This window comes from Artibeus jamaicensis, unplaced genomic scaffold (assembly GCF_021234435.1).
Source record: "Artibeus jamaicensis isolate MK-2021 breed Jamaican fruit bat unplaced genomic scaffold, CSHL_Jam_final scaffold_474, whole genome shotgun sequence".
In the NCBI taxonomy this organism is placed as follows: Eukaryota; Metazoa; Chordata; class Mammalia; order Chiroptera; family Phyllostomidae; genus Artibeus; species Artibeus jamaicensis.
The window spans coordinates 37,116,436-37,404,793 of NW_026522046.1; the positions used below are offsets into that span (position 1 = coordinate 37,116,436).

Below are 288,358 nucleotides of genomic sequence, written 5' to 3' on the forward strand. Positions count from 1 at the left end.
GGTCCACCATCCAAAGCAGCAGTCTTGGCATTTCATGGCTTATACAACTGTGGAGGGGTTGCGAGGTGTAATATTGAATCAGGTACAAGATGGGGTCCAGGAAATTGCATTCCGAGTGGTGGGTAGGACTTGCAGGTAATTCGGATGTAGGTGAAGGAGAGAGGCCATTCGGAAACACAGATCTGCAGAACAGCACCCATGGAGAATGCAGGTAGGAGGCAAAGGACACAGTCATGGCCAGGAAGCCGAAGGACTTGAGAGACAATGTGGGTAAAACGGATTAAAAAGCACAACGTGTTGTGTTATAATAAACAGTGGCCTTCCATGGCTGCATATTAGAATCACCTGGGGGGAGCTTTGAAAACATATGGGTGTGGGGATTTGCTAGTAACGGTGGTTAAATCTCCCCCTTCAGCATTGCTAAGAGGAAGAGACAGCCCACAAATGACTTGTAAACAGAGGAATCAAACGGAACTACACAAATGCCGACAGTGCGCCCCCTGTCGGCCTGCTACAGCCAATACAAGCCAAGGCCTGCGGAAATCACGGGCAAGGAGCTTGAAAAATCCACGGGAGAGGGGAGCGGAGCAGGACTTTTGGAGAAAAAGCAGACAAAACCACCCCCGAAAGAGAAAGGAAATGATATACAGGGCCCGGCAGAAGGAAGGCCTGCTTGAGTGTGATTGGTAGGGTAATCATACAGGTGTAATAATTTATAGTTTTAATCTGAACATTTCTCCTAAACTGTCCTCGGGTGTGCTTGAGTGTGATATTACCATGTTATCGATTTTACAATAAGAAGGGGCATTATTTGTGCCGGACCCTGTACACGAAAATAGAAACACCGAGAGGACCTACTAGTTCAGAGCTCTGGCTACGGAGAGGGGGCTGGAGTGGCAGGACCTGAGGTTCAGACGGGAGGTCCTGGGGGTCACCATGGAGAAGAGGGGGTCTCCTGGGAGACTGGTAGTAAGGGGAAAAAGAGCAAAATGAAGGCTCCTGCAGAAAACAGGAAGGGGACCGCACATCAGCTCCTCCCCTCCTCTCCCCGTTCCCAGCCGTCCATGAACAACACTCACAGAAGGCGGCAGAACGGGCAGGAGAATGTGGTAGGAGGGCCCTGCCCGGGGGATGGACAGGAGCTGAACAGGACAGACCGTTGCCTTAGACAAGGACCGCAAAACGCCCCAAGTTGCGAATAAGAGATTCTCGGCTGGCCAAGTCTCCTTCTATCCCCAGCAACCCTAAATTTGAAGAAAACTGGTAACACAACACTCCGTATTAAGTAAAAATTCTTCAACGTGCATTTGGGGAGAGGGAAAATACCCTGAATCCCAATACAAAAACTAACAGAGACGTCCGGGGTGGGGGAAAAAACATTTAAAAGGAAGAAACGAAACGAGAGCTGATGGAACTTAGGAAATAAAAGAAAATCATGTAACCGTGTCAGTGGCGAAGAACAATTATAAGGTGCCCAAAGGGTGCAAATAAAAACATATTAAAGGATATTGAATAAAAGGAGAACAGAGAATGCAAATGGAGATAAAGAAAATAAAAAAAGATTAGAGAGAAGGAGGTTAAAATGGAAATGAAGCAAAGGAGGCTGAAAGTTCACATTGTTGTCTCTGAAGGAGAAAAAACAAATAATGGGACAGAGCAGAAAACTCTAAGAGAAAGTTCCAGATATAAATGAACTGCCTCTGCACATTAAAAGGGCTCAGAGAGGGGCAGTACTGAGGAAAACCGACCACAAACAATCAACCCTGAAACATAGCTTTGTAAAATGATTAGACTGTAAAAATACAGGGAAAAAACAAAAATCTCAGATCCTCCAGGCTAAAAATGAGGGAAAAAAAAAAACCAAGCCTTGCAAAAGCAAGAATTAGATTGGCTTCAGATTTCTCAAAAATAACATACAAAGCAAAGAAACAGCATGGAGCAGCAGTTTCAAGAAACTTAAGGCAAAACAAGCCGCCTTTCAAGTTTCGAGGGACAGAAAATCAGTTCTGAATTTGGCGGAACTGCAGGAATAACGCACACGCGGGCTGTCGCTGGGGAGTTTCCGCGAGGGTGAGCTGCATCCGAGCAAAGGAAGTCTGGGAACTAAGGACCGAGAGCACGTTTCGTTTCCCTTATCGGACTGTGGAGCTAAGACTAAAATGGGTTGCGCTCCTGGGCTGAAGAAAGGAAGTCGCCTGTAGAGCAAATGGCACTGAGAAAAATAGGAGGCGAGAGAAAAGAGGGAAAGTAGACAAAGAACCTGGACTGCTGGGGAGGTGGGAGGGGGGAGCCCGTACATATCACTTAGAAAAGACAGAAAAAAGTTACTTAAGGAAAAAGAGGTTAAGAGAACTACAAAAAGGGTTAGTGCAAAAATAACCACTAGAGCGAAAATACAAAGCTTCCTAGAAAACACACACACACACACACACACACACACACACACACACACACACATGCTCCTATATGCACACCAAGAGCCATCCCCACATTGGGACACAGAAAATGTGACCCAGTCAGTGGTTTCAACACGAGATACGAGACACGACAGAATCGAGGGCAAACGCAGCAGTCACATCACACCACCGAGTGGGCCTAACTTGCCCGTGAAATTGGCTCACAGAGCGGAAACCCAACCCTGTCCTTGAACAAGACAGACACACGCTTAAAACTCGAAGCTGAAGATAGAGGGTGGAAAATAAAGGATAAGATAAAGACTTATCGGGCAACTGGAAACAGGGGACAGAGGGTTTGCAATCATGAGAACAAGGCAGACTTCAAACCCAGAGCTGAAGACATACACAGAGAATTCAGAGAGGCATAAAACGGCCCTTGAACATATGAAAAAGTATCTAACTTCACTTGCAATAAGACAAATAAAAATTAAAACTGTATTGAGATGCCAAGCCTCACCCATAAGGTTGATCCCATCAAATTCCCCCACCCACACCCAAATCTCATTCATCTTTGGCTCAGGAGGCTACTGCTGTAATCCTATTTGATAACACTTCGGTTGTGTGTAAATTACCCATTGATTATTTCCCAGACCTTGTGGAGAACCCTTTCAATACACCTCAATTTGAGAACCAAGGTTATAAGGCATTGCTTTTTTTTTCATAGTTCTAACATGTATGTACTTTAAATTTTTTCAATGACCAAATCTAAACCTTGCAGTTCCTGAGATTGAAGTCTAGTCTGGGAGAAACATCCTGTAATTGGGGAAGTTGGATTTCGTTTCCTTAGTGTCATTGGAAATAGTTGTATCAGGGCCAAAGCTGCAGGTTAGTATACACAGAAACTGTCTTGGGCTCCACACCTTCAGGGAGCAGCCGTGTCTAATTGCCCCTTAACAGGGTGAGGGAGAGGATGATCTGTTCCGATGAAGGCAGGGCACGCTCAGGTGCATTTTAACTGAGCTCGCTCACCGTGCACAGTGATGCTATGAAATGATTTTGTTGTAGTTGGAGAGGTCGCAGTGGAAAGCTAAAACGTGCGGGCTGATCCCCCTGCTCACCTGGAACCAGGCACAGCACAGCGGTCGGTGTGTCCCTAGACCTTCAGGACAGCAGTTGGGGAGGCTTCCCCACTTAAAGGTCATGTACATACCACTTCGTTTTAAAGTGGATATAGAACATTGGTTCCCAGATGGGGGTGATTTTGCCCCCGTTAAGGGGCATTGGGCATCCGACAATGTCTGGACACTTTTGATTATCATAACTGGGAGGTGCTACTGTCATTTGGTGGGTTGAGGACAGAGATGCTGCTAAGCATCCTACAATGTACAAGACAGCCACCCCTCCTCGCCCCTCCCCCCCCACATGCCTTGGCAAGAAATTATTCTTCACGAACTACATCAATAGTGCCAGGATCCGGAAATCCTGTTTTATAGAAAACTGGCTGTCAGCTGGACTTAATTTTTATCTCCCTAAAATTTTTTTCTTTCTTATTTAGGACTGTTATGGTCCATCAGAATGTGTGTGTGCCCCAAACTCCTGTGTTGAGATCCTGATGCCCAATGTGATGGAATTAGGTGGGGGCTTTGGACTGACTAGGTTATGGGGGTGGAATCCTCATTGAGGGGATTGGTGACTTATAAACGCAGCTCCAGAGGGCCCCTTACTCCTTTTACAACGTGGATTCAGGGAGGAGTCCGAGGTCTGGAAGAGCCTTCCCGGACCACGCTGGCACCCTGATCTTGGCCTTTGAGTTTTGAGAACTACGAGATAAATTGATGTCATTTAGAAGCTACCCAGCCTGTTAAAGATTTGTAAACATTCACAAAATGGACTGAGACACGGACAAACCTGAGGACCAAGATATGGCAGCAGAATGCTTTGGACCGAATAAAAACGGAGCTCGGCCAGCGAGGCGTTTCCAGCACCGGGGGATGTGCCCTGGCCCCACATTTTGCGTCTCCAACGGACAGCGGGTGTGCACACCCAGTGTCCGTGCAGGTTCTCAGTGTTCTCAGAGGAGGGCTGACTCACCTGCAGGCTTTCGCCACGGAATCACTCACACCAGCACAACGGCACTCCTCCAGGAATGTCTTTATTTACATGAAAACACCATTTTATACAAATTGAAGACAAATCTTGAGGAAGGGTTTGCCCAGGCATGCTGTCCCTGGTCCCTGATTTCGCCTCTTTCCCTTCATTTTTTGGCATCACGGAGAAAATATCTCAGACTGGCTAAAGGGAACTAAACCCGCCTCTTTCCCCCCTAAAATCACTCTGAATTTTTAATGTCCACCCTCCTTCTTCAAAGAAGACTCTTGCCCAGGGTTATTTTATTTAATTTATTTATGTAATACAGTATAGAAAGCTATATGGTCATAAGCAATGCCTGTACAATCATCCTGCAGAAATTTTTTTTAGGGAGAATTCTTGGTAATTTGAGCCCAGCGGAGCAGTCCCTCCCCCCCGCCCCCACCCCCACTGATAAAAGTGCTTACCAGGAACAGGGATTCTTTTATTTATCAAAGATCCAAAGATACATGGACCAAAAAAATTTCAATTCTGAATGCCTATTGTGTGCACATAAAACCGGCACAAAGAAATAAATGTGTATCCTCATAGTTCCTATATCACAAATAGAGCAGAAGCAGCAATCTGTACAGTAAAATGCAGTGGCAGAGAAAGTTCTCTAAGTCACATGGAATACTCAGAAGTGTGGAACTCTAGAATGCATAGTGATCAGGAAAAGAATACTTAGGCAAGAGAAGCAGCTAAACTCCCACGTCCACATGAAGTGTCCCCCATCGATTCTTAAAGCATATTTCAAGTAGGACTTAACTGGGTCACAAACCACAAGAATAATATACATCTGGCTAAGGGACTACGTGATAAATAATCAGGAGAGAATCTAATCATGCACTAGTTTGATACAGCTAAGTTCTTTACAGTACACAAAAACCATTAATGATGTAGTGTAGAGACCAAAGTGTACAGAGAGAGAATACATTACTGATTTGTGTATTAATTCAAGTTCAGGCATCTACTTGTGTTACAGCACAGCTGTCAAAAGGCGGTAATGAATGAATGATAAAACAGAAAGGCTGGTTTCTTTCCACAATATTCTATAAATGAACACCGATGGGTCGTGAAGCAATGGTTCTGCTGTCCAACTTCAGAGGCTGCTGTGGCGGTTGGTCTAGTTCTGCATCTGCTCGAAGAACTTGTAGGTTGGGTTTTCATAGCCATTCTGCTGCATCTTGGAGAGGTGGCGCTCCTCTGGGGTCACAGCAGCATCAACCTGAAAAGCAAGCACAAGGAACACCGAGTAAAAAACCCCAACCTTTAGAGAGTGCACGTGGAGAAGCTGTAAGATGCTAAGTACTGTACTCTTATTTTGCCAGGACAGCAGACCACTCACTATTCTCTTCTGTCTTCTGCATGTTGACGCCTGGAGCAGAACCCTGCACCCATCAGTTAGTTACGCAGATGCTCCATCCAGCCACCAGGTGGCGCTTCAAACCTTGAGGTGCTCATTGCTTGCGTCCCTGACTCAACATGAATAATACATACCAGACGAAAAATTTGTTTTCCTTTCCCTGTTGGCTCAAAAGATACGCATGAGAAAACCCCACGATGGAAGACGGCTTTACTTGAAAATGTAGGGGTAAACTAGAAAAAATCCTGGAGTAACAGGAAGAGAAATCCTGCAAAGTCTACTGGGAAACACTCAATTCTGGACTGTGCTGTATCTTCCCAGGTTTAACCTGTCCTGTTTTTACTAAATTCAATGTGCTGAAGAGAGGTCGAAGGCTCTTTTAATTAAAATGACAATATATGTACATCAAAGGGGGTCTCATTTGGCACAGGAAAAAATAGAAAAATATAACAAGCATGCCATTCTAGATTACAAATTATCTTCTTCTTTTTTTAAAGTGAGCACTAAGGTATTATAGAAGCATTTCCTGCTAAAGGTTTAAAAATAGACCCTCTGTGGACGTGGTGCCTTATCTCTGAGATTAAGCCGGCAATCATGAACTTGTGGGCCACCCCCCGAACCCAGTGTCACTGTTAGGACACAGCTGTGTGGAACCCTGTGATGCTCTCTCTCACCCTGGGCAGGGTGCGCGCCCTGGCCTGCGGGGCGCGGCTGTTCCGGGGTCCAGTCTATCTGCTCTGCCTCTCAGATTGCACAGACGAGATGAAAGACTTAACTGTCTGCTGCATGAATAAAAACTTGCATTTGTTTTTCTTTTTAAAATGTCTCTTCTGCAAAAACCAGTGGAAGATGAAAAAAAAAGGCAACACCAAAGCAACCAGACGGCAGAGGCCCAGTTTCCAAAGAAAAGGCAGGAGGCAGAGTGCAGAAGATGGTTTTTCCTTCAAAGCCGTCTTTCTATTCTGCACACGATGGCAATGGGCTCCCCACACAATTTCCAGGGAAACACGGCAGGCCTGTCCCCCATGGCTGGGAGCTGCAAAGCGACATTCAGGCCTTGGGCGGTCTCCCCCACACTGCTGTCCCTCTGCTGTCCAACGGAGGGAAAACAGAGTAGGCGTGTTGCCGGTGCTAAGACACCGTGTCTGGGGAGGGGGCTCGATGTGACATTGTGACCAGGCCACACTGTCTAATGAGTAACAGGGACGGAAAGACTGGTGCGGCCACTGTGGGAAACAGTACCAAGGTTCCTCGATAAACTCAAAATAGTCACCGCATGACCCAGCAACTCCACTTCTGGGTGTTTATCAGAAGGAAATGACTCCACAAGTGTCAAAAATATATCTGCACCCGTTGTTGCTGCGTTATGCACAACAGCCAAGACACGAAAACAACCTGAGTGTCCATCGACAGATGAGTGAATGGCAAAAATGTGGCACGTGCACACACACACACAATTATTCAACCATAAAGAAGGAAATCTTATCCTTTGTGATAGCGTGGATGGACCGTGAGGGCACCATGCCGAGTGAAAAATGAGAAAGAAGAAAATTGGATGATATGAATTATATGTGGCATCTAAAACAACCCCAAACTCAGACACAGAGAACAGTGTGGTGGTTGCCACAGACAAGAAGTTGGGGGTCAGTGAAGTGGGTGAAGGATACGAACTTCCAGTTATAGAATAAGTCAGGTCACGGGGACGTAATGGCCACCCCAGCGACTCATCATAGCAACACTATGCTGTATACTCGAGAGTTGCTAAAATAGCATGTCTTAAGAGTTCTCATCACAAGAAAAAACTCATAACTCTGAGGTGATGCATGTTGGCTACACTCACTGTGGTAATCGTTTCACAACTTACACATGTATCAGATCGTGTCGTGTAACTAAAACATTGTATGTCGGTTGTGCCTCAGTAAAGCTGGAAAGTGGACCCGTCAATACGCTCGGGTCGCCCTGTGGTCAGCTGCTGTGACCCTCAGAGGACACTGTTCAAGTGGACGCTCAGCATCGCTGGCCTTATGGGGATAACCGTCCCTGTCTTCCTGTCAGCAGCGGTGTTATTCAAACTTGGGCGTCCCTGCTCTGCGCCACCTCTTAACTGAGATGGCAGAGAACGTCAAGGTTAAAAGGAAGCCCGGCTGCGGACATCCAGCTAAGGCGCTGCGTTTCCGAGTACAGGAAAAGCACAATGGTGCCGGAGCGCTGAGCATGTCCTCTGGGGCCGCAGCAACCCCTGCACTGACTGTCGGCCGTCATCCGCATTCGTCACGTGCAGAGGGGCGCCCGGGAATTCAACACTTTATGCCCCTTCCAAAGCCCGAAGCCAAGCGCTGTAGAGAGCCCTGCCAGAAATGCGAGGCTCAGGGGCTGGTGTGACACCCAGGCAGCTAACCCCTCTCTTTCTTCATGGTCTCTTTTGTACTTGCTCCTCCTCTGTCCCTGGCCACCAGGAGGTGGCCCCTGGGTCACCATTTTTTGCTGTGGGCGGCTTGGCTCTCAGACCTCCAAGGGCCTGGAAGCTGCAGGAGAAAGGGTTATTGTTACAAAATGGCACCCAGGACGTACAGATTGTCTATTTTTTTAACCCCAATCGCTTGGAAGCAGGGGTTCCTGTTCGGCCCAGCTGCCCTGCAACACCTGGTTAGTGTCACCCCCTTGCCAGGACAAGAGGACCCCTGAGGCCAGTGCTTTTACAGTATCACCAGCACGACAGCAGGTGCATCAGTTACGCCGTAACTCCACAGAAAGCTAAACAAGCCACTCTCTTCTCATTTGGGCCGTGAGCGAGATGGCTGCGCGCGTGGAGCAACTTCTGGTGTTCCAGCGACACATCCGTGAGGAAAAGCGCTTCCCACCCTATAATCAAGCATTTGTGTCCTCCTCCCCTTAATCTTTGAAAGCTGAAATATATTTGACATATAACATCATGCAAATTTAAGGTGTACATGTTAATTGGATATATTTATTCACTGTAATATAATTGCCATTGTGGTGATAATTAGTGCCTTTATCATGTTAGAGAATTATCTTTTCTTTCTGGTGGTTGGAATAATTAAGTTCTAGTACCTTTGTAAGTTTGATGATTGCAATATTGTCTGTGTTTACTACCCGGTGCCTTATATCTCTAGGGCTTTGTTACTAGTCAAGTTTGTACCCTTAAACAACACCTGCCCTACCCCCTCTCCCCTTACAGGCGAAGTCTCCTCTCCATTTAGGAGGACTGGAAAGAGCTACAATCTATATTTTCAGGTACCCACTGTCAATTGACATTGGTGTAGAAAAGTACCATCTGCTACTAAACAGAATCTGGGGTCAATGGGCTTCGGGCTTTGCAGGACCAGATTCTAACAGGCTTCGGTCTTCGCAGGACGAGGTTCCAACAGGAGCAACAGTGGATAACTCAGCTGGAGCCAGGCTCTCCCTGGCCACCAAAGAGGGCGGCACATTTGGGAAGCAGTGCAACAGAGGGCCACCGTGTCACTGCTTGCAGCAGAAATAAGGCGTAGTGATCTCCTTGGGACACTGTGGTTAATGGCTCACAGAATGAATCTTTGGCCCTACGGCCAACCAATCACTAAATTAATGTTTACTGCATATTTTTTAAAACAAAACCCAGCAACTGCTCATTTCTCTCTGGTAGCAACTTCATGAATAAAGATGCCAGGCTTGCTTTCATTTCTCCATTTCTGTCATCTTCTGTCGGAATCTTCCACTCTAAGGACAAGAGGTTTCCCAGGGACCAGTGCCCTCTCATGACTTCTTCACGCACTGATGGTGTCAAGCACAGTGTACGCTGTCCCGACAGACTCCAGCCAGGCCGGCCGGAAATATTCATTTATCCCTTTTTGTTCTTAGGGAAGCAGGGTTACTCATTAATCAGAGCAGGTGAGTCGGAGCTGGAAACACACTTGTCTGTGGGTACTCGCGTGTGAAAGCCTGCGAGGGTGGGCGGAGAATGGTGTGCAGGAGAAGCACTCCATGGGGTGCAGACTGTGCTGCGCTCTTGGAGAAGTGGCGCTCTGGGACCCCTCAGCACGCAGTCTCACCTGGCCCAGGTGAGATAGCCCCGGTGCCTAGGCTGGCCTGCAGCTCTCCGTGTTCAAGTTCGACCACCCCCACTAGTCTATAACCTCCTTAAAGGGCAGGGATGGGGGATAACAGTGTAGATGAAGCCCTGACCCCATACTGCCTCACACGGCCCAACACGAGCCTGAGAAAGTGATTCTTCAGGAACACACACCAGGCGGGACACTCGCTCTAGAGAGGTTTCCAGTTGCTATCAAGCAGCTAGAAAGATGAATGTCAAAACAAGAGCAGAACTGCCCTCCCAATAATTTTGTTTCTTTAAGGATGTCTCTTGGCTTAAAAATTATCCCCCCCCTCCCAAATCTGTGTTGGAAGTGTCAACTTTTCTGATCTTCCACATCCGAGGAGACTTTTTTTGGTAATGAAAAGAAACATTTAACTTGGGTAGCTATGATTACACCTTTAAGTCTTCTTTATAGCCTTCAAAGGCATAACCATAGATGACTAGTTATCTATAGATTTATTTTCAAAGACGAAATACTTAGATGACCTTGCATGCCTGACTCAGTCAGAAACATTTTCAACACTCAGGTTCCCAGCCTTCCATTTGGAAAGTCTGCCTCCCTAAGTCTGAGGCAGAGCCGGGGGCTGTGTCCTTTCAAATAAGTACGTGGTCAGTCCTGGGAGAGGCCTCCCCTCCCTGGGCAACATTACTGAGCTCTGTTATGGGCTGAACTGTATCCCCTTCCAATTCATACATTAAAGCCCATACACTGTGATACAGTGTAATTGTATTTAGAGACAGGGTCTATTAAGGTTAAATGAGATCACTAGGATAAACCTTAATCCGGTAATTCTGGTGTCCTTAGAAGCAGAGGTGGTTAGCACATGGACACGCACAGAGGAATATGGGGTGAACGCACAGGGAGGCCACGTACGATCCATCCCTGAGCCCTTGACCTTGGACTTCCGGCCTCCAGAACCGTGCGGAGGTGAACTGGATTTCTGTTGCTGCAGCTCTGTAATGGCAACGCCAGCAGGGAGGCCTTCAAATCACATTGACCGTCACCAGGTCGATGAGACGCTACAGGAGCCTAACTCTCATTCACAACGATTAACCTGCTGCTAAAATTGATTTTGTGACGTTGTTCAAACTGTCAATGACATTAAGTGAGGTCTTACTGTATATGGCCCTCGTCACCGAAGACAGGCACTTCGGTAAAAGGAAGCTGCCTCTGGAATGGATATGTCAGTCCAAGACAATGAAAACACAATTATATTAAAGAAATTAAAAAGGGCTTTTGAATTACTCAAGTATGTAAAACCTTTTATTTGCCCAAACCTGGAACTGAAATGAAAACCCAGACAAAACTGTTTTGAGTGGGAATGAGATGAACTGATGCTGGTATCACTGTATCACACACTGTTTTGAAGGACACAAGCTCAGAAATACTGTTATAAGAAGAGCAACATCCCAAATTTGATGACATTGTCATCGCTGATTTTGTGTGCTCAACTCCAGATTGTCAATCACTCAGTTCTTTCACGTTTTGTTACTCGTTCCCCGGATTCATTCATTTCTTTGCTTTTTAGGACATCCATCCCCGTATGGACGGAGAAAATAAGATACAAAACCGATTTCCATCAGTAGTTTCTGAGAGCAAGTAGCCTGGAGACTTTAGGAGCCGAACAAAGCGAGGTGCCTGGCTTTGCCACAGACTTAGTACATTTAAACTGTTCCCGCTCCCCGACAACCAAACATGGTTTGGAGCACATTTCCTTGGGGTTAGTGAGAAATTTAACTCGCTGGGAACATCTGGGCTTTTCTCTGAAGGAAAAAACAATGGAGAGGATGTGGAGAAATGTGTTCTTTGACCTTGGCCCTACTTGACTTGACATTGGGCAAACGCTTCCTTCTGGGTCTCTTTTCTCATCTACAAAATGAGGAGCAGTCGGATTGGTCACTGGGATCGCTTTCTGCTCTAAAAATTCAACGTCTGTCTAGACCAACTGACCCTCTTTCTCTCACTGTTTTCTAAGAACTTACACATACCATAAGGTTCCCCGCCCCAACTGCACTTTAAAAGCATCTAAGGAACTTACCTGTACATTTTATTTCTCAATATTTTGTATTATGGGTCTAAGAAGTCCCATTTCAATCTTGTGGCTTACTCTGTTCTGGTGCGTAAACTGTGCTGTCCACAGACATGTTGGCCAGAGACTCGCCAGTCTCAGGGGCATCGCTGTGCAGTGACTGCGACCGTCCCGGGTGGGTCCTCTCCCCACCTCCCGTGCACCTGGCTTGGGACTCAGATATTTCAGGTAAGAAGTGCGGGGTCATAGGCTGAACATCTTGAATAAGGTTGCATGTTCCGCTCAGTTGTCTGGTATGATTATTTGCAAAATTTTTAGGTAAGACTCTTTACTGAATATTATTATTTACTATGACCTGGTTTTGGTTAGAGATAAGGCTATTTAAGACACAAAAAATCTGGAAATAAATGTGTTTAGATTTTTATTTGGAAAAAAAAGCAGCCTCCGCTTCCTTTTTCATTTTTAAGTTTTGCTGTTTTTTTTTCTTTTAAATGCTTGAGGGTAATTATACTTTTTTAAGCCAGGCATTATCATTAGTATTTTGATATTTCAATTCAAATTATAAGAAGCTGATGTAGCTGCGCACCACCCCTGGTCATGGTACTTATGTCAGAAGGAATAAAAACCAAAGCAAGAAACAGCACGGATGGAACTGCAGAGCATTATGCTAAGTGAAATAGCATAGCCAGGTGGCGAAAGATAAATACCATGTGATCTCACCTATAAGTGGAACCTAATCAACAAAACAAACAAGGAAGCAAAATATAACCAGAGACGTTGAAAAGAAGAACAAACTGACAGTAACCAGAGGGGAGGGGGGTGGGAGATAACAGAGTAAAGAAGGGAAAGGTTTGTCAAGGAACCTGTACAAAAGACTCATGGACAAAGCCAAAGAGAGGAAGGACTGAGGGTGGGGGTGGGCAGGGCAGGGGAAAGGGGTGGTAGGAAAATGGAGACAATTGTTCTTGAACAACAATAAAAGAAAAAAATCTAAAAAGAAAAGAAAAGACAAGAGCTGCAACTTGAGAACCCCATGTAGAAATATGGATTTTTTTCAGTGAAGAGATACATGGATGAATGACCCTTAGTGCAACGCCAAGCACAGATATCCCCTTGTGGTCTTTAACTCCCACTTGCAAACATGCAGCCATGGTTACCTACCTCCACCACACCATGATGGATGGATGTGTACTGTTTCTTCTTCAGCATCACCAAGGTGATGACAATCACTGTTGCTATGACAACACCGCCCACCATGAGTCCAATGATGGCACCTTTGTTTGAACCCACATCTTCTGCAAAGAACACCTTGAAGACAATAAAGAAAAGGGATTGTAACTGCAGAAGATGCTTTGATGAGGCACATGTAAAGTGTCAGTATATTTGGCTTATCTCATGCTATAATTTGAGCTGTTGGTCACTCCATTTTTTGGTGCATGCTTGAAAATCACACATTCTACTTAACTAAGAAGGACATTTATAGTCTACAGAACAACCTACAATGTGTGGTGGGGGGGCTAGCAAGTCTACTTTCCCCGCCACGTGTCCCTGGGAAGCCAAACAGAAGCCAGGAAGGACCTGAAACCCTTTCACAGGTGAAACATTCGGTAGGAGGTGCGATGATAGATCGAATCTATCAAAAGCGGTGAAGGCAAGAATCATGATTACAAACGGAGGTCAGCATTTTCCCAGTCACAGCAGGTTTAAAATTGGGAGACCTGATGCATGACAGCTATGCCCGCAGATGTCCTAACTTCCTTAGAGGGACCTCGGGACGCAGGAGTAAGCGTTCCAAAACAAAGGAGTCAAACCGAAGAAAGAAGACGTCTTGTTACCCACTCTTAGCCACAGTAACTCAGCAGGAGCCTGAGTTACTGTTTTTTTTTAACAACTGTTTAAAAGACAGTTGTTTCAAAGGGAAGTAGTATATAAGACTTTTTCATAAGTCGCAATAACTCATGCTTTCTTAACATGCTGTCTCCAGAAACCCAGCTAAATGCTGCTGTTTACTTGGATTAAATATAAAAAAAAGCATCTGGAGACCCTTGTCCACAAGAAATTTTTTCAGTATGATACGTTTATTGTACTACAAATCTTCCTAGTGTTTATAAAAACAAGTTACTCTTTTTCAAATTTAACCACTTTTAAACATAACTATAAAGGTAAACTGCAACTTTTACCATCTTTTTATAAGGAGATGATCTCATAGCAGGTCATTTGGCCTAACAACTACAAGACACAGATCACATTTGCTATATAAATTAAGGAAAAGAGTTTCCTAACTACTGTTTACATTTAACATCAAGACAGATTTGATCATGAAAAAAGACAGATTTTCATAACTAAAAACCACATTCGAACAGTCTGAAGAGGCAATATAATACACAGCAAATTACGAGTTTTACTCATGGTCTATTTGCACCAAAATTAGTAGCTGTTCATAAATATTCCACTTTCTGAAGAATCTGCTAGCTTAACATATTTATAAAAAGCAAATAATTAATTAGCTAGTGAGACAAGTGTGAGGTAATCAGCAAGAAATGCAAGCCTGGACATCTTCCTATGTCTTTAAGAAAATACTGTAATTTTGTAATATTCATTGCACTAATTATAGTGCATTATCTTATCAAGGAGTTCAGCAGCGGGAGCAGAGTCTTCTAATTGCTGCCGCTGCCATTAGTCACTGTCGAGTTACAGGAGTCACTGTAATCGCAGCGATGGACTTTTATGACACGGGCCCCAGAAAATGCAAATCGACGCATTAATCTTCAGCTCTCCGCCCCAGCAGCTCCCCCCATCTTCGGTAACTCTCCCAGTTCCTCCTGCAAGCTAGCTCTTCAGCTTCAGCCACATCAAGAACGTCCCTGATTCTAAAATAACTATCCTGGATTAACTTGCCAATGAAAACCATGCTCCAAAAAGCTAAATGTCCTTTTACAAAAAAAAAAAAAATTATGGGAGTGAAAATGCAAATCGGGATCTTGAGTCAGTTTTTGATTTGCTCCAATTCATTATTCAGAGTGAAAAATCGAGGCATAAACAATACATTAAAAGCATTTCTTTTGGAGTTTAATAGCTGGATTTATGCATTTTATTTATGAATATTGGAAAGATAAAATCCCCCTTGAAAGAAAAACAAAAACCACACACAGAGAAAGTACAACAAAAATAAGAGCCGGAGCAAGCCCTTCTCAAATATTATTATTATGATAATTGTATTATCATTTCTTGTTCACCACTGAATGTGTAATAAAACTGTCTCCTTTACTAATTGAACCCTCTTACTGTGCTTACTGATAAGATGGCAGGAACCCTAACATAAAGCAGGATTTATCTGAAGCTTTTAGTAAAGGGTTTTTCCATAATGACTAGAGCTGCCTGCAAAGGAAATGGCTGCTTTTTGATTTCCTTTAATTCTAATATTTTGGGGGGAAAAAAGGTGGAGGGTGGTGACTTTGTTTGAAAAGGAAGCCGTGGTTTTCCTGGCTCAGTTTGTAACCAACAGCACCGCTGGGAATGGCCTGCAGAGTCTCACCTTGGGAGAGACTCAAAGATCCCAGCCCAGATACTACCCGGGAAGAGGACTTAAAACAGGGGAGTCAAGGAAAGGTAGGAAGGCAGGAGCAACGAAGGAATTACAAAATGTGCACTTAAGCCAATGGCCAGAGTAAAGTGTTCCATGAAGCCAAGTAGCATTTGCACGTGTTTGAGATTTTGATCCTTCAAATAAATGTATTACAAGCCTGTCTTCCTAATAAAACAGAATGGAAGTTAATTAGCCTGGCTGTATCATAAACAGCAATTTTACTCTTAGCCCCTTGTGGGCTTAGCTGCTTTGCAGACCAGAGAACTAGACAGAGCCTCTCTTTTCTTCATGTTTCCATGACGATCCTATAAGCAGGTGTCGTATTTTTTTCGTGTTTAATTTTTCCTTAACTGGACATGTGGCACAGGATGAATAGGCGTGGATACGCCATCGGGCAAGACAGAGGGAAGGAAGGGCTCAATCATTTTACGCACCAGTTTTTGATGATGAACCTCGTATCCCGAGTCGTGCCGGAACTCTGCGTCCATCTTCACTTCCGAGATCTCTTCGGTCTTGATATTCGTCAGCCCTGAACCTGCATCGCACCATAAGCAGTTAATTACGACACACAGCACAGGCAGGCTGTTCGTTTCCTCTATAGGCAGCGACGCTGCAACACAAAGGCCCCCCCAAACTCTTTCTAGGCTCAAAGTGAGACGAAAATAGACTAATGACTTTTTCCCAGAAAAATGACACACTATAAATATAAATCCTTAATCACAACCACCTATTTTAAACAAGAGACTTAAAGATTAAAGAAATCTGAAGTTAAGGCTTCTATTGCCTCGAAACACATTATATTTCTATATCTACACATATATATTTTTTTAAATGGGGAAAACAGAAGTTAAATGTTAGTTGGGGGATTGCCAAGGGTTTGTTCCTAGAGTATGTCGGCTTGTTCTAGTGGCTTATTGCTTAGCCTACTGTATGTCTTTTAGCATGTGCTCATAATCCTTCAGAAAAAAATAGTACAAGCCTTTAAAAATGAACATTAATTACCTGGTAGAACAAAAACTGCTACTTTGAGGCTTTGTTCCAATTGCAAATAACTATGCTCATGTATTTATGCAGTGGCATTGTAAAAAGCCTATCGTTTATCCGGCCGAGTGATTTAGGTGCAGATGCTGAGTGCTCCTGGCTCACTGCTGAGTGAGGGGCTGCAGCACACACTTTGAGGAAAGGCTTCTTGGGGACTAACTGACTTTTCCTTCTCTATACGTTGTTCCATGATTCTTCCACTAATTCTTACAATGCACTTTGTTTTTCAAATAATTTGAAGCTTACCAACAAAATGCAAAGTCATTTTTTAAAACAAAAACCCCAAACTACAAAGTATACATTTCTACATTGTATTTAAATAGCAAACGCCAAAGTTTTAGGAGGAGAAGGGCTTTTAAAATCATCTCCCCTCGGGTGTTCCCAACCAAGGGCCAATGCTCAGCTCCGGCCCGAACAAAAGGATGGCCTCTGTTTTCACGCAGCTTTGCCTGGACAAAAGCCTGACCAGCAGACAGCAAGCCCGGTCTTCCCACCTGCATCATAGCCTTGAACACATCAGATGCCCAAGGACAGACGACGTTGTTCCTGCTGATCTTCCTCTTACTCGGGCTGCACATTCCCGGTTCTTTCAACTCCCATGGGACCTAATGTCTTGCTCTTTGTTTAGTCCCTCTTACTAAGTCTTGTCTACAAAGTGCTGTGAAACTTGTCACATGCCTAGCTGAAACAGAGAAGCATGCTGCCCACAGCATGCGATGTGCCGGTCTAACGGCACAGCCTGTCAGAAAGGAACGGAGGATAGCTGCTCATGACCTTGGGGACCCAGGCTGGTCAGGCCCTATCACCCATCTCTTGTCCAGTTGCTCACCCAGTTTCTGTTCCTCAAGCTGCCTGAAAACTGACTCAAGACCAGTATCAATCCACACCTGCTTGTAGGTGTGGTGCTACCTTCTTCCCTTCTGCTCGTCAGAACTACAGGTTCTTATTCTTGTTTCCCCAGCTCTTCTGTTCCCTAGATTCTGAGAATCATGGAGAATGGCTCTGATTTCATCCTCAGGTTCTCTTGACCCGTGATTTATCTGGGTCATAATGATTTGAACTTGGGTAGAGACAGAGGACAGTGTTGACATATGGCCAAAAATTCACACTCCACTCTTCAAGAGGTGAGATGAACTCCCTTCTCTTGGGTGTGGGCTGGATGCACTGACTTGCTTCTAATGAATAGAGAATATGGTGCCAGGGATGGTAGGTGACTTCCAAGACTAGGTCATAAAAGGCATTGCAGCTTCCTTCCTTTCTACTCTTTCTCTTGGTCTGGAGAAAGCCAGCTGCCATGCTGTGAGGACACACAAGCAGCCCTATAAAAGGGTTCCATGATGGGTACTGAAATGGTCTGCCTGCAGCTATGGGGGCAAACCATCTTGGAAACAGACCCAACTGCTCCGTCCAGCCTCCAGCCATCAGAGGACTGCAGCCCTGGCAGGTGTCTTGCGTGCAACCTCCCGAGAGAGCCTGGGCCAGGAGCACCTGCTGAACCACGTTTAACATCTGGGGCATTACAGTGAGAGCAAGACACTAAATGCCTGTTGTTTTAAGTTGCTACGCCATGGGGTTATTTGTTACATAGCAACAGATAACTAATACAAGGGACTAGTGGTTTCCTTTCTTATCTTGATCTACCTTGGGTTTTCACTTCCTTTTATAACCAGGTTGTTCCCTTTAATATAAACATAAAAGACAGAAGGACGATCAAAGTGGGGCAGGCTCCCTCTCTTTCATCATTGAACTAGTGCTCTGACGGTCCCCGCCCCCCATCCCCAACCCTGTCCTGAGAGCGGCAGGGCTGCCTGTTCTCACTTCCTTTCTTCAAAATTATGAGCACTTTATCCTGAGTTTCACCTCATTTGGACTCTAAGCATTCTGACACAAATTTTTATTGGACTGCAACGTTAACACTCTTGTTTATTACTAGTTGTGCATTTTTAGCTTTCTATAAACCCCTTTAAATCTGAGATCCTTGCAGAACCACAGTAATTTCTTTATACCTCAACTTTTTTTTTTTTTTCCTGTTCAGGGTATAGCAATGCAATAGTTAATGTTCTATTTCTGAGATTTTTTAAAAAACTCTTTTGAATAGTTCTTTTTCTTTTAGATTTGTGGAACTAAATAATCACATCAAAAATAAGTAAGAAATCAGCTCCCCACTCAAAAATTTAAAAGCCCACACTGGTTCTGAAAGAATACCAAGAACGCTTTTAATGGTTAAAAAAAATTCAAATTCACGTAGCAAGGCAGAATAACAGGTAATTATAGCTCAATAGTTTGAGACTCTCAGCAGAAAAAGCTCCTGCTAGGTCATTTTTCTACAACATGTATAATCATTTCCTGAAAAGACTTTCTATACATTAAGCAAATCTCACTAAAAGCAGAAAAAAATAATAAGCGTGCCCATAAGAGAACATCAACGGTAATAAGCTGATACTGCACGTACTAAGACGTGATGGGTGGATTTAAATAAAGTGCAGGGACCTTTGTTCGTGGGCTCCCCAGAGGCATTTTCTGGGCTGTGCCGATCCCAGTTGCAGCCCCAGGTTTGTAAGTCATGGTGAGTGCGGGGAGCATGGTGTTCACTTGAGGGCCAAGGACCTGGTTTCCTTCATTAACACTGGAGAAGGCTGGTAATAAATTATAGTGGGAAGGTTCACTTTCCACCCCGGTGAAGAGGCTGCTAGTGTATTTTCCTTCTCTATTCTGGTCAAACGGTGTAACTCGTCCTTCTGAGTCCATTTTTCTCCAGAAAGGAGCCTCACTGGGAAGCTATAATGGCCATCTCTGCTCAGACACCACCCCTGATACTACTGTGTGCCCCACCTGACTCTACGTTCTAGGAGTGACAGCGCCTTGGTGTTTCAGACATGAAAGTCAAGGACGGGGGGGTCACTGTCCTCAGTGGTGATGGTATAAAACCTTTTCTTTACTCGTTTCAGAGTGATAACAGGGATTATTCAGAAACAGTGCGATGCTATGACAATCCTGGGGCAGGTTTTTGAGTGGGCAAGATCTAACAAAATAACATGGCACCTTGGACTGAAGCCCACAGTCTTACAACGTGTGGTGATGGAAGAAGCAAAACTGATGCTACAAAAACGGGGAAAAATGGCTCCAAATCTGCAGGAGGCTCACTAGAAACACAAAAATATAGTCCACCAATCTGTCCGTATGTGTATCCAGCAACTGCAGCTACCATAAGCATGCCTCAATGAGAATCCTCCTCAGTTCACATCTGGGCATTCTTTCCCATCTATGGCTTCTTCGATTGCAGGGAGCCAAGCCTTACGCTGTGTAAGGAAAGAAGCATGGCCCCGGCCGTGCCCTCATCTGCGCAGAACCCTCTTCTTCGCCAGTGGCTGTGCCTCAGGTCATTCCCAAACCTCTCTCAGAGCCCATCTCCAGCATGTGCCTGGTTCACACGCCCTTTGTCAGCGCCCCAACTGCTCCTATCAGACATCGGGGGTCATGTGCATACTTCACGTCTCCCTGCCTTTCCATTCCCAGCTCCTCTTTCTGGACATACAGATGCTGTGTATCCCTTCAATTCCATTGCAAGTTCCTCTGAGCAAGGGACTTAATTTCATGTCTTTCTTAACCTTCCACAGCATTTAATGCAGCGATCTTTGTGAAATATCAAAATGAAGTATGGCTATCATTGTAACAAAGACTTTAGGTAGGCCTTCTTTCCAACTACACATCACATCTAACCATTCTCTAGCTCTTTGCTTAAAACAGCATGTTTTTGTTCAACAATATGTGGAAAAGTTTCCTTCATTTTAGGTTAAAAAAGTTTGACTTTGGTGATATCATCCCACCTGGATATTTCAATAGGAACAGAGCCTCGTGCGTCCCATGCAAGAGACCTAAATAAAATTTAACTCACGTTTTACGCTTGTTGATGAAAATCACCCCTTTCTTTAAAAATAAAGTAGAGAGCACTGGGAAAAAAAGGCCTCTGGCAAATGGCCAGTCTGGTCTGGTCTCAGCTGCAGTTAGAATGAAACTGACCCTTTGCCGTGGGCCCCAGCAGTGGGCTGAACAGGATGCGAATGGCACCAGCTGGCTCCTTGACAGTCACTTGGGTGACACTGGTAATAAGGAGGACATTAAGAGAGCCGAAGCCGCGTCTGATTTACTCTAATTCAAGTTCCTCTGAGAAGCCCTCCAGACAGAGATTCACAAACTGGAGGAGAGCCGCTGTCAAGACGTGTCATCGCGTCCCTGCTGCCTTGTTCGTCGGTGCCAAGGCACGAGGATACCACCAGTCAGACTCTGGCTGGGGACAGAAGTGGCTGAAGCCTGTGAGAGGGGCAGGGTGTGCTCCTGGCCCCATGGCCGACTCCATCTGTACCAGGCTTCTCTGGGTTAACCTCTTCGACCGAGGTTCATTTCCCACTCCCTGATTACGGCACAGGGACATTATGAGGCTGAAGGAAATAAATATGCAAAGGTGTGCGCCGTTAGGAGTAAGGTCTCCCGGGACACAGAGATTTGTTAACTCAGTAACTTCTCTCCTCGTTTTGCGTCACCGACAGTGCTGCCTACTGCCAGCTGCGTGGGCTTGTGCACGGAGTCGCAGTCAGGTGCGCACCTGCCTGTCCCTGCTTCTGGGGCTAGAGTACTTTTAACACTAAGTCTGAGACTCGGCCTAAGTACGGGACACAGAGCAAAAAAAAGCTTTTTCTTAATGCTTGGGAAACTGTGAGAAAAAAAAGAAATGTCTATTTTGGTGCAAATGGGAATTTTAAGTAGTAAGAGAAATAAAGGGCTTGTATGCAAAATTATGCACATACATCTCTTGTGCTGTTTTTGTCACTCCCTGAGAATAAGTATATACAACCTACAAAAGAGGAAATGTGAACATTTCTGGGCTGTGGAGATATCTAAATTCTGAAACTTTTAGGAAATCATGCCTTTTGATTGAAGTTTGAGCCCAGCCAGTGCAGTTCGAAAAGGGCCATCTGGATCTAAGAGAAGAGGCGGGCACCGTGGTCACCGAGGTGCCGCCAGACAGAGCTGCATCTGGGCGGGTTCCCGTTTCTGAGGACAAGCAGGCTCTCTGCAATCCTCTCCACTTAGAGGCATAAAGGGAAAAAAAAAGGTGGAAGGGCTCTCTTATTGTTTGAAAAGGAAAGCTCAGAAAGAAAAAAAAAAACCTTCAGAAATGGAGCATAAGGAAAAGCAAAAAGGGAATGGGAAAAAAAGCTGGGCTTCCAAGTCGTTTCAACCTATGCATTTTGGAGACGTTACTGAGGAAGAAAGGGAACGGCGTCTGCTCAAGCTCAAGCGAAAGATGCTGAGGGGCAGGAGGTCCCCGGGCTGTACCTGGTCGGGTGGTCAGTCCTCGGTCGGCAGCAGGGCGGGCGTCAACAGGCTCGACTGCGCACGGGAAGCAAGACGCACGGAAAGCAAACGAGACAAATCAAGATGGTAAGTTGAGGCTCCTGCACACAGCGCAGGGAAAAGCATGTGCAACACACAAGTTATAAAAAGGAGCAGCTGGAAAAGAACCACAGTGAGTTAATCCTGAGCGTCAGGAGCGGCAGGGGGACCACGTCACGGAAGGCTTACGGCTCTCCGGTGCCCACCCCGACCCCTTAGTTCTCTCCAGGACACGCAGCAGCCTCGGAGTGGGGCTGGGGGGCATGTGGATTCCCCGCTCCACGCGTTTACCCACAGCTTCTTGTCTTTTGATTAGAGATAAAATCTATTATACCCGGCCCAGTGGAAAATCTTAAAGATACCTCCTTTTACCACTGTCCAATCTTATCTTATTTTACAGTGAATTAGCTATAAAAGGACTCCATTAAATCTCCAGGGGAAATGCAAAGATGAATTTATGGGGAGAGAAAAGTCTTACCACATGGCCTGCCTTTTAGTGAATCAAATTTATTCCCAGTTGGAGGGTAAAAGAGATAAACCAAAAAGTAAGTCGGTCAGTCAGTCTCTCTCTCTCTGTAAAGGCTGATTTAAATAGATGACACACAGCTGAAACATGTGAAATACAGACATTCCCTTTCGTATTGCTTGTCTGTGTGAGTATTCTGGGTCCGGCCCAAGGAAAACAGTGCAGTCGGCACGGCAGTGCCCACCACTGTTTACCATCGACTGCTATTTCCAAAGTGTTTCTGATTCTCAGAAATATTAACTTGAACTTAAACACTGGTCTTCGAAGAAATAGGCAAGGGACAGAAACAAAGCTTTTAGGATTAATAAATGGATAAGAGGCCAATGGAGCCGGGGAGGGGAAAGGCCCCTTCTCTTGGGTGAGGCCTGGGAAATAGACAGGTGGGAAGGTAAGGCCGGGTCAGCAAAGGAGTCCATGGGAAGACGAGTGTGCTGGACGGATGGCTTTGGGACCAGCGGCTTCAGTCAGAGCGCACAGCTCGCCAATGGGCATAGCCCAGGCATGCAAGGTGGGACTATCAACCCAGATCGATTTTGAATACCACAGGCAGGGACAGTGAGGCCAAAGGACGTGACGGCATGCCACGTCTTCAAAACACGAGAAAATAATGTTTCTGAGCATACTCAGACATTTGGATGAGTCAGCAGGGCCATGTGGCTTGGGTCTTTCTCATGCAGACAGTGGGAAGGGAGAGGAGAAAGGAAGGTGGAGACAGGTCAACCTAACTTCGACCATGTCCATGATTTTGGGCAACTGGCCACTTCTGAGGCTCTTTCTTCATATGCGAAGTAAAAACAATAACACTTACAACTTCTAATTGTAGTGAGGAACAACAACTGCAAAAATGTAAAACCTGTTTCAGAAACTCTGAAATACTATAAATCCATATCTTTAAACTACCCTATTTATGAAATATTCTATAACAGCTATTGTTATGAGCATAACTAACCCCGATAATTCATATTTTAGATGAAGACACTTGAACAATTATTTTTCTATATTTCATCTCCCCCCGACTCCATCTGCAACCACAGAGAGTAAGAGACTTTATCACTCCCTGTAAAATGGAGTTATTGAACGATTACTGTACTTTTTGAGTTTCCTCACAAGGGCCCCGATGGTGCCTCGACTGAAGATACGGTCCTACGAGGTCCTATGAAAGTGCACTCGTGAGTCAAGGAGTAACAAGGGGGCGACCACGTTGGCCAGTGGTAAAATCATCAGAACGGCGTGCGACTCAGAGGGACGCAGATGAGCCTGGAGTTTAAACGTGGCCCGAAAAGCGGGTCCAGTCTGGGGGTCCACTTGAATGCCACCACTTGTTTCCTGTGACCCTGGGCAACCACATTCCTCCTGAGTCTCAGTTGTGGCCCAAATCAACGTGGCTTCTCCAGGGCTCAGATGTGCAGACACAGGAAATAACCTTATAGATGACTAAGCACTTGAGGGAATACTGAAAAGACGGAATGTGCACAGAGAAAAACCCAAAAGATATAACCACACACACACACAAAATAACTATCATCAGTTATTTCTGGGTGAGGAGACTATTCCTATAAATGTGTCTGCTTTTTTTCAAGGTATGTGTATTATTTTAAAACAGTAATAAAACCTTTTCTTTTTTTAGGAAGGTAAAAAACAGTAATAGTTTTAGTTACTTAATCCCTAGCCTGCGTTAACGGAGGTTGACTCAGTATGAATTAATATTGAAAAATTAACTAACTCTTGGGTTCAGTTGGCAGACACTGATACATTTTTTAAAAGACAATTATTGAAAAAAATGACTATTAAAGAAAGAATACACACTGACAAGACAAAGTACTATGCTATTTCTCAACTACAGCAAATAGTTTCTCAGTTTTCAAAGGGGCCATTAGCTGTTAAACTAGAAGGTGATTTCATAGTGCTCAAATATTCTAACTTGGCTGTTCAGTAAATCAAAATAAGAAAGATCACCTTAGAGAGTTAAAATAAAACTTAATCAGAAATGTGTTATTTCCCTGTCTTCAGCAAGCTTTGAATCAAATCCTTCCCTGCAAGAGGAAACAGAATGATTGAAATTCGGGGATTTTTGAGTCTGTTAGTTCTGGCGCTGCTGGTAATAGACCAATTAATTTTAAGCTAAATGCTGCCCAGCACGGCCTCCCGCCCTGGCCCAACGTGACGGAGGACTCAGCAGCTTCACACAAAGGGAGGCCAGAAGAAGACTGGATTTCAGGTTTAATGAAAGACTTCATTCCATCTCAGTTTCACCACTGACAGTGATTTGTTCATTGCTTTTTTTATGGCCGAGTAAAAATAGAGCAGAAGGCAACTGGCAACTTCAGTTTGCAAGTACGCACAGGCAGCCTTACAAGGCATGTTGTGCTTCATTAAGAACGTGATAGTATTTTATGTGGGTGTTATGTGCAAAGACGCTGCCTGCTGGCCACACGGACTTTCTGGTGGCCACCGCATTCCAGGTTGACCTTCTTGGCTGCCTGCTCAGGAAGTCATAAAAATGAACAAACTCAAATGCTATTAACACAAACACTTCCAGCCACATGGTTTCATGATCCACGAGAAAAACAGTGTTATGAACAACAGCTTCACTTCACTTTTGTCAGTGTGGTTTGGTGGATTGGAAAAAAACAGAGAATAAAAGTCTCTGCAGGCAGACTGCAGCTGGTTGAAGAGCCTAAGATATTGGAAAACGGTGTTTGTGATAACGGTGTTTGTTGCTTTTTCAATATAAATGAAAAGAATGCCTGGGTGTCTGAGCCTCTACCTGGACTTCACTGACTGTTCTTAAGAGAAGCAACACATTTTTGGTGAGTGTTTGAAGCTGTCACGATAAGGGTCACGTGAACAATGACGGGAAATCCTTTGAGAATTCTAGGTACTTTCAATAGTTGTGTATGTGGGCACAGGTTTGTCAGATTAACAAGAAACAGGGCTCTGGAACAAGGGAGACAAGGGAGAGGCGTAGGGCAGGAAGGGCAAGATTTAGGTTTACAGACGTTGGTATAAAACAATGTAATAATTAATAAGTAATCATACAGGAACAAACTCTGTTTCACAGCGGTTAATTTACTTCTGCCACACCCCGTATATATGTGTTAGTCATTAATTTTAAGGATACACTATTTGGGCCATCGAGCGATTCTCCGTGAGACGGGCTGGTAAAACCTCTCTAATAAGATCCTGGTTCTATTTGGGGGGTGGGGTGGCAGAAAGAGCTACCACTAAACACGCACGTTGTTGCGGGCACTCTGCTGAGAGCTTTACCTGCCATCTCATCTCATGCTCACAGCCTGTTTGTAGTTAAGAGTTATCATCAACTCCTAGGAAACAGTCAGAGAGGCTCTGTCACTTGCCCATAGCACACAGCACACAGCAGGAGTGTAAACTCCAATCCACATCATCCGAGGGGGTGGGGGGCAGTGTGGAGGTGGTCTGGGTTGTCACCCTGACTGGAGGAGCCAGGGCACTGTTGGCTTTCGGTACATGGGGACCGGGGACGTTAGGGGCCAGGCACGGGGCAATGCCTCCAACGCACCCTACACAATTTCTTATATTTATGATTATGTGAGTCCAGAACAGAACTCAGTTTTATAAGCAAATACAAAGCATTTCTGCATAGTTTTTTTACTGAAACCTGGATATTCCAGGAGCTTGCCACTGGAGAAATGGAGGGAAGGCTCTTTTATTCACAGCCTTCCCGAGAGTTATTCACTATTGTAGGAAATCACGTCCGTTGGCTCGGAGAGGCTGAACTGTGGAACCAGCCTGAGCAGCACGCTCCCGAATTTGCCACACCCACACGGGACAGACGCCTGCCCAGGCTGCTGTCCTGTCCAGCAGTCGTGCCCTAACACTTACATGCTGAAACACGCACTACACATTACATCCCTTTTAGTGATCCCCCCGCCCCCTGAACTGGGTCAGCCCATTTTACTTTAAGATTCCTTATTAAGAAGGCTTTCTGACATGTTATAAAACATTTCAGAAATGTTTCTCACTGGGTCTGATGACAGTGAGAACCAGAACTCAGCCTCTGAGACCTTAAACAGTATTGCTTCCAATACTTCTTTTATATAAGATTTTCCTGTTTGTCAATAACTAATCCTTATTTAATAACACCAGTTCTTTCGATGAGGCCTGGGCAAGGCAGTGGCTCTGCCTGGGTCAAGAGTCCAGAGGCACTCAATCCGGGGACTTTGCCAAACCGGACATCTTGGCAACACCTGAGGGCCTGGCGTGTGTGTGTTTGTGTTTTCTCACACTTGTGTGCACGGATGCTTTCCCTGGGACCAAGGCTACAATGTGTGCGCTGTTAGGAGTCTGAGTCCAGTGACCGCAGACTGCTCTTGGAGTGCACATCCGAACTCAGGTGTTTAGGCCGTTGCAGTTCTGGGTGTCTGCAAGCCAGATCGTTCTTGCCTTCCCAAAAGTGATCATTTGGGGAAATCCAGAAGAGTTAGTCTGAATTTATTTCTCTGGATTATTTGACAGGAGGAGGGGAAGGAGGCGGATCATGATGGCATTAGGATTTATTTAGGAAGGCGCTTTGGTGATATATTACTATTTTGTCTTAAAAGGAACAATCTCTCCATTTTCTTCCTAACCAAAATGGGGCAGTTTGACTACTATTGAAAATTTTTGACAGAAGCAGCTTGCTCCATTCATAAAATGCATATAATTTTAATGGTGATCACATACATGCCTGTGGATACATCTACGTCAGGATAAAATGTCTAGGGTATATAAAGGCAGATTTCTTTAACTGTTGGTATTATTTCTACTATTAATATGATAAATGCCAATTTAAATTGACCTCGTTAAAGACGCCGAGGAAATATGCAGGCTGATACTCATATATAAAGCAGTTAAGCTCTTAATATCTTGCAGAGTGAGAAAGTAAAGGGAAAATCTGAAATTCAGGCAATGCGGTATCTTCTGGGATGGTACACAAGGTTTTGTTATTCTGCGGTGTGCCGCGTGGCACCAGCTGATTGTATTCCACTGTATTCGCCACGTGTGAAACGTTAACATAAGCAGGACTTTAGTGTCTTTGATTCTTGCTAAACTCTTGCTAAATTCTTGCTAAATGTGTACAGTCCACACGTCTCCAAATTCCCAACACTGAGGAGAAATGACTGTGTTTGTTTGTGTTATAACACAAACAAACACAGTCATTTCTGTAAGTTCATTTTACTCTGCTGCTGGCTAAGATTCCTCTGGGCTTTCTGAATCTCTTTCCATAAACTTTACCATAAATAAAGTGATCATTTTTAGTCTCTGTATCTGCATGTTTGTTCATAAAAATGATGTAGGTAGGTGCTGAAGTATGTTTTATCCTAGTTCAATAATGGCAAATATTAAATGGAAACATCTCACTTATAAAAACTATATATTTAAAAAAAACTGAAAATGTCTCAAATCATGAGAACTTGCTAAGTAATTCTTTATAAAAATAACAGTGTACTCTATATATTCAATTTTTTTCATAAAAAGCTAGCTCTTGGACAAAAATGACACACCAAACACATAACATTATATGGTATAAAGGACATTAAGGACAGTAACTGTTGATCAGAAAAGTGTGTTAGACTTCAGCATGTTACCTATTTCTCCCTCAATCAAACAGCCCAAATGTTGTACAGGAAAAGAGGGAATCTCATGTGCATGCAGTTTACAAATGAGGCTGGGCATGTTCCACCAGCGATTTTCATCAGACATGGCACAATGAGGGTTTTAAATGGCCAAAATGTTTCCACAACTAAAAACTGCTTTAATAAGCAAGTTACCCTACTTTTTGATAACTAAAGTCCTTAAAATTTTCCCTCTATGTAAGGACTATTTTTACTACTAATACAATCTAAATTAGTTTATGGCATAAATAACATTACTATTCAGAGCTGATATTAACACCATAAGGTTCCCCTTTTGAAATTAATAAAACCAATTTCGGGTGATTACTCATGTTATGAAAACGGTCTATATGATGATTCTCTGCGATGGTTCTTTAAAAAAAAGGCTCTCTGGTGCATAAAAAGGTCTTATATTGGATTCGGAACTAATCTGAGGAGTAACTGACTCCTCCAATTAGGATATTTTCAGTTACCCATATTACAAATATTACCACCATCAAAAGTTGCCGGTTTACCAAAGAAAATTACAGATACAATCCTGCTGCGTTCTTCAAAAACATGCTATTAGTATCTCGAAACTAGGGTGTCCTGTGTTCAAAATTTTATACTTTTGAACATGTAAAATTGATACGGAATTTTTTAAAAACCTGAAAAATGCTCTTTCTTAAATAGATATTATTTGAGCATTTCTGCTAAGAAATCTGAAAGAAAGCACATTAGCCAATGTGCAATTTTTAGACAGAGAAAGATTTTACTTCTCTGAACACTTTGGGAAAAAATACTTGGACAAATGTGTGTTTTAATTTTGACAGTTGCCTTATAGTTCACTTTCGAAATACAAAATTGTGGAACTCTTAAGCAAAATTATGTCATAAGTGGTCCTCTGTCTTTGCCTTCAACATTTAATGCAATCTGAAATTTAATGTACTAGAATAAGCAACCAAAATAAAAACTATTTGGGGGCCTTTCAAATCTCCACTGATGCAGACCCCACTGAAATTTCTCTCTTCACTTATGAACTGTGATCTCCAAAATTCTATCACCTGCCTGTCTTCTTTGAAAGTGGGCACTCCAGGCAATGTCTCGTGAACACAACTGCATTCTGTGCTTTCATTCCAGAATCGACACAATAACTCTCCATATAAAGTATTCTAAAAACTCTTATCAGAAGTCTCCCTTCAGGGCATTAGAGAGCCGTACGAATGCCAGAATATCCTTGCTCCCTCCTGGCCTCTTACCTTCGTTCTCTGTATTGGCTGGCACAGAGTCAACCGCAAAAGGATGCCAGGGCTGGAGGTCATCCAGGCTGAACTCCTCGTTCACGGGGAGAAGCTCCACGGTGGTTTTGGTCTCAGTCAAGGATGGCATGAGAGCATCATTTCCGTAACTGATTCTCGGTTCACTGATCATGTTGGCCAAGACATCGTCCGAGTAGTTCTGCTCTTTCTGCAGCAGCTCATCTGAAATAGGACAGAGCGAGTATGATCTCACTTGAGAGCCATGAGGTGGTACCATTATCACCTCCATTTTACAGATGTGAAAACTGAGGCACATGGTAGTTAAGCCCCTTGGGCATACTCATAGCCAGCTAGTGCCCAAGACGGGCTGTGGGCCCAGAGAGAATAGCTGAGACCTGGGCTGATGCTCCTTCCAGTGGTGAGACTCCGAGAGAACTAACTTGTCATGTTCTTCTCTGACAGATTCTCCCAGTGCCCTATGATCACTGGGGGACCGACAGCATGCTTTGGTGATGAGTTTGCTGTAGAGTGGCGGCAGTGAGCAAGACACATTTCTTTCAAGCCAAAGGACATGCTCAGTGAACCCCTAGCCCTTCCTTGAACACATGTAAGGACCAGAGTAGCCTGCTGACTGGCAGGCAGCCTGCTCCAGTCTTGAACAGCTCTCACGGTTTCATCTTGGACAAGCCTGTCTTCCCCAATGGCTCCCTGTGCGGCATTACCCATGTTCTGAGGTGACCAGGGAAACAGTCCCCTTGCCCTCTGAGTGTGGCCTTGCACACAGGAAGCTCTGCCCCAGCCTGCTTTTCCAAGGGCTAAACACCCCTCCTTCCCAACACGTCTCAGGTGATCTCAAAGCAGATGCCCTTGCCTCAGTCCTCTGCTGCTCCTCTTCTCAAAAAATGCTACCAGTGACCTCCTTATCAAAGTGACTGAGTTCCTGCAGACCACGGAACATTCCCAAATTATACATTTCGTTACTGAAATGCATTGTAACAGAAAAAAAGAGCTTGGAATACGACTCTGTAACAAGTGTAATTATTGCTTCAACCACAGGGTATTATAAGATGTACGAATCTCCTATGTGTTGCCAAAGATTCACCAAGTTTTTCTGTGTGATATATTTTTCAAAATTAGATGTTCATATATAGGAACTATGTTATTAACAATATTAATCAGAATATCTCATTTTCCAACTATATCTCCGCCAAGAGTTTACTGTATCATATAATTCAAACCAGTCAATGTAGAAAATAAAGTAAGTTATCAATGTACCAAAAAAGGAAATGAAGTCAGGATTTAAATTGGATTTGTAATATTTTACTATCATCCTTCACATTCTCTTTTAAATCGGCAAAAAAATGTATCTGAAAAATTAAAATTCCTTTCAAATATATCTATTAAAGCTACTTGACAGAACAGCATTAAAGCACAAGATTAACGTAACATCCTTGCATGGAGTTGGTTTTATTGCAAGATATTATTTTAAATGATGAAATCCCAAGCAAACCAGTTCTTCTGCAATCTAATTTGAGTTGTAATATATACCGGCTCACTGCAGACCACTCTAAAATTCAATACTGGATGCCTGCAATGACCTTTCCCATACAGATAAAGGCTCCCAGTACCTTTCTTCCAACTTTTCCACATCGTACAGAGTTACAGGTGTTGCCTAATAACTTAGCCAGAGTCTACTAAGCTCTAATACATTACAAGGGCATTTCTTTAATATAAATCTTATGCTTGCGACTGTTAAGGACTTAAAATAGTAAAGGAAAATCTTCTGGAATAATTTTTGGTGCTTATGCTTCATGGTGAGAGGACATAACTGTTACTACCGGGCACCAGTCTGTTCCCGGTGCCTCTGTGGCAGGACCATAACTTACCCTCCTCCATCTGAAAGTGTTTCCCCTCTGTCACGTGTTCACAGTACTCAGCTTGTTCCTTGTGACTTTTCTCACTAAGTCTTCCTGTCTCCTTTTCTAATCTCTTCATCCCTATCATTTTCTCTTGTATCGCTTTCTGGAATTCTCCCTCTAGAAATCCCATCCATTCTGAAACTCTAAGGACCTCCTCCTCCCTTTGGATGACTCAGAAATGTGTCTCCCCAGCTCTGACTTCTCCCTCCCACACTGGCTTACACATTTCTAACAGTTTGCTGGCTCTACTCACATACATCTTCCATGAACTTAGAATGTAGAAAACTGGGCTCTAGGCCCCGTTTTCTAATCACGGCAGAGCTATTACAGGTACGAAACCTTCAGAACTACCCCTGACTCTGTCTTGTTCTTTGTGTCCCATATTTATATTGCTGTCAACTTTTAAGTTCTATTTCTGGATTCTCTTACTCATTTCTCACTCTTTTCCACTGGCCACCTTAAAGCATCACTACTTTTTGCCTGGATGACTGTGATGGTCTCCTCATTGCTGCCCTACTAATTTTTATCCCTCTCTGCTCCCCAGACCTTTTCCTGATACTGAGAAGGGGCCCCTCCCATTTCAGTGGCTCCTCCATTTCTACTGACTTGATCCCAGTGACTTAGCCAGACGCTGAAGGACCTCTGTGATCTGGGCCCACTTTATCTTTCTACCTGTGAGGCTCCCAGCTCTTTGACAGACACACCTGTGATACTGTGATTTACAATAAACAATGTACAGTTGGCCTTTCTTGGCAGAGTTCCTAACACCCCTGGAACTCCTTAACTGGTGAGAGCTGTAAAGGTGTCTTTTGTTGTGCTAATGACATGATTTTTGGAAGAAATCCCCTTAAGAACCAACCAGGTGATTAGAGGGCTGGAACTTTAGTTCCCCTCTTCCAGACCTCCAGGGAGAGGGGAGGGGCTGAAGACTGAGTTCCATCACCAATGGCCAATGATTTAATCAATCAGGCCTATTGACTGACATCTCCATAGAATCTGCCAAGGACGGGTTTGGAGAGATCCCAAGTGGGCGAACAGGTGGAGGTGCTGGGGGAGTGACGCTCTGGACAGGGCTCAGAAGCTCAGCGCCCTTTCCTCATCCCTTGACTTACGCAACTCTTCCCCCCTGGCTGTTTCTGAGTTATATAACCTTTTATAATAAGCCAGTCACCTAGTAAGTAAAATGTTTCTCTGTGTCCTGTGAGCCACTGGAGATGAACAGCACCCAAGGAGGAAGTGGCCGGAACCTCCCGTTTACAGCTAGTCACCAGAACCCCAGGCGGCAAGGCAGAGGTGCCACCGACTAGGGTAGGGACAGGGGTGGGCAGTCTTGAGGGCGTGACCATAGCCTCCCGCAATGCGCCCCCACCTCTCCAGCCTCCACAGCACGACAAGGGGGCTCCCTCTTAGTCTCATCACCGGAAAGCTCAAGCAAATGGAGAAGCCGGGTGAGACACGCACACATGTTCCATGACACGCTCCACAGTTAGGGGTTTGCCGCCTTAAACACCACTAGCCCCACTGAATGATGATTGCTTTTGTCCCCTCAAACAGGCATTTCCCACAGGAGCTGGAAGGAGGACTGTACCCATCTCAGCCACGGAAGTAAGAAGGTAGAGCAGGTGACTGTCGGAGAGGACAGCCTTACATTGTACTTCATAAACTATCCAGGGCATCTCAGGTTGTGGCAAATTGTAGGGATGCCTTTTCTCTTTTATCTCTTCCTTACGCTGTTGGCAGAGAATTTCTTCCAAAAGGCCACTTGAATGTTGAGCCCCACAATGACTAATTTTCCTTGTTTATTATTCTATTCATTTTCTGAACATGATAGAATGAAATATTCCAGAAATGCTATTTATTCAGGACAGAGTGAAAAGCACTTCAGCTTTTATTTTTGGTGCAAACTAGCGGAAATCCACATTCCTGTTGCAATCAAACACAGCAGATTCGGAAACCGCCACCTCCGAGCATCTCATTCGGAAAAAATAAAATCAGTGTGGTTTTAAGGGATAAAAAGAGGGTGGAAATGATGGATTTCCATTAGCTGGGGTAGGATTCAATTTTGAACACTCCAAGGCAGCCAGCTACCTCTTGATATTATTAAGGGCTCAGGATTTTACCAATGGCTAACACAATTGGCACCAGGCAATTCTGCCTGTGATAAAAAAAAAATCCAGAGCCAAATATGATTGTGTCATTGCTCATTCAGAGTGGGACTTTATCTTTGAATTCTGTGGTGAGACTAATCACACAGAAGCCGCACTTCTACGTTGGTGGCCGGATGGATTATCTTTTTACCCAAATTAATGCCGTTTTTATTAAAATGCTTTGATGGCAAATAGTGGGGATTTCCAAAGCTTTTAAGCACCGGCATTTGGCAACTGCTGTATTGCTTCTGGAGTTAATTATTTTCTCTTATAAAACCTAGGCACATGAGCTTTGCAGTTAAAAGTGGAAATATTTAACTGGGTTCAATGAGGGTAATATTTAATCCACAGTTTAAACAATAACAGAGATATTTAATTTCAAATACTAAACACCCAGCAAACCCCCCACCACCTTGCCCTTGTAAAAAAGCGTTGAGGATGCGTAGCAGACATACTTCATAGTAAAGAGGACAAAAATACTCCATCACTTAGCAGTCCCTGAAAATCTGTAAAATACTTAAACGGACATCAAAAGAAACACCCAATAGCAATTTCATCTTCCAATGACTAAAAAATTTTGTTTTTGTAGAAGCCAACAGACTTCCATGATTTGGGATAGAAAGAGCCTCCTAAGAGAGCTGCTAAATGGGAAACAGATGAATCCTCATCTTAATTTTTCGTTCACTAGTCAAACTCCTTCCAAAAATTTAACTGGCACCTTGTAGATTTCAAGAAAAACAAAGTTTACAGATGTTAAACCAGTTTTGTCTTTTACAAGCTTTGGTTGTAATCAGTGGGCAGCCTCTCACATGAAACTCACTTGGGGTGGAGAGGACGGCTTCCCAATGGTGCGGGAGGCTGCGGTTCAGCCTGGTCTCGGTGAACCACAGCTGGCAGAGGTCTGAGATGCGGACTGGAGGGCACCCGACCGCCCCGGGGCAGGGGGGATTGAAGCTACGTTGCTGTTATTGATTTTTCTTTCTTTCTTTTTTTGATTCTTCTGGTTCCTGCTACAAAACTGAGTATTTATCAGCAACCTTTCCCCAAAGTGGAAATTCCCTGTCCACCTTATCTAACACGGGATTCTCATATGACCAATTCTTGTCTTTTAAATAAACACTTACTTGTCCATCTGTAAGGACGGAGGATTCTCTGCCCTCTCTCCCACAGTTGGCACAGCCCCATTGTAAGTATTTCTGAAAGGGATGCAGATTGTTTTTCTGATCAGGAAACTTGACTATAAATCTGTCATCCATTTTAGGTGTTTTGCCCACACCAGTACTGTGTGATCAGATTTAATTTTTAAAAAAGATTTATTTCTCTCTCTCTCTCTATCATCTATCTATTTCTAGAGATTCATTCTCTAGATTTATCTAGAAAAATTTAGTTATTTTATTTATTATTTATCGGGGGGGGGGATTTATTTATTTATTTCTAGAGTGAAGGGAAGGGAGGGAGAAAGTGAGGAAAAGAAACATCAAGGTGTGGTTGCCTCTCACACGCCCCCCACCGGGGACCTGGCCCACAACCCAGGCCTAGGCCCTGAGCAGGCATTGAACAAGTGACCCTTTCTTTGGTTTGCAGGCCTGCGCTCAATCCTCTGAGCCACATCAGCCAGGGCCACATTTAATTTTTCAACCACAGTTCTGTGCACGTCTGATTCCGGGCTCAGCATGTAACTGCCACACTGCTCCTTCTACTTAACGTCCACGGCCCCTGCAACTCCCTCAGCCTGTGTCCCTTCCCTCGGAATCCTGTCATCTATACTCCTGCTCCGTGGACCTCCTATGTGAGCTGGTGGAGATGCAGAATCGGAGGCCCCACCCAGGGCTAGGGACGCAGACTCTGCCGGTTCACGTCATCGCCAGGCGATTCTTAAGCCCATTATTGCCTGACCACAGGTCTTATGAAGGCATCACCGCACAGTGGCCTCAGCTCTCCTTCACAAAAAAACAGGCCTCCAAACAAAACAAGGTGTGAAAAATGAGGGTGGCCGAGAACCAACTTTGCAAGAAGACACCTTCCTCCAAAACACCTCAGAGTCATGTCTGCAGAACCCAATCCCTTGAAGCTATCGCTCACGGTAACATCTCTGAACCAGAACACCACAGGGAAGGAAAGACTCCTTTCGAATTTCCTTTTTTGTCAGACCATCTGTCAGGCAGGAAATGAAACAAGAGCCAGCTTGGGGAAGTGCTCAGGAGACAGTCACTGTTACTCAAGACTCCGAGGAAAGGACGTAAGAGCACAGAGGGCAGCAGGACTCACGCTTCACACTACTGGGCTCTCCCCCACTGGAGACCAGCCTTCACTGGTGAGCAAATGTACTTCTAGGAATGGACTCACTGAGAGTTCAACAAAGCAGAAGCTGTTTGACATGCTGACCTGGGGCTGGAGGGGCGGGCATTAAGATATTTCTATGAGTGGGACAGCAGTTCTATGAACTCTGTCATGCTGGGACACCTCGACAGCATGAGACCAGCTGTACCTGTGACACCTTCTTCTGTGGCCCTTTTATGTCCACTAGCTCATTTGTTATCCACTACAGTCTCTATGGTGGGATTACTACCCCCATGGACACTTGAGCAAATCTTGATTTCCATCTTAAGAAATACATTTCAAGTTATCAAAGGTGTGACCTTGGTTATCAAAGTTAACCAACATGTGAGCCCAAGTATCCCGATTCCCAGTGCAACTTTCTCAAGCTTCCATGAAAAAAAAAAAAAGGTTTTTTTTTGAGAACATGGCTATTTCATCTGATTAGTAACCAATATTACAGACGTGTATGCACAGCCCTCATCACAAGTGTCCTGTTTTGCATACATTGTTTTTGATAGATGTAGAAAGCGATGGATGCAATGGTATTGTTTCCTTCCCAGGAGGAAACCAAGGTGGTTCCCAGGTGCATGACCGCATACGGCTCCGCCCCCTTCCCTAGGTGAGGCCTGCCCTGTCGCCTCCACTCTGACAGCCCATCCGCAACAGCGGCTCCCCTCTGAACACCTCTCTCCTCTGGGTTTCCCCTTCTCTGGGGGACGGCCTAACTATGATAGCTACATGAACTGACATTGAGCTCTGCTGATTTGGAGTCAAACTGAAGGTAATTTAGACGCTCCGGGATCTTGCGTTGTTTACGTGGCTGAACCTGCATACTCAGTGATCCCAAGTACCCTTGTCCATTGGGTGCAGGGACTGGATGGCTTCAGTGGCCATGAGTAGGGGGTGCTGTCACATTTTCCAAGTTGGGGAAATTTTTTTATAGACATCTGATCAGAGAGCAATGCTGTTCTACAAATCTAGTTTTTATTTTGACCTCCGGAAAATTGGGTCAGTGCTCTTATTTTTAGCCACGCCATCAGTCTTAAAATTCCGTCTCCATGTCTGTACCTGGGTTTATTTTTCTTTCATAGTTTCTTGGACACGGCCTTTAAATGGAGCAGGCTTCGTCCACTTACGGCAATAAAGTGTCCCCGCAGGGCATACAGACAAGGCCACACATCACCGTGAGAATGTTCCTTACTGCCAGTGACATTTTCCTGAGGTATCCCTTGCCTGGCTTAAGACTGAGGGTATGGAAAACGTCCCTTTTCATTTAAGACAGATCTCCTTTTGACTTTTAAACAACGCAGATCAAACAACTTAGTTCTACCAATGGCATCAGTCAGAAATCAAGATAAAAGTCAGTCAGGCCCCCCGGCATTTAGGAGCAGATGAAAGAAAGGGCTCCTTCCCTGTGTTTACTCGAAGAACTTACGCCAATGTGCCATTCCTATCTCTGACTACCTCGGGTGCGGCCTGGGTAGTTGGGAGCCTACACAGTCTCGAGGAGAAAAGTCTTCTGCAGTTTACACAAAAAACTGAGTGTATTTACGATAGAGAGGATTCTGAAAGTGTGGCCGTGTTGAGGTTATAATTCACACATATAAATAAATGACCTTGTTTTAAGGAAACACATAGGGAAGAATTTAAGTATAAAGGGCCCATTGTCTGCAAGTTACTTAAACCAGACATTTTATGTAATATTTTCACAACTTTTCTTTCTTTAAGTCTGGAATTGTATTAAAATAAGAAGTTCAGTACTGTGGGGCTCAAACTGTAGCACCAGCTTTAACCTGTGTATATCTGGATTTCTCCTCTGGTTGAACATGAATCTGGGACCATTAACGTAAACAGATACAAGCTACATGTACTGTGCAAAACTAAAATAAAAATGAATGTGATTTTTATGTTTCATATCCCTTAAATGTAAGTCAATTATCTCATGTGGTTTTCAACCCAGGAAGCAGTGGTCTCTTCACGGGCTAGAGGAAAAACTGGCTATCTTGGGTGAGTGGAGAGATGTGTACTTTTATGGCAAAGCTCAAAGAGTTTCAAACTAATTATGATTAGGTGGAATTCCCTCTGCAAACGTCTTTAAGAGTCTAACCCTGTGGCATAAGCGAAGACTTCACTGGGATTCCTCTTTCATATAAAAATATAGCAGCTGGTACCAACTGCAAGAGTAACATAAATTCAGTGAAAAAATATAGAAAACAAAAGAATAATTCACTTGCGATCTCATCACCAGAGAAAGCCAAGAGTAACATGTTAAACAAGGTTTTATCCTGTACAGAATTGATTATTTCATCTCTTCCTTTTATCACCTTATGATCTAATTTTTATGACTGTGGTTGAGGAGAATAAACTTTGTGAGATTACTAAGCATAATGCAGAGGCTCTTGGGACTGGCAGTATCAGGTTTGAGGACAGAGATGGAATCACAGTGAATTTTTCTTGTGTTTCTCTCCACAGTACTTATCTATCAGTTTTCTGATAGGTTGTTCTGCATAGTTGGTACGTTTTTTTTGTTTGTTTTTACTTCTAAGTTTTCAGATACAGAGGAAATTGGAAAAATGACATAAAGTCTGAGATTTGCTCTACCTACCTGGGTCAATACTGCATTTTTAAAAAACTGCTGATGCATTCAGTGAGCATGAGAGAGTAAAATGAGAAAGATCGGTTTTGAAAAATACTCAAATGAGGGCTGTACTGCCTCGGCATACACTTTAACAGAGCCAAAGTCATTCGGGTGACTTCATACAATCTGAGCCCATATTCTCCCGGAGCCTTTGCTGGTGGCATTGGGGTGGGAGCTCTGGGCATCAATCCACAATGTCCTCTTTCTCCACCTGAGCTCTGCACCAATGACGGGCGAGCAGGCAGAGATGAAAAGATCACCTTTACTTCTGATGAGGCCCTTACTAGCCCACACGCTGCTTTCTTTGGAGTGAGTCACATACAGGGCACACGGCACGTCAAGCTGTCTGCAGACTGGATTTCAGCTTTCACTTGTACCCTCAGATGCACTTGAAGGAGGAAGGGGTCTGAGCGATGCCCCGACAGCTGGGTCCTGTACAACCTGCGCACCGTTCAGTGCTGGTCCTGTCCGCTCAGCACCCTGCCCAAACTTGTGTCTGCTTCACCTGGGGGAACAGATATCCTGGGGTGGACCAAAGGAAACCAAAGGGATGGGAAACAGTGACCCTCTCAACAGCTGGCAATCCTTCTCTGCCATTCTAATTGATTCATCTCTGATAAATGCTTAATCGATGGAATTTTATCTTTAGAAGGATGTACAGTATTGGCTAGCAAGGCCAGTTAGCACATAGTAGAAAGTCAAATTTTCAACATCCATCCGTAGTTGATTTCACTCAAAGAGCCTAAAGGTTTCTGCTGGTAGTTGTAAGAGGAACAGGCAAGTGTGAATAAGCTGAGCACAAATATAAATATATACACAAGGGAGGATGAGCGCCTGCTCCTGCAGCAATCACAGCATGCTTGTATACTTGGTAGTTCGTTGTAAACGTTTATTTATGCAGATTAAAAGGAAACCCGCACCGACTTTCTATGCTCTTCTGCACACTGGCCTGTTTGTGTGTTTTTTAAACACAAAACTTGCTCTGCAGTGCACAATTCTAGAAGAGCAATGGTTCTTTCTCTTCTGCGTTAGCTGATTCATGCTATCACTTAACCATGCACGGGGAAACTGAACCTGGTGACAGGGAGTGCTCGGCATTCAGGGCTTGGAGGTGGATGGAAAGTGTCTGTGTTCAGGGAGGCCTAACAGTGCGGAGGAGCCGGAGAGGCTGAAAGGACTCACTTTTTAACGAAAAGAATCTGGAGCCAAGAAAAATAAAACCATTTAATCATTAATTAATGAGCTCCTTCCTTCCTTCCTTCCTCCCTCCCTCCCTCCCTCCCTCCCTCCCTCCCTCCCTCCCTCCCGTAATCCAACCATCTATCTCCCAGGCCAGTGCAGGAAATAACTAAGGCAAATTTTTTTCTCACTCAGAACTCATGGCCCCAAGGAAAGATGGGCATAAAAATAGTTTCCACAGAATAAAGATTAAATCAATACAAAAAGAGTTTTGGGTCTTTTTTCTTAAATCATTTCAATATTAGCATCCATGGGGTGATTTTTAAAAAAGCAACCTTATTTTTTCTTGTTTTGCAAAGAACAAAGGAGAAACAGGTGAACAGTACAAACATGAAAAAAAAAAAAGCTCGGGGTTTTGAGCTGGGGATAGTGCTGTTACAGATTTGCTAAGAAAGAGACAGGGCTGTCGAAGTAGATGTAAGTGCACGTACCAAGGTACTGAGGATGAACCTGTCACAAGCTGGGACTCTGCTGGTTGTCGGGACCCAAATAAGTGAACAGGAAGCAGCTCCAACAGAAGCCAGAACTTGAAGTTTGTGGGATACAGAGGGCAAAAGGTCACGCTCCCCTGCACCGGAGTATGCAATTAGCAGCGTCCAGACAATGGCATTCTATGGGTTGAGGAGCCAGCAGTTCATTAACTGGTAAATTATACAGTAAAAAGAACTGGAAAGGAGGGGTATTATAAGACAGTTAAGCAACATGTCAACATTAAAGCGCGAGGAAGGAGATTGTGGGCAAGAACGTGTAACTAGAGCGATAAAGCCAGACAGACATCGAAGGATGAGATACAGGGAAGGACAGCGTTACTTGGATGGTGGTAGGGTGCGGAGGGAGGGTGTAATGGAACGGGGTAGAGATGTTATCGGGCGGCTGGTGATACTTTTATTCTTGATCTCAGTTTTGTCCACCAGAGGGGCAAACAGAGGGCAGGAACACAGGTTTTCTGTGTGCAGGGCTGAACGTGCAATGACCTGCCACACCACAGTGAGAATGTGTGGGGCCAAGGAGAGCAGGGGCCCGGACGGCTCACGTCTACACTGGATTGGCCCACAAGAAAGCGCTGGAATGAAAATGGGAGTTTTCCAGATTCTAGAAGAGTTTTGCAGGGGTTTTGGGGGAAAAAAAAGCCCTCATTAGATTCCCCTGAGATTAGATTTATTTATACACTAAATTCAGGCATTTATTGTATATTGAAGTCTGCTAGAGAATGAATAATTCCACCCACAGTGAAGTGCCCGCACCTTTGATGAAAATTCTTTACAGCATCTTGCTGGTTATTGTTAGAACTGACTGCAAGGAGGAGGCAGAGTGGTTCATACCCCAATACAGGGTCACGGGTCCTCATGATTTCACTCACACGTGGAATCCGATGAACAAACCGAACAAGGGAAATGGTGACAGACTCATAGACGGAGGGTGGGATGACAGCGGGGGGGGGGGGGGTGGTGTGTGTGTGTGGAGGGATTGAACAAAAAGAAAAAAGGGCTCATGGGCGTGGGCGACAGTGTGGTGAGCGAATGCTGGGGGAGCGGGTCGAAAGAGGACTAAATGGAAGTGCAAAAAATGCAATAAACAAATTAAAAATTTATGGGGTTTAAAAAAAATCATTTCAATATTAGAATGCATAGGGTGATTTAAAAAAGTAACCTTATTTTCTTTTTATTCTGCAAAGAACAAAGGAGAGAATCGTGTAGGAGATGAAAAATAAAGCAGAACCAGCTCTGCTTTCAGTTGCCTCGTGAACCAGGGATCCTGGTGCCGGAAGGTGTGTTCCCCGGACCCTGTGGGAACCTCCCCCAGACACCTCTTCGCCCACGAGGGATGGGCAACCCCTTCCACTGTTCTCCATGAGGCTCAGCTTCTGGCTTCACAGGGGAGATCTTACCCTAGTCTTTCCTTCTAATCACTTCCTAGCCTCAGCACCCGACCTCATCCAAACCCCTGATGCTTTTCTAGTTCAAAATTTACAAGAATTTGCTCTGGCTGGAGTGGCACAGTGAATTTGAGCACTGGCCTATAAACCAAGGGGTCTCTGGTTTGATTCCCAGTGTAGGGCACAAGCGTGGGTTGTGGCCCAGGTCCCCCGTAGGGGGCACATGAGATGCAACCACACATTGATGTTTCTCTTCCTCTCTTACTCCCTCCTCCTCCCTCCCTAAAAACAAACAAACAAACAAAATATTTAAAAAGAAAAAAAAAAGAAAATTTACAAGAATTCCTAGCAGTTTCCTTTCTTTAAAGACATTGCTTAAAAATGTTATTCTCATCTCAGCACAGTTCACCTTTTTTCACCTTTACCCTGCCCTGAAAAAGTCTCAATTCAGGACAAAAGAAAAAAAGGGGCAAAAACCCAGACTTCATCCAAAATTATGATACGCTATATAATCATCAATTTTGATCTGAGATTTCTAGTCTTTACTTTTTATAGAATTGGATAAAAATATACCTTTTTCTGAATATACAGTATTAAAACACAATCATCTTTGATGATATGTAACTAATTCACCTCAAAATTTAGAGCGCTCTCTACTCATTACCACAGTGCTCCAACAGCTCCTTTTTTTCTAGTGATATAAGTGATCTTTACTCAAACGTACTTGAAGTTCCAACAACAAATTTAAAAATGATTCACATTACAGTGCATTTATACATGTCTTTTCATCTTCCAAGTGCAGTAAACATTAATTAAACCTGGCTAATTAAAACACCCACGGCTTACTAATTTACTCATTAATCAGCCTCGAGCAAATGTAAAGCATTTAAAGCTTTTCACAATTTGTACCAATTAAATATGGAAATTATTTTTTTTAAAGGAAGAGGTCATCAATTCAAGACAAGTAGCTTTGGCTTAAATTTGATAATGTTTCCGAAAGAAACTTGGACAATTCTTCAAATTTGTAGAAGTCAAGGGAAAGAAAAAGAAACTGCCTGTTATGGGTTGAGTTGTGTTCCCCCAAAAGATATGCTGAAGTCTTGGTACCTGTGAACGTGACCTCATTTGGAAACAGGATCTTTGCTCCTGTCATCAGGTAAAGATGAGATCGCACTAGACTGAGATAGACAGCCAATATGGAGGAAGGCAGACCCTAATGCAGTAAGGTGGACCCGTGATCACACTGGAACAGACACACAGAGCCAGAGACAAAGGGAGAAGACTACCCTGAGGATGGAGGCAGAGATGGCAGGGACGTATCTATAAGCCAAAGGAACGCCAAGGATGGTAGGCAGCACCAGAAACCCAAGAGAAATGGAACAGATTCGCTTTCAGAGCCTTCAGAGGGAGAGCAGCCTGTGGGGCTCCTGATTTTTTATTTCTACCCTCCAGATTGACATGGATGCAGAGAAGGAACTATTGTTTAAGGCCACCCAGTTTGTGGTAATTTGTTACAGCCTCCCTAAGACGTTAATTACACTGTCCATAAGTGATATTAACCATTTGCTCATAGGATAACCGCTCCTACCTATAATCACTGTAGTGGAGCTGAGTGTGGTTTCTTAGTGAGCTCTTCATTGAAGGCTAGGACATGTAGATAGAGGACAGGAGTAAAATAACTCTGATCTAAGAGTTTAACAGCCCCATCAATGCAGAGGTGCTCACCCTCCAAACACCAGAGGGTTTCAGTGGAGACTTAAATGCTCCTCTTTTGCAGCTCTCAGCTGCTGTCTCAGCTGTTGTCTTCCAACACTCTTCCGCAGGGAACACTGCCCCTCCCCCCACCTTTCTTGACCATCAAGGGCTCCAGGTCTTATCCTGCTAAGACTATGGGAATTTTGGACACCAGCTGTCAACTCTCAAGCTCAGCAAGGAAGTGCAAGGGCCTCAGTGTCAAAGACAGAGGTTATGTCATATCCTCTGTGAGAAGCCAGAAGCTGAGTCGTCCCTGGCAGCAGAAGGCATGACCAATGGCTGGCTGGTTGAAGGTTTACTAACTCCAGGGTGATGACAGGACGGCATACCTATGCTCTGAGAGTAAACTGAGTGGAGCGGGGGCAGTTGGAATCATCGGAAGAATTCTGCACATCGATATTACTTTTGGGTTCATATTGGACAAGGTGATCTTAACAAAAAAATCGAGTCTGAAAGAGTACAGATGAATTAGCAAAAAGATAAGTTTTAAAAATCCATCAAATCTCTTCAAGTCAAGTATATTTATATACGAAAGAGGTTTTTAATCTGAAGTTCGTACAGGCAGAGCGAAGGCTGCTAAGGTGACACCCGGCTGCAGGGACAGGGTGCAGGAGCAGGAAAAGTATCTTTGGTGGCCTCCTCTGACTTTCAGGGGATAAAGAAACCACCCTCTCCCGCTACACAGATGAGGGGTGATGAATACGGAAGAGGGATTACATTAGGTCTATTCGATGTGGCCAACTGTTACGGACTGAACTGTGTTCCCCCCAAATTCGTTGAAGCCCCAAGGCCAATGTAATTGTACTTGGAGAGGTACCTTCAAACTGTACCTTTGAAGAGGTAATTAAAGTTCTATAAAGTCTTAAGGGTGGGACCTTCATCCAATAGCTGGAAAACAAAGAGACAACAGACAGCGCTCTCACTCATGCCCAGAGAAAAGGCCGCGTGAGGACACAGCAAGGCGGCCACCCGCGAGCCAGGGAGAGAGGCCCCGGGAGAGAAGGAATCTGCGGAGACCTCCATCTTGGACTCCCAGCTTCCAGAATGGTGAGAAAAAATTCCAAATGACAGTTTTTCCAAGTGTCCAGGACATTTCCAGTTATGTGGTCTGTTCATTTGGGGTGGGGGAGGGACAAGAGGTGATTGATTAAATATGGTTCTGTACCAAGTCACTATATGAGATACTTTAAGAAGCACAGGAATCTAATCTGCTTTCCTGCATAACCCACAAAATATGCATACTACTACTTAACAGAGCAACTTGGTACTCAGCATGCCCTTCCTTGATAGTATTTTTGTCAATTCTCTAAGAAGACACATGCTTCCCGGGCTAACATTAGGCTCCGTGATAATTCTCCAAGATGAAGCTTTTACTGTTTGTCATTCAGAAGGTTGACAACTTTAGGCATATTCTGTATCATTTTCCCTTTCATCCCTTATTAAAATAGTATTTGAAATTGAAGAGAGTCTAAATGGGTAATTTAAGTACAACACCAGTATTATAATACAAAGAAACTAAAGACGGAGGAAATAATTTTGCTAAGTAGGGTAGATTTGTAATTTCTGAAAGAGCAAATAAAGTAGGAGATCGGGAAATATTATGAGGTCTGACATTTTCTGACTGAAGCCTGTTCTATGTTTGTGCTGTTTATTTTTTAACTTGGATAAATAAAATAGAGCCATCAACTCTGTCACATCTAAATAAATATTTTATATAATCACGGCTTTGGAAATAAGCACTACTGGAAATGCACATGGCTAATTTACTAGAATATATTAATTTTCAATGACAATTGCTATTCTTTGTTCAAGAACAATGTAAACGTAATCTAAATTTCTAAGAATCCTTATATTTTTGCTATTTCATATAATGGTGAATTTTAAAACTTCTGGACAATCCCCCGGGGAGATAAGGAAAATGAAGATTTCTGTAGATCTGAGCTGGGATCCAGGAATCTGAATTTTTAAGTAACAATCCCTCTAAATTATTGTGCTTCACTTGGCCCCAAGAACACTTTCAGAAACAACAAATGGCTTCCAGAACAATTTCCACAGGGAGTGCACTTTTCTCTAGGAGAATTTCAGATGAGCTCTCAGCTGCCTTTCACATCCTATGACTTACAGCAACCAAGCCAAAGACATCAGCAAATGCCAGACACTCCTCTCTGCCTATTGGCTGATGGCATAAAGGTGCAGAAATCACACCGGGCAGTGCAGAAGGCTCAAGGTATGAGTGCAGTTAATCAGGACGTCACACTAGCATTCCCCATTGGTGGGTTCCAAGGACCTAAAACCCAAATTAACAAGGCCTCCTGTAAAACTAAAATACTGAGACTCAGTTCTCCACAGAGGGCTCCCAAATCTGCTGAGGTTTTTTTTTTTTTTTTTAAGAAAAAGCATTATATTTTTCACACTCAAGCATGTAAAGACCTCCTTTGATTTCTGAAGGGTCTTGGCAAGACGTGTTGAACACCTTGGGCCTTGACCATTTTTATGTTGTGGTCAGAGTCTCTGAGTTCAATCGAGCCATGAAATCACCCAGAATCCTTACTCTGAAAACTGAGGTCCGATTGCTCCACCTTCCTGTTCCACTGAGGAGGTGTTAGCAGCAGCAGAGTGCACACAGGGCCACGCTGAGTGAGGGGAAGGACCCATCTCCTCATTTCATATCAGAGAGACCGAGGAAGCAAAGTCTCTCGTATTTTCATACAATATTGGACTTATGTATGGGTGCCATGTTAATCAACAGATAGGCTACTTGGGCCTATTTGGGGGGACAGGGAATAGTTGTGTTTTATTATAGTATATCCACAGTCATGCCTTGATTTCTCTTCTTATACCTGAAGCAGGTACTTCAGGTATAAGAAGGCTTCTCCCTTAAGACGGAAAGGAGGCACTCAAGTGTTGAGAAATCAGATTTCTGCCAGAAGGAAGGTGAGGGGGATGAAGTAGACTTAGCCTGTGAACTCTAAATTCATTCTGGCGGGGCTCCCATACGTAAGAAGATGCTTCCTGTAGCCTCATCCTATTCCTACTTTTTTTTGAAACAGCTTCTTTCCTCCCCCTGGTTTCCTCTGATATTTCCCAACTGACATTGCCAACAAAAGCTTGGAAAGTACTCAAGTTTGACTCTTAGCAGAAAATTGAGGGGTTATTTATATTAAAGTTACTATCCTCAAAACACTTAAATTTGGTTGGATTGCTCCAAATGTTTGTTCTCAGTATTAAAAAAAATTGCTGAGAACTTGCAGAACTCGTTCGACTGACACCAGCTACCCTAATGAATAGGAAGGGAGGACAGCAATGGCGTCTTTGGAAGTATTTCCTTCCTTTTTACAAGAATTCCAGAGAAACCGAGAACTGGAGGGTTAGACAGAATCTAAAATCCCGGAAGAACAACACAGATGGCCTACGAGTTTCACTGATGATACTCAGACTGGCGGCTTAGACCATTGCCATCTGAGTGTCCTGAAATGCTGCATTTAATTTAATTTCCTTATGATTTTAGGACACTGAACCCCCAAAATTGAGAGAAATATAAACTAAACAGGAGGCCGGGAAAGGGAAACTAAGTCGGTTGTACAACATTTGTCCTTACAGTTATTTAAAAGCAATCAATGCTTATCCAAAAATACTGATACTGGGGAGTATGCAAGGGCACAAAGAAGTGCCTCCATCCACAGATGCTCAGTGTATCCGTAAAAATATGGTGCTGAATCAGAAAAGACTTCACGTTTTAATTTCTTAGGTAGAGTCAAATAGTCCCATAAAAAGGTTATACCCATATACTGATCAGCAGCTTCTGAAATCTCCTTTCACTTACTCATGTCCTAACAGTGTATGCCACATTTTTAAAAACCATCAACTGGATAAGTAAAAAATTACATTTTGATTTGTACTTTTAATTACAAAAATGTGTTCATCTTTTCCACTATGACTACTAGAAATTATCTTTTTCAGTGAACCAGAGTCATCATATTAGATAGTCGAATACTGATACAAATCATTTAGGTTTTCACCTGACACATTTTTTGTGGCATATCGTTTTTATCATGTGGATTGAGAACATAACTGTAGAGGTAAGCTTGACTGAATTACTGGGTTGCTTATCCACCTTTTGTAAGTTGAATACACTCTAAATCAGTAATTCTCAAAGTGCATCCGCGTTGCCTGGACAGCTTGTTGAAAAAGAGATCACTAATGCCCCGGCCCAGGGATGCTGATTCAGGAGGTCAAGAGCGGGACCAGACAAGGTGCACTTTCTAACGAGTTCTCGGGAGATGCTGACATTGCTGGACCAAGGTCCATGCTTTGAGACCCATTGCTCTTAAGAATTCCTTGAAGACAAGTATTTGTACTCATTTACACTCAATAATTTGTTGTAGGAGACACAAATGCACATGAGATTTGACTCATAGCCTCTGAGAGCTCACAATTAAGTATGCTGCAATTAGTTAACACACACATACAACAAAACAACAGTAGACACATGTAATATATGTTTTATGATAAAAACTCAGAGGCTTTGTGCTAATCAAACATTTAAAAAAGGAGGTGACATGCGATTTGGGGTTCTGAAACCTGAACAGGATCTCCATAGGCCAAGACTGGGCATGGGCATTGCAGACTGATGGAGCGGCAGAAATAAATGTAACCAGGGTATGTCCTGGTGGACACAATACCAGCTTTCCTGGAAGGTCAGGCTCATGAAGAAGAACAAAAGGAGTAACTATCTGCTTTGCCTGTCCAGGCTTACTTAGAGGATCAAATGAGTCTTAAAAAAAAAGGAATTAAGTCAGCCATCAAAAAAGAAGACAACCGAATAATAATACAAACTTAGAAAAAATATCCATAAAACCATTCATTAAATTCTCCCTCTTCCCTCTGTTATTCCCTTTTCTAAATACATCTGAGTGGCAAACAAGGGGACTGCGCCTGTGGAGTCACGAACATGATGCCCTGCTATGGCTCCGGAGACGACCCAGTGACGCGTGGGATTTGAAGGGCTTCAGCCACTGACACTCACAGAGCCAAGCACTTCACGTCTGACCCCTCACATCCAGTTAAGGCCTGGCTGAGAATCACAGCCTCGGGCTTGCAGGGAAAATCTCTGCTTTTCTTGCAAAGAAAAATCTAATGGCAATAATCATACAGAAGGCAGTTGTTGTCATTTGATTTGTAAGAAAACAGAGAATGCCAGTGTAACACAAAAATCCTGTAAAATGCACAGCGTAGCTGATATGTCCTTCATAAACACCATAATGCTGACTTCAGTATTCAAGGGTGTTGAGTCTTTGAGCTTGGGAAGCATCGCATTCCTGAGCAATAATGAAGCCTTGAGTTGCTGAGTAATAATGCTAAAGGAGGGACATTTCTTGCATCTGTAACATTTTCAGCGAGAAGTTGCTGAACTGAATACATAGCTTCCAATACCCAGTTTTGTTTAACTTGGCATCAGCAGGGAGGTGGAACAAATACCAGAGACATCAGAATAGATTCAGCTGGTAGTCTACTTAACCAGATGTGTGACCTTGGGCATAGGTCACAGTCCCCTGAGCCTCTGAAACAATGTGGCCAAACCACTTGGAACTAAGGTTCCACCTTCTCTAATAATCTTCAGTGAGCGATGGTGGCCACAAGGGACGGCTGTCAGATGACAGTACCTGCTGCTCAGAGACATGGCGATCCACACTCCTCAGCCCACTGAGTGCAGCCTTCTTCTCAGCTGCATTTATCCAGAGTCTCCCCAGGAGATGGAGGTAAGACTGTGTCCTGTACCTGAAGTATATCTGGCGATGAGCACAGATTCTGATGTATGCAAGCCATTTAAGAAATACTTATTGAATATTCAAACTCCTTGATGAATTCTGGGATCCCCTTGCTATATTCACAATGGCAAATGACAGGAGTACATATAGACACACACACACATACACACACACGTCCTTTTTTACTGTGGTAGATGTGGAAAAGTAACATAAACCTCATATTTTAACCACGTCCAAGTGTGCAGTTCAGTGGCATCAGGTCCATTTCCAGTGCTGCGCAACCACCACCACCAGCTCCAGAACTTTTTCTATCTCCCCAAACCAAAACTGTACCCTTTAAACACTGACTCCCCCTCCATCCACCGCCACTCCTCACCCCAAGCCCTGACAACCAACCACCATTCGACTTTCAGGTTCTATAAATCCTTACTCTAGACTACTCATATAATTAGAATAAAAATAGGGGACACGGCACGAATCTGCATCTCTTCCGTGTGCAAGAGCCCTGTGAACCGTTCCTGAGTTGCTCCAATTCAGCGTATGTGCTGCTGAGGCGCACGCCACATAGATGCTTCCGAAACCCTCTGCTACGGCTCACATATTATCAGAGTGGTGACTGAGGACTAACACGTTCGCCTAGTGCCACTCGGTGGGAGCAGAAGTTGGTTCTCCCTTTGTTTAACAAAAGTTTGATATTAGGAATATAATATAAAATCACAATATAATGTAATATATAATCTATATATAATATATTAATACACAAATATATAAATATTAATACTAGTATATAACATCACGTATTATATTATATATAATATGTAAATTATATATAATTTATATTATAATATAAAATATAATATAAAGCTATAGCTATAATTTATAGCTATAAGTATAATATAATTAAATATAAACATAAGTTAAATATAATTTATAACTATAGCTATTAACAGAGTTTCATATATTGGCATTATTGGAAACTTATACACAGCAAGAAGTATATTTTGTCATCATCGGGCACAAGAAAGTTTTTTTTTAAGATTTAATTTATTTGTTTTTAGAGAGAGGGGAAGGGAGGGAGAAAGAGAGGGAGAGAAACATCCATGTGTGGTTGCCTCTCACGTGGCCCCCACTGGGGACCTGGCCTGCAACCCAGGCCTGTGCCCTGACTGGGCATTGAACCCTTTGTGACCCTTTGGTCCGCAGCCCGCACTCAATTCACTGAGCTACACCAGCCAGGGCTAGGCACAAAAGAGTTTTAATGTAACCCGGGGTGGTCACATTATGAGGGATTAATACTTCCAAGCCCAGCCACATACATGACTTTCCTCAGTGTATGTCACATCAAAGAGGGCATGTTTGGCAACTTCCCGTTATGTCAAACTTATTGATTCTCATTTGAGAATAAACCCATTTTACTTCTTTCAAGGCTCAGTAACCATCAACAAAATGTAAAGACAGAATTTTGCAAAAAAATAAATAATTTAGAATTTCAAACAGCAATACCCTGTGCCCAAAACCTGGAATGTGAAATTTGGTTTGCTTCTAGCTTCCTGATTAAAAACGGTACGAAATGCTAATAAGCAAAATCATATTCATGTGATATGTTCCCTTTTGTATCCCCGCTCACGCCCCAGGAAGTTCCTTCATAACTTGGCAAAGCTTCAGGAGCTGTAGCCTCTGAGCTCTGCGTCACTCTTACGGCCTCTGGGAGAGAAGAAATGAATAGTTTGCCAAGGCCAGGCTGGCTCAGGATACTGCTTGCAAGTGGCCTGAGACTTGCAGCTGCCCCTTCTTCCTCCTGTAAGAGGTTAATGTCTCTGATCTCTACTAGCCTTAGGGGCAGCTTTATCAAGTTCAATGGTCAAGAGGAAGCTGAACACACGTCCCCTCTATCTGCTCTCGAGGGCTGGGCAGACTCATCTAAATGCTGCACAAAGTAAAAGTGAAGACACAGAGACTTGCACAAGATGATACAAGTGCTCATTTTTTGCTGTTTCAAAGAAATAAATAGGACTGAACTCAAGCTTCCACGACACGTGTAAATGAATATTTACAAAAAACAACACCCCGTACAAGTTATTTTAAATCCACTGCCTTAGGTCAACGGATGTGTCACCAGTGGTTGAAATAAAAGAAACAGCCTGGTCTTGGTCCTTTGACCATCTCTTTCTCACTCCAAGCCCACAAGACTCTGAACGGTGTTGTGATTTGTATGGAGTCAACACTCCTTTGGACACATGGCTCATAATTTGAAACAAGTTAATAGATTGATCACTTAATTTTGATGAGCTATTACACTCCACTGTCTATGACTGACTTTCTAGAGTAGCCCACAGCACGCGTGACAGGAGAACAGTGAACCAGAGCAATGGGGCTTATCTGGCAAATACTTCGATATTTACTCGAGTTGAATGGCAAGGTGCAAATTAGCATTCCTTCCAAACTGTCTCACGTGGGAACGAACATATTCCTCCCCTTCCCACTTAAGTCTTTGTGGATGTATTTAAAAATTCGTCTCAGTCCGAATGTGTCTCTGTACTTAGGATGGCACCGATCACTATCATTTTTATTCCCTTCTTTTTAAATATGAGCCCTGCAGGCAGCTGCCTGTGAAAAAAAAAATAACCAGAGCCCTGTCCCAGTCTGAAATCATTGCCTGTTCCCAAGACTCCACAAAAATAAAATCAGGACACATCTGCTGCAGGGTTCCATGCCAGGAAGCATCTAGCAGCCACCACTGTGGTCTGACTTCCCTCCCCAATCATTTTAGTTAGGATTCCTTTTTGGCTTTTGATTCAAATTACAGGACCATACGTAAAAGCTGGTGAGTTAATTAAAAAACCAACAACCCAGAACCACACTGAATCATCCCAGAAATCAGCAGAGCCTGTGGGAGGCACCGCCTCAGGTTTCACCCATGTGGTGGGAATACACCCGCACCCCCATAACAGAATGGCATGAAAACAGACATAACTACTGATTTGTCACAGTCATGATTCAAGGCCAACCTCACAAAGACATTTGCTCGAATCTCATCAAAATTCAGATCATTAAGTGACAGTGTGCTAAATCAATTTTCCTGTCACTTCTAAGTATTAGCCTTCCTAAATAAGATCAAGTAGAATCATCTGATAGTGAATATCTATTCAAATAGTTACAGTGTTATAAAAATTTCATTAAAAATTACAATAGCAATAGTTCCCAAATTTATGTTACAGACCCAATGCAATCCCTATTAAAATGCCAACTCCCCTCTTTTTATTTTGCAGAAATAGGGAAGAAAAGACTTGAAACTTCATATGGAAAGCAAAACACCTAAAATAGTCAAAACAACCTTGAAATTTTAAAAAAAGAATCTAAATAGACTTTCCTGATTTTAAAACTTTCTACAAAGCTACAGTAATTAAAACAGTGTGGTACTATAACAAGGATCAACATATAGATAAAATAATAGAACTGACAGTCAAGAGATAAACCCTGGCATCTCTGGCCAACTAATTTTAAACAAGGGTGCCATGACCATTTAAGGCAGGAAGGATAGTCTTCTACAATAAATGGTGCTGGGACTTGTAATATCCAAATGCAAAGAAATCAAGTTGGACCCTTACTTCATACCACATATAAAAATTAACTAGAAACGAATCCAAGGTCTAACTGTTGGATCTAAATTATAAAACTCATTGAAAGAAGCATAGGTACAAATCTTTTTGACCGTGAACTGGGCAATGGGTCTTAAATATAATACCAAAACAAAAGCACCAACAACAGACAGTTGATATTGAACTTGATTGAAGTTTTAAAATTTTGTGTGTTCAAATGATGTGAAGAAAGTGAAAGTGAAAGGCAATCTATAGAAAGGAAGAAAATATTTTCAAATCATATATTTGTTAACAGTCCAGTACCCAGAATATACTACTAACTCTTACAACTCAATAATAAAAAGGTAAAGACTCCAATTAAAAAGTAGGCAAAGGATTTGAATAGATCCCACTTATTTATTTAGATAGAAAAAATAATCCATAGTGAGCCACCACAATGATGTGAAGTGAGCGAATTAGCTGATACTTAAACCATCTAATGATTGTGAGTATTCATTTGGATCACAAGAAACAAGATCAATATACCACACAAATTTATGTATATTAATGCCTATAATTTGTCTGCCAGAACAATACAGAGGAAGCTTATTTGTATTAAATGAAACCTTTAATCTTCATTCATCCTAGAAACTGTATTCTTTTTAATATATTAAAAAAATGACTTTTCCTTTACGATTATGGATTAGAAATTCAGAAAATATGTATTTGCCAGAAAACTATAGACATTGTTCAGAAAAACTGATGTTGTTTTCACACATAATTTATGTCAATAGTTCCTAAACATCATGTGAAATGTGAACTTTTAAAGGACCTTACTGATGACTTCCCCAGATTATCTGGATGATACATACACCACATCCAGAGATTCAATACCTAAACTCCTAAAGAAAGAAGATGGCTTGACTATCACATCAAAAAATGTACAGAGAGCACTAAATGTACACAAAGCACCGAGCCAGCCACTGTGGGCGAGTCAAATGCTTAAGGGCTGAGACCGTTTACAGACCAGCTGGGTCTGAAGCGTTAACTCACTGATGTAGACAGATCAGTACCTTGCTGTTTAGAGACACATGCACACGGCAGTCAACAAATCAGAAAACTTGGATGCTAACGTCACAATATAGTTCCCAACTGTGAAGATTAAAATGGCAGTTGTCATGTAATCTCATATGGCAGTTCACTTCACAATGACTTTTTATTTTCTCATTTATAAATAAGAGTTTGTTTGGTACCACAAAGGACCCTGAATAGCCAAACATCCTTGAGGAAAAAGAAAGGCTGGAGGCATCACGCTCCCTAATTTTCAACTACACTAAAAAGCTATAGTGATCAAAACAGCATGGGACTGGCATAAACACAGGCACATAGATCCATGGAATGAGACAGAAGAGCCCAGAAGTAAACTCACACATATGGCCAATTAATTTATGACAAAGGAGCTAAGAATATACAATGGGAAAAGGACAGGCTCTTCAGCCAGTAGTGTTGGAAAAACTGGACAGCTACATGCAAAGGAATGAAAGTGGACCACTGCCTTACATAATACACAAAAATGAACTCAAAATGGATTAAAAACTTGAATGTGAAACCTAACACCACAAAACTCCTAGAAGACAATATAGGTGGTAAGCTCTCTGACACTGATCTTGGTATCAGATTTTCGGATCCAAATTCAAAAGCAAAGGCAACAAAAGCAAAAATAAATAAGTGAACCTCCATCAGACTAAAACAGCTTCTGCACATCAAAGGAAATCAAAATGAAAAGGCATAGGACAAAATGGGAGGAAGTATTTGCAAATCATATATCTGAAGAAGGTTTAATATCCAAAATACATAAAGAATGCATCCATGCAACACAACAGCAAAACAAAAAACTTGATTAAAAATGGGCCAAAGGTCTTAATAGACATTTTCCCAAAGAAGACATAGAGATGGCCAACATGCACACAAAAACATGCTCAACGCCACTAACTGACAGAAATATCCGAATGAAAACCAGGAAGAGCACGCACGTGGAGAAAAGGGAACACGTGTGCACTGTTGGTGGGAATGTAAATTTGGGCAGACACTAGGGAAAACACCATGGGGTCCTCAAAAAATTAAAAATAGATCTACCATATGATCCAGTAATTCTACTTCTGGGTTATCTGAGAAAAACAAAAACATTGGTTCTAAAAGGTACATGTACCCTGATGTTCACTGCAGCAATATTGACAATAGCGGCGATTTAAAAACAACCTATGAGTCCAGCGAGGGACGACTGCGCACACACAGCGGAATTCTATTCAGCTGTAAATACAGAAAATCTTGCCAACTGTGACAACACAGACAGACCTTGAGGGCATTATGCTAAGTAAAACAAATCAGACAGGCACAGATGAATATCACATGATCTCACTCACATGTAGAATCTAAAAAACAAAGCAATCAAACAAGCAAACAGAAACCAAGCTCGTAGATAACAGAGAATGGACTGGTGGGAGGGGAGGTGAAATGGGTAAAGGGCCAAAAGGGACAAACTGCCAGCTATGAAATAAGCCAGTCATGGGCATGTAGGTGCAAGTTGGTGACTACAATTCATAGTGCTGTACGACATACTTGAAAGTTGCTAAGAGAGTAGAACCTCAAAGTCCTCAAATAAGAGAAACAATATGTTGGTAACTATGTAAAGAGACGGATGTTAGCCAGCCTCACGGTACACTGAATCATCATGTCATACGTGAAACCCATACAGTGTTACAGGTCAACTGTACTTTAGTAGAAAGATAAATAAAATTAGTGGCTATATTTTGGAAGAGTCTGTTGTTCTGCTAATAGGGGGGCAATATACATGGAGAGGTGGGCAAACAAACCTTGGTCGTATCTCTAATTCAGGTAACAATACTGTAGAAAATATGAAGAGGAGCATCAAAACGACCATAAAACCAAAGAAGAAACACGTCTTTGGTAATGTATGATATCAATAGATGTTCTTGTTTCCAAATACTTCAATCAGCTGTAAAATATAAAATCTACATACCCATAAATGTAATTTTTTAGGAAAAACAAACAATAAATGCAGAATAGGTTAACAACTCCCTCTTTACTTTTACGATTTCTTTTCTGGTTGATACCATTCCTTGTGTAACCATTAAACATAAGGATACTTAAAATTCTCAGTAGTAACGAATGTTCCATTTTGTTCATCTGGCTTGTGCTGTGAATAGGATAGTTTAAACACAGACTACTTTGAATTCATTAAATCCCCAAACCAATGGATTTATTAAGAACAGAGAATGGAAACACTGTTCTTGAAATCGGCATGCTGTGTTTTCCCCCGAAAGAGTAGAAAATTTTATCAAGAGACCACAGTCAAATGGAGTAAGAAATTCTAAGCATTTGTTCATTAGCACAAGCTCCTTGATCGTCTGCCATGTATTTCAGTTCCTGCCCCATTCACCATGGACTGGCTCTGCCAGAAATCCTTCCAACATCTGGTTTATAATAATTCATGTTTTTGATTAATTTTGAACGCTAAGAGAAAAAAAACGGAGTGTAACAATGGTGCCTTCCATTCCCTTTCCTTCCTACTGTCTTTCTCATAAATTTGCCCTGAGAGCATTTCTGTGAAGCAGCCGTCTCTGCATGGAGCGCTGCAGTATTTTTAGCCTTGAGGTAGCTGCGAAATGAAGCACTTTGATAAATAGCCTTGGTGCCAGTAGAGAGAGGAAAACAGAATCTGTTTAGCATAGATTTAAGGAAGACTACGAAGGGCGAAGAAGTCCAATCATTTTGAAACAGCAAGTTGACAAAGCAAAGGTTTGAGCCAAACAACAGTAGAAACAAAGGAATTCCGCCTTTTTGAAGGGTTCAAAAGTGACTAAAAAGAACACAAACATCGAAGAGGAGGTATATTTTCTTTAAAATAATGATTCTATCATTCATTGAATAAAAAAAGAGCTACTTTCAGTGAATAAGGGAATTTTTTCCCTTTACAAACAATGCCTTAAGCCTCCTTTGTAAGAAAAGTTCATAATTTACATGCAAATAACTTTTGTTTTTCTTTTAAGGGAAACATTAATAAACTGTGCCTGGGAACCTACACGTAATATTTTATACTTAACTGAAAAATTATTATTAACAAAAGACAAGTTTTTATAGAACAAATAATAGGGCCGTTTTGATAATCGCACAGACCAGTGAAGTACACAAAACAAACAGTGTAGACTGTGGCAGTCAGGACCGTCACACAGGATGATGCGCTTGAAACATCAAGTGCCCATGTACGTGACTTGGGCAGAGGACCAAACAATAGAGTGCCACGGATACGACACACAACAATTAGAAAATGTTACTAATGACTGCCCTCGGAACTCTGGCTTTATTTTTTGTTTTGATGCCTTTGCTGACTGCACCCATTGTGTTGGCTTGATCAACAGGGCTTCAGAGAATGCTGGGGCCGTGGGAAGATCTGCTTTGTGCTGCTCTGTGCTAGTGCTAAGGAAGGAGCTCATGCGAGTCTTCAGGGTTCTGGGGGTCCACCCGATCAGCCTGAGAAGCGCCTACCCTGCAGAGTCTGGGCAGTTCTTCAACCTTGTGTGTGATTACTCCAACACCTAGAAAGCACCAGGCCCTTGGCCGGATCCTGAGGATGCAAAGATGACCAAGACATGGCCTGGAAGAGCTCCAAGGATGGGTGCTGGAGGACATGCAAACAAATAATTAAGCACCAAGCAGAGTACTGTATCACAGGTAGATGCACAGTGCTTTAGACGCTGAGGCTAAGGAGACAAAAATTCTACCCAACAGAGGAGAACGGAAAACATAAGGAGCATGAGTTTTTGGACTTATGCCAATCTTGGCCCCAATTCCACTTCCATCACTTTAACTGTCTCTTAAGGGCAGGTTGCTGACCCTTCTCTAAAGCCCAGTTTCTTCGGCTGTAGGTAGGGGGTGTTATCACTGAACTCACCAGTGTTGTCGTTAGCTCATGCGTGTGCATTTGTGCGGACTACAAGAAAACCCCTATTGAAGTGGGCATGGCCCAGTGCTGCAGGGCTTGGTTCCGTGAATGGGTTGTGAAATGAAGGTCAGTCTACAATTTTCCTCAAACCGTCTGCCACATCTTTATGTTATGGCCCTGGACCTTGAGGGTGTACTTTCTAAAAGAACTTGGACCGTCAACATCCTCAGTAACAGACACTCACTGCTTTGCGACTTGGCTGTCACTCAAATGCCATCTCTTCTCTCTTATTCTCTATGCAAATTAGTCAAAAGTTTATAGGAACATGGGCATTTTAGTTGAGGATTGAAGGGCGCTTCTCAAGCAAGAAAGAACCACGTACAGATTTTACTTGCACTTAAGCCGGGAGCTCCGGCAGCCCTGAAGAGGACGAATTTGGGTAGAGGGGGCCGTGGTGCCACGGGAGGCAGGATGGCCAGAGTTCGGGGCCTTGTGAAACTCACGCGGGAGAGATAAGGGTCTGAACTAAAGTGGAGCGTGTACATGGCAGGGATCCTATGAATACCAAGGGCAGAATATAGATGCCTTGAGATTTAGAAGAAATCATGGGAGAGGGAGAGGAAGGCACCATGGATAAGGACAGGACAATTGGGAGAACTCAGTTAACACCACAGAATGAGTACATTTCAAGAAGAACAGATGAGTTCTCCATACACACTGACTGTACTTAGAGAAACACGCGAGAAACAGTGGCTTATGTCACTGGGACTCAGTAGACGGGCTATCAGACCTACGAATTCGGGTCTAGTTTGTGAACAGAATTCTGATGGATCCTACGCTCTAGTCAGTTACACTCTGCTGTTCTCAGTAATCGGATGGCAATTCCCACTCTCACACTTCCTTCTTTCTAGTGTGGCTAGCTTCTTTATTCATCCACAACAGAGAATTCTACCCGAATGGGAGCAAAAATTAACTGCAGCAGATACACCTGCATCGCTAAAGACACTGGCAGTTCCTCAGACTGGGATAAGACTTCATCTCAAGAGCACTTGTTACTCTTATTTAATTAAACCATTGTATTTCCCTCCATTTAATATAGATGTTTTACTGCATTAACACATCCTAACTGCCCACATTTATTGGCACAAACTTTTACATTAAAAGCATGCATTTATAGGTACTTTCAGATCTTGTCCTTTTGCAAGTGGCTCTGTATTTTATCGTCTTTCCTATTTGCACAGAACTGACTCTAAATCTAAAGTCTGATTATACACAAAAAGGCAGATAAACACAGGTCAGACTAATGACAAAGCATTTAATTAGAAACTATTAAATGCACAAGATATAAATGAGAGGAAGTCTGTGAAGATCCCATTTAGAAAGCAAGCTAAAAAGCAACACCTATCATGCTAAATTTCAAACATAAAAGTAAAAAGAATACTACAGAGAACTTCCAAATACCCTCAGCTTAAACAATCAGCACCCATGCTGCTCTTATTTTATGGATATTCCTACTTTGAAAGTGAGTTATTTTTAAATGTTCTTTCAGATGAAAAATAACCACAGAAGACTGCAGTCCATAAAAGCCACTCTCCCCAGGGAGGTTTCTTTCTTTAACTTTGTTAGAAGCTCAAATGGAGCACACGTCTGTTTAATGGAAGTTCATTATTGCAAGCTTCTCTTTCTTTTGGAAACAGCCATTTAAAAATGGAGGCCAGAGCCCTGGCTGGTGTAGCTCAGTGGATTGAGTGCGGGCCTGGGAACCAAGCAACCACGATTCGATTCTCAGTCAGGGCACATGCCTGGGTTGCAGGCCAGTTCCCATCATGGGACTCACAAGAGGCAACCATACGTTGATATTTCTCTCCCTCTCTCCTTCCCTTCCCCTCTAAAATTAAATAAATAAAATCTTAAAAAAATAAAAATGGAGGCCAGAAAGATTTTTTAAACAAGATTATCTTTCAGAATTTGGTGTTTAGTATATCGACAATGACAAAAACATTAAAAATAAAGTGACCCTATTCTTAGGCATTCTGCAACACTCCAGACATCTGAATCGCCATCTGTTCTGTGGAAGGGTGACTCATTAGTGGCCACTGTTTCAGTACTCTCTTGCTGAATAAAAAGTCCTGGTAATTTAATTAGAAAGAGTCAACTATAATTACTAGGTGAGAGTGAATTATTAGTGGTCATCAACTGTCTAGTCCTTCACAGAGGCTTATTATTCCTCTACAGTTTGGGATTACTGGCAACACCTCAATGAAGTCCCATATACATGAAAGAAAGGAAGCTTCTTAGGAAAGCTATAAGGCAAAGATACATTCATCTAGAAGATTTGAGCTTCAGTTCATAAGAATGTGATTTCTTTGATTTTTGTCCCTTTATAACTTACTGATTTTCTTACACTTATTTAAACTACAGTATTTTAAAGAATCCTTACACATTTCTATCCTTCAAATACATCTAACAAGAATATTTCATTCTTAGGGAAATTTAATAGAGCTAAAAATTAATTGGAAATCCTGCCTCCAATCCATGGTGTAGACTTAAAAGCTCTACTGAGTACCCTGAGAGCTTGCTCAGCACTGAGCTCCTCTTTTGAACAAAAATTTAGATGATATAGTTTCTTTTCAATGCATGTAACCTGTAGTAGACTGTATTAGGTTTATTAATAAAAAGTACTAATCATCCATCATACTCTGACATCTGTCAAACACTGATAATAATACAAACAACATTTACAAGGCAGTATGTTAGAAGAGAAAGAGTAGAATAGCTTTGGCACAAAATGTTACAAATGCAGGTGTTTTGGACAACTGAAAGGAGAAATTCTTATGCGTCTACCCATCTACAACACCCTGGCTGTGCGGATTTCAGATAAGCCGCATCTATGGAGAGAGAGAGAGACACATAGCACATACATATTGCTTATTTGCTGAGAGTTTATACATCGTATCTCCAGGGCTACATACATTTCTTTTATGTTGAAAGATTCACTATAGTAATTGCCATCTATGTACTTTTGTGAGGTAAAGTGAAATAGATACGGGCATTTGGGGGCTCTGTGAAGAATTATGTGATACTTTACTCCCTTCTCCAGGAAAAAGAGAGATGGGAGAACTTACATGAAATATTAAAGATGTCATTAGGACAACTAGGGTCATAAAAGACACTGGGCACACATATCAATATCCTGGTTTTGAAAACGTATCATAGTTTGAAATATGTTACTATTCAGGAATGTGGGTGAAGTATACAATGGACTTTGTATTATGTTTCCAACTTCTTATGAGTGTATGATTACTTCATAATAAAAGCTTCATAGAAGACAGTGGGCATATCACTTAATTATGTTTAAACAACAATGTGGTTCAGACAATCATCATGGCTACTGTGGGTAGGGGGGCAAGGGAGAGGTTCCCAGAAAGATGTGAGTTACTGAATATAACAATAACCTCAAGATCAGAAGTCACAGTTTTGTGCTTCTGCTGTGCTACTTAGTAGGATGTTTGTGACGTAGTCGAGAAAGTTTCTTAAATTGTTAAGTTTGAGCTCCTTCATCTATGAAATGGGGATGTAATACCTCTCAAAGCTTATAACAATAAAGCATTAAAAGATAAAAAGATGGTTGTCTTCATTACACTGTAAAGTATCAAAGCACCCTAAGGTAATATTTACCAGACTGACAAAATTGGAAGAAAACTGTTGAGAAGTGAAAGCCAATAAACGGCTCATCACTGCACAAACATACCACACGTCACCTTCCCCCACGTTTAAAGAATGAATAGTTAAGACCTGATGCAATTGCTCAGGTGAGATCTCTGTTCCCCAGAGTTTTATTTCAAAGGAATTTGCTCTTTCTCCTTCCACATACAAGGACACTGGTGACTGCTGATGCAGATGAACTTGTTCTCTGATCGTCTGCTACAGGAGCAAAACATGTGGCTATGCACGACACCGAAAGAACAGCTTACTTACCAACTTCATCCTGAATCTCCTCGGCCACCGCAGGGACATTGTAGAGCAGGGAGAGGGACTGGTTCATGCGCTCGTAAATCACACGGAGGTGTGTCATCACCTGCACCAAAGGGCACAGCTCCAGGTAAACCATCTCTGGAGTAAGGACGTTCTTTTTCCTTACCAAGCACCACAGACAGATACAAACTTCAAAATGAAACTGGGAAAACACTGCTGAAACTTTTAACCTGAAAGGGCACCCTCATTTTCCTTTTTCTCCCACTGTTTGTTCCCTCACTTTAGTGCTGCTTTAAATTTCCCCTTATATTGTATGCTTGCAACCATAAAATGCAGAGCCCATTAAAAGGATCATTGCATTCAACTCTAGTTCTTAATAGGGAGGTCCCTAAATAACCCCTGATGTCCTAATTACATTGCTTTGCAAATTTGTACATAGATGAGGATACGTTTTAATTTTACTGGATATTTCATGAAACAAAGTATAGATGTATTCTGAATTCTTCAGTTGAAAGAAACGTACAGTTTTAGATTTCCAGCGGTAGATTCTCCTTTGGGAACGGAGAAGCATAAAATGTATTTATGATAGGCTCCCATTACTCCCAAGCACTGTGAGTTTCTGATTGCCTGCCACGATTTAGTTGAACCAATTTCAGAGGTTTTGCTTTATATACCTTTCGTTTTCTTCATTTTAGTCATCAGAGATTTAAATGGCTCCTTTGAGAATCAGTAGCAGTAGACACTGAAGATTTTTTATGTTCCTTATTAATAATTCAGAAATTGCCAAACCCCACGGTGCTCTAAGTCAAGCCTTCAGAATTTACTGGGTACTAAAGAGTAGCTGCCTAACACCACAGCTACTCTGGGAATAAGTAAGACCTGACCCAGAGACCAAGAACATGGGATCGCCAAGTGCAGGCAGTCCCCTGCTCTGTGCTTACCTGGGACCGGATCTGAGCCGCTTTCTTTGGATCTACCATGCGCACGTGCTCGAAATGCTTTAGGGTGTGCTGTCTGTCTTTCTGCTCGGCACGGACATACTTCTTCAGCATGTTGAACACATGACGAGGCTGTTGGGGAAAAGTGGAAAAAAATACGTCAACTTTGTGCAAAAGTACTGCTTCTTCCGGTGGCTCTGGGGCAGAGGTCCCACTCATTCATCCCCCTGTGTGAAAGCGTTGGGAACCCTCTCTTTGCAATTCCCCATTCTAAACATTAATACCATTCCTTTGCTAACGGGAAATTGCTTAGTTCATCGGTCACTTTTCACTTGTAAAAGGTCATTTAATATTTATGTATATGATGACTGTCCTCCTGAATCAACACTTTCTTCTTACATAGCAGCATTCTTCTGTATGGGGAGTAGACTGTCGATCTGCTGGATTTAAGTTCTGTCGTTTCCTCTTCTCACCCAAACATACAGAGGCCCATGCGGCCACAGTACTAACACACAGTCTTAATGGTTATCTCAGCGGTAATGTTGCTCAAATGATCCCACCATAAGCAGCATGTAACAGTATAATAATCAAAATGAGGAAAACAATAGGCAACTTAACCACTGCTAATTTGTAGGCCAAGAAATACTCGATAAGCTCTAAGAGACATCAGATTTTCCAATGTGAAACTGTAGTTATTTTACTTTGAAATTTAATTAAATTCTTCCTATGCCATTGGATTCTAATGCTTTCAGCAACAATTTAATTTCTTCTTAAGTGCTTTTATATTTTTCTGATTGTTTCCATTTTAATTCCAACCTTACTCGAAAGCATTCATTCTCATAAAACAAAGGACAAGACCTCTTTTGTCTTTAATGACTCCATTGACTATGTGATTTTATAATGATTTCCAAAGACACGTATTTCTTCTTCATTAAAACAACAAAAACAACAAAATAATCAATAGAAGTTTATATCAAGAATAGAATTTTGGCCAGTTGGGTAAACTCAGTAATTATTAAGTAACGAGTCCTGGGCACCTTGAAAATCTGCTGGAAGGCATAGTATTCCCAGGCATGGGGGTGGGGTCAGAGGTAGGGGTTGCAAGAGCTTATGGGGTGTGACTCCCCCTCTCCTTTTTGCTGGTTTAACCAGGGGCCACCTCTCTGACATCCCAGGTGTAAGTGGTCTTCCTCTGTGTTCTTCCTCTTCCCGTGGAGAGGCCACGCAGATCCCCGGTATTGCACTGAACAAAGTCTATTAAATTAGTTATGTTTCTGAGTACCCTCTTCAACTGTGAGATCTTCAAGAACCAGGTTTGGTCTTTCTTGATCAGGAATCATGATACACAGAGCCTGGCTCAGAGAGCCTGCTCCGTGCTCAGCAGCGAGCTTAGTGTCCTCCACAGGCCACACTGCTATGCTTAAGGAAACCAATAAATACATGCAATCATAAGAAAATAAGGCTGTGCTCCTCTGCCTTACTTATTTCTTTTGTTCTTCTCCATAATCTCAGCAGCGGCAGACATCAAAGCTTGCCACACGTCATTCTTACCTGCACTGTGATATATGGTTGCAATGACAAAAGGTCCGAGAATGGTCTTTTCAATTTTAGAAGAAGAAAAGTAGTAAGAGGTAACAATTGACAAACTACGTATATATGTCCTTCAAAGATGATAAATTTGCATGCGTAATTTGAAAAAGGTAATTTGTAAAAGGTCAGTAGTTCAGGGCTGACTATTGCTGAATGTGAGGGATATTTTATATGCACGACTGTGCGATCAGGATATTACATACCCTGGACGCTTGCTTGTTATTGAAACCGAGGCCTCAAAACTCCCTCTAGTACTATTGCAATTATACTTTCAAAGCTGGAGACAAAAAGGGTTGCAACTAATTGTGTTTATTCATGATGTCCCTGCCCTTCATTTACACAGCTGTCTCCACGCTCTCTGTTGCTCTACTCCATTTATTTCCCTTGAAAAGGCTTTATTGTTTAAAGGGTTTTTAAAAAAGAAATAATATAAAAATAATTCAATTACACATAAAGATTACTTTACATCGTAACTTTCTTTTCTATTTTTTTGGGGGGGGAAATTGGGGAGCAGATAGTCACCTATAGATGCTTCCAATGAGGCATTTTGCCCCGAAAGGACTGCCAGGACCACAAGCACCAGGATATAATGGCTCCAATGGCCTTGGGCATTATGGCTTTAAGCTAAATCTCAAATCAGAGAACTGGGAGGCAATTTCTCTTACAACCATCACAAACAACACCCATGCCTGTAAGCTAATTATTAACGTAAACATCAACTTTAAAATGAATGAGCCTCAAAATTAGGTAAGCTTCAATTTGCTCTTCTACGCAATTAAGACAGCAGTATCTTTCATACAGTGTGAATATTAAAAATGGTCTGTGTTAGTTACCAAGCATAATGCTTAGTCCACAGGGGGTATTGAATACACACTTATTTCTTCTGCTCACTATTTGCCTCCCCGTCCCCCCCTTGCTTTTCTCTCTGCTAAACAGTAACCTATCGACTGCTAACAGGAATGAGACCACGTTTGAAGCGCTTTAGGCACAGTAACTCACCAAACCTTCCTGCCAACCCCAGGACAGGTGTAGAGGCTGATGCTGCTTCCCAGAGGGAGCAACGAGGCACTGAGGGCGTGGCACTGGTTACAGACTCAGTCCCAGAGCTAGTCGTGGAGAAACGAGAACAGGTAGCCCACTGCGTAGGCTCCAGAGCCCAGTCTCCTCATCACGAGTCATCCTGCTTTTCAAGAAAACTCTCCAAGGGGCCAAGCTAAAGACAGTTCTACAAAGTAACTTACAGCGCTGAAAACAGAAATACACAACTGAATGGCTAAAAACAGTATGTTACAAGAGTTCTTGCCTGGATTTCTCTTTCTCGGAAGCTCAGACAATATCTCTCAATTACTGCCCTGGGTTTTTGACACTTCCGCTATACTTTGGCTTATTGTAGGCAGACCGAAGGGAGGAGAAATAGCAAGATAGGAAGGGCCTCTGTCAATCCGTTTAGGATTACTGGAAAATGATTAAAGGCATTAGCTCAAAGTCAGGCTTAAGTGACAGTCACAGATTCCAGTCCTAAATCCATCTTTATCTTTTAGGAAGATGGGTAATTAAATGGTGAGTCTGCTCACTTGTTTAAAATCGCTTATCTCATTTAATACCAACATTTCTTATATGCTTCAGAAATGTATTCCAAAGGTCCAGCTCAAAATCCCTCCCGCAGGACAATGAGCACTGGCAGGCTGGGCTCTCCCAGCTCCCCAGACCTCCCTCTCTCTGCACGGCTTCCGCTCTCCTCCCAGAGAACAAAGCTCCTGCAGCAACAATGGGCCCTAAGAGGAAGCGATGACCTCATCCTTGTTTATGTGAGCTCAGAGCACGGTGTGTGTGCCTCTATGTAAACACGAACCTTTTCTTCCCAGTGCCTGCCCCTCAGGCCATGAGATGATTCAGAGAGACATCACCAGATCCCTCAATAAATGAATTACGGGGTTCTGCTCGGTTGATTTAATCAGGCAAACACATTTCTAAGAATTATGCTTGGAAATGAAAAATGCAAAAATCAGATTAGCTCTTATGTTGGAGTAGGCAGAAATCACACCAAATAAAACGGTGGTTATGCCTACACCTCAGAAAAAAATAAATATTTTTAGTTAAGAAAAAAGGTAACATTTCCCTACACTTTTTAATTTTCATTTTCTCTGGATAATACACACACACACACACACACACACACATATACACACACACAGCACTACCTTTGGCATCTGATTGATGTACATTTCATTAAAAAAAAGAGAAACAATTGTCTTTACAACTTTTAGCCATAATACAGATTCCCAAGGTTTATCTCTAGAACTGAATCATGTATCACAGAATAGCAGAGAATCTCATTTGTTTAGGGAGTTTATTTCATTCATTTTCTCAGGACATAGAAATTTCTTAAAATTTTAATTAAAAACACAAAAACACATAGAAATGATAGGGAAAATATACCTGCTATCCTATAGAAATATATTTCTTAAAGTAACTTACTATTTTCACAATACTTATATTTGAGAGGATTGTTAATATTAGAAAAACAAGCACTAAGAATTTAGTAGCTCATCATAAAGCTATTTGATAGTAACTAAATTTAAAAACATGTTTTAAAATTTTATGTGTATAATTTCAATCATTCTCAAATCATAACATCTTCTGAAAGTAGTAATAACTTTTTTTCTGCTAAATTTCCTTTATTTCACAACTTAAATATTTTATGTATTAACATTAAAATCTGGTTTTACTGGCATTGGATGCCTAATCATTATAAAACTTATTTCAAAAAATATATAAACAAACAAGAAAAATACCCCACCAGAAATAAAAGGGAAAGAACTGCCCAGGGGACTAATTATATCCCATCCCATTTACTGTCACTAGTATTTCTGAGTGTTTATACATAATTACAAAGTATGTATTCGCATCTGACTTGATACTGTTCAGACTGCACTAAATTCACAATCACACTGCGTTTGAAAAATTCATTTTAAAGAAGAAATTTCTTAAAGAATTAAGAATAGGCATTACTGAAACGGATTAGACTCAACCTGCAAACAGACCTAACCTTAAGATTGACAACTTTGGAATATGAACTACATTCCTACTTTAGAATCAGAGTAGAACCCGTCTCTGGCTGCTGGCACAGGTCCTGGCCCAATATCCCCCCCCAAGTATTTAACAGACCCTATAGCGCGTTCACACTGGTGCCAACAGGAAGATTCATTTCATTAATTTCAGAAGACCCTAAGGCATGGGTTTTGATGTAAGGTTCAAGTATGCAATTTGGAAGGAAATGTTATGGCCTTTACCTATGACAGACTTTTTTTTGAAATTAGTTTCCACTTCGCTCTTGCAGGCAGTTCCCTAAGTTTGCCGTCCCTGGACTTAGGTTCAACCACACACGGCTCACTGACTCAACAACGCCCGACACATCTGCATGAGCAGCTTTTCATTCCACAGCTCATGTGGGAGGTATTTTGAAACAGGACTGCTGAGCTCCGATTGTCCTCTCTTGGTAGTTTTATGCTTGATCTAGAAATCTGGCATCTTATCAGAAGACACTTGTGCCTTAAACCATTTCCTAATGGGAAGAAATGATCTGTCAAGAGCCTTTAAAAGCCCAGGGCGAAATCCTGCCAAGGAGGAGGAAGAAAATGAGTCACCTGATGGGGAGTGCCCGCACCTTTCCAGGTCACGAGGGAGTTATTCAGAAAGCCCTCTCCTGAAGCATTAAATTGCACCCCAGTGGTTTCCACCCCTGTGACTGGGGAAGTTAATCACCTACCACGAAAAACCAATTCTCTCCTGTTTTCAAAAATACATTCAGGGCCATTATTTTCACAGTTCTACACCTCGGATTTCAAAAAATCTTGAGCATATGAATAAAATGTACAAAATCTCTGTGTGCAGACGGAAAAAAACACGCCAAGGAAAGTTAAGCCTCTTTCTGCTTGAGATAGTCTCTGCTGAGTTTAATTTGCCGTGCCAGCCTGCAGTATTTCACATGTAGCATTGCTACTGCGAGGGAAGGTTCTGAAGACAAAGCAAAGTAACAGACCCGCCCCCCCCCAAACACACCCCTCCCAAACAAAACAAGAACCAAGCATTCAGGGATGTTCCCTCTGGAACCTTAACATCAAACCCCTTTTTGTGTTTCTCTTTTAAAAAATAGTATTTTATTCATTTTTAGAGAGATGGGAAGGCAAGGAAATATCGATGTGCAAGAAAAATATAAATTGGTTCCTGCTTTTACGCTCCCAACTGGGGACCTGGGCCCCAACCCAGGCATGTGCCCCGACAGGGAATCGAACAGTGGCCTTTTGGTTTGCATGGCAATATCCAACTCACCAAGCCACAGCAGCCAGGGCATCTCTGTTTACCTTTCACCCTAGGAGCTGAGCTAAACTTTTAAAGTCCACTGCAAAATTCACCTACAGCACATTCCTTTTCTCAGAAGAGCACTGAAATGATTTTTTAAATCTTTATTTTTATTATTTTTGTTGTTGTTCCCCCGTTGTTGTCCCCTGCCCATGTTCCCTCAACTCTTCTCCCCCGCCCTGCTCCATCCCTAACTCCATTGTCCGTGTCCCTGGATCATTTATACTGTACTTGTCCTTTAACTAGGCCCTTTCCCTTCTTGTCTCCCTTACCCCCTGCCCAGACTCCTCTCTGGTCCCGGTCAGTCGGTTCCTTATTTCCAAGCCTCTGGTTCTATTTTGCTCATTGTTTGGTTTTGTTGACTAAGTTCCTCTTACAGGTGAGATCATATGGTATTTGTCATTTGCCCCCGGGCTTATTTCACTCAGCATAATGCGCTCCAGTTCCATCCATGCTGTTGTGAAGGGTAGGAGCTCCTTCTTTCTTTTTGCGGCACAGCATTCCCTTGTGTATATGCACCACAATTTTTTGATCCACTCATTTACTGATGGGCACTTAGGCTGCTTCCAGCACTTGGCTATCGTAAATAACACTGCTCTGAACATTGGGATGCATAGGTTCTTTTGGATTGGTGTTTCAGGGTTCTTAGGGTATAGTCCCAGCAGCGAATGATTTTTGTAGTTATTAAAATTAGTATGAGAAGGCAAAACAATTCTAGGCCAAGTTGAATACAGAAGTCTTGAGAAAGCAACTCAGGAAATGGCAGTATATTCTTGTTCCCCATCCCCTCTGCCCATCAGCGTTTTTCAGGGGCTGAGAATATGGAGGCATTAGCTCCATTCATTCCTAGCATGCCCAGGGTACCACTTGGCTCTGGCTTTGTGCTGCAACAGAACACAGCAGCACCCAGGCAAACAGGAAGTCATCTCCTATCCATCCCTTCCCTCCTCCCTATGCAAGCAGACAGATGGCTTCCTAATAGGAACATCATAAAATCTACGAAGACTCCGTAGATTCTATCCTAACAATATATTCCACTCCTTCTCTTCCTAGGGTGAAAGATATGTTTCTACTTTGCCATTTCATTGCCACCTTCAATTAATCCTTTTGTTTTTCTAAATACGTCTAACAGGAGGTAGAACAATGTTAATTGTACGAGAGTAGGAGTTAACCCCAATTTGCAGATAAAGAGAGACTTCTTTTAATTAAGTCACTTGTTCCAGGTCACAGGTTATATAGATGGCAAACCTGGGAATTAAAGACAGGTGTTTACAGTCTACTAAACAATGTAGAAAAGAATTGTGGTTCTTATCTCGTCACATACCGATTAGTGACATTCAGTCAAAGCTGGTAGGCTGCATTTTTTTCCAGAACATTTTGCTAGTTCTCAGAAATAATTTATTTTGGTTACTGTGACATAGAGGAAACACATACTTGGTCTCTGCTCCCAGCCCCTGATGTGCAGTTCCAAGAACTCTCATCATTTCCTGAGTGACTGACAGGAGTGACAGGAGCATCTTTTGTTATAAAAAGTGTTTCTGTAGGTGAACAGGTTGGGGTACAGTGTGGATGATGTGCCCAGAGAGGGCACGCGAGCTCCTTGCCCTTGACTGTGCATCTATTCTGTCTGGCTGTTCCTGAGTTCCAACCTTCTTAATAAATCACTAATGGTTACAGGAAGCATTTATGTGAGTTCTGTGAGTTGTTCTAGTAAATTACCAAACCCAAGGAGGAGGTTGGGAACTCTGATTTATAGTTTTTAGATCCCTTACTATTGCAAAAAAAAGTTCTGCAAACAAAGCAAAATAATAGCCTCCTCACACACAAAACACACCCCCACCAAAAACAAAACAAAAAGCAAGCATTCAGCTTCCATAGGAACCTTTGCAACACACCTGTGTTTATCTTTTTAAAAAAGACTTATTTATTGTTAGAGAAATGGGGAGAGAGGGATGACCTGTGACTTGCAATGGGCTTCTGAAAAGGGGGAAGTCTTGTGGGACGGAGCCCTAAATCTGTGGGGTCTGTGCTCACTCTGGGCTGTGTCAGAATTATTTAATGTAAGAGCAAACCCCCTACACATTTGGTGTCAGAGTACTGAGTGCAGAGGTAATAGTTTTTTCCTTTAGCTACAGAGACCACAGCAGCTGTACATTACTGAAGGCACCATAAAGAACCAAATTTAGGACCTGGCCCAAAGCCTGCAATTTATGTTTCTGGCGCAACTTTAGCAACACATTGGAACTAACTAGAGCTAAGATCAGCCGACTTGACAGCAAAGAAGCGCCAGAAACTGTTTTGGTGCTTATGTCTTAAATTCTTGTTTGGTCAAGCAGCGAAACATGCTGAAGCTCTGAGCGATGGACAGGACTATTAACATGACCCAGATGGCGAAGCCCACAGAGTCTCAGGAGAGATGTAAAGGGCAGATGCTTAAAAATCCCACAGGCCTCTGGGAAGGGCTGCTGAATGGGCCTGACCGCCTGACAAACGGCAACTGTGACACAGTCTTGATTTCTTCAGAAAGGGGCACAATCATGTGCTGTAGCTGAACGTATTCACTACTTGGACTTGGGCATTTTTGTTTTCTACACCCTCTACCTGGTTTTCACTTTCAAAGACATTTACATCTATACTTCTTTAACTTCACCCTCCCCTCTTACTCTACCCAACCACGGGGCCCTGATGTACTAAAAATATCAATATTAAAAAACTCAAGATAAAACTTATAAAAACCCAACTATTACCTGGGATCTTTCAACTGACCCACAGATGAGCTTCGCAGAATGAGCGAACTCTTGGAAACCCATGTGTAAGTAACTGTGTGTGCAGTGCACACACGTCGAGGGAGAAGATCCCTGGTTCATCTCTGTTCTTTGGGGCGGATCCCTGACACCCTGGGCGGCTCAGTAAACACTGGGCCATTAAAGAACGTGCTGTGCATTTGCAGAAAAATGAAAGTATTTATGTTTTCATGTTCAAAGGTGAAATGAAAATAGATATGAATATATGCACGATGCCTTTGCTGGAACAAAATCTGATCTCGTGGCACCATGTTTTCACAGCACCTCGGGAAGAGCTATTTCAACTCTGAAGCCCGTGACCTAGCAGGGTTCTGCTCTGGAGGGAATCTGGGTGATGTACACGGTCTCAAAGGCACAGGACAGCTTGCAAGCTAATGCCTTTCCTACATACTTCTTAATTTTCTATTTAACTTAATTCGATTTTAAAACAGAGAGCACTAGTGTCTCTGGCTACAAACTTAACCGCCGATCTTTATCAAGATCTGCCTATGCATTAAGCTTGGTAAAGGTTCAAGCAAGGTAGGAGGTAATACTGAGAGGCATAACCGAAACAGCACGCTGATCATTCAGCAGAATTTATAGGGTTTTGTTCAATAAAGGCTCATCCTCCTATTTTTTCCTTTTCACCTACTGTTTGTTACTGGTCTGTCTTTAAATGTTCTCAAGTTACTGAGTCCCCTTGTGCTCACCAATTTTTCAAGACTCAACTTGAAATAAATGAATGCTGAATGAATAACTAATATAAGACATAGTGTAATTATTTACATTTCTCAAAGATGATTTTCATCTTCACAGTCTTTTAAGTATATTCTGATCAGCTTTACAAAATTTTGATTATTAAAAATTTGAGAGTAGAATGTCTTTAAACATCTTACCACTGATTTGCCTCAGTACCCTCACATGTTAGACCCTCGGCAAATGATTTCTAACTTATTTACCACCCATTATATTGAGGAGCAGAGGTACCAGATTTGCCTGGGAAATCTATGCTATCAACATATTTTCTGTAAATGCTTCATATATCTTTTGCGACCAAAACTGATGAGCAGAAAATGAAGGGTTGCGGAAGACGACAGTTAGCAGTATCATATAAAAACTGAAATAACCAAGTTGAGCACCTCAATTTCAATTTTGCTTTATATACAACTTAGAGTTACACCAACATTCCTGCTGGCTACAGAATGATTTAGCTAGAACCTCCCTAGGCATTCACAAGTTTGCCCATCACAACAGACCCACGAATAGCTGTCCTTTCTCTTCTCCAATGACTACTTCTTATTCACTGTCCATTGCCCTCTTGTTAGAATTCACCAAATAGTGTTGAACAAAACCTTGACATAGGGAGAAAACCATACTTCTTAAGGGTAAGTCTCACGAATCATTCCATTCATGTTCGACCAAAGATTTCTATGAAGAAGTTTTCAGGAAAATTTAACATGTGGCTGAACTAATCAGAAATAAGAATTAAAAAAGGTGCTAAAGACACAGACAATTTTTTTCTCCATTCAATGTTGAGTTTGAATGTGAAGCGGCACCTATAGGCCGGAAATTAATTTTATTTGGCTACGATGCTGCCACCGTGAGAACCTGGGAGAGCACACAACCACACGAGTACGGACACACGGACACGAGGACGGACAGAAAGGAACACACGAAAATGCCCCCCGCCTCACTGCCACAGAGAAAATGCTGGAAATTTGTTAAAGTTAGAAAAATAATTAGGATGTTGTTTAACAGAAGAGTTAGACTATCTGTCAAAACTCTAAAATCTAAGATACGGTTATTCATTTCTTAGCTTGAAAACATTTCAAGTCTTACTAATTAGGAGCTCCGAAGGTTTTCCAGACCTCAGCCTGCCTTGGAAAGTTTATTTTAAATAGAAATTCCTATGCAGCCTTTAGTTTAACTGTACAGGACCCTATTGAAGTCTCATTGCTCTTCAGGTCACACAGAATGTTGAACAGGCAGGCAGCCTCGCGGCTTTCTCTCCTTCTATGAAGCGGAACCCTGACAGTCACAGGAAGGCAGGCTGGGGTGGTACTTTGCTAGTGTTTAGTCCGTATTTCATGAGGCCATAAAAGCTGAATATGAACTCTGATACAGTAAGAAGCCAGAAGCGTTAGACTGGTTTTGAAATGATAATATAGGTTCAAGTAGTACTTAGCTTTGGTAGCTTGAAGGCCTCTAAAGTTGAACTATGAGAGATACACCTTTGAAGAGGAATTTAACTTTTGGGGGGTGCAGGGAATCTAACTCCTTGATGTTCCAAGGACACTTCTGGAAAAGTGAATAAATTGAGTGGACTGGTCCTAAGCAGACTCATTAGCCCTCAACAGATGAAGAGTTTATTCTGGGTGTATTTTTATTCCTGAGAAAATAAAACTGTTTTTAACTACTGTAACATTTGAAGAAAATATTTCTAAATATGATTCAAACAATGCACTTTTACATTGGCCACTGAGTGCATCAGCTGTAGGCTTGTACTTAATCAAAAAGGAACTGTGGGGACTCACGCACGAAATTCAAAGCCAAACAAGGAACTTTAGCTGAACAAAACACCATCATGTAGTGCTTCCATGCTTGGGTTAAATACAGATGAAAGAATGGATTAAGCCTGAGCTTCAAAGACACTGGGAAAAAATCCATGTTGTTTCAGATTTTCATGTTTGCAAAGTTTGGGACTATATGGTAGAATGCAGTTAGGGTTAAAGGGATAATTATTCCGAAGGTAATATCAGCTATAGAATCTGTTAAAAACACTTAGTCTAATTCATTTCTTTATGTTCAACCTTTACTGAGTATTTCCATATCTTCCAGGCACTGGTAAGCAGGAGGGAGACCTGGGAAATATCTATTTATGGCTCCAGCACAAGACGTGACCTTCCATAGACAATAGCTGGTGAGTTTTTGACTTATGTCTTTCAACAGCAATATATGAAAGTCTTCAAGGAGGGATTTAGAAGTTTCTCGCATTTTCCAAAGTACAGAGCTAAGTGCCTTATCAAGTTGTATGCTCACATTTAAATAAAGCACTCAGACAAAGATGGTGACTGCACAGAGATGACAGGACAGGTCATGCCATGACCCAGGCCTGTGACTCCCCACCTCCAGTTGTCAGTACACTGGAGAGCGTTGCGCATGCCTAAGTGAGCATTCAACAGGAATCCCTGGATCAATCCACAACACTTGGATTTTTTCACAGTAAAACAGTTCTTCCTAATCCAGTTTTTAATTTTAATTCCAAATAACATGCTATCTAATTCTACTCGAAGTGACCAGCAGGCCCAGAACAAGCATGATAATGACCAATCTGAAAATATCCCCTTGCTAACACTGAAGCCTCAGCCCATGTTCTTCTTGTTGCTGTCTTTCCAGTGCTGGCCGAGGGCTGACCAGAAAGATGGGAAGTGTGCACTGGTGAAAGACTCCATGCAGTCCTCATTTGATCTTTGCTCTATCAATGACCACCCAGCAATGATCGTACTTCAGAGATTGGGCTTTAGCTGAAACGCTTTACTAAATGTCAGCTATTACGATTCTGCTCTCAACACCCACGACTCTGCCCTGCTCTGGCAAAGGATCCCGATGGCCCCGCTGCCCCGCCCCAAGTCCTCTAGAAAAAGAGAGTAAGCACAGGAATTTTGCTCCAAAGAGACAAATGGAATTTTACTGAGCAGCGCTGGAACAGACATTTCTTTTCTGAATAGAAAATAAAAATGCTAATGTGAGTCTTCTTTTTCAAAAGCTTTCTGTGTGGAAAGGAAGCACGGTCCAGGAAGAAAGCATACAGTGGTCAACTGTGACCCACGGCTCCGCCCTGTCCTCCGGCGGTGGTGTCACCCTGGACCAGCCACTCCATCTCAGTGACGTCAAAGCAGAACAGAGCCAATACTATCTTGCTATCGGGAAGAGTACCAGGAGCTGTCGTATGGCTCCTCAAAGCTTTCAGTACTGTAACTTTACAATAGAAAGAAAAATCAAAATGATGAAGAGAACCAGGGCAAACGGTTGGCTTTTTGGTTTAGTTACATAATATACACATAGGCTGTCACTTCCCACCAAGATCAAGAAAGAACAAACAGATTTATCTGCCACCTGTAATGACCAAAAAGAGAAAAAACAATAAAGGATTATGTTTCAACACTATATCAGACATCAGATGAAGGACAGTGAACACTGAGAAATGGGAAGCAACTGAGGGGAACTCCACCAAAGCCTAAGCCGACCGCCACGAGTTTCTGGGCTGTGGCTCCAGGCACGGGATCCCCGGTGGAGCTTGGTGGCCCCCACAGTTGAGGATACGGAGTGAGGGACGGGGGAGATGAAGGCGGCCAGCAGTCGCAGCAGAGCGCACTGGAGAGGCGGGAGTCACTCAGGGAGAACCCAGAGATCTGCATGCAGACGAGGCCCCTTGAGGATGTAGCTGACTAATGACCAGTACTCGAATGCACAGAACTAATCAAGGCCACAACACAAAAATCATTCAAAAGGATTAGATGTTCCTTTTGTCTGATGTTCACACAGGGCTAGGAATAGTACCTATTTCTACCAGATATGTGGGAAAACTCAACATCATGGTAGATTACTCAGAAGGATCTTGCCTCACTATTGGGGAATAATGACCCGAAAGCTGGTGACTGCTCTGATCCCACCTAACAAATCTAAAAAGCAAAATTGTTTCCAAGTAATTTAACTACATTGCAGAACAAAGTTCAAGAATAGTTAGTTTCAGGTATACAAAGATTCCCAGCACTCAAAAAGGTACAATTCACAATGTCTGACAGCCAATAAAAGATTACTAGGCATAAAATGATGAGTAAAATATTACACATAAAAAAGAAAAACTAATCAGATTTAACCCAAAGCTCACAGAGATGTTAGAAGCAGCAACCAAGGACAGGAAAAGAATTACTATAATGCAGCTTACAAGTTCAAGAAAGGTAAGTAGAGATATAAAAGGTATGAAAAAAACAACAAAAACCCAGATTAAACTTCTGGATATGAAAACAATAATGTGTAAGACAAAAAATAGCCAGATTGAAATACAACATAACATATTATAACTATTCAAAATTACTGTAAACAGAAATCTTAAAGTAGAAAGATAAAGATATATTATTTTCAGAGACAAAGAAAAGGATATCAGTACTCTTTTTGGAAACAATACAAGTAAGTAAACAATGGAGCATCATTATTAAGGGAGCTTAAAGAAAAAAACTCCATCCTAGAATTCTATACCCAACAAAAATGTCTTTCAAAAACAAAGGTGAAATAAATATATTTTTAGACAATCCAAGCAAAAGAATTCTTCACCAATCTACATGCATTAAAAGAAGTTTTAAAGGATGTCATGCAGGTAGGAGAAAAATGATTCCAGGTGGACCTACAGAATGAATGAAGAGCACCAGGAATGGTAACTATATAGGTACATAAATATTTTTCTAATTACTTAAGGCTTCTTTTTTTTTAATTGATTATGTTGTTACAGTTGTTCTATTCCCCCCTTCATTCCCCTCCACCCTACCCCCCATCCCCACCATTACCCCCCCTTTAGTTTATGACCATGTGTCAGTATTTTCCCATTATCATTTATTGCCCTTATACCCTCTTCCTTTAAAAGAAGATCGACTGTTTCAAGAAAAGCAACGATGACACAGAATGAAGAAACTGTGACAACCACAGGCCAAAGATAGGACATGGGGAATGGACGCACTCTGTTTAAGTTTCTTATAATATACGTGAAGGGGTGTATCACTGTGAAAAGTTAAAAATATTTTCTATAGACTCCAAAGCAAACACTAGAATAAAAAAATAAAGACTTATAGCTAAAAAGGCAACCAAGGACCTACACTAGAATTACAAAAATATATTCGATTAGTGAAAAAGGTAGCAAAAAAGAAAACGTGTCTGTCCCTAAAAACAGAGGCTCAGAATACACAAAGCAAACCCTGATAGTGTCGCATTGAGAAGCAGACCAACCCACAGTTCCAGAGTCAGAGATTTCAGTGCCCTGCACCCCATCATGACAGTGCAAGTAGGCCTAGTGCACACACTCATCTGCAGAGTATTTCTACGCCCACATTAACTTCTCCCACGAAGCCTCGCTGAGGGAATCTGCGCTTGCATAGCTCGGGAAGCCACCATGGGCATTTATCACTCGAAATCGCACACAGGGCTCCTTGCTGCTGGTGTCCTGACAGACTAGAGCTGCTCCGGACACTGTGGCTGCTGCTCTGAGCAGGAAATTCTGGTCCTAGTCTCTCTTATTCCACTAAAAATCCTTGTAACTTGGCCTAATCTCAACTTTTCTTGACCTCACATGGGGTCAAGAAAAGTTGAGATTTACTGTCTGATATGCATTGAGCTATTCTTGCTTTGTTTTGGTTAATGTTACAGTGTGTCCTTGTTTCCACTCTTGGGTTTTTGTTTTACCTCTTTGTCTTTACATTGGAAGTGGCTTTCTCAGAGGCAGCACGTAATTGGGTATTCCCTTCTAACTGAGAAGACTGTTTAATGAAGTTAAAGGTACAGTTATACCTAAATTACGTATGATGAGGGGTCTGGGGTAGGTTCCATCCAAACTGGTTCCCTGATTTCAACTCTACCGGGAGAGGCCACCATCCCTGGCAAATCACCTCAAGTCAGGCCTTGCGCTTCGAGTCCCTGGGAAACCAGCCTGAATCTTATGTGGAAAAACGTGTCTGCTGTGCTGAGTCAGCCCTATGGAGGCAGCTGCTCCGTGTCCCTTTAACCCTCGAGAAGGAACGAATGGACTCAGGTCAAAACTCTGAACAACGGTGCTCACAGCTCTTCCCCACACTGCCTCCTCATGGCCTTCAGTGCCCAGAGCCCACAAACCCACTGTCCAGGCTATGCCCTGAAGTGGGCCATGAGGCCAGACCTACCCGGGGGGGAACGGCCTGCAGAGCGGTGATGTAGTTCTCCAGGGCCAGGCGGCGGCGGTCGTTGAGCATGGCCTCCACGCGGGCCATGTGAGTCTCCACCAGCTGCTGCCTCTCATTGGCTGCTTCCTGCTCCAGAGACTCCACTTTCTCCTGGAAATGCTGCCATTGCAAACACATACACTGGTCATTGGGAACTGAACAAGCTGGACGGGGCAGTGTGCTCAAGTCATTGAAAAGGGACATCAAATTTCATTTCATTCAAACACTTCACAGTCATTCCAACCTTGGTCTACAACTCAGGCGTGTGCCCTGACTGGGAATTGAACTAGTGACCCTTTGGTTCATAGACCAGCACACAATCCACTGAGCCATACCAGCCGGGGCAATTTATGTCTTTTTGAAACTCTAAATTACACTGCACATTAAAAAATATTCCTCTTTTATCCAAAGTATTTTAATTCAAGAAAATGACTGTGATATATTTAAGATAATTTTAAGAAGAGCTGTCATTAAAAATGGCAATCATTACATAATTTTTGCCAGGGGAAGAAGCAGTAGAAGAGTATGGCCACCAAAAAGACAGACTATTGATTAAAAAGTAGACTGCAAGTTACAGTACAAGTTTTATGGGAAAGAACAATCACCTGAGCTAACTGGAAACAAATAGAAGGCCGGATTTGAGCAACTCAGTACTAGACAACGATGAGCAGCAGTAACCCACGTTGAAGAGAATACGAACGACCACACAAGAGTGTGTAGGGCACTTTATGAATGGGGTGGGGGGTTCTGTACCTCTTGGTGAGAACAGGCTCAGCTTTTACCTGGATAACTGCTTTCTTATCAGCTTTAGGCAAGTTCTTTGCTTGACGTTCTGCCTCTTCCCACTCTCTCATGACCTACAAAACAAGAAAACATTTAAATTTAAAATCATAGTTCTTTTTTTCAAATATAGATTTAATGAGCTAGATGGTTTTTCTTCTACACTTGACATTTTAAACAATTATTACACTCCAGTCTTGTTCCAATAATATTTGATCTCCCACTAAGATGTAAATCTATCCCCGTAGTGGATTGAACATAAATATTCAAACTTATTTTAGCAATGTGGCCTTTGGAAACAAAGGTGGTCTATTTTTCTTTTCCTGAGAAATGGCTGAAGGTCATTTCACTTGATGCGCACAAACGTTAACAATTCATAAAAGACACCTATTTCCTGAACAAGGTTTTCCAACATTACATTGGACACCCTGGTTTCAGTCTTTTGGGAAAGCAAGTTACAAAATTTCAGAGTATGGGGGGAGCACATATAACACTTTACGGGTGCATAGACACACCATGAACAAAGTGCCAAAAAGCAGTACATACTAGAGGAAAGAAAAGAATATTTCTATTGTCAGAAATCCCGAGATCCACCCCATTGAAGGAGGGATGGGTAATTAGAGTCCTTTGCTTATCAACCCACACCATGAACAGCAAAAATGCCCCAAATCCCTCTAAAATTCCCCGAGAGGACACATTATATGTTCCGAATGCAGTAAAATGTATTCTTGGCAAGTAATGCTAATTCAACGACCAGGCTAATCCATTTTGTAGAAAAATACATTTCCTCCACTCAGCCTTGCTGTTCACCTAGCATTTCCCTGAGACAAGTTCTCTCATTGATCTGAATGCAGAGGAAAACTCTGCAGTTGCTGAACCCCACCCCCCCAAAAAAAACGGCTTGCAACTCATTGCCCACCCACAGTGGCCTTTCCCTTTTCAAGTGTACTACTTGGTGTCAACTAGTGTTTTTAATTGTTGTGTTTTTTTTCCCCTTCAGTGTCATTCCTACCTGAGCTGGGTAAAATGAAGGCCAGAAAGATCAAGGAAGCAAAATGCAGGTCTGGTAACAATCGTTTACTCGCACACTTTGTGGGTTTCCAAACCATGACACAACTTGATTTCTGTTCTGCAAGAGCTTGTTATTTATAGGTGTTTATCCCTAAGGAATTGATTTCTCTGACGTCCTTCAAGATCACAAAAAAAGGGAGGCTCGGAGTACGTGACCACTGACAGCAAAGTTCTGTGAGACAGCACCACACTAAATCACCACGTGGGTTAGCGCACACCAGGGCAGTGTGTGCTAACACTGACTGGTTGGATAAGAAACAGGACCAGCATCCTCCTGTGTTGTTTTCATGAAATTATGCGCCAAATATAATGAAATATATTTTCAACTACACTGGACAAGCATATTAAAAATGACCTAAAAAGTTCATAGTCAGATTGGGAAAAATGCCCCACTGCTATGAAAAGAACAGAACACAAAAGAAAAGAAACATATTGTCCCAGATGTTTTGGTGTCTCTGAGAGTTCATGAAGAGCACTAGTGCGGAGGGGTCTACCGAAGACCACCTTTGCTTTTATGGATGAGAGATAAGCCCTGCATTACAAATATTTCAATTTCCTGCTTCAAGGATGTTCACAGTGGCACCACCTCTCATGTATTCTTTAGACAGGAGTCTCAAAATTAGTTTGAGAGGGATGTCAAATGTTTTACTAGAATGTAAAAACTGATTTTTCATATTATATTTCAATTTTTACAATCTTGCTGGGTATATTCAGAATCTGAACTTACAGCTTGAAGAAGATACATAATGGAATACTTCAGATTTATTTAGCTAGTAAACAGAAAATAAACATTTATAGAGAAATAAAATAAAAGGCCGATTTTCAGAGAAATTTAACAATATCCTATATTCTCACAAATAAAACAATCCACCTATAGTATCCCCACTGAAAGATATACACACATCTCCCTCTGAACAGTGTCTTACAGCGAGGTAGTGGGTAACAGCTAATATTACTGCTGACCTTATAAATATTAGGTCTAGTATTGAGTGCTTTACAAAACCTATCTCATTTCATTGATTCCTCACAACAGCCTATGAGATTAGGCACGATCATCCCTGTTTTTGAACCACAGTTAAGTACCTGCTCAAGGTCATGCAGGGAAAAGATGGAAAAGAAAAGATATATACCCAGATCTTTGGGGCCCTAAAGTCCATGCTTTTGTCCCCTGTGGCCCAGGAGGCTCTTATAAAGTGGCAAATCCAGCAGATGAACTAATTTTATTTATATTTGGTGGTGACAGGAAGAGCCACTCTGAGATATTGATGCTTATCTTAAAAATAATACATTTAGAGTAAGATCAACTTTTGTTTTAAAGAACATTTTAAGGGTACAATAAAACTGGTAAATTCATAACTAATAAAAGTACTTTTAAACTGTTTGGCATCTTCCATTTGCTGGATACTATTCACAACATATAGCAACAGAAATCTACAAGTTGAGCATTACCATGAACCACCACCACAAAAAACCAAAATAAACAAAATCCTCTGTATTTATAAGGAAACAACAAAAACTACAATACAAGTAATTAAAGGACTACTTTTTTTAAATAAAAAATTCTCAGGTGGTGGCTGCCTATATTCTTATAAAGAAATTTTCCACTGCATGCACAAAACTACCAGCATCTTCAGGATTTATGGATCTTCAACGACTTGGTAGTTGCATGCAGAGACGATGGACGATGGACAACTAATAGGGAGAGATTTAAGAGGCAGGCAAATTCAAAGTCGAACAGTCCCCAGAATAGAGTACCATAGATTATGGAGATAATCTCACTTCCTTTTGACCTCTGGAATCTAGCAGACCACATTCTCTGCTCCAGGATAACACCCCTTAAGTTATTTCATATAACTAATGACTAAAGGATGAAGAAAATCTATTAAAATGTACATAGATGCACTAAGTCATGGGTTAAATAAATGTGCTAAAATAAAATTAAGTTATTACTCTAGGAGAGATTAATAATATATAACACTAGTAGAGTATTTAAACAGTTATCTTTTTTTATTTTTTTAAAATAATTTTATTAATCAGTTATCTTAATAAAATCAAAACAACAAAGACAAAACAATGCCTTTGGGAAAAGGGAAAATGCCTCTAGGAAAAACAATGTAGGATTTATAGTTCTTAAAAATAATGACTGACTTCAAGTAAGAAATGCAAGGTTAGTAAAATGACTTACATAAACTCATAGGAACTAAAAGTTTATAATTCAGCTGGAAAGATAAGACTATATATACAGGGTCTGTCGAGAAAAAGAACAGCCATTGTTAATATAATGAGAATGGTTTGCATGACATTGATGTAACCTGGCAGCGAAGGAGAAAGGACTGGAGTGCACAGGCATGAACAATGACGAGTTCACTGTACTAGTTAATGGGGGCAGTAGATGCCATTGAGTGAGCATGTGTACCGTGTGGCTGTCACATTCAAAATGAATGAGTAGAGCAATGAATCTGTAACAAAATTTGCTTGAACAAAATTTTGCTTGCTAAGCTTGAACATTCCTCCTGAAACTACTCAGATGATTCAGAAAGCCGCAGCTACGGGCCACTGGTGATTGGCAGCTTCATTACAACAATATGCCTGCTCATACATCATGTCTAGTGCAGAGTTTTTGGTGAAACATCAAATCACCCAGGTGACCCAACCCTCCTACAGCCCAGGTTTGGCACCCTGTGACTTCCGGCTTTTCCCAAAACTAAAACCACCTTTGAAAGGGAAGAAATTTCATATAAATCGATGAGATTCAGGAAAATACAATGGGGCACCTGATGGCAATTGGGAGAACTGTGTGAGGTCCAAGGTGCCTACTTTGAAGGGGACTAAGGCATCACTGTCACATGTACAATGTTCCTTGTATCTTCTTCAATAAATGTCTCCATTTTTCATAGTACATGGCTAGATATTTTCTGGACCGACCACGATATAGATAAAAACAATAACTGATAAAATGAAGGGTCAAACACACAGAACTGAATGAAAAGCAAGGGCAGTGACTGCCTGTCCCATTCCGAGGACGACGTGGGCTATGAGGAATGGGTGAGACCTGCCCATGTGAAGGAGAGCGGAAGGGCGTTTCCAGAGGAAGTTAGTGCTGATGGTGACGGGAAGGCCAAGGTGACCCAAGCGCGTGCGGAGCAGAGCCCAACAGCTGTTCAATGCTGCCAATATGAGGGTAGCAGTTGGGGTGGGGGAGAAAGCAGAAGTCTGAGGTTGGGGTACCAGGGGTTGGGCTGTGAGGGTAGGCACTGGGAATGCCTAGTTGAGTATTCAGTATTTATTCTTGTTATTTTTATTTTGTTTTCATGTCCCAGATACGAACTTTGAGGGCAGTGGGAAGCACCTGAAACCTTCAAAGACAGGAAGTGAGATAGAGTTGAAGTTTAAAGGACATCATCTCAGTGGTAACGAATACAACTCGTAGTCATCGATTTTTAAACGAACACTACACATCAACTTGTGTTTTTCCTAAAGAAAAAATCCCATTTTCCAAAAGAGCTAGCTTCAGGTGAAACCCCACTATTCCACTATAGGTAGCTTTGTAGTTCAACTCGCATTTGAGTTTCCAAGAAGGATGACAACCAGAACTGCATATCATATTCCGGAGCCCAAGTATTATGATTATATTTTTCTTCCCCTTAATGTTTATTCCTAAGTAGTTCCAAGTACTGTGGTCCCTCTCTTAAAAAAAGGCATTGTGTTGTGCTGTGTTGTACCTATAGATCCATTAGCAGTTGTATGTTTCAAAACACAGGTTTTACATTCAGGTGTGGTGAGGCCAACACACCAGGAGACGACTATCATTGAAAACACAGTTTCTAACATGCCACACGGGCAAGTACAAGGGTGGCAGAGAAGCAGAGGAGGCAGAGAAAGTGAGAAAAAAACATGGATAAAACCTTTATCCTTTATTGTGCCTTGTGAGGCAAGGAAGGAGCAAGGCAGGGTAAAGTGGCTCAGCCAGTTTAGGACTGACTAATGTGGGTGACTTGGGTGCGTTCTGGGTATGGGAGCTGTCAGTCCTTAGGTGCCTCGTACCTAGCCTTGAGGCAAGTAGGGCAGCTTGATAGTCGCCTACAGTGTAAGAGCCCAAAGAAAAAAGGTAGTTGGGGGTATGGATTTTGAGTGGTTGGTCTGTGCTGGAAAGGTGTGTTTACAGACCGGTCATTTGCTACCTCTCAGAATTGGCTCGTCCCTGGAGGGGCAGCCTTGCTAAGGTTAGTAAGGTCTCAGAAGCCAAACCATCAGAAAAAGACAAATAAAAAAGCACGATTACTATAGTCTACTAATGACCTATCTCGATCTTTAAAAAATATGGAACTAGAGGAAACGATTATTATGTTTTACTTTAGTTATAAGTTTCTATAGTCCTATGAATGAGCATTGTAAGAAATGATTGGTTCAAAGATATAATAATCAGGTGATTAATACGAAGGTATTCTTTAATGGTAACTAAAGAACATTTTAATGGATTTTAATTTTTAACATTACGGTTACAGGTACTCTACATCTAGAACAATAAAAGCATTGAGAATGTTGTAAACACTGAATTCCTGCTTCCCACTTATGATACCTGGATCTTTCCTAGGTGGGATGCTCGGGAGCACACAACCCCTCCCCCCTAATCAATATCCTACAGCAAACATTTGACATTAAGACCATGTCTTTAAGGATCTGGATGAAATGAAAGACCTCACCCCCCCCTCCTCCGCCCCAGATATTCATCTGCCATTGGGCCCCATGGAGATTTGAGGCAGAGGCAAGACCAGCTCCTCCCGTTACTGCAGGGCTGAAGCACGAACGAGCCACAGTACCTGGGACATTCTCTCCCGGTGCTTGGCCTCCAACCTCTCTTTGGCTTTCTGGAAGTGGGCGTGCTCATTCTCATCGCCAGGTGTCTCCAGGTACTTGTCAACGGCGTCAGGGGTGCTGGCTGCTGTTGTAGGAACTGAAAGTAGAAGGGAAGGAGGTCTGAGAAGAGAAACGGACTATCCAGCCATTTCAAAGAAAGCCGTATTTTTTTGTTTATTGCAGAACAGAGAGTTTAGTAGAGAGGCACATACAAGATGTTAATGCTGTTGAAGAGGATACCACGAGACGCTGCCCAGCACAGTAAGATGAGTGTCACCCCTTTCAAGAATTGGGTGAAGGGAAATCTTGAAAACAGTCCATTTTGTGATTACAATACTACACTTGAAATCCTTTGCAAAACAAGCAGGCCCAGAGCAAAAAACAGTTGGTATTTAATACAGACATGTAGTCCTAATTCCTATGCTTTGCTAAATTGACTTTTGTAATCTTGAAAGTAAATGATTTATCATCACTACTGTGTCTTACGATTCCTACAGAAGCCAAAGAAATCTCAAAATTAGTCTACTATAATCGCACCAGAGTAAAGGTAAACCCTACAGTGTATACTCTCTCTTTTAGATAGCTTGATTACACGCCATCTTTTGTGAAAAAATATTTCAAACACTACCAAACAAACTCAGAAAGTTAAGAAATGAATTTCTGAAATCACAAAAGAAACCTTCTACTTCCACAAATTTGGCCAGAGTCAACTGATTCATATGACTAGTTGTCAAAAAGGAAGTGATTTCTATTTTGAATTCCACTAATACTGAGCAATACGACTGAACTGCAACATATCATGTGGAAACGTAAATCCCCATAAAATTGAAGTGTGCATTATAAAACAAAAATGTCTTAATTTGCATGCTGAGTGAATTATAATGCCTATACAAACGGTTTCCCAAAAGATCAGATCAGAATTCTAATAAGAATTCAGAGCATTTATGAGCTTATTTTTTTAAGTTAAAAACTTTTGATATAAAGAAACCATATCAACCAAAAAAACCCCAACCCAGTAAAATAAAAACAGGTGTTTGCACTATGCTCTCAGGTCAAATCAATTTGTTTCTTATTCAAAAGACAATTCGAGTATCACTAATGTTCTAAGTATTCTTCACTAATCTTCTCTAATTACTGGACCATTATATTTGAAATATAATACCTCCAAAAAGACTTGAATGAAAAGAATTTATGGTTATATGATTTTGAAACTAAACTCTAAGATCAGTGTCTTTTATACATACTTCAAAAAAACATCTGGAATGTTAAGAATCCATTGGCCCCAAGATTTGCACCAAAACCAGAGGCTTTTTTTGTTACATAATTAAATATTATCATTAAAGAGAAATATTCATTCTGGTTTTGTTCCTTCTATTCCAATCACTGCTTAATAATTATTTTTAAAAAATAAAGGCAGCTAAGGTATCTACTCAGGTTTTCCAGTGCAAGGAAGGGCGTAGGACATATTCCTGATTTCCCCCCCAATACCTATGTGTCCACTCCTTACAACCCGGCCAGTGGATTTTGAGTCAGTTGGTCTGGGATTGGCACTGACATATTGAAAAACATCTGTCCCCAGCTCTGTTCAGTAAACGAGGGAGAGGATATTTCAACAGCAAAAGGAAGAAGAAAGGCAAGAGCATGAGCTTTGCCATTGGGCACAACTTGATTTCAGTCGTAGCCAAGCTGAGGCCCAGGGCTATAAGAAGTACTCTGTGTTCGGCTTATTCGCCTATCACACCGATGACTAGGAGTATCAGGAGAGTGAGAACCACACCATGCGTCAGTTGCCCTGTAGAAAGACGGCTTCCTGTGAGCACACTTTCTTCCTCCTCTGCTTCCTAATTCAAAATGGAAAACTTATGCCACCACAGAAAAATGAGCTACTTTTCTTTCAAATCCACTGAAAATAAATTACACACAGAACCATCAAGTACCAACTGCAGGAAAAAAATATGGATTTTTCTCCTAAGAAATTTTCTGTATAACCCACATAAAAGGTTGAAATTATTAAAAATGAATTCTTAATTTTAAGACTAAAAGATAATTTTCAATGTAAAGTCTTATATAAAAACAGAAGAAACACACAAACAAAACTAAGGTAAGTATCTTCCTGCAACTCAAGCAAATCACTAAATAAGAATGTTTAACTTAATCATTTTCCCAACTTATAATGGAAATAGTGTTTAGCATTTTAAAATTTATTTCCCATGGTTTTAATCATCATCGCTGGTACGGCTCAAGTGAGAACAAGTTCAAGTTCTTTTTGGCATAGAATAATCCGGCAGAATGACAAAATTAGGCAAATCGAATTTTACATTTTGAATAAATAAAAACGTTCCGGGCTATATTCCCTGATCAGGATAGCCAGGGGCTTTAATTGTGTTCATCTTATCATGGCGCCCTCTTTGGAGGAGTGGAATTATAAAAGTTACTATGTAAGTAGAAAGGCTCTCCAACGCTTATGATTTGCAAATATTGTCTATTGTTATGGAAAGGAGGAAAACACTAACACCTGAGTCTCATTAGCCTAAGCTGAAATGCAGTTTTACAATATTAAGAAAAAAATAATAAAGACATGAGTGGGTGAAGTACGTTTAACAAGATTAAGAATATTTCAAGTATTAAACCTTTTGTCAGCACATAGAAATAAATACAAAGACTGCATAACATATTTATTCCATTGAGTCAAGCTATTTTTCTTCGTAGAGTAAAATCCTTGTTAGTGACCTCTGCTCCTCCAGTTGAGAACTTCAAGGGGAGCTGTCTCTCTTTCCGTCCTTTGTTCAAACATTTAACCACTCATACTAACAATGCGTCTCAATCAGTATGAGCGAAGTGTTCTTGTGTTCCTATGATCCAGCAAACCAGATCCCTATCCCGTCAAGGAGAAAAGGGTGACACATCTTGATATTTTCATATGAATTTAGCATTTCATTATCACTACCCTGCAGCTGGTGAGGAGGACGGGAGAACATTTTAAGGAGGAGTTTGTGCAGACAACTCATCTTCTATTTCTCTAATATTCCTACATCTGAAAAAACACTCGTACGAGGCCTGGCTGCCACTGTGTGATGAAGTCTGCACTAGACCAGAGACATCATAACAAGGATGGTGGCGGGGACAAGAAAACCTGTGCTCTATGCCTTGACCCTTCCAAGGCAGCTCCTTTGGGAAAGGACAGGCTCAAGGAAGATCAGAGCATGTTCCAGGACACAAAGGAACGAGGAGCTGGGCCTCACAGTCACTTGGGTCACCTGAACCACTTAGAAAGTGAAAACAAATTGGCTTTAGGAGGGTTCATTTTTGTGTTGTTTTTAAAACTTCCACGAGGCAGTTTGTACTGTTCAAACACTTCTGAGGTGCCCTGGATACTGTGATGTGGGCCCAGACTTCCCAGGTGGTCAAATCATAAAGCCGCCATTCATGAGGACCCACTGTGCTAGTCATTCCACACATGTTCTCCTTTAACATGTGGGGAGAAGAAAAATTACCCTGTTACATATACTGCAGAGGGGAAATACTATTCACCTAACATACTGACATCCCCAGATATGCAGAACTAAATCTGAATTCAGGATTCCGAAGACCATGAAAAGGCTATAAAGTTAGTAGTTAGAGCAGAACGGGCTAACCCATTGACACGTCTGGGGCATTGGAAAGGGTGTTTTGGTTAATGAACAACACAAATTGGCCCAAAATATACTTTGTTATGGTATCTGTTGGCCCGTTTTCCGGGCTGTTCCTGCTTTGTATGCCATCTGGAAAACCACCTCCAGCCTGTGTTCACCAGAAGCAGGATTAGAAACTAGGGTCAAAGGGAAAGATCCCACAGATCTTCAGACTGAAGAATCTGTTAGCCCTCCGTCCCTGTTTGGACACGCTCATTTACTCTGCAAGCAAGCTTGCTGAGTATAGTCACTTTCCAAAGAAAACAAGACCTAAAACTCAGGGTTAAGCATTTTTAGTTCTAGATTTTGACTGCTAGCTACCAAATCCTAAGCAGCACTCTTATCATCTACATGTGTTTTTAACTTTCAGATGAAATTCCTATCAATTTTCTTAGTCTGGTAAGACTAACAGCCTGGTAGCATGCAGTGGGAGCTATACCATTTTGCACACAGCATGGGCGTCTGCCCCTAATACCACATGAGAAAATACAACAGAAAACCAGTTCCAACTCACAGCACATCACTGCCTCGAGATGAACATTCTGTTTCCAAAAGCTCGGTACAATTCTGGATGAGAAGTGCTTTCGATATAAACGGCATCCCATTTTCTGTTTGCAACCCTGGGAGGTCAGAGGTATCTGAGAAGCCAAGCCAGTAGCCCACATGTGGACTAGGCTGCCTTCAGAGAGATTGCTCATTCCTTTATTCCCCCAAGTGAAATTACAGCTTCTAGTCTACGTGAGGCGTGGGGGAGAAACTCATGAGCAAACAAAGACCCTTGTCTTTGTGGAATTATGTTTTAGTGAAAGAAACAACCATCTCAAAAAATAGTAATGCACATGGTTACTATGTGATCTGTATTGTGGAGAAAAAGAGAAATAGAGTGGTGTTGCGGGAGGGCTGGGGGCAGGGGGTGGAGGAGAAAGAAAGTGGCCAGGCTGGGTCTCACTGCAGTGACGTTTAGGAACAACGCCACTTGCCAGTCACCTGCTGCGAGAACAGGCCAGGCAGATGGAGACACTTGCACCAAGGCCCTAAGAGGTGAGTGTGGCTAGAAAATTCCAAGATGGTCAAGGTCAGTGTGGCCTGAGTGGAAGGAGCAAGGAAGAGAGCAGCGAGAGAGGCAGGGCCAGCCTGGGTTGTTTTAACAAAGAGCAAAAATGTGCTTCAAAGGATCTGCCTGCTAAGGGGTCAGAAGGAGATCTTTAAGGAGTAAAACACAAAGGGGAGGGTGGCTTGGAAAAGTAGCAGGGAGGGGGTGAGGGGTTCTCACTTCATGTCTCCTCCCGACCCCACCACACCCCCCAACATAGGTGAGAAGGATCAGATTCACCCAGGTACCACAAAACGGTGTTACCTAAACCACAGGTAACCAAACACTAAGGGAGATACAGTTTTCTCATGTGTGAGGGCTCATTTCAGTTTTAGAAATGATGCACCGAGGCTTGTCGCTACATTTCCGCTTCACGTTGTCATCTCCTCGTAGCACCTGCCTCGGCTCGATTTTTTTGGGGGGGGTGAAGGGTGAAGAGGAGCAGATTTGCTTTCAGTTTATTAATGAATCTTGGTACTGTCCCCAATGTTCCTGTCACACAATACGCCGCCATTATTGGAGACTCGATGCCAGCAAAACATTTCCGTTCCTATGTTTCCCCTTTATAACGACAAGGTTACTTCAAAACGAGGTGGAAACTGGTGTCATCTGCGGAATGCGGCAGAAGTCACTCTCCCGCCCGTTTGCAGGGCCCCTGTATCAGGCACAACATCAGATTTGAGTGTCCACACACCAAATACCCATTTTTAGGTCTGATTTTACAATCACCACATGGTGTTCCATCTCCTATTCACACAAAAGACAGCAAGAACATGGAGTCCCAAAACAGACACATCAGGAAAAATTGTCCCAATTACTTTGATATTTGTTGGCTTCCTCAATTTTTAGGGCCATGCATAAATTTATAGTCATAATGGGCTCGAGATGCAAAAAAGAGAATAATCCCGCCTTCAAACAGTAACCACCGCAACCAGCAACATCAAGTCACCAGGCAAATGTTTCCCTTAACAGAAGCCCATAAATGGCATCTAGTCAATAAACTAACATTAGATTCTAACAAGAAAATTTGATTAGTCTCCTTTTGCCAGCAGAAAGGCAATGTATTACCTCTATAGCAATGACAATAGAAAATGAAAGTAAATTAAGACCTATGTAAGTCCTTGCCTTATCACTGAAAATGCGATTTCACATCGAGCTAGCAATATTGTCACCTGAAATGGCTGTGACTTATATGAGAGGTGGCAAGGGGGATAATTTATATATAGGTGAACTGTAAACCTGTAAAGAACAATTTTATGTGAGAATTTAATCTCAAAACCTGGCAGAGCTTTGTGGACTGCCACTCCAACCTGTCTTTTCTAAAAACAAGGGCTCCGTTTCTCTAATTCTAAAACAGCGAAAATCCCTAACACAGCTGAAACCCCAGCATCTATCACTACCACCACATCTGAGTTGGGGGAGCCGTTTGTAATGTGAAAATAATCCGTGATCCTTAAATGGGGTTAGACACTCTCTACAAACAAAAAGAACAAAGGCATGTTCCCCGGCATGCACTCAAATCATTCTTCTGCAGCCCGTGTGATCGTGGCGGGCAGACTCTCAATGCATCATGTGGACACACGCAATAAAAATGTAATCTACACTGTGTTTACTCTACCCCAGCCAGCCTACATTTCTTTTTTATGTCTTATGGACACACACTGACATTTTTGTCAAATATATGAAATGAGTGTGGTGAGAATGAATGCTGGTGTTATTTTTATTAATATCTACATCCCATTTAACACAAGGCACCACGACTGAAGAGCATCTTTCGAAGTCTGAATCCAAAATATGTGTGTGAAGCAACAGTGATAATGACTGGCATCCAGACCTTCTTAATCTTTGGTTATTGTTTTTTTCCTCAATCTGCTAGCAGCCATTTCCAACTTTGTTAATGATGGATCATAAAAGGATGGCCTGGCACAGCTGCTCAACACTCAACCGATGGGTTCAAAAAGTCAAAATCTTCAAGGTTGTCCACTTTCTTAGAAGCTGTAGCAGTTAAAGCCAGGGGAACTGTTAACCTCTATGGAGGTCTTCAGGATAAAACCAATTTCGTTTTATTCCAGCCTTCCACAGCAAGCTTTCCCTATGCTTGTATATTTTATTTTACATTGTTATTTAATTCCATCTCATACTTGGGTCTCATCTCGTCAATGAAACTGTCAGTTACTGAAAGCAGGCTATTTGGTTTACTCTGCTGGTGTCCTTTAAAATACCTAGCGCATCACCAGCTCATCCTGGGCTGAAAAGTAACAGTTTTATCAAACCGGAGGTTGGCCTGCTGGTCTGCCTTTGTAAACCATGTTCTACCAGACACAGCTGTATCTATTCACTTGTCTGTTGGCTGTGGCTACTCCCAAGGTACAACGACCGAGTTGAATACTTGTAACAGAGACCATGTGGTCTACAAAAACCTAAAGTATTGACTACCTGGTCTTTTAAAGAAACCTTTTGCTGACCCTTCCTTAAACTGCTTACTTTTCTTTGGAAATAGCTAAAGAATAGAGCACATATATAATAAGCTTTTTTGTTCTGAGTAAATAAGCTTTGTTTTTTTCTTTTTAAATGCTGGTTTGCAGAGCAAATCAACAATTTTCCGTGGTGGGGTTTCTCACCGTGGCAGCTCAGACCTTCTCGTCCGGACCACTTCTGGAAGCCAAAGATGCAGCATCTCACACCTGATGATCTACTAGGTTTCGTTGGCACTGATGTGACATATAATTTAATGGATCACCACATCTTTTAATGCTTTTAGTTGTTTTAAATAATGCTGAGCCGTTCTGTAAAAATATCACAGTTCTCTTTGTGTTCGGGAATGTGGTTAACGGAAACTAAGAGTTGCTGTTTCACAACCGGAAGAACAAACACAGTGGGATTAAGAATAATGGTTCGAGTCCGGCCCAAGACTACATGGCCCTGATGTGACGACAGGACAACTCTGGGCCAGGGTGGCACATTGCATTCCAAGGCCACACGGTGAGTTATCCAGAGTTTGCAGATTGTCTGCATCCCAGGCAACAACCTTAGAACCTGGGACGGTGCTTTGGCCTGATTTTATACATTCTCTAGAAGATGACTAGTGTATTCTATGTGGGCCATTTGGATGTGAGTAGACATCAATTTTTATCGCTTTCCCAATCCTGCATGAGGCCGGATCTACACTTTACAAAGAACCTATGGCCTTAAACACAATCCCAAGCTACATCCTGGAAGCCAAGTAACCTGTGTAAGCAGGACCATGTGGTAGCTCTACAAACAGTGGTTCTCCAGCAGATGCTGGGATTCTGTGAAACCAGGAAGGCTCAGAGAGAGAGGATGGGTGGTGTATGGCGAACATGCACTTCTACCCCAGGGGCTTGCTGATTTATTCCCTGCTTCCCTAACAGTTCTTATGTTAGAGTAGGAAAAGAATGAGACCTCTAACAAAAAGTCAGAAGAGCAACTTTTACCTTAACTTGCAAATATCGAGGGTTACAATAGCGGCCTTGCAAATTCAATTTCAGAAACATTGGTGGAGAATTGGATGCTTCTGACATTCTAACACTTCAACATGCCTTCAAGTGTATGGAAAGAGTACATGTTTTCACCAGCCTGGTTGTATTTCTGAATCAGACGTGGGCACACTATTTGCCGAGATCAAAAGGGGGTGATTTTGTCTACCCCAACAAGAGCACATTTGGCAAAGTCTGGAGGTATTTTCAGTGATCACAGCTGGGGTGGTGTTACTGGCGCGCAGTGGGGAGAGGCCAGGGATGCTGCGCCACATCCTCCACGCACCCACAACAGTGAGTTGTCCAACCCCAAATGTCAATAATGTAGAAGCTGAGGCCTTGCTGCAGGTGTGGTTTATACCACAACTGACCCCAAAAAGAGGAGCAGGATGGGTCATTTGTCATTCTCTTTGGTCAGACCCCTTGGCGTAGTTGGCTGGCTGAAAATGGGCACGGTATTCTTTATGAGATTAAATGCCATAAAAGTCCATTTGTTTGCCATTTGAGATGCAATCTGATGGGGAGAATACCACACACACACACACACACACACACGCACAGATCATGCTCTCATCTGAAACACACTAATCAATTAAATATGTGTGTAATAATGTCACTGTTCACAAAGACCACACTGGGCAGGCTGCACGTCAAACTTGTGCACTATTTTAAACCCAAATGGGCAGACACAAAAGTGCCGTCAGAAACAATTCAGGTCTCACAAGATTCTTTACCCCAAATGGGAAGGGGATTTTCAAAAGGATTCAAATCCCTAAGTTTACTCGTAAAATGAAAGCTCTTAGTATCACATCTCTATCCTTTCTATCAATAGCTTAATTACTATCTATGATACAACCCCCCCATTAAGTGTCCCTTAAAATTGCAATGTTCAAAATTTTTATTATGACAAAGACTAAAAATCTACCAATATCTAATTATAATATTAAGTCTTGACAGGAAAATTATTGTACTTAAAATGCAGACCATCACACATTTTCTCTAATATGTGCAATTTTATACCAGTTTAACTGAAAAGCATTTTCTATCTCAGTCCACATTTTTTATGCAATCGGAAGTCACTCAGACTGAGAAACCCGGAAAACCGACCACCTTGGTGAAAAGAAATCTCCTCCCGTCAGGTTGGCCAGGGAGCCCCAGGTTGGCCAGGGAGCCCAGTGCAAGCCCAAGCTGCCGAATCAAAGGGGCCTGTTCCCCTTTGAAGTCCTGGCTCACTTTCTCCAACTCCAGTCTGCCGTCTGCATTTGACCTCCAGACGACCATGACTTTTTCAATTCAAATGTGCAGCTTTGCTATAAATAAGGTAGTATAGCTGCCCAGGCTATAAATAACTAAAAATTATACGCTTTCTCCAGTCTGTTTGTACTAACACTGCAGAACCCTTCACTTGCTGTGACTGAAGAGTCTCTGTGGGTAGATAAGAAAACATAACTGCCGAAATCACACTCACCCTCTGAGAAAAGTGTCAGGATCCCAAACACACTACAGAGGGAGAAAATTACTGGGAAAGAGGATATTACAAAAAATTTTCAGTGTCTTTTTGGAGGAGTTGAGGATGCAAGCACTTGAAGAAAATAAAGTTATCAAGTGACAATGTTCATTTCCATTAATGAATGACAAGGGGAATACACAATTATTTTTATAGGCTAAAACAATATAAAATGGAACTTACAGTAAAAATACATTGTTTTGTAAAAGGATGAAAAAGATATTTAATTCATCGAAGCGTGCTCTATTCATAGCATTTACAAAAGATGTTTTTAATATATTTCATCTAAAATCTACTACCTTCTATATTCCTGAAATGTGCGCCTGAACCGTGAACACAATTTTTCTAATCTAGAAAACAATGTCAGAACCAACTATTTGTCCATTTGGAATATGGAGCACAGCTGGAATGGCATTTAGGTTTCAAACCTGGCCCTGCCATTTTCGATGGCTGGGGAAGGAAAGTCACTAAACTCTTAAAGCCTCCATTTCTCATGTGCACAAAGGGAACGAGGTAAATGCCCACAGAGTAGTCCTGAGAAAAAAATAAATGGCCCATGAAAATGCCTAGTGAAACCCAACACGCCACACAGATGGACGTATTATCAATCTGACAGTGTAATTTCTGTAGTTTTCCCTGATTCTTCTATGTCTACTCACTCCCAATACTTCCCATGTTCTTAGAAAGAACGCTATTTTACAATCATAGGAAATACGTTTGTTGTGACGGTAAAACACATCCTTCAAAAGTTCTACATAATTTGAATGCATTTGAATCTTATGGAGGCCATTAAAAAACTTTTCTATGATAGCATCTTTTGTAAATTACATAACTCTCCAACTATAATTGATCTTTTTTCTTAAAAAAGGATAATTGGTCTCATCAATTTTGAGACTAGATTTATTTTGGAATAACGCAGGAAAATGCTAATTTTCTGGTGATTACCAGAGAGAAAAGGGGTCTGGGAGGTAGAAGAGGGTGAAGGGGGCTTAACTGCTGATGGAATGAGGCCTGACTCGGTGACCACACAATCCCACACACAGATGATGTGTTATAGAACTGTGCACCTGAAATAACTGCATTAACCAATGTTACCACAATAAAAAACAAAACAAAAATGCAAATTTTCATGACATCTAAGCTACAACCGAAAGTCGGTGCCTCTTCCAGAAGTCAAAAGCATGAACAGTACACACCTTCCCTAACCTAACACTGGATGAACCCCTTTCTGGATGTAAGCCAAATTACAAAATGGTTAGTTGTGAGTCTGGCACCACCTTTTTAAACCAAGGGAGACTGATACGCCAACTGAAATCATTATAAAATACAGACGTTGTACGGCAGGCTGACATAATACTTCTTTAGAGGAAGCTCTTTCTCTACATCCTAATGATCCTGTACCACCTAGTGTGCACTCAGGGACAGGTGGCAGAGATGGTTCTGCGTTCTGAAGTGTCCTTTCACTTCCTGAAGTGTAACAGCTGTCTCACAAGACACAATGGAAGCCAGGGCATGTGCTTTAGTGTCCTCAGTTAGTACAACGCACGCACATTTAACGTTTTTTCCCTGGGAAACACGTCACTCATAAGCACAGCCTCTTGTTACACTGTGGCGTCTGTGAGTTGTAGGAAATAAAACAGCGATGCCAAATAAAACATAATAGTAATGTTGTATATACCATAGTTTATAGAACCATGCTAACTAAAAAGGAAACTGATTGGAAATAGAAGCAGCTTACTCAAGGCCCTTAGCCAGACATCTGAGGATGTCTGGCGAAATCAGACATAATTATGAGCAAGGAAATGGAAATAGACATCTTACTGAAGACAGGTAGGTGTTCAAGAAACACAGAATCATGCACAGAAGGTGAGGATGCTGGACTTAAAATCCAGCCATGCAATGAATGTACTTCTCCCCTCCCCATGGCCCCCAAGGGATGTACAACATACGTTTAACAGCATCTTGGGGCAGAGGCTCCAGGGTAGTCTTGAGTAAACTTTGGGACACTATGGAGAAAATAAAAGAACATAACTAAAAACAAAAATAAAGACATGGGAATGAGGGCTGAAACTCACTCACACAATTCCACTAACCGAAGGGAAAACAAACACAAAATCATGGGGTTCCAAACAAAAGCTAAGCAAATGTGCTGAGTTTGGGCCCCAGCATGCAACTGAAGTCATCATGTAAACATAGGATACATTTCCACAATCACATCTTAGAATGCTGGTACTTGGGTGTCTCTGATAGGACACCCAAGTAGCCTGTGGAAGGATCTCTTGCTCCCCCATTCTCCCTCCTCAGCCCCCAGCATCATCACCATGCGTCCATTCTCCACGGAAACTCTACTGTTTCATCTGCTCACAGGGTAGCCTTTCGGCTCTGGCTCTTCGTTGAGCCTTTACTCTTCACTTATCTGTCCACCTTCCTAAGTGACTTGTAGCCTCTCACGTTTGCTATCTTGATAAATTATTCCGTAACCCACTTCCACTAAATCCAAGTACTGCCTGCCTTATCCATTACATCTCTGTTGAGAGCAGGTACCTCTTACAAATCTCAGCAAAAAAGTGTGCCACCCAGGGCACCTCCAGACACTGCACCTGACCTTGGACCCAATGCTGGCTCCCAGCCTGGCTTAAACCAAACTGACCAAATGCAGAGGGTGTGTGTAGGGGCTGTTACAGGTTTATTTAAAAAGTGTTTTTGGGGGTGTTTCCAACTTTTGAGGCAAATTCATCACTGCTAATAATTAAAAAAAAACCCCTTTCATATGTAACATGCACCCATATTTTCACACCAAGTAAAAAATTCACCTCAGGGAAAATGCCAGAAAATCTCCCCCAGCAGCTACACCAGTCAGAATCCCTTTAACAAAGGCCCTTTGTTCAAGAGGGTCCAGGCTAGAGAACCCCCATTGTGCTCCATGTTACCTGACCTTATTAACTTCTTTGTTTGAAACTTAAGAAAGGAGTTTTTTTGAGCTAGGAGGCACAGTCATCCAATCAGAGGAAAAGATGCCAGGAAAAGCTGCCCAGGTTTACCCATTCCTACACCTGTTCTCCCACAGGGCAGAAGTGGAGTCATCTCCTACTCCAGAGACCCACAGGAACTTTCCATCTGATTCCACTTGGATGCCGGGCTTCACAATGGAAGGTCTGAATGGTGCAGGTCCTGTTTTTGTGTAGCCTAATCCTATGATCACACCGGAAAACTGTTCATATAATCCCTGAAAGTCCCGGGCAGGAAATGGGGACTCACCCTTCCAAAGACCAAGGAGAAAAGATAGGAGTCTCTCCAACAAAACAATAAACAATTATTGAATTTAATCTTTCATTTATCAAGGTGAGTAAGCATTTCTCGAGTAGTTAAAACTTCTGACTCATGAACACAAAGTAAATAAAATGAAACTGGGAATTTAACCTGAAGGCTATTAGGAACAAAAGTCCTGTATGTCTGGTGCTTTACTTTCTGAGAACTACCTCTGTGGAAGAAGTTTCAACTTGCATGTAAGTCATTATGACTTTATTTATTTATCCCCCAGTCATGGAAAGTTTCAACTTTTTTTTTCCAACTCTCTAAACCTTATTTTATTGAAGGTTTCTAATGCTAAGGCAAGAGTTTTCTTCTACTTCCAAGAGGAGACATGAACACTTTGCAAATGTCCACGTGTGAGTTCTGGGGCCCTAGGGAGACCTCCCCCACCCCAGGATTTGCAGCGCATGTCCCAGTCCCTTGCCACTGCAATAAAAATCCCATGTCACAAAACCCATCCAAAGTACTCATCATAGCAAATATGTCTTACCAATGCAACCGAAGCATCACCAGCCTGGCTTCCAGTGGTAACATTATTTGCACAAGTAGTGCACATGCACAGACCCAAACACACATGTACATGGATAAACACATATGTATACATTTGCAGTACAGCTGAGAAGACAAAACAGCAACTCCAGAATGGCTTAAAGAGAAACACTCAATAGTCCCAGAAATTGCAAGACGTATGCACCACACCAAAGAACACGCCCAGGGCCATGCTTTAGTGGAGAGAGACGGGGATGTGAGCTCATGGGGGAACATACTGGAGGAGATGCTGGCAGTTAGAGCGGCTGACAGAAACGGGGTTAGTGGTAGCACAGACCCGTCCCCAAGAACCAGGAAAACCAGTCTGTTACAGGGAGCAGAGTCAGTGGCGAGAAAGACGAAAGGTGGCCAGGCTTGAGGAAGGTCCACTTACTGACGCTGCCACACACGGCCATGCAGTACTCCTCTGTGTCAAAGTTGTTTCTGTTGCCGCCACATCCGCCGTAAAAGAACGGGGCGCACTTCCCTTCGGTCACATCAAAGTACCAGCGGGAGATCATTGCTCGGCATGGCCCCGTCTCGGCTTGTTCAGAGCACACCTCTAATCAGAGGAGATGTGGGGAACCACATTTAGCATGAAAAGGTACTGGCTCACGGTTCACGTACACGTTTACTTTTGTAACGCATCAGTTCTCCCAGTGGCGACTTGCGCTGGGTTTATAAGGCAGCATCTGCCAAACCTTCAGTGAGGAATTTAATGACCTAGCAGGACCTTCGAATTACCGCTGAAACAAAGCAATGCATTCATACCTGGTTTAATGAGTTTAGCTCTCAGTAGCAATAAGAGGATTCCAGCTAGAGGTGAACAAACATTTTAGCTGTTTTTAGGTTAATATTAAATGTCTCACAGTACCTGCACATCAAAACATTTCTTCACTATGAAAACATAAACTTAAAAAAAATAACTTCAAAATTACTTAAAGGTCATTTGTGTCTGGTTAGGAGACACACAAACAACTTTAAACTCTCGCAAATATCTGGTTTTCTTTAATAAATGAATACCTTGACTTGAAGCATAAAATAATTACACATATTTTGAAGGTGATCCAGAAGTCAAACGACATTACGATATATTGTTTTCCTATACCAAGTGTGAAACATAATGGCACATTCATTTTATATTATATTCATTTTATTTTTCTTCTGTCTTTTTCTAAATGGCTATGAAACCCTTTGTTAGAGCTAATTAATTTGTAGAGCTCCAATCAACAATGAAAAGCATCCAGAACTCTTAATTCCATTTATATGCCAACTATGTAAATACAAAGAACTACATGACAGGCACACATGTCTTGCTGGAATCTCCAGAGTCTTAATTCACCAATTAAAAAAAAAAGCTAAGAGTGACAGTCTTCATTTATGGAATGTTTCATTGGCATTTGTGACAGCCACACTTGTGGCTGCTAAACTCCTGACCTGAAATGGCCCCAAACAGTTTCCTGACTTTGGTGTGTGTGGGCATTGTGGGCAATAGTGATCAATGCCATGGTGTGAGGTCAGAGCTGGTATAGGTGTATGACAATCTAATGTCAAATACATAATGTACTGAGGAGTAGACATATGTGAGCCTGGAAGAACAGGGGTAAAAATGTGTCCCTGTCCCTTTGGAACCTCTCAAAGGGATCGGACTGTCCCGCTGGTTCTGATCTGCTGACACGGAGCAGTGAATCCAGGTGCCCTGTACCAGAGTGAGACCAGCCTGGCAAGAATGGGTATCTCCTTTTTTCCCTCCAATTATCGACACCACCAATCAACCATTAATCTGGTGGTTTCCCATCACTTTCCTTCTGGCTGTGACTAGAACATAAACTTCCCAGGACAGTTCAGCTGATTTCAGGGTGGATTCTGAGTAAAATGAATCACTTTCCATCTCTCACTCATGTTTCTATGTCTGCTCCACTGTAGGGCACACAAGTGTCTGATCTCTCGGACCTCTTCTCTAACTCTTCAACATTTCAGAAAAATTATCCACGCAGTTAAAAAAAAAAAAGAAGCTTTGCTTGGTCTGGGAGAGGTGGAGGGATGAACGTGGGGTCAGCACTGGGGCAGTGTTATGCTAGTACTTTTACGCAAGGTCTTGATAAGTAGAGAAGGCCAATGCCTCTCTGAAGGGAGGAGAAGCAGCGCACACCCGGGCTGAAGAAGTGTGCGTGGTCACTGCCAACTTCCTAGTTGTGATACCGCACTGCAGATGGGAGATTCTGGGGAGACTAGCCAGGGTGTCTTGGTACCAATTCTTTCACTGCAGACGAATCTACAAGCATCTTCCCGCAAATGGAAAAAAAACCCTCACATTAAAAGACATGTAATAGGAAAGTTAGTAGTTCAATTTGCATTAGAATTCTAATCTTGTCTCTTGCCTGAATCTCTTGTCATTTTAGCATAAAGGGCTATCAATCTCAGTTTAAGAAACTTCCATTTAAATTACCTTCAAGCAATGGGAAAATACCAGGAAATCTATCCAATCATTTTAACCAAGTAGAAGAGTTTTAAAGCATCAAGTCCTGAAATATACAATCTATAAGCTGCATGAAAAAAAATCCAGGAAAAAAAATTTCAAGAGAGTTAAGTGCTTACATTTATGTTATTTTTTTGAATAGAAAAATTTCTTCCTAATCTACAAAAATCACTAAAAAATTCAGTGAAAAAATGTGTCTCATTTTGATTACTGTAACCACTCAGTGGAAAATGATTTATAACATCACCCACTAAATGCACAGCAGGTCAAGTTAGACCTTTTAATCTCTTCATCCTCTTCTGAAAACCTAAAATAACAAATGAAAACTCACGGTTTGAGATTATTTGCTAAATTTGTTTTTGAATTCCAATTCACTTTTATTTCTATTCAGAGTAAATGTTGTGTATAATAAAGAAGAAAAAAAAATTGCCCAGAATAACAGAAGCAGGGATATTTCTCAGAAAGCATGTTTAAAGTTAGCTGGAAAAAGAGCCCCAGACTTACATGGACACCTAAGCAACAATAATCTTTGTTTACTCATATTTAACTCTTAAACTTTTAAGGGCCCAAATATGATCCTAACAGTAATCTGTGTAAATTCTGCTGGCAGGGAAGGCTTGTCTCTTCTTTCTCACAGCTCCATTCACCCTTCAAGACAAAAGACCATTTAATGAACTGAAACGCTAGGGCACACAAAGCAGGAGGAGCGTGTATGTGCTGAAATAAGGTCCCTATGCATTTTTAGATCTTCGTAAGGTAGGTCCTTGCTGAGATTTGTGCTGTTTAAAACTACGATCCACTTCGTAAAAATCATTATTATACAAACACAACACAGAGCAGAGCTAGAGCTCCCTACGTTACATAAAACGATTATGCAATTCACTGTCCAAAAAATAATGTTTAAGCACAAAAATGAACTCTGAATGGATTTCGAATTGGAGCACTTTTTTTTGTGGACAACCAAAATTAGAATGCTAATTTTACATTAAAAAAATTCACCAGGAAGACAGCTGTGAACGTGGTAAAAATGGAGAAAATCCTCATGCTCAAATATATGATCATAATAAAGTCATTTGAAACAGGAAAGTCAACAGACTAGCAAATAATTAGCTTTAAGTAAAACAATAACTGAAGAATAATTTTAGAATAATGTAAAGCTTATTATTATTTCATTTTTGACAACTGAATCTTAATTATTCTCAGACTATAGGAATGTATGTAAAATAAAAGCTTGTATTACATGAAATGCATGCAAAAAACTTAAATGTATAAATTTTGATAAAGCAACCATTTGAATAATCCAACTAACTAATCAAACTAGAGTTTTTTACAGACCGCTAGGAATTATATATTCTGATATTGTAAAAAAATAAAAAAATTATGAAGTATAGTTTCTCCAAATGCTGTAAGTATACATCATTAAATCTCATACATAGTACAAACATATCTGTGTTCCTTGATTTAAAATGATATATTTTGCAATTTTAAAGTAGAAAGGACAAATGAAAGAAGACAAACATAGTTTGATCTTTAATAAGTCAGCTGTTTGGTGTCAGTAATAAAATAAAATAAAAATGATGAGTATTGAAATCTAAATATGTTTATCTAAATATATCAAATAGATGTTTATATATCTAGCTACTTATTATACCCATTAAAATGAAAATAAAGGCCCTCAATATCATTTATTTCGACTTTAGTTTTTAGCTTGATTAAGTTATTGCTACAATTCGAACAGTGCTATAGGGTGGAAACTTCATGAGCTTAAGTTATTAGAACTGATCTTACAGCTCTTATGTTCTGTTGAAGAATAAGTAGTCAAATTTGGGTTTGAGTCTTATGAATGAGAAATTTAAAAAGTTAACATACTAAAAAACGTTATTTTTTGAGAATTTTTCTTCTTCACAATAGTAGATACATGTACTTTTAATAGAAAAGAGAACTTATAATGTGTTTGCAAATATGATAAAGTAGTCATTAAAAAACACATCCAACAGAAAATTCCTCTATACATGACCAGGGCAATAAATTGTCAGATATTTATTACTTACTAATCAATCATATTTTACTAAAAAGAGGCATGTAAAATCAAGCCAGCAAGCTTCAACTGAAGTCTATGGCACATCTCACGTAAGTCTCAAACATGGGCTGAAATACATAAACAAATGATGGGAACAGCTGTGCTAGTAATGACATTGCAGACTCAGTGCCACTGACGGGTGCCAATTCGTCATGGAAGTCTCTGGAAGGTATGTGCAGCTGACTTGCTTTTTACTGTGTTCTGTTGATTCTCTCAGGCTATCCAGTACATCTGTCACTCCAATTATACCTGACCCGATTCTCCATCCTTCCCTGTTGAGAGGTTATTTATAAAATGCCACCTGAGGACATGTACGTGGAAAGTATTTAGACTAATCAGTCCTCTGGTGTTGGCGAACATTGCCAAAAATCCCTACCATGACTTCCTGACCCTTTTGTTTCCTGTTTGTTGTGGGAATACACTTGTTTTTATCTAAGCTGTGTGGCTAGTCGGAAGCCCAACACAGTATTACAAGAATTACTCAACTTAGAATAAGACAGGAGGTCATGCCCTTTGTTGGAAGTAAGAGAAAGTAACTTTCCTTACTGACTCCAAGGGCTGGGTGTGCTCGGAAACTGGTTGTCTCCAGAAAAAGAAAACACCCTGATTTACATTGTTGGCCAATTTCCATGGTGTCAATACTCCCACCATTGGTATCAGTGGTTGTGGCTCACAAAAGTCTTCAATATTTTAATAATCAGCTTTCACAGGTGAGCAGGAATCAGCTGTACCACACCAATGAGAGGAAACGAGGCACAAGGCACGCTAGTAACAATCATGTACGTAGGGAAATTCTACGAGTTTTCTAACTGGCTTGGTCTTGGCAGTTGAATCTTTACGAAATTGCTTGGTGAGTAGACATATCAGGGTTCTTTCATACTTGGTGACATTTGATAATAGATCAAGAACAACACCATGGAAAAGGAAGGTGTTCCCTCTTGGTTTCTTACTTTCTGCCACAGCCTCCAAAACTTGCCCAGGATGGGGGGGCGTGAAAAGTTACTAAGGACCACTTCTGGAGGAGTGGTCCATGAACCAGCAGGGCCAGTGTCGCTTGGGACTCCAGACCCGCTCCAGACCGACGGGGCTCAGGGTCTGTGTTCAGCAAGTGCCTCAGGGGATGTGCACAGACATTCATGTTTGAGAAGCACCGTGATCAACCACAGCTTTCACATGCAGTTGACATGTCAAAAGTAGACATACAGGGTTTCAATTACTCTTTAAAAAGACCAGAGGGAAAAGATTAGTAAAGGGTTGTATAGGTTTTGGCTTCTTAAAAAAAGTGCACATAAATTTGGAAAAGTGAGGGAATATAACATATATTGGTAGAATTGTAAGATTCAAATATATATGTATGTGTATATGTATATCTACACACACATACACTCCCCCAGAAACTTAACTTTGCCTTGAATATCTGTCTTTAAGCCACACTAAAACAGCTTTAATACTTCTGCCTCAAATCCAATACCAATAGTACCTTAATTTTCTTACTCATATTTAAGTCTATGAAAACTCAGACTTCTCAGAAATCTGAATTTATGTAATATTGTTCTTGTAACATGCCAGACCATTATAGATATTAAAGCTTCAATTTTTATTGGGAAAAATAGCAAAGAAAGTTGACCATTGAGGAAAGATCACTGGGCTTGGAATTTGCCTTTTTTATACCACCTCTCTGTAAAGGAAGAGTTACATGGCCTTTCTGTTGCTGCAAAAACAGCGTGCTTCTGGACATGACAGTCAGGGTAGGAAGAATGGTCCTGTTCTTCCATGTCCTTTTCTGGAGGATGCTGAGAGTGTCCACCTTGCCATGTGAACCAGCCTCCTGTAGTGGTACCCAGTAGAAACGATGCACAGCTTCCAGCCAAGAAGAGCACCGTCTCTGGTCACTACATGGATGCTAACTACCGTTTGCTATTTTATGACAGTGTACTGGGGAAAACGCATTTCTTGGAGAAGAATAACAAACAAAACTGGAAAGGCAGTTTTCTCTGCCTCTCATTCCCTACACAGCAAATATGCATGTGCAGTATTTAACAAATCAACATTGTAAGCTGATTTGTCTCTATAAGCTATAAGACTATATCACATCTTATCAAACAGTTTTAATCTGACTATTTGAGGGCTTACCAACTTTGTTCTCAGCCTATGTTTTATTTATTTTACTTATTCTCAAATTTAAAAAGTGTTCACTGGCTACCTACAAGGCACAAAGCACTGATAAGTGTCACAGCTGACACTGAAGATGGGTGACAGCATTGTGTCCTCTCTGCTCATATATTTAAAGGCAGACAGCAACGTAGATCTCAATGTCACGGCCCAGTGGTTTGCGACCAGAGAGATCTGCTCTTGTCCCCTCCCAGGGAACAGCCAGCAATGGCGAGAGACATTTTTGGTTGTCACAACGGGGGATGCTACCGGCAGCCAGTGGGTAGAGGCCAAGGATCCTGCTCAACAGCCTGCAATGAACAAGACAGTGCCCATTTCAGAGACTTGTCCGGCGCAACATGAATCATGCTGAAGGAGGGAAGCCCTGACACCACGTGGGAAAAACAGCAGAAGGGCCACGTTGCATTTGAAGAATTTTGCGCATTCATGAAACAGGCCACAGTGTAGCCATCATGACACCTCAGAAATCCTGGGGAACACATGATATTAAATTCCAGAACAGATAAAACCGTGAGGGTTGGCCAACAGGTCTGTCTTTGCTTCTGTCACGAAACGTTAGGCACGTTCACGTGACAACAATATGAAATTCCCACCCATGTTCCTTATCACTTCCATTGTCTGTCTCGACAACTGTATTCCCCAAGCTCGTGTATGCATCTAAGGAAATGAAACAGAGAACTGCAGCTGAACGATCTTGCCATTGTGAACTAAACACAGTGCACCTTCAACAATTCTTCTATTTCAAACTCCTTTAGCCACTTTCAGAGTCTCTTAATTTATAAAATCTGGCTGCTGTCTTGAAGGCTGGTAAGTTTTCTTCAACCGCATTTCTCTGTGACATTCGGTCACAGTTTCGCCTTTCCTTGACTTCTCACATTTTTCTAACATAATCACAAAAGGTCAGACATGGAAGCCAAATAGAAATTTTCAGGAGGGCAACATGGTTTGAGGTGAACAGAAATAGGTTGTAACTGTGAGAGTCGGGTTATCTCTTTTTCTTAAACTTATTTATGTTCTTGGTGATGAAGAACTCCAGAACATACTTTTCCGTAAGAAAACTAAAGATTTCCATGAAGATTCACAACTCTGCCACTCTGACCAAGGAATCGGAGCCTCTATTCGCCGGTCAGACACGGATTAGTAATAAGACGTGTCTCTGAAAATGACATGCATGTTCCAGTGAACTGTTCTCTCATTGGCTGGATTTCTTTCATTCTATTTGATTTCTTTCTTCACTGCTAACTCCGCACTGTGCAGATACACACAATTCTTGTGTCTGAGGCATTTGTATTTTTTTTCTGCGGGAAGACAAGCGACTAGTTTTTTTTTTTCTTAATGCAGTTTCTGGCTTTTAATTGAATTGGACTGAAAATGTTTCTTTTTATTTTTAATAAATGTAGATGTTATTGTATTAAGATGCCTTTAGCTAGTCATTTCCATTATTCTAACACTAAAGCGCCCTGACACAATGCAGTAACAGAGGGTGGAAAGTAAGCACTCCTAGCCACATACTATTGGTCAACAGGGTACCTTATAAGCATCATACCCATTACAGACAGGTAACATCAGAAATGCGAGAATCAGGCTAAGTTTTGTTTCCTCTACCCTTGAGATCAATGCCAGCTGCTGATTTATGATTACTAGGAGTCGTTCTACTTAGTGCCCCTATAACTGGCAAGTCCCTGTTCTCTGTTAAAAATCATCAAAATGCTACCTACTCGGAAATGCCTTAGTTGGAACTTCTGTCTCTAGGCTGAGCACTCTCCATCCACCTTGCTGCCAAACTTCCTTCCCAGACAGGTCGGGCAGACTTGTTTCTCCCTGGGAGTGAGTGTGCAGCCGGGGCTAGAAGCCACCTGAGTGAGTCACCTACTTCATTATCCTGTGCCCCCAGCAGCACGGCAATACCCAGGAGGGCCGGAAGATGCTGGCGGGAGGAACAGCAGTAAATCACATGGTACTTCTCCCAGATTCATGTTTGCTAGAGGCAGGAGAGCAGTAATTTAATTCTGTGGAGTTCAGTCACCTAGCCCAAGGCAACAGACATTTATATCAAACTTCTGAGTGCCGTCATCATATGAGATGCTTAAAGGGCCACCTACACCAGTGTCTGTCTGTTTAATAAATGAACTTTCTCAAGAGGTTTGAATACCTGTAAGAAATGAAACACTACCTGGAAATGCGGTGGCATTTCATACATTCTTGGTTTACTTTTCAGAAGGACATGAAATTTAACTGTAGCTACTTTAATATGCAATACATATTCACAAAATTTTAATTCACAGACCAATTTTAAACTGTTTTTTTATTCTTAACATAGGTCTATAAATATCAGCTCTTATACTAATAAAATGGAGGTCACCTTTATGCCTTTTATAATTAAAAGGACAATCTGTTGGCTTACTGTTGGCATTTCCAACTCCTGGCGAACATCACTTCTTTGGAGGATCAGAATGATGCTTGTAACCACGACAACCCCTGCACCTTGCTCACTGAGTACTTACTACTTACCTGTAAGTGTGCTAAGTGTTTCCCGTGGACCATTTCACTCAAACCTCACAAAATGACTAAAATGAGGTAACATTAAACCCCATTTTACAGAGGGGTGCAATGAGGCCTAAAGGTTGCATAATTGATATATTTTTACAGTCAGTAGGTTGTAGAGCTAGGATTTGACTCTGGGCAGCCTGTTCTTATAAAACAAACGGAAACACCATGTGCCAGGCCTACGGTGAGTAACTAACACGGATCATCCACAGAGATTCTCACAACAAACGTGCAATATCACACCAGCATCTACACCACACACGTGAAGGGGACTTACCAAGGTTACGACACTGGCCCAAGGCCAAGCAATTATTAAAAGTCCTCTCTCAAATTCCACAGTAGTCTGCCTCTAACCATAATAAAACCACCTTAACAAAGTTAGCTTGGTATGGTAGTATCTGAAATATAAAGAACTTCATAATATTTTTCTAATGATCAGAATCAGAGGGTTTTTTTTTCCATAAAGGTCCAGATAGTTAACCTTTCTAGCTTAGTGTATCGTGTCTATTCCACTCGCCCCTGTAGCATGGAAACAGGTCACATGGAAACCAGTGGGGTCGGCTGTGTTAAAGCACACGCGGCCCAAGGCCACAGTTTGCCACCCCTGGTCATTATGCTCCCTGTGAAATAACAGGAACATGAGTATGTGCCCACTGCAAAGGGATGCACTTGTATAAGGGAACGCAGATTAAACTGAATAGCGAGTATTTATAAATAAAAAGGTGAAGTTTTGACATTGGTCTGACAGAAACGCCTGGCTCATCTGGGTCTAAATCCTCACCACTTACCAGCTTGGACACCATGTGCCATTAAAAAAAATGTCTCTTGGCCTTAGTTGCCTTGGCTTTAAACGGGGAAGTAATGTTTCCGACACACAGCAGAGTTGCAGGGATTAAAAGATAGAACCATCTCCTTAAAGGGAGGGGGGAGTGGTGATTCTGAAAGCACGAGAGTGCCAGCCCAATGTGCCACGACCCAGTAAAAAGTGCCCAGCCATCCGAGAGGGCATACGGATATTTGCTGAATAAAAAAACATAAGGGAAAAAGCGGAGTTGGGCTGCATGGACCCAACAGGCTAGATTAAATCAAGGATTATGTCATTCATTACAATACACATGTTTAACCAGAGTTTAGAGCTCATGGTTGAGTCAGAAATCACCCTGTGTTTTAGGTATATGAATGTAATCCGTTCTCAAAACACACAAAAATTAGGTGCAAGTGTCTAAATACACGATTGTTTTATTCAAATTGATACTGGCTTGTTCCATTAGATCAATATCCCAGTTATTTTTTTAACAACCAACGACAATGAACCCTGAAGCCAGGGGATACTGCAGGGAGCTCACGTTCAAGTAATGCCTTTCTCTTCTGGAATCAGTTAACACGGTTAGAACCCACACCTTCCAGTTTAATGTCACTGATTCTAATACAAAATGGCGGGAAATTTATGACCCTGCCAAAGTATCTTATATTTCCCTTCCCTCTGCCCATTGCTTTCAAATTTTAACTGGTTACAAAAGTATTGAGGTTTTTTTTTTTAAATGAGGCACGTTAAGGGCTCAGATTAGTAGCAATATGTTGGTAATGAAGAAACAATTTTCTTATTAACTATGGGTGTAAATCACATTTTCTCTCAGGCATTGAAACATTAACGCTGAAAACTAGATTATGAGCCAGTTCTGATTTTATTTTAGGCACCGGAGCAGGCCACGTGTAATTAGAGTTTTATAAAGTGAGCTACTGGCCTTGCTCTTTGTCAGGGAAGCCCCGTAACTCCCCTTCCATGCCAGCGAAGGAAGGAAAACGGGGCTTTGTGGCCTCAGCAGTGTTACCACGCAAAACTTGTCCTTCCCTGGGCTTAGCTGAGACTACGGAACACTCTCTGACACGGACACGGTGCACCGCCAGACGGTTCTCCTCTGAGGCCTCCTTTCCGAGAAAGACATGCCCCGGTTACAGGCTTTGTCCGTCTCAGGGGACTCAGCTGCGGGTGGATGAATTCCCACCGAAGGCTCCCCCATTCCTGCTCTTCCCAACTGGTGCCTCTCAATTGCAAGTCATACGCTCTTAGAAGGTTGCTTTTACCCGCTTCTTGCCACCAACATTATTAACTCATCTTTTAAGGCTAGTTTCTTTTTGTACCTCTACCCTGGATATTTTTTTTACAATAAATAAGTTCTCTTTTCATTGCCTTTGTCTCTCTACTAGAAACATATGTCCCTCAATTTCCATCTTAATAACTAATAGTGCTTCATTTAAAGAAAAACTGAAGCAAACATAACAAGACCATCATCACGAGAGAATTCTACCTTGGTCCGGAATATGGACTTAAGTCTGTGTGGTGTACTCTGCACTGGATGGGCTATGCCGATTTCTGTTCACCTCCCACCCCCAGCAGTAACATCAAATCAAAATCTCTTCGCTGTTTCTCCCAGAAACACAGTAGGCCCCGAACTGATCACCCCCTCAATTAATGGCTATACTTGCCATCTACCTTCTGATGGCACCATTTTGGCGCTGCCATTCCTACCGACACTAAAGTACAAAACCCACTGGGAGACACGCCATCTGCCTTTCCGATTCTACTTCAAATGCCATGTCCTCCATAGCCCCTTCTCCCATCCATCGCTTATGCTTTGAAGTAGGTCCTGGGTCCATACTTCATACAATGCAGATGCCCTTGTCTTTCTTTGACTTATATCTTCTACTAGATTTTAACATCTACGAGGGCCAGCTATCCAATGTGTCCTCCTCACCTTCTGATCCCCAGAGCCTGGCCAATGGCTTAAACCAAACAGGGGCTCCAAAAGCTGGTGACAAAGCAGTGGATGTTAAATTATTATGTAAGTACTATCTCTTATCTGGATGGAGATCACAAGAACTTCAATTCTACTGCAGATTACTAGCTGTTGTAATCTGTAGTCACATGCCTTTTAGGTTTCCAAAAGAAAAGCCCTGAAAATTTGCTTTTCCTACTAGGAAAATGGAAGCTGAGAAGTCCATTTGGCCAGCTCTGCCACAGACAGTTCTACCGGGCATGTGAAAAAGACCTTGGGAAAGGATTCATGGGTATTTAAAGACAGTGGCTCAAAGGGACATTTACTTACACGTGTATCTACTCACATAAGCACTAATGCGGCCATCAACTGGGAATGATAAACAGTCCATCTCGGACTGTCCCTTCCTTTTTTAAAAGAATACGCAACGCTTATGTTTTAAGCTGACTCTGAGTGTTCATCACAGAACCGTGTCAGTTGCTAGAAGCTATGAGTTAAAGAAATGCAGAATCTCAAAAACACTCTGTTAAGTAAAAGAAGCCAAACACCAAAAGACCACGCATAATCCTGCTTATGCTAAATGTCTAGAAAAGGCAAATCTGTAGAGACATAAAATAGACAGTTGCTGCTTCGGGCTGGTGGTGAGAACAAGGATTAACTATGAATACATGCGAGGGATCTGACTAAAGGTGATGAAGATGTTCCAAGACCGGATTATGGTGATGGCTGCACAACTGGTAAATTTATTAAAGCCACTGAGTGATACGCTTATACACTTAAAATAAGTGAATTTCATATGAAAATTATGCCTCAATAAAGTCATAAAATACAATAAAGAGAAGAGACTACGGTGATCATTAGGAATCCCTCTGAGGCTGAGAAAAGTATCCCATTTTAAGCTCCAAAATATAACAACAGAGTCAAAATAAATTTATCTTAATAAAAAGGTGAGAGGAAGACTTACACTGTTGTAACATTTGTGGGTAGATATAAATATCTGTAGTACACTGAACCTCCATGACTCCCTCTATATTCATTTGATATAATTATAGGACTTTTATACTATCTGGAAAACATATTAACCACCTTTAAGAAACTCAACCCAAGAGTTCACTAGTTAGTACAATAATATTTCATTGTTTATTAAAAACTCAATACTTGCCTGTATTTCATTGAGACAAAAAGGAAGTCTTTTAGTTCATTCAGCTTACAACATTCCCAGTAGGAATATTCATTAAACAGAAAAACAAACTCATCCTCTCCAAGAAGGCACTGTCACTTCCCAATAAAATGAAGACACCACAAATCAACCAAATGAAATTTCACAGCAATAAAACTCAGTGTTGTGTCTATCCACACAAAATAATGTGATACTCACCACATATCCCGTTTTGTCTTTAATGAAATCTGATTGCAACTACTCACGCAACTAAGATTGATTGAAAACGCTCTAGAAGCTGGGCACTCACTCTTCTGCCTGTTACCAGGTAAAATCCAGTCCTTGCCCTCAAGGAACTTGGAGCCTAGGTGGTGAAAGGGGTGACAGACCACTGAGGGTACCCACACCTCCTGCCAGGGGGACACCAAGGCAGTCAGCTAGCTAACAGACTCTGTCACAGGACACAACGATGGGTTAAATGGCATTGCTGAAGAGCAAGCCGGGATCTGCCAAGCAGCACACGCAAGGCACAGGACAGGCTGCTTTATCAGGACTTCGCATTCTTTGCAATGAACAGGTGGGTTGCTCCCCGTTAACCAAAAAGAGTTCAACAAGCAGAAGACTTGTTTTGAATTTTAGTTTTGGATAGGAAGACAGTGGTAACAGACTGGATGGAACTTTCAGACTTTGCTACGATGTCTTCCTTTTCCCTGAGAAAGGAAATCCCAGTGAACAGTGCATTACCTCGGACCACCTCTTCCACGGACTCCGTGGTGGTGGTTGTGGTCGTGGCGATGCTGGTGGTTCTCTCCGTGGTCTCTTCATAGGGCTCCTCGGCATCTTCCTCTGCCTCATCGCCATCCTCGTCATCCTCGTCATCCTCAGCGTCTTCTTCCTCCACCTCAGCCACTTCCTCCTCCTCCGTTACTTCCACGACTTTGTCTTCACTGGAGCGGGAAAGAGAAGTAACAGTAACAGTTATTTAAACAAATGTCAGCAAAAAAAAATCAACGACAGGAATTTTGGAAATTCGAGAACACACACGAGGCTCTGCCAGGTGACTAGGTTGGAGAGAACACCGTCCTTAGATGGCGTGATCTCGGGTTCGATTTCCGCTCAGGGCACATACAAGAATCAACCAATGAACACATAAGTAAGTGGAACAACAAATCAATGTTTCTCTCTCTCCTGCCCTTTCTCTCTCTAAAAAGCAATTTAAAAAATCCTTTAAAAAACCCTTATGAAGCCAACACGTCAAAGTATGATCCCAGCAGAGTAGGTCTGTAACTTTTTAACCTTGTCCACTCCTACGGTTAGTTTATGCAGCTGCAGAACGAGGAGCCTATGATTGCAACTCTTTGACATTCTGAAAAAGGCAAAATATGGAGACCATCAATTGCCCAGGGCACAGAGTGAGAAAGGAGGGATAAGGAAGCAGAGCTCAGGGCTTTGGGGGGCAGTTTCTCTTTTATAGAATCTCTGTAAACGACTCTAACAGGGGACCCACAACATCGGGTATTGGTCAAAACTGACAGAACACGGAAAGTGGACTCTAACGTAAACTGTGAGCTTTAGTTAATAAGAACGTGTCAATACTAGACCAAGTGCACCACAGAATGCAGAATGTGAATGGTGGAAATGAGGGGCGGGGGCCAGTGAAGAGGGAGTAGAGGGGAACTCTGCTCAATTTGTCTATAAACCTAAAAAAGTTTGGGTTCTGTTAAAAAAAGTTTATTAAATGCGAGGGAGGGAGTAGCGAATGGAGTTGTGTTACAGGAATGATTTCTCATAATATGTATGAAAATGCCACAGAGCATCTGCATGCCAGTGTAGACAGGAACCAATGCAAACATGGCTACTGAAAGTTTAAACTGGAAACGATGCGGAAAGGAGAAACTGGCTTAAATGAATCTATAATACCCAGGGCCTGCTGAAAGTGTAACTGTGCTCCTTAGTGGTATGAATTATATAAGCTCCCAGGTATTTTTAGTGGCTTGTACATTTCTCTGAGTCTCAGAATCAACCTGGAAAGCTTATTAAAACACAGACCCAGAGCACTGGGCCCAGAGTTTCTGATTCAGGGCCTGAGAATCTGCATTTCCAATGAGTTCCCAGGTGATGCTCATGCTGGTGGCCAGGGAGCAATACTGAGAACCACTGAAATATGCAACTCTGGGGATAACGCTGAGTCAGTCACAGTATAATTGGGAAGGGGACCAGAAATAATATTTATGGCATTAAATATATGTTTATAGTGATACACTGTGGTGAGTCATAAATCAGCAACTTTGGCGGCCAAAGGTGGGCATGTCTGTAACCAAAGGACAAAGTCTGAGGACGGTGTCCTTGTGGCGATCACGTCCCTGCCGGTGCAGACACGGTCAAGAGCACGTGAAAGACGGTAAATTAGATAGGAATGTAAATGGTAAACAGCGGCAATCTATCACATCCCATGTGGCCAGAGAGGAGCAATAGATGGTTCCTCTTCCATCAGATGAGGAGACCAGGACAGGAAAGAGACGTAGAGATGGTGGAGGACTTCAGTGCAGTGGGCTGCGGTCTGACATTTAAACGTCCCCAGAAAAAAGAGACAGCAGAGGAGAAAGATACCCCATCGCTGACGGAGGAGAGGCATTTTGATGAAGAAGGGAGAGGAGCTGGGAGGGTTTGTGTTGGACACAACCGGGAGCCTGGAATACTGGTGTGAGCTCGGCATGGTACAGAAACCAGATTTCAAATGAATTGGGGAAAAAGAACAGGTTTCCATGCTCTGGGAAGACAGATAAGAAGATGGAGAAAGTCTTTCAAAAAGTGAAAGTCTTGCCCTGACTGGTGGTGGCTCAGTGGATTGAGTGCTGGCCTGCAAACCAAAGGGTCACTGGTTCAATTCCCAGTCAAGGCACATGCCTGGGTTGGGGGCCAGCTCCCCTCAGGGAAGCACACAAGGGGCAACCACACACTGATGATGTTTCTCTCCCCCTCTTTCTCCCCCCTTCCCCTCTCTCTAAAAATAAACAAATTAAAACAAAACGAAACAAAAAAACCTCTGAAAGTCTGACAAAACACCCTCAACCAATTTTACTAAGGGTGAAAAAGAAAAAATATGTGCAGGATTATATAGCACAGAATGGAATTTCCTTACTAACCCAGATTTAAGGAACTTTTATACATGAAAGGTCAATAAAATATGTATGACCCCTGTGTGATGCCGTTCTAATTCTGGTTAAATACGATGCAAAGGATAATAAACCAACACACGCAAAGAAGGCGAAAGCATGTGTCTAAAAAAGATAAGGAGAAACTTATTAAACCAAGTAACATTAAAAATAATTAACTATTAGTATATTAATAAACAAAGTGTCAATACAGAAGACCTTGATCGATTATTTTAGCATCTCCGACACCATGGAAGCCTGTTCTCTCTCCCTAGTACGTTTGAATTCCGACTACCACAAGACATAGATAAGACAAAGAGGAGAATAAAACACTAGCATCGATCACCAGATGGTAGAAACCTTCATTCTCCTCAGAGAGAGACGGGGTGCAAGTCACCGATTTCTTGCCCCCCTGCACAAAAAGCCTCCTACCACTGGAAGCAACATCTCAATAGAATCCTGAACTTAGCAGTTTCGGAGATGCCCCCAATTTCACCCAGTGTACTTCTGTCTCACTTGTGTCCTGTAAAATCTCAATGTCATACTATTTGTGCATACAGATAACCCACACATGGCATCAGTTTGAGTGGGAGCTCTCTTTTGTATCAATGAAATCCTAAGCACCAGAGCTAGTTAGTTCTCCAAATTAAGTGAAAGTTTGGATAAAACCAGCGAGAAAAAGAAAATGAAACAAGTACTCTTCCTAAACCACAAAGTGTGCACACAGTCTTGAAGCATGAATGTAGTGACGGGCAAGGCTGGGACCCCAGGTTGAGACACCAACGTGCTTCCAAATGGGAAGGGGAGAATATGACCCCGGGTCCCCCCGGGGAACCTCCTTCAACCTTCTTGTTATGACCTGAATGTTGCACTTGAAGTTCTTAACAGAAAACATGCTTGCTAGAACAGCTGTGTTAACGTGATGGGCAGTCCGGTATATGTGCGGCCACGAACGAGATTGAAGGAGTTTATGCCCATCTCCATCACTACATCTGCCTGAGCCATTCACTGGAATGATAACAAGGAACAGAGACACAGGATAGTCCCACTGGCAGAGGAATTAAAGCACTAAGCCTCAGAGAACTCAGGTCCAGTTCTTATCGCCATCACTTTGATTTCTGGCATTAAATTCTGATGTCCATGAATCCAGTTATCTGTTCAAACACTATGAAAACTGTAGCATAAAGTCACGTTTTAACGCCAAACGTGGCGGCATTGCAACTGCCCATCGGCATTTTCATGAACAGCAGGGTAGATAGAAAGGGGAAGAATTACTTTTGCTACCTTCTCTTCAATTGCTGGAAAGCTTTGTTCTGTGATGGGACTACGGTTGATTCGTTTTGGAAAAGCTGGTCATGGCGCAAGAAAACGTAAACAAGAGACCCGTGTATGGAAATGCCAGACTGCATGTCAGAAAGCAATTTCTTTATAAACAACCAAACAACTCACAGTAAAATAATCCCTTGGCAATACAGGAGCACAGACCTATTACATTTCCACACGTTGACATCTGTCCCTTTGTAGTAGATGGCCTTTTCCACCTTTCAAATTCCAATCATGAGAAACACTTCCAACGAACGAGGGAAACATTTCTAAAGGAGGAGAGAGGTCAGAAAATGCTGACCATCTCAGAAGTATTTGAGTTTCATCAGCAGGCGAAAGGGTCAAAGGGACACTACTATGAGGAAATACATCACTGATAATAAAAGTCTGTGTCGGCAGGTGAGACTTCGGGTGGTGAAAGATCCACCATATCACAAAGGTGACTCTCCTTGTGTTTCTAAATAAGGTCTGACCTGGCTAGAACTTCCTAGATGTTCCCTTTAAATAGTAAAAGATTTTTGTCATGTACCAGTTTTCATTGCTTTTTGTTTAAGTCACACAACACAATTCACTGTTTGCATTCCCTAAAAAGGCTGTCTCCTTTCAAAGCCTCTGGTAAGACTGATGTTTTTTTCTTCCCCTTTGTAGGACAAAGGAGAGGAAATGGCAGAGTGAAAGCTCGGATTCCCGTGGTTTCTGGGAATCGGACAATCAGGAGACCTAACCACCCGCGGTGAGAGGCGGAGTGAAAACACAACAGCCGTCTGGGCCCCCCAAGTGTAAGGACCAACCAAGGGAAACCAGAGGGCAGGTGTCAACGGGAAGATGCTCAGACACCCCTGTGCTGATGGGGAAAAGGGGAAATCACCCAGAGTTGGAAGTAGAGACAAAAGAAAGCACTTAAAAAAAAGGCAAATAGACAGTTCTCACCCTCTCTACCCCAATTCTAACAGTTGCCAGTTTAACCGCGATGGTACAAGGCCTGGGTAAGTCAGTGTATCCCAGATGAATTATTGTTGTTAAATTAAGAAGACTAGATGTTGCCGGAATATGTGAGAAAATATAAAAGAATCTTATTCTCTAATGTTTCAAGATGGGGAGAGCTAAGCAAAAACCCAACCAACACTAACCAACCAACGGAACAAACACCCCAGTATCTCTCCCCATGAAAGGCCCCTTTGGAAGTCACATGCCCATGGGGACACACCACCTGATTCTATTTGTGTCAACTACGAAAACAGGCATTCCTCCATGCTGACAGCACTCACAGGAGTGTTACACTTTGGCGAGGGGTGGTCTTTACACTCTCGAAACATTGTAAAGAAAGGAAAAATAAAAGGAAGATTGAACAGAAATGGCACGTGACCTGTAGAGCCTAAAACTTTTACTCTCAGGCCATTTACAGAAAGTGCGCTGACCCCTGGCGCAGAGGGTGGACTATGGGCTGGGGTGAGACTACGCTGTGTCCTGATTGGAAATAGGAGATATAATGAAACCAACTGAAAAGCCTCTAGGATGTTGTCCATCCGAGTGCTCAAATTCTACAGCACAAACAACAGTGATCCCTGCCTCTGGCCTCCTTCAGAGCCGGCAGGAGACCAGGGCTCCAGCAGCTTGGCTGATGGGGAGAAAGACAAACTCTGATGCCAGAGGGTCTGGATCTGGACCCTGGCTCTGTGACCTTGAGCAAGTTACTTAACCTACCTACGCCTCCTTATCCTCACCGGTGAATGGAAAACTTGTAAGAAGCACCTTCATTCACAGGGCTGTGATGAAGAGCAGGTGGGTGTGTATGTGAAATGCACTTTGAAGAACATGTGACAACAGTGGGCACAAAGGAAGAGACAAAGCAAAGGCCACACACACACACACACACACAGTACCTGAGCAGCACTTGATACATGGAATGTGTTCCAAAAACATGTGTTATATAAATTAATGCTAACATAACCAAATACCGCTGAATCTATGCCTCCAGAACACTCAGAACTGAGAGGCCCCATGACAATTACACACAGAGTTGGATTTTCTTCTTTATTAGAAAACAGAAGAGTCAGATGTTAGGTATTTCTAGGAAAGATCTTAAGAGAACACAAAGTCTCTTCATCTCCACAGCAAAAACAAACAAAACAAATGATGTTACAGTTATTTTCAGAATTCTAGTACCACATGGTACAATGATATTAACAGAACACCACAGAACCCAGTGTTAAATCCATGTGTGGATTGGCAACCAAGGTTCCTGCCAGTTCCAAGAGGAAGACTAATTGTATTCACTTAAAGCTGCTAGGCATGAAAGCAAACCTAAGGAGGATGATAAAACAGGGAGTTTAGCACAAAATCAACTTCTGTTCATACAGACCCATAAACTCTGCCCTGATTGAATTAGTGAACTGAGGAAGCACAGGACACACTAAACCAAGAGACGAGAAGCGTGGCCGCACCCCGGTGTAAACCGGGGGCACCTGGGTACGACATCTGACAATTTCATGTCAGTATATGTTCACAGGAAGAACGTTCCAGCAACAGAGGAAAACACTGACAATATAAGTAACACCTCTAAGACCGGACATGGGGCAGTTTACAGGAAACCCGCCAGAGCTTCCTCAGCCCAGAGGGGGTCAGCCCCTGAGCCTGGTGCTGAACAGGGTCGGGGGTGAGAAAACAAGCCACAGCGGCCACTTCTGGAGCTCAGGGAAAATCGGACTGGGACTCCTGTATCTGCTACTAAAGAAATTATTGTCAATTTTGTGGGTGACAAGATGACATGTGAGCTCTGTAGAAAAACGTCCTTAGATTTTAGAGATACAGACTGAAGTATTTAATGTGATTGCTGTCCGCCCTTTACTCTAAATCATAAAGTTTGTTGAAAGGGAGAAAATGACATTCTGGCAAGACTTAAGAAATATTATGTGTGGAATATAATTATACTAAAAGCTAAATTGCTTTTTTTAAAAGACTATCTCGGAGGCAAGAAAAGCCATATAGAATCAAAAACAGGTTCTTTCCCTGACAGCTTTATGAAGCAAGCACCTAAAGTGATAAAAAAGTTTTGGAGTCACTGAAAAATCTTGCTTCATCAGATGCTATGCCAGAAAACTTTAAATGAGCCAATTCCTCACATCTGAAGATTTGGCTGCTGCGAAAGACAGGTGATCTGCACACATTTTGTGTGGACAGTTGGAAATACATGATTTTTAGCCATTTAACATACTTGAGGGTGTACTGGGTTCCAGAAGGTCCTGTTCCACACACTGAAGTTACTGCTGGGGAAAAAACAGAGAAAACCCCTGTCCCCTTGGCATTTATTGCCGGGGGCGGGGATATAAGTAACCGAAGCAAAGATGTTACACCAGCACATTTTAAGTGCCATGAAGCAAATAAAAGCAGGAAAGCTAGATAAGGCAGGTTGGAGTGGGGAGTTGGGAGGACTTACAATTTTTAAAGAGAGTATAAGATTCCCTGAAAAAGGTCGTTTTAGCAAAAGCTGTGTGCCCAGCATCCTTTTGCAGCGTCAGTACACAGGGACTCATAGAACTACAGATAGCTTGTGTATGAAATGGCTAACTGGTCCTCTAGAAGAACCACACAGTAAGACCAGCCTCACCCCTCCTTGGAAGCCACATGTGACGGGACCTCTTCCTTAGGAAAAAGAGAAGCTGCCGCAGCTGTGGGCTCACCCACCCCTTTTGTGAACCAGTGCTTCTACCTGGGGGGCAACAATGACACTGAACTCTGTCTCCCCAACACATTTCGGAACCTGCAGGGACACCTTATCTCCGCAGGGCCACAGTCCCAGGAAGACAGAGATACCTCCGCCCCATCCTCAGGTGGTACCAAGTGCCATTTATCCCTCAGAGAACAAGTCACAAAGTTCCCCCTGGACTCTCTTCCACGGGTTTGAAATAGGCATCTTCAACCATATGGTCAAGACTCAGGTAAGGATAAACACAGCCTGCTGCCGTTATACAAATGTCTTGGATGAGCCAGAATATTTTGGGAATGCATGTTTGGAGAGGTCAAGCTTTTAGTTCATTTTTAATCAATGAGTCAACTTTTTCCTCGTCCAACAAGCCCACTTCCTTGCCTTGGGAACTGTATCTTTAAAAGAATCTGTAGTTGATATCTGAGAAATCTGTGGGATAAATATCAAGCACCAATACTCCTTACACGATATGACAAAGACAGAAGGTACAGGGCAAAGACATGAAGGTGAAGTGCATTACCTTTTGGGTTAAATGGTAACATTTTTTTTGTGAATTCTTTTCTTTTGCTCAAGGAAAAGTTACACTGCAATATAATGGAGTTACTTGAATGTTCCAGTTCTCTGGGTCCTTGAGAGGAGTACAGTGTGGTAATTAAGAGCACATTTTTGGAAGTTGCCCACCAGTATAGATGAGACTGAGCGAGTGACTTATTCGGCTGTGACTCAGTCTCTTCATCTTTAAAACGAGCTGACACCACCTACCCTCAGGAGATGCTGTGACCCGTCAGTGTGTATTAAGCACATGGTAAGGACTCAATACTGTACGTACTGGCTGTTATGAGCCCAGGGCTCAAATTTGTATTTATTCATATAATTTTTTTCTTTTTATGTTACTAGATTTTTTAAAAGGTAGCACTTATTTTTCATATACATTTTCCTTAGTGTTTACTATTTCACAAAAATAATTCATGAAGACCTATTCTTTTTTTAAAAAAAAGATTTTATTTATTTATTTTCAGAGAGAGGAGAAGGGAGGGAGAAAGAGAGGAAAAGAAACATCCATGTGTGGTTGCCCCCCTCAGGGGACCTGGCCCCCAACCCAGGCATGTGCCCTGACTGGGAATCCAACCCACAACCCTTTGGTCCGCAGGCCGGCACTCAATCCAGACCCACACCAGCCAGGAAGACTCTATCAGGCACCTCGCCTAGTAAAGTTCCAATCGCTGACCACGGCCTTAGAGTCCTACAGAGATGAACACGCAAACACGCATCAAGCGGGATTGTGCAGGAGGTGCACATCAACTGTCATGCACTGAAAAAAGGGAGCCTCTGAACTCGTGGCCTGGGAGGGAGGGGCCGAGAAGGTAGCAGGTGGCTGGAGGCTGGTGAATGGACAGACATGTGCGGAGGGAAGGACAGCGAAGGGGCACTGCAGGAGCAGGGCACCGCACCTGAGTACATGAAGCTCTGCAGGATCTGGAGGGGGCGTGTGGGCCCCAGGGGTGAGCAGATACGGCTCAACATATAAAGGACCCTCTTTAAAGAAAAGAATCGGGTTGTCCTTATCTACTAGTGATTCAGTCTATTTCCTAGAGAAGCTTTAAACAGAAGAATGGCAATATTAGTTGTATGTCAGTATGTATGAGCTGGCAGAAGTACGGAGGGCAGATGGGGGAGGGGGTGCAAGGACAGGTGGAAGGAGAAGGCTCTCAGGAAGCCTGGCCGAGGATGATGATGGAAGCGAGAGCTTGGAGAAAATACCACACAGAACTGGCGACCACCTGGGTGAAGGGGTTAGTGGGAGGATGAAGCAGATGCTTCAAGATGGAGAGACGGGGTGGAGAGCGGTTACCAATGGCAACAAAGGATGCAGCAGGAAGAATGGGTGGCCAGGAATGGAGTTCCTGGTTTCAGCCGTGACGAGGATGGATTTCAGATGCCGCAGCCGCCGTTGCAGAGGCCTCCAGCACACGACTGGAAATGAAGGACTAGAAATTTGGGCCACGAGTACACAGATCCAGGATGCACTGTATTCTATTCCCATTAAGCAAACAGCACTGCCAATTTTGTTTTTCAAAACCAAAGAGCTACCGTTCTTGAAAGACCACAGACAGCAGGCCAGATGGCCGCTCACTTTCCACGGCTGATCCGTCCCTGTGTGACTGGAAACAGGATCCAGCCTCTTCCTCCCAGCTCCCCCTTTACCCCTAAGCATAATTCAAGCTGTTCTATGTGAAAATTCCCTGAGAAGATACTTTCTAGTTCTGATTAAAGAGCATCACCAGGAACATTCTACTATGTTTAAAACAACAGTCCAAAGTCACCCACTGAACAAATGCCGGTGGGTACTGACTGTGCACCAAGCATTCTGCTAGGCCTGAGGCTCTAAAAGAGAAACAGGGGAGGTCCACGCCCACAGGCAGCTTACACTCTACTGGGGGAGAGAAAGACGGGTAGGTCAAGAAAATACTAAAAGGTCTTACTAGTGTCAGGACCAATGAAATAGGCTGATTTGCGACTATTGGGGGGATGGAGTTTTGAAAACAGTGGTCCGGGGAATTCATTCTGAAAAGATGGCAGGGAAGCTAAGGGCGGAGATGATCCCAGATCCCAGGGAGAGACTCATCCGTGTCGGGGGAGGGCGGGGAACGCTTGCCTGGTTGGCTAGTATAATGTGGAATCTGCAGGGGGGAAAAAGAGATACTGGAGAGGTAGGCGGGAGCCGGGTCATATGTGTTAATGCTGCTGAAGAGACAACCAAAGGCACAGGGTTACTTGTGCTACCGCCCACGACACAGAACCTGGACTTAATATCTGACCTAACTGCAGTTTCAGCCTTCTCCAGGAACGTAATCTTAATTGGTCAGTCTGAAATTTTCTGGTCAGTAACAATCGGGTAACTGTCGTGTGGGCCCTCTCCATCCACCATTGCTCTGCCCCTCCCATCCCTCCGCCCTTGCAAAGAACTGAGGCAATCTAATCTGCCTGATGTGACCCCCAACCTATCCCTAAAGGAAAGTAACCTCGCCTCAAACTCTCTTTGTGCTAACAACTTTCTCCTCCTGCCCAGGTGGTGCCTACAAAAGCCTTCCATATCACAGAGCTTCTGGAGCACCTCTCTATTTACTAGATGGGATGTGGCCTGATTCATAACTTCTTCAATAAAGCCAATTAGATCTTCAAATGTACTCAATTAAATTTCTGTACTTTAACAATGCTTAAAGAGAATGTAGACAAAGGCCTGGCCCCAAGCCCGTGTTTGGTAATTGTTTCCGTTAACAACATCCTTGGACTCCCGACAAAAGGTTTCACTGCTTTTTCTCTGTGTGTTTGGTACTAGGAACCTGTAGCACATCCTAACCTGGGAACGTTTCGTGATCAGCTTTATATAAAGAGCTAACTCGTGCCACATCCTGGTTGCTGTACAGAGAAAGACATCAGGTATGCATGCGGAAAAGGGTGGGTGTATGGGGGAGAGACAGTGGCAGCAGAAACCAGTAGGATATTGCAGTACCTCCAGCATGAAATACTGGCAGTTTAGACTTGGCTTGTATACCAGGCCCCCTAAGCCGCAGGGGCTATGTTGCAAGGCCCCCAGTGGAGGCCCGAAACCTCAGACAGGATCGAACCCTATGCAATGTTTTGTCCTACATATATGTGCCTGTGAAAACGCTGAACATGTAACTTAGGCACAGTAAGAGATTAAGAACAATAAAAGGAATAAAATACAACTGTAACAATATACTGTAGCAAAAGTTGCGATAATGAGGTCTCTCCCTTAAAATACTGCACTGTACTCACCCTTCCTGTGATGATGTGAGATAATCCAGCGCCTTTGTGATGAAATGCAATGAGGTACTCAGAGCGGTGTGCAATATAAAGCTCGTGAATTATTTCTCAAATTTTCCACTTAGTATTTTTGGAACACTGGACCATGGAGAAGGGGGGGCGGGGCTACTGTACGGAAAAGGCCGGAGAGATGAACACAAATCCAGAACTGGATTGGTGGAAGGGACAGCAGGAGTCCCAGCTCTAATTCCCGAGGGAGGGTGGGGGCCATTACTGAGAAAGAACGGCTCTGAGAGAACCCCGGTGGAGGCCAGGCAGGGTGGGAGTTACTCTCTTACGGACATGTCAGCATTCAAATGCCTATAAAACATCCAAGCAGAGTCTGGCCAGGAGAAAAAGACCTTGGCCTACTTGAATGAAAACTGGGATTTAATGTCAAGGGCAAGATTACATCAACCCAGGAGAAAGGGCCAGTAAGGGAAATAATAATACAAAAAGACATAACCAGAGTCAGGACTTTAAGGAACAAGGTTTTTTTTTTTAAATACTTTATTTATTTATTTTTTAGAGAGAGGGGAAGGGAAGGAGAAAGAGTGGGAGAGAAATATCAATGTGTGGTTGCCTCTCATGTGTCCCCTACTGGGGACCTGGCCTGCAACCCAGGCATGTGCCCTGACTGGGAATCAAACCAGTGACCCTTTGCTTCACAGGCCAGCACTCAATCCACTGAGCGACACCAGCCAGGGCCAGGAACAAGGATTTTAAAACAGAACAAAACAAAAATAAAACAATGATGGCACGATACCTGAAAACAAAAGAACAAAAAGACCTCGAAAGCCTTGTGCAAAAGTGTACAGAAAAGACAGGATGGGAATGAAAATGACAGAGTTGCGTAGGAAAGAGAGCTTCTGAGAAATGGCAAAGATAATGGGTTCGGACGGAAGGCTTATTAACCTTACGATGCTTTATACGGACATTTCTCTCCTATGAAAGTTGACATTCCTGAGCCCAGAGGCCATCTGGGCCTATCTGCACTGGTACCTTCATTAGGCAGATAAAGAGGTTATGATGAATACCACCTTACTTGTCTGCTAACTAATAGCAAAGACAGAGCAAAAGCATATTCAGTCCTATTTAAGAGTTATGGCTAAAGATCACAAATGTTCTAAATACTCTGGTATTTGAGACAGAAATGGGGTGCAAATCATCTATTTACTGAAGTGTATGCTGGGAAAGATCAGTCCCTAATGGAAGTCAGGCTGCCTTGTTAGGAACAGTCTGTTAAGAAGGTTTGCTAAGTGTGTTTCAGCCCTGAGAGTGAGCTTTACGTGAGGTCGGACTCTAAATGGGCTAGGGATTCGGGGATGCTGTAAAAGTGTGGTCTCAGCTTCCTAGTCCTCTGATTCATTCTAACCCATTACACTACTTCAAATGCAATGTTGCCATCTTGTAACTGCCTCGTAAACATTTTCCCAAAACCAAAGTGCTTCCACATGCAGTGAGGTGACGCCATGGCTCCGACTTTCCTGGAACGGTAACTATGGAATTCTCCTGAGGACCACTGAGGCTACCGACGAACACTCAAAAGGATGTACAGAGGCTAAGAAGAAAACAGATGATCTAATACCATGTTCCAGAAAGCGAAAGGTTCAAACTTTGATGTGACTTCCCTTACTTCTTAGTAAAGTTTAAGACACTGTGATTCTTCAAAAACTGTTTCTGAAATATAATGTGAATATAGAATCGAAGGTCTTTAAATGTACAGAAGTTAAAAGCAGAATGACTTGGCTGCCATTTCAATTCAATTTAAAAAACTCGAAAGAGCCCAACGCAACCACGCATTAATTTTCCAATCCCAGGAAATCATATTTTCTAATATTTTTTGCTTCCCTAAAACAAAAAGAACTCCTACACACTTTTATTCATAAAAATATAATTACCTGTTTACTACCAAAACCTATTTTAATAGTGTTCTCAACCTCATCCAGGACAAAAAGTGCTTAAGGAGTCATTATCTACTATTATTGATTATAATAATTACAAGGCATACAATACTTTTAAAAGACCTAATTAAAGAGGAACATGTTATAATAACCATGAATTATCAAACCAGAGGTGGGTGATTAGTCATTATGCCAAAAGGAAGCTTCTCTATTTGATGGTGTGAGATAATCGGTTCGAGTAATGGGGGCGGGGGACTGATTTGACTAAGGCAACACTGCTTATTAAAGTTTTGCTGAGTTCTTTGTGATAAGCTCCTGCTGTTAGTGTAGACTGAGAGAGGGCGATACCAAATACTCCACCTCAACCTCCTATTTCAGGGTTTCTGGAAGCCAATTTATGTAAAACCAACTTCCAAATAAAGATCCAGCATGCTGTTTATTGTTATCAAGCGAAGGAGACCTCTCTGGGCATAATATGCTCATATGTGCCCTTGAGGCAAAGGGGAAAAAACACAAAATAAGTAAATACAGAATCGTAAGGGCCACCTTTACATGTAACTATGGTGAATCCCATCTCAATTAAACTAGAGGTTTTCCAGTGAAGATAATTTCCAGATGTTGGTTTCCAAAAAGGGATTTGGGTCTGAGGGTACTATTGCCAGAAACCACTTATAATCATAAGGATCTATTTTATAATCTGGAAAATTGAGAGAGTTGAATTAAAAGACATTAGGGGGATAAAGAGAGACCTTTCATGTCTCAGTGGTGTAAAAGTCTCAGCACTGCACAATCCAACTGTTCAAAGAACTCTAGGGAGTGAATGGTTTCTCAGGACTTCTCACTCAGCCCTATCCTGTTCCTCAGGCAGCTTGTACCTTAGGCAGCTTGTACCTCACTACGCAAGGGTGGTGCTCACTGCCATTGCCAGACGTAGCTCAGATGGCAGCAACCCAACCCAGCAGTTCAAAGGCATCCTGCTTCCAGCCATCACCTGCTTGGAAACCAAAATAAAGCCCACTGGTTTGGCCACACATCTGTAATCTGGTTAAGGCTATTAAAGTGTTTTGTTTTCCTTCTTGACATCCACGCGGTCCAAGCTAATTAAATACAGAAACTCAGCATTTTTTATTGAAGTTGGCAGCCAGTTCCCTCCAGAGAAAATGCAAGCTTCTGCTATTCTCCTATTCATCATTTTCAAATTAGTTTCCTCATTTAAGTACAAAAGTCAGGGATACAGTTACAGCCTCAAACCGTGCTGGGAGCTGCCAACCCAGCATTTGCAACGCCATAAACTGGTTCCTCACATCCAATCTTTCTTGACTCATCCACTGGCAGAGATGTCAGGCTGTGATTTATCATTTCTAAGATTCACTCTGTAATCCCCTAAAGTAACCCCTCACCCCCGCTTGAGCAGTTAATACCACTTACAATGTAAGCAGAAAAGTAGCTGAAAGATTATCATATATTCAAAGAATTTTAACTCCAGAGATCCAAACAGAAAAAAGTCAAGTAAGTCTCTCTATAAATAACAAATAAAGGAACTTTCTCATGACCAATTTGAAAAACAGCAAACAATGCTGATCCACTAATGGGCACACATTTGCACGAGGGTCTGAGCTCAGTTATGGCTGTGCATGTTTCTACATCCCAGGCTACGGGAAGACAATGGGTGCATAACTGATCCCCTGATTCAATCACCGGCTTTCACAAAGAACAAACAATGTATCTGGAAGATTCAGGCTGCACACACAACTGGTGATTATTTTCTGAGAAAAGTTCTTGGAGCACGCAGACCATACCTAAATGCTTTCAACTATAGCAAGCAGAGTGCCCCTCACAAATCAAGCTTTAACAGGACTTTTTCATACCCACTGAAATAATGATCACAATCGAGACTTCATCCCTTATGCTGAGCATCAGCTTGCATGTGTCTCTGCTCACGCTTCTGGGAAATGGCTGGACATGGGCTGCACCCAGCGGTATTAGCAGCCCTCCGTGTTTCTGGAACAAATGTTGAGTTCCAATTCCCTAGAGGGCTTAATAAGTGAATGAAAAAATCTCATAACCATGCTCATGTGTAGGACAGAAAAATGCTCTCAATAGTTGTGGCTGTGTCTTTTATTCACTGTGCCACAAGTCTCACAAGAAAAGTAGCTGAAGACACTGCAGAACCACATTCCTGTCATTTGCACTAAACTCCATCAACAGCTTCCAACGAAGCCACAGACACAACTGCCTTCAATGCAGAGTAAGTTTACCATTGTTATGAGCTGTACATTGATATGGTACCTTGGGTTGGGTTACTGGGTTAACATTTCCCCTTCCTACACGGATTTAACATGATGGGCTTACACACGGCATCACTAACTCTGTCCTTATCTTATTTGATTCCAATAATGACCAAGTCAAGAATACATTAGAACAGTCTATTTATTGATAGATTTATTGATATTTTGATCTTATTGATCAAAGAGATATAATTTAACTATATATTTCTCTATGTTCGTAACAATTCCATTCTCTAACAAAATGTACGTATCTCTACAGACAATTTGCACACTGATAATGAAGATACCTTTCTCTCCTTTTTAAGAGAATTAGACTTTATAAGAGAATAGACCTCTGCTCATGAAGAAGTGGGGTCTATAAATTCTCTGTGCCCCCAGGAACTCCAACTCCCTACTCCCAAACAAACAAGTGAAGAGAAACAGCTCACTCACTTCAGGAATTCTAGGTTAAGTGATGTTTTTCAAGGGGAATAAGTTAGGCTTCCACAAAGTTGGGCCCTTTTCTAGGCATATATCACAATGCACTTTTTCCCCTTAATATTCTTCATCTGCACTAAACTAAACTAAAGTTTTAGACTCTGCCAGCCCTGCCATCCTCCTGAAGGCACATTACCAGGGCAGATTAAACAGCATGGAATCAACATATACCATTAATATCGGTAAAAGTCATGCATTTTCCACTCCCCTCAAATATATTATGAATCATTCCATCAAGATTATTTATTCTCTGAGATTTTTTATGGTGAATGAATTAACTGTCTTTGAAGTTATGATTTATATGTGTTCCTCAGGTAAAATGGAAGAAATGTGGCTAGATAAGAAAAGTGCACATTATTAACTACATTTCATGAATGCAGAATTAATGGAATAAGAATCTGTAGCAGGTTCTGCTGAATTTTACATTTGAAGTGCCTATAACTTTTGCTTGGCACAAGAAAAAAATTAAACCCTTAAGTACAGATATATCAGCACAAGTCTGTTTCTAGTTTTGGAAAAGCCCAAACGAAACTCATTAAATCATTCTACAAATAACTAAGACATAAAAAAGCTGTGAACACTGAATCGGTTAACATATGCAAAGTACTGAAAAAGCGGTTTGCACATAGTTAGGCCACATAATACCTATAGTTATTACTACTCATGGATACTGTAGCAGGGTATAAAAGGCCATGCAACCTAGTCAGGAAGTATCTGCATGAAACTGACCATCAAGAAAACGCTGAAAGGTCACGGGTATGAAAAAGGGGTCACATTATTTAGTAACAATTCTATGTCATCCAGGACAGGTTAGTAAGCTTGACAAAATAAAGCCATCTGCTATTGCTAACTCACTGTAAATAGGCATAAACATTATCGAGTTATATTTTCACTGATGAGAAAAGATTCACAGCTTTTAATCCCCAAATTCTACTTTTGGAAATCCACCTATAAAACAATTATTATGGAATATGGAAGAAAATCTGAATTCCTTAAAGTATTACAAAACATGGCTTCACAAATGTCAAAAAAGAGCAAAAAAAAAGTCTGACAATGGTGACATGTGTGAATAAACGTTGAAGAAACATACACAATTAAAAGGATTTTAATTAAAAGTCTCTAAAATATTGATATGTAAAAATTTACATTTTAGCCACAACTAAATAAAAACTTACATATGAACAAAAACAAAAACAAACAAAAACAGTCAACTTACAATAAAGTTAAATTAATAGGTGATTTTTCTGAGAGCCCAAATCTTCTGGAAGTTACCATATTTTCAACATTTTTGTAATTACATGTAATGGAAAAATATTTCAAGTGGAGATTGTCTTCCGTGCCTCTACATATACCAAATATTTTAAAATATGACCAATTTGTCCCAGAAAATAGGTTTGTATCTATTGCAGTCAAAATGGACAGCAGTAATACTAACAAAAAGAAAAATTAGTACACTAGCAAAAAGAAAAATAGCTGACATGATTAGAATTAATGAAGTAATTAGGTACAAATTACTTCATTAGATGTAGCTTCATTAAGAAGCCTTAATCATCCATCGTATGAGCATATTTTGAAGAAAATATTTTAACCTCTGGTTGCAGTTATACATATATAAATCATGGGGATTGATGGAATACTGATAGAATGATTTCAAGTCCAAGACTGAATCTGTCAAAGCCCTACCAAGAATATGTCATATACAGAAAACCAAACAATGGCCTACAGACTGGAAATGTCCAACAAAAATCCCGATCTTCAGGGAAGGAGATGCCAAAGGGTGCGGTAACTCTGGGACCATCGCTCGTGTTTCCCACCCAAGGAAAAGAGATGCTGAAGGTGACGCAACCCAGGCTTCTACTACTTACACAGAGCAAGAAATACTGGATGCTCAAGCTGGATTCGGAAAAGAAAGACACACTCAAGATAAACATCCACTGGATACTGACATGCTCTGAAGAATTTCAGGTTAGTCTATGAACACTGAAGCCTCTGGTAGTGGCAATCATGAAAAGCTATGGGTTGCTCTGACAGCAACGGCCATACCTGAGCACCTGACCGTCCTGATGCATAACAATACTGAGAGACTGAGTGATTTCCTATAGGCACGGTGTCAGACAGGGTGCGTTTTATTTTCCTATTTGTTTAATATGGACACAGAACATGTATGAACAATTGAGGGAGGAGGAGTGAAAATTGGTGGAAGAAATATCATTTACTTAAGATATGCAGTGACTTCATCTGACTGGCAGAAAGTGGCGGGATTCCAAACACCTCTGCTGATGAAAGGGAAAGAAAGAGGTGCCAAAGCAGGGCTGTGTTTGGTTTTTTAAAAGCGTATTTTACTAATTATGCTATTACAGTTGTTCCAATTTCCCCCCTTTGCCTCTTCTGCCTGGTACCCCCATTTCCTCCAGTGATCCCCCACTTATTTCATGTCCATGGGCTGTGCATCTTTGGCTTTTCCATTTACTATACTGTTCTTAACCTTCCCCAGTCTATTTTGTACCCACTCAATTATGCTTCTAAATCCCTGTACCTTTTCCCCCATTTTCCCCCTTCCCCCTACCTCCAGGTGATAAACCTCTAAATGATCTCTTAATCTATGATTCTATTCTTGTTCTAGTTATTTGCTTAGTTTGTTTTTTAGATTCAGCTGTTGATAGTTTTGAGTCTGTAGTCATTTTAATGTTCATAGTTTTGATCTTCTTTTTTTAAAATAAGGCCCTTTAACATTTCATATAATAAGGGTGAGGCAAGGATAAACTCCTTTAGCTTTACCTTGTCTGGGAAGCACTTTATCTGTCCTCCAATTCTAAATGATAGCTTTGCTAGATAGAGTAATCTTGGTCCTAGGTCCTCGCTTTTCATCGCTGTATACTTCTTGCTAGTCTTGCAAGACTAGTTTCTTTTGGGAAATCAGTTGATAGTCTTATGGGAACTCCTTTGTGGGTAACTCTCAGCCTTTTTCTTGCTGCTTTTAAGATTCTCTGTCTTTAACCTTGGTATTTTAATTATGATGTGTCCTGGTGTGGATCTCTTTGGGTCCAACTTGTTTGGGACTTTCTGTGTTTCCTGGACTTGCATGACTATTTTCCTTTGCGAAATTGGGGAAGTTCTCTTTCACTATTTTTTCAAATAAGTTTTTGATTTCTTGCTCTTCCTCTTCTCTTTCTGGCAACCCTATGACTCAGATGTTAGCATTTTTGAAAATGTCCCAGAGTCTTCTTAACCTCCCTTCATTTAAAAAAAATTCTTGTTTCTTCATTTGTTCTGGTTCCTCTTTATGTTCCAAATGCTTTTGAATTCTAGCTTCCTTCCCTTCACTGTTGGTTTCCTGTGGATTTTTCTTTATTTCCCTTAATATAGCCTTCATTTCTTCCCTTATGCTTTTGCCATATTCAAAAAGATCTTTGAGCATTCTGATCACCTCTGTTTTGAACTTTGTGTCTGATAGGTTGGCTATCTCTGCATCGCTTAGTTCTTTTTCTGGGGTTCTGTTCTGTTCCTTCATTTGGGCCATATTTCTTTGTCTCCTAACTTTGGCAGCCTCCCTCCCTGTGTCTGTGTAGTAGGTAGAGTTGCTTTGATTTCCTGCCTTAGCCCACCTGTTAAGTTGTATGGGGAAGAGCCTTGGACTGTATTTGAACATCAAGGAGGCAAAAGTCATGACAACAGAAAAAATATACAACTTTAACAAAGACAATGAAGACACCGTTGGTCTTGGTTCAGGCATCAATTCAAATGCAGACTGTAGCCAAGAAATCAAGAAAAGCCTGAGAGCTGGTAGGGCAGCAACAGGAGAATTAGGAAAAATCACCAATAGCAAAGATGTGTCAACAGAGGAGAGGCTAAGATCGTATATACCCTCATATTTCCAATCATGATGCATGGATGGGAAAGTTGGGCAGTGAAGACTTATGAAAAAAACTGACTCATTTGAGATACGGTGTCAGGAGAGGTCCATGGATACCCTGGATCATCAAAAGACGAACAAAATTGGGTCTTAGAGCAAATTAAGCCTCAAATGTTGCTGGCGGCAAAGATGACAAAACTGGAGTTGTCCTACTTTGGGCACATCCTCAGAAAGCAGGGTACTTGGTAAAAGACAGTAGTGCCGGGAAAAATAGAAGGCAGCAGAAAAAAAGGAGGACCAAACGTGAGGTAGATTGACTGATGCCATCAAAGCCATAGGTTTAGGTCTACAGTAGCTGAGGGAGGCTGAAGGGAACAGGACACTGTGGACATCGCTTATTCACAGGGTCACCAGGAGCTAGAGTTGACTCACGGGCACACACCACAGTCATGCAGTTATGTTTGGATGGTTTGTTTTGATCTCAAACATTTCCATCTGCACAAAAGCTCTATTCAAGACACATATTCCTGGGTTGTTTGTTTTTCTATTCATAAGAGATCAGGGTGAGACAAAAGCGTGGAATGGAAGATTACAAAAAAATACAAAAAAACTTTCCCTACCCTTCTAGTCTTCTAAACCAGTTTCTCAACTTTTTTTTGTTGTTGTTATAGTGCCATCCTTTACATTGTGGGATGGTTAGCAATGTCCCTGGTCTTTACCCATCAAATACGAGGCGCAACCCCCCCACCCCATACCAAGTACTGACAACTAAAAATGCCTGCAGACAGTTACAAAGCTCTACAATGATGTTTATTTATCCATCCTTTAAATCACACAATGCCTGCCAAAGGCTAATGGAGTTCAGTTAGTCTCATGACTATAACTTGTGCTTCCTGAAATTTCTGCCTGCTCTTATTTTTAATAAAGAGCTCTGATTTGACATGAGGGAACAAAAAAATGCTTATTGGCATGAATTCTAAGAATGCACTTTTATCCAAAGTTCAAATGGAGATGAATGTTACTTTTACTTATAATTCCAATTTATTTTATTGTATTTTACTTCACTTTTTGAAGCAATGGAAAAAATATCCAGGCAGTAGTTACAGTAAAGGGGCCAGGCAGTTGTAATAAATATTCCAGAGGTCCCAGAATTTTTCAGTGTTTGTAGCTTTAGAGATTCCTGATGCAATTTCCCTTAATTACTACTTGTCTGGAATGATATTCCCTAGCAATTTTTGTCATAAAGTGCAATTAGTTTAACTTTGAGTTACCAATCATGTTTCTGTATGCATTTGATGGAAATGCCAATTCAATTCAACTCAAATATTTGTTGAGCACAACCCTGTAGAAAATTAGGCCAAAGATCTTAATGGGTAAAGACACACAGTTCGCATGACCAATGTAAACTCCTGATAAGCAGAATATACCGTTAACTCCAGGAACACCATCAGGGTTCAGTGGACACCTTCGTTTTGAACATTTTAACTACTTGTAAGGTTGACATTTCTGACTTTAACACCCTATGGAACAATTTTACTTTTTAAAGGTTAAATAAAACTTTAATCTTGCTATTATCATTCCAGTTCACCGATGCTTTTTATGTACCTAAGATTCGGAGGGACAACATTTCCCTAGTTCTGCCATTCCTCAAGACTTACGGTTATTCACAAAGTATTTCCAACTGTGCTAAAAGGCCAAATAGTATGACAATAGAAGAATAAAGGAATCGCTGATGATGTAATAGAGACGTCACCACAGTTTTATTACTGTGTTCCTAAACCCCTGCATGATCTTTCAAGAAGGTAGATGAGAGAAGCCTGGAGACTTTCACTGAATATAACTGAAAAGCAAAGAAGTTAATTTTCCACACTGGCAAACAGGCAAAAATTGACAGGGGCTATTCCACAACTATTAGATAAATCAGAAGATGGATGGAATGGACCACATAAGCAAAACCTCAGACCATGAGTTTTCAGATGATGAGATCCTGGATGAATTTTCTCAAGCTCAGAAACTGAGCAATGTGTTTTTCAGAACACAAAGAAAATCCAGTATTCTCATGCATTTAGTCATTCAACAGGAAGGACGACATCATTCAATATTTTATGGAAACCAGGAACCAACCGCTGACAATATTTTTTCTTCTCTTATGATACTTGTGTAACAAATTTTACTGTGTTTGTGCAATGAAATTTTTTGACACAGGTCAGAAGTGGACAAACACTACACACAGAAATGTCTATAAAAGTGATTAGAAGGAAAAAACCAACACATTCACAAAAATGCCCGGGTTGTGTTCTGACAGGCTTATAGATATGTATAAACCCAAACTTGAAAGTATTTTGCAATTATGGACAAAAAATGGATTTTTTCTCCCTTCAACAAAATTATGACCTCTCAAAGTTTTACCAATGTTGACTTCTTTTTACAAGTATCAAGTAAAAATGCAAGTGAAAGAAAAAGACTAAAAAAATGATAAACTAGAACTTAAAAGATATATTTGAAGTTTGGAACTGGAGTTTGTAATATTGATCTATTTCCAGGTTCTTGCACGGCAGGTGATTGGCAGTTGCGTTCAAAGATATTGACCGTTTCAGAAATTCCTACCTTCATAACCAGCAAAAAATGGAATATCTAGATTTACTACATTTACATTTTAATTCAAATTAAAATATGTACAGTATTAATTCTTATTAAAATTTCTAAATGAAGTTATTTCTCACTATCCCTTTATTCCTATGCCTGTAAATCCTTGATGATGGGCTAGCTTTTCTGGTACAGTGATGGGCAGGATGACTGGATTCAGCTGGCTGGGCCCAGTGAACATCACAGGATATTGTGTGTTCCCAGGTGTGCACATGTGCACATACACATAATCCAGGTAATCCTCTTAATGAACTAAAGAAAACCCTCCTGAGCTACAAAATACACAAAAACACAAACATACCCACACAAGCCTCAAAGAAGGTCATGGTAGGAAGCTGTCAAAACCAGTCATTCATCTAGATCTATCTTAAGCAGTTTTCTCTCTCTTTTTAAATCTAAAGGAAAAAATATCACCTAATTATCTAGGAAGATACATTAGGTTTCCTCTTAGCACTTTCTCACTAATGTCTGCAGCTGTAAGAACAAGGAAACATATGTGAGATTCTGCTTTGAAAAAAATGGGATGACCTACTCCCAAGAGCCCAAGAGGAAAAGCGCTGTTAGAAAGAACTAGAGGTTCTCCCCCATGTCATTTGCTCCACACATTCAAGAACCCCTGTGGTTCAGGTCAAGTTCTGCAGTTTCAAGCAGGGGCAAACCCACCCTTCTAGGTCCATCCCAAGGCTACACTGGATATGTGGACGGATTGTAACTTACATGTTAGTTTTCCAAAGCAAGTTTCCCGCGGAAACATTCTTCCCCACCCTGACTGGAATCTGTGTATGTTAACATGAGGAAGCTACGCTACCAATGGCACAGGCAGGTCTTTTGAGATGATCTGAAAACCTGATCTCTGTCTCACTGGAAAAATAAAGGCCGAGTTACTCACAAACGGATTTTGGGGGTAATAAGTGATTTTTCCATACTGAATCTTTTAATAAGGCCATAAAAAGTTCATCCCACAAGGACATTTCTCTGAGTGCCTCATTAGCAATATGAAAGCACCTCCTACCAGATCAAATCTCATTACCCACCGACCAATGAAAGTGTATTAAACTCAGGATGAAATTCCGTTCCGGGAGGATCTGAGCGCCCCTCACTTTTCCTAGCTTCAAAATTGTCACAAAAATTGCTGGGGGGTGTTAAAGTAACATGTTAAATACTAGTCTATTCTGCATTTCCAGTGCCCCAGGAGGGCTGGGTTCCAGAACTAGGAAGCCACCCACTGGCAGGAGCCCAGCTTGTGTGTGGGTCAGGGCCTCAACACCTCTCACTTTGCCCACTGGCTTTGCCAGGTGAGACTGCAGGGCACATCTGCCCACGGGGCAAACAGAAAATCAGGTTCAAAAATGAAATGATGTAAGTGACCAGATACCCTACTTAGCTTTCGTTCAAACCAGTTATTTTACATCCTAAATACATGAACTGTTACAAAACTTAATACAAATTCAGAGTTCAACCTTAGAACATATTACTGGGCTGTATAAACCATTTGCCTCAATGGAAAAGAAAGAGTGATTAGAAAGTTCAAGTGTCTACAGCTACACTGTCCAGTCCAGTGGCCACTAAACACCCAGGACTAAGTGGAAATGCGGCCAGTTCGAAATGAGAGGTGCTGTACGTATAAAATATTTGCTAGAGTTTTAAGGCCTAGTATGAAAGAAACAAACACAAAAAGAATGCCAAATATCTGAAAACCTTTTTCTTATTGGTTACATGTTGAAATGATAATATATTGAATATATTAAATAAAATACATTATTAAAATTAAATTCACCAGTTTCTTTTCATGGTTTAAAATGTACCTATTTAAAAATGTTAAAGTTCATATGTGGCTTACATAATATTTCTATTAGATCTGAGCGAAAACACAAGAGGTTCTACAACATCCATTTATGGGCCAGAGTCCTTTCCAAAAGCTGTGAAAAAATGTAAGGGCAAACAATTCAATTTGGCTAATAATTCTAGAAGACCAATGTAAGGCATACCCAGTACATAAATTATAGTTTGGATTCCAGCATATAAAAAAAGATATGATTGTAAATAATTAGAAGAGATGTTACAGTATAAACAAGTATGTTAAGAAGAACACAAAGGAATAACAAAGGTACCTAAGGAAGCAAAGTGTTTCAAGGGGTATTTCAGAAAATAATGCATCTGTTTGGATGAACACTAAAAAACCATGTAGGATTTTATAGGTGGTGATAAGATGTAGCAGTTTAAAACTGACAAATATTCTGTGGTACATTGACACCTTTTAATAAAAAGGGGAAAAACATTTCAGAAGGGACAGAAAGGTAAGTGCAAGAACTCAAAGAAGAAAAGGCCAATGGTTTTGGGGTGTCAGCAGGTAAGGTGAGGTACATATGTAAAGCTGAAAATGCAGGTTAGGGTCCAGTATGAGAGCTCGGAAAACCTTGATGGAGAACTTGGACTTTGCCACGGGACTCAGGAACCGTCGAATATTTCCTACCAAGGGTTAACACGAGTGGAAACATATAATAGGAACATTATTAAGTCATAGGGAATCATTTTGGAAGAAAGTAAACAAAGGCTTGTAGGCAGGCAGAATGAATTCTAAATTATGAATAAGTCCCGTAAGAATACAAAAAAAAGTACAAGGTTAACAGAAGAAAGTGAAGCACTAATGTGATAAGGAGGAATCGAAGAATTAGTCCAGTGGGAGTTAGATGACAGTCTGACCTCAGGCAGTGGCAGCTCAGAAGGTCGCACACATCTGCACACAGATGTTTATAGCAGCTTTATTAATAATTGCCAAACCTTGGAAGCAGCCAAGGTGTTCTTCAGTGGGTGGATAAATAAATAAACTGCGGCACATCCAGGCGCTGGAGAGATGTGGAAGAAACTTAAAAACATATTACTACATAAAAGGACCCAATGTGAAAACAACTCAAAACTGTATGATCCCAACTATGTGATACTCAGGAAAAGGTGAAACTGTGAAGATAATAAAAATATCAGTAGCTGACAGGGGCAAGAAGGTAGGAGGGATAAATAGGTGGATACAGAGGATTTTTAGGGATAATATGGTTTGACACTATAATGATGGATACATGTCATTATATATTTGTCCAAACCCACAGCATGCACAACACCAAGAGTGAACCATAATGTAAACTCTGGGCTTTGGATGATTATGGTCTAGGTTCATCAACTGTTAACAAAGGCACCACTGAGCTGGGGGAGGTTGATTAAGGGGGAAGTACGCATGTGTGGAGGCAAGAAAGATTAAGGAAACCTCTGTACCTTCTGCTCAGTTTTGCTGTGAACCTAAAACTGTTCTAAAAATAGTCTTAAATAAAATTGAAAGAGTAGGCAAGAAAGGCAAAGGAGGTGATCCAGAGTTCAGATATAAATAATCATAAAAGAAAAGATGGAAAACAAAGGAATAGAAGAAGGTACTGAGAGATACTGAGGTAGAGAAAAAAGCTGGTTAGTTTATTCAGTAAACAAGCGTGGGGCAACTACCAAATACCTGGTGCCCTGGTGCAAATTCACAACGATGGACTGCAAAGGGGTCGCCTGTGGAGCATGAGGGGGAGCGCGCTGGGAACCCTGGGAAATGGGGCTGGCTCGCATCAACTGCCAGGTGGAAGGTGAGAAGTCATCCAATAGGAATGATTAGGTGCATCTGGTAACATTAGGATACCGGCTGATGTGACAACATGAATAAGAAATGGATTTAACTGGTAGGGTTACCTGAGTTCATACATCAACCTTAGGAAACTCAACAGCGACTAAAGAGGGAAATTAGTTTTTCCCAGATAAAGAAGATTGAGAAGAATGTGTTTAGAAAATGTGAAGGTATCACTAAGTCCAGGATATTTGAAGAAATACGTAAAAATGATTATCCACTGAGCCCCTCCTGGTTAGAAATGACTTTAAAAAACCGAGGATAATGGACTAAAAGCCTTAATCAGAAGGGGATTATGAGAGAAGGATAAAATTCAGTGGACCCGATGAGTGTTTTAGGTTCAAGATCAGAAGACCATCCTTTGAGAGGACTGTCAGGGCTGGAAACCCTATAGGTACAGTATCTATAAGTAATGACAGAGTCCGAGGCATGACTGTGTAGCAGACAGCAGAACTGCAATATGAATGAAGGTGACTAGAAAGGAGCTGGCTAGCGTTTCAACTATCAACCTGGATGGTGATATGAGACAGGAAAAGGTAGCTCCTTTTCTGGAGTATGAAGGTATGACCTCCTTTGTCTGGGGCCCTTAGTTTATCATAACTGTGGTCTTAGTGTCAAATCTGGCTTCAATAATAAATTGTGTAATTGTCCTACCAGTAGGTAATATAGTAAACTAAAAGAAAAAAAACAGTGTTAAAGACTAATAAACCAGTGTCCTCTAGTCTGGTGACTGTAACAAAGAGGGCAGGTAGTGGTATAACCAGAGATGGGTATCAAAATCGGTGCAATGGCTGAATGACAGTAAGGGAGGCTTGAGGCCAGAACCGGAAGCTGTTGGGTCTCTTTCCAGGGCAAGTAAGGGGTTCAGGAAAAGAAGGGGCCTCTAAGTGGATTTCATAAGATGATGTTAGTGATGCTTTCAATACAGTTGGTGATTTGGAATAGGAGCGGGAGGAAAAGACCAGACACACTGAAATCCATTCCCAAAGAAAAGTGGGTTTTACAAGATGTTTAAAAATGTATTGAATTAGAGAGGGTACCTGGTAAAAGTGTGTCACTCAAGATAAAGCCAGAGCACCCATTTTTAGTTCTAAAAACCCTCACATATGAATGATCATCAATCAATGCTGGGTCTCCAACCTTGATTCAAGATTACAAGCACACAGCTATTTTCACATAATTTTTACAGCATGGAGCTTTCTTGGTTTACCTGCCATTATTTGGTTTGTTTACTAAGTATATACTCAATTCAGTAATGGGAAGCGGTCATGTATGCAAGAGACTCCAAACGGAGAATATGGCTAAACAACTTCAAATTTCACTTTGTAAAACTGGTTCACTGGCTTCAGGTACTAATAGCCCCGTGGACCATGACTTCATTCAAGTCACACTGAGACTTTCAAATCTAGCTATGACTAAGAAAGAATACCAAAAAGCTATAAAAACAGTAAAAGCTAGGCAACTCCAACGTTTAGGAAAAAATGGCAATTAAACCCGAACCAATGGACATTTCTACAACAGGCTCATGGAATACAGGTCGGGGGACCAGCCGTGGCCCAGAATACAGCCAGTTAACTCCACGGGGAAAGCTCAGAGCTGTCCCGTTGGCAAACCCGACTCTCACTGATGTTCCCTGCCCCTCGAGAATTTTATTACTTAAGATTCACACTTTTATGACTATAGATACATATTGCTAGTGTGAAGTTGGTTTTTCCTTGTTTTTCTCGTTCTTTATAATTTACTTGTTTAGCTTTATGTTCTGCCACATGGAACACATTTTTCTAAACCTGAGAAGAAGCACAAAATAGCTTAACTAAAAAAAGAAAAGTGGTGAGTTGAGCAATGGCTACTAAAGAGGAACCTGCCCTCATTGACTAACGAGAAATGGCAATTAGGGCTCCTCCGTGCACACAGATCCTTATGTATTTGTAAAATACGTTTGTATTTTGTAAAGTGATTTTAAAAATTCTATAAAGTATATTATAAGAACATCTATGCCCATCTATACAGAAGTCAGAAAACTTTACATCAATAACTCAAAGCCTTAGGAGCCGTCTTTACTCTTCTATTTAGAAATCTGTGACACTCGGGGACATCTGAGAGAACATTAAAGGAAAGAGAGAGGAGCTATAATCACATCACCTCTGGAGGATGCCAGGGCATGACCCTGATGAGTGAACCAGGTGGCCGTTCTCATCCAACGAGTCTGGTTTTATAATCTTATGATCTGGATGTAGACATTTGCCTTTAATTTAAAGTAAGAATGTATTAAGTTATGGGATTATGATCCCAAAGAAGAAGAGGTGAAAATATATTTCCTACCAACCAGGAAACCAAAGACAGAGAACTTTAGGAAACATTTGTAAATGCCCATTACTCCACTCACAAAGAAAAGGATAATAAAAGGTAAACAGAAAAAAAGAAAAAAAAGCCTCATAAGAAGAAACCCGCTCCCCCCACACAAAAAACAACACTAAACCTTTCTTAACAAAAATTCAGATTTAGCTAATGATTGGTAAAATAATCCCAAAACACTATTTAAAAAAAATTTCCAAATTACAGATCAAAACAGACCATCACATTTCTCACTCAGATCTTCATTCTCTGTGGAACTACTGGTAACATAGTATCAGTGAAATTTCTATCCCAATGCTTGAGGTTAAAACAGTTAAAACTGACTCCGTGATATCTGATCAATTATATTAAAATGAAACACTAGACCTGACATAACAGGACTTCATGCTTAGATTTTTCTTCTATAGAAGCAAACTTTGATGAGAGTGGGCAGGGACTCTTCTAATGAGAAATATAAAGATCTATCAGTACAAGAAACACAAAGGCCACCTTACCTTCCGTCCGCATAGTCTGTATCTGCTCCGCCCCACCAGACATCCGAGTCATCCTCCTCGGCATCTGCTGAGTCCATATTGTCACTTTCCTCGGCCAGTGGGCAACATACAAACTCCACCCCTCGGAACTTGTCAATGCCACAGGGCAGCAACATGCCGTAGTCATGCAAGTTGGTGCTCTTCTCACTACAGGTCTAGACAAGGCAAGGAGGAACCAGTGAGAGCGGGAGGACAGGTGTTTTTCTTTGCGAGAAAACCCAGATACAGTCATCAGCACACACATCCACAAGAACCAATTTTGTTACTGAAACAATGAAATGCATCATTTGCTTTTTGAGTGGATCTACCTTGTACAATAATTTCTTTAGCTCAGGCTACTTTGGTACTCATAATTTAAACTTGATTACTTATTGAATGACTTGTTATACTTTGGAAATGAAAAAAAACACAATAGGAGTGGAAACCAATGGGGAAAAAAGGTACAGAAGAGGCCTAATACCGATAGGTGAACAGATATCAGAGACCCAATGCTTTCTGGCTTCCTTGGTGCATCAGGAAGAAGTGGCTGCTCCAGGTACGCCCCCAACTTACTTCAACCTCTTACCGATGGAAGTTTCACTCACTTAAATCTTAGTCTAGAAATTCTAACTCTTGGCTCACTTCCAGAATAACAATCTTGGAGAGAGAAAAAATTAATTCTGCTAGAAATCAGAAAATATAGTTACTTAGACACTTCTCCTTCAGTGTCTTTTTGCTTTCCTGGGATTGGCCAAATTTGCACAAAACCTGATGAACATGAAGCTTTGAAGCTTTATCAACTGATAACACAGGAAAGGTTACCATTTCAATGAAATTATTAGAGTGCATTTTGACCTCATAGGAATTAGGTCATTTTTGTTTTGTAGCAACCAAAAAGTTTGTGAAAATTCAAGGAGAAATGAAAAAGAGGTTATCAGACAGATAGCAGGGCTTTAAAATTATCTAGTTTGTTTTCTTAAGATCAGTAAGCCCCCAAACGTATTTTCATATAAAGAAAATTTTGCTCTACAGTAAATGAGAACACATTATTTTATTAAAAACAAAACTAATGCTAAATCTTAAGTGGTGTTTTTCTGCCGAACAGCCTTAAGGCTATGTGACCCAATGGTTAAACTGAGGGCGGTCAGGGTTTATCAAGCTCAGGACTACTGACACTTTGGACCAGATAATTCTTGGGGCGGGGGAGTTGACAAGGGCGAGCATGCTGTCCTGTTCACTGATGACTGTTAGGCAGACTCTGGCCTCGAACCACCAATGGCAGCGGCACTCCTTCCCACTGGGACGACCAAAAATGCCTCCGCTGGCACATGTCCTGAGGAGGGACGGGGGCAAAACCGACCCTATTTGAGAACCACTGCATGGATTAAGGAGCCTAATTCTGGGGAACCGATAACACACCACACACACACACACACACACACACACACACTGTACCTTCACACATTAGAAAAACTTCATAATGTATCAAAAGGAAAGGACATTTTGAAGGGTATAATATCAAAAAATGACATTTATGCTAATTACCCTATGTCTTATCCGTTTTGCCATATGCGGGGGTTAGCCAAAGCTAAGCTGAGGCCACGCACTCACCCACTGTGGAAAAACAAAGGTGGTAGCAGGGCATGGTGAACACAGACCTGGGCCGCTTAACTCAGGAACTAAATGCTCACTGGTGTTCATGCTGGCACTGGACAAGCTACTTCCTGTTCTACTGCCATATACCCCAGTGAATAATAGAGAAAACTGTTAAATCATTACAACTTTGTATGGGACAAAGGCAACAAAAGGTAAACAAAAATAATTTGAAGAAAAGGTGCATTTCACACTCCAGACAATATCAGAGTTTTTAATTTGTAAAATATGGCATGGATACATAATGGTCTAAATAGGCCCTGTTTTGGACTCTTTACAAATACTCACGGATAGGATTTATTTTATAATAACAAAAAAAGAACTTACTCATCAACACAGCAGTCACCTCGGAATACCCTCTAAAATGCCATCGCTTTAAAAGGGAAAGAATGCATGGACTGGTACCTCTTTGGCGACGGTGTGCCAGTGAAGGTGGGTTTCGCAGACGTCCATCCTCTCCTGGTGCAGGAATTTGCACTTGTCGGGAACAAGGAGGGCGTCACTCACAAACTCGCCAACTGCAAGCAAAGAAAACAGCCTCATGTCATTCTGTCTGCATCACAGTGTTCCTATCACAGAGATGGTGTCAAGAAAGGATGGGCTAGAAGGAGTCGGAAAAGTTAATCAGGTGTTCAAATAATGACGTAATCAACCTAGGGAGGCTGGCACCTTTAGAATGTGGAGTTCTGCGTCCTCAGCAGCCCAGTTCTTTGCTACATCAACCTTCATGGTTAAAATACTCCCTACATATTTTAAGTTAAATCTTTAATGAATTGGAATCCCTGAGTTTAAAGTCAATCACAAAAGAGCAGTTGCGGTCTAGGCAATCACTGGAGCAGAACCAATCTAAGTACTTGCCCACCCCTCCTTCTCAGACACTTTAATCTACTTGTAACTAACACATCCACAAAGCCAAAGGGGGGTAGGCTTGAGGGTGGGGTGCAGAGAAAATGGGGACAACTGTACTCAAACAAAAATAAATAAAATCTTTTAAGAAATAAAAAAAGGCAATTATTTTCTCTCCTACTCTTCCCTTCCCCACCCTCCAAAAAAAAAAAAAAATTTAAAAAAAAAGAAAATTTAACATTTGTCTACTCCCTAAACAAAACCTATATATATGCACGTGTGTAGTATATGTTTATATATGTAACCACACACACACACACATATATACATAAAGTTTAATTCAATTAAATTATATAAACTCCTTCGACTATTGCTGTATTTGTAAAGAAAATGTGTATCGTGCAAACTATTGTGAGCATTACTGGTACTACAGATACAAAGATATCACACAAAGTCCTATAAGAATTCACATTCACGTGAGGGTGAAAGTGGAATAATTACAATATAATATGCACACCATGAGCTCAATTTTTATTTGTCTTGTTCACTAGCATATCCCTAACTTTTTGCACAGATTCTGCACACAGTAGACACTAAGTATCTTGATGAATGAAGAGGTTAAATGTTGTAACAGAAATGAGGGAAAGTGCTGGGCTGACATAGTGAACAAACCCACTTGGGTACAGTGGGTCAAACCCCAAAGTAGAGTCTAAACGGACGAGCAGGAAAATGCCACGTGGAGAATGAATGAAATTCCAAGGTGTAAGGACAGTAGTATCTGCCTGGTTTAACATTCTACTCCTAATCCCTGACCCAGGTCTAGCAAACATGACCTGGTTGGGAGGGTGGGTGAATGGATGGATGGATGGATGGATGGCAAGTCAAAAGCACTTTAAAATGAGGGAACCTGCTGTGCACAGAGAGAATGAAGAAAGGACAAAGCGTGTTTGCAGAAGAGGCGGAAGAAGCAGAAGAAGCAGAAGTCCACTGTGGCTGGAGCAAAAGGGAAGCAGGAGAGCGAGTCCAGAAGGAAATATGACTGAGAAGTATGTTTTAGAGTCTGAGAGTTTGGATACCATTTTGTACACAACATAGGCCCACAGATAACTGGAACCGGAACGGCACACTCAAGTTTGTTTTCTGGACGAACACTTTACTTCAGTGGAGAATGGACTAGTGAGTGGGACGATGAGAGCAGGGTGACCGCTGAGCAGGGGCACTGCCACCCTTCAGGAAGGACCCGCAAGACCAGATTTCAACCAGCCACTCTACGTAAGCCAAGAATACAAACTGTTCACCCACCAGCACAGGCAAGATTTTTTTTTCCCCATAAGATGCTACACAAAATTTTCTGAAATTCAACAAAAAGTGAGAAAGGACCTAAGAAGAAGACAAAACCTTTTCAACTACTTCATATAATGGGATTCTTTTAAACTCTCTTTCCATAAAAGCATTTTAAACTTTAGTCTGTGTTTAGCTGAAACATACAAGACGTCTCATGAGATTTAAGTACTTACGTCTAAATGATACTTAGATAAAAATCTAACCAAATCACAGGGATGTAGAACCTCTCATCTTCTCATCATTCCTTAAATCGTTAAGAAGATCAATCGATGAGGCATGAGGCTTGGGTGAGTTACAGAGGATTAGGAGACAGGATGCCCCGGGGACTGCAGGTGCTGCGCGGTGAGGAAGGTGGCTGATGCCCCACACACCTCGCTGCATCTCAGCTCCACAATGGCTGTGTGATGAACCTCTTAGAACACAAACCCCACCTCCCAGGTGAGAAGTGCCTGCCAAGAAATGTGTCTGAGGACACCCACCCTGAGGACATGATGACCAAGTGACCCAGAGATAAACATTAAAATAAAAATTCTAAGGAAATACATAAGAATGCAAGTGGTGTCGCAGTTTTCTTTTCCTTTTATAGTATTCCATGGACTACTATAAAATATCAAAAGCAAGAAAACAAAAACACCTAAAACTTAGATGAGATAAAGAATAGAAAATAAACGTGATCTTCTTCAAAGCCTATCTCCTCTCCCCAGGTGTGCTCGTCACAGTTTCCCAGGACAGGCAATGAAGCTGTTACCCAAGAACACCAAACACCTGAGGCATCCCCATTTTTCAGGCCACAAGAAGAAAGAAGTGACCGATGGCCTGAAGATGGCTGCCTGGGTGATTAACTCAGGCCAATCATACTAAGTGACATTTTTCTATTTTACAAGTAATTACTATAAAGATTGCGATACCCAGCCCAAGGCTATTGAATTGGTGCCTGAGTAAATCAGGAGCAGATACCAGATACTCTCAGCCTTGGGCTAGAAGAGTCTTGTGGCAAAAACTGTGTCTTTGTCTTGTTTTACTTGCCCTTAGGCCAATCTGCTGAGAACTGACTATTTTTAATGCAAAGCCAAAGTCACTGAAAGGTGTTTACCTCGGTGAAATCTACTGTGCACCAAAAAAAGATATATTGCATTAATTTATAAAAGGATATTAGATTTTTTTAAATTTGCAAAATGACATTTCATTTCATATTGAAATATGCTCTCAGATCTCTCATACTGGGCACCGCCAACGAATATATGCTGCTTTTTAAAAGATTAATGCTGGTTATTCAATAAGCCCTCAGGGTTAATGTCAAACTAGAAAACCTGTTGTACTCTCTACCATTCAAATAAAATTCAGAATGACTCCGTGGTTTTACAGCCCTGTCTGATTTATGGTATCTTCAAAACTGATGAAACATACTAGAATGCTACACATCAAAATTTTCAAGCAATTAAAATGCAAAAGTGTGTTTTAAAATTATAATAAAGAATTAAAGAGTGGTACAACTATAATGAGCTTTTCTCACACTTAGCTTAACGTGGTTTGTTTTCTTGTTTTTTAATTCTAACAGAATTATTCTTAAAAATCTATGATATGACAGGAAATAGATAAGAATTCTCTGTATTTTCCGCTCAATTTTTCTATGAAACGAAAATGCTCTGAAAAGTTTTTTAATATAAAAAAATCCAATGGTATGTACCCTTCCATGCAGAGCCATGAGCATTTTTATTTCTGAAACAAACCATCTGTTGATTTGTTTGATTTTTCTGTTTAAAAAATTCTTAACAGAATTAGAGTACAAGAAATGAAAATAACTTAAGTATCAGAATAAGAAATCATGTTCCTGTTTATGCCACACGTTCAAAAATTTGGCACCCAGTGGCTAATTTAATCCTAGAGGATAAACTCATTGATACACACATAGATATTAATTTGAGCAATAATACACATAAAGCAGTATCAGATTATAACTCAAAGCATAAAATGAATATTCATGAATCCAACTCACTGACTGAGTGACTGGTGAGAAAGAGACAAATCTCCTTTGCAGAAGAATTCCAAATAATTTATTTAGACTCTGTCCGCAAGGAGGTAGAGCTCCCTTCTCCACTCTGGGGCTGTGGGCTGTCCGTACCACTGACCACCTCCCAGAGACTGCAGGAGGCAATGGGTAAAAAGTGTAACTCTACAGAGGAGAAACCTGACAAGCACGACCCCAAGCCAGGTGATCAAAGTCAACAGTGACGTATCACATTGATAATATGCGCCCTTGATAGATGATAAAAAGGACACTTTATCTCTGTGGTCTTCCTTTCAAACCAACCATATTAAAGTAAGACATTAGTAATGGGAAACTCAGTGGGTAGGGTATAAAAACTCTCTGGACTATCCTCTTCATCTTTTTGCTTTTGCAAATCTTAAGACTTAAAAAACGTTAAGTCTACTTTAAAATATTCTGAAGCTTCCACATAAAAGCTCAATATAATAGGGACATACCTCTTCGTTCTCCATCAACATCCTGACCTTCACAAAAATGCCCATAAAATTACCGTGGCTGAAAAGAACTCGGGTTAAAAAGATCTTACTGATCAGGGTTTCTCTTCCTGGCATCAATAACAACTAGACAAAACCTGGTTTTAGATTTTCTTGGCAAATCTTCTCTTACTCTCTAATATGTGTGATATGTGGCATTTAAAGTCTTCTAAAAACTTCAAGAATTTCAGAATAACCACACATATATTAATAGTAAAGGAAATTCTTTGCTTCTCAAGTTTAACCTTGCCTTAGCAATGTAAACAGAACCGATGCAGCATTCAATTCCCTTTCACACACGAGGGCTCTCAGGCCTGCAGGGTTTCTGCCTGGCTTGTAAAACGAGGCTGACACTGTTGTGCTTTACCACTCCTGGAAAGGGTTCACTATTCCACAAATTCTGCAGCTTGGCCCCCTTACCACCTAACTCAAGGTTGGTTAAATTCTAGGCTCTTTTTTTATCGCATCAATTATTACTCATATTCTTGATTTTATCAATAATGGACTTTCTTTGTTATTCATCTTTGTAATAATTGCAAGATCAGTTAAAAGATGGAGTTAAAATAATGACTGTTAAATCTTTCTAGGTCATGGGCTTCTCAAACTCGAACATGCTTCAGAGTCACCTGAGATGCTTCATCAGCCTAGAGACCAACGTCCGTCCAACCCCAGCATCTGGTCCTCATCTCAGTGTGCTGGGAGTGCCCGAAAACAGAGCTCCCCAGGGGGATTCCGATTCAGGTGGCTCATGGACCACACTCTGAGAAATGATTGTTAGAGCAGGGCTTCTGATACTTTAACTTGCCCCCAAATCACCCAGGGATCTTGTTAGAACGCAGTCTCTGATTGGACACGTCTAGGATGGGACTGATTCAGCCTAACAAGCTCCCAAGCGATTCCATTCAACTGTTCATTCAGGTAGCCAGCCAGGGTCGACTTAAGGAAATTCATTATAACTGATCTCACTCTGAAAGGGTTTTTTTAAATTACAGGTTATTGCATTATGAAACCCTTTTTAGATGGCTTGTCTTTTTCTTCTAATCGTGGTAAAATACACATGACATAAAATTTACCATCTTAACCACTGTTTGAAGTGTACGGTTCAGTCATGGTAAATACATTCACATGCTCTTTTCATCTTGCAAAACTGAAACTCTAAACCCGTTCACAACGAGTCCCCAACTCCCTCTCCCCCAGCCCTCTGGCCGCCAGCACTCCAGTCTCTTTATGAATTTGACCAACCTATGCATTTCCTATGGTCTGTCCTTTCCAGCCTCTCTTCCATGAGCCTGTGAGCCCTGTCCCATGGATTTGTCACTTGGGCACCACCTCAAGGATTGGGTACCTTTTAACACAAGTTGCTCCTATTTCATCTTTTGTTTCTTTAATCATAGAAGACACTAAATAAGGTACTATAGAAAGAGTTCTAGGCTTGAAGCCAGAGAGGAGAAAAACAACAAAATGAATGATCGGGAAAATGCAGTGATTTCCTTATATGAAAAAGAGAGGCTAATACCACCTCTTTGCCACAGAGATTCAAATAGGATGAGGAGCAAGAATAAAAATAAAAACTGACCACGGTTTGGTTTAACTCTGAGAGATCATCTCTGCTATCACTCAGTTTTGCAGAATATCACTGTACCCAGTTCCACAAAGGACACAAAAGGACCGAGACATAACCCTGCACCAAAGGGGCACCGGGCAGCACCATCCAACAGGAATACAATGCAGGCTCTGTAGTTTTAAATTCTAGCAGCCACATTAAAAAAAGTAAAAAAAGAGGGTAAGATTAATTCTAGTAATATACTCTATTTAAACCAGTATATCTTAAATACTATCATTTCAACACTCGGTCAATTTAAAAAATTATTACTGAGACAGGCTACACCTGCCCTCCCTTCCACCAGACTAACTCTTCAGTATCTGGTCTGCATTGTACACTCACAGCACAGGTCAGTCGGCACCAGCATGTCTCAAGTGCACCTGGGGCTAGCAGGTGGCTGCCACTGGGCTGTACTAGTGTAGGGTCGAATTCTAGACTTCGGGAGCACGTTCAAGGAGTAATGAGTAGACTGCTGACAAGTGGAGGCTATGGAGGGAAATGTGAATATAAAGATACTGGCCTAAACAGAGAAATAAGCAGTAAGCTTGAATTCACTGGGAAGAATGCATGCACAGTTCTCCATGCTATCAGAATACCATACATTTTGAGGATTGGGAAGGAAATCACTAGAATTTAATGTTACTACTGTTAACCTTATCTATCAGCAAATTGTCCCTCTTCCCTCATTTCTCTTACTGCATGCTCATATTATAATTTGTATTTATAAGTCTGCAATTAGTTCAGATGTAGAAATGTAAATAAGGTCCCCTATACCTCTAAACCTTCTTATCTTCAGCCTAGTTCAGCCTTCTATGTTCTGAGAGATAAGCTAAAAGGCAGAATTAGAGGGATACCATCTTAAATTTTCTACTTTTACAAGAATCCTCACTGGCTGCATTCTCCTGCTACTTTCTTTCCTTCTGACTTATTAAAAAATCCATAGCTTGATAGATTTTAAAGATGCAATTAATTAAGGGTTATATATGGGGCTTTTAAAAAGCCACATAATTGCTAACAAAATACCAATCGGGCTGATGCAGTGAGGCAAGTGAACCACCAGTTATTACCAAAACCTTAAATTACATGGAGAGGTAAAAATACACAGCATGTTTTTTTCCACATACCAAATTCAGAAAGCCATGTGTGAGGTAGGCTATAATCAGGACAGGAAGAAGCACTTTCCCAGATGAACTTCTCAAAAGAGTTGCAGGCCTTCATTTTCAAAACCCTGAGTGTTCTTTCCAACTCTTTGCCATCTGACCATGCTCCGACAATCTGCATCTCTTCTTTCAAGGTCAATAGCAACAAAAACTCCTTAGTCTCTTATCAGCCCTCAAGTTCACTGTTCGCTCTACTGTGTTATTTTCTGCCTTAAACCCAGCCTTTTCCTCTAACTTTCCATGAACAGACATAGCACTTGTTTTCCCATTTTGTATTTTAAACAAATTGTTAGTACCCTCTGACTAACTCATCTTTTAATAATTTTGATCATAAAGTAAGACTGTCCCCCACTTTCTGATCTTACTTTCTCACTCAGATGTATCAGCCATGCTTAAGAATTTACTAACCGACTCTACCCTCAATGCTGACCTTACTATTGATTTCCATTCCCTTGCTGGCCACCCACTTACGAAGGTATTGTTTTTTAGCAAATGTAATAGATTAAAATCAAGTGCCAACTGACCATCAAATTCTGGAATGCACCCAAAGTACAATAAGCAATTCCTCTGTGGGTCATAATCTATCTTATGCAGAGGCAAGAGAAGGAAAAGAACCAATATTCAACATGTTGAGGGAGCCCAACCCAAATGGCACCACTGAACAAATTCCATCTGTATGTAAAACCCAGGTCCCCATCCCCCCTATGCTATGCTTCTGTGGTCTCAGTAAATATGTATCACTAATTTGTGTCCCTACCCCCACAGGTTATACCTCTATTCCATGGAAACAATCCGTATTCCCGAGGCTAGACTTCCGATCATACCAGACGTAGAAAAGTTCTGAAATTCTGAACTCCAGGAAACACTTCCTAAGCAGAAACTATTCCTTCTACCTCTCCCCGCCCTTATTTCATCTCCTGCCACTACTCATTCTGACCCATGTCCCTGGACTCTCCATCACTGGCTACGTTTAACGGGGGAGGTTTCACCGCCCGCATTCATTTCCTGCCCGTCTAGCATAGGACCCTTAGCCTTAGCACACACATTCATCTCCTGTGCTTATAACCAGCCACCACCACCCCTGCTCATGGTGCCCAGACTCAGCTGTTCCAGCCAACTTCTCTCCTAATGCCCAGCAGCCCCGCGGTGCTCTGGGAGCCTATGAAGTGTCCCTCTGGGGTCTCCGGTGGAGAGCCTGGACTTGAGTTCAAGTCTATCTAGATTTCAGAGATGATGAGATTATCTCTGAATGTTCACAGTGATAAACGTTCTATATTTCAAGGGTTTCTCCAACTCAAATCTTCTTAGAAAAAAAAGGAGAATTAATATCCTAAAAGATGCAAAACTATGTAAAACAAAAGGAAGTAGATAAAGAGAGAATGAAAAAAATATCAGGACATTTAACAAAAGAGTTAGCCAGGAAATGATTTCAATATGATATCTGAAATTTAGTACAACCTTTTACTGATATTCCAAGTAAACAAGGCCTCGATATCCTGAGGCTTTGTTAAAACATGAGGAAAAATTAGAGTTTCGTCATTGTACCTGTGACACTACCTAAGGAAGAGTGGCACAATGTCCAATAGAATAAAAAATATGATAAATATACATGATTCACTACGTTCTTCAATGAAGATGTTTCAGAAATGATGCAGCCCCACTTTGAGTTGTCTCTCAAAAATCATGTAATCTTTCTGATGGGGATGGATCCCAGCCAAGTTAGACTCTTTCCCTTTATCTCCACTCTACTGTGGACTTAGAAATTGCCACTCAGATTTGTAAACAAGAGTTAGTTTAATTATTGTAAATCAATTAGCCAGGGGTTATCACTCCTGAGAGAGCTGAAATAATTGAATTTCTGGACTTCTAAGGAAGGAGATTTGGGGCAGGAAATTACATTAAGGCTTCCAAAGGTACCCCACAAATTATGTAGCAGAAAACTCTCCCCTGGAAAATTCTGATTCCACTTCTCTAATCTAGTGTCTTATGATGGCTTCTTGGTCTGGTCCAACTGAGTTGCTGTCTGTACCAGCTAATTCAGACAAGCAAAGGCTGAGAAATTACTGTGAACCTCTGCAGTAATGGAACAGAGAAAGCCCACATTATAACAAAGAAATAATGGGCGTAATAATAAAGGGGGTACTGGAAATCTGCTTAAGGATAACTTAAAACAAACCCCAAGAAAATCTAAGGCCTAATAAAAATTTGCACAATTTGAGACTATCAATCAGAGCCTTCCTTCCTCAATAGACATTAAAAATGATTTCTGCATTGACAAAGTCCCCTGTGTCACACATTAGAATAGAACACAGCTACTCTCGAACCCAGTCATCTTCTTTTACCACTGCATCTTCAATCATGGGTGTAAATGAAAATTTATGCTCACTTTGCTACTGTTCTGCTCGACTGGATTTTATAATGAAAACGTCTGCTCCTTTCTAGCAAAGCACAAGTGTCCTTCAAATTTTACGCACCAGGCAAAGAGTGGATGTGCTTGTTTAGATGCAGAATCATTTCAATGTGTCGCTCCAAGCCACAGCGTATTTATGGATGCTAGAGTTTAAAATTCTCAGAAGCAATAAAGCAAAGGTGTCCAAAGAAGGTGCATTCAGGCTTCAGACAACCTCACACTAGTTCCAGTCCTCTGATATGCCAGCCCCGCCCTCCTCTCCTGCCTCTCCTTAACCAGAAAAGCCACGGAACTCTGCCAAAGTCCATTCCATTACCTAAGCATCTTCTGGGTCAACAATCCAGGGTTGCTGAAAACTCCACCTTCACTTGACCACTCCAGGGAGCGAAAAGCTTGAAGGGCAAGCATTCCAGACATGCAGAAGCTGAGGCTTTAAATCAAATTAAACCTTCCCTAGTTTTTCAAAGTATAGCCCTGTGGCACTCAGACGGCACACAAAAGGTGTCCGGAGAAGGAAATCTCTCATTTCAGATGTAACATTTATAAATGAGGAAATGTTGTGTGATTAAACCTTATAATCTCACAGGCAGTACTCTAGAATAGCTCTCATGCCAAATAATACAGTTTCAGTCTTCCACTTAAAATTATAAAGATGAATTAAATATAGATGAGAGAAAAATTAGACTTAGTGTCTCAGAGGTTTTGACCCAGAAATATTGTGGTTTAGGGGAAATACTAAGGAAAGACTTCTGATTTTTGGTAAGAATGTCTGTTAGAATCTTCTAAGAAAAGTGTAAGTGATTTTCTGGTCAAAACCTTCTAATAATGCAATCAGGCTAACAGGCCACGAGATCTCCACTATGTAAGCTGAAGGTGACCACTTAACGGTCTGATGAAGTGTTTACCTCCAGGTCACCCGGGGAGGAAGGCGTGTCTGCTTTTCTTCCAGTTAAAAGAAGCCAGAGGTCAGTTCCCTCTCTTGACCTGACATCCTTCACACTCATGCCATTACACAATAACCCAGATGTTTCATTTTTGGTTGATGTTCAAACTGTCTGGGTATCTCGAAGCCTTCCCTTTTAAACTTCTGTACAGGGTAGCTGGCTATTTATATAGGTCCTTAGAAAATGTGTCTTTTAAGACCATATATAGGGGACCACCCCGCTGGCCAAACAGAGCTGATGATTGGGAAAGCCAGCTGTCGTACCAGATAAGTCCATCTCTGATAACAGTTCCCGTGTGCAAACAGACATTCACCAACTTGAACAATCGTGTATTTTCTGGAACATCTGAGAACTCTCGAAGGCCATCTCATCTGATCACTCTTTACTCATTTAAGCATCTGTTTTGCTGACTCTCCTACATTAGGGTGGTTTTCGATGTTTTGTTTTCAGGTGATTTAATTTGCTTCTTCGCAGGTATAAATCTCCTGCTAGTTATAGGTCCTACATTGTAAAATGCTAATCCTATAAGATGCTGATTAGCACTGAGATCCTGTCTACATAGAAACAGACGTTTTGCAAGAAATTTTATACTTTAAAAAGCATAAAAAAGCGTAACAATGCTTTTTAAAGTCAAATTTTAAAAGAGGATTATGCTTACTTTGCTTATCCTCATTTCTTTAAAAACTGTGTAAATGCAGACATGAATACCTCCTAGAGATTTAAGCTTGATTCATGTTATTCTTGCACACTAGTTATCCTGAACTGGCAGAAAAAGTGAAGCAAAACAACAAAGCCCCGGATTATGGAGGCATCGCAGGATGCTGTGTACTTCTGCATCAATAGCAGCGTTTCTACACTGAGCTCATTTAAATCCAGTTAATTCTTATGCATGGAAGTCAAAGGCCCAGGAAACCTTAATAAAAGCTGAACCTTTGCCTAAAAGTGATAGGCACAGCTGTGAGTGGGGAGAGCAGCAGTGGAAGTTAGAGACGTGGATAATAAGGTCCGGTGACTTATACGAAGTCACCGGACCTGGGAGGCCCCGGTCTCCATGAACAGGGAAGTATGAGTTGGCTAATAATTACTGATATATGAAATAAAGGGTCTACAGAGCAAAGGTCTTTATGAAGTCAAAGATCAGATACAATGAGGACATAGAAGGTACCAAAAAATACGGGCATTGGCACCCATGAATTCAGACTCAATTTTGCCTAAAATCTTTCAATGAGAACAAAGGTGAGGGGAAAAATAAACTCAAATTACTTAAATGGCAAAACACAGGATAAAGTCTTGGCATACTAAACATGAGCCTGTTATATAAAATATGCTTAGAAAAATTAGGATATCCTAAGGCTTTCACTGGCAATTAAGTCTAAGTGTTCAATAAAGAGGAAGGAGTCACACGACCTCACTGAAATCCAGCAACGCTGAGCTGACACAGATGTCACACAACAAAGAGGGGATCTTCAGTGACAGCCAAACCTTTAGGGGCAAAGCAAGGCTGTACCACATTCTGGCAAAGTAGTTAACACTGAAGGGGAAGATTTAGGGAACTCTAGCTGGGTAACATTCTTGAAAATGTGCAGAATGAATGAATGAATGAATGAATGAATAGGATTGTTCCAAAATTTAACACCATGAAAAGATTTAAGCCTCTACAAGGGGAGTACTTAAAATCTACTCATCAAGCATATGCTAAACACCACATTCATCTAATTTAATAAAGACATTTAAATATAGGAATAAACAGTTAGCATACAGAAACATTAACTTTTAAGGTATAACATATGAACCTGAATTTTATACACTCCATTACCACTACAAATAATATTTAAAAATAGGTTTGTTAAAACAATCCTTTATCATTAGAATTAACAGACAAGGATAATGAAACTATTCTAACTAATCTAAGGACACGTTTTATCTCTAGACACAGATGCCACTAGTGTGTACACTGACTCTCAACTAGACACGCGTAGGCTAGGTTAGACCCTATTACCTACAGATAAGAGTTCGACGTGTTTTTATTCAGATCCGAAAAGCTGGAGTTTCTTCCTAATCTGGGACTCCTGTAACTTCTTTTTTGGTAAATAAAACCTTCCCTTCCTCTGTTAATCACTATGGCACACGAGTATCACAGTTACCGTAATCTCAGAGATTCTTTGCCCTCCCAGTAGTTTGGCTATTTCTCCTTTTAATGCCCCTTCTTTTTTTACAGCGTTCAGCTAAGGCCTTCATTCATTCACTTGATATGCACTTATGAAATACCTACTATGTGCCACAACAGGCTCAAAGCTTGGGGGATATTTCAGTGAATAAAACAAAAGTCCCAATTTTCATAGCACTTCCATTTCAGACACCAAAACAATTATTTCCACATTTACAGGCACCGCCAGAATGCCTTCTTAGTGCTCACTACCATGTACTGTTTATTCCCGCCACACAGTCTCTGATTATTCTTTCCTCTCATCAGGTCTTCAAAACCCTCTAATTGTAAACCTCTTTCCCCACCTGTTACCTTCTTATGTGTTTGCTATGGAAGTTAAAAGATGATGAGGAGCTACACTGCCAGGTCACTACTCCATCAAAATGTTACTCCAGAGTATAAGCAGTGTTTTCTCTAATTCCACTGTGTTATCTATTAAAAGAACAGAAATAATGAAAGAATTTATCCTGAGGCATAGAACAGACACTGTAACAAGGACTAAGAAAGCAGGTAGTGTGTATCTTAAAGGGGATTTCAGCACATTCATGACATGTGCAAGATAAACAAACCCATGCTGAATATTCAGCTATTTTTCCGGACACCACATAAAAGAAATAACCCAGTTACATTCACTGGGTTGTTTGTAATGTAAAAGATACTACATTCACGTCTTTTCAAATAAAAACTGTGAATTTGGTAAGATTCCAAATTTAACTAATGAACCATCTTGGTTCTTTTTAATTTTCCAACATTATGTACCAATAGTACCAACACAAACCACTGTCCCTGGGAATTCCCCATATACATTTACTAATTCATACTGCTTCATTTTCTCTACATATGGCTTAGAATCCATATTATGCTTCAGTCTCTTCCAGAAGCTTCTACCATTTGCTCCAGCTCACATTACTGTCTCCCTGACTCCTGTTCTTACAGATCCCCACAGCTGATGCAAAAAGTTCACGCCAACTGATGATAAAGTGCTTTATTAATTAGGATTTGTGTGTGGGGGTGGGGACTTCTGGGGAGGAGGAGTCTGGTTTCAATCCTGTTGACTGGTTCCCAGAACAAACACCTGCCACTACATCATTCCAGAAGATAAGCATGTTGTAGAGGAACAATGACCAAAACGACAAACCTCCACATCTAAAATAGTGAAACTCTGCCCTGAATTCTGTAGAATACAGAGAAAGGTAACTTCATATCCACGTGACCATACATTCTACCCAAGGAAAAGCAAGTATCTTGTACAACTGATACATAATCCAGAAACAACTCAGCTCTCTGACATCACCACTGAGCTTTACTCAACTCAAAGCCAGACGGCAAAATAGAGACATTTTTTTGATAGCAATTTGGCTTGCAACTATTTTTTCTAAACTCAATCTTTCCGGGTTTTTATGGAGACTCTATTCCACAGGCATGACGGATTAAATCACTGACCACTGGTCCAGATTCAATCTCAGGACCCTCTCCTGTCCTTGGAGGATGGAGAGTAAGACTGAAAGTTTCAACCTTATAACCACGTGAGTGCTCAGCACCCCTGACGACCAGCCCCATCCTCAGGTGCTTTCCAAAAGCCACCCCATTAACTTAATAAAAGTCGCCTTTATCACTCTCAACACCTAGAAAATTCCAATGCTTTGGGGAAGCTGAATGGCCAAATATACACTTTTATTAGTATAAATCACAATATCCCATATTAATTATTTCAAATGAGTATTGTCAAGTATCAACTCAAACACTGATTATCTGTCATAACTTTTATGACAAATGAAAGGGAGAGAGAAATAGAATCTAATGTATCCAAGTTAAGGCTATAAATGAAAGGCAAGAAAGCTTTGGGGCAGTGATGATGACTGGAAATTCTTTTCTATATTGACTAGAATGGGACTTCACTGACATTCACCTGACCTGGCCAACTCCCAATGACCTGGATAACATGGAGGTCCTGGTGATAACTCTGTTGAAATTAGTACAGGAACTAATCATTACGTTCTAATTCACAATTCATAAAAATGTAAGAAAAATAAGGGTGTGATTCTAAAATAATGCTACCTTTTCCTGTCTTTCATCACCACTTTTAGGATATTTTCCCCAATATTTTTTCTTTTTAAAAAAATTATTTTATTGTTCAATTACAGATGTCTGCATTTTCTCTCCACTCCCCCTCCAGCCAAAGCCAACTTTTAATTTTAAAAGAAAATTTCCAGATTAAAAACATTCCTGGAACCCTTACATTCAACTTATTCCGCCACAGACCTACTTGATAAATTTCTCTGTAGCAAGAAGAGGTAATAAAAATCATTCCTTGCCATCTTATTGTCTCTGGTGCCATCTACCCCCACATTTCTAAACTCCGCGTTTAAATAGCTATCTCTGATTTGTCCACTTTAAAGTCTCCCCACTGTGGAAAGCGAAATCTCCCTCCCATCTCTCCTCTCCCCTCCCCACCATCCATCCATCCATCCATCCATCCATCCATCCATCCATCCATCCATCCATCCATCCAGTGGTCTTAAACATAGTGTTGGCATCACGACTATGGTGACTATCCAATATATGACGTCTTCTCTTTTTTAATCTTACAATTTTTGGTAATTTTTTTAACTTTCAGTATTTCTTTTTCTCAAATTAATCCTTGCCCCATTGTAAAACTTTTCCCATTTGTGATGCAGCCGTTAGTCCTGCCACTTCCCCGAACTCCACAACGGAGCTCCAAAGCCTGTCTCAGGACAGGCCAGTCCATTAGAGCAGGCTTTTTCCTGGGGACCGTCCCCCGCCCCCAGCCTCCCCCACGCCCCTGCAACCTGGCCTGGCTGCTCTCCAGACTGAGGCACAGCTGTTGCCTCAGGACTTCCCTTCACCATCATGGTGGGGGTGGGGGGAGACTCCTGGGACATGTCACAAGCAGGAGCTGAAATTTATCAAGGGAACTGAAGGAGAGGCAAAGTTTAATGAAGCCACTCAGTGACTGCTGTGATAAGAAAGGAAAAAAAACCCCAGAATTTATCCCTAGACTCTACGGTAAAACAAACATTGAGAGCATTCTGCATCAACACTAACCTTGAGCACTTCATAACATACTTGGATCCTGAAATTGAAATACATCTTAACTTGGGCTATAGATGAACTGCCATCTCTATGTCACTTTTTACAGTCACGTGGCTTCCACAGGCACACTCTCTTCCTCGGTGCCTTCCAGTCAGTTCTTTCACAGAGGATAATCATCAAATTACTTTTTCAAGTTGTATTAAAATACTTGAGAGAAGTTAATTTCACTTCAAGTATTCCTGATACAATGAACTCTTCCCTTTAAAATAAACAGTTATACCTTCATAAGTATTATTTGGAGATATAAGGATGTGCTGTACCTAAATCCCAATAAAACTGAAAATTTTTTAGTCCACAAAAAATATTTCTTAGTTTCTTTCTTAGGAAAGAAATATGTCAAAAATTTCCTATAATTGGTCATGGCATTCAGTTTAGACCTCACATATTTTACATATTATTTCCATAACTTTTTAAAAATGTAGTTCATAATTAAAATATAATGAACATTAGGGTTTCATGGCAAGAGCCTAAGTTTAGTCAGTGAATTCCATTTTTTATAAGAGGTTGAAGCCACTTTCCTGCCCCAAGAACCATAATAATAACTGTTTATACTGCTCAGAGTTTTTCCCTTACATTTTATATTCTTTGCTTATAATTATTCATGTGGCATAAAACGTGAAGCCCTAAATCCCCCCAAATCTTGCACAACTTTCATTATACACAAACTGTATTTTGTATCATGGCCCTCTGGAAAATTATTTACTTACTAGACTGAAACAAAATCAAAACAGGATCTCAAGTGTGTTACTTGCTTAGGGAAATGCTCCGTCTAAGGACACAAGGGAAAAGCAGCTTCCTTTCTCTGCTGGGGGTGGGAGGTGACAGCAAAGCAACATACTGTCGGACAAAGGGTCTAGAAGCTGCCGGAATAAACTCTCAGAACTTTGAGAATGTCAGATTTCATGACTGCCCACAATAATCACTTGTAATCATTTACATCGGGAAAAGAGAGAAAATTTCATGACAAAAGACACAGCTTGAGGTTATCTGGAAGAGTCATGGTCCTTCATATCAAATTCACGTTAAAACAGCAAGCTCATGATTTCCAAGACTGAATTATGCAGCTACAACTAGAGAGCAGCTGTCTCCCAGCTGGCACCAAGAAGCCAGCGTTTCTGACCATCGCGGGTCTGCCGTGACAGTACTGACTGCAAATATTTAGAGAATGAAATTAAAAACCAAAATAGTGCATATCCACTGTATTCAGCGAATGTGTTATTAAACCAAGAAGCATTTTTATCTTTTGTTGGTAAAGTAGATGACAGTGTGACTATGTGCAATTTAAGTTGTATGTGACATTTTTTATTTCTTGGATGCCAGTGTCTGCTTGTATGTGTGTGTGTTTGTACATGTATATGTATGCGTGTATATACATACATATATATGCAACCTAAAAGGAACATGTAAGGGAAACTACACTCAAAATATGCTTTTCATGAGTTAACATAACAGTACATATGGGGGTCATAACTCCCTTGTAGGGATAGCCTATAATAATCTCAATTTTTTGGTGTTCATATTCCAGTTTCTCTTGGAGAAAGCACACACACATAACCAGTACTTCAACCCAGACAGTGCTGGTACTTCATATAAAAATGGCAAAGCATGAAAAACCAGAGCAGCAGGTGATGCCTGAGTTTCTACTCACTTTTTTTTAAATGACTGAATTATTAGTTTTTTAAAAAAGACTTACTCTCAAAAATTCTAATCTCAGTTGCCAAAAAAGCAAAAGTACCATGGGTATAAATAAAAGAAGTATATACTTAGTACCAGCCTGAAAATAAGTCTTTAGATAGGAAGTTAAATTAAAAATAATAAAACACAGTGCTATCTATTATAAACGGAGATAGCAGCACTTCTGAAAAATTGCTACCCTATTATAACCAATTACCTCTTCTTCCCAAAGACAAGGAACCATGTTTCATTCATACATGCCCTTTAAGGTCCCACCTTTAGCACTCTGCTCATCCTTCACCCCCTTAAACACCTGAACTTTGACGTCTCGATTCTTGCCCCCGTCCTTGAAATTTGCACTCAGATGCCACTTCGTGCTAAGCCTGCCCTCAATCAAGTCCTCGGCCAGAATCCTGCTTTCCCCACCACCAGACTGGAACTCTGACAGAAGAGGGGCGGGTGTACCCATCTTCCTGTCCATACACACAGGTCAGTAAATACTTACGCAATGAGCGTACAAATCATCAATCATTTTTGTAGGATTTATCTTTCTGTAAATAGTCAACAGAGTGTTTCCCAAGACGGAGATGTGGAGAAAAAATTATTTTAAATAGTCCCTCTATGACTAACCAATAATAGAAATTATGAGTTGTTTTTACTCGTCAATTAAAAAAAACATAACTAAATGTAAGAGTATCTTTAAACTCAGTGTATATTAACAATAAGTTTTCAGATGTAATTAAATAGCACATTTACTGTATTAAGGCAACTAGAAGATTTGCAAGACATTCAGCTAATGATTGAGTATAAAAAAGAACAATGGTGTTTGCCACGGCATCATTTATAAACCATTTATAATGATCTATAAAGTTCTCTCTTTTGGGATATTGATTTTTTTAAGGAAGGAAGCTTTGACCCTTCCCCTTTCCCACCTACGAGATTCAGGAGGGGAAGAAATATTAGGGTGTCTGCCGGCTGCCTAACAGAAACTGGGCGTGGTGAGAGAGGGCTTGAAAAGGAACCTGTGTGCCAGATTAACCCCCTTCACCCTGCTTCCGGTTGCCCAGCAGAAGTTGACCTGCCCTGTGTGATCCACTTTCCCCCTACCTGCGAACCCCCATTCTCACTTGGAAATCTCGAAGCCCTGATCCCCCACTTCTCCTTTGTCCAAAATGACAAGCACATCAAATTGATCTCCTTCTCTTTGGAATCTCCATGCTTATGTGAATTCCCCACTCCCATGAATTAAAATTTGATTTTCTCCTTTTGTCTCCATTAATTTGATTTTTAGCCCACCTAGAAGAACTTGGGAGGGAGGAAGAAAAGTCTTATTGTTTTTAGCCCCCCACAATAACACATCACCACAACATCATACAGAAAATTACATAAATAACCCAAACTAAGGAATAAATACATTGTAGTGTCCGGTGTGATGCTAGTTTCAAATGTATGCTTTCCAAGAATATTCAATGTCATGAATAAGGTATTATAAAAATGTGAAAAAATAGGTCATAAATCAAGAAATAAGAATTATATAATGTTTAAAATAATAAAAGCAAAATATATGTGCAAAAGAATATACACTACAAGGACACCAAATGATTCTGGCTGTTATATCTGGGTAGTAGTTTCACTTCCTAAACTTGCTATAATGAACATGTATTACATTTGTATTTCGAGAGATTTATTTTAAGTACACCACTGCAATTCTCAGCAAGTTCCACAGATGAGATGTCCGTGAACATCACTATTCACTTTGCAGTGCATCGCTGAGGAGTGAATCGAGATCATGGCAAATACACTGAGGATTCTTTCTTTAATGTCTATCACCCCGGACCTGCACAGATGAATTCCGTGTTTTAATAAAACAGTGACAAGAGAGCACGCCCACAGGGCATATGAGCAAATTTTCAAAAATTAATGACCCACACTCCGTAATGACTCTCCAGTTTAAAAACAAAGACAAAATTAAAGATTTAACTCAGTACATCATTCACACTATTATAATTCTTATCCCAGACAAAGCATACCTTATTAAAAGTCCCGGCAAGAAGACTGACATACTAACAAGTACCATGGTTAAAAATGAGAAGATAAAACGAAATTGGAGTTGGAGCCAATGAAAATCACTACATTTTTCTCTCCTAAGTTTGATTTACTAAAAAACAAACAATCTTTTCAACTTTACAAAGCGAATCAAGCTGGAGCCAATTATTTGGGGGCCCATTGGGAACTGGGAGAGAGAAGAAGGAGGTTTAATCACTGGTTTTGGAGGATGACATCCCTAGGAAAAAAATCACTTTCTACAGGTTTTCCTGCTTAACCAAATAGGAAGGGGCTTTACCTTCTCAGTCCTTCCCCACCCAGGAGGAATCTGTACGATAAATGCAATTTCTTCCCATTCTACAATCCTCCCTGAGACAAATGCAGCTCCCAGATGCAAATTTTGAAAAGAAAAAAATTAAGCAAGATCAAGGATCTTTCTGAAAACACAGCAATGATTAACACTGCTTAAATCTGGTTGACTGTAACAATGCAGATGGTTCTTTTGATTAGTCAGCATGCTGTTTTTAGAAATGTTTTCTCTTAAAAGTAGTTATTCCTACTGTATAAAGCACTTAAGGCGCAACTACCAGAAGCTAAACACAATTGTTCTGTGAGCCCTTTCAAGAGGGTGGACTACCCTTTTTTAAAACTACCATCTGATGATAGATGCAAAATTTTACGTACTGATTAAATAGTCCATCTTTTTCGGATCATAAAAGCTAATCGATTATTTTGGAAATTAATAGAAAAATCTTAAATAAAATAAAAATCACCGGCAATTCCACTGTTTAGAGATACACCACAGGAAGATTTCTTTTCCAAGTATATTTTTTTGGTATGGTCGAGAATCAGACTCTATAAACTGGTTTTGAAGTACGACTAACTTGAACGCTCAAATGTCCCATCTGGAGGACCACGTAAAGAGGAACCCGCTCTCTCTCCTTGGGACAGTGATTAACCTTCCCTGGTGAAGACATGTCCAGTAATTCTGGTCATTCACTAGGAGTGCATGACACAAACAGTTCTTAAAAAACACACAACAGGCAGGAATTTAAGTCCCTCTGGCGTGCAGAGGCCAGGCTCATACAGCATCACCCACACAGTACATGTGTGCAAACCCTGGCACGTGTACCTCCCAAAACTTCACACACATCGAATCGGCAGAGCTCAGCAGTCAGTGGAGATTGGAGGAGCCCCAGGCAGTGACTCCCTAACACCCTGCGTCCCTGTACTGGCTGGCGCATGTGCGCATGGACAGCATCACTGACGTCTACAATGAAAGTGTTCTCCCATCCCCATCCACAGTCTTAAGATAGGTGAAGTCATGTGCAACACTCGTGAATACTGTTGTCTGTGTGATGTATCTTACGAGAAATACTGAGCAGTAACACAAATAAATTCAAAAATGACTCTGGTACAGTATCTGTCGGAATATCTGAATATATCCTTTTCACAGTAAAGAAGATAGCTGTAGCTAATCCACCCAAAAGCAGCCCAAAACACAAAGCTGCTTGTTCTCAAGTTGTACTAAAACAGTATAATTCAAAATTAAGATGAATTGAGTACCTTCAATTTTTCATCTGACTGTATCTGAACAGCTTCCTGGTCATTACTACTTACGTGTGCAGAAAGCCTTAAATATAAAATGATGTAAGTTGACAGTTAAAGTTGTAATTCTTTACCTTCTGATTCCTTTGCATTAATTTATGAACCTGACTTTGCCCACATTCATCAACAGCAATTTAGCTAATGCAGTGCACCTTGCCCACACTGCACAGAAGGGCATCGATTTCAAAAGAGGGTCCAATACACCGTGGAGAGTAGTCATTCAAATGGAAAAGGCTTGAAAGCTTTGCAAAAAAAAGTATCCTTGAGATAATGATAATGATGTGCTTGAATCCCATAGGAGACAAATAATAAAATGTTACTATGATTAAGACAGATCTTATCCTTGGGGTCCAGAGGCACAATCCAAAGCAAGGGGTGAAAGGAGAAAGCCAACTCACTCTCAAGGGACATCACTCGCTCCAAGGGGAGAAAATGGCAACAGCAACCCAATACACTTTCTCCGTCCCGACAAGGAATTCGAGGTACCTGGAGCAAGTACGCCCAGGGCAAGTACATGGATCAGAGAAAAACAACCCAGGGCAACACTAGATCCTGCATCTGATAAAAAGAGCAGGAAGGGTGCATGCCAGACTTAACAGACATCTTTCTCTATTCAAGCTTAATATAAAAGACAATTTTACTTTGTTTTCTAGGTAGCACCTTTCTGAGAATTCAGCAAAATAATCTCTTTTGTCTAAAGGATGTAGGTGGATACAGCCAGAATGTTTATAGGATACTTATGTTATTACTAAATAGTAATTCTTTGTTCCAGTTGCAGGTAATACATCGGGCTGCTATTACTCCCAGAAAGTGGAAAACACTGTGGGGTGGGGTGGGATTTATCCTGTTCCAGGGTCACGATGGTCTCTTTCATAGGTTTTTAAAGAAAGTGTTATTTACTGCCTCTGTATCACAGTCTTTCCTCTATGACCTGTTTTTGTAAATCAGGTGGATGGTTGCTCTGAAACAATTTTGTGTTAATACTGTTGGGAACGCTGGATGAAGAATGGAAAGATCTTTGGCACCTTTCCTGACTCCGCCACTGCTGAGCTGCGTGAGTTACAGCAACAGAGGCGGCCTCATTGACTCAGTGTTGGCGCCTGTGGAGTGGGAACACTCAGGACGAAGCTTCCCTAAACTGTGCATAACACAGAGTATCAGGATAAAAACAAATTGTTCTGACAGCTAATCACAGTATTATCATAAAATCTTCTCACTTCATATTTCCATCTGAAGACTTTTTAAACATTTCTTGTTCCTTTTCTGTTTTTTTCCCCCCTGGAGTCTCAATTGACCCTTGTCATGGAGTAGAGCTTTTCCGAGGTGGGGAGGTGTCTGTCTGCCACAACTGAGTGGCACCGGGTAGTGACTTACATACAATCTTCACGTGGATTGCACTTCTGAGTCAATTCCAACAACTCCAAACAGAACTGTGAAGCAGCAAGTTATGAGCAAAATGATATGCGTGCATCTGAAACAAACTGCGGTGTGTCATGCCAAGTGTCATACACAGTGACTCTCAGCCAGAGACCTAGTACCTCTTCCCAGTGAGCTCAGCATGTAAAGAAAATGTGTTTGAAACATTTCACAGATGGGCAAGTGGGAACCAACAGAAACCAATCATTAACAGAAACAAATCATTAACTGATGCTTGACTACTTCCTAACTTATACCAAGAGACCACCACATCATTTAGCTCAAGTGCTGAATTATATAGTCTCTTGGCATAACAACTAAGATAGTTTGAGAGGCCTTGTAAATTATTTAGGAGCAAAGAATGAAGAACAACGAGGAAACACTTGAATTATCAAATGTTTGAGAATTTGCTTTTCCAACTCTCCTCATCAACGGTATTGTAAGTAGCAGTAAATCGACCAGATGAAATCTTCACACGAATGCCCAGTTTTTTCTATTGATGTCTGAAATCATGCACACGCATGAACAGTAATCAGCATGCTCACATTCCGTTCATGTTTAACCAAGTACTATAATAAAGAATTCCAGAATCTTCAGTAGTTATCCTTAGATTTCTAAATTTGCAGCTGGGACTTAAAAAAAATTCCTTTTAGTCTTCATAAGCAGCCATTACAATGTATATGCATGTTTGTCCACTTCCTCCTTACACGGATCTCTGTACCCTTATTTACAATTACCCTCCTGCTGAATAAACTTGCGGAAACCATCTAGACGCTAGTCACCAGGTCAGAGACTGCTGATCCCCACAATGCCTGGATATACACACATAGCAACAGGGAAGAGACTAACAACCAGCTCAGAATAACTGTGGAGTATGATAGTGTTTCCACAGGGGAAAAGTGTAATAACACATAAAACAACTCAGTTTTTAAAATAAAAAGTTAAAGTAAAATTTGAGATCGGCGAGAGAGACACATTTAAACCTTAGTGATCAAACTGCTTCCTCTCGTTTGATGTGAGCAGAAGAAAAAGCCCCCAAGTCCAACTCCCCGGCTGTGGCAAACAGGAAGGGCAGCCGGTGTTGTAAGGCAGAGACTGAGACACTAGCAAAATGCTGGAGCTTCACATTAGCTTCTTTCTTGTATGAAGTCGAGGAAACACACAAGACCTCAATTCTCCGAGGCTAGACAGCCAGTGTACATGGGAACCACCGACAGAATTTGGTCAGATGAAGATTCCTGGGCTCTACCAGCAGGCACTTTCATTTAGCAGAACTGGGACCAGTCCAGAAATGTGTGATTTGGAAAAACACACTGGGGAGATTCATTCTGCGCCAGGAAATTCCCACCGATGTCTCCCGTGCTGCCAGGACGCAGGCTACCTTAAAGCCTAACATACAGTCCGGCCAAGAGTGGCAGCACGCCAGAGGAAGAGTCTGTGCACCCGTGCTAACCAGAGCGCCCTTCCTTCCCACCCCACGGCCCAGGGCCATGGCGGACGGGCTCTCACCTAGGCAGCGGTAGGGAATCACCATGTGGCCGTGGGACTTGCACTGCTTGCGGCCCCTCTTGCACCAGTTCTGGATGGTCACTGGCTGGTTGGCTTCCACCACGTTGGTGATCTGCAGTTCGGGGTACACCTGGGGGAGCACAGTAAAACGGTCAGTGGTAACCTGAGGCAGGGGCTGGGCTGAGCAAGCCCCTGATCCACCACCTCTGTTATTCTGATATACTTCTATCTCCCACACTCAAGCAGGCCCTGCTGGCCAGTCAAGCTGAAGTGACTCGAAGGAACGGAAAAGATGCAAATGACAAGCACCTAATCATTCCATTCAAAAACATTAAGCAATGTGACTTTATTATTTTACAGCACCTATTCAGGCTTAAATCATTTTTTCCCCAGAGGAGATAAAAAGAAAAACAGGGAGAGAGGATTCACTCCTAGGCACAGGGTCATTTTTAATGGAAAGTAAGCTGGAGTGAGAATCATATTTTATAACGTCCTCAGTAAAGTTAGTAGGTTCACTTGCAGATATAACTTTCACTGAAATTCAACCCAGTCCTATCTTACTGATTGTAGGCAAATATTCTACACACAGGATATGATGCATAGCAAGCTTTCTATACAAAAATCTTCTTTACTCAAAGTAATTTACATAAAAATAACTCATCAGACAATTACCAGGTCTGCCATTTAGATAAAGAACTGCATTTATGAATCTCTTCCCTTGATAATTAGCTACAGCCCTTTACTTTCTACTCTTCTCAGTAAATCATGGTGCTTACTGAGCACTTGGAATGCAATGTGGAATTTCGATGCACCAATATATATTGGTGAAATATCTAATCATTTCTGCTTATTAATAATGAGTAGATATTTGAAAGAAAATATTATCATAAAATATATTTCTAGCCGCAGCTAGTGTTGAGTGCTGGACTGCAAACCAAAAGGTCACCGGTTCAACTCCTAGTCAGGGCACATGCCTGGGTTGCAGTCCAGGTCCCCAGTAGGGGGCACATGAGAGGCAACCACACATTGATGTTTCTCCCTCCCTTCCACTCTCTAAAAATAAATAAAATCTTAAAAAAAATTTTTTTTCTACAAAGAGTTGTCCCTTACAAAAATCTTGCATTTCACCAGCAGTACTAGTCTGTCAGAGAAGTACAATTAAGAGAGAAGCATTAAGAGGGTTGAGATAGCCAGGGATGTTTAGAATGATGGGCCATGAAATCTAGAAGGGAGGGAAGGGAGAACAGGAAGGGGGGAACCTCAACAAAAAGGCTGTAGCATGAGGTCTGGGCTACAGAATTTTAGCATAAAGCTACTGGAGAAAGTGAAGTGACTAGAGGTAGCACATAGTGTGTCTGACAGTTGATACTGTGATTTGGGACAAGTTAGACTATTCAGTCATCGCAAGTAGTGTGATACAACCGTCAGAGAGAGTGGCTGATGAAAGCAAGATGGCTGGAGGCATGAAAACCAGGGAACCGAGAAACCGCACTAGGGGAAGCATCTTTGAGGTTCATAGTACAATCACGTAAGAGTCACAGAAGGGGCAGTTCTTGGGATGACAGGAAGCGATGAGCTAAAACTTCAAAGACAAGAGAGAAGGCCTTTGAGGATGAAGGAGAGCTACAGATGACCAATAAGGAGAGGGTGTACTTCAAAGTTGGGGCAAGGGTCCTTTTAGGCAGGAGAGGAGATGGGTTTGGAGGTGAAAATGTGGAGGAAGGAGGACATCTGCATCTTCTGGCAAAATTCCACGAGGACTTCGAGAAAAGGACGTCTACCCAAGAGGGCTACTCGGGCTGCAGTGCCTGGGGAACAGACCCAGGTTTCAGAGCAAGAATACGATGCCCACGGTGTGCGGTGTCGCTACAAGGAGGTTTGCTGATGACCGCTAGGGACAGTCAGAGAGGCCGGCCTGGCCCCTATCTTTATTTAAAATGTTGATATTTTGTTCACTGAAAAATTTATACTGATTTCGCCATTTTAAAATACAGTACTAAGATATTATTTAATCTTTATTCCTGAGTGCCTCACTTCCCCTTCATCCCAGCCCTGAGATAAATCAGTTTACAAAAATAAAACATTGAACCCGTGGTACATTCAGCACTCAAAAGACCTGAGCTATCAAATCACGAAAAGACACGGAGGAGGAGCCTTCAGTGTGCTGGGGCACAAAGCACTCTGCCCCCAAATATCCCACAACAGCATATGACTTATTTTGGATTAAAGTAACTTGACCAGCAGCAGCCGCAGTGGCAGAAGCTGTCTGACTCTAAATGCAGGAAATGAATCCCCATGTGAAAGGTGCCTTCCGTGCCACGAAAGGCCTAAAGGGGCAGAGGGACTCGGGAGGAGACAGCCTTGTCACCAGAGGTAAAGAATCCAGAGCTGAGACACCCATACACATGAACCCTTGGGAATTTCAGTAATTTACTGCCCTACACTCACATTCTATTTCAATCCCTTACTGTGTATCCCAAAGCCTAGCTCTTTGTCTGGTCAGATTCCCCAATGATTTATTGTTTCTTTTATGTAAAATTGCTTTTTTTGCAACTCCTCTCTCAGAGAGAATTATCCTTTTAATTCTCCCATGCACAGGTAATAAAACTCGGGATCTTCCCATCCTTCTGCCTTGTGCCCATTTTAGTAGCAGCCCAGCAGCAAGAACTCAAGCAGGGTAGAAGGAGGGGAGCCCCTCTCCCTGACAATTGCATAGTACTCAGAAAGAAGCCAATCTGAAAAGGCTTCATGCTGTGTGATTCCAAATATATCAGGGCCCCCAGCCTCCCTCCCCCCATCTGTGGATGCCACCCACCTTTCTGCCTGCCTGAGCTCCGCCTCTTGCCTCCCACACCCCCCACCCCACTCTGTGAAAAAATTATCTTCCACAAAACTGGTCCATGGTGCCAAAAAGGCTGGGGACCGCTGAACTACAAGACATTTTGGGAAAGGCAAATCTATGGAGACAGTGAAAGATCAGTGGTTGCCAGGGGTAGGGGGAGCGGATGAATGAGTAGGGGGAACATGGAGGCTTTTCGGGGCAGTGAAGTATTCGATATGCCACTATAATGGTGAACGCATACATGGCTCAAACTCGGTGGCCCCTGACATCAACTATGGACTTGGGGTGATGAGGAGTCAACGGTGGTAACAAGCGCCCCACTCTGGTGGGGGCTGTTGATGATGGGGAGGCTGTGTGTGTGCGGAGGCAGGGTGTTAGTGGGAAATCTCTTGTACTGTCCCCTCAATTCTGCTGTGAACCTACACTGCTCTAAAAATAGTGCATTTAAAAAACATACAAAATAAGGCACTGATCGGTGTCAGGTGGGGTGAATTCCGTGTGGAAAGCATGTGCTATGAGAACACACACCCACAAAGATACCTGAATCAGCATCCTGGGGAGGGGACTGAGAAAGTTATTCTTCGTAAACAATAAAAGTGCCTTGGCTCCAAACGGAAGCAGCTCCCCTCCCTTCATTTTATTTTGTACGTAGGTATCTTGGCACCACAGCGCATGCACTGCAGTCTCAGATAATGCTTCCACTTGAAAAGTGCCACTAAAAATTTAATAACCCCCTGGCCTTTTTCCATATGACGACAGGTGAAATGGTTCTTTGCACAGGAATATAATTCTCCCACCACCTTCCCTTGTTTATTGTGTCACAAAAGTACAGCACTCATGAGTCATAAACTCTGTGACACCAGAGAATTCGCCCTGAGGGACAAGACTTTATGTGCAGTAAAGTGTGAGTTACTGCATGATTCTAAAAGGGTTCCAGCTGCCACTTCACAGAAATACTACCCCGCTGAGAATTTTCCCAGGGGCGTTCGGTTTTCTACCAACCCGGTGGCAGGCAGTCAAGTCACATTGTCTTCTTTTCAACACAAAACCAAAAACACTGTGTGTACGCTACAAACTGATAAATAGGCGAAAAGGATCTCCGGTTCACGAGGCATCCCATGGTCGGTGTCCTAGGGTAGCAGCTGCCACAACAGGGCGGTGACATATTCCGGTGCTAATTTTCTGGGAACAGGGCCTCTTTCCTAAAGATCACCGGAGCTTCATGAAGTGATCGGTGAAACACAGAATCTGCTTTAGTGCCCACCACAAAAATCTAGGGTACATGTGTAATTTCCTGCTTTTCAATTTCCTCTCCTGAACGCTGACAATGGCCACAGTTCATACGCAGATGGATGAGATTATACAAAATCCGAACCGAGGAAACCCGAGGCACCATTCACCTCCCGCCCAGCGATGGAACCCCAGCAGCGATTTCAACTGGCCCCACCTACTTTTATTCAGAGACAAGCAGCCATTAACTTGGATCTGCCAGAGATAATAGAATTGTATTGTTCTAAATTAATGTGTATTTTAAAAGGGGGAGGGACATCGACAATCAAGGTCACGACATTTCTTTTGAACCAAGCCTGTCCCAGTAGAAGTGATTACACGGCACAAGCAACCCCCACCTTGGAAAGCAAACAACAAAGAACATAGTGAAAAAAAGGTTTGAGTTTCTGACAAAAATCTCAAGTCCTATATACCTAGTTTTTTCGTTTGTTTGTTTAATTGAGCAGTTCCAGTACATGACCAGACAAATAAGCACTTTATGTTGGAACAATAGCATACATAGCTCATAGTTTTAGACAAAAGTAAAAATTAAAATAATTTGACACACAAATGTAAATGTGCTTGTGGTTGTAAGTCCCTGACCTTCACCATAAGTAATTACAAGCATCAGTTCAATGTCTTCTATTTTCTTTGCTGCATCTCAAATCATAACATAGGAAACAAGCACATGAGTTCCTTTAGCTATTTAATTTGCATGTTTCCGACCCCAAATTATGAGTAACTATTTCCTTGGTTATTAAAAAAAGACTGGATAATTACAAAGTTATCTTAATAAAAACTGAAAGAGGAAGCAGATCCAGGGCTGTGTCAGTTCCTTGACAAGCAAACTGTCCCCAATTTGTAAATTTTCCTAAATTTTAGCTGCACAGTCCAGTGATTGAATAAATACATACACTGCGCTTCAAACACACTCTCACCTTTACACAACACTGCACACCCGAAGCTCACTGGGGTCCTCCCTTGCGGACAAGCCTCCGCCAGTCCCCGGGACGACAATGCTACCCCTCTGGCCTCCTGCAGGAACGCTTTCTGGTGTTTATCACAGTGCGCCTCACATTCGCGTTAAGTACACAGCTGTACTGCCTTCCCAGTGAAAACGCACTTTACTGAAGCACAGAAAACACAACCTGGCACCGGTCACCTCCCTATGGCGCCCCCATTCATTATCTTTGTTTAAGGCTCTCACAGAAGAATTCAGAGCCAAGGCCCCTCCCTGCGGAGCCCCCTGCCCCCAGCCCTCTGCAGGAGAACTCATTAGTGAGTACTTTAAATTTGCAGCTCTGTCCTGTAGCTGATTTCAGCCACCAGAAAATGAAGGGTAAACTGCATCTTCTTCTTCAAGAGTTCTGAGCTAGCAGCACAGACAGGCTCTAGCTAGATAAGGGGGGCACCCAGCAGGCAGAAGAAGAACAAGGCATCTGGAAGAGGCAGCTGGTCTACCACAGGAGACCAGGAAGATGTGCAGAGAAAGAACTAAGATAAGACCCTTGTAGCTGAGAAAGACAGACAGACGAGAGAAAGATCAGACAGGGACAGCCTGATTATCTATTACCCCAGGGAGGCATGACAGGTCCCTTTCAATAGCCCCCCTTTCAAACTTAAGCTACTTTGCTAGCTTTATTTTGAACAAAACGCTGGGAAAAGGCCTAGCTCCAATGTAGGTTCACAAATCTTCAATGTCTGTATCCAAAGCACTTTATCGGACCACATTTCCCTGATCACCCACCACTTTCTGCCTTCTCTTGACACTCACGTGCCTTCCTGCCCTATCAGACTAAACACGCCTTGAAGGCAGGGACGATATGGTTCATTTCTGTGTTCCCTCAAAAATGGCCAACACTACGATAGCACAGTAAGTTCCTGATGAATAGTTAGTGAACATTTCTGGGTAAATTCAGAATCTGTTCTAGGAAGGAAAGTCAGTATATATTACTCTCCCACTGGGTGTATCTCCTAAATAAGATATCTTCTAAATAGTAGAAGATTGGAGTTGGATTATGAGCTTTTTGAGAAAAAGAAGCATCTTAGTGTCTTTTAATGTCATCCTTCCAAATATGATATGCCAAGTTATATGAACAGTAGCATCCTACGTACGAAGCTATAGACAAATGCTAATAATTACAGAGCTGAGAAAGATGCTTGGGAAGAACTAAGAGTCAGGGTCTCACTTAGGCTAAGAGGGCCCATCCCGCTGGTCCAGGCACCTGAGAAGCTGCCTACTCTTCTGACCAGAGAAACACGCTGCTGTTTTTAAAAAGAGAGTTGAAGCGATTCCAAATGCTAACAGGAAGGAGAATGGTAAAACAGAAAGTACCTTAGATTCATATTAGAAGGTTACAGTTGGAAGCCTAATTGGTTTTGCTCATTGGAGAAAAACACCTTAAAATTTGATTACCATCAGAACATTTTCATTCTAAATTAAAAAAACCTAAAGTCGTTTTCCCTCTCTGTCTATCCAAATTGGAAATATATTAATCTCCAACAAGATGACATTTAAGTTGTTAAATACGTATAGCAAAGAAAAAAATTGATGATATTTAAGAGAGCCAAGAACGTGCAGTTATATACACAGAACTAGAAAAATATTTCTTTGAGACCTACATTGTCAGAGTTCTCCTACAGAAACTTTCCTATTTCCAATATTAAGAGCAAGTAGAAGATCCCTTGAAAACCCTTTGCAAACAAGCTACCTGGAATAAAGGATTAATGCCAAGAATTTTATGTACAAACAACTAAATTCCAAAAGACCAAGGGTATTTCAAGAACACAAAACCAAATGTGGTTAGGAAAAGCCCCAAAAAGGAGCTCATGGGAATTGTTATTAATTCTGTAAATAATTTACTTACAGTTCTTTCTAGTCTTTCAACTTTTGAAATCAATTTTTAAACAGATTCTCAAGGATATTTCTCTTCATGAAAAAAAGTGCTAGCAATTATGCTGTGCTAATGAAATGGCACTCTCAATACTTAGGAGGTCAATCAGTAACATTCCCCTTAGTCGGTTTAGAGCTCTGGGAAAGCAGTCCGCTCAGGCAGGCGGCTGGCCAAACTCAGCTCCACCTTGAGCGGGGCAGGATGGAGCACCTGCGTTCCAGGGGTATGCGGAGGAACCTGCCTGACTAGGTTTGATCATTACGGGAGCTGAGTGAGAGGGGCATGGGGCCTTCATGCCACTATCCTTTCTACTTTGTATACATGCTTGAAGTTTTGAATTAAAAAATGAAAAGTAAGAAAAAAAAACTAACCCAGTGGGAAGAGTCAAGTTTCTAAATTTACATTCCAAGCGAACAAAACAAATACAAAATCAACCAAGATCCCAGCTGTGTATGCATGACTGCACTTGGCACGTGTGAACATGACCATGAAAGAATCAAAAACTCTACAGCAAAATGGTATAGAGGTAGCCTAATATGGGACAGCGTCCACTGAGAGCTTTCATGTACTGATTTCTTTGTCAAAGAACATATCCAAGAGGAGAATAAGGACCATATATAATAACTGAGGGTTTACTATGTGCCAGAACCATTGCAACTGGTTTAGGTGTAGACAGTCATGTGACCTTCTCTGGTTTAGGTGTAGACAGTCATGTGACCTTCTACCAGGGGGCAGTTGCCCCATCTCCCAGGAGATGAACCTGGCAGAGTTGGAATCTGACTGAAAGTAGGAGCCACTCGTGAGCAACTCCAGGAACCCCCTAAAAACGAGTTTCAAACTACTTACACCTCAGTAACTAAACCATAACAAAGGACATGCCAGACAATACACTCCTGTTTCTGGGTTAAAATGAGACAATTTCTCCTCTAAATTTTCTGAAAACAAAGAAAAATCCTATCCAACTGTTTTCAACATAAATTCTTTTAATCATGAGGGATGCTGGAAACAGAATAACTAATTTAAGTGAGGAAGAGAACTGGAAACCAACCCAAAACTTCCCTGCTCCCAATTTAATGAGGTGCTGAGACTCGATGTGCAGCTGATGAAGCACCACGGTAATAATGGGACGAAATAATGGGACGCTGAGCGGTGCTGTGTTTGCACAATGACAACCTGAAGCTAGGACAGAAAATGCCGCATGCGAGGCATTAGCTTATTTCCCAACAATCAGACCCATGTCTACTGCTCACACCGTATGTAAGTATATTGTTATACATACATATACACACGTGTACTCGGACTTGGAAAATACCATCCATGAGCCTCGTTTGCTATCAGTTTTATTCCTATGCGCTGAAGGTGGGATAGAAACAAACCCTGGGGGCGAGGGGGGGGGTCCACAAAATAGATAGTGAAAGTGCAAACACGTGTGCACACGCGTGGCCCAGATTCTCATTCTGTCGATTTATGCTAGTTTTCTTACTTTTTAATACCATGCCAATTATAAAAGTACAGTATGGCTGCAAATCTGTAATAACTGAACATGCTTTTAGGAATGAGATAAAAAACCAAGGAGAAATGTTGAGTCAAACATCAATTTGATTAAATAACAACTGTTCAAAAAAAGTCCCAATTGGTTTTTATCTCACTTATCTATAAATGCTGTGATTTGTGCAAGCAATTTCTTTATTTATACAGATCATTAATGCATAAAACATATCTGCTGTCATGTACAGATAGACAAATACCTTGATACAAAAATTATCTCACCTAATAGGAATTTCTGGATCTTTCCCAAACCAATGTTTATGTGCCTGTAATTAAGGGGTCAGTTTTAAGCCTATGAAGGTGGATGCGCACACAGCAAAACCTTAGAGGCCAAGAGTGCACCATGGCTTTGCCACCAGGGCATGGTGGTGACAGTTTGCTCTCTAAGTTGGTTAGATTAAAAAGGTTGCATTGTTTGTTTTTTAAATGAATTTTAACTTCATACTACTGTCGAATGAAAACAAGGTTGAGAAACAATTCTTGCCTGCAAATTCCATGTTCGGTTATATATTTTAGACTGGAAAGTTGAGCAAAGAAAATGGCTTGACTCAACTCATCAAACAGTTTTTGTTTTGTTCGGGTGCTGGAATGCTTTGTCTGGTGATCCTGTTAATTCACAGACAAAACAACTGTTCATTCACAGCAAGAAGGTTGAAGAAGCAGAGAGCAGGTATTGTTTGCTGTGGAAAAGAAAACACTTAGGAAAAGAGAGCACACCCATTATCTCACAGAAGGCGTGACGAACAAAGCGGCATTCACCTGTCTCCTTCCCAGCTGCCAGCTCTGGGGCTTAACCTGTTCCAAACTCCCTGCAGAGAGCTGCTCTCCAGGGTGGTGAGTTAGCAGAGCCATGGACACCTGCTGCAAGCCCCTGCCTCCTGCAAGGTGTGCTGAAGGTTGGGGAGGGGGAGGGGGCAGGGCCTGTTTTAAGTTCTCTCCTTAAAAAAAGAAAAAGAACAGTGCTGGAGCTTACACAATTTCTCCTTTAATATGACAGTTTTAAACTTACAACACATCTCTGTGCTCTTGTCATAAAGGGAGGTCTAGGACTGATTAGGCAGCGCTCTGCATTGCTCAGGTGGCAGACAGCAAAGGCTGGATTTGAAGGGAGTTCTGTCTGATAGCAAGGCCCACGTTCCCCCTTCAATGTGGTTGACCCCAGGGGCTCCCTTATCACAGCATCTTGTACACAACCAGGCACTCAAGCAGGATAATGTTTCACATTTCTTTTTGCACTAACATCTTGAATCCCTTCTCTCCCCAATCTAACCCATCCTTGGATAACAGGCTGATACTTCTAAAGGTGTTTTGAGCAGAAAACACTCACACTAGAAACAATCCCACAGCTCTTACTTTTATTAAATTTACTGGGATGGCATGGATTAACAAAATTACATAGGTTCAAATACATTATCTGTATATTGTGTGTTGAGCACCCAAAGTCAGATCTCCTCCCGTCACCATATATTTGACCCCCTTGTACCCTTCACTATCTGACTGTCCCCTACCCTCTGGTCACCACCACACTGATGTCTGTGTCGATTGGTTTCAGTTTATGTCCCACACATGAGTGAAATCATATGGTTCCTAGCTTTTTCTGTCTGACTTATTTCACTTGGCATAATATTCTCAAGGTCCATCCAAGTTGTTGCAAATGGCGGTACTTCCTCTTCTCTTACGGCCGAGGAGCATTCTACTGTCTATACGGACCACGTCTTCCTTGTCCAAGCCTCTGTGAAAGGACGCTTTGGTTGTTTCCACGTGTTGGCCATAGTGACTAATACTGCAATGGGCGTGGGGGCGCACCTATCTTTGTGAATTGGTATTTTCAAATTTTCCCAGGTAGACACCCAGCAGAGGGGTCACTGGGTCATAGGGTAACTGCATTTTTCATTTTCCAAGGAGCCTCCGCACTGGTTTCCATAGTGGCTGTGCCAGCTGCCATTCCCACCAGCCGTGAATGAGACGGAGGTTCCTTTTCCTCCACAGCTTCACCCACACTTGTGACTGCCTGTCTTGCTAACAACAGCCATTCATTCTAACAGGTGTGAGGTGGTATCTCATTGTAGTTTTGACCTGCATTTCCCAAATGGCTAGTGTAGTGGTGCATCTTTCACGTATTTGGCCATTTGTATGTCTTCTTGGAAGAAGTGTCTGGTCGGGTCCTCTGACCATTTTTCATTGGATTGTTTATTTGGGGGGGGGTGTTGGGTTGTATGAGTTTTTTATATATTTTGGGTATTAACCTTTTACTGGAGCTCTTCCTTACCTCCAGAATCAGACTCCAAATCCCCAGATTTATAACAAGACCCTCTCATAGCCTCATCCCACTTTTCGTTTTTCTAAATGCTGTTTTCAATTTATCTAATTGTATATTTATGTAAGTTCCTCATCAGCCGAGAGTGGTGTTTCCCTGCCATTCAGCAAACATGACACAAAATACGATCCTGAATGCACTTAATAAACATTTGGTAAAGGCATAAAGAACTGCAATACACTTCTAATTTTTTCTTCCCCATCCTAAAGCCTCTAGTTTAAATAAAACTGTTTTTTTTTAAGAAAAGAAAAAAACCTCCTCATTTCATTCAAGAGGACAATAAAACCTACAGATTTTCATTTCTGTCTCTAAGTTTTAATATAGGCTCTTCAAGAGGAATATTACCCTAGTTTTGTTCTATTTATATTTACAAGACTGATGGTTCCGTTGGTCAACGTCTGGGCGCTACAACAGTTCATTAAGGCTGTCAAATGATGAATAATTTATAGTTATTTTCAAGCTGTTTTCACGATGGCAGCACTTTCTCCATCTCATAGAGAATGGAGGAAAGGAGCTGTTTTCTATTAAAGGACCACAGAGGGAAATAAGAATCGAGGGGATGTCTGTTGTGGTCCTCTATTATTACACACAAACTATCCCAAAACTTCACGGCTTCAAATAATAAGCATTTCTCATCGCACACAGTTTCTGCGGGTTAGAAGTCTGGAAGTGGCTAAACTGAGGGAACCCAGCTTTTCCAGGGGTGCAGTCAGGATATCAGCCACCATCTCACAAGAGTTTGCTGGGCCACAGGATCCACTTTCAAGTGGTTCGTCCACATGCCCGTCAAGCTACTGCTAACTGTTGGCGGGGGGCTTCCATTCCTCACACATGCACATCTCCACAGGGCTCCTGAGTGTCCTCACGACAGGGCAGCTGGCTTCCGCCAGAGCACAAGACATGCAAGGCCGAAGCCACGTGTCTTTTCTGAACTAGCCTCAAAAGTCACAAGCAACACCCTTTCTGTAATATCTCATTGGTCATTCCTGGCAGCCTGGCACAGTGTGAGAGGAGACTACATGCGGCCATGAATATGAGGAGAGAGGCAAGGACCACTGGGAGCCGTGGAAGTCAGCGACTTCATCATAATGTACGATTTCCTACCCTGCTGGGGTGTTGACCGGGCAGTCTTTCTTCTCACGGTGGTGTCAGCGGGGCTACAAATGACAGCGTCCCGTCCTTCTAACTTGGGCTTTTCCACACAGCTGTCTTCCCAGAGCACGAAAAGAGAAACTCCTCCAACTTTTTAAGACTTCGACCCAGAACTGAACCAGCGTCACCGCCACACCATTCTACTGGTTAAAGCAAGTCTCAGTTCAACCAGCACTGCAGGGAGGGTGTAATTGCTGGAAGGCTTAACTCATCAACGCCCCACAATGGCACCGCTTACCACAGGGGCACATAAAGAGTAATCTAGGACTTGCTTATTAATGCTTTCAGAAAGCATACTTAGTGATCACTTAGCATGTTTAAGAATATTTAGTCATGTATATGTTTATCGCTGTACTACTGAGTGATGATCATACCACTTGCCTAAGTGGATAAAAATAAATTGAGGACAAATCTGGACTTTGGGCCGAGATTCTCCCAAGTCTGCCCTAAAAACTTCTTTAGAGTCCCATCAATGGTCCCTGCAGAAGGAAACCACAAACTCGTTTGCCGGGACGCGCTCTCAGTGCAGAGAGGGAAGCAGAGCCCCTGCCCACACTGCGCAACCCCCACGCCGAGGGCCGTCCGTCCACAGCAGTGAGTAAGTGAATGGCCACCAGTGTTGGGTCAGAGCTGAGTTTCAGACAAATGCTTTGTACAACAGTTATTCCCAGAGACACCCTTAGCCTGTAATCCTTTTGCCCCTAGAAGCCACGGCAAGTCCTGGTGCTAGCTCAGGCTGCCACGACAGATTACCGCACGACATCCGACTGGGTGGCTTAAGCAGCAGAAATGTATGTTCTCAGAAATCTGGAGGCGGAAAGTCCGAGATCAAGGTGCCGGCAAGGCCATGCTATGGTAAGAGCTCCCTTCTTGGTTTGCAGACGGATGGCCCGGCCACCTTCTCTGTGTGTCCTCACGTTGCTTCTTATGTGAGCAGGAAGAGAGAGAAACTCTCTGCCAGGTCTCTGGTGTCTCTTCTTATAGGGGCACCAATCCCACCAGGAGGGCCCGCCTCCGTGACCTTGCCTCTCCCGAAGGCGCCGCTTGCAAACACCACCGCGTTATAGGTCAGGGCTTCCAGGTAAGAACGGGTGGCGAGAGGGCGCATGCGCACAAGCGTGTCGTCATACATGTAGGCACGCAGCAGCCTTCACTCCACACTTGGTAAAGAAGCAAAGGACAATCCTCAAACGGCGCCGATTGTGCCAATAAAACAGGAAAATACGAAGAAAGGCAAATGTCAGAACGATGACTGGGCAGGAGCACACCTGCTATTTCTGAGAAAAGAAGGAGAAGGGATGGATATACAGGCGCCTGGAATTTGGAGGATTTGAGATAAAATGCGGACTAAAAAAATCACTTAAACCTTACGTGTCAAGCTATCTTCCCAATAGAACTTGATAACCTGAAACTTTACAACCAAAGGTAAAAGACTCAATGTTTAGTTTTTCTAACTTTGCCCTTGACTCATGATAGGACGGGAGAAATCACGAGGCCGAAATGCAACATCATAATAATAACAGCAAAACGATGGCAAGGACTACAAAGTGACTAGATGATTCACTAAAATAGTATTTGACACATCGAATTAAGTTAAGCGACAACAGATACAACTGGCGGCCCATAGAGCATCCTTTGAAAAAACAAATTAAACGAGTAAGTTACACTAGTTAGCAAACGGTCAAAATGAGGTCATGGTCATGCGTTCAGTGGGTTTTCTTCTCTCCTAGGTCCACAGACTGCAAACAGCTGCCTCTCCAACTCAGCCAGCTGCCTCTGCAACATCTGTGTTTGGGGCATCAGAGGGACTGAGTGAGCACGCAGAGAAAACAATGTGTCCCTCCCTACTGGGAGGCGAATCATCAGTAAATGATTAGCACTAGAAATGGTCACAAACAGTCATGGTTTCTATGTATATTTTTAACAGGAATTTGCATGATGGTAGATGACTGAATACAGTGAATAAATATCTTCATGGTGCTGAACAAAAATGCTCATCAATCTGGAATTCTATATCTGAGTCACACTGTTCAATAAGAACGACAACTTCTGGAAATAACTGAAATGACAGATGTCCAAAAAATGAATAAAAATAAATGATACAGGAATAGAAATCCTTTGGGGAAAGGACGCGCTGAAAACAACAACTCCAGGCCAAGACAGAACTTACAACTATGGGAATTTATGCCATGAGAGCAGATTCCTGTATTACGATATTGAAAATATGAAAGTAATACAATTTACAAAACCTGGGAGAGGAAGTGGAAAATGTACAAATATTATCTGTGGCTTTCCTAGCAGGGAATCAATCAATACTGTCTAAAATAAAACGTGGAGTTAAAAAAAGGATGAAAGGAATGTAAACATTTTCAACAACATACATCAAACTCAATCTTACCAACGAAAACTATTCTGTATTTCTAATTATACATAAAAAACACCAGAACACCGACAGAGTGAGAAGTGGGAGGGAGACCCTAACATATCAATAAGGAACATTCCACGCAGTTTAGGATGCACCATTCGACAGGAAAGTGAAACACTGTTTAAAAGTTCTGAATAAACACCCGCCCCCCTTCCTCCACATGCACACTTTCCCCAAAGCTGGCTCAAGTCGGGGGCACTACAAATTTCCCCAGCCACCTGCTCTCCAACCTGTAAAGCTTTTCTAATGCATCGTGTTTCTAATCCCACTGTGTTGGACTGTGCTCACAGCCCCATGCCACCTTTATCCCTTTTCTGCCAAGAGGCCATCTCCCCCACCAGATGGTTCAGGCCTGGCTGTCAAATAGGCCACACACCCACATGGCCAGTGCAGGCCAGTCCCAGTACTTGTGGCAAAGGCAGACATGTGACCAAAAGCAGGACCAACCAGAATCCCTCCTTGGAATCACACTGCACGTTGGCACAAAGCAGCTGGGAAGCTGGGGTAGGTGACACACTCCCAGAGCTGCCGGCTGCCGCCTCTCCTGGCCTCCTAGAGGAAAGCCATCTCAGCAGAAGGCGACCCCAAGGGTGAAGGAACTACCAGAAAATGAGAGAGACCCCAAAAGAGGGATTCCAGGAGGCACTGAGTCTTAGTTCCACCATCCGAGGAACCACTTTATGGGGGTCCTTCATTAAAGCTCTATAACTACCACACACTGTGGTGGGAAATACTCTGTGCAAAAGGTGTTCAGTGGGTTTCCATCACCTGGCGAACAGACACTGGATCATTAACACACCCTCATTATTTCCTTATCTTTTTCTTTCCTTTCCTTTTCTCCCCTCTCCTTTGCCAAGACTCAGCCAATCACTTATCTACTAGACCCCATTTCTCTCCAGATAGTTTTCTTCTGATAGACCTCTGGGTTTCCCACAATTAAATTTCAGCTTCCTTTAGCTTAAGTTCCTTCCCTTTAAAAAACAAAGACACAACAAAAAGCAAAGAAGTCCTTCCCTTTTCCTTCAATTGCCCTCAAGTTCTTGGCTTCTAGGTCTTTCCTCAAAGAATCCACAGATATCTTCACTACTCATTCATGCATTCCTCCTGCAATCTGCAGCAATTTCACTTCTACTCCATTGAAATGGCTATCCCAAAGATCAACAATAACCTAATTAGAATATGTCCAAAACTTAGAAAGGGACAAAAAAAGTTTACTGGGTACCCTGGCAGTAAAATCAGGCATTGTCTTCCAGGAAAGGAGTGTCTGATTCTACAGGGTGTGCTCCTCTGACTGCTGGACTGGGCTACTTTATGCTCTGTGAGGGTGCACACTGTAGGGACAGATGGCAGTGCTCTTGTTTCCTGTCCCGGGCAACATAAATCAGGTGAGTGCTCGTAGCTCTGTGAGTGAAGCTTGTTGGGAAAGACTTTCTATCTCTCCATGTCAAACTGGACCAGTTTTAACATCTAACAAGATACCTCCTTAATTAACGAGCTTAATAAAACCTCTGATGTGGGTTCATTTTGCAAGAGTCCTGATTTTGCCTTGTCAATAGCTATCCCTCCGCCATGTTTGATGTGCATCACATCTGAACTCTCATCACCTCCCCTGTTTACAAATCAACCTGGCTTGACTTCCAGCACATAGCATCTCCTAGGTCTGGTCCCAGGTCTCCAGCCATGGCTCCTCCTCCAGGGATGGCGCTCTTTCTCTCTGTTCCCCTAAACCACTGTGATTACCCCAGGTTCCTCCCCAGGATTCCACCAGAGAAGTATCATGAGGGCATAATGAAAGCATGCATTGACAAGGCGGCTGACACTTGGTTAACGCTCAGTAAAAAATATTAGCATCGTCTTCACCTTGGCCATGTGCCATCACTGCCACTGTCAGTCATCAGGGTGCTAAAATTACTTTACAAACCTTCCTCTCCCTTTAGATGCCCCTTTAGGAGCAGATCCTGTGTTCTACTCATCATAGCATCCTTGGCACCCAGACAAATACGTGTGAGGAAGAGAGAAGCACTGGGCTCCAGATAGGCAGTCATATAATCATTCTGCATTAAAATATTTTTAATGAAAGATGTATTAAAAAGGGCCCATGCAAGCCTGACTTCCAGCCAGCTGGGGGCCGGGGGTCTCATCACTTTCCCTCTCCCATTTGTCAGATCTTGACATCCAAAGACCCCTATAGCCCAGAGCCATGAGTGCCGTGTGGTGGTGGGGGGGAGCACAGTTCGATGACGATATAGTATAATGGAAACATTTGCCCGCATCATTTAAAATTCCATAGTAGTCACAGTAAAAAGTAAAATGGAAAAGGTGAAATTCATTTTAATAACATAGATATTTATAATTTAGTAACACAGACACATGATGTTTTAACAGCTTATGCAAAATATTTCAATATGAAATCAATATAAATCATTAACGTGGCATTTTCACGCCCATCTTTGAAACGCGGCACCTAATGTACACGCGCAGCACCCGCCAGGGTGCCCCACGCACGTGCCACTGGTGGCTACTGCACAGCACAGGGTGGGGGCTGTGGCAGGGTGGCCCCAGTGGGAACGAGAAATGGGTATATGGGGACAGAGCGACAAAGCAGGCAGGTGACTTTCTCTTTTCAAAATGTAAATCTGTAGTTATTCTCTCTCTTTAAAAATAAAATGCCTTCAGTGACTTTGTGTTGTTATGGCATAAAGATCAAATTCATTAAAAGGGCTAATAAGACGATGTTGTGACCCTTTCTTAACTTCTCCTGTCTACTGTGTGTCTAATGACCATCTTAAGACTGGCCTGTATGTATCGCTTTGTAAGACCTCTGTGGGTGGTGAGCTGAGCGAGGCGGATAACACCGGAATTGCAAAACAAAGGAGAAACAGCCAAAGAAGCTCACTTCCCTTCCCTTTCACCCGATGGTCACTAATGATCTGGCAAAGTGTGGGGCTGAGAAGGACCACTCGGTGGCTTAGCCCTGGGACAAACAATGGGCAAAAAGAGGAAGTGAAGCTGCCCAGGCATCAGTGGGATCTCTAAGTGGAGCAGGGGTCAGGGTCGGTCTCAGGGTCAAGAAGAGCAATGTTTATAGAATCATCATAACAAAGGGAGGAAAAACTTAAATGCAAACTCCGATATGCACCTCAAAAGAGCCATTCAAGAGAAATGATGATGTAGTTAATGTCATTAACTAAATTTGAGTTCTAGCCTTTCTTCAAAAAAATTCCATTTAACATTCAGAATGCACAATTTATATTTATATCCAGAAAAATGAAGTGGTGTCAAACACCTTGTAAGCACGCACTTGCAGAGTTTCAATTTGCCAATATCATATTATGTGTGACATTATACTGGAGGGACTCCTCAGGAGAAAGTGAAAGTTATTTCCAGAGTGTTTCAGAAATGTCCTAAAGGGGCAAAAGTGAATTAATTATCAATCCCTAATTAATAAGTATGCAGGCAGAATCTTTTTAAGAAGAAATATAAATATCACTTAGTTATACTAGTTATTTCTACTTAAATATAAAGAATTACCTTTTCCCATCACAATTCATATTCCTTCAAGATAAAAATTACCTGACATGGAATAAATTGTTATAATGTATTTATACCAAAAATAGTTCTGTTCTTGCTAATTCTCAAAACATAAAAGTTGATATTTAGAGACTCCCCTTTTTTAAAAATTAATTTAGAAAGAAAGAGAGAGAAAGAGACATGGATTTATTATTCCATTTATTTATGCATTAATTGACTGATACTTATATGTGCCCTGACCAGGGATTGAACCCACAACCTTGGCATTCCGGGACAACTCTAACCAACTGAGTTACTTGGCAAGGGCCTAGAGATTGTTTTTTCCTAGAATGCTACCTTAAAATTATATATACCTATGTGTGTGGGTATATACATACTTATGTGTGTGTCTGCGTATCTATATCTGTATTTATCTATACATACGCATCATAAATAATTCATTACATAGTCATTTTAGATCCAAGAAGGCTAAAAGAAATTTTCTAGTACATAAAAGATTATAACAACAAAAAAATACTGCCAGGGTATCTTCCTGCATTATATGAAGGATAAGAGATTCTGCTTTTCCAAAGTGCATAGGATTAATTCCTTTAAATGTGCTTAAAATACAAGTAACCATATATCTTAGAACAGGTAAGTGTCGACTGAGTGAGGAATGAACTGCCTGGGATTCCAGTTATTTTAAACTGAATTAATAAGGAAGGAATACACAGTACAATAACAGAAAGGAAGCTGAGAAGAATCACAGCAGGGGTGAAGGTGAAGTCAAAAAAGCAAAGAGCAAAACAGTGCTTACTGTAAGCTACCTTTGTTATTAAAGAAAAGAAGAAAACAAATATTCTGTGTTGCAAGAAGGATAAATCGAGAACCATGAGACTGTTGATCAGTAGAGGAAAGGTGACGAAAGGCGTTTCTGAGTATAACTTATTACAGGTTCAATGTTTTAACACTGAGAACACTTTACATTTTCAAAAAGGATAACTAATAACGAGGGAAAACAACACACACAAAAATAAAGGAAGTGACTATATCCAATTGGTAACATAAATAGAGAAACTTAATTCTACTTTCTTTTGCACACAATACTTTGCACAGCTGGAGTGAGACATATTCTGAAGATAAAAGGTCCTGCAAAGATGTCTGAATTCTTAGTTTGTTTAATGATGGTCATGATATTATAGAATTTAAAAAAACATTTATGTAGATGGTAGAGTAAAGCAAGTAAATATCATTAAGGGTGTAGTGAATCACTAGGAACAAAGATTTTTCTTCGTAAGACATAAAATGCAAACATGTAAGTTAAAAAATGAATCAAGGCACGTATGTAAGTTACAAAATGAGTCGCGGCACGTGGTCCAACGTGGCCAGCGCAGGGCCTCACCTCCTGGCAGTACTGCAGTATGCCCTCCTTGGTGCCGATGCACGTCTTGGTCCCCGATGGGTCCGGCTCCCACTTCCCATTCTGCACGTTCATGTGCATGTTCAGTTTGCCACAAAACATGGCGACCTGGGGTTCGGCGAGCAGGCCAGCATTGCCGTCAGTGGGCACCTGGAAAAACAGGTCTCAGTTAGTTCTAGCAATCCGCAGTTCTGGGGCAGAGGCTGGCGGAAGGGCTGTCACGGGGGCCGTGGAGCTAGGAAACGACAGCAGAAACAGCTCTATTCCTGCCGGTTCTCAACCGCGCATTAGTCCCACCTTCCGCACTCTTTGCAGTTAAGTATTATGTTCGCTACGTACACTTCCAACCACTTGCAATACAGTTCTTACTGGGTTTTTTTTTCTCTTTAAAAAAAGAGAAATTAGTAACATTAAGAGAAATCTGTTCACTGTAAAGATTATACATTCCTCCATGACAGATTTTGTGGTGCCTCTTGAAAGGTTCTGACAGTAAAATAGATGCTTCTCTGAAATAAATACACTGGCTTTAGAGGGAACCACTGCCTCACAATAAGCCCCAGTTGACTCACACAAAGAACAATGCCAGGTCCTAACCCCCAGGTCTGGGGGCCATGCTGTGTGTCACCTGCCAGAGCTGAAGGCACAGTGTTGGTGGGCACCATCAGTTAGCAAGTGACTACATCCTAATTTTCTGAACAAACTGCTGTTTTTGGGTTGTATATTTTTTTACCATGCCCAGACATGACGGTGTTGGCAGTTCGCCCATTTCCCCCCACGAAACTCGTCATCACGGTCTCAGCTATCCAGAGTAGGTTAGGGGTGCAGGGAGTCAAAAAGGTCTCCGCCAGAGCCCAGCACAGCGCCCACCTACTGTGTCGTGAGCTCTCAGTAGTCCCCAGCTATTCTGGCTACAGGCAATATACCATTTCAGGGAAGGAACGGGGGCAAGGGTGCCCTTCAGTACTTCCAAACCCTGCTGTGCACAGGTATTACCTTCATGTAAATATTTTAAAAAGGGAAAATGGGAGAATGAAAATATCTGTCCTCCCTCACTTAATGAGTTCAACATAGAAAGAAAAAAAAATTAGCAAGAGATGAAAATTAAACCAACAGGAGCAAAAAGTGTTATTTGAAGCCAAGGAATCAAAAGACACGTCCAACAAAATAATTCCTCCCTTATTAACTGCAGCTGCTGAGGAGGGAGGTATGTGCCGTCGAGGGCAGGGAGGGTTAACCACCAGCAGAAGCCATTCCCTCAGCGAAGAGCTGGGTGATTCTGTAATAACTTGTATCATTTCTAAAAATTGTTCACAGGAGGAAAAAAAAAAACCCTGAAATTGCACGGAGAGATTTCAGTTAAAGAAAACGGCTTCCTGACATTTCTTCCCACAGAAATGTAAAAATAGAGCAAACATCTGTCCGTTCCAGTCATCCTCATTCGTATTTTGTCCAAGCACCTCCCAGGGTTTACGTCCTTTAAAAAAGGTCTGGCCCTGAGCCCAGCTGAGTCCTATCACTGACCTGAGTGCAAAACCTCTTGACAAAATCTTTAAAACCCGAGTCCAGGGGACATTTGCTGCATTTGCAGTTCTGCTTTGTCAGGCACATTCAGTTAACGAGGCGGGTGCCCCCATGTTGCCAGATGCGGCAAACAGCAGCGAGGCCACAGTACTGGATCATGGGCAGGAAGAGCTGGGACCTCGGCTCCCCAGTTTGGGCCCCTTGCCACCTCCCTCGATTTCTAAGCCAGAAACTGAGAGGCTCATTCTCCAACACATGCAAAGAAGCAGCCTACGCGGAATGCTCTATAAACTTCAGTTTCAACAGCTTTCCTGAGGGAGTAAGAGAGAATCCAATGCCTTGATCCTAGAAATCAGAGCACGAATTCTGTCCATTCTATTGAACTAAGTAGTAAGATAACAACATTGCAAGAAAGTCAAATAACAAAGATATAACAAGGGTGTAAATTCAATGCTATGAAGGATATGAAATATATTTATAATATATAAAATATGTACATTTTATTTACATATGAAATATGGGCTTTGCCCTCAAGGAATTTTTACTCCAGCATGGAATCACCATTGTGGTCCCCATGGTGTTTTATTCTGCTCAGACTCATTCCTGTCCTGAAGATTTCCAGTCTCAACAGAGCCTTGGTACCTTATCTCTAAAGGAGCAGAGAGATTAATGATCTTTTATTAAAGCTGGCAATTATTTCTGTTGATTGAATTCCCCCCTCTCTACCTCAGAATGTCAGTACCTCGGATTCTCTACAATCTGTTCACTACAGTTTCTACCTCCTTGTCATTCCATAGCCTCTAACGAATATCCAACTGTCCTAAGAACAAAGCCACAGGTATGTTGACCACAGAAGCAGAGTTAGTTGAGTTACAGAGAACATCTTGACTCCAGTTATGCTTCAGCCCCAGGCCCTTGACAGCAGAATGACCCTATGGACCACACCCTCACAAAATCAGACAGAGCAATGTCATGGCTGTTATGAGGACCCGATGCAAAGATCAACTGCTCCCTACCCAGGCCCCAACCAATCGGTAGAGCCCAGGACCCAAATCCCTTAACCACCATGATTACTGATTTGCCCGCATATAATTCAACTCCTGGAAGCCAGCAGGGAGCCAGGTCTTTGAGTCACAGCTTACCTGTGACTCCAAGACTGGTGCCATGTCTTTGACTAAGAAACCCTTACTTTTTGGGCTGCAAACTCCTCCTGTCCAAGTTTGATTGGGCTCTGATGCACACAGGCAAACAGTGTTCCAGACCCCCTTAGTCTGGAACGATGTTACTAGAGAACATCTTTAACTGCCTCATGCTCTTCATTTTTACCAGTGGGAGTTCAGACTGGAAAACACGTATTTCAGTTCCTCTGGGGTTTCCGACAAGATGGGATCTAATATTAACTTTAAAAAATAAATGTATGGAGAATGGTAATCATTAACCTGCCTGGTTTTCTTAAAGTGGAGACTGTTTAATAGTTCAAACTTTGATTCTTCAATAATTAAGGCAAATCATTACACTAGAAATTTACAAATGGACCATGTGGCCCTGGCTGGTGTGGCTCAGTGGATTGAGCACTGGCTTGCTAACCGAGAGGCTGCCGGTTTGATTCCCAGTCAGAGCACACGCTGGGTGTCAGGGCTGGTCACCCGTCTGGGGTGTGCAAGAGGCAACCAATCGATGTAGGTATCGCCCACACACTGATGTTTCCCTTTCTTCCTCTCCTCCCCTCTCTCTAAAAGAAAATTCTTTAAAATTATTTTTAAAAATGGGTTATATGTATACAGCTGTTGCATTTGACTTTACAAACGATCCTTTACAAATAAATACTTAAGTCACAAAAACATGTTTATCAGTCAAATACTCTCCCAGACCAACAAACACCGCACATGTACAAGAAGATTTTCTGTGAGATATAAACCAAACCAGAAACTTTTCTCTTCGTACTGGACACCTGCAAAGAGCTGCATGTTTCAAATAACATAACCCAGTTACGGTTACTGGCCAGGTTAATTGAAAGACACCAAAGCCATTTTAGAAACCGCCTGGTTGCTAGCGGCGGTCCACTCTTTGGCATTTAGTCAGAAGGAAACCATCGCCAGCCCATTGGATGACCATACAGGAGATGATACTGAGGCCCATCCAAAGGCCCGAGAGGTGTGCTCACATCTCTTTTTCCAAATGAATCCACACAGAAATTGCTCAATATATCATGCACATGGTCCTATCTTGGTTCTATTAATATGGACACTCTTAAAATGGAAATATTTGGGTCCTAGCCTAAGTTCTTTGCTGCCGGTTAAAACACATACTCTGTCTAAGTCATCCTAAAGATAATAATTTCTAACTTTTCAGAAAACATTTTCCCTTTGAATAGAAAAGAAATACAAAAGCTTTAAGAGATGGGACATATAACCACTTAAATATCGGTTGCAGTTTACCTTTGTTTTCATCTGTACATTATCTAAGGCGCCTGAAGGTTACTTCGCAGGCATCTGAGAAGACACCGAAAAGACCGGAACCCTCCTATCACCAGCCATTCGCAGTCTATGCATTTCTGAGACTGAAGATGAAGACGGTTCCTGTAAACTGAATGACTCTCCACTGACATCGTGAGACTAAACATGCTTTCCCAGGGGAAAACAGTGTTGGGCAACAATGAACAAAGTAACTGGCTAAAACAATGGAGTATCCACAGGTGGCCTCAAAAATCAAGAGGCTCTTTACAGAATGTTCTGAACTATGCAGATGTAGGTATTACACCTCGTAACACTGCACATCTTTCGAACAATCATCTGCTACCAGGAAAATATTTCAGGGTCACAATATGTGGAGTACCGGAGTGAAAATGGACTTTCCTAAGATATTTAGCTAAACAATGGCTTAAGAGGAAATTAAAATAAACATATATACCTAATCTAGGCCAATCTGCACAGAGAGCTGATATTGCTGCAATTTACAAATGCATAGCCAGCTTCTCTGGCTGTCTTTCAAACTGGGTACTCCCTTTCCCCCAAAGTTTCTCTTTACTGTCATCAAGGAGATCAAAATTCCTTACCGAGCAGGCTCCACCGCATTCCTCCCCACAAAGTCCCTACGAAAAGCGAACGGGAACAAGGAGCTCTCTGTTTCCCTGGCTGAAAAGTCTCCCCTTGCAAGGAGAAGGCACAGATCCATAGCTTAGTTGCCTCTGTGGATTTATGTAATTTTAAGGTTTGTAGCTAATGAAAACCATCTGGTTTCTGCATTTAAAGTGGCTTCTCGTTGGTTTGAATAGCTGGCCTCACAGAGTCAAGAATTTGGTACTTTTTATCAGTTCACAATTTCTTCAGGGTAGAACGCTTGTATAGCATTTTTTAAAAAGCACAGTGATACTATTTCTATCACAGCTGTGGTTTCCTGCCATAAATACAGTTTTCCCCTAACCTGGGCAGAATTCTATGATACCCCACTAAAACACTTTTCAACTTCATGTTAAAATAAATTTTCCATTTTCAATGCAATTATTTAACAGATTTGAGAGTGAACCTCCTTCAAAAGAGAGGCAAGCAACGCTTACTGTTTAACATAAACGAATTTTCATTCTCTAAAGAAAAGCGTGTCTGTATCATTTTCCTTTTAACACCCCGCCCCCATCGTGAGCAAATCAGAGCATCTGCCACTGCCCCTTTTATCTATGAGGTGAACTCACATTAAAGTTAGAATCACAGAACTGGAAGAGTCTGCAACACCATCCATCCCGACTCTGAGAAGGAAAAAGGCTCCGGCCAGGATTTGTCCGAGGCCACACAGCCAGGAAGAAGCAGAGACAGGAGTTGGACCCGCATTGGTCCAACTGACTCTCAAATGAACAAAAAAAATCTGCAATTTTCCAAGGTTTGCCTTGTGCGGTGTGCGTGTATCTGTGGCGAGAAAGCATGCAGCAGCTAGTCAAAGCACACAGAAAAATGAAATACGGTTACCGAAACTGCACACAGCCTTAATTTACCTGTGTGCAGCAGGCCACCTTCCTCAGGTCCACGATGATACACGACCATTTCAGAGCTCAGATTCCAGCCTAAAAATGATTTTCCACAAAGGTGAGTGCAGAGAGAAACATTCCTTTCAGGGAACTAATCCACAAACTTCACTCCTTGAAATGTGACACTGGTTGACCTGGTTTCAAACCACAAGTTATCACTCCTTGATGAATACATGGCCTCTGCTGATATTGATAAAAGTTAATTCTTATATGGGGACCCAGAAAAAGGAGGCTGCCTAAACTCCTTCCATCAAACTATTTGCTTAAAAAGTAGTTTTCAATACAATTAGTGTTCATTGACTACATGCATATGTATATATCATATAGGTACTATACCATGTGTAATAGAGTCTAATGTGCTCTCACGTTGGTAACAGCCAAATTCTTTTCAACATCATTGATGGAGAAATGGCTTATCTCTTCTATTTTGTCTTTCTTGTAAGTTTCCTCTCTTTCATTGTAAGTTTCACTAGCACGTTTCATACAGACGGTAGCATCACTTTTATACTATTTTGGTTTTCTCAATGTTACTATATCTCTTCAGCCTTCCCCTTGTAAACACAGACTTACAAAAAGTGAAGGGCAAAACCAGCCGTGTCTGCTTAGGCCTTTCCCTTTGTTATCTCGTTTGACCCTCAGAAGAACCCAGGTAAGTCACCTTCGCTCCTACTCAGGTAATGAGAAAGGCTCAAAATCCTCTGAGGCTGACTCCCACCCAAGCCCATGCTTTCTCTTTTCATATTAGGTCAGTTAGCATTCCAGCTAGTAGTTCTCAGGCTTTTATTTTTAAATCTTGAATATTACTGTCAAACAAATTTTCCTCCCTACTGTGGCAGTATATTGCAGTTCTTTGTTACTGGCTTCTAAAAATATACTTCTAGAGTAAGTAGAAGGGGAAGGGAATCTGGAGTTCAAATGTTTAACCTGCATTTCTTAAATTTAAATCACTAGATGTTAACACCTAGTAAATTGGAGCTTCTCCTCTTTGAGAAATCTCCCCTGAAGTGCAAATGCAGTTCTTTCAAATTAGTTTTTTCCTTCGATCAGAAGAAGCCAACTGAATGTGAAAAGTAGGGTCCAGAGCCGCCAATATTCTGACTGTTAATGGACATTCATCACCTGTTAGCTTATTTAATCCATATCTTCCAATTTTTCAACAGAAAGCATATGCTCATTCATGCATACCCCACAGGCATACACTGGGTTGGCCAAAAAGTCCATTTTTTTGTAAAATAAAGGATACTTTTTTCACTTCCACCAATAACTTTATTGATTTGGATATTTTGAGTCTATCAGTTATCTTCCACATGCTATAATGTTGATTGTTCTCAATTAATGGCTCAATTTGATCACTATCAACTTCGACTGGTCTACCTGACTGTGGAACATCATCACCCAGTGAGAAATCTCCAGCATGAAACTTTGCAAACCACTGTTGACACGTTTGATCAGCCTCAGTACCTTCTCCATACACTGCATAAATCTTTTTTCTTCTCAGTTGCATTTTTACCTTTCTTGAAATATTTAAAGCATAATATGCGGAAAACATTGCATATTATCTTCCATCTTCAATATTAAAGTGTCTACACAAAAATTCACCAATATTGATATATTTTTTAAAAAATGCACACTGATATGCAGCTGTCACAATATAATCTTAACAAAATTATTTCAAATTAAGTTAAAGACAGCTGTGCATATACTTACTAGAGGCTCTTGCAACAAAAAAAAAAGCAAAATTTCTGGCCAACCCATATATACTTAATACTACAGAACTACAGGTGTAGTGTGTGATCAACACACACAGTTTACTAATAGTTCAATTACAGCACATCTCAAATGACAGTGTGTTTCCTAAAATCTCCTTCTACAGTGACTGCATTCTAGTCGTGCTGCTGAAAAGCTGGAGGACTTGCAAACTGGGCTCCACCGAGATGCTGGTTTGAATGGTACTCATGGAAACAAATGAACATTTTTTCCAGAGTAATTTCTACGAGTTGTAACAGCTCAGGCAGATTACTGTGCAGCACAGAAAACCCAAATTCTATTACTTCTCTCCATTTTAGACACAAGAGATATTCTTCTGTATGTGTTGAGTTTCTATAGTTCTACTGTTTTCTAAGCAGGCTCAACCAAGATCAGCTGACCCACAGGCCTGTGAGATATAATCAATGGTCATTTTAAGCCACTGAATTTTGGAGTGGGTTGTGGCTTTGCAGCATTACTATACTAAGAGAAAGTAATACAGGCATTTAATTGACAGGAATAACTAACATTAAGTAACAGTGTCAGGGCTGAAAATTAGTTCAGAAGGTAGAAACTTTTTCACAATGAATTTTTTAAGTATACGCAAGATCCTGTATTCTGCTTGAAATAATTTTTTGAAGCAGTACAAGACAGAAAAGACACAACTGGGTAGTAGTTCCATAAGATTTTTCTTTATCTGTTTTTTTAAAGTATTTTTTCATTATATTCTTTCCATGACTACTTATCCCCCTTATTCTGCCCACCCCTGCCATCACCACCCTGTTGTCTGGTCCTTTTTCCTTTTTGCTGGATCTCTCTACCCCCTAATCCATCCTTGCTTGATATCTGTGAGTCTGCCTCTATTTTCCATGTTAGTTCAGTTTATTCATTAGATTTCACATAGGAGTGAAATCTTATTGTATTTGTCTTTATCTGACTGGCTTGTTTCACTTTGCATGTTTTCCAGGTCCATCTGTGCTGTCTCAAAAGGTAAAAGTTTCTTCCTTTTCACGGCTGAGTAGTATTCCATCGTGTAAATGTCCTGTTCTTGTTTTATCCACTCATCTACTTGAGCTGCTTCCATTATCTTGGCGACTGCAAAAAAATGCTGCAATAAACATAGGAGTGCTTAGGTTCTTTCCAATTTGTGTTTTGAGTTTCTTCAGGTATATCCCCAAAAGTGGGACTGCTGGGTCAAAAGGCAGATGCATTTTTAATTTTTTTTTGAGGTGAGTCCATACAGCCTTTAACAGTGGCTACAGAGTCTGCATTCCCACCAAGAGTGTAGTAGGATTCCCCTCTCTCCACATCCTCACCAGCACTTGTTCTTTGTTGATTTATTGATGAGCCATTCTGACAAGTTGGAAGTGGTATCTCATTGTGGTTTTAATTTGCATTTCTCTGATGACACTTTTCATATGTCTATTGGCCCTTTGTCCTCTTGGAGAAGTATCTACTCAGATCCTTTGCCCATTTTTAATTAGATTGATTTCTTGGTGTTGAGTTTTTTTAAGTTCTTTAGAAATTTTGGATATTAACCCCCTATCAGATGTAGCAATGAACATGTTCTCCCAATCCATGGGTTGCCTTTTTATTTTGTCGGTAATTTCTTTTACTGTGCGAAAACTTTTTAGTTTGATGTAGTCCCAGTTGTTTATTTTTTCTTTTGTTTCACTCCCCTGAGAAAAATACATCAGATAAAATATTGCTACCAGTAATGTTCAAGATTTTACTACTGCCTATGTTTTCTTCTAAGATTTTAATGGTTAAGGGTCTAACATTTAAGTCTTTAATACATTCTGAATTTATTCTTGTGTGTGGTGTAAAAAGGTTTATTTTTCTGCATGTATCTGTCCAATTACCCCAAAACCATTTACTGAAAAAACTACTGTTAGCCCACTGTATGTGCTTGCCTCCTTTGTCAAATATTAATTGACTATAAGGATGCTGAGAAAGCATTTGATAAAATCCAGCACCCATTTGTGATCACAACTCTAAGCAAAGTGGGAATAGTGTGAACATACCTGAACATAATTAAGGCCATATATGACAAACCTACGACCAGCATCCTACTCAATGGGCAAAAACTATAAGTGTTCCCCTTAAGATGAAGAGCAAGACATGGATGTCTGCTTCCACCTTTGTTATTTAACATAGCACTGGAAGTCCTAGCCACAGCAATCAGACAACAAGAAGAAATAAAAGGCATCCCAATTGGAAAGGAATAAGTAAAACTGTCTTTATTTGCAGAAGACATGATACTCTACATAGAGAACCCTGAAGATTCCACCAAGAAACTACTAGAACTGATCAATGAATTCAGTAAAGTAGCAGGATACGAAATTAACATCAGTTGCATTTTTATATGCCAATAGTGAACTACCGGGAATGGAAATTAAGAAGACAATCCCATTCACAATTGCTTAAATAAAAATAAAATACCCAAGAATAAATCTAACCAAGGATGTAAAAGACCTGTACTGGAAAATTATAAAACACTGAAGAAAGAAACTAAAGAAGATACACATAAGTGGAAGCACATTCATGTTCGTGGATAGAAAGAATTAACATCATTAAAATGTCCAAGTTACCGAAAGCAATCTATAGAACACAATTCTTATCAAGATTCCAATGACATGTTTCACTGAACTAGAACAAATATTTCAAAATCTTATATGGAACCACAAAAAGGCCCGTGCAGCAAGAGCAATCCTGAGAAAAAAAGAACAAAGCTGAGGTATGACGCTACCTATCTCAAAATATACTGTAAGGCCATAGTAATCAAAACAGCCTGGCAGTGGCATAAACACAGACACATAGATCAGTGGAACAGAATAAAGTCCCAAAATAAACCCATGAAAGTTTTAAGGGAAAAAAAAGCTTATGCACCCTTATGCTTTACAAAGAGAAGGGCCCTGGGTGATCATGGGAAATCTTGGTGTGTCGAGTTACATCTAGAATGATGTAGCAGTCACATTTTTTAAAGATAAGCACTAAAAAGAATACTTTGAAGGGAAAAAATTTTATCAGGACAAATTTTTATCTTTTTTTTTGGTTTATACAACAGGAATTTATTTCCTCTTTCTGGAGATTAGAAGTTCAAGTTCAATGGGCAACAGGGTTTATTTCTAAGGGCTCCTTTTCTTGGCTAGTAAATCTCTACCTTTTTTCAAATTTCATCAGACTTTAAAGAAAATAGGACAAAATGAAGAAGGCAACACTGAAGGAAGAGCCTTGAATGTGAACAACAGTGATGGAGAAGGTGATAATGAAGGAACCTCAGGAGACGCTGAGTCCCACCAGGGAGCCCCTTAAACAGATGGGCGCCCACCTATCAGGATTTCAGAAACGGCCCCTCAATTCATGGGAAGTTAGATGAGGTTAAAACCTTTCAAAAGTATTCAAGCAATAGGAACTTGGGCTGCAATAATATTTTGCATGAAGCTCTCTCTCACCACTGGGTCCTCTCCCCCATCGGAACCTGGATTTCGGCCCCTCACGGTTTGTGAAACCCTCGCCTCCCGAGCATTAATTCGTTTCTGTCTTTTCTATGTTTAGCCCATGGGCCGTATGTCTGTCTATCCATGGTCAAAAATCTTTTGCTCCCTTCTGCATTCTTTCAGAGCTGTGCATTCCTGAAAACTCTCCTTCCTTACTTAGTTTAAGAAAATCACTATACTGCTGAGTTTGCTCAACTGGGCTTCTAAGCACCAGAAACCTAGTTAGGTCATATGAGAAACTTAATTTTTCATTTGATTTAATTGTAATTAATATAAATTTAAATTAAAAAACCTATTTCAATCCTATTATTGAAAAACTTTCAGCATGTTTGAAACAACTTGGTTTGAAACAACAAACCTTTTTTGACTGTAAGTTTATGAACTTCTAAACATCATTATTTTCTGATAAAAATTTAGGGTCCCAATTGAGATTATAGTGACTTAGTATATGAAAGACATGTTGTAAAGAACCTTGTTAAAAATTTTTATATGCTGATTATCAGTCAGTTGAATAAATAAAAGTTACCACTAAAATTAATTCCAACTTTGTACTTTTATTTTCTTCAATGCGGCTCCCAGAAAAATTTTAATTACACATGTGGCTAACATTATATTTCTAGTGAACACTGATGCCCTAAATACGGCACACACAGGCCAGCACAAAATTCACAATAAAATCATTATGTTCATGTCGAAAAAACGGCCCATCTGTCTTTTATTAATCTTCTCGTAGACGTGTTGCTACCTCTTCATCTTCTTTTGTTGATGATGCTGCTGTTGGCTCTTTGTTAAAAAAGAAAACAGCATTTAGCCTAATGTACAAAAATAATCTTACTCTTTTTTATAAACTCTGGGAAGTCCTCGGGAGGTTCAACCGGTTTGATTAGCACTGACCAGCAGATTTGTAGCCAGAAACAGGACAAACAGTTGGTATTTCACGTATTACCAGAAGCAGGGGCCAGATGAGGAACAGGCCCAGCTGTGGCCTGTGAACCGTGTGCTCTGCGTTTTATCTCCTACAGGGAAAGTGAGACGATGCTGCAGACACAGGCACGGTCACTGTGAAGGGGGGGGCACTCAGGCATTGCTGTCTAAACCTGACTGGTACTGCGGACTTAACTTTTCTTTCTTTTTTTATACATCTGTACATAAAAAAAACAACTTATCTAAATGCACAGGGTTTTAAAAATTAAATGTATGTTTTCGCTGAGTATGTTTTTAAAAGCACATGTTTGAAATCTGAAGTGTCTAATGCTACTGGACAGAACCTGCTCTTGTTCATAGTTTACCTGTGGTTACATGAATACAAAAAAATGTTATTCTAATGACACTTCTCCCGGGCAAGGGACATGCAGATTTCACCGCCACTATTAGCATCACAGTCCACCGAACAGTATGTGCTTGTTGAAATCCAAGGAACCAAGCAGTGAAGGTTCTTGCCACACACAGTCCGAGGCCCAGCCCACTCCAGGAGGTAAATTAGATGTGTGTGCAGGTAAGAGGGTGGAGCGAGAAACGGGGAAGCGAGGAGTTCTGGGATGTTGGGTCGAGCACTTCGGCCATCTGATGCCGCATACGGAGATGAAACTCGGTTTCAGCCATGAGGGACCAAACGAGTCCCCAAATCAAACCCTCAGCATCAATCACTTGGGTGTATTGCGTAGACACAGCCACATGAGCAGAATAGTTATGAGCTAAAGATAGAATTTATTTTACTGCGTTGGGACTTACTATACGCACATAGTTTGCAAGCTGAGTTGTTATGACTATTCCTCTTCTTATATTAAGACTATGGATGTTGCCATGACATTTGTGATGCCTCCCACCACCTGAAAGATGCACTTATCTTCACTGCAATGTCATGGTCATTACTATCCAATGACACCGCTCTAAAACGAACTTGCCCTTTATCCGGAGCACTTCCAATGGATTTTCTAGCACATAAAGCTTTACGCTAACATGCACAAGGCACCCATAAGTGAAAATTGAGAAGTTTTTCAGTTTTCTTTTCCCCTCTTCATTTCTTCTCACCCAGTCCTAGTGCACAAAATAGACGACACAGAGCACCAGGGCATCAGTGGATGGAGAAGAGAGCAAGCATCTGGGAACAAGCTGCGGGCGGCAGTGGGGGGCACGGAAGACAAGCTTCCAGGAGGGGTAGCAGGTTTATAAATGGAGCCACTCTATCACTCAGTGAGATCACGTACGGCAGGGTCATGCTCACATTTCCACATCTTAGAGTTGCCCAAACTCCTTAGACAAGGGGGGAAAGAAGCACAGTTCTCTACCCTTTGTCAGCTCAGAAATGCACCTATTTCCCTTTACAGTCTCTAACCAGCTGCAGGCTACTGTGAAACCTAGTAGGTGGAGGGACAGTGAGGGCCAGAATAGGGAGAGACAGACAGTGAACGTTATCCCTGGTCTTGGGCTGCAGTGAGGAAGCCAGTGCACATATCTGGGCCTGAGACACTCCAGAAGGTCCATATCATACTAAATAATTTCTAGTACTAAATGGCATGCATCCTAATAACCCTCATTTTTCCAAGTGAGTTAAGATATAACACCACCTTTCAGTGTACACGAGAATCTCAGAGCAGCTGTCAAGGGGATGCGGGGCAGATACATCAACTCTAGCCTTACTAAATCCTCCCGGAAGTCTCTCCTGTCTGATCTGCAATCCTGGGACGGACCGGTGAAAAGACCTGGAGAGTCAGCTGGCATGACGACGGCATGCCAGATTTAAGGCACTAACACATTTCAGCGTGGGACCCCGAGCTCCTGTTTGTACGATGACAGCAACCTGTCCTCGTCATTGGATTTTCAGTTAGTAGTACAGGACGATCATAAGTGGAAGACTCATAATTAGCAAAATTTATGAAAAAAATTCCTGAAAAATCTTTGAAGCAAGTGACCTGAGAGGTGACCCCAGGTGAGTGGGAAGAGAAAGAAGAGGGAATAAAAGAATTTACTCCACGCAGAGGGGAGGTGGGAAAGGGGGGAGGGAGGGGTTTTCAGAAACATCTATAAAGGACACATTGACAAAACCAAGGTGGGGGTGGAGCGGGGGAGGGAGGAGGGGCTGCTGGGGTGGGAGGGAAGTGGTGGGGGGTAAATGCAGACAACTGTACTTGAACGACAATATAATAATAAAAGAATTTAGCCCATGAAAGGTAATTGAGACAGAGAATTCAGACATTTACAGTTTACTTCTTGTTCTTATTTCTTCATACACAGACACATATGCACACACATCCCCATCTATGTATTGACAGTAAGCAGTCACCTCCCACCTGCTGGAGCAAGAAAGATTATAAACATGTACGTTATATGGCATAAGAGTTCAAATATCCACATGTGAAGTGGATCAAAGAATTCATGGCCTTAGAACTTTTCTATTTTCAGAATATTTATAAAACTATTTCAGGAAGGAAACATGAAGTATTTACTTTTGATAAGCAGAAAGGATATTTACATTATATCTTTTGGTTATTTCCTCTTCAAGTTGTATAATATTTACTTATCTTCTTTTCCCATCTGCTTATAACTCTCCTACTATTGTATTTTTATTACTAGGACTTTCGGTATGAGAAAACCGCTTTACAAAGATAATAGAAATTCAGAGAGAATATTAAGTTGATGAGAAAAAAAATCTACGGTAACTTTCAAATAGCATCCCCGTTCATTGTTAAAATTGTATTCCGTTACCTTATCTCTTTAGTGTAAGGCCAGATTATTTTTCAGGGTTGTAACACTGAAGAATACTCAAGGTTCAAGTTTCAGGCTATTTGCTTGATAAGCGTGGGGAGATTATCCTTCTTCACTAAGGCACCGAGGCGTCCCTCAAAGGAGCTTGCCCCTCTGCAGCCCCAAGACACACTAAGAATTTTTCAAACTGCCTTTCCCGTGGAATAAAGACTGTTGGGAACTGCCACACATAGGAGAAAATAATTCTGAAGGTAAGATACTAGTGAAGACACTATTTCTACTTTCTTGACTACATAAAAAAAATGTTACAGAAATAACAGATGACCAGGAACCAAAATAAACTATATTAGAGTTTTCCACTCAATTCAAATGTCAGTTTCAGTGATACAACATCTGAGTCAGTTTCTTTCTTTTTTCTTTTAAGCTGTGACTCCAGACAGGATCCAAAGAGGAGTTTTACCATCTCGTCTCTGGGTTTTATGGAGACTTACTTCACCCTTCTGTGTTAGCCTCCTAAGGCACCGCGTCGACCTTAAAAAGGGCACGGGAAAGGGCGTGAGTCAGTTTTTTAGCTCTAAGTGAGGACAGAATTTGAGGAACCTAGACGTGACCCACGTGACGGGGGTGTGAAAGAGGCATTGGTAACAGTGTGCGGGTTGCTGTCACTACGAGGATGGAGTGGATGGCACCGCCTGTAAGTTCTCATCTATGTCTCAGCTGTTAGTAGAAGAAAAGAGCACCTAAACACTGCAAGTGAGGGAAACAAGGATTCTTAGTCCTCTAAAAAAATTTTAATGTAAATGTAAACAAGATGAGAGTTACTGCTTGCTGTCCACCTGAGATCCTCCTTGCCCTTTACCACTGTGTCTCTCTCTACCTTTCCCCCACATTCAAGCACTCAGTAAATATTCATGGAAAGCATTCAGGAAATGCTTGGTATGAAAAAGAACAACAGTAAAGCAGAATGCAGAAAATGTAATTATTGACAAAGGCGTGGAATAATAATAAAAAACAATTTCTAACTGACATACCTGTGAGATTTTTTTATTGTGGCACCAGGAGAGTAATTTCCTAACATAAAAAAAAAGGCAGCTCCTACACCCCTGCCTTTCCCAATTCCCCAATACTAGTTACAGCTCAACTTGTTCAAGAACTTCAGGATCTATTTTAAAAATAGGGTATAAAAAACCAAGGTAGCTTATAATCTTTGCAACTCAATAAGCTTCAATGTTCATTTCCTGACTCTCTGATAACACATTCCTGAGAGGTGGCATCACTTGCAATTCAGGCGGCATTAAAAAAATCAGATTATCTCACTAGACTCCAAGAATGGCACAGACAGCAGTGGACAGAGCCAGAGTCTTGAATAGAGCATCCAATCAACTATTCAAAAAATGCCTGCAGCTAAAAGCCCTCAGCAGCATGAAACTGATTCTCAGAGATTTTGGTGTAACCTAACCCCTAAAGTGAAGGCGAGTGCAAAAAAATACACCTGAAAATACTAGGTCAAAGAGACAGAAACTAATTGTTGGGCAGCTATGCTGATGGTTATCAAGCACTTGTCCTTCCCGCTTCAAACAGACACGGTTTCAGAGTTGTTTGATTCCCGGGTTAAGTTTCAGGAAACTTCTGGCTTGATGCCTTACAGTGAGATAACCATTTCTCAGGCACTGAACACATTCGGGACTGGAGATGCAGGTGTGACCTGAACATCCCTGACTTCAGTGGACAGACAATGATGGGGACAAAAACAAGGAGGCTCCGCTTAGTAATAAAAGGTATTGAAGTGACAAAGCTGTGCCTGGTTTGACGTAGAGGAGGAGGAAGATGGGCGTTTGCATAGCGTAGGGAGACCAAAGACAACACAAAATACGTACACAGGGTGAGTGTGGGAAGGAGGAGTGAAAGGTAGGACAGGGTCAGGTGGGAATGACCTCGAATTTCTAAGAACTGTCCACAGCCATGGGAGCAGCTGCTGCATTTCAAAGAGAGCAGAGAGCAAAGAGCAGCGTCCCAGCTGTGTACGGGGAGGATGCTACGGTGCACGGCGTCCTTCGTGGGCCCTTTCCTAGCCATGAAGATACTAAAAGCTGTATTTCAGGGTGGTGTTGGTATAAAGATGGCTATAATTCAAGCTGGCTTCATTAGTATATATTCATTTTTTTCTGCTTTTACAAGAAATTAAAATGGAAGCATTTTCTTGGGTCTCTAAAAATATTGTGGACCCAAGGCACTAGGCCTACAATGAATAATGAGCACGTGGACCCTGGGGGGAAGGGAAAAGAAGACATGCTCAGCTGGGACCCAATCATAAACTTAAGCACCAGAAGCAGAACAATGGCAGAGAGGTCGGAAATGGAGAAGATTGTGGGGCTTGTAAATTTCAGGATGAGAACACCATGGGGTGGTGGTGGAGGAGGAGAATGAGTTTGTAGTACCTTTCCAGCTAACAGCAACAGGATTCTGCACACATACATCATGCTGGAGCTTCCAGCTTGTCCCGAAGAGATGGAAGAAGAAAGGAAAATAACCATACTAGCCAATGCTTTCTTAATTTATTAGCAAACAATTCAGGTCTGCCTCAATTGCTGTGTGCCCCACGCCACACCAGCTAGTCAATATGGTACATCAATCCATCCCCATTTCATTGCCTTGAATGACGGAACATTATTTTAATTTTAAAATGAGCAGATGATTAACGGAGCTGCGTGGGACTGCTGCTCTGTCGTGGCACACTGTGCTGATGTAACCTGGGGAGAGAGTGCACTGGAATCTCGAATTGCTAGTCCTGCACCACAGGCATGTCTTTCTGGCACGTCTACAGAGGAATAAGCCCTGAAACAGAGAAAGAGCACGCACTGCAATCTAGATCCTGCTCTTGCGGAAGAGAGGCGTTACATTCTGTTGGGAAAACTTATGTTCTACCACGAAATCAAACATGGAATGTTTACATAAGCACATTTTTAAACAAATGGATTCAAATAAACCAGAAGCACACAGCTGTGATCACACACACACACAGACACACGTCAGCAAGTGAATTCAGGCATCTCACTTTAATCCGATTGCTCATGGTATACAACTCTGAGTAATAGGACTGTTAAGTAATTAGAATGGCAGTACCTATTCAGACTTGCTAAAAGATGTTTTACGGGCGTGGCTTTGTTTCTAAAGAGGGAGTGGTGTGTGTATACAACTAACACTGAACTATTCTGGCCCAACGAAGGGAAACCCTCAAATATCCACATGCACACGCTTTCTTTCATGCACATGGCCAGTCTTCAACGAAGAGGGGCTTTATTCAACGGGCCCTAGTCTTTCCCGTGTTGTTAGCTACACACCCAGAAAAACTTGTTAACCCATAGGGATTGTAAACCACCTGGCTTTTTTGAGGTCTGTGAACTCTTTCTAGGTGGAGGCTCAAGGTTCTTGGGAAGGTAACTGTCACAACTTGGGTGGTGCTTTTGGTAGGAAGAAGTGAGGGATGCTACTAAACATCCTACAGGGCACAGGGCAGCCTTCCTCAGGCTCCTCGCCCCCACAATGAAGAACTATGGGGCGCAAAATATCAATAGTGCCTAGGTCAAAAGCCCTAATCTACGCTTTTCCCTAGGGTAAAAAAGTCATGCCGTACCCATCTCTATATTTCTAAGGTAATACTCAGAACAATATTGGTACTCAAATATATGTTGAATTGAATAGATTTCCTCCCAGAACGCACTGTAAATTAATCCAACTGAAATAATGTAAAAATTATAAGTAAATTCTATAAAATATAGCTTGCTTTGCACAGATGCAAGTATGTGTATATATACATGCTAATTTTTTAAAGGTACCTGGGATATCAAAAGTAATTAGCAGAATACCCCCCAAATTGACCCATAATTATTTTGTATACTGTAATAAAATTAACTTTACTGTATTAACTCTGTGGATTGAATTGAAAAGTCACAAAAAAATCCCGGTTTTATCCACAAACACAAAAAAGGTGCAACACGGGGCTCACCGCCCCCTCGGCAAAATGACTTAATAAAAGGTTGAGAGGGCCAAACTACTGGACCACCACCGTATAATTTATTAACTCTACTGGAATAACAAGTGTATATCACCAAGTCACATAAAAACAGTATGAAGAGTCAGGACTAAAAAAAAAAGGTTTCCATAAACTTCTTCATGTCCTGTACCTGCAACGGCGAACTTGGTCTTATCCATCACTTAACTGCACTATAGCTCTGCAGACCTCACGGGACTTACAGATGGTTCAGGGTGCCCGCAGGAGGTAATGGTTGAAGGAAAACACCCCTGAAAGTACCAATATGAACCTTCGAATCCAAAGGCAAAGGTCAAATTCTTTATTTAACACTGAGTGTTAGGGAAAACCCTCTTAACTTCAGAGATGTTTTTAAGTCTCTGAAATAGATAACGTTAATGTTCTACCCCACAAGAGGTTACTGTGAGGATTAAAATTCAATAATGCACATAGAATAGATAGAAAGCAGTTTTTTTAGAGAACTAGCCATATTGACTCAGCTAATACCTGTCAGGAAGAAGGGGGGAGCTCTGACATGAGAGACAGCCTGAGCCAGGCAGAGACTGAACCAATGAACACATAGCACTTGAAGTCTCCTGGGCGTCATCTTCAGTCATCTTCACAAAGATGCCTGCTGCTTATCCAGGGATCTAGAGGAGGATGTTCCGCTCTAACTAAAATGCTGACTGTATAAGTAGCTATGACACACTGGTTTAAAGAATGTCTTATGCCACTTCAAATAGACGATCTTTCCTCATTCATCTGTAAGATATCTGCCTGCCAAGTGGTCTCTAGGAGAGATAGACTACCAACAACAGTGCAGGCCGGGAGTCCTCACTCTCAGCCACAGCCTGCAAGCTGCCCGGGGCGAAGTCTCAGGGTATTTTTAAACCATCTAAATATTTCAACTCATGGTGCAGGTTTAATGGCAACTTGGGCTTTTCTCAAAAAGTCTATTACAAGGTTCATGATGTCCATTCTGACAGTTTAAATGCACAGATGGGTTAAGGAGATGTAGCAAATTTCAAGATGTTAAGAATTCTTCGGTTTGTCTGGTTAGCCACAGCAGTAAATTCATTTTTTTATAATGAGCTTTGCCTATAGAAGATGTTTCTGATGCATGCTCATACCAATACATTGTTAACTATATGGGTAAATAATGTCTACTCAAACTGGTGCACAGGAGTCTAAGACATGTTTTTCAAAGTGTTAATATATGTTTCACTAAGTCTCTAAATTAGTGTTCTCAAAAACAGTTCCCAAAAGATGGTAAGAGTTATTTCTTGGCGATGGGGGAAATTCTGTACGTCAAACACATATGGGAAACGGACGGATCCTTAACGATGGATACTGGATGAAGGCTTTGAAAACTGTCCATAATAATGATGCCAGTTTAACTGTTTTCACACCTACGCTTACACTCGCAGCTCACTGAAATCCAGCTGGGAAAGAATTTTGAAAAAACGTTTTAAGAGATGTGAAACGGGTGACAGAGCAAAATTTAACCTGGTCATTTTGAGTACCACAAAGTAAATAAACCAAAAACAAGCCCGAAAGGAGACAGCAGCAGTGGCTGCTACTGGGTGCCCGGGGAACTGATCATAACAAAGCATCGGACTGGGCTCCAGGCAAAATAGGACATACACACACCGAGCAAGAAAAGAAGTGGTGAGGATGAAGACGTGTTCCCAAATGCCCCAGATAGTCCAAAAGCAAATTATGAGCATTCAGAAACACGCCATAAAGTAAAACTCAGGAACTTTATAAGGTCTGAATGCAATGCAAAACTCCAGGTCTTTTGCCTTTTAAATTACCGAGGTAAAGGAAATCAAAGTGATTTGTTAAAAAAAAACTTCTGAAGATTTTCATTTGGGAGAAAAAATGTGAGAAGGCTGAAGACAGGTGCAGGTACTTAAATCACAGCCCTGGACTCCAAAATCACATGTGTAAAATTCAGTGAAGTAGTGCTACGTAAAAACAATAGTTTAATAAGAACTGAGAAAAGAAAAGGCAGCAGACCTGGATGTTGTAACTCTGAACTGAAGCTCATACCGAAGGGGAGAGAGAGGAAAACCAGTGCTTTTGTTTGCACAGTACAGAGCATGAGTTATTAATACTGATTTTACAATAGATAATACACACCACTTCTGATTTTCCCATTTTCACACAAGTGAGAGAGAGGTCAGCCAGGCTCCTAAACTGCAGTTACCTTTCTACAAAGGGAAGTCCCTCAGAGGACCTTCAGAGACAGTTCCATCTGTTTTGTGATACTGGGAGCTCATCTATGGTAGTTAGTGGAAAGCACCCGGTAAGTAAAGGATAACAATACCCAGAACCTCACTACTTCTTAAAGACCGTTTTTCTCAAATGACATATTAAAATGTGATGTTAATTTTCTCTCTAAAGAGCCTAGAAAACTGTTCAACATCCTGCAAAAGCCAGAGTAGGTACACTTCCAATCAGAAATAAGAGACTGTAATTATATGAAGACTACATTCACTGACAAAATTAGAGCATACCACTCTGTAATGTTTAAGACAATCGAATCTGTATTGTTGTTATAGAAAAACAAATGCTACAGTTAGGACCTCATAGTTATTCACTGGTCAGATTTAGACAAAAGTTTTTGAACATCTATGAAATAAAACTTCCTTGTTTTAAGTTCCTGTTTGAAGATCAACAAGTTACTTAGTGTTTCTCTACTGGTAGATCCCACTAAATTCTCAAGGGATGAGGAAACTTTGGAGGAAAAAGCAAGGGCTTTTTCATGAGGTGACATGCTTATTATAAAAACAATGGCTTATAACCAAAAAACACACACACTAGCAATTGCCTTTGAATCATAGAGCAGGCTCGTAGAATCAAGTCCCTCCCCATACTTTACGTAACTCCAAAAATCCTCAAGAAGACCTGTTTTAGATATTCAGGGTATTCCAGAGGACATTCTTTAACATTAACATACTTAGAAATGACTCAATTGTTTGGCTAAGATTATGCTATAGGCAGGTTCCTATTTCTAAATGTGTCACGTCTGGGCAGCACAAATATGTCAGCTTTAACACAAGGGTTTCACTTCTTAGCAAATCATATTTTTTAGCAGTAGGTCTTGCTTCCTTCCTCCCTCACTGTCACAGAAAAGAGCAAAGCAGGAAAATGTTCTCAACAGTCAAAACCATCTTTTAGACAGGAGCTCATGACTAAGGATAAATTCTATTATTTTCCTTTGAGTATACCTATTCCTGGGTAGTATAAATTTATATTATCAATAAAATAGTGAAAAGGCCCATAAACTAAAACACTTCATTATTTACCCAAGGAGCACCCCGGTTTTCCAACAAAATGTAACCATTTTATACTTTACAGTTAGTTGTTCTATAAATTTGTTTTCCATTAAAAACAATTGAGTATAGAGCGATGTCATTAGCCAGTCACTCGAATATTTGTTAGCTCCATTTAAGAAGCCTAAACAAAGATCATTAAACTCTTACAGAGATATTAACTGTGTAATGGAAGCATGCTTAAATAGAAAGGGAAATAAGAAAATGTCTACTGTACTAAGTAAAATTTAAGCATAGAAGTTGGACATTTTACAGCAAAAAGAGCTACTCAGTAATAACTGAGAAAAATACCCAATCGTAAGAAGCTCCTCTAATTATAAAGCCTAATTTATCGACAGTTGACTTGAACTAATACCTAATTCAAGTCATTGGAGAGACCCAACTCATTGTTCTCAGCAGTGAGAAACATTAGTGTAATGTGACACCCAATGTATACATTACACAGAGCTGGGTCTCTGTTTCACAAGGGATGGTGATACAGTTGGGGTTTTCTACCCAGGTCTTATTTTCTAAAACAATAAAACACACTGCAAAAAAACCCCTCACCACATTCAATAGCTATAAATAAATAAGTTGACCATCTATTTAGATGACCACTCATCTATCTTGCCACGACAAAAGATTAATCTCGTAAAAAAAGGACAGTTATAAAGGGAAAGTTAGACATAAACAAACAAACTCAAGGCAAAACTGCTTTGTCATGGTAAGAAGTTATGACTCTTACCAGGTATTGGAGGTTGCTCTGAAATTACTCGGTTTAAGGGAAAAAAATAAATAAATTGGTATTATGTATGCCATATGCCAGAACTCTGATTTCAGCTCACCCTTACAATTAAATCTATACCGTGTTCCATGAGGTAATTCAGCAAACTGAAGCTCATTCACACTAAAATCTGCAAAAAGAACAAGGCCCCTGTGCACTGAATTACTTTTAGCGTGACACCCGAAAACGGTCCCCTTCTCCCTGACATTGACAACAGTCTCTCCTACTCCTGAACGTCCACACGACTTTACATGTCCATTATGGAGTCTACGAGACCTGCCTTTATTTCTGTAATCCTGAATCCTCTGACACAGCACTTCCCCAGGGAACACTCAAATGTTTGGTTACTGCAATTTAGTTTTTAAAAACAGTAAATTATGTTACAGAATACAGCATTTTGAGTTTTCGGGCCATTTATAAGGAAAGTAATTTGTGTGCCTTTGTAACAGAACCCTCCTTGAGTGCCCATGTTAAATTCTCAGTGCAAAGATCGCAAAAGGCAAAGTCGACTGGCCTTATTTGACACGAGAAAGTGAATAAATGAATAAGTGAGCTATCTTTCTAGTTCAAGTATTCTATACAAAAAGTTCACAGCATATACTTCAATGTTGAAACTCAATGTCAAAGAGACGATAAGACATCTGATAGTTCTGAGTCATGGGAAGGGACCTATTAATATTGCATTTGTGATTTTTATTGACACACGAGCCACAGCATCTTGGTTTCAGGAGTAGTCTCGTGTCTGTGTGATACTAGATCCCAATTAATTTTGAACGTCTTAAATATTCATTATAATTACTAGGGAGATGAATCACTAGACTACGGATTATGTATACACTCTTGTTCCACATCCTTCTGGCTATCAACTGATTAACAATTAGAATAAAGGAAAATGCTCTCCCGTCAGTATCAAACCAGCAGGAACCAATATATGCACTTTATTTATTTATTTATTTATTTATTTATTTAGAGAAACATCAATGTGTGGTTGCCTCTCACATGGCCCACACTAGGGACCTGGCCTGCAACCCAGGCATGTGCCCTGACTGGGAATCCAACCAGTGACTCTTTAGTTCACAGCCCGAGGTCAATCCACTAAGCTACACCAGCCAGGGCAAAATTTTCCCACCACTAAAATACAGATCTGTTCCGGCTAAGAAGATGATAGGTAAATCTCTCTTCCGGGCTCTGATCTAGAACTGACCTTGGTTAATGACCCTGATTTCAGACATCTCTAAAATGACATTCAACCTTTGATAGACTTCTCCAATATTGGAATTCCTTTGCAGGAATTTCCAAAGGCGTTAAGGAAATCAGTGTTAGGAGGAGAAATGTTTGCCTGTCTATGATTATTTACAGATTTGCTTCAGTTTCTAGCCCATGTTTCATTCCCTCTAAGAAGTATCACCCTAACATAAACTGCTAGACACAATTACTGATAATAATAAATACGAAGCCATCAATCTTATTAATATCTGCAAATAAGACAACCCTGACTGCAAATCAATTAAAAGGTGGCTTAAGAGACCACATAATTAATTTAATAAGCAATCAAGCAATGTGGAGAATAAGATTAAGGCCATTTTCTAAAGCAGAATTTAAAAATATTAATCCACTCTTGAGATTCTTCCTATGGGACTTCCCTGCCCTTGTTAGTTAATACAAAGTGTGAATGCTTTTCTTTTCAAAACAATTTGCTTTTCACAGCAATTTTCTACTAGATTCTATGAGTAAACACAGAGTGTGATTTCTAAGTGTGATTCTGCAAGAAAACACAGAGCCATTCATTCGCTCCCTTCAGTTCCCAACCCCTTTTCCCAGAACAGTGATAATAATAATTTTCCATAATTACTTTGTAAAATTCTCTTATGAATAAGTCAAAATTCAGGAAGAGACTCTAAGTTTTCAATGAGATTTATAAAGACCTCCTCCCAAAATCTGCTGAGCATTTCCTTCGAGTAAAAAATGCTTGGTATTTCTTATAACCCAAACGTTTCCAAGTACCTAAGGCATCCACAAGAGTAAAAATAAAATGTTTACCCCCCCACTTTCAATAAGATCCTAACAAAATCATTCACCATTTTTGACATTTGGTCATATCTCTCTGTATGTATATAATAGTGCCCATCTCCTGATACCGCCGGACAGCCCTGCACTCACACCAGTGCTAGTGAATAGGCAGCGTGAGTATTATCCCTTATTATAATTATGCTGTGTGCATAATCGGATAGTAGCCAAAGATAAAGAAGGATTAGAATTACCTTCTTAAATTCTCAGTTTATCAAGAAGGTAAAGCTGGCTAGTGCCTGACCTCTCCATTTGACCCTGACTTCCTCCCCAGGAATTCGAGACCTCCCCAGTCTATCCGAAAAGGAACAGCGATTAACAACAGCTACATGATTCCCGTAACTTAGACATTCAAGTACATATTAAACATAAATAATTTAACTTGATACTTCCCCCCAGCTAGTAATCATAAAACCATGAAATCCAGAAGTTTCTCCTTCATTCAGTGCTAATGCAATCCAATTACTTCCTATAGACGTCTTTCATTTTAACCACCCCAAATTTTCCTGCTCCATTTTCTCAGTCACAGCATCGGGAAAAAGGCAAACTTCCTAGAGGCTAACATCCTCAGCTGTTCCCTCACACTCATCTTTAAGTAAGTAAATATTTCCACTAGCCAAACGAGGCACAGAGCTCTGCCTGCCTTTCCCTCCCTTCTCCCTCTGGAAGACTTGTAGCTTCCTAGCGTCATGGCACCAGGAACGCTGCCCCCTACTCAGGAGGAAGGAACAGAGAAAAGAAAGGCAGAAATACGTGGATTTGTCTTCGAGAAACAGTGTGGTCACAAGCACTTGAGATCCTCTCATCCTGCACCCCAGTGCCTCTCTGAATCACACACACACACGCATGCACACACACATGCAACACATACAATCATCAGGCGATACCAATAGGTCTTTTAGAAATTAAAAAAAAAGCCTTCACAAAATAAATAGACGGTTTGATGATTTTACTTCATCTTCTAGAGAATGTTATTTTTTAATGTGTACAAGTTTGTTGAGTTTCTCGGGAAGGTTACTGCAATGCTTTGCCCCCTAAGAACTGAAATTTGAATTGTAGAAAGTCTAACTTCTATAATTCATCTGCAGCACCGATGCCACTTTGATTCATAATTAATTTCAAAATGTGGATTTTTAAAGAGCAGTCTGCCCACTTTATTTTTGGGGAAAGGTTATTGTAAAAATTTGTGCTGATTACTTACTTCCTATATCTAAGCCTTGAGCAACTTATAAGGCTGACAATGAAACTAGAACACAGGCTGGTTATTTCCTGGAAAAAAAAAAAGCTGGTTTCTAACGTAGGATCAGGCCTTGGCCCTGACTCCGAGGCAAACCTGTCTTCCCTGGCTACATCCCTACAGACCCCTTAGACGGCCGATTTTCAAACTGCGCTCTTGGGAACTGGGGGTCCTTCAAGGTGCCTCAGCATTTGAGGGCAAGTTGAATAAGGAAACAGGTTTTTAAGGTTTCAATGAAAGCAGATAAGTTTTTTTAAAGTCTATTTATAGATTGAGGTCCTATCCCCGCCATATATTTGTTTGAAAAAATGGGTTATGCCGCCCTTTTTTAAACCCAAGTGAAAACCTGTGCCTTATACTTTGACTCAAAATGTTAGAAGGAGAATTCACACACCAAGTGTTTCTGAAGTTGCAGTCAGATAGTTTTCACTGTCACAAACAAGCCCAGTGGGGGGACGGGCTGCAGAAACAGGGGCCAGCTCAGCGTCACCAGAAGACATTCCCAGCCGGGTGAGAGAAGAAATGGAAACACCAAGACCTGACAAGTTTTCGGAGCTGCAACTTCTCATTTGGAAACTCCAGGCGGAATTAAACCTGTATCTCTCTAAATTCAAATAATGTAAGTCAGAGTTTTATAAATATTACTTAGCAACCATATAAAAATATTCTGCTCACCCATCCCAGGGATAAATAAAATAGAATCCCCAGGGTGTCCTATTTCTGTTCCTTCTTTTAGTGGGTATGAGTCATGGCTGTCCCTGGGATTTTATTAATGAAGTAAAATAGGCATTTGTGTAATAAACAGAGAGCTGCCCCAGGGAACTCATCTTCCTCTTCAGCAAGAGTTGTCTGATAGCTATTTTTTGTGGCTTTAATGACTACTTCAGAAAACTTCTAACAGCTATAATGCATGTTACAAAGACTGTCTAAATTCCAAACCATTACTAATATCAGGTGGGCTTTTGCTGATCTATACTGTTATAATAATAAAGTCTTTCATCCAATTCTTTTATAAACCTATGTGCAGAAGTGTCTGCAGGTGAAATAACATAATGCATGGAACTCACTTTAAAAGATGACAGAAACCCCAAAAGTGGGGGTGTCTGTGTGTGTGCTGTGTGCTGAAGCCAGAACACACACACAAGCAGGGGGTGCTGAAGCAAAATGCAGTCAAGTCTCCAAGCCGGATAAGACCTGAATTTGAAAATTTCCATAGTAGGAAATTTTCAAAAATTCCTTTGAAAAGTTAACAGATTATGTAAACTATGCACAGAAATTATATATATTAAAGGACCAAAGGCTGTGTACTTAAACAAAAGGATTAAAACAACTCATAAAATGGCACTCGATTACACAAATAATTTGTCGGCAGAGAGTTTCCAATGGAGATAACAGTAACGTGTCTGTTACTCAATATTTACAAATTACAAACACAGAATAGAAGTGACTCAAAAAGCCAACAGACTATCCGGTCAAAGGAAAGGAAAAGGAAGGTTATTTTCTTGGCAAACAATAAGGTGACCAGGAAAAAAGACTGAGGCCCTTAAGCTGGTGTGCATACTGTGTTCCTCTGAACCCCGATTTCAGATGGAGTCCACCATACATTTCAGTATCAGTACCAAACTGCAGGGGCTACACGATGCCTAATGTATCGCAAGGTAAGAGTGAGAAGTAAAGGGAAAGATACATAGATGCACAAAACCAAATAATTTAAAAGAAAGACAGAAGAACCAAAGATGTATCTCCCTTGACCTTGAAGAAGAATGCATTTTATCGTGTAAATCTACATTCATTTCAAAGGAAATTCATTATTAAATAATCGTGTAAGAAGATCGTTTCCCTCGTAAGATACAAAGGGTCGTTTCTTCTAGAAGCTCAAACCCTAGTCAACATTTTTTGTCTTTTTTTCATTTTTATTTTATTGATTATGCCATTACAGTTGTTCTATTCCCCCCTTCATTCCCCTCCACCCTGCACACCCCCTCCCCCCACCCCCCCCCTTTAGTTTATGACCATGTATCTCAAGTTCTTTAGATTCTATATTTCCCATACTATTCTTGCCCCCCCCCATCTATTTTCTACCTACTGTCTTGCTACTTACTTTCTGTACCTTCTCCCCCCTTCTCCTCCTCCCGCTCCCCTGTTGCTAACCCTCCATGTGATCTTCATTTCTATGTTTCCGCTCCTGATCTAGCTGTCCTTTTAGTTTCCTTTTGTTTTAGATGTGGTTGTTAATAACTGTGAGTTTGCTGTCCTTTCACTGTTCATCTTTTTTATCTTCTTTTTCTTAGATAAGTCCCTTTAACATTTCATACAATAAGGGCTTGGTGATGATGATCAGAATCAACCAGAGGGATTTTTTAAGTGCATTGCCAGGCCCACCCCCAGGACACACTTTGAGAATTATGGACTTAGTCCAGGAGCAGTTCTTGCAAATTACCAGCTTTTAAAAGCAGGCACAATTTCCAGAAACCCAATGCATATTCTATGAGAAGCGTTTTATTAAACTGAATTTACAGGCAGTGCAAGAATGTTTTATGAAGAGAATTATCACCCAAGTGAGAGACTTGCAATTCATAGACCAACAAGTTTAATAGGTGCCAAATAATTTGGAAACCTCATCCGTTCTTTGGTAGTTATAAGCTTTCACAGGGTTGTAACTTACAAAAAGATACTACTGTCTGAAGCCAGAGTTCCACCTTACCCAAACACGCATGTCAAACAATGTCTCCTTCACAGAACTCACTCAAACAGCTGATAGACTCAGTGCCAGGTCTTCTCCTTGGACCGGTGTTTGTATCTGCGGGAGAGCTGGCTCCGATCACCTGCAGTTACATCAGTGGCTGTGGAATGCTCTCTGCCATCAGCAAACTGTTGCCGCAGTGACCACAAGGGACCCACATGGATCCACATGTCAGAGCTTCCATCCTCGATGGGTGAGTCACCAGAGTCAACACAGAACTAATCCAAGTACCGCCAGGCACAGCGCAAAGCCGTGCTATGCAGGCCTGGATCACAGGCAGTGGGGCCAGGTTAAGCGGCAACAATGGACAACTTCAGCCTACTACGGTAAGCCAATTTCCCTATGTAAATTCCTTGATCCAAAGCCCTGTGTCAGGGTCGGGGAGGAGGGACAGATCCAGAGAAGTGCTGGTCAAAATTTGCGGAAGGTTTACCCGTGATTTCATCCTTACTAACCACTTCCTCCAAACCAGGCCCCCAGAAAACAGCTCGAGTCAGGAAAAACAGTTCAGATGTCAACAAATCCAAAGCCCACTACTGCATCTGCGCACAGGAAGAACAGCTGTAAATTAACCCATTTTAGGACACCTGTTAGGCAGCTCCTCCGTGGGTGAGTAGCATAACACCCTTACACATCTGGTTTAAAAACTGGTGGACTACACTACTTTTTCCTGGGGATCCGATGCTGATGTCCATTCACAGACTTTCCTTTCACTTGTACTCAACTTACCAATGGAAAGAATGGCAACAGAAACAGCACACATCCTGCCGTGTGGCTGAGCCAGTCGTTCCCAAGTCTAAGAACACCATTTAGTAACATGGACGCTCCAGAGCAGAAAAGAGAGGGGATTTGGAATCCAGCTGCACAGACCTGAGTTCTAACACCTAACGGAGATCCTGGACGGAAGGCCGTGATTTCGGCTCCTCATCTGTGAATTAGGGAAAAAAAGAGTAGTACCTTCCTTGGAAAAACAGTGTAGGAAAATTAAATGAGCATGTACATTGTTTAAGAAGAAAAAACAGGGATGCTAATGATGACATGCAAATTTAAAGTAGCAAATACCAACAGTCTAATAAAACGTAAAGAAAATGACATATCATTTGTCCATCATCTGAGCCTTGGAAGTTTGTAAAAGCCACAAGCTAACTCGAATGTTAATGTTTTATGAACAGCCTGACAGAGTATTTCACAATTTCCTGACTTTGCCTACATTCTGGGCACAGCCACATTTCAAGAATAAAGAAAGCAACAAAAACAAGATAAACTTAGTATCTATGAAAAAATAATAGACAGCTTTTAATCTTCTACTAAAAATAGATCTATCTGCAAGGTAGGGGCATGGATAACTCAGTTCTTGTACTTTGGGGACAAGGCCAGTGTGTCAAGGTTGCATGCTGTAACTTATCAACATGGGTTTGTACATAAGCAGAGTCACCGAAATGTCTGGCAAATGTCATGAGCCAATTACCAGTGTTGGCTTCCAGCAACAGCAATAATAATATATATTTATTGAGCATATATCATGTACTACAAGCCGTATTATTTAATACTCGCAACAGCATTAGAATTTAACCAAGTCCTACTTTACAGACAAAGAAACTGAGAAGAATAAAGTGAATTTTCAGAAAGAAACAAGCTCCTACATCAAGAGTTTTACAAATACTGCTGAAAGAAGGCAAAGGGATTAGTCAAAGAACATACGTACATGAAGGACCTGTGGACATGGACAGTGGTGTGGGAGCGGCCACGGAAGTGGGGAGCAGGCTGGGTGGAGGCAGGCAAAGGGGAAAATGAAATATTAAAAATGAAACAAGTTTTATAAGTAAAGCATTCAAGAATTCCGAAAGGCAGTGAACTGCTTTGCTGGACCTGAGGGAGGCCTTTGACCTGCAGAACGCCAAGCCCTCACCGACCACCCAATTGTGAACGCCCAGGGTGTGACCTCCTGATGCTGGCACGGAGCCCATGTGTGACACCCGGTCACACTGTGTGATACCCGGTCACGTTGTGCAGCTGTGAGCAAGGCTGTGAGATGGAAGAATAAGAAACACCACCAGATGGTAGGTCTGGTTGGCAGGGTACAGACAACAGGAGTTTTTGCACCTGTTAAGAGGTGATGCTGACATTTCTTTGTAACATGTGTGGGGGTATAAGTGGTTTGATAAATACCACCTGGGGCTTCCTTAAAGCTGACAAGGTCCATCCTGAACAGGCATAATGCCATGCTGGCTACACTGAGCATGTTGAGGACCTAGGGCAATTTAAAGAGCTGTACCACCAGACATCCTGAATCTGGTGCCTCTGAGGGTCTTGGGCTTTGCTAGGAATGAGAAAGATGCTTTACTGCTGGAACCCACAGTTCTAAGAAGGGCGGATCCTGTGCTCACTTTCACCAAGTGTCATAGTCACTTTTCTGCAGAACCGTTTCAGTTCTCTTAGATGTTTCCCCGGTCAAAATTAAGACAAGGTCACTCAGCATCACATAGAAAGAGAATTCACCTATATTTCAGTAGTAGGCACATCCTATAGTGAAAAGGTCGATACTAGATTTTTATTTAAAATAGAGGCTGTTTTTTAATTACTGCAGTTATAAGAACTTTAAAAATCTTTATCGAAGGTCAAAGACAGCTATAGAAAAATTCGATACCATTTTCCTTGCCATAACCTCCAACTTTCAGAACCTATATGGCATGGAAATGAATTCTAATAATAGTTTTGATCCATAAAATGAGTCGTAAAATCAATTTTAAAATAAAAAAATGTTTAAATGTTTAATATTTAATATTTAAACCTAAAGGGAGATAAGTAACAAAGATGCCTTAAAAATAATGGTGTTTTGAAAATCAAAAAGTTACTGGTTTACTAGTATCCTTTCTGACTTCACCCCTGGAGCCACACAGAGGCACTCTGGTCAAGTACCTTCTCCATCAAGTAGCAGGTGCCAGGGTTCCTGCCTCAGCCCTAACATTTACTATGATTTGGAGCAAATTATGCAGCCACAGTGAATCTAACTTTGTTCATTTTACTTTGAGATAGGATTTGCCACTGCCTTTCTCACAAAGATGTAAGGAAATGAGTAAATGAGTCTTTGTGTTACAAACATCTTTGTAAATTAGAAAGTGTTCTCCATATTTCACATTTGGTTGACATCATCCCTGATGTCATCTTCACCAACTATTTTAGTTCCGCATGATACTACACAATTTTTTCTTAAGCAACGTGCATTTTACTTTCATCTCCCATACCCAAATAGTCATTAAAACATTCATTAACTTGGAAAGGTCTACATAAAACCTTAAGTTAAAAAAGTCAGTTATAATTTCTACTTGTTAAGAAATATAAAATGAGATAAAGACAAATATTTTTACAGCAGTCAATCTTTTTCAGTAACTCTCTGGGTTAAAATGCAGAAAATATAACAAATCTCAGTATAAGTTCAGTGGGAGAGCGACTATTTCCATCCAATTGTTTTCTTCAGCTATAGCATAATTTCGTAGCTGGCGTCAGTGCCAATTTGAGAAGTGGTATTACAAGCACCAATACTAGAAATTCTGGCTTGAAGGAGTTACTTTTTGATGTTCGATGCGGCTCAAATAAGCCTGAAGTAATGATTCCCATTTCCGCTACTTTCAAAAGCGAATCTTGATAGAAGAATCAGTTACCCATGAAAGCAGATGAAATTCATGGAAATGACCTGGTTTTCCGATTCAGTAAAACTTGCTATTTTCAACTCCGTGGAAGTGTTGCTCCTTGGAAGAACTGGGAGAATGCTAAACATCCGATCAACGCGCATGTCTTCTTAAGGGAGGGATGCTCCAAATCGAGTGGCAGTTATCATCGGGGACAACGGTTTAGAAACCGGTTGGTCCCCTACCAGGAATGACAGGCCCAGAGAGTTACAAACCCCACATGCAGTGGGAAGTTGCGGTGGGACACCTCTCAAGTGTCTACTTACAGTTAAAACGACTCACATACAGAAGGTGATAACGTACAAAGTGAGTAGGTACCGCCCTGCCCTCCAACCTATCTCACCATCCACGGGCAAATTTTGTTAGCTTGGTTTGAACCCTTCAGATGTGTTCTATGCACATAAACTTCGCTTTATATGTTAACATTTCCTTAATTTATCTCACTTGTTTTCCGCAAATTCCTTTTTTCACCTAACGCTATTTTTCATTTTTTGATGGTATAATACTCCAGTGTGGTACTAAGAGTGAACCAAATGTGTATCATTGGTACAAATAGTGCCCCATCAGGGCCCTCATCTGTGGGCACTAACTCCTGGAGACGCTAAACTGGGAAGAACACACTGAAAGTTCTGAATAACTAACTGCTCTTGAAAATTTCTGTACCTTTGTCAGTAGAAGAAAATGTGTCTCTTCACATTCTCACCAATTCTGGAAAGACTGTTTAGTCTCTGCCAACCCAATGGCTAAAAAACTGTTACGTTTTAATTTTGATTTCATTTATCTGACTAGTAGTCATATCGTCATAGGGTTTTCTGGTTACGTCTATTTTTTTCTGAATATCTGTTAAATTCTTTCTGGGTTTTTTTTGTGTGTTCTTTTCAATTTGTTTAGAGGCTCATAATGAGATACATGTGAATAAAATTATATAGATGAATGTTTAAAAAATAACCCAGTGAGGAAATGGGGAATGGGCGGGGGGGTTACAGATAAAACAAAATGATAATAGATAATAAAGTTAATAATAAGTTTATCATTTGAGGCTGGGTGACAGGTACCTGGGGGTTCATCATATTATTCTCTTTTGTATGTTTTCATTTTTTCATAATAAAAGTTTTTAAAGAAATCTGCTCCTTTTTTCTCTTAAGATGTTCATATTTAGTATTTTTGAGTGTTTAGTATAACAGCATTTTGTGGAATAAAGAAATCTGGTTTGTTACAGACTCTATAAATAGCCACCCAGCTGCTTTCTAGGAACAGAGAGCCCGGCACTATTTATCGATAATCCATCCCCCGCCCCCAGTGGAAAACCACCTTCGTCCTGCACTAACTTCTTATACGCGAGTTTATTTCAAGACCTTCCATTCTGTCCCATTAACTTGTCTTTGCGTGTGCTGCACGCACAGTTTTAATCTCTACACTTTCACATGTTTCTTTAGATTTTTTCCAGGCAATTCTAACCTCATAATGTTTCCAGAATGACTTCAAAACAATCGTGTTAACGTCCCTGTCCTTACAAACTCCCCTCCCTGCATTGCTGCCTCCCCAGCACAGTCACTCGGTTTCCCTCCCGAGTATTTTCGCGTTGCTACCTGGGGCCTCATCTGCTGCATTTGGACTCGCTTCACTGATGCACTGCTACTAGCGCACAAACCTTAGCTGGTTCTTTTCTCAGTGTAAAAAAAATATTTTTTTGCCCTGGCTGGTGTAGCTCAGTGGATTGAGCGCGGGCCTGCGAAATCAAAGAATCGAGGTTCGATTCCCAGTCAGGGCACATGCCTGGGGTGCAGGCTAGTTCCCAGCAAGGGACACTTGCAAAAGGCAACCATACATAGATATTCCTCTCCCCCCTTCCCCTCTAAAGATAAATAAATAAAATCTTTAAAGTATATATATTTTTAGTTATTGTGAAAGGTCAAGCTGCCAGAACAGACTGGTATAACATTTGAACACCACCATTTATATAAGCCTTATTTTATAAATAAGCACCTGACTAGAAACTCCACAAAGGAGCATGTCACAATCAGTGTGAAGCAAGGGGTTTTAAATATAATACACTAATTTTAGTCACAAGCCTTTCAGTTTTACTTTAGCAGTCTACAGCTTCATAGGAAGATGTGACTTAAAGGAGAAAAACGTCTTTTATAGTAGCTTGATCAATTTATTAGAAATAACAGGCAGCGAACATCTGTTTTCACAGAGCAACTGTTCAAATCATCCGCGTTAAGTCGGCCTCCAAGCACTCGGATCCAGCTCCAGGATGTGGGTGTAACCGGATCGCATGGAGGACACCTGATAGGGCTTTACACACGCCAGCTCAGAAGGAAGAACAGAGAAGAGGGAAAGTCTATCCCAGAATCGAAACATCAAAAACCCAGCAGCCTCTTGGGTTTGTCTTCAAAAATTCAGCCTCTTCCCACCCGGATGGACTCCTCCCCACCCTAAAAGTAAACCTCCTCCAAATGAAAAACAGGCCGCCCCATTCAATTCACATTTTTGTGAATTAGTGAAATCTAAGAGTCACTTGAAACCACCCAAGGTACATGGTGACTTTCTCTTGAATCTACTTGTCAGCATGAGCTCAGTCGAGAATTACACCAATAAAATGTGAACAGAAGTGCACATTTCTAACACAGTCGGCACCGCATGTGAGCAGGTCCAGCTGTCAGTCCCAATTACTACCATTTCAAGAAGCTTCTGCAGGTGTTAGAAGTTACAGGTCCCTTCAGAAAGATCTCAATTACCTCCTTCCCAGTTCCCTTCCATATGCGGTAAACAATCCCTTTGTTTTCAAAGGAGTTTGCAGAAATGTTTGCAAGATAGCAGCCAGGAATTCAGCGGCTGTCTCCAGCTGGTCCCAGCAGCCAAGGCTGTCACTTGTGCAAGGTCACTGCTGAGAATGTCAAGGAGGGGCAGAACCAGGAGGGGCAGGAAAGTGGACAAGCCGGAGAGCTGCGTCCTGGACATGCATTCTTTAGATTCCTTTCCGAGAGGGTTTTCTTCTGGGTCCAAAGACATGTTAAACTCTTAACAACCAGGCCTTAAAGTTGATGCAGCATTTTAAGTCACTCAGTCCTGTTTTCAGAGACCAAAAATGTCACTGATGAAATGTTGAGATGCGAAGGCCTTCCAGCCATCTGATAGTGCTGAAACGTGAAGCTAGGCAGGGCAAAGCCACAGGCAGCTGGGCCTCTTCCACAGCCCCTGCCTCTTTGTGGGGGTCAAGGACAGTTCTGAGGGGTCCAAGAAGAGATGTTACAAAGAGGCTTTCGATGAAAACCAGAGCCATTATTCATTCCGGGCCTACGATGGGCCCAGCTCTGGGCTTTGTAACTTCCTCTCAATTCGACTTTTCTCCCAACCAACCTATTTCCAGATACTTTGCAGATGTGGAAATCTAGCTTTGGGAAAGTTAAGTCATTTTCCTGTGGTTATAACTCCAGTTATTGGAAAGAACTGTCACTCAAATCCAAGATCTGGATGACTCCAATATCTACAGTCTGGATTATTTTATTTGGGGTTAAAAAAAAGATTGGGATGGAAGGAGTTTTGTGGAAGGGAGGGAAGAGAGTGTGTGGAGACATCCATGCTCTGTAGCCCCTGTAGGTGAGGGCGGCGGCAGGGAGGGAGAGGCGGCCAGGAACTGAAGCCCAAGCAGTTCAGTCCTGTTTCTTATCACGTAGCCACTGTAATTGTCTACTTCCTCCAGGAGCTAACTGCCCGGGCCAGGAGGAAACGCTGGATGGACTCCACCCATCATTCCATTTTGCTGGAGGCAGGAGAAATGAACTGGAGACAAAGTTTGAAGCGGGCTGAAACATGAAACCTGCTTTATACGTGAAATGGGGAAAGCGGCAGATACTTTATGGGCTGTGGTTGAGGATCACGCAAAAAACACTTCCAACAGCGCCTGGCTCTGAGAAAGAGCTATATACCCGATTATTATTATTACTACAAAAGCCAAGAAAGTGCCTATTTTTACATAGGCCAGAAACAGAGGTGTTTAATCCAGAATTAACAAATCACAATATGACATGACTAACTGCCAAGTTTCTCACGGCCCTAGTTCCGAACTAGGCAAATTCTTTTGGTTGGGACCAAAAAAGCTCATGACGAACCTAAAATAAGTCTAAGACAGTATTTCTCCTGTTTTAAAATGTTCAAATACACAGGCAAAGATGAATTATTATATACCCTAACAGGTCTTTGAAATGTTCAGCATAGGGAAGGTGTTCCATAAATCCCTCTTTATTAAACCATACATACTTCTCCACAACAGAGTATGTTCTGTATGGATGTATATCTACCATTAGCTTTAACAAATGACTCATGAGAGTGAACTGTCATGGATAAATTCTGTGCACGCGATCAGTGAGGTGATTGTAACAGTTCACGTACCCTCTCAGATACCTCAGCAGGCTGTCTCCTCACAGCCTCTGCATTTCTGTTCCTGCCAGTGTGAACACTTAAAGGAAATGAAAGAAAAAAGTTTTTTCTCTACCTCCTTAGGTTCGGAACTAGGGCCATGCAAATTAAACTGACAAACGACAGACCGACAGGAGAAAAGGCAGACAAATTTTATTTCATGTTCATATTTTGACCTGGGGGTATGGGGGGCGGGGTTTCACAAAAAAAAGATGTGAAAACCCCAAAGAAACAGGCCTGTATCATCTCCTATATCCACTTTAACAAACTTAAATACACTTCATTAAATTATAAATCCACGTATGATCCACTTTAACAAAGAGCAGCAAACTGTGGAGACATGAGACCAGACAAAGAAAAAGGTTTGCACTCCTGGGGGTGGGATTTATTCATTATATACTTACAGTATCGTATTTATTTAAAATAAGTGAAGACTAAACAACATAGTCTTTTCTCCCAAAGCCAGTAACAGGAAATAGAGTTATTTAAAACTACTTAACAGACCAAATACATAAGCAAAGATTCCTTGGGTCTGGCGCTTTGAGCGCCACACAACCCTGTAAAGGGTTCCATGGAAGTGGCATCTGAACACGTGTTATTAAACTGAAAGACAAGTCTAGTTCTGTGGGTGGCTACAGAGTTGCACCTTTGGGGACTTCACGTACTCCATGTTTCTGACTTACTTCTTAGTCACATAACATCAGGAGCGACTTTAACAGCAGAGAAAGGGGAAGGGGGCACTTAACTGACATTTGTGTGATCACCTAACCCAACTACTGCTTCCATTACATGGCTCTACTCAACGGACATCGAGATCCCACTGATGTCTATGCTCAAGCCCTGGCCATGTCTGCCTGTCCTGTTCGACACTTCTCATGTGCAACTTTTTCCCACATGAAGGATCATGGAATTACTGGAGTAGGAGGATAAATTTAATTGCAGAGTGAGGTTTTCCTTATGTATCTTTGTTAATCTTTATGTTTCCTGTTCATCTTGATCCTTCAACGCCGTATTAATAAACACTCCTCAAAAGCGGCAATTTAGATCATTCAATACTTAAAATATTAACAAGTTTTTGGCACAACAATCCTTCCCTACATCATCACTTCCAGCCTAATTTTCGGTGGGAAATGCCAAACACAAAAACCCACAAGTCTAAATTACATAGCTCTTGTTGCCATAAACAGATTCATATATCCATTATAACATATTTATAAAGAGCTTATAATAGCATGAGAGTTACTGTTAAGAAATAAAATGGATATAAAATTATGCATATTTTCTCTAAGTTACCTACAATGCACTTGTAGCATTGTACTTTTCTAATTCAAAAAAATCTACTTAAATATAACTTTACAAATGACCCCTCCCAAACATTTTAAAGTTCTAAACTTCCATTCCACTTGGTTACATTTACTATGAAAACCATAAGTAAAACTCCTAGAAAATTTAGGTGGCTTTTTCTAAGTCTAAAGACAATTTTTAAAAATATACTAGACAACTGACAAAAGACATGCAGATAACCCTGTACTTTGAACTCATTCCTTTTAAGTACTGTTCCATTCACCATCATTTGCAGGATGTGACTGTTTTCCTGACAGAACAGGAAGACAACATGGTGCCTGCTGAACTTGAACATCCGTCGCGCCGCTGTGGGGAAACCTTGGTCACAAATGAGAAGTCCTGAGGTTCACATAGAAAAACTGTTCTGTTTAACACTAAACCTAAAATCACTACACTTAAGTCGCATGAATAAACTTACACTCCCTTTAAAGAAAGCACTTGCGCACAACCGAGAACATCCAGGCCGCCAAGTGTTTCGGGAATGAAATGGAAAACGACTTCCTCCTCTAAAAGTTCTCCCTCCATACAGTTTCCTACTGTGAAACAAATACTGGGAGCACAGGGATCCCCCACCCCCCGCCTTCCCAACCTACCATACCACGCACGATGCGCTTTCCACATTTGCTTACCTTCTGGAAATAACATGCCAGAAAAGATTGGGCTTAAGTTGTCAAAAAATATCAGACTTCAAGTATAACTGGGCAAGAATTACGGGCATACTCGGGCGGCCTTCCAAAAAATGAAAGAAAACAGAAAGTTTAACGCCAGTGTTCCCAGGAACAGACAACACGATGTGTAGAGTTGCCCTGCCAACCTCTCCTTTCAGGGGGCAGCTGACAGCTCAACCAGGCGTTCAGAGTTCCGTCCCCCGGGTCCCGAAGGGTGCCCCCAACTTGTCTCCCATTAGTGCCCACACCTAAAAAAGAAGACAAACTGATCACTAGACCCAGCATCGTCTATTACTCTTCCACAGAGATCTACCAGAGATGCCTGGTAACTCTATTTACCCGGCTGCAGAAGAGAGGCTTGTCCAGATGAGATCATGCCTTGCGTAGTGGGCCAGATTTTCTTTGGGCCCCTGGCTCACTATTTAGCTGATAGCAACCCCTTAGCATCAGTACACACAGAAGTGGACACAGCAACATGGAACAGAAAAAGCAAGAGTCAGGCTGCTGAAGAAAGAGACTGGAAGTCAGAGGGCAGACCCTACTGTTACAGTAATATTAGGCAACTTAGTGTCTCCCGATCTCAGTTTCTTCATCTGCAAAATGAGGGGGCTTCAAAGGGTCTTATGGACATTGCCTGCTCCAAAACCTATGACTAATTTCCTGGACAGTAGTCGGATGAGCTGGCCCTTCGGAAGCCGCACTGTCCAATATGGCAGCCAACTGGGCCACTGGGTACTGGGTATTAATATATTCATTAATAATTTATGTAATATCACATGCCGAACTATTTGGGATCTACTGAATGCAATAAAAATTAAATTAATTTAACTCATTTTTTTTATTCCCCTATGTGGCTACTAGAAAATTTTAAATCACATTCACAATCCCATTATACTTTCGTTGGACAGCATTGCTTCAGAATCAGGCGCAGGCCTTAAGTGAAGCCCAGGGGGATTCTGAGAAGAAAGGACACCATGTGAATGGGACATTGCCATTCCCTGGCTCTTCATCTTACGCCTTGGAGCTTAAATAAAATACTACTTAAAAATGGCTGTTTTAGCTCTGGCTGGTATAGCTCAGTGGATTGAGCGCGGGCCTGCAAACCAAAGGACTGAGGTTCGATTCCCAGTCAGGGCACATGCCTGGTTGCAGGTCACTTCCCAGCAGGGGACTCATGAGAGGCAACCATACATTGATGTTTCTTTCCTTCTCTCCTTCCCTTCCTCTCTAAAAATAAATAAATAAAATCTTTGAAAAAAATAACTTGTGTTAAAAAAATGGCTGTTTTAAAGTCATGCTTGTGTTCTCTTATTTTACTCACTAACAATGAATCAATAGCAAATAACATTGGGCCAAAAATAATCAATATGACTTCATTTACTCTAGGGCTAAATCTTAATTACCAACAGTAAGTAGGCTTGACATGTAATCCTAAATCAATGCAGCCCTACACGAGCAATATATTCAATTATATATTCAAATTGAATATATAATTTTGTTTACTTCATAAAGATGATTACAATCTTTTTTTAAAACACTTTTGAATTTAATAGAAACTTGCATGGATGGACCACATTTCACTGACATCTAATTAGAAACTTTCCCACTAATTACTAAAATCCGTATCAATTTATTTAATGTACTTGTAATGATCATAGAAGCAGCAATGGTTTCTAGAGAGCCTGTTTACTTAGAAATGCAACAGACAATGAACAGAGTTGATAAAATATTTATAAGAGTCAGGTAAGTCAAGACTGAGTACATGAACACTCAAATATCCTTCCCTGAACCTATTCTTGGACTTCCAACATTTTCAATTAGGTGCTCTTATATAAAGACATACCTCTAATTGCCTATAAAATCAACTACCAAAGTCGATAAAGCAAGCTAACTCTGCCATCCAGAGCCAGCTAAAGGCACACCCCATTTCAAATTGGTCTTTAATTACTGGCCGGTAACTATGTCATATATTTTCACATATATAAAAGCAGAACAGAAGTCAGAATAAAATATATGATCTTAAGAGATTTTTAATTCAAAGGAGGTAACTTTAAGACTATTAGGATATCATGCAGGAATTAAAGAACACAATTTTCCTGTATTTTCACATTTGATCAAATATAATTTCAAAAATTTTTGTTTACATGATATAATTATCACCTATTCTTTTCATAGGGAATAAGTATAATTTCAAAATATGACCACATAATAGGAAGTATACATTTAAACAAATATTGTCTACTCTTCCTCAGTAAGTCTTCCAGAGACATAAGAAATGCCAACTGTTTTTCTGAAGGCAGTATCTAAAAATGAGAAGATAAAACATTTTCTTGATAGACACTCAAAATAAAAAGAAATGGCAAGATCTAAGATGGTCAGACTTGAACTAAGCTTTTGATTACTCTTAAAGAGAACAAAAAGCTCAAAAAATTCAGAAAATAAAACTAAGAGTGGTTTTCAAGGAACCATAATATTTTAGACATTTCCTTTTTGGTAACATCATGTATAATATATCAAACTATTTGGACATCTTTTAAATAAATCTTAAGGTAGTATAAACTCCAAACACTCTGTGATGTTGATGATTATATCAAGCTCAGGACTCTAGGTTTTTCCCACACCTTTATTTCATCACATACTTTCATTACAATATTTTTATTTAACCACTTATAAAATAATTGAAATAAACAATTACAATATTTTCATTTGACCACTTATAAAATAACTGAAATAAACAACAGGTAATAAGTTTTAAAATGGCAGTCCCATTTTTATGGATATAAATATTTTAACTTATATTTATATCAGTTCATTTCCCTCTTTCTCATAATTCTTTCCATTCTGCTTTAATAACACAGGTGAACACAGGCTGAGTAGCAACAGCAAAGTTGTTGAACATGGAGGCAAATCTATGTTACAAGAGGTTCTCTGTATCATGCTTTTCTGCAAACCTCAAAGTTTGTTTTATCTGCTATTCTTTTCAAAGAACAAGCACAACTAAGTTGCTTTAGGGAAGTGTCAAGATTAAATAAAAGATAGTTTACTAGCAGGGAGAGTAAACTGACACTATCCACAGAGGGGGTGGGGAGGAGGGGCTAATTTCTTTTTCCATCATTCTGATTGGAAGCATTTCACAGAAATACAGTCTAAACCATCTTGGTTACAATCAGACAGTGTGAAAGCTCAACTCTTGGGTGTTTCTGCCATAAAAATAAAAAAGCATTCCCCATCTCCTCCTCCAGTGATCCCCAAAGATGTGTTTCCTACATGCTTAGCTAGCAAAGGAGCAGGCAAATCTCAAAAATCTACTGCAATTACTCATTGGGAATACCTTCCTTAAGATCATATATTTTATTCTGACTTACGTTCTGCTTTTATATATGAGTAGAATGGTTATTAATCTATTCGTTTCCTCTACATCCCAGAATGACAACTGTCACCTATCATCCTCTCTCTCCTGTATTCTTCAGAAGAAAACCTGGAATGTATTCCTGGTGACATATACTTTCAGCTAATAAACTACATGTACCAGCCTCCCTTGCAGCTAGGTGCTACCAGCCTGGCTAATGAGATTAAGAAGTAGTGAGACATTGAGAAGTTCTGCAAAGTCTCCTAAACCTAACTGATTGAACCACTGTCATCAATGGCTAACCCTGCTATAGAAACATTTAACAGTACAACATTGCTGAGAAAATGAAGCTCCAACTCAGCCAGACATTCAAAGTCCTGAATCTCCTATAGTTCACACCATCTCTGCTACCTATACATTTCCCTAGCTTCCCATATTCAATCTCTATTACCTTCACTGTGTGGTCTGTCTGGAAGCCCTACCATGCTCTAGTTAACCTCCAATCATCCTTGAAAACCAGTTCAAATGTGGCTTGTCTTTGCTATGAAGACTTGTACATTCACATTCTTTCATTGTAGCCTTTGACACAATGTGCCTAATTACTTCTGCATCTCTTCCCCATCAGGGCACAAAATCCTTAAAGTCACAAACTGAATTACTTCTCTTTTTACTCATAGCCCTACTTAAATACCAAGGCTCCTATGACTGAAACACAGAAGGCATCTGGTGTATGTCCATAAAATAAATGAGGTTTAAAAAATTAAGGTAAGAGGAAGAAAAATACAATGAGATAAATTAACAATAAAAAATACGCAATGGAGTGTACAGATGTTGTATTTTAAAGCTGTACACCTGAAATTTATGTTATTAACCCATGTTATCCAGACAAATTTAATTTTAAAAAACATAACTCTAATCAGTGTCAATATCACAGAAGTTAATCACAAATGCCCAGGAAAATCCTGGAGCAGTAACAGAACAGAGGAATACATAATTCAAACATCCAATTAAACACCCTTCATTAAACCTTCCCCTCGTCTCCTAACAGAATAATCGATCTATGTTTTATGGGCCCCGCCCTGAGATGAATGAGCAAACAAGCAATGAGGTCATGTGTCTGACTTTTTAAAAAGCATAAATAATGTAACACATTGTAAGAAAGCTTTAGAATGCTGTTTTAACCAGTGTGTTTTTTTTCTCCAGGAAGAAAAACTTACATGAACATTTTTTGCTCTTGGCTATTTATGAAATCAGTAACTACAACTAGTAACATATACATATAAGAAATACTCCAGACAAACAGAGTACTTCCCACCTGTTGTCCTTACAATATGACTCAGAAAATGTGCAATGATTCCAATTTGACCTTTCAGTCCAGCTCACAGAAGTTGAAATGAAATATTCAAATGACAAATACAGTCAAGGAAAGGCATTGCCTGGGAACAAGGTAGGTCTGTCTGCATTCTATCTTGATTAAGTATGCTTTCCCTGCCGCCGAATTCATTATCTTTGACCTGGATATCTCGAATGACCATGCTGATAAATTACTCTGTCCCTACTCCCAGGGACATGCACCGTCTTAATGACATCTCTATCCTGCAGCTTTGCTTCTACTCTGTTTCAGCCATGCAGTCACGAGGCTGACCCAGAGGATTTCTTCCCCTCATACATCACTGAACAGGTATGTAATAATCCCCAAACTGCAGTTTTATCACAAATGTACTCTTAAAAGCAGAGACTGTCACAATTCCTGAAACCAACAGCAATAAATAGACTCCTTCACATTCAAACACCGGATCAGTTAGCCACGAAACTCCTCAACACCCCACGACTATAAGATTTAAAAAATGGACTTACAATACTTTCCTTGGATTTAAACTTCCTAGATCCTGTGGTGTAAGAAGATTTAACACCACACCAAACGTCCAAAACAAGCCCAAGGAAACATGAGCAAGATACAAGGCTAATCATTATGACCTCAATTAGATTTTCAATGCCTATCAAGTTAATAGCATATAGCGGCATTGGCCTCAAACCTTTGAACTCGAAAAGCAAAATTCTTTTGGAGAAAGGAAGTAACAACTCAATTTTTTTTTCTTACAGGGCCAATTTTAACCCCAGTTCACATTACAGTAAAATATAAATATGAGCTGTAAGAAGGTTAAAAAGCAGCAAACCAAAAAAGACAACAATAATGAAATTTTCATTTTGATGGCTATTCCATGTAAGTCCAAATCAATACCCAACATTTTCTTCCTAAAATCCACTATCTCATTCCAACAAAATCATTTCTAGGCACCCTCATCTGAAAGTGTCTCAGTCAATGAGAGGATGGATGAACTATTTCAAGAACGAAGCATTTCTCTGTTGGACCAATTTCTGAAATAAGAGTTGTACATAATAGGTCATTATTAAGTTACTGACAGCATTTATAAAATCTTTTCACAATAAAATGTTCCAGAAGATGAAAACTAAATCTTATTTAAAAGGCTTTAATTCCCTAAGCTTGAAATTAGGTGTCATTCACATTTTTTTTAAAACATAAGAGAAGCAACTCAACTTTCAAGAATCAAGCACATAATTAATTCTTTACCACCACAGTGTAAAGCAGCTCAAGTACTCACTGAAAATATTTGTCAAAAATTTAGAGTCAGGGCACATGCCTGGGTTGCAGGCCAGGTCACATGAGAGGCAACCACACATTGATGTTTCTCTCCTACTCTTTCTCCTTCCCACCCCCTCTCTCTAAAAATAAATAAAATATTTTTTAAAAATTTAGTAAATGTAAGGCGTTGTGGTGAGTGATGAAATAAACTATAAGAAACTGTGATCAGAATCAATATTAACTTCTCTCCCTCACTATTTTTGCTTTTAGTATTTAACCATTCCAGAGTAGATGCACTGTTCCCAGTGAATATAGAGTTTCTCCTCGATATCAAAGTTTATACTTGGGGTGGCGGCCAACTCAGAGATCTTTCCTGGTAATACCACGTAAGATATCACACCCACAACAGACTTCCACGTAGCAGATCCCTTAAGCAATTTAATACGTTCCCAGTCCTCCACTACTTCCTGTTTATCTGCCCCTCACTGCACAGTAAGCCCCCATGAAGGCAAGGGTCCTTAGAAATATTTGTTAAATGAAGGAGTGGATTCCCTTTTCTGGGTGTGCCCATAAAAATCTAGGTTTCTCTGTATAAAAACAAGCCGGTAATTTTTCCATAGAAACATGATTTTAATGTTAAATTGTTAATTTACTTAAGTATCTGTGAATAATTCTTAGAATAATTAGCCTGCCTATTTAAGTGTTTCTATGGCAGTTTCTTAAGTAAAAAACTCATCTCCTATATCTTCAAACCGATATTCTGCAATGACGAAACTGTAGCTGTTTTAAACAAAACATAATAAGCAATTAAGAGTATCAGTATTGGGGCTATTGGCTCTCAAGTACCAGTTTTCATGTAACAGGTTTTAATGTAGTCTCTGAAGCTAAGATTTAAAAACGCAATTACATCAGTTTTAGATGTTCAACCTTCCAAGTAAATGCAGACTTTTTTTGAGAGATGAAAAAAATCAATAAATATGGTTAGGAAATAGTGAACATCTGTCTTTATCATGTGTGTCTATTAATTCCATGACAAAACAAGTCAGTGGTTATTTATAAAAACAGTAATTAGGACTTTGAAAGTGCATCCAACAGGAGGAACAGATATAAAAAGACCTTTTTTGGACTAATTAAGCCTCATTAAAAATAGTAGTTTCTTTACTTCTGATTAAAAATAAAAATTTTGTTGCCTCGGTAATTTTATTATAATCAAGCACATGCAGACATGAAAAAACTAAACAAAGTTTGTGGTAACAGAGTAAGAGGTCAAGTCTAAAGTACGCAAATCTAGCTCATGGGTGGGATGAAATCTCGTTTTTCTTCCAGTAAAGTGTCTCCACGGGGTCAAACAGTCATTAAAGCACTGAAAGTTAACAAAGCCACAAGAGTAATAATGCATTTCTTCACACAAATGACTCCTCTTGATACAGCAGATCTCTTATTCTCTTTCTATCCTTTAAGGGTAGCCCTGGCTGGTATGGCTCAGTGCACGGAGCACCGGCCTGGCAACTGAAGGGTCGCTGGTTCAATTCCCAGTCAGGGCACATGCCTGAGGTGTGGGCCAAAGTCCCCAGTACAAGAGGATGTTTCTCTCCCTCTCTTTGATGATGTTGACGTTTCTCTCACCTGGATGTTTCCCTCCCTCTCTTGCCCCTACCCTTCCCCCCTCTCTGAAAATAAATAAATAATAACTTCATATCGACAAAATAAATCACCAAAGAAATTAAGTTTTTTTTTTAGCTCGATCTAATGTCTCAGCTAAAAATCATCTGAACTTGGGAAGAAAAGTCAAAAAGAAAGCCCATCTGGAAATTATGAGACACGAACACTGGTACCCATCACTCATAAGACCTTCAGAATTCTAGAATTTGTTCGCCTACAAAACAGGCTTATCGTTCTTTCCCCTTTTCTGACATGTTTATCTTGCTTATTCCTTATCTCTGTTCAGTGACCCTAATATATGCGGCTGTGATACCGTCTCATTGGCTCCTCCCTGGATCTCCACTCTGGGCAGGATGCTTATTGTAAACATGCACTAATTACAGCCTCCCGCTTAAACCCATGGTTCTCGTTTTGGTTGAACAGGACAGTGATAAATACAGGACCTGGTGTGACAAAAGTCCAGAGATTCCTTGGGACTTTGCTTATGGATTCTTCAATGTGTCACACACTTTATCCACAGCAACACCAATTTCCTGTACCTAATCCTTGGCCTAATACTGAAATGGAGCTTGAAATCCTCTTCTTTTATAATGAGTGAAGCTATGTTAATTTTAAAAGTCTTTTAATGAAGTAGTAGCTCACTCCCCGTTGTACGAGATGTGACAGCCACCCTCTGACTGGAGGTGTCATTGGTTTGATTTTGAAAGCACACGTCTTACAAGAGCGCGCATTCCCGAGCAGTCTGGCTTTTAGTTTCCTCACATTCTGGTGAAGATCACTGCGAGCTTCCATTCCAAGACCAAACATCGTTTACTGGCACAGGAAATCTTTCATTTCTGCCCAGATTGGCAAAGCCTGTTGATTCATTTTTCTAGAAAAAGTTTTGCTGAGAAGGAAACCAAGCTTGCCCATAGCTCCTTGCCCATAGGTGACAGTCATCTAATAGCTGAGCTAATAATCGAGCCAGCACGCTTAGGACATGTGGCAAGCTGCCAGGATGCTCACATTTAAAACAGGTCTTCCCATTTGCATAAAAACTCTTTATGCTTTTTACACATTTATGTGCGGTTTAAAATTTCTAATGAGCGTGAACTACTTTAATGTTTAACAAAAATCCACTGAAACATAAACTATACATATTTAATAAATAGAACTTTACAAGATGTATTCTAAAACTTTTATCTGTACCATGTTATTTTTTAACTTAAATCAAATTCATTTGTTGTTCTAGAGAACAAATTTGCCCATTTCCTGTAACAGTCTTACCTGGTTATTAAATGTATTAGTCAATAAGTGAAAAATCACAGTTTGTTTAAACTTTCAACTACACGTGAGACTTAAATATATCCATTTTACATCATCATCATCAAAGAAAGTGTACTAACTAAATGCACAGTGCTGACAAGTCATCATGTTCCATGTATAGTAATTCATACACTGTCTCAAGTATTTTACGTATGTTACCCCAATTATCCTCAACAACCATAAACTTTATTATCCCCACTTTACAAGAAAAAAAACAGGCCAAGAGCTAGCCCCCAGTCAGTAGCTCAAAAGAGACGAAGCCAAGGTTTACACCCGCCAATCTTGCCCCAGTCCCCGGTCTAGATCAGTGAGTTCTAGATCAGTGAGTTCTAGATCAGTGAGAGACGCTACCTTCCTTGGACACGTGAGAACTCAACGACTCAGACATCTCACTGGTATTGAAATCAACAAGATGAGTGTGGGAATAATTCCACACTTTCCATATTGCTGAGCTTTTAAAAACCTCTCATGTTCCCCATTTCAACGACTACCTTTTATGATAAAATGCTATAATCCTAGCAGAGTTCAAGCTAAATCACTATTGCACGCTTTAAAAAGAAATGTAGCCACACACACTAAATCTAAATAAAATGGCCTCTTAGCTTCCTTTTTGCCAACTAAGATTTCAGTGGTGTGAACCTGAATCCTCTGTATCCACCCCAGTTTAAACAGCTAAGTAAACCACTAAGCATCAAGCATCACTTTTTCACAGAACTATAACTGATGAACATAACCAGGCTTTTCTTCTCTTCTTTTAATGAAATTACTTTAATTGCTTTAAATTCAGTTTTCAGTGGAGTTCTACTTCTAAAAAGGTACCAGATTAATCAAAATTAACCAGAAGAGGAAAATTCACTAAATAGTTTTCCAAGAAAAACACCAGTGTCCTCACTGAAACGATTATTTCTTAAGCTATCCACATTAAACTGAAGAAACAGTTACATAACATTTTGCTCTTCATTATGGATTTCATTTGCAAATTCAGTTTGAGGATTTAGGTACTGTTTGCTTTTCTTTTTTATAACAAAAAATAATTTAAGTAACAGGCATTGTACTGCTTAAACTGGCTACTTGTCCAGGGGGCGTGTGTACTCTTTCACCTTAGTTTCCTGCACCTGCCACCCCTACCTCGGCTTCTTCCTGTCACTCAGGAAGGGGTATCTGCGCCCTGGCTGGGAGACACAGCGTGACAGCATTCCCAAGGGTTTGCAAATGACATTCAGCATCAATCCCACTCCAGGTGATACCTCTATCTGAGAACCCACTAAGAGAAGGAAACCATTTCATAGTCAAGTTGAACACAGAGGGGTAAAAAATAACCCACCCCCCCAAAATGAAAGTTTGTTTTCTCCATCTTCCTTGTTGCTGCCCAGTGAACCCCTTTTTCCATCATGTCCTTGCTGAGTCAAGGTCTTACTGAAAATACAGGGCTCTCAGACCCTGCTTGCAGCCCCCTCCTTTAGACCCCTCAACTTCTCACTCCTCTCCGGAATGTTCCCTACACTTTTCCTCTCCGTCTCGGCATCTGCCATAATTCACAAATATACATTTATAATCATTTCTGTATGGTCTGTCTTCTCCACTAGACTGGAAGCTTCATGAAGGAAAATACTGTTTTTTCATCGTGGTACCTTACGAGCTGGGGGACAGGACTTGGCCCAAGAAAACAGGATCAATAAAAATGCCCCTACTGAAAGAGTAGATGGAGAGATTCATGAAATCAGCTCCCACACTTGTTCACCTTTTGTTGTTAAAGAACCTTATCTGTGCCTGGCTGGCTCTAAGACTGTCCTGGGGAGGGAGTGGAAGGTGAAGACGAAGGCCCCTCCCACGTCCCCAGGTCAGATACAGACTGTGTGTTTGTGTGTCTGTCTGGGAGGGGAAATGGGGAGAGAGGCATGTAAACAAAATGGCTTAACTTCCACCTCCCAAGACCAGCATGCAGACCTGGCTAAAAATGAACTACCAGAAAACTCTCCAGCGTGGAGAGCAGGACTGATACATGGCATTGGTCTCCTCAAGATATCGTAAAGTATGTAAAACAAAGTGGAGTCACTCCTGTCAACCAAAATGGCTGCCAGTCTGCCATGACACTTTGGTTCAAGAGGGTAACTATCCAAGTCAGAGCAGACTCACCTGGCAAGGAGACACATCTAAGATATCTGAACACGTGGTCAGAACAGCCCGGTCTGCAGAGCAAGATCACCCATAGATAGGCTCCCAGGCAAGTCCTTCACTTGTCCTCAAGGCTGTCAAGGTATTTATCGAAAAGACCGAGAAGGGTGGAGCGTACCTCTTTCAAGGTATAACTGAGGCAGGTTCCAGATCATTGCTGAGACAGCCGAGCCCCACACACCAGAGTGCTGCTCCATGCCAAGCTGATCTCCCTTGGCATTGGCCACTGGAGGCTCTGCCCTGCTGGACTGAGGACTTCCTCTGCCCTCCTGCCCACCTGGCTCCGGAGATCCTTCCTTGCAGGATGCTGACAACTCCCTGACCCCTGTGCTGTCTCCCAGACCTGCAGACTGAGACACAGGAACTTGGGTTCATCATCCCTATTGACTGCTCTGTGTCTTATATTCCTCTTAGACTGTTCCAGTGTAAGTAGGATATTAATGTATGTTGATGCTCTACTTTGAGTGAACCTGTATTCAATAAAAGCTGAATAAATAGCTTAGTTACTGTGTGTGACCCTTGTCTATTCTTTGGTGCAGGGCTGCTCAGCAGGCAGCTAGCTGAGCAGTTGCCTGGCAGACTTACAGCAAAAACTACATCACGAACAGATGCTCGTAACATCCAGGATCATCTCACCCTATTGTTATTATTTGTTCTTTACATACACACTTTTACTCAGAGTCCCACTTCAACTGCACTTTCCTCCTGGTATTTAACATTTTTTATTGTCTTTTATGAATTGTATGCCTGTCTTACTCTGCAAACTTCCAGCGAGGTAGAGTGAGGGGGGGGGAGGAATGACCTGTATACAAACTAATCTTACATCCTGGAACTCTGCACATAAAGCATGTGGACAAGGCTTATCTTTGCATCCTATACTTGATATAACGAGGCAGAGATCAAAGAATCTATTATGGTAGGTGCTCTGTAAGTCTCATAAGGTAATAATACTTGTCTCCACGTAGACTACATTTGCACAAACAGAATGCACATTTCTACAGAATCCGATCACACTTCTTCAGTGCTAGCTTAGTGATCTCATAAAGAAGTACATAACAGATACGCTGATTTACAGAATGACTGACATAAACATCTTCACCCAAATATCTGTATGGAAGCCTCGAGTAGGCCATAAACAGTGCCGTAAAACAGGGATTCTCCAGACACAGGGAGAAAGCCTTGTCCATTGAAGAACCCAATTTTCCTACAAACCAATAGTGAATGCACCACATGATGTTCATTTTTCGATCGGTTATTCCTAACTTCACCTTGTGATCTCTTTGGCTGCATGTTCCTTTTCATTTCCTGTCAGAACCAGGGATCTTCAGTCTCTCTGGTGTACTTGTCCGTACTACTCATACCATTGCAAGTGCCATTAGGCGCCTCTGCTGGTTAAGGTGACAAAAGAGAAGCTTTTGTGCCCTGCTGGTTATCATGACTTTCCACTGATTAGCAGGAAACTCCTCATAGATTCACCACCAAATCTGTCAGTATGGACACATTTCTACTATCTATGCATTGGCACCACTATCAAATTATATAACTGTGATGAGGTTAAACTCCCCAATATAGGAAAATATAACTTTAAGGAGAAGCAGGTTTAAGGAATTAAAAACAAATGTTGGGGCTTTAAAAAAAAACTCATCCTCTGCTGAAACACCAGACGAAATCATCAACCCATATAATAACATTTCCACCAAAAGCTGAGGTCCCATTATCACCGCCCTTATTGGTTTCTCTTTTAGAGACACCTGCAGCAGACCTATTTTCTGAGCCCTACAAAAGACAGTCAAGTCGTAATTACATCTTTTCAGTGGACACAGATACAGCTGGGTAAGCCCCCCTCAAACCTCATTACGGTGAAACACCACTGTTCCAGCCACGCTTGAGAAAATGGACTAATGTGAATCTCACTTCCACCCTTTGCAGGAGCTGACTATAACCAGTAAACACGTCAAAAAACGACATAAAAAGCAAAGAAATGCAATCCGTAGGCTAAAAAATGAACTGAATTACATTTGCTTACATGCTGCCTCTTTTTACCCAGAAAAAAAAGACTGCTCAGTAGAGTTATTTTTTTTTTGACAAAAGCTTCAAATATAATGGTGATGGTATGACTTTAATGACTTGATTTGTGGTTTTAAATACGGTAAAATAACCAGGAAAAATAATTGTAGGAGTAAATTTAAGTCATGGGAGAAATGAGAATTCCCTTAATTAAATACTTTTTAAAAATATGGAAAACCAAATTCTTTAACACTTAAAACAATTTGTCTAAACTAGCCCTAAGCCACACTTCCTGAGCTACTTGTAGGTAAAAGATTGAGGAAAGTTCAATGACCCCATAAATTAGGGACTAAAAAACAGTAATGGTGTCATAGTCTGTACACTCTCAGTGAAACTGCAGGAAAACACTTGTCTGCAAATTGCTTTTTTGGAAAATTACCATGAGGTAGGGGGACAGGAGGGGGAAGAAATGGAGAGGGGAGGTCGCCAAGTGGTAAAATACCTAATGGGAACCCAGCGATGCGAAATACAACTTCTCCGCCCCGACTGTCACGCAAACAAACTTCTCTAAGCATCTTTAGATAAAAGGAAAAACAGTCCTTTTGCACAAGCGTTAGAGGAATGTTCCAGAGTTGGGTAAATGGGGAAGACTTGTTATACACCTAGTGGTGGGTGCATTTCGCCAGGCTGCAGCCTCCACACAGCTTTTCTTTGCTGCACTGCAGAGGCGCCATCTTCTCCGTCTTAATCTTCACTCAATTCAATCCTTTTATCTGCACCCCAAAAAAAGACTCGGAGGACCCTCCCCAACAGCCCGCGCCCCCAAGGGGCACGACACCAGAGTGCCCAGTGCTGCCAGGGAGGAGGCCTCGCCTTAATCGGACAAACGCCTCCTTTGATGCACAGGAGAGGAGAGCTCGTGACTCCGCACCACTCGCTACAGTCCTTTCCACCGCACACCCCGCTCTCCTTATATTTCTCACTAAAGACTTCACAGCCCTGCATAGAATTAGCAAGTCTCAGAGGTGATGCGGGGTGGGAAGCGGCCCCAGAGAGCCCCAGCCCTTTCGGGTACTGATGAGCAGAACCAGGGTGGGAGTCGGGCGGGAGCCTCGGTGGCGCACAGACTAATGAGGCTCAGTTCACCGCGCCCCGGGCTGGCGAGGGCGGGGTGTCGCGGCTTTTGTTCCCGGGGACATTCTCCTCCAGAAGCTGAAGGTGCGAGCGAACGCCCAGGACGTCTAGGCTTGAGGAAGGTGCGAGGCGGCCGTGGGTCTCCGACCCCTCCTACCTCCCGAACTTAACACAAAAGGGAGACGCAGAAATGTACAAAGTTTGCCTGCAGAAGGTGGTGCGCGACCCTGATAGGGGTCGCACTTAGGAGGCTGCCGTGAGTAGCCGCAAAGAGGAGAAGGCAAGGAAGATGAGGCTGGGGTCGGGGCAGGGGCAGAGGCAGAGAGAGGGTGCTGGGGATGCAAAGCGAAGGTGAAACGAAGCGGAAAAGGAAGGGAAGTGGGGGGAGGGAGGCAGCTTTCCTAGCTGTCCCGACTCCTCCTCCACAGGGCCCGCGAGAAGGGAAAGGGCAGATAACGATTTGGGGACGCATATAGGGGCGCTGCATTTTCGGTTTTGCTCCACGTGCTTCATCTGTATGTCTCTGGCCCCCACTCCAGGCACTAGCCCCGGGCTAGGAGGCAGGGACTGAGTCAGGATCTGAGCTCAGGATCGCCTCCTCTAGTCGCCCCAGAGTGGCGCGGACCTGGGAGTCCGACGTCTCGCCCTCTCCCTCTCCCTGTCCCTAGGACAGGGTTGGCCGAAGGCAAGGATGCGCAGAGCACCCGAAAGTGAGGCGTTGGGCGCAGAAGGGAGAAGGCTTTCTTCGAATGCCCCCACCCTGCTTCTTTGGATTAAAGACTCGGGGAAGATCGGCTCCACACTGTGCCCCCTCCCCCCATTCCGAAGGGCGGCACCCACCTCCAGAGCCTGAACCGTCCAGGCGGCCAGCAAGGCCAGTGCCAAACCGGGCAGCATCGCGACCCTGCGCGGGGCACCTAGTGCGCTGCTGTGCGAGTACGGTCCGCCGCGCCCTTGCTCTGCCAGTGCTGCTGCCGCGGTCGCGGTCTCAGGTGGCCCCAGCGATCGCGCTGCTCCGGGTGCTCTCTCCCACTGCTGCCGAGGAAACTGACGGAGCAGGAGCGGGGCTGCAGGGCTTCCAGCCCCGGGAGTCAGCTGATCCGGCCCAACCCGCTCCGCACGCGAGAGAGACCCCTAGCGGAGGCGGCGGAGAGCTGCGCACGCTCCGGCCGGGAGGGGCCCGGGGCCCTGGCGCCCACAGGTGCAGCGTCCCCCACTCTTCCAGCACCCTGCGCGCTCCCACTACCGCCGGCCACCTGGGCCCCTAGAGCAATAGGTGGGGGAGTCTGGGGCCAGGAGAAGGGCAGTGCAGGAGAAAGTGAGTCGTAGGACGTCTGGGCTCTAAAAAAAGTCGGGAGCGCTCCCCGCTCGTTCCCGTGAGCTTGACTCATCTGACCCCGCAGGCCTTTCGGGGATGTCGTAGAAAGAGCTGCTGCTGGGGTGCGTTTTTAGCCTCGTTTTGATTTGTGTCTCAATTTGGAGAAGTGGAGGCGTTTCTGAAAGGGAATGGGGACGAGATGAGCTTAAAGGAAATGGAATGTGCTCTTAGCTGGTTGAGAAAGCAAACGCCTCATCCCCACCCCACCAAATCATACAAGCAACCTGCAATTTCTATTTTTAGAACGAACCGAAGGAGGAAGGAACCGGACCCAGTGAAGAAGCTGGCGACCCATTTACTTACCCTTGAAAGAAAGGTTAAAAATTTTTTGTTTGTTTAATTGTTGAGACTTGGGGGGGTGTCTTAAGATAAGGGGCGGTTCAACAGGGATTTTTTTTTTTTTTTTTTGGTCAGGCAGGGATGAAACAAACATCAGAAGTGGAGGAGAGTGAAAGTTAAAAGGGAAAGGGTCTGTAAAGATGATTCTTATTTGACCACCATAACTAAGAACTTCTGACCTCAAACTCTGTCCTTTTTTGGTCTCCAATCTCATTTATTCCTTTATTTTCTCCATAGAATTTATTACCTTGTTCTTTATTGTGTCTAGAATGTTCTAGAATTATCCAGATGTATTCCTGCCCTTGACCTGAAGGAGCATTGGTCACTAAGCCTCAGTCTCCAGTGGGGCTAGTGGGAGGGAATGTGCGTCTTGGCTAGGCCAGGGGAGGGGGCTCACTTCCGGAGAAATCAGCGTTTCTCTGCTAGTTTCCCTACAAGTTCTTCTCTTCTCCTGCCACCCCCTTGGATGCTGACCCTTGGATGCCACCCCCAGTGCTGACCCTTGGATTACTTTTTCTTGAGTGTCCTTTGAAAGCCTTCTACAAATAATAACAAATATTTGTTAACATGAAGTATTTACTTACATGCTGTATGTCATTTATAATATTTTCTACATCAGCCAGTGAGGACCTTGCTATTGTTATTCCCACTTATATTAGCCAAGAAACTGAAACTAAGGAACTCCCAAATCTAATAGTGAGCAAATGACATGAAGTTGGTTAGGCAGGGATAAGCCCAAGTGACAGCAAAACCCAGTTGCTTCCCAAACACATGTATCCAACCCCAATTCCCCGAGTGTCCCGGGTTTGTATGAGCAATTAAACCCATCTGAATGCAAAGAGAAGTACGACTTGAAGATGGAAAAGGGGCGAAACCAGCCGCAAATTTTGCGGGGTCTAGTACAAAATGAAAAGGCAGGACCCCTTTCCTACAAAAGTCAGGATGTTAAGTTGGTGACCCAGATTGCTAAACCAACCACGGGGCTCTTCTGAGCACAGGGCTCTGTGACTGCACAGGCGGCAGGCCCGTGAAGCCGGGCCTCGGAGGGAGGAGGCAATTTTTAAGAGGAAGGGACTTTTATTGAGCACGCAATTCAAAAATATAGGGAGGTTATAACCTATAAAAATAAAAAGTCTTAGATTTAGCAGTTTGCCTTTCCACTGTTGGATTTCACCACATTCTCGCATTCCCTGGACAAAATGTTCTCATGGGAAAGCTGGTTAGCAGCTGACTGTCAGAATGATGGGCAGTCTTTACATTTTCTCCAGTCCCATTACCACTCAGAGAGCTGATGGCTTTTCTCAGTCACTGTCTCTGTTCTGCATTTAATGCCATTTCCTGCCCTGAGATATCTTTCGGGTTTCCCGAGGGGAAATAAGGGAACATCCCTAGGTAGAACCCTATAAAAGGACCAACCACCAGTTGGCTGGATAGCTCCACGGCATTCCCAACCTAGACCTGAATGCCTCAACTTCAGAGATGTCTATTATCCCTTCAGACAGGGCATTCATTCTGTCTGTGGACTGTTCTGGTTTCTATAAAGTTCTTACCTCATTCCGTTTTCTTAATCCTTCCCCTTAGATGTGCTTGTACCCCTGTGACCAAGCGGAATCTTTTCCACACCTTGCATCTGTCCCTATTTGCTAGCAGTTTTCACGCTGCTTCTGCCTCCAGAGTCCTCTCCTTATAAAGTAACACAGACACTTCCTTCATCCGCTGTGCAGAGGGCATGTTTTCTGGTCCCTTTCAAGTCTCAGCCAAGGCCCTCTGACTGTGTTCTGGTTTTATGTACCGTACTCCCCCAGTGCTGCGGCCGCCGCAGCGTGGAGCAGGCTGTTGTCCATCTCGCTGTGCAGCCTAACATTGCCATTCGATTTTGTCAACTCAGATTGGTCACACTCGCCATCAGTCCTCCCAGCTCTGTATTATGCACGGTGCTGGGAGCCCCAGCTCTGTTCTCTTATATGTAAGATGTTATCTGTGCCCCACAAATGTCACCCCAAACAGTCTCAACCTATGGTTTGCGAAGGCTGCCATAGCAAAGTACTACGGACTGGGGACTTAAACAATGGAAGTTTATTGCCCAACAGTTTGGAGGCTGGAGGTCTGAGGTCAAGGTATTGGTGGGGCGGACTATTTCTGAGGCCTGCCTCCGGCACTTGCAGATGGCCTTCTCCGTGTCTTCACGTGGTCTTCCCTCTGCGAGAGTCTGTGCCCTGATCTCTCTTTTGAGGACACCAGTCATACTGGATTAAGGTCCAACCTAGTGGCCTCACTTGAGCGACCCTTTTAAAGACTCTGTCTCTAAATAGAGTCACATTCTGAGATATTAAGGATTAGGAGATCAATGCAGGAATTTCAATTTATGAATCTGGGAGAGGGGCATGAATCAGCAAGCAAGGCCTGATTTGGAGCAGCTAGGACTTGCTCTGTGATCCTATCATTAATCTCGACCTTGCTTACCCATGACCAATGGTTCTTCTGCCCTTTCCACTGGAAGAGCATTCATTTCATTAGAAAAAAGAGAGAAATTTGGGGACAGTTCTACTTTCTCTGCATCATGCATCGACATTGCACCGTGATCCCCAGCAGCTAGTTTATCTCTTCCAGGATTGTTTGGCTCCAAAAATAAATGAAATGGTCTGTTACATTTTTCTTTAGAAAACTTTATCAAACATTAAACTCGTGCTGACATTTAAAATTTGTACTGGTTTGCTAGAACCGCTGTAACAAAATACCACTGACAGTGGTTTAAGCAACATACATTTATTTTCTCACAGTTCCAGAGAGTAGAAGTCCCAGAATCAGGTGCTTCCAGGGTTGGATTTCTCTAAAGCCTCTGTCATTGGCTTACGAGTGGCCACCCTCTTGCTGTGTCCTCACTTGGTTCAGTGAGCGAACACACTTGGCGTCTCTCCGGATGCCCTAATCTCAGAAGGACACTGATCAGATTGGATTCAGGTCTACACTGATGACCTCATGTTAACTTAATGACCTCTTTAAAAGCTCTTTCTCCAAACACAGTCATGTTCTGAGATAACAGAAGTTAGGCTTCCCCATGTGAACACAGAGAAAACACGATTCAGTCTATAACAGAACCCCTAAAATTATTCTTATACTTTTAAGGTACTCTCCTATCCATCTTTCACAGTGGATTTTTTCCCACCTTTTACTTATGTACTTTTAAAACCAGAGTGCTTCCTCAGTCACCAGAATGGTTCTTTTAGTTGCCTCCTGGTTGAATATTTGGACTGCATGGCTACTGCAGACTTCCAATAGTGCCGGGAACAATGGTACCTTCTACAGAGGTGTGCCCTGGCTGGGTATCAGCTATAATAGCAGACACAGTGACTTATCTGAGAGTTTAACATGCTTCTTAACCTGTTTTGCCTTCCAGAACCTCATGCCAATTCCTCTCTGTGGACCAGAAGTAGATCCTGAGTTGCATTCTGTCTCACCTCTTTCTACCTTCTCTAAGATGCAGGGGTGTTATTAATTTCTTTCTCTTGACAGCAGCCTTCAGTATCTACGGAAGTCTTAAACTAAAGAGCAATCAAGCGTTTCACAATAAAATCCTTCCTCCCGAAGAAGGGTGCAGTTTTTTTCATTATAAGACTTTTTTCCTTTTAATGAATAGACACATTTAAAAATGAATAATTAGCATTTCACACTTCTACATTTAACTATTCATGCATTACAGACTTGCGTGTAGACAGAGGATGTGACATTTTTCTTGCTTTTTTTCTTAAATTACTACTTCAGTCATGGGCCTTTACTTCAGCAGTGTGCCCATGAATTGTTCATATATTTTCAAACAATGCAGTACTTCTAAAATCTGTCTTTACAATCACTACACAAAGCTACTTCAGTGACAACCTTTAGATTCAAATCAGTGGTAGTTTACAGGCAGACTTAGTGTATTTCAGTTGCAACTCTTTGGGACATCCAAACTAAATGTTTTTACAAAGACCACTTGGACAGCTAGTTTATATTACTCATTTGAAGGATCATGATTCCAAGGTTGCCACAAGGGCTGGTTTAAAAGAATCTTCCTAATAGAAGATTAGGAAGAAAGAAACAGGACATTCACGCCAACCCCAGAGGCAGGAAGTGTGAAAATCAATCCGGAAGCAGGGTTTGCTGCTTCAGAGAACTTTAGCAACAGGGCAGCAAAACGCGCTGGTGGGAAAGGTGTCCGGCTCTGAAAAAGCTTGACCACTATGGGTCAGTGTTGGAAATGGTCATGGAATCAGCCTCAGCATCTCTTTCCAAAATGTCCTCCTCACGTGGTGGGTGATGACAAGTGGGGAAGGCACCTAGCACAGGGCCTGGTCTACAACAGAAATCACTTGTTCTTGAGAGAACAGTGATTCCAGATAGCTGTCACTGAAGTGACCGGGATAGTCCTGACTGTGACCAGGGCTGCCAGTTTGCACAGTGACTCACACAACCCAGTGTTACTTAGGTGAGTCCGTAAGTAATAAGTTGCTGATGAGAGTTCCAAATGTGTGGGTGTTTCACTTTTTTTTTAAAGAACTTAATGAAAGGCTCAAAATTAGCCTTCTATCAGGTTATGCATTTGTATTCCAATATGCTGTCTGGAGTGGGAGAGAAAGGGATGGAATTTTAGAATTAGGCAATATGCTAAGAATTAGGCAGAAGTTTGATCCCTTCCAAGGGCATGAAAGATACATATCCTGTGTGCAGGCGGCCCAGTGCTTGCAAAGGCTGCTTGCCAGAGGTGCTGAGCAGATTAGATGGGACTGCCCACCTCCTGCAGGAGGGTCACGGAGTGTCATGCCCCGGAGCAGGGAGCCACAGCTCTCCCCAGGAGCTGCCATGCCCTGGCACACCTGCCGACACTCACTGATGACAAACATCAAGGCCAAGGGGTGTACACACCTAGGCCACTGGACCTCATTATCTCCACACACATCATACCTCAGGATGGTCCTTATGTTCTGCCTTGTAAGGAGAGAGAAAGTTCTGTAGTGTTTGATGAGCAGCTCAGCTTTCAAAATCCAAGAGAAGGCTGTAGCCAGAGAAGTGTGACTTAAATCTATAATAAATGGGAAGGGTCTGGCAGGTAAGCCCTGAGTACTCATGAACACATTTGGTAAATAAACAGCATCCTGCATGACAAACACACACGCCAACCAACAAATAAACAAAAACTTCGTCATCATTCGATGGACAACCTTTGGCCTGAAGCAAACATCCAATTTTGCTATATCTCTTAATGAACATATTTTTGTCAATTGCATTTGAAGTAAATATTAGTCATAGGAATGAAAGTGTCTAGTTTTGGTGGATTAATCAAACACTTTTGCACCTCCACTGATACATTTGCTCCACTTGAAGTGTTTACATGAGACAAATATCTGGTAGAAAGTCACGGTGAAAAACATGCATCAGTAGGCACAATTTGGTATAAAGCACTTGTGTGTATACATGTAAATTTATCCAAAGAAAATGAGAGTTATACCACGGGGATGGGTAAATTAGGGATTTCAGGCAGAGGGATTCCCCACCCCCAGGAAGTTTGATAGCAAACCCAGAGAGAAATAAAGGCAGCATGAAGGAGGATGTTCTAAGGAAGGACCATGTGAATGTATCACGTGTTCACAATGGGGCTGGTGAGTGGGAGTTAGCAGCGGCGGCTTGTTGGTGTTTGAGAGGCTGAGGCATTTAATCAGATGGCATGGGCAGCAGTAAGGGGCTGCTCACCGCAGGTTTCCCCATCAGTCTGACATGCTTTGCCATTTTGAGAGGACGGTCCATCAGTGGGGGTGGAGGGGTGGTTCAGGGGGATTTGGAGGATGAAAATGTTAAGATCAGAAAGAATAGAAAAGGGCGTGTGACAACTTCCAAGTATGACCCAGGATGGGACCTGTCAAAAGGTTATGAAAAATTCATGGTTACTTGAGACTTGTGTTGGGTTAACCTTCCTTGTCACCAATGAGGAGGTTGACCCAGACAGAAAGGGGTGGAGAAGGGAGGATTTGCACCCAGTTGTCTGACCTGGACACCATCAATTACATTATTTCAAATAATGGAAATCAGAAATAAAATGTTCAGTTTGTTTCAGGGGTCAAAAGTACATGCAATAGGAAGAAACTTGAACATGGTGAATAAAGATCGAAGGAAAGGAGAATGAGTGATGAATGTTGGAGGTGTGGCCACAGTAGTTTTCTGGGGTAATTGGTGGTTTATCCCCAACAGAGGAGATGAAAACTGTTCAGATGAAGTTGACATGATGTTACAAAAGCACAGCTATGTTTTCCTGCATTTACTCAATGAGAACCAAGTAGTCATGTGGAGATTCAGCATTTGTGAGATGAACCCTCAGTACCCCAGTAAACACTGTGTGAGAAAGGAGTTCATTATATTTATTACTCAAGGTTACCATCCAACACACAATGCATTGGAATGATAATTTTTGAAAAACGAAGAATAACATCTTCTAGCACAATTTCCAAACTGCATGCTATAGAACCCTGTGACCAAGTGTACACACATACACGAAAAGTGTTCTGTAATCAAAGACGTTTGAGAAAAAATCGGTTAAACAGAATTTAACAAATATCTTGACTTTAGAATGCCTACAACCCTTTAAAAATGCTATCATGCATTTTTCAGTTTGAAAGAAAGTACCTGTTTATGCAGCATCTCTCTCTTTCCCCCATTTTTTGTTTTTGTTTTTATTTACAGCATCAAATGTTTAGATTCAATGCAGTAAACAAAGCAAGCTGTAGGGGGCTCTGCTTTGAAGGTATGCCATGGACTCCTGGATTTCTTCTTTACGACCTTTGTGAAAATGAAGGGTCATAGTGTACATTTTTATCAAAGTGGATTAGTTCTTTCCACAAAAAAGTGTTTCCATGCATAACCCTGAAGATAAATTAATAAAGGAAGAAAGTAGAAATATTAGGCAGGCAGACGTTTTGAAGTAGGGCATAGCAGATGCCATAAAAAAAAGCATGCTGAAAGTTTGAAGCAGGAGTTAAAATGTGTGTTATATAGGAGAGACTGGATGAGAGTCTTTGAATTTTTATAATATAAACGTGCAAGTATATGGCTTCTTCCCAGTTTCTGGCAGAAATGGGACAGAATCGGATTCACATTTGAGATTTTCTCTTTTGGTTTTCCGACGAGGAAAGGAGGGAGAACTGCTACATTTACAAAGATAAGCCTCAGGATGAGACTTGAGCTCACTGCAATGCCTTTAATCTTCGGGGACAGTGGCCCTGAAGAAATACCCAGGACCTGTATGAAGATGAGTAAAGACATCCAAGAAGGAGAATTGAAGGAGACAGGTATTGGATCAATGTTAAGAAGATCTTGCTGAAATGTCTCATGCAGTGTACATAGCTAGCAAAAGCATAAGGAGAAAAAGAACTCTCTGAGTAAAAAAATAAACAAATAAATCCGAGTTTCCATAGTTTTCCTCTGTTAGTCCTTATTGAAAAATTCATTTACTGCTAATGGTGTCAGGCACCCCTGTCGACCCTCATTATTGGAACAAAAAGAAAAAGGAGGGAAAGGTTTAGGGAGCCTGGTCAGAAAAGCAATGAGGTTATTTCTGTTTTTCAGCTGTCAGTGAAAACAGACTCTGTTATCTAAACCCTGCAAGGTCAGGAGTCCAAGTATCACCACGTTCTGGTGGGTTTAAGAAGCCTGATAAGAGATACTGACTATATTAAAAGCAAAAGCAGGCAGGCCCATTTCCTTTTGCAAAGGAAGAGTAAAATGAGATGGAAATAAACTGGAAAAAATGGCAACAACACACATTTTGGTTTTTCTGAATCCCTAGCACCAACCCCAGCTTAAATCTTTAAAAATGGCTCTGCTTAAACTTGCCTGTACTATTTCAGCCTCAACTACTTGGGAGCATCTGGAAAATTTTATTTTAAAAAGATCAGATTCTATCAACATTGTTGGGTGCTTTTCCACCAAAAATCTCTAAACAACTCCCAAAGCTATATACAGCCTCTGTGTAAAAGAAGGTAGACCAAGATATTAGAAACTGGGCTGGAGTAACTCAAGTCTCCTAATGCTGTCTCAATAAGTCAACGCCTAGGAAGCAGCCATGAGATTGATGTTTTCAATTACAGTGAAGAAGCTCCGGCAAGCACTGGAGGTGTGTTCGCTCAAAGGCTTACTTCTTGGAATGCGTCTTCAGTGAATATGTGTAAGGTTTAGTCTCCATGAACCAAAGCACAGGACAACTTAGAGCTTTACTGGTCCCTTGGGAGTGATGAGCAATTTCACCTGGATTTTTCAAGTTTGGAGTGCTCACCTTTCACACTTGAAGAGAAAATGCTGGGTGGCTGGCCCAGAGGGCTTCCTGTGTCATTTCTGAACTTCCCTGGTAAGGAAGGATTTGATTTAACACAACTTTCCTCAACCTGAATATGCCTGGGTGCTGCCACCACCATCCCGTAATAACCTGTGACTGAGCCCTTTCGTCTCCAACTCTCTGTCTTTTCCACTGAGTTGAAGAAGAACCTAGAATTCCAGTGTTTGGAGTGGAAGCGAATCTGGTACTCATTGTAGGCCAAGCCTTTCGTTTGATGAAGACTCACTGGCCACCCAGAGAAGAGGAGTAACTTGCCTGTGATCACATGACTATGCATTGGCCAAGCTTGGCCATAGTTCCCCTGAATTCCTGTTCTTCTTTCATTTTGTGTTGCTTCCCGGGTCTGGTGATCTCACCAGGCCCGAGTCATGAAAACAGTGGGCCGAGGAGATGGGCTACTACTACTTTATGAAGTAGTACATTTCTTTTTCATCTAAAGTTGCTTTATCTTTCTAGAAACTTAGAATTGGAGCTCAGCTCAGAAATCACCTGCCTGATCCTCCCACAAACACAGGTGCCTGCAATATTCTTGAAACAATTATTTGGCTTGTGCTTCTTTATTTTCTATTATTAGGATACACCTTCAGGGGAAAAAAATTTTATAAGAATTTTGTTGTTGTTGTTATATTGAGCTCAAATTTAGCTTCTCTTTCTTTCTATTCCTTAGTCCCAATTCTGCCATATGTAGTAGTGCTAAATACAAAGAATAATTTCACTTTCTTCAGTAGAAAGCTGCTTTAGAACTTTCAAAACATATATTCAGTGTCCCTTTAAGCCTATGTTCTCTTCTGAAGCTTAAACACTTGATTTTCTCAGCTGTGGCATGTAGGATATAGTTGGCAGATTCCTTGTAATGGTGAAGTTTGAATGTATTTCTTTCTGCAAATGAATATATCATTTTTATCCACTTACTCAACAACTATTTAGTGAGCAACTAGTAAGTGAAGGGAGATTTAAAAAAAATCAAGTAAATCAGAAAATACTGTGTTGGCCAAAAAAATTCATGTGTTTTTTTCCAAAAAATAAAATACATATTTTTCATTTTCACCAATAACTTTATTGATTTGCATATTTTGAGTATGTCAAATGTAAGACATACCATACCACTCACATGGTATGATGTTGATTATTCTCAACTAATGTCTTGATTTGATCACTATCAACTTCAACTGGCCAATCCAAATGTGGAACCTCATCCAGTGAGAAATCTCCAGCAGGAAACTTTGCAAACCACTTTTGACACATTTGATCAGTCACAGAACATTTTTCATACACTGCATAAATCTCTTTTTTTGCATTTCAGTTGCAGTTTTACCTTTCTTGAAATAATAAACCATAATGTGTTGAAAATATTGTGTATTTTCTTCCATTTTCAATATGAGCAGGAACTAGGAAACCAAGCAGAGAAGGAAGAACAGGTGAAGTAGACAGAGAAGCGGGAAAGTGTTTTCTAAGAGCCCAGGCGAAGAAGGAGTTTCATGAGGAGTGAATGATTATGGAGATAAATGCTGCAGATGCATCAAATGACACAAGGACCCTATTGGATGTAGTGATTGTTGGAGGATGCTGTTTAGAGGATGCGACCACTGGATGACCTGAGAGCCGGACCGGCAATCAGAGGCTCCCCATCTACTCCCCTCCTTGGTTATGTACATTCCGTCCATTCTTCTCACACTAGCCACCATTCCAAGGATGTAGTCTTGAGAGAGAAAGGTGTCGTTGAGACCACCCGGACCGTCTATGTGACTGAATGCCATTAAGGACACTATGTAAAGTTTTAAGATTTTGGTGGGCAGTGCAGAGATTTGTGCTTCCCAGGACCAGCCTTGTAAGTAAGTTCCCTTGTTGATTAAACCTGCCATCTACCAATCTGGAGTGGCCAGCCTCTTCCTTTGGTCTTTCTTTCTTCTCTGTGTATGAGGCCCATTTTTAGGTTTTTCCCAGGGAGTTACCGAGATCAATAACCAACCAGTGATGGTGAAGTCACTGGTGACATCAAAAACCTTGTTCAGGGAGTGGTGGAAAGTATGATTGGCATGGGCTCAAGAAGGTGTTGGGGAGAGAAATTCAAGCCAGCAATTACTGAAATACTCTTTAGAGGACTTCCACTGTTCAAGGGGCAAAGAGATTGTATGGTGATTAAAGGGAAATATAAAAGAGGTATTTTTAAATTAATAGAAGATATTATAATATATTATTATGGCAAGAGGAATGATCCAGTAACAAAGAAAAGTTGGTGAAGCAGCAGAGAGGGGCTAATTGCTGAAACAATGTCCTGGAGTAGATAAGAGGCAGTGGGCACGTGAGACAGTCGGAGGGGTTGGTGTCACCCAGGACCAACATCTATGGCTCCATCGCCCTGTACAGGCGCCACTGGCCACAGGTGGCTGTTTCCATTTGGATTAATTTAAAATTACATAGAATTTGATATTTACTTTCTTAGTTGTGCTATAGCTTATTTCAAATGCTTAACAGCCACACATGACCTAGTGACTGAAATACTGGACAGAACCAGCTCAGAACATTTTGATCGTCACAGAATGTCCCATCAGACAGGCTGAAGTACAGTCACAGGAGTGGGGCAGGCATATGTATGAACACCTGGGCAGGCAGGTGGGTGTGTGTGGTGACGGGAGCTGATAGAAGCTCTTTACTGTTTTCTTCTATATTCTCACTTATATGGGAAGCAAGGCCATGGGCTGAGATCGAAGCTGGAGAAGGCTATTTCTCTAGGAAGTAAGGACAGTGACTAGACAAGGGGGAAATGGTAAGGTTTCAGAACAGCTTTAAAGATCCACTTGTGGTTAACTGTCTTTAATTTGGGGAGATGCATCAGCACCCTACCTGTGTTTCTCGAGCCATGCACGATCGCCAGCACAGGCGCAGCGTTGGCGTAGGTGGAAAGTTGAGGCTGATTTAATGAGTGGTTCTCAGTTTCAGCTGCATCTTTAAATCATCTGGGTGAGCTATTAAAACATTTAGAAGCCTTATCTCCACAGCAGAAGTTCTGATTGGACACTCCAAAAGTGGGGCATGGGCACTGATCTATTTAAATCTTCCAAAGTGATTCGAATGCACAGACATGTTAGAGGAGCCCCGAGTCAGAGTAAGAAGATGAAGGAAATGCACAGAGTGGAGGTGATGGGTGCGGTTCATGGCTAATGACAGACCATGGCTTGTTCCACAGGAGCAATGAAAGGGATTCAGGCTTTGCAGAGGGCAGGAGATGGAATCAGAGAAGGTGTTCCAGGTGATGGGCGATGAGGGATAAGCTGGGTGAGAATCCAGGCTTCTTAGGTGACTGATGTAAATCAGATAGAGGATACAATACATTTTCCATGCTGGTATAATAAGTGCAGCCAACAGAAATATAATACCAACCACAGAAAATTTTAAACATTTTTTTGTAACCACACCAAAAAAAATCCCCACCAGGTGATTGTCAGAGGGAAGAGGCTGGCAGTGGCTAGGTGGAGGTAGGCACTAGAGGGAAAATGAGGGCATCTTTAATAGTGCCAATAATAAAAATAGAGGGGAAAAAGTGGATTTAATTTGAATAATATATTTTCTGTTACTTAATATATGCAAAATACTATCATTTGAACATGCAATCAGTGTCAGATTTATTAATGAGACATTTGACATCCTTTGGGTATACTTTGTCATCAAAGTTTGATGTGTGTTTTACATTGACAGCTGGTCTTGCTTCGGAGCAGACACAGTTGAAGTGCTCAGCAGCCACAGTGGCCGATGGCCGCCGTAGCGGATGGCGTGGGTCTTGGTGGTGGTGATGAGCATGTGAGGTTGCAGGATTTCTGTAGTACATCCTTTCTTCATACAAATGTATTATAATATGTACAATCTTAAATATATATTTATAATTCCTTGTTAACTTCACATATTTTAAAATTAGTCTGATAATAACATTGTGTTATTATCTACTCTACTGAGATAATTAAAAAATCTTACTTTATGCCCTCTATTCATTGAAGTCACTGCAAAATTAGGTGTGCTTGCCCTAGGCGTCTTCCTGTAAGCTTCTGAAGATAAGGTTACTAAGTACCCTTTAGTTGTAGTGTTTTTTTAATCACCTAAAATTTTTTAAATTAAACTTATTGGGGTGAAATTGGTTAATAGTATCATAAAGGTTTCAAGTGTACATGTCTATGATACAAGATCTGTATATTGCACAGTGTGTCCACCACCCAAAGTCAAACCACCTTCTGTCACCGTAAATTAATTCCCCCCGACCCTGAGTCCGCTCACCTCCTTCCCTCTGGCAACCACCACAATGCCGTCTGTGTCCGTGAGTTTCAGTTTTATCATATATTCCACATATGAGTGAAATCATATGGTTGTTAGCTTTTTCTGACTGGCTTACTTCGCATGGCATACTATTTTCAAGGTCCATCCACGTTGGACCTTGAATGTCCACGTTGGACATTGCAATGGTGCAACTTTTCTTAGGACTGAGGAGTGTTCCACTGTGTATGTGAACCATGTCTTCTTTATCCAGGGCTCTGCGGAAGGGCGCTTTGGTTCTCTCCATGTCTTGGCCACTGTGAACAATGATGCCATGGACAGAGGGATGCATGTATCTTTGCAAATAAATGTTTTCGAGTTTTTCGGGTACGTACCCAGGAGAGGGATTGCTGGGTCATAGGATAGCTCGATTCTTTTTTTTTTGGTCTCTGTTTTTAAAAAATTTTTATTTAGTTATTTTTCTTTTTTAAATTTTATTGATTATGCCATTACAGTTGTTCTATCCCCCTTCATTCCCCTCCACCCTGCACACCCCCTTCCCCACCATTCCCCCCCTTTAGTTTATGACCATGTGTCTCAAGTTCTTTAGATTCTATATTTCCCCTACTATTCTTGCCCCCCTTATCTATTTTCTACCTACCATCTATGCTACAACCAAGATTACTCTATCCAGCAAAACTTTCGTTTAGAATGGAAGGACAGATAAAGTACTTCTCAGATAAGATCAAATTCAAGGAGTTCATCATCACCAAGCCCTTATTATATGAAATGTTAAAGGGACTTACCTAAGGAAAAGAAGATAAAAAAGATGAACAGTGAAAGGACAGCAAACTCACAGTTATTAACAACTACACGTAAAACAAAAGCAAACTAAGAGGACAGCTAGATCAGGAGCAGAACCATAGAAATGAAGATCACAAGGAGGGTTAGCAACAGGGGAGTGGGAAAAGGAGAAGGGAAGAGAAGGTACAGAAAAGTATTTAGTTATTCTTCAAGTACAGTTTTCTGTTTATTTCTCCCATCCCAGCCCACCCCTCCTCCATGCACCCCACCTCCCTCCCATTTTCACCCCCCTTAGTTATTGTCCCTGTGTCCTTTATACTTGTTCCGCTTATTCTTAATTATTTGAGGAACTGCCAGACTGCTTTCCATAGTGGCTGTTCCAGTTTACATTCCCACCAGCAGTGAATGAGGGTTCCCTTTTCGGTTGTAATGTTTTTATCATAGTTATCCGGGCAGGTCTGACTATATCTAATTATGTTCTTCCCTAACCCAATATAGCCTGTCCATAAAAGTATTATGAGCGTCTTATCATATGCCCTGTTAAGGTTCCGCAATGCCATGCCGGCCACACTTATCTAGTAGAAGTTAGTCTGGCATGCATTTCCCGGTGAGTCTGTGTCAGCTGCGGCTTCCAGGGGCCCCTGCCTCTGTTTCTGTGTGTCCTTGTGTGACTCTTTTAATAACCTAGTCTATGTGCTTGCTCTCATCAGTGTGGAGGTAACCTTTTCTCTCTTTCTGATAATTGAAGTTACTGAATTTGGAGGAGAAAGGGAGAGGAGAGTGAACAACCACTTGCCCTCGTAGATGACAGCAAAGCTGGATTCGATTTAGTATTCTAGACTATTACAGACAAGAAGGAGTTTGCATTTCATGGAGGATCAAATGGTAGGAAATTGACCAGTCTACTTTTAAAATTGCCAGAAGGGGTGTACGGAAGGCAGTGTCTTGATAAAAGTGGACCAAAGAAGATGAGAAAGGGGTGTGACAGAGAGGGACGCAGCAGAACAAAGAGTGGCCTCAGACGTTCTTACATGGAAATAACAGGATGTAGCCTAGGGAATAAAACTTGAGTGACGCCCCTCCTGTCTGCGTACCGACGCTCATCATGTATGACATCCACGACCTGGTATTTTAACACAGGGAAGTATACAGGGCTTTGGAGATGCACCAAATGTTGTTGGACTAGGACTGACAACTGGAATTAGGAACAGAAGCGTAGGTCTGTCTCAAGAGGAACTGACCTGGGAGTAAGCGATTGTTTGCTTAGCTAGAGCAAGATTTAAAAGCTTCCTCTTCATGCAGACAGCTGGAGTAAACCCAGCCCCAGGAGGACTGTTCGTCATTGCCAAGGCCATTAAGGCAAGATTTTAAAACAGGACTCTCACCTCACTGCTCCACCCTGGAACACTGAGTCAGGTTACTTGTCTTCATCAGGCATGCTGTATCTACTCCTGTGTCTCCTGTCTGCTGTGGGCACTATGCGTTTCCAGCCGCCACACTAGACTTTGAAGACGCACATGGTGAATAGAACACGAGTATTGTGAATCACACATATACCTTAAACCTGGGTGTATCCGTTCCCACATAATGACACCATGGCAATTAGCTCAGCCTCATACCTTCCTCTATAAAACGAAGTCCCATAACTTACTTCCTGGGGCTATTATGAAGCTTAGAAATGACATATGCCAAGGGCTTGGCAGATAATGAGCACTCAGTAAAGGCTAGCTTGGTATTGAAACTATGGGTCTGGCTTGGACATAAATTGTTTCATGTACACACAAGTTCACAATGCGATAGTTGGCTAAACCAAGCTGAGTATTAGTGAGCTCTTATCTGATTCTGGAAAATTCATTAGGTAGAAATGAGGGCCCAGCCTGGGATACATTCAGCAAATACCTGAAATGAATCTTGTTAACCCATTGGGAGAATTCTGCCAGGCAATCTTTAGTCTCAGACGTTTTCAGCATTCTCTGTCTCTGTCAGCCTCTAGTTTTAAACAGCTTCGTTGAAGGATAATTTACATACTACACAGTTAACCCAGTTAAAAGTAATACAATTTAGTGGTATTAGTACAGGCACGGATAGGTACCACCACCACCACAGTCTGTATTAGGACATTTTCATCACTTCTAAAAGAAACCTCATATCCTTTAGCTATCACCCCACTTCCTTCTCTCTAGCCCTACGCAGCTGCTAATCTACTTTCTGTCTCTATACATTTCCCTGTTCTGGACATTTCAAAGGAATGGAATAATAAATACGTGTTGTTCGTAACCTCCTTCTTTCACTCAGCAGAATGTTTCCAAAGTGTATCCCCATGGTAGTATGTGTCTGCCTTTTATTCTTTTTTATGGCCAAATAATATTCCTTTGTATTGCTATACCCCACTTTGTTTCTTCATTTGTCAGTTGGTTTATTCATGTATCTCTCTTGGGTGAATAGCTGGGAGTGGAATTGCTGAATTTCAGCCTCTTTTGCTGATCTTCTCCCTGGGCAGGTCAGGAGTTAGCAACAGTACCCTCAGCTCGCTACAACACTGTGTGATCATCCTAAATTGTCTGGATATTTATTCACGCAGTTAATAATCGAACAATTACAGCAAATCAGGCGATGCTCTGGGCACTGGACAGCTTCGAGGGGCACTCTGGGTTTGTGTCTTCAGGGTCTAGATGGAACCTGACAGGAGAATAATGACTTCCATCTGCTGTAGATGGACTGTAGACTACCTTGTTTATGTAAGAAAACAGAAAGAGCACTTAACCTGCAGCTTTCTTGGTTAGCTAAATAAACTGCTATCTTTCTTAGTTCCTCTCACAGAAGCTTCTTGTTCATGCTGCTTATTTACACATTCATTCTGTATTCATTAATTAGGATGCATTCATTTAATACAAATTTGTTAAGCATCTATAGTCTGTCAATCACTATGCTAGACTTGATGGATATAAAGACATTCACTTCCTGTCAGAAAGAAATAACATAAACAGGTTATTATAATATAATGCTGTATTGATGAGATGTTCCTACCCACTCTGGGGTTACTGGGGAAGGCTTCCTATGACTGTAGAGACTGGAGTGGGGGAGGGAAACTTCCAGGAAAGGGGAACAGTTTAAGTAGACACAGAAGTAAGAAATATCATGGTACAAGTAGTTTAGTATAGCTGATCATAAAGTGCTTCTAGGACAAGGAATCTGTAAAGGGGAAATGCAATTGCTTAATACGTAGCCTGCCAGTAGGAATTAAAGATTAAGATAAAAAATATCTTGAAGTAATTCTCAACTACTCACTAAATAGCTGTGTGACATCAGATGAACCATTAACTTCTCTGAGAATCATTTGTCATTAATGTTAAGTGGGAAACAGATTTCATGAATATGTTCTTTCAAAAGGGACTCATGAATTGCTAAAAAAAATTAAAGCCCCAAAGAACTTTCTAATATTTTCCCAAATATAGCCAAGGCTTGGACAGAAAAAAATTGTATTAAATTAAAAAGCTATGCCACAGATTAGGGTCCAAATTAAACAGATTGAAGTGAAGATCTCTGAAAAAAGGGAACAGATGAATTGCAACCCTGGCTTCATGCCCCAATAATGCTGACTGCTTAGAGAAGAAAATTTCCAACCCCCAAGTTCAAGTCTGCACTTATCCTTCTCCAACTCCACCCTCCATGATTCAAGAAAAGGGCACACCTTTTATCTGACCTCAAATCCTCCCCTAGTAGCTGTTTTGGAGCATTCGATGGGTCTCTGCCAACTGTGGGTTGTGGCTTGTGAGCCTATGTAGCTCTCCCGTAGCAGTCTTGGTACTCATTTCTTCACAATGTGGTTCTACGTTCTCCTGTAAAATTAGGATATTTCCCAGTTTTTAAGATCAATAGGAGGCTTTATCAGGAGCTGCATCACATTTTATTCTTAGATGTATGATATCAGTGGCCACTAGTCCCCTCTTCCTTTTTTGAAAGCTCTACATCTTTCTCCTTAATCTTCATTTATTGCTTCCAGCTCAAGGCAGCCATACACAAGCACATAGATGCTCCATGTTCCTCAGTAAGCCTGTAAGTTGAGCAGGTGTCAGCCTACCAAACCTTTGTTCTCACCCACTACTCCATATTCAGAAGGTGACAAAGAAGACCCAAGAGTGGCCTTGATATCTGTACATAACTATCCCCAGATGATGGCCTGAGTTATAATATATACAACCCAAAAGGGAAAGACACAGGGCTGTTTCTGATTCTTTCACCCCCTTGAGCCTCCTGCAAGGCTGTCTTGCCCCTTTAATAGTCATCCCCGTGAAAGAGAAACAAGCAATCTATGGCGTGGAAAATGAGCGTGGCATGATGGAACGTGCAAGACACTAAATGTAAGGCGTACGAATGAAGAAAAGGGAGGCATACTAGAAGTCAGAGAACAAGTCTGAGGTAAGTAAGTAAGGTCCATGTTGCCAAATTGGTCTAAATTCACACAGTAGTACACTCTTCTAAGAAGGGGCATTGCCAAAGTGGGCCATGACCTTTCACAAAGGGAGGGCTTACACTGGTGAAAGCAAAACTTCCACCCATGCTGGTAAATCTGCTGTTGACTTACATAAAACAGAACTTTCCTAAATTACCACTATTTATGACATCAAAATGTGTGAGTTGCCAAATCTACTGAAATTTGTACAGTGGATATCATTTATAAAATGCAATTTCCAGACTTGAATTCTTGGGATAAGGCTGTGTTTGAAATTTAAGGCTTTCTTACAAGCACCATGTCAGCATTGTGCTTTCATCTGCTTTATAACTTTTAAGTTGTCCAGTGATAGGGTACCAAATTCTGCAGTTTCACTATTTTACATACAATATTTGCATATTGAAAATATTATTCTTACTTATTTTCCTAAAACAACAAAGCTCAGCCATCAATCCATAGGAAGTTCTATTTTGCTTTTATAAAAATTTTCACAAAGTTTTCTTTTTTGAAAATTAATCTTGGAGATAAAGTGAGAAGCATCAACGTGCTATTCCACTTATTTATCCATTCAGTGGTTGCCTCTTGTATGTGCCCTGCCCAGGGATCCAACCTGCAACCTTGGCATATTGGGACAACACTCTAACCAACTGAACTACTCTACCAGGGCTTTGTAAAGTTAAATATCACAAAAGAAACCTCCTGGGAGGCCCGTGTGTCCACCCCCAGCTGCTGTGAGCATTCGCTGCTAAAGGCCCCAGCTGCCCAACCTGCCCCTTTGCTTCAAAACAGGGCAATTTTGATGCTGTCACTCATTCCAAAACTCCTTATGACATTAGGCAGAGGCTGGACTTCATCTGAAACCACAGCTCTGCTTTGCTTCACTGTATTGCATCTTCATGTCCTTACACGTTTCTTCTGAAACACTCCTTCAGTAAGTCACTTGCATAAGGATCCCTATCTCAGGCTTGGCCTCTGAGAAACCCCACCTAGGACTGTGTGTGAAAATACTCATGAGTCTCAAATGAGAGTAAATATTGAAAAATGTTAAAATACAGTGTTTTAAACCATTTTTAGAAACAGGGCATTTATAAAGTAATAAACATAGCCATGTAAATATATAAAATATGCACAGATGCTTGATAATTTTGACACGTAGTGATTCTGTGAAAATTGTATGCAATTCTTGACATTTCAGCAACAGGAGCACAGAAAGTCAATGGTTACCCATAGATGACTCCTGTCAAGAACAGATGTGTACATTCATGAACTTCTGTTCAATGGCCATGACCTTGTTGGCTGCGGCCTGTTGACATTTACGGAAAGATATATGATAATGGGATTGATGAATTTATTAGTGTTACGAATCATGTGAAAACGGGATCTTTAACACATTTTAATAAGTGTTGACTAAAAACTGTTGGTTTGCAGAGGACAAAGATTACACGTGTTTTAAATTGGCTTCCCAAAGGGCAACAAAATGGAAACAATCATAATTTACCCTAAATGATCAAGGACTAGAATGCACTTTCACTGTACTTCTCTGCCTGGTATGACCAGAAGTTTCTGTAAGTCCAGAAAAAGCACAAAATGAGGAATGGGCAGAAAGGGAAATGAGAAATGCTGAGTCAGACACACGGCAAGAAGTTCTGTTCTGGTTTTTCTAAGGAAAAAGACTACAAATTTTAGATTGAGGTTCATTTATTTTTTTAATTGAACCAATATTTAGAGAGTGCTTCTTTTGTGCTGAGATCCTGTGCTTCTTACTGTGGTTACAGGCATGAAAAGGCAGAAATGAGCTCCTAAGCCATGCTTGCTATATTGTAATCATTCCTGGTATGACTTCATTGCTTTTTGCAAATAATTTCTGGAGTTTACAGATGCTGATTACATTTGTGTGGTTTTATAGGGTTTCCAAATATATACCAATGTCTAAGCTCCTCCCAATTGCCTTAAAGTTTTGAGTTAGTTCATATTCTGGAATTGTCATAGGGAAAAATGGATCCTCTATCCCTTACCAGACAACCCTATAGTTATCATTTAATGGGTGACTATTTCCTTACTAACTATTCTGTACCTTAACTGTTTTTCTCTGAAAAAATGAAAATGCTACTTGTATTTCTAGGAGTCACTGACCATTAGCATCTCGGTTGTAAAATTCTTCAAGCATTTTAGATATAAAGACTCTGAAGTGTGAGAGCCCAGTCTATTTTGTGCCATGCATTTGAGTGTAGTGTCTTGATTTATATATTCTGTTTGGCCCCTTACCGATCTGTATTGGTTTCAATAATCATAGTGAATACTACTTGTGAATATCTTTCCCCATCTGATTTTTTAATAATTTTTAGGATTTTATTTGAGAAAATTAAATGTAACAATGTATGTAGTTTCGCTGAGTGTAGCAGTGAGCATTCTGAATAAGTAGCTAGAACGTTACCTAAAGAACAGGCATTTGTTGTATTGTGCTATTATAGCTTGTTATATTTTGGTGAATATTTTGACTAAACTCTAAGATAAAGTGACAGGAAGAAGTTTCCAGAGTACTTAAAAGAAAAGTATCTATATTATATTAATTATATTACCATCATAGGTTCTTCTTTCATCTATTAATGGAAGTGTTATTTTTCTTTTAATTATTGTTCAGATTTTGTACTTTAATTTTTAAATAGAAATAGGTAAATGAAATTGAGACTTTGAGAATCAAGGACTTCAAATTTCCATAAGTGTCTCCCTTTTTATAAAACCACACAGAGAAGAATGTTCACATTATTGTGCCTTAATTTATATTAAGGCTTAATTTAGCTTTAATATAAACAAATTCTTCATATAAATTATTATCACTGGAATTTTACCAGTGTGTTTGTGCCTGTCAACTTAATGCTCATAGAGACTTTGGGGATTTATTGCTTGCTGGACTTTTTAAAAATCCATTTGTATCAAGTGGATTATCTGAAGAAGAGTAGATAGCTATTATTTTTAAAAGTAACATTTTATCTAATGTTACAAAGAGCTCTTCATTTAAAAATATTTTATTTATTTATTTCTAGAGAGCGGGGAGGGAGGGGGAAAGCAGGTAGAGTGGCATCAGTGTGAAGGAGAAACCTCGGTGGGTTGCCTCCTGTGTCCACCCCGAATGGGGACCAGACCCACAACCCAGGCATATGCCCTGACCAGGAATCGCTTTGCAAAATGACACCCAATCCACTGAGCCACATCAGTCTGGGCATGAGCTCTTCACGTTTGATATTAAATTTCTGAGAAAGTTGACTTATGTGAGGTAAAGTGATATTACTTAGCAACCCTCAATCTATTTTACCACATTGTCGAAAGCTTATAGTCTGCTAGCAGTTCACATAATGAAACAAAAAGCATAAATTATATACATTAAGAAATATTAAAAATTCAAATAATTATAACATAAGTCACAGCTCATTTGTTCTAAATCAATACTTAAATTCTTAATTTCCAAGAAAGTTAAATTGTTATTGCTTAAAAAAAGCCATAATAAGCAAACTAATTTAGGTACATATTGAAGTAGCGATGGCATGTGTTATAGAAATTCCACATTTTATGGATTGCATGCACTGCTTCTATAATAGACACGTTTCTACTATGTTTCCTGATTCACTGGGGTCCTGTAAATAGCTTGGGTGGCTAACACGATTTACGTTACTGCGCTGGTCTCTGGGTGTGCCTGCGAGAGCCTCTGAGAAGACAAACACAGAGATGTTTGCAGTGGAGTTTTCATCACTCCCAGTAAAGAACGCATGTTCTTAGCAGGTGTGACCTTGCAACCATAAACTGAAACACTGAAATGACATGCAGTAACAGAGCGAATCATTTCTACACTCTTCTGTAAAAAATTCATACAAATTTAAATAGAATACTGACGGTTTGTTGATATGCATGAGGCCTTAGGATAAGCAAACACTTCCCACAAACCCCCCAAATAAAACACAAATGAACAAAGAACTGTGCACCAGGCACTGTGAGAAAATGAAAAAGAAATTAGACTTGCTCATTTACAATTTAGTTAAGACAATATCTTGAATGCAAATAAAGAAGATATAAAACAATTTCAAAGGAATATTAAAAATTGTCTTGTTTGGTATTTTAATTTTATGGAAGTAAAAACTGGAACATACGGAGGTTAAGTGATGTGTTCAGAGTCATTGGTGGACTATGACAGATCTGGTTCTTGGCCTTGTCCATTCCCCTTTTCATCACACACAATGTGCCCCCTATGACCAAAGGACACATGCCTGTTAAGTATAATTGCTTAAGAAAAACCAGTTGAAAAATGATGAGGTGTAATCACATGTAGGCTGAAATACCATTCAAGAGAAAACACCATTCTGGAACATCCACCTCAGTCTTGGCAAGCGGTGATGGCAATCTGCAACTTTATTTTTAACCAGTTATCAGTCACTAGTATGATGAGACAAATGCTACCCATGAAATTTAATTATTGAATCACATTTTAAAAAATGAGACACATGCTTAATTTTCATACAACAGAAAAAGATTGTATATTCTTCAGCCCTCAAATTCTCTCCTTCTTCATTTCAATTTAATGTGAGACTCATTTGTTTTGTAGTCAAATCTGTATGAAAACAACCCAGGGTGATCAAAACAAGAACTTCCACAGATCTCATTTTGCAAAGCTAGAAGCTAAACAGAACTGGTCTCCGCTGAATGATTTCCTCAACTTCTCAGGGATGTGTTGGGGAAGAGATAACAGCTAAGTCAAATTTAATATATTCAATTCCTCCCCATTCTTTTTTGCTGTTTATATCACATAATAAATTAATGCATTTTTATTTGTTTTGATTAGTTATTTAATCAAAACTCAGGGTGGTGTTTAGACTAAGGCTATCAGTAAAGGTTTGGGGTCTCTTACAAGTTATACTTATTTGTTTTATTTTATGGAAATTAAAGTTCATGTATTTGGTCCTCTCATTAAAATATACCAAATATTTATAACAATTCATTAGGTTAAATCTTTTGGGTACAATCATGAAATCACAAGAAGTTGCAGGAATAGTAAAAAGAATGTTTGTTTGACTCCTCAATTTGTTTGAAAGCAAGTTGATGGCATGACGTCCCACGACTCCAGGCCAAGACGCACTACCACAGAACCACAACAGAGCCATGAACACCAGGAGGTTGTCCCGGGTGTGTTACTCTCATTTCATTCTCAATCTCCCTCGAGTTTCACCAGTCGTTCCAATTAGTTCCTTTACAACGTACTGACCCTGTTTAGACCTTTGAGTTGTCCTGTTTCTTTAACCTCTGTAAGCTTAGGAGAGTCCCCAGTCTGTCCTTGAACTTCGTAACTTTGACTTTTGAAGCACATGGACTACTTATTTCCTGGACTGTCTTTTCATTTGGATTTGTCGAATTTTACCTCACGACTAAATTTAGGCACCTTGGGAGGGAGTAACCCAAAAGCGAACCAGCCTTCTCCACTCGTGTCCTGTCCGTGGTGCAGAATTGTGACTCGGCCAATTACCGATGCTGTTCAGTTCGATAACTAGGTTAAGGTGGTGTCTCCCAGGTTTCTTCACAGTCAAGCTGCTCTTCCTTCCTTTGCAAATAATAAATATTTCATGGTGAGGTACTTTAAAGCAATGTAAAAATCTTAGTCTTCAAACTTTCAAATTATTCATTTACTTGCTTATCTCTTTACACACTCATGGTCTACTATTTCATTTAATGGACTAAAATCCACTACTATCATTTACTTTGATGCTAAAAATGTTGTGGGGGACACTTTGATTAGCTTTATATATTTTTGGGATGCTCCATTATTCTTTGAGCATTACTTGACTGTCCAGCAAAACAAAATGTCCTACCCTAGAATTGGTTATTCTTCAATGGAGTCCTGTTTCCTTTTAGTGAAAACAGTATTTAGAAGCCAAGATCTGGGTGCCTACTGTGTTCATTGCTGTTGAGGTGTCACTGCTTCCAGAGTATCTCAGAGAACAAAAGTGAGGAATATATGATAATATGCACACACACATATTAATCTTACCATATCTCTCTCTCTCATCTCTACATCTATATTGATATCAATGTGTTCATACCAATAACACCTTCAATTTCAACCCAACGCCACTGAGTTCTACTTTTTTCTATTTCAATATTTTTATCTTCTTTCTGACAGTGAGTGGTTCCAATTACACCAAATATGTGTACTTATCTGATCACTCTCCCCCTATGTGTAATCAAACTTCCAGTGACCCTGTTGCTACCTGCTCTGCATGGATGCTCTCCTCACCCTGCTTAAGCCCTGACACCCTGTGTAGATCATCCTTCTATGGGTTTGACTTCTCACTCCTCTAGACTCTGACACCTCACTCTGGGTAGCCTTCCTACACAGATGTCCTCATGCCCCCTGCCCCCGGTTCCTGCTGCCCTGAGCTGGACCATTCAGCTCTCCATGCCCCACCCCTGCTGGCCTGTTTGTCTAGTCTGCTGTGCCCCACTTATTGAACTTATGATTAAATTGTTCAGAAAGGAAAAGAAGGAAAGGAACAACAACTCATTGAATTTTAAAATTAAATACCAAACTTCTACAATACTTAAACAACTCAGTATATTATTAAAAGAGAGGAATGAGTGTGTTTTTTGGAAAGTTTTTTTGTATTAGTTTATAAAAATAATGAGCTTTGTTAACAAAGTTTATTACTGCATCATGGAAGAGAGAGCCTTGATCAATGGCTTAGACAAGGTGAAGTTGAGATGCCAGTTTTCAACTAAGACAAAGCTTTAGCACACATGTCCTCTCCTTTAGTCAAGATTCATTTAACCATGCTTATTTTCCTTTTACCATGGTTGCATTTTCATTTTTTTGCTACTAACATATGGTGCTGGATTTTGTGATTACAAGGGACCTACCTCTCTGTATCAACAATGTTAATGCTCTTCAATATACTACCTTGGAGGTGTCAAGTCATTTGAAGTCATTTATTAATTTACTAGGTCGCAGAGTACCAAATACATTTTATATGAGGGACGGTGATCTGCTTCCTAAAAATATAACTGCTCGTGAGTAAGACAGGAGCATAGCAAAGGTGAGATCATCACACAGAAGCAGGTCAGGGTAGAACTCCAGGTGGGACCACAGGGGACATTCGTCTAAGGCTCCAGCCTTAACACCCCGCCACCTCGTGTCAATGATCAATGGCCACTTCTTTCCTGAGCAGCATGTTGCTAAGATTTGCTCTAGTCTGTTGGGCAAATGCAGAATGCGATGAACTTGATAAACCCTGATAACTCCTACAGAATTATTATAGTGTATTATGTCAAATTCTACTTTAGAGGAATTTTTGACTTTATGGGTCACCGATTTGATAAATCAAAATGAGTTCTTTAAAGCTCTCATGTTTTATCAGGTTGCAGTTATTGTGTTTCACACCCAATGAAGCCATCTTTCTTGGGGTTCAGGCACCTGGGTGGTGACCCGTGTCTCTTCTTGATGAATTGGAATAGCTATTGTTTCTGTCGTTTATTCCATGAAGGAGAGACTACTTTTTCCATTTTTTCCTTCCTTCCCTCCTTCCTTCCTTCCTTCCTCTCTCTCTCTTTCTTTCTTGCTCGCTTTCAGAAGCTGCTGACAAGTAGCTTCTATTTCATTCTCTGGGATGTTGGAAGTGATTTTTAAGACATTCTTTAAGAAAATGTTAATACTTAAGGGACAAATGGCTTGTTATTGAACTTGGAGCTGGAAGACCTAGATTTGAATACTTGGCACTGTTACGTACTAGCAATGTGGCCTTGGTTTCCTCATTTGTAAAACAGGGTATTATCATTACTTCACAAAGTTTTTTCTGAGCCTCAGTTAAAAAATGTAAGTTAAAGTAATTTCAATACTTGAAAGTGCTATGCAAAAGTAGGACACTATTAGTAGTTTGTATCACAGTCATTTATTTAAAGATGAAACAATTCATTAAAAACTTCAAATGAAAGCAAAGTAATAATGTAAATAAAAATTCCTTAAGAAATGTTGAGAGGACTTTGGTTTTGGAAATGTAAATTTATTTTTGGATTTGATGAGTGCAAATATATTTACTCTTTTAATGTTCAAATAGTTATTGTAAGTTTCAGAAAGGATCAAAATGTTAACTTTAGTTCAAAATAATCTTTATGCCAAGGAGACATACTTTGGGGTGGCAAATTCTGTGTATACCAACCAGGAGGCATTTCAAAATTGGGGGAAAAGTTCATAAAAATCTTTCTCTTAAGGGGACCATGAACTTAGAGAGTCTTGTTAGTGAGAACGAAGGGCCTTCCAGTTGACATCAAGAAGAGTGACTTAATTTAAGTCTCCCCAAAAACAGAGCCTGAAAGAAACGTGGGCACATGTAGTTTATTTGGGATTTAATCCCACTAGTAAAATTGAAGAAGCAGGGGACTAAGACATCATGTAGGGAAAATGGTGAATTACTGAGTCGGCTACCTCTCAGGACAATTGGGGATGGTTTCTGTTGGAGCCCTTTTCAGGAATTACTTTGTAGAGTTCATATCAGAGAAGTTTAATCAAAGGACAGGGAGGCCGGGGCACCTGCCTTATGTTTTGTTAGTGGAGGGCTGCTCTGAGAGGTGCTTTTGCACCAGGTACTTCCAAACTGTGCCTTGTAGGGGTTGGAAGAATGCCCCCCTTCCCCTCTTTGTTCTCCCGAGTGGTGGGATAATTCAAATGACATACAGCAGTTTTCTTTTTTTAAAAAAAAATATTAATCATTCATTTTCAGAGAGAGGTGAAGGGAGGGAGAAAGAGAGGGAGAGAAACATCAGTGTGTGGTTGCCTCTCACATGCCTCCTACTGGGGACCTGCCCCACCACCCAGGCCTGTGCCCTGACTGGGAATCTAACCAGCGACCCTTTAATTCACAGGCTGGCTCTCAATTCAATGAGCTACATCAGCTGGGGCAACACCCAGCAGGAGAAAAGTCAAGTTTTAATTGGTGTGCACAGGGAATGTACATAAGCATGAAAATCCTAAAGACCATAAGGCAAAATGAGGTATCTATCTTATTCTGGCCTAAGGAAATGAGAGTAGGAATCTGGGTCAAAGGGAAGGAAGGCAATTCATGAGAAGATGACGAGTTAATGTTTATTTAACAAATGTTTTGGGGCCATTTGAAACAATGGGGCACACAGAGAAAACAGGCCTTGCTAGGTTCCCTCTAATTCAATATTAAACTGTACTAATTTTATGTAGTAAATAAAAAGCATATATATATCTATATATATTATATTAAACTCTATTTACCTATGATGATAGTTTCTTCCTGAAGAAGGTCCACTCTCTAAATTTTTTTAGGCAATTGATGGGAAGGTCAAAGTTTCTTCCTGATTTTTTTGGTTTGTTTCCTAAAAATAACCATCTTAAAATAATCAGTATTCCGAAAAAGACAGATTTGAGGGTTGCCAACTGACCTCTCCAGCCTGTTTGGGGGAACTGTGGGCTGTGCTTCCTTGAGGGACTTCAGAGAAGGTCCTCAATTTGAGAGACACCAGGGTGTGGCTTGAGGGAGGACGCTGGTCACTCGCACGGAGTTGTCCTTCACAGCCCTAACAAAGTCCAGTGAGCCAAGGGTTGTGGCCGAGGCACCACAGTGTCTGCTCTAAGACAGAATGCAAACAGTGTCAGAAGTCTTTATCTAATTACCCATAATAGAGTTGAAGTAACATCACCATTGTTGGGCCCCAGGTGTTACAGAGTGGGAAATGAGCATTGAAGGCATTCTCTTCCTTCATCAGAAGAGAATTCTATGGTTCTCTTGATTGATGTGGACTATCTGAATTGCTATATTTCTGTATTGGCTGAAGCCTAACAAGCCATTTTAGTTTGAAGGAAGCTGATTTTCAGAATTACATGGCGTATGTTCTGATCTTAAGTTCATTAAGCCAGCTCTGGTCTGTAATTTGGTGTTCTCAGTGGAGCTAACCTCAGGAAGGGAGTGTCCTGTACAAATGGCCATTTTTCAGATTGAGCTCCCAATGCATGAAATTGGAGCATATTGGAGTTCTCGTTTGAGGTCGTCTCTTAGAAGTCAGGAGAAGTAGAGATTTCTACTCTCAAATCTGCCTTTTCTAGGGTATTGATTAGTTTAAGATGGTTGTTTTTAAGGAGCAAAAGACTCAACACACACACACACACACACACACACAGACACACACACAATTTTGATCTTCACCCTAACGACTTAAAAGGGTTTAGTACAGGACCTGCTTCCGGAAGGGAGGTATCATCATAGATAAGTAGAACTTGATATGAGCTGGTGCGATAGGGAGGAACCTACCCAGGCCCATTTGATCTAAGTCCTCAGTGTATCTCATTGTTAACAACGTCCCCGCAAACATTTATGTAGCAAACATTTGCATTTCTGTCTCCGTGTGAATAATCTTTCTGCCCTTTAAGGTCTCAAACCGCACCCTCGCCCCCTGCTTCACTTCCTTTTCTTTAGCTAAAGATGGCTTAAGAACCTTACCTGACCTTTTCTTGGGTCTCCATATTCTTAGGGAACCCTCATATGTATATATTTAATAAATCTGGTCATTTTCTCCTGTATATCTGTCTCATGTTAACTTGATTATTAGTCCAGCCAGAAAAACTTAAAGGGTAGAAGGACAAATTCTTTTTCCTTTCCCACCAAACCTTAATATCATGTTTCAAATCTTTATCATGCCAGAAAAAGCAAAATAGTTACAAGGCGAAAGGTTATTAAGGTAATAACTAGCTCATTGAAAGCGAGATTTTGAATGATTGTCAACACTCATCTAATTGGCATCACTTGTTTTACAGGGGCTGCTAGGAAGTTAATACGTTACCTTACAGGAAACAGTTTGTGAGTGGACACGATGGGACCAGAACCTGCTTCTCCTGGACTTCAGATAAATATTGTGCAACAGCATCATAGATAATATGCACTTGTTAATTTGCATAATCAATATTTTGCTCTGTGCCTTGCAGGATCGTTGTTTAAGCATGAAGTGATATACTCTCTGACCTTCAGAATTTTGAATCACTGGGCTTAGTGAAATTCCCCAGACCCCTTTACAGACGTGTGAAAAGGCACATGAAGGCAAGCATGTGGAGTGTTTTGAATACCAACAGCCAAAACTCCCCAAGTAAATGACAAGAGTTTAAAAAGAATGCCTTAACAGCTGGCTGAATAAATCAACCTAAGTTGAAATGTTCATTTAACTTGTCTGTGGAAATTTTCTTCCACCAAGTGAGGGATTCCTTGAGGGAAAGAGGGTAACAGATAAGCACATTCACTTCTTGTCACTTCTGGAAACAGAATGTGCTGCCTATTTATTTCTATGTGCTCTATATAACACAAAAACCCACTTTCAATCCAAGGAGGGCCCTTGGTGCGGGCTCCAGACTGCTGTGATCATCTCACATCTGGGCAAGCCTAGGGCGTTACTGTCAAAGAGATTTCTGCAACAAAAGAACGTACCAGCCTCTGAAATTAAATTCCATGAAGGTGCTTCATGATTTTGGCTTATACTGTTGTTATTGGGAAAAGGGAATTTCCACCGTTTCTTCCTGCTTGGCATCAGCCCCAGGCTGATAGCTCCCCGTGGTTAGACAAGAATTTTCTAGTTCTGTTTGGGAAGAAAGTAGAACCTCATTTTCCTTTATTCATCTCTGATGAATTGCTCAGAGTCCTTGAGGTCATCCTTCCCAGATATCACACATGAAGATCGACCATCTGAACACAGGGGGGATGACGCGGACAGGTCAGATCCTCTGGATCACCCAGCTCTGAGGCTTGGTGTCTATGGCAGTGAGAGACAACCAGGGGTGGAGGAGACCTTGACTGTATTCAGAGCAGCCCCCAGGAGCTCAGAGTTCATTCTGGCCCCCTGTTGAGGGGAAAGAAAACATCAACAAGTATAGGTGCTCCCTGCATTTGTTTGTTCTGCCAGGGACACCTTTTTCCAGCCACAGGAGCTTGGAGGAAATAAGTGGTTAGAGGATCTGGACAGAGGGACCACGGTGAGGACTCATGCGGGTTGGTGCCTGGAAGGGTTAACAGAAAGGAAAGGGCATGAGTTATCAAAACCATCAGAGTGAAATGAGTGTATGTTTTAATTTTAATTATTATTTTAATTTCAATTTCAATGATTAGTTTATAATTAATATTCATATTTACATTTATAAAATGGAATAAGGCACAAGGTTAGGTAATTTCTACAACTAAAGCTGGATAATAAACTTAAAAAGAACCTTTCATAATGGAAAATTTTAAACATATTCAAAGAGATAAAGTAATATAATAAAAACTGCATGTATTCATCACTTTGCTCCAACACTTATATAATTATCTCCTCATACACAATTTTAATTTGACCTGTGCCCAATCTTCATTTCTCTTCAAATTGTTTTGAAGTCAATCCCAGACATAACACATATCTATTAGGTTTATCTCTAATAGTGTAGGTGAAAGGACACCCAGCCAAAGAAAAAGTCTTATAACAATTCATTTGAGTCAAACTAGCAAAAATCGCCAAGAGGCAAAATTTCAACAGATTGAGAAAATGCTTCGAAGAGTGGAAGTTTTGCAGGGTATTTATTGGAATCAAAGGAGGAGGTGTGGGAGGGTTGGTTACATTAAATCCATGGGTGGCGGGTTAGGGAGGCAGGAGGAGGTGCAGCGGGAAAATCTCTGGGATTGGAGAAAAAGTAACACGGAGAGACACATACTACTTTTTACACTGGGGACACAGGCTAGTCGATGATTGACATTCACAGCACGTGGAGGTGGTATGTGGACAAGAAAATGACAACAAGGAGTGTTCTGGGGTCTGTGCTCTGGTGCCTGCGGTTGTGCCTTGAGGAATCTGGGAAAAGAGATTACTCTGACATTTCAAAGGTACGTTATCTTAGATGCACAAAAACAACAGACAATTTCAAAGGTAAAGACTGACCTTTGTCAACAGAAGCTACAGGCCTAGGACGTGATGACCCACCATGACCAGCTTTTAGTTTGAAATTGTTATGTTCAGACCACCCTCTGTGGTGACTTTTGGCCTCTGAGTTTGTAAGACCCACCATGTGGCCTCCCCTGAGCTTTTCAGGTTTAGTATGTGGGCCCTTTTCTGTCCACAATAGTTTTTTTAGTATATTTTATTGATTATGCTATTACAGTTGTCCCATTCTTTTCTTCTCCCCTTTATTCCTCTCTGACCTCCTTCCCCCCACCCCCAGCATTCCTTTCTCCTTAGTTCATGTCCATGGGTCGTGCATGTAAGTTCTTTGGCTTCAACATTTCCTATACTATTCTTAACCTCCCCCTGTCTATTTTGTACCTATCATTTATTCAATGGTTTTGGTAGTTTTTTTAAATCTTAATTTTAATAAAATTACTACACCTAAAACTTCATAATTACCTAGCATCATATCATGTTCACTCCGTGTTCAAATTTTATGAGTTTTTCCATAGTTAGTTTGTTGGAACAATGATCTGTATGAGCCTCACATTGTTAGGTTCGTAGAGCCCGTAAACCTCTTTGAATCTCTGATGGTTCCTTGTCTTTTCCCTTTTTCACTGGCCTTTTGTTGTTGTATTTGAAAAATAGTCTGGCTCTAAAGCAAAATATTGTAGTTTCAGCTCATATATCAGTGTTACCATGATTGACTTATTTGTGTTAAAAATGTTTAAAGAAGACGATTTAGATGATATGAACAAACTTTATTTAACACTTCATGAAGGATGTAGTCTTCTTTCAGAGAACTGAAAAATGGGACAGAAGGCAGGAAGCTTCTATAGGATAAAAACAAAGAAGAGGAAGAGACATGGAAAATATCTGACCGGCTGGGGCCACATCGTGGACCTGGTTTGAGGTGAGAAGGCCCAAGTTTGGCTTGGATTTGGGAACTCCCTGACTGGATATAACGTGTTTCTGGTTAGGAGAGTATTTACAAGGAAACAAAAATGATTTAAGTTTTGTTTTGGGGATGTGTACCCCAGGCAGGACTGGCTCTGTCTTGGGCCTAGAACGTTATTTCAGCATTTGAAAGCCATTGTGCTATTGTTCACCAGATGCTCACCACCACTTAACATTCCCAGGTGTTTATGTCACTGTGTGTGTGTGTGTGTGTGTGTGTGTGTGTGTGTGTGCCCCTAGCTTATCTGTAGGCATTGATTGATCATGAGAATCTTTTCATCTGATCCTGTGTCATCATAGTCTAATCATTCTGGCTTCTAGTTATCGATTAAACTCTGTAGTAATGCACTTGTTTTGTGCTTGGGCAAAAGCGACTACAAGGATGTAAACTGAAGCAGGTTTACACAGTTGGTGAATGTAGGGGCTCTGAGGTAGCCTGGACCCGAGTTTGAAACCTGGTGACTGGTTGGTCATGTCTCCTTGGACTAGGGCTTAACTGCACTTATTCTCAGGTGTCTCAACCCTCCGGCAGTGTGGTCAGGGCCAAATGAAGAGGAGTCTGAAAATTCTTAGCTGGGCCTTCCCCCACAGTGCCCACTCAGGAAATACGAATGCAGGGATTGTGGCTGAGTTCCACTCCCACAGACATTTTTTGTTATGTTTTGATTTGGGGGCTTAAAAAATACAGCTTTAGATTTATAGAATAATTGAGCAAATAAAACAGTTCTATATACCCATTCTACTCCTACCCTTTATATTTTCCCTATTATTTCTCCTACTATTAACATTTTGCACTAGTGTGGTTCCTTTTCTATATTTAATGAACCGATATGGATTGATACATGCTTATTAACAGCAGTCCATGGCTCAAATTAGGGTTCATTCTCTGAGTTGTATAGTTCTCCAGATTGAGGGGAAGCAGAATTTGCCACACCAAAATGTGCCTTTTGGGATATTGATGATTTTAAGCTGGGTATTTTTCAGAAACAAAAGACTCAGGAAGAACTTTTGATACTCGCCCTAACTGTCTAAAAGAATTTACTGGAGGCCCTGCCCCCAGGAAGGGAGCCACCATCATCAATGACTACAGTTTAGTGCGAACTGGGTGTGACAGACGGGGAGGGACCTAGCCGGGGCCATTTGATCAAACTGCTCTCTGTGTCCTGTTTTAAAAGATGGCCCAGCAAACATTTATTTACCAAATATTCATGTTTCTATCTCCTTGTGAATTGCCTTCCTGCCCTATGAAGTCCCAAACCGCAACCCCCTTACCCCCAACCCTCTTTTCCTTAGCTCAGGATGGCATATAACCCGTAACTGCCCAATCTGTCCTCAGGTCCCCTGTCCTCATGGCACTCTTGTATGTACATATGTATTAAAGTTCATCATTTTCCCTTATTGTCTTATGTTAACTTGACTATTAGTCCAGCCAGCTGTAAGAATGTAGAAAAGCAGGAAGAAATTTGTTTTTCTGCTCCCACAGGTTTTAACAAATGTGTGATGTCATATATCCACCATGAACGTTTCAAAGAGAAAAATTTCATCACCCTAAAAATCCCTCCTGCTTCACCTATTCATCACTGTCTCCTTGCCTCCCTGCTACACCACCTCAGGACTTGGCAGCCAGCCACTGGTCATTTTACTGTCTCTATAGCTTTGCCTCTCCAACATGTCATACAATTTGAATCATACAGCATGCAGACTTTTCAGACTGGCTTCTTTCATTTAGCACTATGCTTTTTTTTTTTTTAAGCATTTTTTAGCACTTAAGTTTTTTTAATGTATATGATTTATAGTTAATGAAAAATATTTCGCAGTGCATGTTGCATGTGGAGATATGAGAATTGTTTTGATATTTGCTTCCTTGACACAAGATGGGGCAGATTGGAGGGCTTTCCCTTCCAGCACTGAGCAGAGTGTAGGAAGTAACAGAACAATCCCAGGATTCTGGGTCCTCTATTTAGCAGCACGTTGTTGGGGGTTACAGCTGATGCATGTGTGAGTACAGTGCAGTGGTTCCTGCTTGGGGTCTACCATGTGGCTTCACCCAGGAAGCACAGACTCCTTCAGCCCTGGGAATTTCTGGTTCTACAGGGTTGGAGGTCTTAGGTAAGACCTAGAGACATTGCTTCAGTAGGCAAGTGAACCCTGGCTGTGGGATCAGAGGATGTGGTCCCCCTCTGATCCCCCTTTAATGGAGATCCCCCTCTCCATTAAAGCACCAAACATTCATGTAGCTTCTCCTGTGTGCCAAACCCTGCACTAGGCTCTGGCTTGAAAGAATGGTGAATTCAACAGTCATGCTTTCTACTAATGAACTTACGTGGGAGCAGAGGCAGACATTAATGAAAGAATCATACAAATCATTGCTATTCATCAACTACACTAAGTTCAGAGAAAGAAAATATAAAATTCTGTCAGAGAGTTTAACAGGGAGGTCTGACCTGGTCTGGAATGGGGTCAGTGGTTCTCTTTTTCTTGGTAAAATGACTGTAAACTGAGATATTACTTAAGTGAAGAGAAGTGTCTGCCACCAGGGCACACAAGGTCAGAACGCCTTGGAACAGCAAGGGAGAGAGAGAGGAGGCCGGGGGATTCACCACTTAATAGGTGTTCTGCAGATGAACGCTCAGGAGTGTTGGCTTTCCAACCATCCTTCTGTCAATGGCACAAATCTCCAAAATACATTTCACAGTTCTGCCAATTATATTTATCAGAAGCTCAATCAGGTTGTTACTAGGTGTCTCTTACAGAGTGTAAGAATTCTCATTCTTAGTGATTCTTACGGCTTCTGTATATTTGGGTAGGGCCAATTACTTATTTACTGAAGGATATGCACAGAAAAGAAAAACATTTGATTTTTGTATCATTACTACTTAAGAATGACAGAGTTTAAATGTTTGTCAAGTGTTTTTACCTGCAGTCTCATTTCACCCTCACCAGAGCTTTATAGATATGTATTATTATCATATCCATTGTCCATGTGGGGAAGCAAAAGCTGAGAGAAATGTAGAGGTGTGTTGCATTGATGTAGTGAAGAGCTGAGTGTCGTGGTTGGCTGTGAGCAAATGGTCGTTGGCAGCAAAATCCTATTATTACTTACACTGAGTCAGTTTTGAGCCCCATACATGTGCTCATGTGTCAAAGGTATATAATCCAGACATACTGCACTTTAAGATGGAAGGTTCTATAGAGGACTCCCTGTGTTCCTTCTCCTATTCTCCAAAGACAACCAAGATCTCTCCAGAGATTTGCAGCTCAGTCCAAAGAAGAGACTTCCAAGGCAAAACAAAATAAATTGTCCTAACAGTATAATGACACTGAGAATTCTGCCCATTTGAACTGGGATTATGCTTTAGCTCCTGATGAATCTTTTTCAATATGAATTGTATTTCTGCTCTTCATCTCTGAGATGGTTAAAGCAACTGTTGCTGAAACTGGACCGTGTGGCAAGCCCTGAATTACAATGAGGCCTTATGGTATTGGAGACAGTAGGTGACATGTAGAAGTACTTATTTAGAGGTTACAAGACCACTTCCTCTCTCCCCTTCCCAGTATCTTTCCTCCTGTCTTATTATAGTGAGTGCAGTTAGAATTATTCCTTAGAATTTGTAAAGTTTTATGTATAAAAAGATCCTGTTAAAATAATCCGTTCTACCTAAAAAAGAATAACCCATTGGCATCCCTTAAGGTTTAAGTGTTAATTATAATCCTGAAGATTGAAAGTTATAGCTAAATGATTTATTACTAAGAAGCCAAGGCTTCTCATTATGTCTGAATCCAAAGACAGAGCCAAAGTTCAAATGATTCTAATGACACAAAATTATCTAAAAATTGTGGGATCTTCCATTCCTCCCCCTTTAGCTCACCCTGAACTGCTACTATTCCATGATATATTTAAGTGTTAATCATGGTGCATAGTGTGAGGTCATTGAAGATGCTCTAAAATATGGTAAGTCTGCTTCCTTCTAGAGTTTTTTGGGAGAACTGGTTTTCTATTTCCCCTGAGAATTTTGTTTGGCTCTAGTATCCATCTTTTTAAAAAAAATCTTATTGATTTATTTTTAGAGAGAGGAGAAGGAAGGGAGAAGGAGTGGGAGAGAAACATTGGTGTGCAAAAGAAACATCAATCTGTTGTCTCTTGTATGTGCCCTGATGGGGGATGGGACTGGTGATCTTTGGCCTTGTGGTGCGACACCCAACTGACTGAGCCACACTGGTCAAGGCTTTAGTGCCTGTCTGAATGGACTAAGTGCTTGGTCTCAGGTTGGAACTGCGATGTTATACACTGTCATGGAACCTCATGTTTAATCAAACAATTTTCATATGATTCTTATCTTTGATTTTAATTGTATTTAGTATTCTAATAAGTTATCTCAAAATTTTCCTTTGAAAGTTAAAACATATTTAGACTCCCTGCTTTTCCATGTTGAATTCTAAGTCCAGTTGTTAAGCTAAGTTCTTCCATGACCTCACTGAATTGTCAACAGAAGCAGTGGATCACTGGTAAATTAAATAAGTTTTAATTTTTTGTAAAAGTCGAGGAAGGAATATTTTCGCCTTTTCCCAGAACTGACACCATATTCTAAGTTTATTCATTAACTTTATTTTGCAATGTGAGAGACCCAAGACAAAATCTGCTGGTTTTAGCTCTAGCCTGTCTCCCAGACAAAATAATCTGTTAGTTATTTAAAAGTATCATATTACAATCTTTTCACTGTACTGACCAAATGGGAAACGGGTGAAGTATATTTTGATGGAGCAAATAGAGAGAAACTCAGACCTGAGCAAGGGAAGGAGGGCCAGGCTGCCTCAGTTGGTGACCTTGATTAGCCAAGAAGGTCTAGTTTCCCACATGTGGTTTGGAGATTGAAGCTAGAAATGTTGAAGGCATAGGATACAAACACTGAATTATTCTAGTTCACAGTTTATTTTGAGAACAGCCTAGAAGAGATAAAAGGAAGCTGTATCTGAACAGAAGTTCAGCAATCTTGCTTGTCAAGACCAGTCTCAAGCAGGTATGTCCTAGGGATTTATCCTATGTAGACCAGGTTTGGTTTAAGCAATACTCTAGCAATTCAAAAATCTGGGAAAACCTCCAACACCCTTGACTGGGCTGGGAAGCTTTGTGATGGCCCTGCAAGCATAAACCTGAGGGACTCATTCCAAATTGGAGTGAAGGACACTCTAGAAGGATCCTCTTTTCTCAATCGATAGGCATTAGACCACCTGTGTCAGGAACTGAGGTCCATTAAAATGCAAATTCCCAGGCCCCGCTCCAGACCTGCTGGAGCAGAAGTTCTGTGAGGTAAGGTCTAAGAATGCACATGTTACAAACATAGGTTCTTAGAAGGTTCTCATTCATACCCAGGGCAGACAGTTATCCTTGGGAATATGTCAAACACCACTTGGGAATGAAGGTAGAGCTTTATGCCTGCAGCTCCAATGGGCTGCAATATTTCCGGTAGAGTTTCCTGTCTACTGATGGGACTATAGATAGAACCTCAGTCCCATCGGTAGCAAAGGGCTTCATAAAACAGTACGACCTTCAACGGTGGCATAATTTCCTGTTGTTCTCAAATCCTGATATGTTCTAGTGAAATTTTGTGTTTTCATCAAGTTCTCTCAGATAAATAAATGTGCTGAGGCTCTGAGGGTACTTGTAGTTCTTGCATTGGAATGTAATCTAATAGAATAAAATTTCATAGTGTTGTTTAGATAACATCTGTTTGGATACAGTAGAACAAATGGATTTGTGTTCATGTTTCTGAACCACAAGTTCAAGTTTCATATATTATTTCTATGTTGTATTATTTAACAAATATGGGCTAGGCACTGTCCTAGTGCTTTGATTATAATCTAATGTTCATATGAACTTACACTATTATTTAATTCTGGTGGAGTAGCATCGAAGTGACCATCTTGTGTATGGTGATCTGATAGCAGAGACATTTACCCATCTGCTGTGGGTGGTGATGGGTACATGGGAGATGGACTTGGTATTCAAACACATGTTGTTGTGTAACCTTGGACATATTATTAAATTACTTTGCATTGCTGCTCCCTCAACTATAAAAAGAGCACAATGGCATATCACTTCTGTAATATAGAAAATCACCTTCATACAGTGTCTGGAACATACCAAATGCTTTGGTGCCCTTTGCTGCACCACAGGAAAAAATTAGGCGGCATTTTGTAGCTTTCCTATGCTTTGCTAATCGTCTGTTAATGAGCTGGGAACATTTCATACTTCATCTTTTCTCTTCTCTCCCTACAATGGCCCTTTATTCACAATGCAGTCATTTCCTCCTGCAAGAACAGTGAAGCCCGGTACCATCCCCGTTAGGTTATTAATTCTGCACAGGAGCTGCTGACAGTGACCTCTCCCGCAGTAGCATTCACTCCTTTGCCTGAAAAAGTTTCTCACAAAGGTTCTCTACTAGGCATCAGTGTTATTCTTAGTCCTCCCCCTGCTTCCGTGGGGCACCTCATCAGTAATATGCACATTTGCAGTTTGGCTGAGGTCTATTTCTCTGCTTTGCTCAAAAGGCGCCGCTGACCTTTCTAATTAACTGGGTTGCAGATGACTGAGCTTGCACATATGAGGGCCAGTCAGAAAATAAATCTTCCCTGTTTCTGTCTAGCCAGTCACCAGGAGTCAGGAAAAATTCCACTCAAAGTCCATAAATCTTCTATCTTCCTTGCTGAAGGGATGTGAGAGAACAGCTAACCAGTTTTCCATATGGCAGCATTCCTGAATGCTCCAGGAGGGTTTCTGATGTCTAGTTTTTGTACCAAGTTCAATGTGGGTGGCAAGAGTTAGCATTTTACAGTTAGGAATGAGATTCGAATTAGACTGGGACAGGACAGCATTGAGAGGCTTGGGTTATGTAAATCACCGAAGGTCTTCAAATGAGCTGTGGATGGTATAAACCGAAACTCCCCCAAAGAATATTGGGAAATGGAGAGACTTTATTCATGTGAAATAGTTTGCAAACCGAGGAAACTCAGTCACTGGTAGAAACTGAAGGGGTGTTTGGCTGAGACAAAGGGGAGGTCATTCTTTAAACAGTCACCCTTTAGAGTTCCCCGCCTCCAGGTTCATTTGATGTAAATGAGCTATCCAAATTCATAGGGTTCTCATTTTTTCTAATCACACAGTCCTGATAGGTTGATATTATGCATTCTGATTGGTTGTCATGGAGGAGTTCTGATTGGATGCGGCAGGTTTCAGTTCATTAGTGGAAAGAAGTAGCGAGGGCTTCCCTGCACAATGGCTCTGACATTGTAAACAAGCAGGGCGGCGTGCGGGGAGCCGAGAGTTTGGTCTGAGGTTCTTCCCTGTATGCGGAGTACGTGAGGAACCCCTGTCAGTAAATTAACAGTAGACTTACTATTTATAAAATTGGGGCTCTCAATTGACCATGGGGAGTCCATCTCAGCAGACACATTCTCGAGTTCATATCAAGGGAATCTTTCTTTTCAGGGTCCACAAAAAGTTGCATTTCTCAGACATAAAACCCACAGAAGGATCAAAGCGGGCCTGGGAACAAGCTCTGGAGTACATTTAAAGCATAAAGGGCAAGGGAGGAATTAAGGTCCTGGAGCCCATGATCTTAGTCCACATAAAATAGGCGTTTCAGCATGTCCAAAAGCATAGAGAAAGAAGCCGGGCTTCTCCAAGCAGTGACACCAGCTGCGAGCAGACAAGCAGAATTTAGGCAGCTGCACTAGCCAGGAGGTGAGAACATGACCCCAGACCCAGGACCATAGGGATCTCTAGATGAATGCAAGAGAGGCTGGCAAAGATTGAGAAAGGCTTTTCACATGTAAGAGTCAGCGTTCCTGGACTCACCACGGGCCAGAGCAGCTGCAGAGCTGAAATACAGCAACCCAGAGCAAAGGGGCTGCTCTCCGGGGGCCACAGACAGAGAGAAGACTGAAGGCTCAGATCCTAAAATTCTGCCCGATCTATCAGCCAGCAGGAAACGGCCGCCTTTTTCACTGGTGAGGTGACGCAGTCGGCCTGGGAATTACGTCTTAGGCCTTAGGCTAGTCATTGACAGCAAACACTGAGATAGCTTGATAGGAACTTGATGTTGCTATGACAGCCAAGTGTGGAATCAGTGGGCTTATATTGTGTATGTCTTAGACTTTGGGGATTTTATTTTAATTTTAAATACAAATCAGAGGAAAGATGGACCCTTCATTATAGATTGTTTTTAAGCCCACGCATTTTTTGTTTCTCCCCACGCCCTTCCTTAAACCCACTCTCCACTATGCACATCCACACACAGAAAAGCTCACAGCTTTTAGGTCTCAGGTTCTTCTCCCTCAAGGCACACCTCTGATTCTGCACCCAGTTCCAAGGTGTACGTGGGGGTGGGGGTCCCCCTAACCACCAAGCGAGTCTCCAGACAGAGACTCGGGGTTCTACAATTTAATTCAATTCTGACACTGTCCCCCGGGAGATGCCCCAGGCTAAGGGCTCAGTCCTATGAGAATGCCGCCCCTCCCCAGTCGCTGGCCCAGTTCATCACCGGTGCTTCTGACCCATCGGCTACAGTTGGCAGCTCCAGTGTCCTCTTCTTTGGGTCTGATTGATTTGCTAGAGTGGCTCACAGAACTTGGAAAACATTTTACCTACTGGATTATTTTAAAAAGATATAACTCAAGCACAGCCAGATTGAAGAGATGCAAAGGGCAAGGCATGAGAAATGGACAGGAAGCTCCCATGCTTCTCTGCGAGCACCACCCTCCCAACTCTCCACTTGTTCCCTAACCTGGAAGCTCTACCTCACCCTGGAGGTCAGGGGTTAGGGGGTGGGGAGGTGTGAGGCTGATCCAGGTGGGTTCCCTAGCAACAAGCTCCCACCTTCTGGTCACCCACTAATATAATAAAAGACACCTCGAGGAAATTCCAGGAGCTCTGTGCCAGCAATGAGACAAACACCAGATATCTATTTCTTGTTATAAATCACAATATCACAACATCATTCATGCAAATGCTGAGTGCTGGCTTGACAGTAGTAACATTTCTTAATTTTGTAGTTTGAAATTTTTTTTAATTAAATTTATTGGTGTGGCATGGGTTAGTAAAATTCCATAGGTTTCAGATGTACAATTCTGTATTACAACATCAGTATATTGCACTGTGTTCACCACCCAAATTCAAATCTCCTTTTGTTACCATATACACGGTCTGGCAAAAATAACGCCTCTTTTTTTATTATAAATTCTTTTATCACAAAATCATAAGCACATAATTCTGTAACATAACAATATCACACTGAAGCACACCATATGACATTTTAGGTGACATGTTCAAATTAAAACTATACATTATTACACCCATATTATTATCTTACCAACCACACTGAAGCAGGGCTTACTCCTGCCGGACCCTGTCTATGTCCATGAGCTTTTGTTTGTCTGTCTTATTTGTTCATTTGCTGCTTTCACTTTTACACCACACATATGAGTGAAATCATAAGGTTCTTGACTTTTTCTGTCTGACTTATTATGCTTAGCATGAAATTCTGAAGATTCACCCATGTTGTTGCACGTGGCAGTAATTCATCTTTTCTTGTGGCTGAGGACCACATCTTCTTTACCCACTCATCTGTCAAAGACACTTTGGTTGTTTCCCTGTCTCGGTCACTGTGAATAATGCTCCTTTTGAAAATTTCAAGCATATGACCTTAAATGATGCAAGAAAGAAAAATAAATAAATTCACGTGACTTCCAGAGAAAATGTGGTCGAGTTGTAGTGGTCCTGGCCGAAAAACCCAGGGGGCAACTGGTTGGCTTCGGGAAGCTAGTGAAACGATCTTGGATGGAGAAAATGGGTTTGCGATCAGTCCCTGGTTTGCTATTTAGTCATTTAGATGGGTCTGTTGAGTAACCATATGATCTGTGAGGTAGAAGCAGGCAGTAAATTCAATAGCTTATCATTGTAGGCTGTACAGTTTTTAAAAATATCAGACAATGTTTGTCAAAAGCAAATGCAAATCACGTGTCACCTCTTAGTCACTTTCCAGAAAATGATCCAAATGTACATTTTCTAATCAGAATTGTAAGTTGTGGTTCATATAGCAAGACTGTAACCGAAGTGGACTAATTTTTGTAGAAATCACTACTTTCTTTGTGGCATTGACCTTGGCCAGCCCGGAGTCATACCCTGACCAAGTCTCCACCCTTTGCCTAGTCACTTCGTGTCTCAGGAAGTGGTGGTTGAAAGGATCGTGGACTGTGCCCCCCAGAGATGGTCTCCATGTTTATTGAGCTGACGATGAATTGACACAGCAACCTTTCCACCTCATGGGAACAATGTCCCATCACAATGCGAGCTTTCCCCCACCCATCAGAGAGGATGAATGCCACCATCCTCTGACATAGTAGAGGAGGTCAGTCAGTCACCTTGGTCTTCACACTCTCCGCTCTCTGAAGAGAGTGTAAAACTAAGTAGTGCATGGCACGAGAAGAAGAAATTTGGCAGAACTGGCAGGTGTTAGCATTTTTTCTCAGCATCACGCAGTCATCTGGGAAAATGACGGAGATGTCCTGATGCGAGTGAGGCACAGTGCTACATTCATATACCAACAGAGAAGACACACGCTACCGTGAACAGAACTGAGCCTCGTGACACCGTGCTGGAAATGAACTCATGAGCTGTGATCTTGTAAAAATCCTGGCATTCTGAGATGAAGTGGTTTCATTACCAATATGTCACCATAGACCAGTATGAAGATGAAACGTTTCAGCCTAATGAAAAGATGCCACTTGGAGGAGAATGTATTTAACCACTTAAAGTACGCAGGCAGGTGTGTGTGAAGTGTGCGTGTGTGGTGAGGTAAAAAACCAGTGATGTGCACATCAGTATGAGTGAAAAGTGCGAACCAGAAAATCTCAACGTGAGTTATGATATCAGTAGGCCAACGACTTGTCAATGATGCAGAGGTACTTTATGAGCCTTGGCAGGCAATTAGGGAAGAGTCGTTTTTCCTGGCGTAGCAATTTGAAGTGGTTATTAACCATGTGCGTACACTGACATTGGATGGGCCAAGAAAGCCAGTTTTTAAAAAATGACTTTCACATTGAATTGTTTAAAATTCACTCCACTATGCTTAAAACAACAACCCCCAATGAGCTAAAGTAAGAGATTTTTATGCCAGACAAAGATGACTAAACTGAAAATATGAAACCTATTTTTAGTGGATCCCGACATTCCTTACTGCTTGTATTCCTGGTTTCCAGATAATATGTTCTCCAGTTGGCTGGTTATTGTGCTGCAAATCACATTTCATAATGTCAGCAAACAATGTCATGAACTTAAAGAGTAAAACAACTTCAACTTGGAAAAAAATGAACATGAAAACACTGACGTCTAGAAGCAGAAAATGTGGGACAATAAAAGAGGAGTTAAAATAAGAATACTACAGACTGTTTTCTGGCTAAAGAAGTACAGATTCTTGTTTGCACACTAGCAGTATCTACACAATTGTGAAAATAAATGGCCCGTCAGTTAATTAAATGGGAATGAAGAAGTTGTCATCTTTTTTTGAGATATTTAAATTTTATATTGATATATTTGTATATATAGTACATATTTAACTCAGTATATCTATCTATATATATATATATACACACAACTATATTTTGAACTTTCCAATTGATTCCAATTGTATTGTATTCTCAATTACTTACTTAATATATATGAGATATAAGTATGTATTATTTAACAATATTATATATTATATAAATATGTTAGATAAACATATAAATTAAATGTTTATTTTAAAGTCTGATCATTATGTTCATTAACCAAGGAGTAAGGCAGAATTTTACACTGCTTCATATATGTGCTCACACTTAAACATTATGTACTTTACTTACATTTTTAGGTGTTTATCTTGAATTGTCTGTGGTATAGGGTTTGTTGATACCAAAATACATGTGAAATTTAAAAAAAAGGTAAATGAACACTTTGTATCTTTCAGAGCAATATATTCTATTGTCTTAGATTATACACAAGAATCAAATATTTGTTTACAGTTACTGAACTAGGTTTGTGTCATGTAATGTCTACTTGAAAAATTAATTCACATAAGTTTCTGAGCTTCACCAGTTATAGAATATTTTTTACATTAAATTATATTAAAACATACTCCAGGTGAAGGAAAACAGATGAAATGGAAGGTGACAGAAAAGTGAGTGTTTTGGGGGTTCCATTTGCATTTTTTTACTCTGCTGAATCATACCTACAATACAATTACATTTACAATTAGGTTTCAAATAAAGTTCAATGTCTAATTTTGGAATATTAGAAAGTAGAGGCCATAGGGAAGCCCTCTCATTCCAATCAACAGGAAAAATGGAACCTTCTTCAGTGTAGTATGCAAATATTTATAGCTCATCACTAGCAATTTCTCCCTATCAGCATAAAGTTTTGCCAATGGATAAAATCTGCTTCCTTGCTTCAAGTGTCAATCAGAAATAGCATCCTGGCATTTCATTTTGTGTTTCGTAGACTAGAAATTTTTAGCAAGCTGAGGACATGTGACTTGAAAACACGAGCAGTGTTGAGAATTATATTCTCTTCCAGGCTTCAGAGCAAATGGGACTTTGAATTGAACAATTCCCAGTGCAGCACAGAGAGCTAGAAATTATTAAATTCACAGTTTTTAAAGATTTTGCCATTGAAAACTGACTGTAGGTTTTTGGAGTAATGAGGAAGGGCAACAAACCTAAAAGCTTGGAGTTAGCAAAAATCATGTTTTTTTCCCCTCACTGGTATTTTTCTAAATAAAATAGTTCATTAAAATCTCAAGATCTGTTTCTGCACCTGAAAAGTTAAAAGTTTGAGTAATTAAACTCTAAGTCTTTTAATTTGATCCTTGTATGATACTATCCATAATTACACAGATGTGTAATCTAATGCCATGGAATGTACAAATTAATTTCTCAAGTATGATATTCATTGGATCTTTTGACGGCTGTGTTGTTCATTGTGTGACTTTGACATTTGCTGGTCTGCGTGGCGTCTGAGCTATTACTGCTGCATCCTGAGTCAGGGCATTGGCTGAGTAGAGATGCCCAGCTGCAATCCTTCTGACCCAGACAGGTTCAGACTTCACCCCAGGACCATTCAAGGGACTTTGAAGAATTTATGTTTGTGTTGGTAGATTTCTCTGCATGGCCTCCCTTAGAGCCTTAGAGGAAATGTGTTTTCTGACAGTTCCAACTTCATAATTCCAGCAGCTGCTCAGCACGATTCTAGTCTTAGGTGTCTGGAACTTGGAAGTATTGATACAAAAGGCATTACCACAGCTTCCTATAATTTGTCATACATATGTGATCAATACTCTTCAGAGGGCACTTCAGAGGGACTAGCACTTTGGAGGCAGAGAGAACCAAGTTCAACTCTCACTTGCAGCTGCTGGCTATGTATCCTTGGGGTGTTGATCTCTCTCCTTTGTGAATGGGCATGATGGATTATGTGAAATATATTTGTAAACTGCCTGGTGTGGTACCAAAGATTCAAAGAGTATTCTTATTGTGCTGCTCTTCTATGCTGTGCTTATTCTGTTACGAACAAAATCAGTTCAACCTGTTAGACTTCTAACAACCTGTTAGATGTCAGCATCTTCAGAACTGGTCTTCTTTTTGACTTGAGCCACGCCACCTACAGCATTTTGAACCAACTTCAAGAACATAACGTACTTACAAAATACTTACCAAAGTAGACTCTGAGTAGTTCTTTACACGTTACACAGAAAGACAAACAAAACCAGACCAAAAACACAAACAAGACATTTACAAGATAAACTCAAGTGGCCAATAATTATAAAAAATGGTTGAACTCATTCATCAACATAGAAACCCACAATTTAAAACAACAGCTTTCTTGAAATATAATTCACATATTATACCATTCACCTATTTATAATCCAAATTTTCATAGTTTCTAGTATATCCACAAAGTTGTACAGCCATTGCCACAAATACTTTTAGAACATTTTACCCCCAACCATAAAAAATCTATGCCCATTAGTAGTCAGTCATTTTTTCACCCCATCTTTCCTGTAGCTCTAGGCAACCACTAATCTACTTTCTATTTTCACAGATTTGCCAACTCCGGAAATTTTATCTAAATTAGAATCATACAATGTGCTGTCTTTGGTGACTGGCTTATTTTACTTAGCAAAATGTTTTTAAAGTTTATCCACACTATAGCATGTATTGCTGCTGTGTTTCACTTTTTTAGAAACAGAACTTACTATTTTTTATTGTGGTAAAAAATATATAAATAAAATTTGCCATATTAACCATTTTTAAATGCATGATTTAGTGGCTTTAATTATACTCACAATAACATGTTATAATCACCACTGTATATTTCCAGAACATTTCATCAACCCAAAGAGAAACTGTAACCTTTAAGCAATAACTCCCTTTCCCACCCCCTCAGCCATGTATAACTTCTAACCTTCTTCCTGTTTCAAATTTGCCTAGTCTGGATATTTCATATTAGTGGAGTCAGGCAATATTTATTCTTTCATGTATGATTTCACTTATTATAATGTTATCGGGGTTCATCCATGTTGCACCTTATATTAGAAATTCATTCCTAGGTTGTCACCAATGAATCACAAATGACAAGTGTTGGTGAGGATGCGGAGAAAGGGAGCCCTTGTGCACTGTTGCAGGGAATGCAGATTGGTGCAAGTCACTATGGAGAGCAGTATGGAGTTTCCTCAAAAAATTAAAAATGGATCTGCCTTAAGACCCAATCATTCTACTTCTGTATGTATCCAAAGAAACCCAAAACACCAATTCCAAAAATATATATGCATCCCTACATTCATTGCAGGGTTATTTACAATAGCCAAGATATGGAAGCAACCCAAGTATCCATCAATAGATGAATGGGTAAAAAAA

General features: G+C 41.4%; 1 protein-coding gene and 1 non-coding gene across 7 annotated transcripts; both read right to left on the reverse strand.

Annotated features, from left to right (window-relative positions):
* Positions 1 to 4,532: 4,532 nt before the first annotated feature.
* APP (amyloid beta precursor protein) lies at positions 4,533 to 241,030 on the reverse strand. Of its 6 annotated transcripts, XM_037155233.2 has the most exons (18): positions 240,779 to 241,030; positions 186,893 to 187,060; positions 167,534 to 167,663; positions 143,539 to 143,651; positions 141,463 to 141,656; positions 112,523 to 112,725; positions 98,959 to 99,126; positions 96,674 to 96,730; positions 84,920 to 85,053; positions 79,031 to 79,105; positions 78,210 to 78,368; positions 62,552 to 62,680; positions 61,614 to 61,713; positions 29,434 to 29,655; positions 21,980 to 22,033; positions 16,036 to 16,136; positions 13,177 to 13,323; positions 4,533 to 5,751 (listed from the first exon to the last, which is right to left on the reverse strand). In XM_037155233.2, the coding sequence occupies exons 1-18, from the start codon at positions 240,833 to 240,835 to the stop codon at positions 5,650 to 5,652; spliced, it is 2,313 nt and encodes a 770-aa protein (XP_037011128.2). In that variant the 5' UTR covers positions 240,836 to 241,030; the 3' UTR covers positions 4,533 to 5,649. The 6 variants fall into 6 exon arrangements, with proteins under 6 accessions (XP_037011128.2, XP_053513517.1, XP_053513516.1 ...); XM_053657542.1 differs by lacking the exon at positions 96,674 to 96,730; XM_053657541.1 differs by lacking the exon at positions 21,980 to 22,033 and having other exon boundaries at positions 240,779 to 241,029.
* Positions 201,823 to 201,945, reverse strand: LOC119056741 (small nucleolar RNA SNORA26). The gene has a single exon (XR_005083937.1). It is a non-coding gene; the product is annotated as a small nucleolar RNA SNORA26 (small nucleolar RNA).
* Positions 241,031 to 288,358: the final 47,328 nt, after the last annotated feature.

Bases quoted from the DNA above. Each gene is read 5' to 3' on its own strand.
- APP (XM_037155233.2), bottom strand. From the start codon at position 240,835: ATGCTGCCCGGTTTGGCACTGGCCTTGCTGGCCGCCTGGACGGTTCAG. The intron at 143,652-167,533 runs GTGAGAGCCCGT...CTTTGCTTGCAG, and splicing joins GATTCCCTACCGCTGCCTAG to TTGGCGAGTTTGTGAGTGAC. The intron at 99,127-112,522 runs GTAATGCACTGT...TCCTCTGATTAG, and splicing joins CGTGGAAGAGGTGGTCCGAG to AGGTGTGCTCTGAACAAGCC.